Source organism: Stegodyphus dumicola, chromosome 1 (genome assembly GCF_044657685.1).
Source record: "Stegodyphus dumicola isolate Sdum_Otavi_A_Nest chromosome 1, ASM4465768v1".
NCBI classification, from domain to species: Eukaryota; Metazoa; Arthropoda; class Arachnida; order Araneae; family Eresidae; genus Stegodyphus; species Stegodyphus dumicola.
The window spans coordinates 276,435,321-276,723,678 of record NC_140768.1 but is presented as its reverse complement, the minus strand read 5'-3'; the positions used below and the strand labels follow the sequence as shown (position 1 = coordinate 276,723,678).

Below are 288,358 nucleotides of genomic sequence, written 5' to 3'. Positions count from 1 at the left end.
TAATACACATATCATGAGTTATTTACATTAATCAATGTAATATTAATCATTACATGTACTATATGCATATATATTTAAAGTTTAATTGTCTTACAATTGAATAATTAACTATTGAGAGAAAGAGGTTCATATCTTACACTATTTAATTCACATGGAACAAATTTTTCCATCAACCACATTGAACCAAGTTAAATTCGCCAAAGCTCTTTTATTTCTGCATTTTCACACTCACGACACATTTTAAATGTAACTGTTGATTACCATTTCAAACACCGATATCATAACTCAGTGTTAACTCAGTGTAACTACATCATAACTCATTTTTTCCCTACTAACTACAATTTTATATATTCAAGAAGTACATCTCAGACATGATCATTTTCTATGTTCTAGCAAATCTATTCAATTGCGAACATACTATTAAGACTTGCGATTTTAGAAGACTTGCATGTATTAACGATGTCAACGTTTCTTCGTTTTTATAAGATTCACATCAAATCATGTCGCATTCGAAAGTGGTGTAAGAGATCACTTTTTCTTTTAAACACTTGTAAACAATGGATGCAATTTATAAGAAGAGAAGTATCATGCTGTTTCAAAACATCATCATCAGCATATTTCTGTTTCTTTTGACACCGGCAAAATTAAAAAAAAAAAAAAAAGGTTCGTGAGATTTTCTTCAAATTCTGTTTTACTTGAAAAAATGTCCGAACATTCAATACGATGTAAAGATTCATATTGTTTTAAATTCTTATGCTCACTAAATATTTTTTATCACGATTTACTCTTAAAAGTAACTTTATAAGTTTTCATATCCTTTTTACATGAAAAGAACTTGTGATTATTCACTACAAAATTCTAAGACGAGAAGCTTCGCGACTTTTCAAACTACAAACTTAAATTTCTTAGGACATACACTACATCTGATGTTTCTTTCATGAGATTTCAAATATCTCGTCAGATTACTCGTATTCAAGAAACCTTACAAATATATCAAATAAGTTCAGCGAATAATCGCTTCATAAACTCTTAAATTTTCAACACGAGTGAATCACTTGAAGCATATACTGCACTGTAAACATACAATACTTAAAAAAATTGTTATAAAAAATAAAAATACATTCATTTCACCAAGAAGCTTTTCTATTTAAATACATTTATTTATTTCCAAAGAACAAGTTTCTGTATTATACATAAAATAGACTTAGGATTTTCTTTCATTAGTTAATATCAAATTAACAACAATATCCATTTACTGAAATTTGATATACATGTTTGCTTTAAAATTAAAACTAAAATTTCAATATATTTCTATTAAAAAAAAAACATAAGGAAAAAAAAATACTCATAACATCAACCAAAGACAGAAATTTAAATAGAATAGCTGTACTTATATTAGTGCATTTTTATAATCTTCACAACATTTCGATTCAAAAAACCTATTACAAAATAAATGAAACATTTTTTTCTGCCTTAAAGAATCTCTTATATTTTTAAAATTAATACATAAAAATATATCTTCCCCAATATATTTAATTCTATCCTCAACACTTATTATAATGCAATCATGTCTTGTTTGTGAAGGATGATTTACAATACAACCTTCGCATTTAAATAGTTTTTTAATCACTGAATTTAATTCAGTTTTGATAGAGTTTATGAGTTCTTTAAAAAGTTCATCATCATCACTTACCATATCCGAACAATTGTTTTTACATTTGATTTGCAACGGTAAAATAATTTCAAAAATACTTTTATATAAAGTATTAGATACATCAGGAATAATTTCTTTCAATTTTTTTAAAATATCACAGTTTACTTTTAGGTATGTAGGTTTTAGTTTAAATTCTTAGGACTTTAAATTCTTTAGGTTTAGTTTAAATTGATTAAATTCATATATTTTTGAGGAAAATTCTTGCCATGTTGCAGGAGTTATAACAACACCGCGTGTAGTAGGGTATAATATTTTATTTTGTTCCACACATTCACGTAGATGAATGTTCATTCTGTTTTCAAACTGATTTATGGACACAAAATATCCCCCAACCAAGAGTCCACTGTGCAATCAACTTCGAACTTTCTTTTTTCTGTTCTCGATTATTCGGCATGAAGATATTTTCAGGAACAGACTTCATATAGTGGGCAAACCAGTCATCCTCTGGAAGTTCATCCTCATTATCTTCCAAGCATCGTTTTTTAATTTTCGAAATTTTTATGTTTCGGAATGTGATACTAATTCTAGGATCTTTAACGTCAGGTTGAGAGGGTATTCCGTGCATCCAAAATTGATTCGTTGGGGGTTTCATTACAAGGAGAGTTCCATGAGTTAAGTCCACGCTTCGAGATGTGAAATTTCGTAATGGTAAATACCATTTGACGTTTTGCACCTAAACTGATGATAGGTATATCACTTTCAGGTTCGAGACAAGTTTCATTGTCTTTATGCGTTGAAATTTTTGCCACTCCGTCAGGATAATAGTTCAATAAAGCAAAATTATATTTTTTGCCAGTTATCGTTTCAACATAATCTTTTACATTTAGAAGAGTTTGAGTCCATGGTTCTGCACAAATGCTTGTTCCAGAGAATTCGTAACTAAGTCCTTCATCACCAAAACCGAGTACTTTTCTTCGTGGAACATACTGAGTCCCATTAATTTCAAAACTAATATTTTTAAAATCATAATTTGATAGTTCATCTAGCAAAATATCAGCTTCATTTCGTGAATAAAATTCTTCGTATAATTCCACATTTAACTCTATATCATTCAGAATTGTCGTTAGATTCAGAAGCGAATATGAGGAATATATGTGATACAGAGTTAAATGTGGAATTATACGAAGAATTTTATTCACGAAATGAAGCTGATATTTTGCTAGATGAACTATCAAATTATGATTTTAAAAATATTAGTTTTGAAATTAATGGGACTCAGTATGTTCCACGAAGAAAAGTACTCGGTTTTGGTGATGAAGGACTTAGTTACGAATTCTCTGGAACAAGCATTTGTGCAGAACCATGGACTCAAACTCTTCTAAATGTAAAAGATTATGTTGAAACGATAACTGGCAAAAAATATAATTTTGCTTTATTGAACTATTATCCTGACGGAGTGGCAAAAATTTCAACGCATAAAGACAATGAAACTTGTCTCGAACCTGAAAGTGATATACCTATCATCAGTTTAGGTGCAAAACGTCAAATGGTATTTACCAGGCGAAATTTCACATCTCGAAGCGTGGACTTAACTCATGGAACTCTCCTTGTAATGAAACCCCCAACGAATCAATTTTGGATGCACGGAATACCCTCTCAACCTGACGTTAAAGATCCTAGAATTAGTATCACATTCCGAAACATAAAAATTTCGAAAATTAAAAAACGACGCTTGGAAGATAATGAGGATGAACTTCCAGAGGATGACTGGTTTGCCCACTATATGAAGTCTGTTCCTGAAAATATCTTCATGCCGAATAATCGAGAACAGAAAAAAGAAAGTTCGAAGTTGATTGCACAGTGGACTCTTGGTTGGGGATATTTTGTGTCCATAAATCAGTTTGAAAACAGAATGAACATTCATCTACGTGAATGTGTGGAACAAAATAAAATATTATACCCTACTACACGCGGTGTTGTTATAACTCCTGCAACATGGCAAGAATTTTCCTCAAAAATATATGAATTTAATCAATTTAAACTAAACCTAAAGAGTTTAAAGTCCTAAGAATTTAAACTAAAACCTACATACCTAAAAGTAAACTGTGATATTTTAAAAAAATTGAAAGAAATTATTCCTGATGTATCTAATACTTTATATAAAAGTATTTTTGAAATTATTTTACCGTTGCAAATCAAATGTAAAAACAATTGTTCGGATATGGTAAGTGATGATGATGAACTTTTTAAAGAACTCATAAACTCTATCAAAACTGAATTAAATTCAGTGATTAAAAAACTATTTAAATGCGAAGGTTGTATTGTAAATCATCCTTCACAAACAAGACATGATTGCATTATAATAAGTGTTGAGGATAGAATTAAATATATTGGGGAAGATATATTTTTATGTATTAATTTTAAAAATATAAGAGATTCTTTAAGGCAGAAAAAAATGTTTCATTTATTTTGTAATAGGTTTTTTGAATCGAAATGTTATGAAGATTATAAAAATGCACTAATATAAGTACAGCTATTCTATTTAAATTTCTGTCTTTGGTTGATGTTATGAGTATTTTTTTTTCCTTATGTTTTTTTTTTAATAGAAATATATTGAAATTTTAGTTTTAATTTTAAAGCAAACATGTATATCAAATTTCAGTAAATGGATATTGTTGTTAATTTGATATTAACTAATGAAAGAAAATCCTAAGTCTATTTTATGTATAATACAGAAACTTGTTCTTTGGAAATAAATAAATGTATTTAAATAGAAAAGCTTCTTGGTGAAATGAATGTATTTTTATTTTTTATAACAATTTTTTTAAGTATTGTATGTTTACAGTGCAGTATATGCTTCAAGTGATTCACTCGTGTTGAAAATTTAAGAGTTTATGAAGCGATTATTCGCTGAACTTATTTGATATATTTGTAAGGTTTCTTGAATACGAGTAATCTGACGAGATATTTGAAATCTCATGAAAGAAACATCAGATGTAGTGTATGTCCTAAGAAATTTAAGTTTGTAGTTTGAAAAGTCGCGAAGCTTCTCGTCTTAGAATTTTGTAGTGAATAATCACAAGTTCTTTTCATGTAAAAAGGATATGAAAACTTATAAAGTTACTTTTAAGAGTAAATCGTGATAAAAAATATTTAGTGAGCATAAGAATTTAAAACAATATGAATCTTTACATCGTATTGAATGTTCGGACATTTTTTCAAGTAAAACAGAATTTGAAGAAAATCTCACGAACCTTTTTTTTTTTTTTTTTTTAATTTTGCCGGTGTCAAAAGAAACAGAAATATGCTGATGATGATGTTTTGAAACAGCATGATACTTCTCTTCTTATAAATTGCATCCATTGTTTACAAGTGTTTAAAAGAAAAAGTGATCTCTTACACCACTTTCGAATGCGACATGATTTGATGTGAATCTTATAAAAACGAAGAAACGTTGACATCGTTAATACATGCAAGTCTTCTAAAATCGCAAGTCTTAATAGTATGTTCGCAATTGAATAGATTTGCTAGAACATAGAAAATGATCATGTCTGAGATGTACTTCTTGAATATATAAAATTGTAGTTAGTAGGGAAAAAATGAGTTATGATGTAGTTACACTGAGTTAACACTGAGTTATGATATCGGTGTTTGAAATGGTAATCAACAGTTACATTTAAAATGTGTCGTGAGTGTGAAAATGCAGAAATAAAAGAGCTTTGGCGAATTTAACTTGGTTCAATGTGGTTGATGGAAAAATTTGTTCCATGTGAATTAAATAGTGTAAGATATGAACCTCTTTCTCTCAATAGTTAATTATTCAATTGTAAGACAATTAAACTTTAAATATATATGCATATAGTACATGTAATGATTAATATTACATTGATTAATGTAAATAACTCATGATATGTGTATTAACATAGTGAATGTTTGCTTTTATGAAGTTCTAAGCATTACTTTAAATACCATTCATAAAACTTTTATCTCATATATACAAACATGACAATATCTATTGAGTTTTCGTTTATTCTTTGGAATGTATGAAAGTTTAAATATTTTTTTTTTTAATTTAGTGTAGATTGGAGTAAAATATCTGTATCTTTCTTCATTTCAATCGGTAATATCTGTATGCTGGTAAAGGTACATATGTTCGTAAGAATTATACTGTGTCACATTTTTGACAATCTTCTTTCATTCATATTAGCTAATAAGAGAATTATTGAAGTTAGTAAAGTAATGAAAATCAACATTATTGAAAGAAAACTCTAAAAGCATTTACATTTCCAGAAATATATCAAAGTTCCTTTTCTTAAAAACAGCAGGTGTATCGTAGTTTTTATTTCTATTTCATTAAAAGCTGAACTTGTAAAATAAAAATTTTCTATTAGTGTAAGGTAAACAAAAAGAAAATCAAGAGACAATCCGTATCATGAATGAAATTCAAGTCTTACATCGGATTAAAAAGAAATATTCTGAATCTAAATGTTTATGCCTATTTAGCACAAAATGCGTTTATTTGTGTTATAAATTTAACTAAAACCATTCTTATAACAGTATGTTGCCTTTAAACTGGGTAAAAGTGTTAAGTATATTTTCTGATGGTATTGATATACCTGTCAAAGAAGTTCTAGAAACCTCAAATGTCGAAAGAGCATATGATAAGAATCTCCTTTCCTATCGCTACGTCAGTTACAGGTTAAGGGGTGGCTTGAATGGATAAAGGAAATGTTTGTGCAAAAATATAGTAGTTCTATTTTGAAATGAGAAATAATTCGCTTTTTGTCAATTAAGGAAACTTGTGGTATTATTAAACAGAATGTCAGTGAAAGACATTGCGTTTGCATAGTGAATTATGAAGGTACTGAAATGTAGTAAAGAAGGTGAATGAAAGAATTAATTTGAACAAATAAGGTAAGGCTATCATTAAAAGAAAAAACTGTTTAAAAGATGTATGTTAGAATTAAAAGTAAGATGTTAAAATTTAAAAAGATGTAACAGAGTAAAACCAAAGAATACTGGTAATTCCTATCTGGAAAACAGTAATTTGAGTACGATATTGAAAAAGTTGGTTTTAAGAATTTCTTTATGCATGTGATGCAAAACAATTGCTAGTTTATCATGAGTGCTGACATAGATGCAATTAGTGCAGGAAAAATAGTAAAATTAGTATAGTTAGTGTCTCTAAAATATGAAAAAATAATAGTGTGAGCAGTGTAAATTCATTTGAAGTACTGAAATATGACATAGACTAAATATCAGAAAATGTAAGAAATATTTTGGTATGTGTGGATGAAACACTGAACGTGGTTGTAAAATTAGAAATGAAAATTATCAACACACTTAAAGGTAATCGGGATTTAAAACTAAATATGATGTTAGAAACTTTTAAGACCATAAAACTATATGAAAAAGAAATACATTTAGATATAAATGGTATTAAACTGTAAAGTTGTGAATGGAAATTTCTGAGTAAAACCTGTAGATGATCTATTATGATCGAGGAATAAAACAAGTATTATAAAAATTGTAAGGAAATATTTGAATATGGAGTAAATGAAAACAATCCATATCGTTAAAATGAATAAAAAGGGATAAAATGTTGGAATTACGAGTGATGAGACAGAAATAAAAACATTATAATAAATAAGTTAAACTAGAATTAAGAAATATAAACACAGAAGGGAAATCATGAACGTAAGAAAAGCAATTAACAGTTATAGACTTAAGATTTTAAAAAAATATTCGGTAATATAAGGAAGATATTGTTGAACATGTGAAAGAAATTAGAAATTTTTCAGAAAATTTAGTAAAAGAACTAAGATCACGAAAAATAAACGTTTCTTTTTAAATAGAATTTCAAACCACTAAGTTAAAGTGTGTATAGAATACTAGAGTGGTTTAAAAAAAGTAAATGAAGTTAAAATTCAGAATATATTGAACATTATAACGTTAAAAAAAGTGTTAAATTGCATCTAAAATTAAGTAGTGTAACAAATAAACAGCATGTGGGGGAACGTTTGTGAAATATAACATATAAGTTAAAAATCAGGGTATGCTGAAATTTATGAAAGGTATGAAAAAAATAGTACGTGGAAATTAAATAAAATATTACAAATTAGAAACGTTAAGTATTAAAAAAATATGACAGTAAATGAATATGTTATTATGAACAGAAAACCTAAGAAATAAGTTAAAGTTTCATGGAAAACTAGAAAGGAAAAAAGTATCAGAATAAAATTGAGTAATAAAAACAAATTATCTTGTAGTTTCATTTTCATGACATGATAAACTATCATTAAAGGAAAGTCTTTTTTATATTTGTTTCTTTTACATTGTTTTCAGAGTCGCGCATTGAATAATTTAACACCAGACTTAAAAATATATTTCTAAAACATATAATTCACTTTTTCGTCAAGAGAGGGCAGCATCGCCATTTCATCAAAATTAAGATGCAGAAAATATTTCCTGTTGCCAATTTTTAAAAAAACTAACTTTAAATGAAAAGCAGGAGGTCTACAACTCAACCAGCAGTCTAATAACAACTCACCTCAACTCGAGACCACGCCCCTCTAGTGTGATGACGTTGCCTTTGGCCCCGCCCTCTGTGATGTCATTGGCCACGCCCACACCCCACACCGCGTGTCGCAGAACCCCCATTTTCTATCTACTGAAGCCATATCCGATCACGAGGAGGTATTTTCCTATGGGCGTGGGGCGGTATAGAATGCTTATATGCGTTCCGGCTATCAGAACTTCGTGTCGTATAGAAAGGCGCTTCAAGTAGAATGAGGGCAGCACAGTAAGTCCAGGAGGGCAGGATAGAAGATGCGAAGGGAGAAAAAACTGCTACCTTGATACTTAATATGATATTAAGTATCAAGGTAGCAGTTTTCCCCCCTAACAGATAATTTCCCTCTAACAATTTAGATAATTAACAATTTAGATAATTAATTGCAGTCGTTTGAGAGTTTGGGACCTAGGCAACCAAAGATGTGCATTTGAGTGTTTGCCATCAAAGTCTGAGCTCGAATTAACACTCGAAAGTCAAATTTTCGAATTTATCCGTTTCATGCACTCTCTGTGAGTTTTTCACTAAACTGATTCTGCAACTTTTGATCTCGCTCATTCGCTCTCCCAACGCTGTTGTAAGTTCAGGTTAGAATTCTATTATTCAATGCGACCCTATGTTCTATGGTAATTATTGCTCATCTGGATAAGAACAATCACCCGTCTTAATTGTAAAAAACAATTTAGAATCACCCTGTATATGAATTATCGTAACTCTTTCTGGTAATTGCACTTGGAAGCTGTTACGTCAGATTTCTTGCGACGTTTTTCATGCATAAAACAAATAATTAAGAATATGTTTTTGTGAAAAAGAATTAGTTAAATATTGATTTTCAATAATTAAATTTAAAATTCTATTAATTGCTGCTATATATAATTGAAATTTCTAATAACTTTTAGATTTTGAATGCTTTTCTTCTTAATTCTTGAGTTAAAATCATTCATTTGGTTCAAAAATCTGAAATATTATATGTAAAATTATTCTTCATTCTTCTAACGCTCACAGATTATTTACCCATTACGAAAATGAGCATATATTACGTTTGATTTTGCATTTCAAAGATGCATTTCTACGATGTTATAAGGCATTTGGAATGCATTTTATTTTTCTATCACGATGTTTTAAAAGCGCGAAAAAAAGCGCGAAATTTTGTCACTTCTTTATTTTCTACAGCTGTTTTTCATGTAGTGATGTTTTCCTCTCGTTTTCTTTTCTACCACGACGCTTCGTGCTGCGATGTTTCTCCCACGCACGATTTTCTCTCCGAAATTTCTGTCCACGAAGTTTTTGCCGTGTAACCAAATAGTTTAAATCATACAAATACGCAAACATTTCTTTCCAAATGCTTTCAAGCAAGCTAAAATGTTTCATCGAGACCTAGATTATACTAATTATGAGTATGCATTCTTTCCTTCGTAAGCTTTGTTCTACTCTAGCATTAAATTTGCATATGGAACGAAATGACAAATCTAAGGGTTGAACGTAAGTTTAATACCACATTCCTCCCTCTCCGCATGAACTGATTTCTGTTTCCTGTCATTTTCCGGCAACGGCCAAGAGTTAAAAAAAAAAAAAAAAAGTTTCTTAATATGCAAAATATAATAGATGAACTAGGAAATGGGCCGTTTAGACATTAAAAAAAATTATGTTTTTGATGCTTACATTTTTAGATAATGACATGAGAGTAAATCTAATTTAGTTAAATTATAAGGTATTTCTCCCATTTTCCTAGCATGCCTTCGTGGTGTAGTGGTTCTGCACGCTGGGCTGGTATTCCAGAAATCCATGGTTCGATTCCCGCGAAGGCGTTTCCGAATTTTTCATTTCTCCGGCTTTTCTAAAAATACCTAATGTCTCTACAGTGGCGCCCGAACTAAAAAGGTGTTGGATGAGGATTCTTCCCACCCAGGATTTGGCGATTGGGTTCCCTAAAAACCACAGTCGCCCTTTAAAAAGGGGAGTATATAAGGTATTTTTCCACTTTCCTAGCGTGCCTTCGTGGTGTAGTGGTTCTGCACGCTGGGCGGTATTCCAGAGGTCCATGGTTCGATTCCCGGTGAAGGCGTTTGCTAACTTTTCATCTCTCCGGCTTTTTTAAAAATACCTAATGTCTCCGCAAAGTAAGCGATTTCATAATCTCACCTGCATGATGTTTACGACTGTGCAGATCAAGCGGTCGTTGTATTTAATTTAAGATTTAAAAAAAAATCAATAATTTATGATAGTTTCGAAGGTGAATTTATTACATAACTATGATTTTAAAACAGAAATATAATAGTAGAATATTTTTCTTTAAGAAAATTAAAAGAAAAATTAAATAAAAGAAAAGTCTGAAAGCTTTCAGATTTTAATTACGCCCAAAGGGGCGTTTTTTTCCATTTTCACATACATACACGTTTCGAAAGCGTTTGGGCTAAAAATATTTAAAAACAGCATAGCTTTAGAATTTCCGAAAGACAGTCTCGGTCGCTGGATATAAACATGTTTTATTCCCTGCAAGTGTTACTACTACTCATTTTGAAATCAGTTTTTTAATTAAAAATTCTTTAAAGTTTTGCAAAGCATGAAGTAGATAGTAAAACAAATTCGAAATTCAAAAGTCGGGTTCTAGGAGCCCATATTCGGGTCGACGATTACGTTATTCAAAATTTGATGGATCCAGGTATCATTGTTTTTTTCATAGCGCGAGAAACAAACATACATTCATGCAGACTCTTCTTTATTTAATTTCTTTAAAAGTAATACAAGACAACAATTTGAAAAATGTTTTAACGCTTTTAGTGATTCGACGGAAAATGCCTTTTCGTGATTAACAGCCCTTCCGGGCTAACGCCCCGCTCATAATTATATTTCGTAACATATTGTTGAGTGTGTACGAGGTTCGTAATAGACTGAATGCACAAGTCCGATAAAAGGTTATTAAAATTTATCCTTATCAAAAGAAATATATCAGAGCGCTTGGAATTTTACTTAGGGATATTCGGACAAGTGTTCACAATATGCAGTATAGTATGTAGTTGTACTTCAAACTACTAAAAGCGTTAATATACAACGCAATGTAAATTGCTTCAGATGTCTCAGTTCACGCAACAACAACTGAGCTGAGATGTCTCTCTGCGGCTTTAAATAGTTTTCAACCGGCCGCGAGAGATAGTTCTAACATTTTCTGCTTCTCGAGATTTCTGGAAACCAATAAGAGGATGGAATTACGGTTAAAGCTAACATAGTGGTCAATTACATTTATTCAATGTTGAATGGATGTGCTCCTATATTTTTACTTTTCCGACATAGCTTTCTCTCAAAATTTGTCTCCCGCTGCCTTTCACGGGAAAATACAACAATTTTAATTATAATTCTACTAAAACTAGCTATCTAAATACAAAATTCGGAACAATATATTGGTCAAAGAGCAGTTAGATGCCGTACCTAGAATGTCATACACAGCTAGTAAATTCAATTCTATGCAATTTTCTAAATCGAAGGCCCACTAGAGGTTGAGTAGAAAAGACCGTTGAATACAGGTGTACATCCTGGGCTCGTTTCCAGCGAATGGGTAAGCTGCGAAGTTTTTTTCAATTTTCAACGTGAGTAAATTGAATACGTGTCGATTTTCCTTAGAAAGTCCTTTAAAAGGCATTTCTTCCTCATGCAGACAGCTATCGCTTGCTTTGCTGTTATTAAATTAAACTAGTTAAAACTAATAATCAAGAAAATTAAGAAGTTGTGTTAGACTGTAGAGTGGGTTTTTTTTTTTTTTTTTTTTTTTTTTTTTTTTTTTTTTTTGAGCAGGAGAAATGAAAAAATGCAACGCCTTCGGCGGGAATCGAACCGCGGACCTCTGGAGTACGCGCCCAGAGTGCAGACCACCACGCTACGAAGCCATGCGAAGAAGATGGGAGAAAATACCTTATAATACTTTGTTATTAAACCGGTATGAGTACTTCTGCCTTTAGTTTGGTTTGCAACCTACATACTGAAGTTTTAATTAATGATAATTGGTTTTATCCGTGACTGCGAGCTTTTGTTTATGTAGTTAACTGGCAAAAAACTAACTAGTGACAACTTGCTAATATCAGTACTAGTTAGTTAGTCCGCTATATAAGAAACTTGAATAGGATGGAAACTGCACGCTCAGTCGGAGGACTGCTAGTGAGGATGACTTGGGTTAAGCACCCAACCGAAAGCCATATGCCCAACCATGAAAAAAAAATAAAAAAGTGTACATTGAGGGCAGGGAGAAACTGCAATAACTTCAGATAACGTTCTGATACTTAGTTTTCCAGCTGCTTAGTGGAGGGCCCGTTGGTGGACGTTGAGAAGTTTAAGGGGGCCGAAGAACAGGAAGAGCTTACTGGGAACCGAGTGGGTAATAAAAACACACTTGAAAAATTTGGATGTTTAAGCAGTTTTGAAACAAACCTTTGAACATTCACTTGATTATTCAAATATTACAGCTAGCATTTTTGCAAGTATTATTACTAAATTGTGGAAACTTATCCTTTACATATGCTAGTCTAAGTTTCACGTAGGTTGATTTTTCTATTCTAAGGGAATGAACCTAAGAATATCATTCTAATATTCTAAAAACAAGATCAAAAGGCGCAAGTAACATGTGCTTCAATATGGCGCATGTCATGGTAAGAATCTCTGCTGGCATTGTCAGATTCCCTACTACCGTATTTACTCGCGTAATAGTTGCACACCCGTTTCGAAGCAGGAAATATCGTCAAAAATATACAATATTGTGTAATAGATTTCTCCGTAATAGTCACATCTAGACTTTTACAATGTAAAATTGGCAAAATTAGAGCGAATATTATACGATTAAATACGGTATTTACTTCAGGTGTTTTAAGAAGACTTTAATCACTATCATTCTGTTCCATTACGAGTTTTAATTAAAACGTAAGTGTAATAAACATCTGAAAACGTTTTCTGACAGTTCCAACATATTACATTTCAGTAAACATCTAATATATCAGTTTTGAATAAACTTGCAATGGGCACTGAGAAAAAAAGGAGGAAAAAATTCGTAAAGGGACTCATGAATTAAAGCAGATTTCGAAACTAATAGTCTAACATTTAAAAGAAGAATTTTGCCTTAAAACTTTTTTTAAAATATTCAAAATATTCAAAAATTAAAAAATATAAAGCATCATATAAATGGGCGAGGAGAAAAGATTCAGAAAATAGTTTTTTTAACATCTAAATAAAAGCGTGAGAAATTATTTTTATGAAATATGTAAATCCCCAGTTTTTTTATAACATATTAATTCAGTTTGAAAAACCTAAAACAATATATTTTCTTTCAGATATAAAACTAAATACTAGGGTTAAAAGAATTTATTAAACGTACTTCCTTTTAGAATTTATGCAGAGTTCATGCTGTAAAAATCAAAGAAATTGGTATTAAATTGAGGGGAAAAAATATTTTAAGGGAAAAAATTAAAAGCATTTTTATAAAGAAAGAATTTTTGCTCCCCCCCCCACTCTTTTTGAGACTCAGGCGTCAAGATTGTTAGAAATATAAAGGCCAGTAAACCACTTAACTGCATGATAAAGCTTGATCCAAAGCACATTAAAAGGACACTTGCCTTTTATTTAAATATTCTTTTATCTTGCTACAGCGATAATAATCGCTTAACAACTATTTCAGAATTCTTTACCTACTTAGCAATGTAGTATATCTATGTTATCACGCTAAATAACAATACTTTAAAACATACATTCAAAAGCCTACAAACGTGTTAAATGATGTATTAAGACAATTTTATGTTTTAAAATTTTTTGAGCAATAAAAACCTTACGATTATACGAAGTATTAATATATGGAGTCAGAAATATATCTTTTTTTATTAATTGCAGTAAGCTAAAGTCATTAAAACATTAAAAATTACATATTAAAAGTACACATTGAAAATTAACTGCATTTTAAAATATATCATTTGGCTATCTTATTTAAAATTATATAAAGACTAAAATTATTTAATAATAACGCGCTTACTGCTTTAAAATCATACAAAGTAAATTATTTAGCAGTTAAAGACTGACTACATTTGAAAGATAAATTAAAGACCTTATATTTTGTCGAATGGCAACACTTTGAGATTTGGCTATTTGCGAAGCCCGTGGACGACAAATTAAAGAACGCGCGTTTCCCGTAATGCACAGATGAGTGAGTGCATGGTATAGAAAAGTAACGCAACAATTTTGGAAAAATCCTCCAAAGGTGTTTTCTAACGTCAAAAATCTAAAATATCTTTATTGAATTCAACTGATTACTCATTTTTTATACAAATTCAGAAGTTCCTTCCTTTTCCAGGAGCTCTGTTATTTGTAGCGCTCGTGCTTTATCCTAGCTTGAATGTAGCTCCAGTACTTCAAATATTCCGGGTAGATTAACCTCCCGGAGCCGAAAAAGATATGAGGGGGGGAAGACTACTGAGAAAATAAGGAGCGTTTCCTGTGTGTACCTAATGAGGATACTCGATGTTCAAACTCTACAAATCGGGGACAGATACATGTGCTTCGTGTTCTTTCCTGTTATTCCCCGCGTGCATCCGAATAGGATGAAAGAACACCGTATGAGCTCCTGTTCTGAGGTTAAAACTACAGGAAGAATCCAGTTATCCAGATTCCGTATATCTGAAACTTCAGTTATCCGGGTTGCTTGCCTTTCTTTCTCAAGGTCACGTAAAAATAAATTTGTTGTTGATTTATTTACATACTTTGAGAATAAAAATATCTTTAGATTAATGTCAAAATTTTTGGACTGTTACCGTCGATATTTTAAGTTCCATTATATTAAGCTCCCATGCAGTTATCTGCGCGGTTTGGCAAGTGTTGCTACTGCCCGAGGCATAAAAATTTTTTAATTTATCTCTCATGCTGAATCCCGCAGCTCTATATCTCAGCGTGTTGCCATTCCGCAATGTGTTAAGTCTCCAATTTATCTTTTAGATTTAATCAATGTTTCACAAAATGAGAGATTTAAAAGCAATAACTAGTGAAAACAGTTAAAAAAATATGTTGCGCCCAAAGGGGCGATATTTTTTATTTACATACAGATACACGTTTCCAGAGCATTTGGGCTAATGTTCCTTTGGACTAAAAATATTTAAAAACAGCTTATCTTTAGAATTTCCGACTGATAGTTTCGCTTGCTGGAGATAAAAATGTTCCTTTCCGTACAGTGTTGTCATTGTTCCCTTTGAAATCATTGAGTTTGTTAATCAAAAATTCGGAAGTTTTACAAATAGGAGATAGATAATAAAACTAATTCGGAATTCAAAATTCGAGTGTCCAGGTTCCCATGAACGGGTGCAGAGTAACGTCGTTCAAAATGTGATGGCTCTAGGTACCATCGTTTTTTCAGAGTGCTAGAAACATACATACATTCACGCAGATTCTTCATTATTCTTCATTATTTAATTGCTTAAAATATAATACGGGGAGATAATATTTGGTGGTAATGATTTAAAAAATGATTCGTTGTTGATAGTGGAACTCCACAAAATGCCGTTTTAAGACTATTAGCCCCTCCGGGATACCACCCCTTTGCGTTAATAATAATTTTTTGAATAATGTAAATCTTTATGCTGAAGCTAGAGAAGTGTCAATCGGAACTTTTTGAAAATTTTTGGACTGTCACATTCGTTACATTGCCTTATTTTACTCTTGTTACCTAGGTGACTGTTACTGCCTACCAACCGAGTGTGGCCATTCAACAAAGTAATCTTTTAAATTTAATTTATCCGAAATGATGATCAACAAAGTGATTTAAAAGCAGTAAGAGCTGATCGTGACAACTAAAGTTATTTTTTGATTTTTTAATGCAACTGATAGAATTTAGAATGCAACTGATAGAATTTAGAATGCAACTGATAGAATTTAGAATACAGGTAATTTATCATGTACAAGCAACTCTTAATTAACCGGTGATGGATTAATTCTGCTGCGGATTAATCAGATTCTATCTTAAAAAAAGTTAATTTACTTATTATGAAATGATAAAGACTTCTATCACATACCATAAACATAAAACAGTTTTAATTTTCCATTAAAATGTTCACCGATTAACTGCGATTTTGAGTTAGTAGTCATGTTCAGCTTTGCCTGGCTAATTGGGAGATGAGTTATCGAACTGATGTAAGTAAAATTATATTTAATTTACAACATATCTGACTGTTATGATTTAAAATACATTTACTTTAATAATACGTTCAAATTAATAAATTTAACAAAAATTTGTAGCTGTATTGTAATTAATATAAGAACTCCTAACACCATTAGTTGTACCTACGTGTCGTTTCGTTTATATTTTAATACTTCTACTAGCAGGCAAGCCCACCACATAAGCGGGCTGCAGCCAAAGCAAAATTTATAAATTCTGTGTATAACTAAAAAAATATGCATAAAAATATTTCAATGGGAATGAGACCAGTTCATTCTTTCCAAGCAACAACCCATTCGTAAATAATCATTTTGTTGTTGCCAAATCAGAAAACAAAAGCTTTTGATACTTCAGGTTAATACGTATACATATGATGTCATGATTTAAATTTAATGCAATATAACAGCTTTTTCTCAATATCAATAAAAGAATTAACGTGGCAATAACATACTGTGCCAAATATTCTATAAAAAAAGTTGCCAACAGCAGCTATTTATTTAAAATACTGACATTAAAGAAAAATTTTCGACATATCTTGACGTCACATGCAATCGCGTGTTTTCTTCAAATTGAAAATTATAACCTTATACAATAACAACATATTTAATACTTGGCAGTGCTATTTTTATTTCATAATTTGTAAAACTTCTGAATTTTTTATTAACTCTATGATTTAAAAGCAAGCAGTGGCAACACTTTTCAAAATAAAGCATTTTTCTCTCCAATGACTCCTGATACTGTTGCCACTCGGAAAAATGAGAGCGAAAATTAGTGTTTTCAAAGTTTTAAATTAATATCTCGGCTGATTAAAGTCCTACGAAGATGAGAATGGTCGAAATGGCTTCACACGAACTTTTTGGAATCTGGGGGCATCTCTCTTGAAATTCAACTCTCCGCCGCTCCAGGGGAGATGATGCCTCAAACAAACAAATAGAGGAGCGCAGATTTTAATAGCATAGATATTCGAATATTTGATTATATATGAACGAGAATATCGCGAACCGGATCGAACATTAAAGCTTATTATACAACCTCTCTCTGAAGAGGTGTAGTGAGTATCATTGACTAGATTCTCTTCTCTAAATCCGGATAATTCTGCAACGGAATAAATTCTTTATTTTATAATGTTAATATTAATAAATTTATATTCAAAAATGCAAATAATATTCTACTTCCATACTGGTGATATAATTGTATTTCATTTCCTTTTCGGGCGGACATTCTTTTTTTTTTTTTTTTTTTTTTTTTTTTTTTTTTTTTTAAATGATAAAAAAATAATAAAGGAAATAATTTTAAAGAGCTTCCTAACGGGTTCAGAGCAGCGAATTCAAAACATCTTTCCAGCTTGCGACAATGAATGAGCTCTAAACAGCTGGCATTTTTAGAGGACGTAACATCGTACGGCCCTTTCACAAATGGGCCGATCCCCCCTTTCCAATTCTCTGTTTCTTCCCCCTCTAACTTTTCTGGAGCTTTTGAGAGGGCAAATCGCATTGAAAAGGGACAGGCCCGGTGTGCGCCTTCCATTGTTTAGTTTACCTCCCAAAAGAAGTCTGGGGACATTCTCCAAATTGTGCCGGCTGCTCTGTGATTTACTGGATATTCAGAGAGAAGATGCATTCGCAAATGAAGAGAAGTCTTGAATCCTTTTCGGGCATTTGCTTTCGAAGTTTTATCTAAATGAGTTTAAATACGAAAGAGAGAATGATTTTTAAAAGAGTGTTTGTCACTGTATAAAATCAAAGTATTTACACATAAAAGCGAAAATTGAGCTAGATGTAGGTGTTGAATTAAAAGCTCAGGTTAACTGGTTTGTTGGTTAATTGATAAAGGCAAAGAAAGCAAAAGCTCCCCGTTGAAATACGTATGCCTCGCATAGTTAAACACTACTACAGTAAACTCCCAATTAAAAAAAAAAAAAAAAAAAAAAAAAAAAAATCAACGCAGTGCCGGAGACGACGCTTACGGTTAACTCGAAATCATGTTTAATCCGAGGGTAATTACAAAAAAACATGGGAAAGAGGAATAACCTAAGTTATGATTAACAGAAAAATACTATTTATAATTTACCTGCAATTTCAGGTGTTAATTTAAAGAATAAGTTCTTTTGGTTAAGAAATTAAATCATTATTCAAAACAAAAAGAACACACTGCAAAGAACGGAAAAATAAACATCAATAGAAATGAAAAAAATTAAGCTAAAATTGTCATTAAAATGATGTAATATATATATATAATTAAAAAAAACTTAAATCATGTCTCTGATTTTAGTGCGAAAGAAAGTAAATAAGAGCTTTTGGGGGGGGCAGACATCATCTGCTATAATTGTTGCTATCCCACGCATTTTACTTTCACTTTTTGCGTTTTTCGTAGGCACTTTTGTTTTATGCTGAGTGTGTATGATAGTGTTCGTCTTTCAGCTGCAAACATTTCTTTTTTTTTTTTTTTTTTTTCCCTTTTTTAGACAGAGCTTGGATAATCAGAAACTCTTAGTCTTCCTTTTCTTAATCAAGAGTTGACTGAACTAGGTAAATTACTCACTGTTGAGGGCGAGTTTCTGTCGTCCCTGAACTTAAGATTGGTATAAACAATACATTAATTAGGGAGAAGATAAGTAACAGTCAGAGACGATTCTGTAGCAAAGTACTGCTACGAGCTACGGCTTCGTTAATGCCTCTTTGAATAATCTCTCCGATTAAAGAGAGAAATTGTAAAGACATTAGGATTTTTGGAAGTAGAAGAGATGCAAAATTACTAAGCCTTCGCCGGGAATCAAACCGCGGACCTCTGGAATACCGGCACAGTATGCAGAACCACTACATCACGAAGACAAGTTACGAAAGTGGGAGAAATATCTTATAAACTCCCCTTTTTAAAGTGCGACTGGGGTTTTTTTAGGAGACCCAATCGCCAAATCCTTGGTGTGGAGAATTCTCATCCACAACCTTTTTAGTTCGGGCACCACTGTAGAGACATTAGGATTTTTGGAAGCATAAGAGATGTAAAATTAGCAGTGCCTTCGCCGAGAATCGAACAGCGGACCTCTGGAATATCGGCCCAGTGTACAGAACCACTACACCACGAAGGCACGCTAGGAAAGTGAGAAAAATACCTTATAAAATAGTGACAATTTGCGATAAAAATTAACAATACATAGCAAAACAACTATCTGTAAATAGCTCAGTTTCTGCCTGCTCATCTGGAGCGATTATTTAAAGAGATGTGAACGTAGCTTGTAATAACTGTTGTCAGAGTTCTGAATTTCGTTGAATGCAGATAACCAAGGAAATCGAAAATTCCGTCTCAATGAACAACACAGTTAAAGCAAATAAGATGAGGAAGAATGCAACAGCGAATTCTGCTGAAATGAAGAAAGTACATCGAAACAAATACAGCTGAGAAGAGGAAGAAAGCAGCTGAAATGAAAGGAGAAAACAGTATTGACGCTGTCAAAAGGACAATTATCAATAATATTAATAAAAGCAGCCACTACAGAAGGCAATTTAAAAGAGAGATACAGAGTTAACCAAGAAATTTTTGGCTCGAGAAAGAAACCTAGTGAAGCGACTCTAAAAGTCTTCCGTGACTGACGCTTCGACTTGTCCTGATGTGAACAACATCTTGTTTCATTTATCTCGTCCAATAATTAAACTTTCCATATGACGGCCCTATATGGTGAGAAATCATCATTGAATTTACATAAAATCCAGTTTAAAAGGATTTCGTGACTTGTTTACGAGAAAAAGCTACTGGAATATTAAAATGCTTTCAGCTGAGAAACGTTCAGATCTTGACACTTTAATTAATGAATTAGAACTGCGGTTTGGAGAAATATTTTTCAAGGATTATAACGAACTGCATCTTAAGATTCGCGACAAAAAGTTCGATAGTCTCTTCAAAAGCTAGCAATTCCGAATTCCAGTAGTTCAAACAATTGAGTCTCCAATATTTTATAGCTTCTATTAGCCCCGAAATATATACAACAAGCATTCCAGATACTTGATAATAAAGATCTGAATAATGTTCTAGTGGATAACATGAAAGTACAAACTGCACAAAATGCCAGTAGAAAAGATCGCCGGCCTATAAGGGGTGTCAACAATACGGAGGACACAATTTTGGTTGTGGCGACGAAACTCACGAAAAGACTGGAGGCGATGGAAAAGTCCAAGGTAAAACGTAACACTGATAAAAGTGAAGTGAAATGCTGAAACTGTAATGGAATGGAGCACTTATGAAAACAATGGAATAGAACATTTATGTCGTGCGCCTAGAGATGTAAAGCCCAAAATTGTGTTCATAGGATAGCAAGGAAACGAATAAAAACCAATCTCGAGAGAGACAGAATGCTGTATGCAGAAAGTACTTCATTCAATGTTCTGCAAATCTCTTCCCTTCAAGGTAGACACCAGGTAGAATAAATCAATGGTGTTTCATCTTACTTAATTGCAGACACCTGGGAGAACACGAATACTTTGCGACATAACAAAATACAACATTTTAAAGGGCATCTACCGCCCTATTTTAGTTCTACAAACTGTGAACTAAGTGAAAATGTCCAAAATGAATATGCATATCAAGTTCGCATCTTGTGCATATGAGCGCACCGTCTATGTGCTTGATATAACAGACTCAAGCATCCTCGAATTTGACTTTTTAAAGAAATACGGATTTCATTCAGATGACAAAAATAATAAACTATACACTTCTAATGAAGGTAATACCGATTTTTGGAGTGGATGAAAATGAAATGAGTTGCTATAGGATTAATTGTTCCGATAATATTACTATCCCTCTCAGAACGAAATGTATCATTAGCTATGAAGCAAAAACGTACTCGAAATTGGAATGGACTTTACTTATTTTCCTAAAACACACTTTCGAAAAGACTTTTAATCGGGCTGCCTGAGTAAACAAGGTTGTGAACAAGTGACAAGCCTTCCTTTTACGAAAGGAGAGAAAATTGCCTTATGTTCCTCCGTGACAAATATTGTGCGAAGTTTCATAGAGCAGAAAGACAATCCATCTGAATTAAGAGATTTAATTTAAGCACAGAATTAATTACTAATTACACTGAAAATCCTCTAATAAAAGAATTTAAGATATTTTTTCAGCTCATCAAATAACGTTTGTCAAAAAAAAAAAAAAAAAAAAAAAAAATGTGACACAGCATCGGATCCACAATTTGACCATCCACCTACCAAACAACATCTTCTACGTCTTTCATTCGCAAAACAAGAGGAAGTCGGAAAACTTCTCCAGAACATGCAGGATAGTGACATTATTGAGCATTCCTCTAGTCCTTAGGCATCCCCAATCGTTTTAATTAGGAAGAAAGACGGCTACACGAGATTTTGTATCGCGTCTGAATAATATTACAGACAAGGACAGTTATCGTTTGTCTAGAATCGATATCTTAGACACGATAGGAGGGAATAAATGGCTTTCCACTCTAGATTTAAAAATCAGCTACTAGTAGAAATAGACTTTTAAAGATCTAGAGAAGACTGCATTTACTACCGGTCAAGGACTGTGGTAGTTCAAAGTAATGCCTTTTGGGCTGTGCAACGGGACGTTTGAATGTGCAATAGAGATAATTTAAAAAATATGCTCATATGAAGCTTGCCTTGCGTATCTCGATGACATTATTACAGTAGAACGCATTTTTGAAGAACGTCTGGAAAATATTAAAAACAGATAGAGGTTCAGAGAAGCTAATTTAAAGCTCCTTCGAAATATAAATTATTTTTCCGAGAAGTTAACTAGCTACCTCGGTCATATTATAACTTATTATAGCTGCTGTTGCCCCCAAAACGTTCAGCAATTAAAAGTTTTTCTCAACCTCTGCATTTAATATATATATATATATATTTAGTTCTAGTTAACCCTCATATTTCGAATTCGTCTTTATCTCAGCTTTTAAGAAAATTATTTCATAATTGTTTTCATTTTTTTTTCAATATGGCGCCTGTAGCTTGATTTCTTTCCTTTCATTGTTATCGTCTGAGCACAAGCTTCTCTTCCGCCATTTTCCCTTCTGAAGCTGAAGAAGAAGTTTATATATATACCTTTGAAATAGCTGAAGAAGAAGTCTATATATATATACATACCTTTGAAGTTTATATATATACCTTTGAAAAATTAGGAAACCTTAGGAAAACTTTCGAAATTATCCCTGAAAATTTAGGAATATTATTATGAATCTTATTGCTTTAGTACACTTATTATTTGCTTAGTACGCTTTATTGCTTATTGCTTTCGTAGTATTGCGTTTTTCGGCATATTATTTTAACTGGATGTGAAAGATTTGGTAAAGATTTTTTTAAAGCCGCACGGACTTTACATCGCCTAACAGAAGCAAACAACAGTTTTCATCAACTGGTGAGTATGAAGAAGTATTTAAAAATTTTGGAGCATGCTTTAATTTCGTTGCTGTATTATCTTATCCCACTTCTGACATCAACTGCTGCAAGCTATATGTTCGGTGATTTCTCTTTAAAGCAGGAAAAAGTTGACACTTTATTATAAAAATTAACAACACATAGGCGAAGTTATTATTGTTCATCAACTGTGAGGGATAGCTGAGTTGCGCTTTAGAGTTTACTGATTGAGTGATTTTGATAATTCGCTATATTTCTCCATCCTTATGAAAAATTGTTTCATATCCACATCAAATTTCAGCTCTTTATTGTCAGCTTGCATCGCTAATTTTTATAATAAATTGTCAATTTCTTCCCGCATCTGGAGGGATTGTTTAAACCTCGCAACAGTGTGCAGTGTATGGTGTTAAAATCACCTTCTGTTGATTGAACTATTGCTGCAAATGTTTACAGAAATGACTGCTTGGGCTTATTATTATAAATTAAAACATATTTTAGATTACATAATTTAAATGCATTATTAATAAATAAATTAAGGATTTAGATTATTAAAAATGCTTTTATTGCTTATATAAATCGCTCAGTTTGTTAAACAATGTAATTAATTAGAATGATAAATTAAAGACTCTATACCACATCAAAAGGCAATATTCTGGAAACTGGTTATTTGTGAAGCTCCAGTGAATTTAAAGATCTTACGTATACAGTTAAATCTGAAATATGTTACCGCCCCTATAATGTCATTGGCAGTGCACGTTCTGTTAGCAGTTCGGATGTAGTGATGCATTGCATGAAAAATCTCTAGACTAGTCCTCAAGCGAATTCCATGAAACACTGCGATTACTTTATTAGGATTAACCCAGCCCCGGAAAAGGAAACACGAAAAATTATCTATGACCTCACCAGGATTCAAACCACGATGAGCCATTTTTAAGCTGGATTGCTATCATTTACACCACGAAAAAGCGCGCATGGGAAATACAGTAATTCCTTATATGCTTCCCTACAGCGCAACTGGGGAGGGGCAGGAAACCCAATCGATCAAACACAAGTGGTCAATTATCCTCTACTGAAAGTTTACTCCAAATGTCCCCATAGAAACATTTTTATTTTTTGGAACTAGGAACGTGAGAAAGCAATTTTGCCCTTGCCGGCATTTGAGTCATGGATCGTTCAGTTACTACTAGTTAGACAGGCTGCCACTTACACCACGACAGCAGGCCCAAAGTATGTGATAGTTCTTCATAGCTTCGTCTTAGGAATCGGGGATCTAAGATCCCAGAAGTATATCTGATGGCAAAGCGATTCATTCAACACCACTGACTGAAAATATTCAATTGCAATTTGCATACTGCACATCCAGAGTTATCTTGCAAAATGATAACTAAGTCCTGTATAAAGTGTTACCGTTTTCTTCCTCAAAGGTGAAATAAAGTTATGCCCCTAAAATGAATTCTTCGCACTGGGAATTTGGGTACAATTTAAGATTATATTAGTGAATTCCTACACAAGAATTAGTGTAATTATCATATTGCTGAGAGTCTAAGGAACTTTCGGTTTTTCAATTAACGATTTACTAGTGTTTTGTGAGGTGAAGATTTCCATAAGTATCTTGAAAGCTTTGACCACACTTATTCACTACGATCTCTGACACATCAAGCCAACTCCATTGCTCTTGTTTCGGGAACGGTATGACTACATTGTATTAGATTATCAACTAAAACGTGACTCTAGGCTTCTCTACAAATAAGCGCAGTAAGTGGATAGAGAGAGCGAGATTTATTCCGACGGAGATTTGGTAAATCATTAATCTGTGGTTAGAGCACCTGTATTATCTGATTCGAATTCATAGTACCTCAACAACATTGCTGCGACACCCCAGCAGGAAACTCGTGAAGTCGATATGTTGGGAGTTGAGAGTATGGAAGAGATTAGCTGCCTTCACAGAGGCTAGAATTATCGTCTATACAGTGATCCGTTCAATTTCGGCAGGGACTGCAAGTGTACTATCAAGTATGTCTCGGGTTGTGTGGTCGCTACACATGTGTAAGATAATTGAAAAAGTTGTCCATGGGGATTTCGGGCTTCAGGGATTGCCTTCTGAGTAAATAAAAACTGTCTGTGGGCTACTCGTTCTGTGGCCTGGATCTGTCTCTCGCTCTGGTGTCTGTTAAAACACCAATCCCCGTGTAAATGCGGCTCGAGTACCACGTGTAAAAGCGGCAGCAAATCATCTGACTAAGTTGATTAAAATTGAAAGGTTGCAAAACACACCTGGAAACCCACTCTGCGACTCACTTAACTGTCAAAAAGGTATCTTAAAATTTGACGACAACATTTAGAGAGTTTCTGCCTGTTATAAAATAAATCAAAATTTGTTCACTGAATTTTTACATTAAGAAATGGGAAGTCCACATAACGACAACAACTAAAAGACTTCTTTGCGAATAGCTGTTAAGTGTCTGTCACGTTTCAATTACTTAATCATATTTTTAAACTGGAGAGTGAAATAAGATATAAGGTTGTTCTTAAATTGAGTCAAAATTTCATCTGATAGATTATCTCAATAATTTTCATGGCTTGTAAATGTAAATCTTTCAGATACATTTAATTTCTTTAACGAACTAATTTTAAGCTTACAATGAGTACAGATACATTTTTTAAAATTCCACGATAACAAATTAATCAAAATATTTCGTTCGTGCTTTAATAGAATGAAAATAATGTTTAAGACATTAAAACATCTTACACTTTTTTCCAGTTTTTAGCAACCTATAGATATACATAATGGCTTCTGATGTTGTCGATAATATTATTGTTCATGTCAAAACATCTGAAGAAAAACTGATTTTCTTCTAGTCAGAAAAAGAATGGATAAATGAGATATTTCATTGTCAAGTAGTTCACAAAATCAAAATGTTTACTTCTTCAGCACAAGATCAACTTGCGGAATTATCAAGCAATGGATTTACGAAATTTGTTTTCAAGAAAATTAATCTTCTGCGCATTCCAGGTTGCTGAAATTTCTATTCATTTTATGGGAATTATAAGAATTTTTATAGAAAGTTTTTATTAATGTAGGGATATCAAAATCTTCAGTATTTTGATAACTTTCTGCTAAATCTGTATTTCCTGCCTTCGTATTTCTCACTATATTTTGCAGCTAAACTTACTTTTCTTCGTGATACAAGTAGTATTTATGCATCGTAGAATAAAATATGCATAGTATAAATTGAGTTGCATCGTTTCTAAAAAGATGGCAAAGAATCGCAATATTGTAAACTAATACATTGTGGCGATAACGATTACGTAGTGACGTCACTCAGAATTGTTAACTGGTGAACGAGATAAAGAAAACATTTTGCAGCCAAGTGATCTTAGGAAAAAAAAAAAAAAAAAAGTACTTTGCGTGTTAGCGATTTGATTTTGTAACCAACACAAACCAAGACCATGAAAAAGAACCGAAAGGAAAGATAATGGAAAACAAACTTATTTGATGCATAGTATTTCACAGTGCTGCGAAGAAATTATTATAGGAAAAGCAGATTACCGATAAAGCTGCCACATACTTCTCCATTCCATTGATATACTGAAAGACTATGTGAATCGTAGTGATGGTAATAAAGAAAATGCGAGCACTAAAAAAACGAGATCATTTGAACTTTCATCAAAATGCGAAATAAAATTATCGAACTTCATTAATCCAAGAAATCGGCATTCGTTTGGGTATCAACCGAATTCTATATCTAGAGAGGAAAATTGCAAAAAAAAATTGTATGTTGACAGTGACACCTAAATTATAATTACCATGTACTAACTACCATATGTAAACTACCATGTTCTTCCATTGTTAAAATTAAATGTCAGGAGATGAAAGCGTGATTTGAGCTACCTATATTGAAAATTACGGTTCCAGAAAGATCCGTGGGGCTTAGATACGTGTTTACCTTGTTCCATCTATGGGCATTTTTCTTTCTTTTAACTTTCGTATAAAAAAAGAGATATTTTACTGAAGCCACGTGATTCACTTAGAAAAATTCGAGGAAGATTCGTGGGCCAGAGAGATTTGTCGGCCTAGACAGTCGTCGGCCTATTCGTCTGCTTGCGATGGTTCCATGAGAGCTACCACCAACTTGATTCACCCGAAGCAACCTTCTTGTAGATCTCGTTTATGAGCAACCACCAATGATAGTGATACAGATTGCGACAATTAATGAAAAATGAGTGGATTAAAATATCACAAAATGAAGTACTTTTCGTCAAGGAATTAAGTAGCTTATCACGAAATTAGGTACCTCACGCTCACGGGCATATTGTATATCTTTCGTTGAATTTTTCAGTTTTGTGTTGTTTGCGTCCTTTTACTATAACAACTCCAGTTTATTTAAATCTTCCCTAACATATAAAATACACCTACCTTACATACCAGCAGATATGCCTTATTTCAGTCATTATCTTTCATATCATGAAGTTTATCCTTTTCCGTCAGTTACATCTGTATGTAGCATTATTATTGCTTCTGAATTAAAAGGGCATTCAATTATTTTCCGTTTGTGCTTTACCAAAGCATCGATACCAAGAAACATCCTCTAATAATATAGGTAAACCTTCCTTCGCATCTAAGCTGTTAGAACAAAGACACTGAGAAAGATTTTCGGTTCATATAAACAGAAAGGTTTTGAACGAATTTTAGTGTGCTTTCCTTTGATCTCCAAACTAAATTCGAAGATATTAATTCTATTCAGAACGTTTCATTCTCTTAAGAATTATTTAATATTTAAACATTTAAACCTGGTTCATTTGAAGACGACTGCAAATCTACTAAAACTGTGCCCCAAAAGGAGGGGTTTTTTTATGGTATTGCAAGCAGTTTTTAGGAAAAGAAAGGTATAAACTTCTTAAAATATTTAATATTTAAATATAATGGGATAGATTATTTCATAGTTTAACCATCAGTTTTAAGGCTTTGAAATATTCCGTTCAGAAATAATTTTACAATAATCCATTCAAATAAAATATGAAACATTTGTCACAAAAACTTCAGTTAGAGTTCTCTGAATTTATACATAAACTAACACTAAACATAAAAAAGTAGATTTTGATTTCTAAAAGTTTCAGAAAACTGATACTCAGTTTTGAGAAAATGGGTATTTGAGCAGTAATGCATATTTGATAGTACTTATACTTTTAAGACTATCTTCTTCGCATTATTATTTAAAATCAAATTCTAGAAGAGGGCTAACAAGGCGATGCTTTCAGAAAAATATTCCTATTTTTAATATTTAGCTGAAAAAGCAATAAAAAGAAGCAGCTTATAAATTTAGCCCTCTAGTGTTAAGGTTCATAAAGTGACTACTTTTGATGTAAAATATGAAACGAGCTAACTGTGTAGAGACATTAGGTTAATATTCGGAAGCAGGAAAGATGAAAAATTAGCAACGCCTTCCCCAGGAATCGAACCACGGACCTCTGGAATGCCAGCCCAGCGTGCAGAACCACTACACCACGAAGGCACGCTAGGAAAGTGGGAGAAATTCCTTATATACTCCCTTTTAAAGGGCCACTGGGGTGTTTGGGGACCCAATCGCAAAATCCTGGGTGAAGAGAAATCATTATCATCCACCACCCTTTTAATTCGGGCGCCACTGTAGAGACGTTAAGCATTTTTGGAAGCAAGAGAGATTGAAAAATTAGCAACGCCTTCGCCGGGAATCGAACCACGGACCACTGGAATACCGGCCCAGCGTGCAGAACCACTACACCACGAAGGCACGCTAGGAAAGTGGGAGAAATACCTTATAACCGTTTTTATCTTTTACGGCAAGCTACTTTAAGTTTCATATATTTTCAAATGATTCTATTTATAATGTCTAGCTGAATATTTTACGTAACAAAAACATTGAATTTTTAGTTAAATATTGCTGTGACTTATTTCACTTGTTTGACAGTAACATCAGAACAAGCCACGAAATTTATCTCGGCAAGGAGTGCAAGATTGCGCCTATCTTTGGCTAAAGCTCTGAGCACGGTACAGGTGATAATGCAAGTTTTCTCAGTTCTGTCCCCAAATTTTAATGGAGAGCTACCCGGGGGGGGGCACTGGTCTGAGGGTTTTCCATCCCTCTTCCTCTACCACCAACTTCTCGAGAGGACTTTCGGCTCGCCGCATATTTAGAGTGTCACCATGCCGCACAGACACTATACATTTACCAGCATCCATGCCTTCTCGGAGATTCCAACCAGGGCCTTTTGATACTGCAGCCAACGTGATTAACCACTATCCCAGTTGGGCGGCAGTTATATATTTTTTACTAATTTTTTATTAATATATATATATATTCTGTTTGCGGACACTTAGCCGACTTGGACTCTACTAAGGTCCGAAGTGATGGCCATTGTGGAAGCACCTAATAGGTGGACCACCGTTACCTCCTATGAAGGGACGAACAATTACAGCTATGCCTGTGAGCAAGCGATCCACTGGGAAAAAAATATTGTATTGTCATCTTGAATAACGATGTATCTTTTCATAAAAGAAGTAAAAGATTCTTCCTGTCGAGATAATATGTGATGAAACAATGTTATATTAAGTTCATGAAACAAACAAAGTTTTATATAAGTTTCTGCATTCCAATTAACATTGCTGTCTTAAACAATTCGCTTTAAATATACTATTTTATATTTAGTATCTTAATATAAAGAGTCCTTTTAATGGAGGTTTTTTTTAAATTTAAATGTAAATGCACTTCTTTTGATTATAGCTATGTTTACTTAAATAAAACTGTTGTAAAAAAATAAAATAAAATAAAATAAAATAAAAAAACTGGTACTTCTAAATTTAAAAATCATTTTTGCAACTGTATTTTGCAATTATGGATTAACTTCTGAATAAATTTCAATGTGCTGATTAAGATATTAAATGAAATAAAATTAATATTCAATCAAAACAGACCAAGCTGATAAACCAGAAATTTTACCCAGGTTTTGGTTTGAGTGGAATAATGTGGAGAGGTACATTTTGCTTCATTTTCTCATGATTTTAGAATTTTCTACTTAACTTCTTTGCATTTTTTAAAAATTCTACTTTTAATTATTGTGAATGCTTCGTTCCCCCCCCCCCCTGCGAGCTGGTAACACATAGAGGAAATTTTAGACTATGTGTTTCCTAATTTTTTTTTTTTTTAATGTCAAACCTCAGCGTTCATAAGGCATGTTTACCTTGCTTCATCTATCGGATTTTTCCTTTCTTTTAACTTTCGTATGACAGAAAAGATATTGTATTGAAGCCACGTGATCCACTTAGGAAAATGCCATCCGGGAGATCGATATTGCAGTAGCCAATAGAAATATTCCTTTCCCAAGAATCGTCATTAGTTCCAAAAACATTACAGCTATATGCCTGCAGCGTCCCACTCTAAACGCAGTTTTTAATATAACCTTTTAAAGTCCGAGAAATTAAATTGGATTCTGCGGTTCTCCGTGAGCTAGCGACGCTAAAGAATTCCTACATTAGGGAATTGCGTTTTAATCAATGGTATCATAACTAATAAGTATTCAAAACAATTATGCAGCTAATATACTTAACTATGCAATTAATATAATTAAGTATAAGTAATTAATATTTCATATTTGTCATTTTCCTAGTTAAGAATACATTGGAATTAACTTAGAAAGGGTATTTATTACAGAAGGGGTAATTTCAATATGTTTTAACTAAAAAAAAATTTCTCGACTACAGTTTTACAAAACTAGAGGGACAGGTCTAAACAATTTATGAGTCCCTCCCTTTTAACAAATTATACTATTTTATGTAATTACATTTTTTATAAAGTGTTTTATAAAAAAACTTGTAATTCAGCATTTTTTCCTTTGAAGTTATTTAATACTTTCCTTTCAGACGTTACTTAAACAAGAATGTACATTTCACTTATTTGTATATTTTGTTTTTAGAATTTTATAAAATATGAACTTACATTTTAAACCACGTCTTGTTTTTTCTGAAACTGAAAAAAAAAAAAAAAAAAAAAAAAAAAAAAAATGGAAGAGCCTTAAGAATTTTTATTGATTTTATTACAAATCAAGTTACAGGAATGTGCCCAAATTAGTGCGATGAAATTGCTTGAACATGGATAAAATGTAGCAATAAAAAATTCGATTTTCAAGCATAGAAGAAATCTTTTTTTTTTTTCTGTGTCATAGCGTGATGTTTATGTTTTGATCATTATAAAAGTTAATTTTGGAATCATTTGAAAACTCCTGCCATCTCACTTATTGGAGATCATACTTTAATAATCTATAAGTTTTAAACAAAAGAGATACTTGTTCTTTTTTGTGCTGTATTTCTCAGGAATTTGAAAACCACGGTCTTTGATTTTTAAAGAAGGATATAAAAAACTTAGCATTTTAATTATATTAATTTTTTTAACTTAGAATTTAAAAAAATGCATAAAATGTTATGTATTTTTAATTCGATAAGACGATTTGCGGGACCCTTTGAAAGTGTTCAATAATATAACTGAAAAATGAATTAATGAACATTTTCTTGACACAAACGGCCATTGTTCTTTCATTGTTTCAGCCTTGAGATTTAAGAACGTAATTTTTTTTTTCCGAAACGAATGGAAACAAAAATATCTTCTAAATGGAATTTGCAATTTCTTTCGGTTTGGGTGTTATTTCTGTCTGCAAAACTGTTTACAAAAATTATTAGAAATTTCTGGCACAAAAGTTTTCAAACAGCCTGGGCTTATTACCTGTATTCCAAGATGCAGCGCTTAAATTCCAACTCAATCCACAGGATCCAGTCTCTTCAGTTTTGAAGACAAATCATAATTCTAAGTGAAGCGCACGGGAGCCCTAAATAAGATGAGCTAATGATTTTCTTTTTATGGAAACTGAACCACCAGAAATTTCTTTTGATCGTGCAGATTTTATTTTGACAATAAGTATGCATTGCAATGCAATAGGCTTCTAAATTACATGCTGCTCTTTCCCTGGGAAACAAACCCGTAAATGGAAGCTGAGACATTGAGTAAAGGTCTCTCCCATGTCAAAACTTTACTCTTCAGGAAATGCAGTATATTTAACGAGTATTTGTTTAGGAATGGTAAATTCGAGCTCCTGAAAGTAAAAATGTCATCATACCTGCTGATTTGATATTAACGGTTCCAGTTATCAGGTAGGATAGAGAACAGGAATCTTTGCTTATGCTCCTAAATGCGCGCTAAATGAAAACAGACCTAATATAATAAAATACTAAAAGAAATGGCTCATATACGTACAACACTGTTGACTATCCATGGAACAAAGCCTCAGAGGACTTTTCGGGCAGATGTAATCAAATGTTAGGGATAAAAATTATCATTTATGTAGAACCTTACACTTGTTCTTAGCTTACCAATCAACTCACAGATCTGAGGCTAGTTCCCTCCCCTGTCATATATTTTGCTTGATATTTATAATTATATCGTCAGGAGTCAGAGGAGTGTTTATCTCTTCTACCATTTTCTTCGTATCCCCGCTTTTCTATTAAAATTTATTTCTTGTTCTTCTAGCATTTTCTCTGTTAATGACGGATTAATCGATTTACTTTTTTCCAATGGCGTGCTAAAAAGAAAAGGAATTGTATTTCTGCCACCCTTTGAAACAGTACATTATACTACGCTGGTGGACAAAATTAAGGTATGGAAAACATTTTCCCACATTTCTCTTAAAATATCACATAAAACCTGCACAGTTGGTTGCCCTACAATGTCACTGTGATGGTGTCGCTGAGATGAGTTTACGTATTCCTGTGGGCGTCGCTACGCCAGCAGAGGGTACAAAAGTCTGCGTCAAGCTGCTCAGCTCATTCAGCTCTGGGAAACAGATGTCATTTTTATCGTCTTTCTTGAATAACTTTGTTGTTTTCTGCAGTTTTTAGATGAAATGGGTACACATTATCGCTCAGAGGAAAGTATGAGATGGTGAATCTTAGGTCGGTTTAAGGAAGGGCAGTCCCAAACTCAGGTTGCAAGAGAACTGTCATCTCTAATTTGTGGAATCAGTTTAAAAACAGCGGGATAGTGTCTAGAGGACCAGGACAAGGTTGTCCGAGAACCACAATGACCAATGACGATCAGTATTTGATACTTTCAGCCAGGTACCACAGGACGTGTACAGCGACACAACTGTATCGTGCTAATATGCTAAACAAATAATCAGAAAATGCATTTAAGCGAAAACACCAAGGGAGTCATTTCTCCAGGGAATTTCATGCTTTAACTATAATGCCAACGAAATGTGTGAAATATATGCAGGCATTGCAACGTTTATCCACCTACGTTTTTAGTTGTACATTCATGTACAAGGAATTCTAAAAAAATTATGGCTTTTCGTGTTACTTTTAAAGACAGCATATATTTAGATAGTTTTTTCGATGCTTTTTACCTTTACGGAACTCTTGAACTAATATTCATGCCACGCGGAGTCCCTGCATAACATCGCAAGATTAGCAACATATTAACAAACGAGTAACCTATTCATCACAATTTTTTTTCGAAATCCCTAATAATTTCAGAGAAGATGGCCGGATGCGAAAAGCTGATTTAGGAAAAACTGTTTTTTTTTTTTTTATATGCTTAAATCGATAGACATGGATGAATCCCACCGCTTCATTGTTGATCTGGGAGAGCTTTGCCACAGTTCCTTAGAACCGGAGCATAACGGTGCCCGTCAAAAGTAACAGCACTTCTATGAAGACCTGTTTTTAGCTTAAAAAAAAAACCTAATAAAGATGCCGGCTATCCTGAGGGCTGCTATACAAATAGAAATTTAGTTTGCTACTCTGATTCATAAAGCAAATGAAGATCCTACTTACAGTGGATGCCCCGCGTATGGGTAGCGGCATTTTTACACAGAGGGCTTTTCGTCAAGTTAAAAAGTATTATTTATTAAGTTTCCAGAAGCTTTATACCCGTGCATCAATATGAAAAACATCTGCTTTTTATAAATATTGTAAAATGGAAGTTTATGATAGCAACTGTCTAATTTTTAAAATTTTAGTGGAGGGGTCTCCAACCTTATGCCCACGGGCACCGCTATTCCCGTCAGTGGTTTTACGAATGCCCGCTCTCTGAAGCAACGATAAAAATTTACTTAAATTTTCAATAAAATACAGTTTCAAAAAGAATATACGTATTACAAAATGCTATTTTGTCCAAACTATCGATCACTGCGCGTCGGCTCGTCTATTTGGTGAAACGAATACATAGTCTAGTTTATATTAATAGCCGCTAGATTTCACTTGTCTTCTGTTTCGATTGGTACCGTCACATGTTTAAAATGGCTAATCCGCAGCAGAAATAATTTTGTGTTCTCGAGTTTGCAAAGAACAATTCCGTGATTACAGTGCAAAGACGTTTCAAGTTGAGGTACCAAAGGGATCCTCCGAATGGGTGGAACATTCGCAGATGGTATCGACAGTTTGTAAATACAGGATGTATATGCAAAGGAAAGAGTCCTGGCCGTCCTCGTGTTCCCGATGAAAATGTTGCACGAATTCAAACTGCTTTCCAACGTAGTCCTTCAATATCAACTCGTTGTGCCAGTCGTGAGTTACAAATGCCTACAACAAGGATGTCAAACTGGCGGCCCACAACAAATATTTTTGCGGCCCGGCCAATATATCGGCAAATAATAATATATAATAATAAAATAACATATCGACGAAGAAAAAAATGAAATGTTTACTGCTAAGTAATTAACGATAATTTATTCAGTGTTGTTAGATTACTCACAGAGAGCTGACACACACACTACTTAAATTACAAATGCGTGTGAGTAGCTTGCGTTCAGCTACCTTCGGCTTTTGGGGGACACGTGCACTCAGAACTTGTACGCATCCCCCGATAGCCGAATGTGGCCGAACTCATGGTCTCAGTTTTCCAATCATAGTTTTGTACGATATATTGGTGCATGCATGTGCATGCACTTTGCTTTATTATTAATTATTACTTAATTCATATTGTTACGGATTTCATAGTTATTTATTTATTTAGTTTTTTTTTATTTAGAATTGTAATTACATTTGCTTCATGTTATCTTAGCAACGCAGAAGATTTTTGAAAAGACAGCTGCGTTGGAAGGTTAAAAATAGAACAGCGCGTGCATTTAATACCTAATAAATAAATATCTCGTAATTGCTGTTGCCAACCACAAAAATCCAGATATTTATAGATGTTTCCAGTATATTCGAGAAATTAATTATAAAGCTTATAAAAGCCGAGAACAAACAACTCATCTCAGTAGTAGCTGTAGTTCTAGCGAACTGTTTGTTTACTTAATGCTGTGATTGATTTGTAGCGATTTCGTTGTGAGATAGAATTAGTTTCTCTGTTTTGAATTGATTTTTGCTAAACGTTTGACATTTTGTGATATTGTTAGAATATTTTTGAAGAAATATTTCAGCATTTTGATTTATCTCTTGTGGAAAGAATACACTTTTGTTAACTTTTTAACGTTAACCGTGTTTATTCCAGCCCTTTGTATTCAGTATGTCTATATCAAAACCAAGTGGTAGTAAAATTAAACGAAAAATCGCTGACGAACATAGAATATTCCAAGTAAAATGGGAATTAGAATATTTTTGCTGTGAAATAAAAGATAAAATAATCTGCTTGATATTTAATAATACTATTAATGTACCAAAGTTATATAATATTAAACGTCATTTCGAACAACACAAATCGAAATATAACAATTACGAAGGATTAATGAGAGAAGAAAAGTTGAAAGAGCTCAAGTTAGGAGTGAAAAAGTAACAGTCCATGTTTAGTAAAGTATTGCAAGAAAGTGAAGCGGCGGTACATGCAAGCTACGTCTTGTCCGAGTTGATAGCTAAACATTCGAAGCTTTTTACTGACGGTGATTTCATCAAGAAATGCCTAATGAAAGCTGTAGAAATTGTTTGTCCTGGAAATGTGAAGGCTTTTCAATAAATTTCATTGTCTCGAAATACAGTTGCGGAAAGAGTTACTGATTTAGCCGCGAATTTAAGTGATCAGATCAAAGCAAAATCATCTAGTTTCGAAAGTTTCTCCATTGCCTCTGACGAGAGCACGGACATTAGTGGCAAAGCTCAATTAGCAGTGTTTCTTCGTTCTTGTGACAAGAATTTAAACATTTTTGAGGAATTACTGGAACTAATACCGATGCCTGGTACTACTACAGGAGAAGATATATTTGCTTGTGTTTTTGGACTTCTGCAGAAATACAATCTACCTTTGGCAAAATTAAATTTTGTATCTACAGATGGCGCTCCATCAATGACCGGGAAAAACAAGGGTTTCGTAGCATTACTAAGAAAAAAACTTAGTGAAATTCATGGTTCAAACATTCATCATATGCATTGTATTATACATCAAGAAGTTCTATGCACGAAAGTAGTAAATATGGAGAATGTTTTGTCATATATAAAAAAAGTTATAAATTTTATAAGATCTCGAGGTTTAAATCAGCGTCAATTCACTGCTTTCTTAAGTGAGTTAGATAGTGAATATTCGGGTTTGTCCTACTATACCGAGGTACGTTGGTTATCTCGCTCCAAGATTCTCAAACAATTCTGGGATTTGAAAGAAGAAATATGTCAGTTTTTAAAAACGAAAAATCAAAACGCAGTTTGTTTTACGATCCAATATGGATACAAGATTTATCTTTCTTGATTGATATAACCAAACACCGATTTAAATTTATCGTTACAAGGAAAACATCATATCATTACGAACATGTTTGACATAATTAAAGCATTCAAATGTCAACTAGTTGTTTGGGAAAAACAACTTAAAAATGAAGATTTGACGCACTTCCCGACGTGCAGCATGAACAAATCAAGTTTAGATTATACTTGTCCGTATCAAAAATACGCAGAAAAAATTGCAAATTTAACAACTGAATTTGAAACGAGGTTTAATGATTTTAGTTCCCTCGAAGAGAATTTTTTTTTTTTTTTTTTTTTTTTTTTTTTTTTTTTTTTTTTTTTTGTTTTCTTCGATTTTTCTCAATAAGTATTGACTCAGTACCCAGCCATATGCAAATGGAGGTGATCGAGATTCGATGCAACTCAAATTTGAAAGCAAAGTTCATTGAAGTGGGCGTGCCTGAATTTTACAAATATTTACCAGCCAGGTTTGAAAATACTCGAAAATTCGCATATGAAATTATTTCCATGTTTGGTAGCACTTATCGGTGCGAGTAGTTATTTTCAGTCATGAAAGGTAATAAGTCTCCTATTAGAAACCGTATTAATGATGCTCACCTTGGGTCAGCGTTGAAAGTTATCACTGCAAACAAAATTTCTCCCGAAATAGGAAAGATGTATCAGGACGTAAACATTAAATTTTTCTTGTTCTTTTCTATATAAATATATATATATATATGTTTATTATTGTATCATTCGAAATAAATCTACGTTTCTATGAATATTGATTTTTTTTTTTTTTTTTTTTTTTTCGGCCGGTTTAAAGTTAAACCTTGTTTGTTTGGCCCAAGTGTATCTATGAGTTTGACATCCCTGGCCTACAACAACAATTTGGCGTGTTTTGAGACGTCGGTTGGTTATAAAGCCGTACAAGTTACATTTGTTACAGTCTCTGCGTCCTGATGACAAACGCAAACGTGTGGCATTTTGTAACGAGATTATTGATGCTATTGACAATGATTATACTTTCGCACAAAGCATCGTGTTCAGCGATGAAGCGACTTTTCATGTTAGTTGTCATGTAAACAAACACAATGTTTGCTACAATGCCTACAGAATCCACATGCAGCCACTGAACATGTACGAGATTCGCTCAAAATCAATGTGTTTTGTGCGATTATCTGTTTACGGCCCATTCTTCATTGATGGAAACACGGTTAACGGTCAGCAGTATCTCGCTATGTTACAAAACTGGTTGTTTCCAAGGTTGCACGAAGACAACTTCATTTTTCAACAAAACGGGCACCCTCCTCACTGGTGTTTTCAACAATGAATATTATAAAATCAAATTACAGATCTTCACTAACAGATGAATACCTTGACGAGCAGGACTATGATCATCCTTCTCCTAATTATAAATCAATGTTCTATAAAATCCAATATCAAATATCACACTGACTTTACGAATTACATTTTTATACAGAATTAGTTACCAACCAGTTGTGAACCAAAGACTTATTTAGTAATTATTTATTTTACATAAGAATACCATCAATAAATTCGTACCTTAAAGAGAATATTTTTGGAATAATGTTATTGCATATTATGTGTATTACTATTATGTCAACCTCTAAATTTACCTTGGAAGAATAAATATGCCCAGCCACCCCCCTCCCGATATTCTAGAATGTGCTGAGCTACAAAATTGTTGAGAATCCTGCTTGAGAGTTTATCCATTAATTAATAATTAGTTGTACAGTTTATTGGAAAGCTTCATTGTTAATTTCCTGGGTTATAATTTTTGGGGAAAACTTTCTTTTTAATAGTTTGAAATTCAGTCGAACTGCATTTATCCGGAAGATAATAACAAAAATTTGGATGATTAGGTATTTGTTATTATTAGTAGTATTGTAATGCAGAATACGAAAACTTCCAGTTACTGACTAACATCGATTAAAAATTAGAAAATATAAGAAAAGGTTAAAAAAATGTGTGTGGGGGGGGGGAACACGCAAATATTTTGTTTCTACTCTTGAATAAATATAACTGCTGTCAGCGCCTGAACTAAATATTAATTGGTGAATGAAACTAAAATTAAATTTGAAAACAAAATTTTACTTTGAAAGCTTTGTTAGATTTTTTGTTTTTGTTTTTCTTTTCTTCCCCCCCTCAACAAAACGTGATTTAAAAAAAAAAAACCAAAATGTTAAAAACACGTACTATTATTTGAACAAAGAAACAACTTTTACACAGCGAAGCTCGCAATCCTAATGTTACTAAAAATTTTCGTCATAACTAATAGATTTTATGATACAGATGATAATGTACCCAAGAAGCAGAAATAGGAAGTTTGCAGTCATTCGATTTTAAGGTGTTAGAATCCTCTTTTGCTTATTATCTACTGCTCTTGATATAAAATAATATTTAATAAAATAATAATATATTTTGCAAAATGTTATTCAAATATTCAGATAAAATGACTTTTTAAATAGTTTTCTCTGTTTCGCTCAAGCGAAATGCAATTTTACAATATGCTAGAAAAACAAGCGATTTACAGCATCATCGTTTGATTAAATTGTTTGTTTACAATGGACATGGCTTGATTTCTAGCTGAAAGCAATAACATGCCTTCGGGGAATTAAAAATGATTGGCCGAAGACCTTGGCAAGTTATTTAAAAATTTTATTTTCAGGGTGACCTACATTGAACTATTTTAACTTCCTACTCTAGGGGGTCTTTAGCACCGAACATCTGCTCCTACCTTTCAGTTTTATAAGCTAGAGTTACCCCTCAAAGATTCCTACTAGCGAAGCGGAACAAAAACATGGTGCCCTGTGTCACGTTCGCCTTGTAACAACATTGCACACCAACGTTTCAGAATTAAAATTTTGCTCCACAAGACGGTTAAAAAAATATACCGAATACGTCGGAATCGGAAATGAGAAAATTAATAATAATAAAAAAATAAATTTGCATTTTTCTAGTCCTAGATGTTGGAAACACGAAGAAAACAAACATGCTTAATTCATGAGTTACCAAATCCCCAAAACAAAAATCTTCCTTGTGCAAGAGATTTCATTTTAATAATTACTACCACCACTCGCTTGTGTGCTATTTTCGTAGCACCTTTCTGTTCCGCATTGAAAAACACGCATTCGGAAGAAATTTATGCCAAGAATATGCATTGTAATTGCGTATTACATGCACAGGCATATTGAAGACAAATCTAATTTTTTGTTTCTGTTTATTATAATTACACATATAACTGTTGTTCCATGCTAAAAGAAATAATTTATGTTGGGCTAAAACAATGGGAGCAATTTAATAGATGCAGAAAATTATGTCTTATGGTGGGTGTGTATGTGTTTCTGTAATTCGGAGCTGAGAAAGGTAAGGAAAGTTCAAGACACTCAGAAGAATTATAGCTATTTTAATCACGATTATTTACGTATATTATAATGAACATCTTAAAAAAAAAAAAAAAAACCCGACAGAAAAACATTTTCGAATTTTGATGAAACCACAGCAATGTTTCCTTCCCTCAACAATTTCTCACTTATCGAACTCAGACCGAACTTTACCGAACTCAGATACTTGTAACGAATTAAATTTAATAACTAATGCTTTTCCTTCCAAGCCTCGTTAAATGTACTTTCAATTGCGAATTTTTTAAAGCCATTTACTGATATAAGAAATTATTTCTTCATTTTTTCTTCAAAATTCAGCTGTCAGGAAGCTGCTTTGTAGACCCCAAACAATATTCATCTCTTCTGTATGTTTCCTTTCTCTCCTTTACAAAGTAGACGAAGCTTGTTTAAACTCACGTTTTTAAAAGGGAAGCATGTTTAGATAATGCAAGAGAAATCACGTATTTTTCTTGGAACTAGATGTATGCATAATCGCCTACTATTTCTACAGAAGCTCGCTCTGAAACCTTCTTTCATTCATAATCTATCCCTGATAAGCTAACTTTAAATACGATAACATATTAACCTCTTAGAACATTTAATTTTAGACCGTAATTAAAACGAAAATCGGAATTCATTTGAAAATTTGATAATTTAAAATAATTTTAGAAAATATAAAACATGTTCCTTTATTTTGCCGATTCTTTTCACAGTCTCGCGAGCTGGAGATAAAAGTATTTTTTTTTTTTTTTTTTTCTATATAACGTTGTCATTTCTCGCTTTTAAAGCATTGAGTTTGTAAATCAAAAATTCGTTAAAGTTTTACAAAATATAAAATCTATAATAAAACAAATTCCAAATTTGGGATTTCAGATGCCCATATTCGCAGTAGGATTTCGTCATTCAAAATTCGATGGCTCTATGTACCATTGTTTTATCACAATGCGAGAAATAGACAATCATTTATGCAGATTTTTCATTATTTAATTTCTTCAAATATAATGCAGGACTCTAACATTTTGTGGCAACAGTTTGAAAAGTGAACCGACGTTTATGAGTCCGACGCAAAATGCCAAACCGCAAGCAATAGTCCTTCGGGACTGAAATCCCTTTGGACTAAAAAAAAAAAAGACAGAAAAAAAAAAAATGCATGGCCACACTTAACACTCTATCAGGAGTTATAAAGATATGGTTGCTTTTAAATATTTTATGATTTTACAGTTGAATTTTAAGTGACGTCTAAAAAATAAAATTTAAAAAAAAAAAAAAAAAAAAAATCTGAAAGGTTTCAGATTTTAAATTACGTCCAAAAGGGCGTTTTTATAACGTTTTGCGTGTTACCTCTACTTATTAAATATCATGTTCTTTCCACTTAAACCATAAAATTCAGCTCAACAGCAATGTCGCAAAATAATTTTAATAATAATAATAAAATATCTTTAGAATTTCCGATACACAGTTCCGTGCGCTGGAGATAAAAAGAGTTTTTTTTTTTTTTTTTTTCTTTCCCTCCTGTAGAGTGTTGCCATTGCTCACTTTTAAATTGTTTAGTTCGTTAATCAAAAATTCGTTAAAGGTTTACAAAATATGAAATCGATAATAAAAGAAATTCCTAATTTGGGCTTTCAGATATTCGCAGCAAGATTACGTCATTCGAAATTGGATGGCCCTAGTTATCGTTGTTTTATCACAACGCGAGAAACATACATACATTTACGCAGATTCTTCATTATTTAATTTCTTCAAATATATAATACAGGGCGATAGTATTTGGTATTTGGTGGCAACGATTTGAAAAGTAATACAGCCTTTTAAAGTTTTCAACGAAAACAATAGTCCCTTTGGTCTAAAAAAGTTAATAATTAAAAGACGAAAACATTGTATAAATCATTATATATTGTTACGAATTTGGTATTTAAAAAGCTAATGTTAGTTCAATTATAAATTAAATGGTTTTATTTCTCGCGCAGTGCAGCGCGTGACGAATATTAAAAGAAAGCTAAGCCGGAAAAATTAAAAAATACAAGAGCGCGTGCGTTAAATAAATAAATATCTCTTTTTGATTTCGAGAAAGTGCTGGAAAATTCTAGCGCGTGATTTTAAAATCTTATAAAAGGAGGAAAACATCTCAGTTTGTGGTAGTTGCTTAGTTTGTTGTTGTTTAGAAAACTGCTCTTGTTGATTGTAGCGAATTCGTGGATTAGCGTTCTTTAGCTGTTTTGAATTACGTTCTATTGGATATTTGAGTAGTTAAAAGATAACTACTGTGAGATATTGTAATACTGCATGATAATTTGAGAAAATTTAAGCATTTTTGTTGTGATAATAATAAATTTTTGTTCATTTTTCATCGGACTTGTGCATTCATTTCATAACGAACCCGTACGCACGCAAGAATATTTATATAAAATTGAGTACAGAAACGTTATATATGTAATTTAGCGGAAATGCAAGTGTAAACAATTCATTTGGCTCTAAAAATGGCAAAAATTTAGAACTATACTAGCGGAAGTACCTGATGTCAATTAAGTTAGATTGAGAATAATGCATCTAACAACAGAGAGAACAATACCGCTGTAATCCTTCTCTAATAACAATGCAAGAAATACGATTCATAGTCACGCATTTTTCAGTCTAATGCGATATTTAACCCACATACAAAATTTCGATAGAAAAATAAACTAATTCTCTCTTCATTTATATCAGCAACAATGGCACACATTTTTAAATGACTTTCGCCTTTCTAATTAAATGGTCATAGAAGCTCAAGTTCCATCGAATATTTCCCCTATGTTCAATTTTAGTCGATTAAATGTTAATTCTATTTAATCCAAAATATCCCTGTCATGTATTTTTAGATGCATGCAAAGAAGCTGTAGGTGCAGTTTTAGAACAAGAGCACCCAGATGGTAATTTATACCCTATAGTTTCCATTCTTAAAAATTAAAATCTTATGGAAAAAATTATGCAGTTACTGAACTGGGATGTTTAGCAATCGTAAATACCATATATAAATTTCATTACTTACTCGCATAGAAATCATTTTACTGCACATACTGATCATGCTGCTTTAGTTTATTTAAGAATATAGAACATCCTACAGATAGATTATTTCGATGGTCTTTGAAATTATCTACGTACGATTTTGATGTAAAATAAAAAAAAAATAAAAAGTTATGCTAATATTGAAGTTAATTGGGAATCCTGTTTGTCAACATTTCTTGTGTACAAACTAATTTATTATTTTTAAAAGAAACCGAAGCTCATTAAATTTTTATAATGTTTGTTATGCTAAGTTTAAGAAAATGTGTTATCCTTAAAGAAACCAGGATTGTATAAAATTGTGATATCAATGTCTTCGCAACACGTTACGTGAAAAGCTTCATATCGTATTTGCTCATACTGGAGTATCTTCGATAAATTCGTTATCGCCTCAATATTATTGGACAGAAAAAATACAAGATATTAGAAATTATTGCAAACGATGTGCAGTATGTCAGTTGAATAAGAAATGTAAATAAAAGAAATTTGGTTTAATGGCAAGCGCTACCATTGTGGAGATATTAGATTATATCGAAGCAGGAGAGATGAAAAATGAAGCACGGGGCTCTCAAATACGCGCCCAGCTTGCTGACCACTACACTACTAAGGCAAGGCGGGAGAAATACCTTATATACTCCCCCTTTTAAAGGGTGACTGGGGATTAGGGGACCCAGTCGCCAGATCCTGGTGGTGGAGAATCATCATCCACCAAGCTTTTATTTCGGGAGGTTATTTCGAAGGAGGAGAGATGGAAAATAAGCAACGCCTTCGCCGGGACTCGAACCACCGGTCTCTCGAATACGCGCCGAGAGTGCTGACCTCTACACTACAAGTAGTGTAGAGGCGGGAGAAATACCTTATACCATCTGTAAGTGTACCTTTTGAATTATTATCTATTGATATTGTTGATGGTTTAAATTATTATAATTCTACTAAAAAGTATATTCACATCATTACAGATCATGCTGTAATAAGTAAGAGGAATGTTTAAAAGCTAATGCTAAGAAATACATTTGTCGCTATAGTTCCTTAGCAAAACTGTAAAATCATGGCACAATTAGAAACAATATTAAAGTAGTAAAAATAATCTCGTGAAAACTAAAGGTAAAAATTACAGATCGAGATGACTTTAAAATCAAAAAAGGGTGATAAAAAATACAGAAATTTAAACGTACAAAGAATTAAAAAAAACTCTTTTAAAAATTAAATACATTTCAAATACACAGTAAATATGTACAAAAATATGCAATAAATGGTAAATTGTTCAACTCGAGGTTTGAGCCAGATTTATCAAGGGAAAAGCAGTTCAAAACTCGAATTAAGTTAATACCTGCAGCGCATTTCGTCAAACGATAATAGTTGAGATTATAAACGCAATTTCACTAACAGAAAAATCCAACTCAATACTCTAAAAAGGTTTAGCAAGTCTCATTTATATTGCTCCTCTTCCCAACGCTCAGTAATTTAAATTGCAAATGTAAAATTTACTAATAAACAAGAAAGCGTAGTAAGACAAATGTACAATGAAAATATACTAGTAAAAAAGCAATGAACGCAAGAAAAAAAGCAGGAAGTACCTACATAAAAACTGGGGGGGGGGATCTAATAAAATAAAATTAAAAAAAAATCTGAAATGTTTCAGATTTTAAATTACGTCCAAAGGGGCGTTTTTTAACATTTTGTGTGTTACCTTTCTTTATTAAATATCATGTTCCTCGCACTTAAACCATAAGATCCAGTGCAACAGCAATATCGCAAAATAGTTTTAAAACGAGCATATCTTTAGAATTTCCGATACAGAGACTCACGCGCTGGAGATAAAAATGTTTTTTCTGCACAACGTTGCCATTGCTCGCTTTGAAATCCTTGAGTTTGTTAATCAAAAATTCGTCAAAGTTTTAAAAAATAGGAAATCGATCATAAAACAAATTTCAAATTTCAAATTTGGTATTCCACATGCTCATATTCGTTGGAGGATTACGTTATTCAAAATTCGATGACTCTATGTACCGTTGTTTTATCACAATACGAGAAATATACATACATTTATGCAGATTTTTCATTATTTAATTTCTTCAAATATAATGCAGGACTCTAACGTTTTGTGGCAACAGTTTGAAAAGTGAAACGACATTTATGAGTCCGACGCAAAATGCCAAAACGAAACTAATAGTCCTTCGGGATTCAAATCCCTTTGGACTAATAAAAAGAATATATTTTTAAAATACCTTGATCTTTTTTCGAGGAGCAACCGATGAAATTTCAGCAGAGCCACGTTTCTAAGTTATATCTGGATGATTATAAATTCTTGAAATAATTAAAAAGAAAGTGCTAAATAAGAATTTAATTTAATTAAAATTATTGATTAAAACTGCAAAAAGGTAAAAGTTTAGTTTTCTTTAATTTTAACTCTAACCATAAAAATATTAGTTCGACATAACCACAAAAAAGTAATGTAAAAATAAATTCCATAAAATAGAATTCACGAAAGAAGAAACCTGTTTTTCTGTGAACCAAAAGTAACTATTTTAAATTAAAAGTAAATAGTCAAAATTTTTGAGGAACCGAATTTACTTAAACAGAAATTTACTAAAAGTAAAATAAGTTGTAATAATTTATAAAGAAATGTTTACAAATTGAGGGATAAACGGAAAATACCATATAACAAAATTTAAGGCTTATAGCCTAAAGTGGAAAAAGGTAAAAATTAAAAAGGCAATGTGCTTAAAACGTGAAAAAATTAAAATAAAATAATTTGAATGGCATATGAAAAATAATTATTACATTCAGATTTTTTTTCTTTTCATGTTCCATTCAAATGAATTTAATGTAAGTACTTGTTCAGCCCCCCCCTCCCCGATTTTAGGCACATTGTCTTAAAAATATTTTCCTTTTTTCTTTTTTCTTGGGGGGCTATGTATAGTTTTGTATGATTTTTTTTTTAATTTATTCCTCAACTTGAAAACTTTTCTGCATAAATTATTATTATAATTTCTTATTAATTATACTTTTGGTAAGTTTCTCTTAACATAAGTTTGTTTCCTCAATAACCTGAAATGTATTGATGTAATATTTTGATTTGCAATAGTTACTTTCAATTTACAAAATTTTTAGCAGTTTTACATTTTCATTGATCTGAAATTTATTTAAACATTTATTTAGCACAATTACTTCTGTTCATTTTTACCCTTTTTTGGGGGGCTCATGTTGGAGATTATATTTTGATGATTAATTAAAATTTTTAAAAAATTTAAAACTTTTATTTTATTGCAGTTTTAATGGACTTTAATTAACAATTTTAATTAAAATATTTTTTATTTGGTATTTTGTTTTGAATTATTTAAGCTTTATAATACTCCAGCTGTAATACAGAAACGAGGCTCTGTTGAAAATTCTTAGGCTGCTCTTTGAAAAAGACCAAGGAATTTTCAGTAATTTGTTGTATTGAATTTATTGGATTAATTAAATTAATCTATTAATGGAATTTTTAAAAAAATGTTTGGTACTTCCTGTTAGACTGCTGAACCCTTCTTTTTATTGATTTTTTATTTTATTATCTCTAGAATATTTATTTAATTTCCCAGAATAATGCGCAGTTTTAATAATTTATTGTCTTAATTTGAAGTTTTTAAACTTTTTCTTGTATGTATATGTATTATTTTCTTCTATGTCGTTGATTAGAAAAACGGAATTAAAAATTATTAAGATGAATATTGTCTTCATATAGAATTTTTCTTTATTTTAAAATGGAATTTTAACGTCTCGTCTAACGAGATGAAACTCAGTAGGTCATTTATACCCTCACTTCAAACTTAAACGTATAGTTACATCCCCATCACACCTCCCCACTTCTGCACAGCTGTCACGGTATACTTTTTTTTTTTTTTTTTTTTTTTTTGAAATCTGTTTGGCAAGTCAAAGAGAGGATAAAAATAAAAGAAAAAATTTCCTGCACACCAGGTGGAGCACGCTTTCTTTTCTTTTTCTTGTTTCTTGCTTTCTTTTCTTCTTTTTGTTCCTACAATATGTTATTTCGTTCAGCAAGAAACTCTAGTTTGCCTTACGTTAAAGCTCGCTTCATTTATTTATAAAGAGATGTGGAAAAAAGTTTGAAAATGTTCAGTTTAATAGGGCAATGACTCAACAGCTGCGAAACTAAGTTTCAAGTTCACTGATAAAAAGAGTTCATGCTGCCAAAGCATCAAACTCTTGATTCAGATATCTAAGAGGTAAATGATAAGCCTGTTTAAGAGAAGTAAACAAATTTTTTTTTTATAATAATTTAAAACAAGAGCCGTTTGAAAATATCAGTCTCCAAGAAGAGCAGAATTTGAAACATTAATAAAAAATTTTTAATTAAATTTTTAAGGAAATAAATAAACATAAACGTGTTTAAACTCTGCTTAAATTAAATGGTATCTAATGTTTTCAATTCATAAAGATAAATATTTACTAATGAATAAAAATGAAGCTGCACTGAAAACAAATTTCGGTTTTTTTCATTTTTGAATACAAAAATAGAACAAAAGGAAAACTATTAAATTATTAGGAACATATGTTATAACTTGAATATAATTAGAAAACGGAATGGAAAATTCAAAATGACTACTTCGTATATTACTATAAAACTTCATTACAATAATTAGATTGAAATCTATATATTTATGATGCACGTGGTACAAAACAACGCTTCTTTCAGTAGCCTAAAAACATGGACCTTATAAGAAATAGAGTAACCCAAATGGGTTTTCTCCCTCGTCTGAGGCGTTCCCGGCTGTCACCTTGATCACATCCGAAGGAGTAGGGACGACTTACAGAAATTTTACAGTGGTTGCCTATTGCAGCGTGTATAATTGTCAAGAAAAAGCTGGTTGTAGCGCCTCATTTCACAAATTAGAATTTCTCCACATTGTTACGAATTTGGTATTTAAAAAGCTAATGTTAGTTCAATTACAAATTAAATGATTTTATTTCTCGCGCAGTGCAGCGCGTGACGAATATTAAAAGAAAGCTAAGCCGTAAAATTAAAAATACAAGAGCGTGTGCATTAAATAAATAAATATCTCTTTTTGATTTCGAGAAAGTACTGGAAAATTCTAGCGCGTGATTTTAAAATCTTATAAAAGGAGGAAAACATCTCAGTTTGCAGTAGTTGCTTAGTTTGTTGTTGTTTAGAAAACTGCTCTTGTTGATTGTAGCGAATTCGCGGATTAGCGTTCTTTAGCTGTTTTTAATTGCGTTCTATTGGACATTTGAGTAGTTAAAAGATAACTACTGTGAGATATTGTAATACTGCATGATAATTTGAGAAAATTTAAGCATTTTTTTGTTGTGATAATAATAAATTTTTGTTCATTTTTCATCGGACTTGTGCATTCATTTCATAACGAACCCGTACGCACGCAACAATTTTTGGTGTCAGGAGTGGGGTTTGAATGCCAATAACAAGAGCGATGGAAGAGCAATTAAGGCAGTTAATATCAGCCTTTGCCTCATTTAAAGAAGAAATTAAAGAGGAAATGAAATTGGGCCAGGAATCCGTTAAGAAAGAAATGAAATTGGGCCAGGAATCCGTTAAGGAAGAAATGAAATTGGGCCAGGAATCCGTTAAGGAAGAAATGAAATTGGGCCAGAAATCCGTTAAGGACGAAATGAAAGCCGTTCAAGCTGGTCAAGAAGAAATGAAAAGAGAAATTACTTGCATAATAGAAAATAAATTTGAAGCTATGGAAGGCAGAATTGACGGAGTTGAAAATAAAGTTGGACATATTGAAGAAAAAGTTTCTTCCGTAAAAGATCATATTGAAGAAAGAGTTTCTTCGGTGAAAGAAGAAATAGAAGAAAGAGTTTCTTCTGTAAAAGAACATATAGAAGGGAGAGTTTCTGCTGTGGAGGAACGAATTGAAGGAAGAGTTTGTGCCGTCCAACACCAAATCGAACAACAAATTGATGAGAGAGTTTCTGCAGTTGCCAAAGAAATGGATACTTTAAAGAAATTCGTAGCGTCGGCAGGGAGCAGGAGTGATGATTTTAAATTCTTACCAATGCCTGCTCGTCCACCTCTGAAGCTATCCACATATGATGGGAAGACCTCCTGGCAGGTGTATAAGACACAATTTTCTATCGTGGCGGATGCGAATGGATGGGATTCCCAAGCTAAGGCCTGTCGTCTCGCCGCTTCTCTAAGAGCCGACGCAGCGGATATCCTTCAGACTCTTCCCGAAAACAAAAGATTAGATTTCGAAGCTCTGTCCGGCGCCTTGGAGTTGCGCTTTGGGGAGAAGTGTTTAAAAGACTACAGCAGGCTCCAATTAAAATCTCGACAACAGAAGCCTACCGAAACACTTCAGGAGCTCGCCGCGGATGTTGAAAGGCTGTCCCATCTCGTCTTTTCGGAATGCCCGACAGAAACCAGGGAAATCCTGTCCTTGCAATACTTTATCGACGGCATCCGAGATACTGAAATACAGAAAGCTCTACGAATGGCGGATGTAAAAGATTTAAAAAGTGCTCTAGTGTACGCCATGAAATTTGAGGCAGCCCAGCAAGCCACTCGTCGAGACCGCCACCCAGTCAGAGCTGCTCAAGTCCAGGAGCCAGGGGATCAAGTCACCGCTCGACTTGACGATTTAACTAGACAACTGAACGCCTTGAGACGGAATATTGGTGAGAAGAAACCGACCGTTAAGTGCTGGAACTGCGGTGCTGAAGGACACATACGACGAAACTGCAAAACACCCCAGGGTACTGATGTTAAGACCGCTTCTAACAAGCAGCAGGGAAACTAATTAGTGGCCATCTCGCGGGGCGGAGGTTGCCAGATAATGAAAAGCCCCCGTTTAAAGCGCTTCAGATTTCTGCAGTGAGAGGCGGCAGTAATGAACTTTTCATAATAGGACATATTAATGGAGTTCCGTGCAATATCACTATAGATACAGGAGCCAACGTCACCATCATCCGAAAAGATTTGGCTCAACAACTAGGAAACAAACTTATCTGGACGCCGCCCTGCGTTACCCTCCAGACTGTGTCCGGTGAGAAGATCGACATCGACGGAAAAGTAAATGTTAACATCACGTTTGGAAGTGCCGCTTACCATCACACGGCATATGTAGCAGAGATCACTGATTCTTGCATACTCGGATTGGACTTTCTAAGAAAATACAATTTTTACTTGGATTTTAAAAATAACAAATTGCATTCTACATCTGAGGACATAGCGTTATTTCTCGTTAATGATGAAGAAGTTAAATCTGTCCATAAAATCATAGCACAAGACTATATCACAATACCGGCAAGAACAGAAATTTTACTTCCTGGATCCATAGCCGAAAATAGAAATTTCCGCTACGGCATCATAGAATATCCCAATAACTGTAATATCCCAAAAGGAGTACTAGTAGCCTCAACACTCGTCGACCTATCCAGAACGGTTATCCCGGTGAGAGTCGCCAATGTAACTGAAAAGTCGAGAGTTATTAAGAAAGGTGAAGTGGTTGCAACATGTACTCCAGTAACCAGCGTTGAAAGAAAGAGTAACATCCCAGAATCCGTGTCCTCAGAGAGCATTACATCGGAGTTATTGCAGAATGCACAATTAAACGATAAAGAGAAAAATGCTGCCGATCGCGTCATTAAAGATCTTCAAGTTGTTTTCTCCCGCTCGTCTTCTGACGTGGGTCGAACTAGTTTGACACAACATAGAATAGATACTGGCGATCATCCCCCAATCAAGCAACATCCAAGACGTCTACCGTTTGCTAAACAGGAAGAGGTGCGAACACTGTTAAAAGATATGGAAGAAGGCGATGTCATCGAGCCTTCAGCGAGTCCATGGGCATCCCCCATCGTTCTCGTCAGAAAGAAAGACGGCTCAACAAGATTTTGCGTTGACTATCGCCGGTTGAATGAGGTTACGAAGAAAGACAGTTACCCTCTTCCTAGAATTGATGACATTCTAGACACCCTTTCTGGAAGCAAGTGGTTCTCAACACTTGATTTAAAGAGTGGGTATTGGCAGGTAGAAATCCATCCTGATGACCGAGAAAAGACGGCATTTACTACGGGACAAGGACTTTGGCAGTTCAAAGTGATGCCGTTTGGACTGTGTAATGCGCCGGCAACATTCGAACGTCTTATGGAGACTGTTTTGAAAGGCCTTTCCTACGAAGCCTGTCTGATATACCTGGACGATATCATCATCGTCGGAAAGAGTTTTGAAGAGCATCTAGAAAATCTTAGAAAGGTGCTTCAGAAACTGAAAGAGGCCAATCTGAAGCTGACTCCCGCTAAATGCAAATTGTTTCGAAAGGAAGTGACTTACCTGGGACATGTCATCTCTGCAGAAGGTGTGCGCACGGATCCTGAAAAGGTATCAGCGGTTAAATCCTGGACGCGTCCCGAAAATGTCCATCAGCTGAGAAGCTTCCTAGGGCTTTGCACCTACTATAGGAGATTCGTGAAGAACTTTTCTTCCATCGCAAGACCACTTCACAAGCTGACAGAGAGCAAGCAAAGATTCTTGTGGACAAAGGAATGCGAGGATGCATTTAACAACTTAAAGGAAGCTTTAACATCTGCTCCAATCCTGACGTATCCTCAGCTCGACAGACCATTTATTCTCGACACCGACGCGAGCAATGAAAGTGTCGGTGCTGTTTTGTCCCAAGAAATAGACGGCCAAGAACGTGTAGTAGCTTACTGGAGCAAGTGCCTGTCTAAACCGGAGAGGAATTACTGTGTCACAAGGAAAGAGTTGCTCGCCATAGTCAAAGCTGTAGAACATTTCCATCATTATCTATACGGGAGAAAATTCCTCCTCCGCACGGACCATGCCTCATTGGCCTGGCTTTTAAATTTCAAAAATCCTGAGGGTCAAATAGCCAGGTGGATACAGAGACTCCAAGAATATGACATCACTATCCGTCATCGTAAGGGATCATCACACGGAAACGCCGACGCCCTGTCTAGAAGACCTTGCCAAGAAAGCTGCCGATATTGTTCCAGGGTGGAAGCGAAATACGAGCTGCTGACTCCGGTCGCAAGACAAATTACAACATCAACATCGGCTGATCGAAACCCGTGGAGTGATGATGAAGTCAGGAAAGACCAGCTGGAAGACCGCGACATTAAACCCATACTTGATTTAATAGAGTCATCAAATAGAAAAACCTACATGGCAGGACATTTCTATCTGTAGTCCTACAACAAAACAATACTGGGCACTCTGGGATTCACTTCACATTCGAAACGGCGTCTTATACCGGAAATTCGAGTCGGATGATGGGAAGACGTTCCGATGGCAACTGATACTTCCAAGATCCCGGATTCCTGATGTCCTCAAAGAACTACATAACAGCCCTACAGGAGGTCACTTTGGAATTATGAAGACCTTACAGAGAGTTCGTGAGCGCTTTTACTGGAATAATGCAAAGAATGACGTGCAAAAGTGGTGCCGATCTTGCGATGCCTGTGCAGGTCGGAAAGGACCGAGGAAACGCAGCCGAGGCAGACTGCAACGTTACAACGTAGGTGCGCCTTTTGAACGTATCGCCTTTGACATCCTGGGACCTCTGCCACGAACTGCTGATGGCAACAAATACATACTCGTTGTCATTGATTACTTCACCAAGTGGCCTGAAGCTTATCCTATTCCTGATCAAGAGGCAGTCACAGTAGCTGAGGTAATGATACAGCACTGGATTTCCAGGTTCGGAGTGCCTCTTCAGTTACATTCCGATCAGGGAAGGAATTTTGCCTCGGCAGTAATCAAAGAACTATGCAAACTACTTGGCATTGACAAAACTCAAACGACGCCATTGCATCCCCAGTCGGACGGCATGGTAGAGAGGTTCAATCGAACCATCCTTAATAACCTCTCATTAGTGGTTTCCAGAAACCAACAGGACTGGGACAAGAAATTACCACTCTTTTTACTGGCTTACCGCAGTGCTGTCCACGAGACTACCGGCTATTCTCCATCACAGATGCTCTTCGGCCGTGACCTTCGTCTGCCTTGTGATCTATTGTTTGGCCGCCCTCCGGATGCTCCTTCATCGTCTGAGGAATATATTCAAGATCTCCAGGCCCGGTTTGAAGTGATGCACAATTTTGCACGAGAGCGAGTCAACTTGGCGACGGAGAAGATGAAGACCCGATACGACACAAGAGCTACTGAACATCAATTCCACGAAGGAGACAAGGTGTGGTTGTGGAATCCGACTCGACGGAAAGGACTTTGTCCGAAATTACAGTCACCTTGGGATGGGCCGTACACAGTCCTAAACAGGCTGAATGACGTCGTGGTTCGGATTCGTAAGTCTTCGAACTCTAAACCTAAAGTCGTTCATTACGACAGGTTAGCTCATTACTATGGCCATAGTACATAATGTAAATAATTGTAAATAGTATAAGACCATGGTCCATTTTGTTTTTAAATGTGTATTTGATTTGTTTTATGTATTGCATTTATTGTTCATGTTGTTTATTATTGTAATGTAATGCTTATTAATGCATTTATGCCACAGTTGTAAGTTTAGCTTCCTGTCCAGGGATTGTACTACCCGGGACGTGCAGTCCTTGGGAAGGGGGCAGTGTTACGAATTTGGTATTTAAAAAGCTAATGTTAGTTCAATTACAAATTAAATGATTTTATTTCTCGCGCAGTGCAGCGCGTGACGAATATTAAAAGAAAGCTAAGCCGTAAAATTAAAAATACAAGAGCGTGTGCATTAAATAAATAAATATCTCTTTTTGATTTCGAGAAAGTACTGGAAAATTCTAGCGCGTGATTTTAAAATCTTATAAAAGGAGGAAAACATCTCAGTTTGTAGTAGTTGCTTAGTTTGTTGTTGTTTAGAAAACTGCTCTTGTTGATTGTAGCGAATTCGCGGATTAGCGTTCTTTAGCTGTTTTTAATTGCGTTCTATTGGACATTTGAGTAGTTAAAAGATAACTACTGTGAGATATTGTAATACTGCATGATAATTTGAGAAAATTTAAGCATTTTTTTGTTGTGATAATAATAAATTTTTTTTGTTCATTTTTCATCGGACTTGTGCATTCATTTCATAACGAACCCGTACGCACGCAACAATATTTTTATTTTTGAAATTGAGATTGATTTTTAAAAATTTAGCATATTTATCAAGCATAATTAACGTTCCAAATAATTATAAAGCTATTGCATGCTTTTAGGGCTGGATATTTTTTTAGCTTTTCCTATGCTGTAAAGAAATTTGTAACTACTTCTTTTAGAAAATAATATTTTAAATCTAAACAAATAGAAAATTTCAAACAAGCAATTTTCTCTTACAATTTTTATACTTAAAATAATAAGTAAAAAATACTAAAATATTTAAAAACGAATTTTTGAAAGTTTTGTTTAAAATTCTAAATTGTGCTGCTTTTTTAAAATTATTGATGAATATTATAGCACAATTTCTATAAAGGAATTTTATTTCAATTATATTTCATAGTATATCATAGTGATAAACACTTTTGACTCCTTAATAATTTTTATACATTTAATTCTAATATTAAAATTGTATTTAACCGTAATAATTAATTTTGCTTGTATTTTATAGTGATTATTTTTTAAATTTATTTTTAGTTCTGCATAAGATTTTTTTATTTACTGTTAATTTAATTTATTAGCCCTAAGGGGCGGTAGCCTAGAAAGGCTGTTAGTTTCGAAGCGGCATTTTGCACTGTTTTACTATAAATGTCCGTGTCTCCTTGCAAATTGTTGTTACCAAATATTAACGCCCTGTATTATATTTAAAGAAATTAAATAATGAAGAATCTGCATGAATACATGTATGTTTCTCGCACTGTGACAAAAAACGACAGTATCTAGAGCCATCAAATTTTGAATAATGTAATCCTCCACCCGGACATGGGCATCTGGGCGGCTGAATTTCGAATTTGTTTCAATCTATTTCATATTTTGTAAAACATTAGCGCATTTTTGATTAACAAACTCAACGAGTTCAGGCAGAGCACTGTACGGAAAATAACAATTTTATCTCCAGCGCGGAAATTCTAAAGATATGCTGTTTTCAAATGTATGTGGTTTATGGGCGAAGAACATGATATTCAATAAATACAGGTAACACACAAAGCGTTAGAAAAAGATTCCTTTTCGGCGTAATATAAAATCTGAGTACTTCTAGATTTTATTTTACCTCCCCCCCTCTTCATTACACTCAGAAAATTTTATGCTCCGAATTTTATAAATTACTAAAATAAATATTCCACTTTAATGTTAATAAGTTAATGATGATATAATCAAATAAATGATTGTTTTGTAATATTATAGTTTTGAAAATTACTGCCTGAAAATGGTCATTAAATTTTAAAAAAAAGTTATCAGATCTTTTTTAATTTTACTTTATTTATTTCAAAGCATCACCTACTATCAATCTTATTTAATTTTAGGTTAGTTGTACGCAAAATTAAGCTCATAAATTTTGTGCCTAGAGTTTTTACCGTTTTACCAGAGTAAAGATGTTTGTACAAGAATTACGCGTGAAAAAAATGCGCGAAATGCAGTAAAAAGTGCTTTAATGAGATATATTAAATCCTATTTGGAAAAAACTGTGGCTTTCATAATCTCATCACTATACAACGTATCACATTTATTAATTAAAAAGAGTTTTATGATACAAACGCCATAAGTTTCAGTGTTAAAGTAAACCAGATCGTCCCTACTTTTTCTTGCCGACACGTCGGTGACGCACGCCCCGCCTACTGGGTTAGTCTATCTCTTATAAGGTACATGGCTAAAAAGTCCAGAAAAAAATAACAAATAAACGCTGAAATATATGCAAAAGTCTGCGCGGACGAAAGTGTCGCGGAGAAAACAACGCTAAGCGAAAACGTCGTGGTACAAAACATCGAGGGAGAAAAGAAAGCAGAGAGCAAACATCGCAGTTCTAAAACATCGAGTTCAGAAGAAAAATATGTAATAAAGAACGTAGTTTCATACATTACGATGCAAAATAGTACCAAAGTGACTGTGGTACATAAAATGGAGTTATTCGATGCTGAGGCTTCATATAGTTTAACAAACTTCTCTGATACTCAATTGATAATTTTAGAAGGGGGGGAGAGGAAATAAAGAATTTTAAATTCTGTTTTCCAATTTTCACTGTGCCAAAGAATAAAAGAGTGACTGCTCTGTGTATATAAACTTTCAATAAGTGTATTGTTTGTGAATTCAGTTATTACTTCAGTATTTAAAAAGGGATGGTGAGTCGCAGAGCATTTAGCATAAATTATTATGCTTTGATATATATTATTTCTTTAAAATTATTTAGTTCCCATGAATAAGCAGAATATTGTTTCGGTTTTCAGCATTTTCTAAATTACGGACAGTTTCAAATGCGAATTAACTGCAGGAATAAATGTGTAAAACAAAATAAGGAAAACAAGAATCTGCGCAATTTTAAGTTCGCGTAAGTTGGGCTACTAGCTACTACATTTCAAACATTAATTAAATGCTCCCAAAGTCTTTCTAAAATGTGTTAACATTCTTTGTGTATTAGGAAATAAGTCTTTTCATTATGTTTCATCCTTTTATTACTTTCTTGTACTAAATAAAGGAAGTAATGTAATTGCAACAAATTTCGTGTGTGTCAGTGTTCAGCAAAAATATTCATTTTGACCGCTTAGTGGATTCCTTGAAGTCCACTTCTTAATAATAACTTCTTTATTTTACCTTTATGGATAATACGCCGAAGAGCCATGAACACTGATGTAGATGAGTCTCGGCAAAAAACAAAGCAACGCCTTCTATGTATATCATTGGCTGCATCCTTCAACAAATAATAATAATAAACAAAACAATAATAAAGAGACAAACCTCTGCGGAAGCTTCTGGAGCTATTTATACACAGATAGTGGTTAACTCTCACGACTTAGCAGTTGTAACTCGGCTAATGTGTCATAGCAGCTTCGAAACAAGGCGGGTCTGGATTTTTACGGTGTATTTTAGAGTAGTATTGTGAATACAGGAATTCTGTCAAAACCTTGAACTTACGGCTGTTGTGGATGGAGCTGTTCAATATCGGCTGGAAAGAGTCGTTCCATTTGGCAAGAATCATCGATAAGCGCACATCATTGCCTCCACTAAAATCGGAACTCAGTACTGAAACCTCAACTACCAACATAAGTGTTGTGTAAAATTCCCATTGTTGATATGGAATTTAGGGGACCGAAGCCCAGCCTGAGTATATTCAATTATCGCAAACGTTCTCCCACCTCAAAAACTGTAACTGTAACCTGGTAGAGAATTCTAAGTTTTGATTTGAATGTAGTGCGTAGAATTTTTGCTGTATATATTATATTCTGTAAAAATGGAAAATGTGTTTGTAACTTCAGTTGTTTTATTAAGTGTTTTCAAAATATTAAGTCACTCATGTGAAATCTGGATGAACAAAGGATTTTACCCATTTAGAATAGAATTAGAATGTTCACCATCAAAGAACCCGAACATCAAAAACGGAAGTAAGACTCAACAAAACTAAAAGCTCAAGGTCAGTAATTTCCTTTTATTTATTGAACTATTTTTGTAACACGATGAATGCAGGACACAGTAACAGCTATTCAGCTCACCTGTGCTTAAAAATTCCGCAGATGGACACTGAAGACTTAAAAAAAATAGTGAACACACTTAAAAAATAAGAAAGTCTGAAAGCTTTAATATTTTTTTAAAAAATCATTTATATATTATTCACTGTGTACTTGAACTTGTGGGCCTAAAAAACTGAATTATATATAAATTTTTCTGCTCAGGACTTAGAACGACTGTCACTCTATTGACTGCATACACTCTCGATACTCATTCTTACTTAAGATTTCTCACAGATGTACGGTATTACAGTCTTGATGCAAAAAGCTACCTTTTTTTAAAAAATAAAATCTAATTTACAGAACATAACCTTTGTTTGAGAAATCGAGAGCATCTTGTAGGAGTTAAACAAATGAAGCGGCGCATGGAGATACTTCATATCTAAAATCGATAATGTTTTCAAGAGTAAACCTTCTTATGATCAAAACTCTTTAAGTCGTCATCTAGAGATGACACGTCATTCCATTTAGAATATCATTCAGTCATTGTAATGAGCTAACACTGTTGCGAGTGTCAAGTATTTAAGTCACATAATTTGGAAATGCCATTAAAATGTGAAAAAATTAAAACATCATTAAAATGTAACAAAAATTAAAGTATTTAAAATTGCGTAATGTGTTAAACAATGTATAATTTAAATTTGATATCGCTTATACTCCGTCGAGTGGCAACACTTCTGAGAAGCGACAGTTCATATAGATGATAAATGTTCTGGGACCGTAAAGTAACGAGACATTACAGAAAGGAAAGACTAAGCTGCAAATGTTTCTTCTACTGTTTGAAAATTACCTTTTTTCTTTCAAAGAATTTTTAGCAAAGTTTATTAACTCTGATAAGAGATTTTATTAAATATTTGTGAGAAATTAAAAGTCTAATATGAGTTTCCTACCGTAATAGCAAATTCAGCATTTCTCAAAAACACCTCAACGCTACTTCTTCAGCAGAGCAGCCACTTTCTCGATACTACGTGAAAAACTCGTAAATTTTAAATTCTTCGACAATCATTTAACGAGTTGAAGTGTTTGGTTGCCGCCCTTCGGGGCATTCCCGCCTTTTTGTGGAGAAGAACCCCTTTGTCTGTTGTAAGAAGCTCTCTCCTCTGTTCAGAAGGTAACGTTGAGAAGATAGCTGGAGGCATTCTTGATGGAAGAGGGGAACAGGTTGGGGGGTTTGTGAGCCCAGGGGCTTCACACCTGAGACTGACTTTTCGAGTCTTTTTGAAGTGCTTTTGAATACGAAAAGATTTTCGTTTTTTGAAGAAAAAGTGACCTTCGTTCACGGTGGATGCCTTTTTATTTTTTCCCTCCAGTTCTCTTTATTTCATAGCTCACGGAATGGCTCATCTTTCAGAGTAGGAACTTCCCGATTAATTTTATTTATTTACGTTGCTCTGTTGTTATAAATAGAGCTAAGGAAGTATTAAACGTGCATTATACTGAAAGTGAAAGGCTTCGCAATAAAAAATCCTAATATAGATATTAAAAAAATGCTTTGTAAATTAGTTGGAGCCGTGCTTTCGAGAAAGGTTCGTCATAATAAAGGCAGACAGAAAAAAGGAATTTTATTACAGAAAAGGGAATGGAAAAAAGGAATTTTACTACAGATTTAGGGAGAGGAGAGAAATCAAGCTGTAAAACTATACTTAGCTGTAAAATTATACTACATGTGACTTACATTTTTGAGGGATTTTTTTTTAAACACCTAATTCGAGATACATGTAATTTTCATTTGCTAGCTATGCACGATTTTACAGTGGGTTGTTTTTAGCCCAGAAGGGCTATTAATTTCGTTTTGGCATTATGCGTTGAAAACTTTAAATGTCCGTTTCACTTTTCAAATCGTTGCCACCAAATATTATCGCCCTCCGTTACATTTAAAGAAATTAAAGAATGAACATTCTGCATGTACGTATGATAAAACAACTATACTTAGAGCCATCAAATTTTAAACAACGTATCTCTCCATTCGAATATGGGCATCTGGAAGCCCAAAATTGGAATTTGTTTGTTTTATTATCGATTTCATATTTTATAAAGCATTTATGAGTTTTTGATTAAGAAACTCAATGATTTCAAAGCGAGCAATGGCAACACTGCACGAAAAAAAACGTTATCTCCAGCGCGCGAGACTGTATCGGAAATTCTAGAGATGTACTCTTTTAAATATTTTGGAATATTGTTGTTGGACTGGATTTTATGGTTTAAGTGCGAAGAACATATTTAGTAAATAAAGGTAGCACGGCTGAAGCATCTTTTATAAACAAATAAAATCAAAACGTTTTAATTAAACCGCTAACTTAGAAAGTGTTAAATGATTAGCATAAGTACTCTAAACATGCTGTAGCGATCTCTTTAACCACATATGTTTGCTTAAATTTCAATCCTATATTGTTTTTTTAATTGCTATTTTTCGACTAATTTTCATTTTTATTTCTTGGGCAAAAAATAAAACATTATCACTATCGATTTTCATTGTTCAAAGATTTCGTTGAAGTGCACGTAGTATCCCAAAGCATATGAAATGTATTAATTCAGAATTTATGTACGGGTTTGGGGTAATTTATCATTATGCTCTGACTGAAAATGTCACATCTTATGTTGAATTTCAATTGCAGACGGTTGCAATATTAAGCAATTCTTTCTTTCCAAATACGCGCAATATCTATCAATTGGGTTTGTAATGCAAGCCGTGTTGTTTGTGCCCACCTCGGTGTGTAACTGGAATGCGAGCTGAGCTCGTGGATGACCATCAAAAATTTAAATTCTGATTCTTTATCTATTATCTTCATTATTATAATTTTCCCCTCAGTGTCAAGCACAATCAATAGTATATGTCTGTTTTTTTTTTTTTTTTTTCTTTGCTCTAATAAACTACTTTTACCTTTCAGTGTATTATAAAACAAGTTTATTAATCATCTTTCATCTTAGAAGTATTTACAAACGATATTTTTGATGGTAAGAACACAGTGACAAATTAGAAGATAAAATATGCATTTGAAATATCTTATTTTAATGTAAAATTTTCATTTTACGTTTTCTTTAGCACGTAACACTTTTCTTTAAAATCATAATTTCTCAAGAGAGGTAGGGCCCCTGGTTCCGTCCTCCGCTTATTTTCCATCAAAACTGGGACTGGGCTTCCCCGTTCTTGCGAGTGTCAAATCATGCAGATTGAGTAACACTGTTAGTGATTAAGACGACTAAATGACCGATTTGACCATACCGACGAACTGCATTGTTGCAAGTGTTCGACTGTTTGATGCAGTACCCATAATTTCACGAATACAATCATAAATTTCTCCAGAGTCGGCTGAAGTGGGCCTACATCGCAGGCGGGTGCCAGCTGGAAAGAGGGGCACCGATCGGCGGTTTATAATCATTAAAATTTTTATTAATAATTACGAATCTATAACGATAGTAGAATTATCAAATAAAAACATTTTCCATCTGGACCAGCCGCCTCATTGGCAGAGAAAAGAAGAGGAAGTCTACTGAGAAATAATTAAAAACTTAAAATAGAAATGATGCAGCTATTCAAAGTATGCTTAAAGTAAATATTTTCACTATGAAACTGAACTCTCACTGCACATTAAATGTAATAAAAATCTGAAGTTTAGATTCATAGACTTTGCACTATTCTACACGGCTTTGCATCGAAATATATCGGAGAGTTTTTACTAGCTGCTCTTGAAAAGCATCATATGCTGCGTAAGTAAAGTGCAATTTAATAGCTAATGCGTCAGCGATCTCTGTAATTTTGTTATTTTTTTTTATTTTGTTATTTGTAGTAGACATTCTTCCATTTTACCATATAAAAACGAAAATCTACAAATATTTAATATTTTTTGAACGCTACAGTTTTATTTATAATTTGTACTGAAGGAAAGCTACAGTTTTATTTATATTTTGCGCATTTGTCTTCGTCCACTTTTTGAACTCCGTAGTGAGTGGGGCCATCGGGTCTGAATCTTTAGTTCTCTTCAAAATGAATAACTGAAAATATCACTGGAGCGATAAGAAAATGTGCAAATGGTCACTAATAATCAAATATTCTGTGCCTCTGCAATTGCTAAGGAACCTAAAACTTATCGTGTTTGTCGTCATCAGTAATTCCTCTAGTGATCTGCAAAAAATGTCTCTGTTTCTAACCAAATTCCAGTGTTGTTGAACCAAAACATATTTAATAACATATACCTTATAATCAAAATTTATGATCATCTGGCGGTATATTTATTCAAACGATCGCGTCGATACAATCTGCTTCTCTTCCTGCTCTTACTAAAATTCGAAAAGTAAACATCGCTGTCCCTGTGCACGCATGACCTGAAATTTTTGTCGAGGCGTCATCTCCGATTTCGATTTTCTGTCTCTTTCAGATGATGAATTCATTAAAGAACTTGGAAAACAAAATGCATGTGGCGCTATGCTGACCATGATGTGTAAGCAGGGTCTGACGATTAACACATTGATCTTCAACATGCCTGATCTTATAAATAGGATCTGATAACTAGGCTGGGTACTTAAATTAGCTGGGTACTTGCATCGCAAGAGCTTACTCATTTAATTCTATTTGATGCTGCCATTGTCAAAGTTTTGGTCACACGTAGAATGAAGGAAAAATGATCATAGCCTTTGTCTTCTTAATAAAAAGTGGAGGAAACCTAACCTGGTCTCTAGTCCTGGGTTTCACCTTTAGTTTCGGAAATAATCCTTTGAATAGTAGTAATTTGCTCATCTTTTTATTCTATAACAACAACAACAACAACAAAAAAAAAAAAAAAAAAAAAAAAAAAAAAAAAAAGATACGTACCCAATCTTAATAACTGCAAGATTTATGTATCAGCAAGCCAAATGGGACTACTTCTCTGCTTAGAAGAGAGGTTAACAATACTCCTGTAAATGAAGTAATACAAGCCATTACTGAAAAGTTCTTCAAGCACCTGGAAACTCTGTTCAAAAGCTATCGGTTAAGCTAACAAAGTATTGAAAACCGTAGTGGAATCAAGAATGCCAGCAAAGTATGCGAAAACAATTTCATAATTACCCACCTTGTCAGACATTATAGCCATGAAAAAGACGATAGCAAATGCAAGATAATTAAGACACCAGAACCTATGGATATCCTATATGACTAATATAAAATGATTTACCCCGGGTAAACGAGAATACAAAAGAGTCGGGAAAGCTTATGGAATGTATAGCACCTTCTTCCGTCAACGGCAGATTGAAAACAGTAAGCATTTTTATGAAGAAAAATTTCAGGAACGGATGAAGTATAAACCACGAACATGTCAACGGTTGAATACAGTGAAAAACATGCAATCCAATTCTCGCCGACTCGCATCACCATAGTTATTAATTCGCGCCAATGCTATGGAACCGCTATAAAAGAACAGTACCGGAAAAAACTTAAGATGGATGACAGGAAATTACTGGTATAAACTGCTGCGTTATGTCAGTTAGAATCTACTTGGCAATTCATTTAGGTTTGCAGGTACTTGGCTTCGTAGTAAATGCTGTCCGGGATAATCTGCTAGATTTCTACTCCCATTCTAGTCTTCGACAGCTATATTCCATGTCAGGATTCCATGCATCACACTGCTGCACCACGCTAGAAAGAATCGTAGCCACGTTGACATTCAGAACAGCATACACCTCGGACGGTCACATCAGAAAGATACAATCTTCTTACATGTCTTAGTTTCTGCCATCATATGTAGCACATTTCAGCTCTTCAGCAGTGCGCAGACGCAAGGGGAATGCAAATTTCCAAACAAAAGATAACGAACTGCCAGATATCACAGCAAAGACTGCAGTTGGCTTGTCTCTTTTAGTTATGGTACGGTCAGCTTCATAATAGGTCGAGAAAGATTAAATAAGGGTGGCGTATTATGAAGCTACTGGAAATTGGAGAGAAAATTCCGTTTGCCTCTCTTTAGAATAGGTCACTCTCGAAATAGTATTACTCAGAGTTACCTGTTAAAGGCTGAGAGTGAACTTGTTTACTTAATACAATAATGAAATTCTTCCTGTACTTCACATTTCAGTGGATTGCTCAGTTTTTGACAGATTTCGTCTGAAGTATTTCGATGACCGTCATGAAACATGAAACGTTTGACATTTTTATTGGAAAAAAGATAAATTTTAACGCATAAAAAACTGGATCTCATCATTTAAACTGATTCGGTTTTAATGCAGTTCAGCTCATTCACAATGTTTTTTGTTTACTTCACGTATTGAGATTTTGCTTAGTTTTATAATGGATTTCACCTGAGATGTTTAATTCATCGTGTCATCATAACATTGAATTCTAAACAATAATTTTTATTATTTGTGTGTACAGATGTTAATCTTCGATTTCCTGATGACTCTTATTGAAATGCAGCAGTAAGGTACACAAAAAATGCATGTGCTGACACAAGCTAAACAGCATGTGCGTAGAGAAATGAGGAACAAATGTACACAGAGAGAGAGGGAGAGAGAGAATGCTGAATTAATTTAGGTAACCAAATAAACTCATTTGCATTAAATTACTTGAAAATAAAAGTAAATTGTTAGTAATATTTTTTGTTAATTATAACCTGGTTATTCCTCTTTTTTTTTTGGGTGTTTTTAACTCTCATCGGATTTTGGTTAATTGCGATCATCGTCTCTGATATTACGCCAGTTGAGCGAGAGTCAACTGTATTTTGAAATTTACATTAGAGATATTATGCCATGTCTAATGGCAACACCATGGGAAATAACTATTTGAAATTCATATGGAAGATAAACTGAAGATCTTATGTCTTATGAAATGGCTACACTTAACTAGATCGCGTAAATATTAAGTATCTTGATGATCTAAAGGCTCAAGAGATTCCTCTGCAAAATTTTCGCAAATCAAAATTGGTATGACAGTGAATTAATGGACGTTGGCTGTTATCTCAAATCTGAATAGCTAATCAGTCTAATTTGTAGCATACTATCCGATTCGAAGTGAACGAATGAATGACATAATGAACGAATTAAAGACGTATGATGATTCTTTAAAAGAAAAGGAGAGAATGCAATAAAAAAGGTAAGTTGGACAAAATAAAAAGATCCGTAGAATAAATTTCTTATTCAGAATAGCATTATCAGCATCGTCACATCTATAAGTTGCTACTCTAACTAAGGTATTTTTCACTGCAAAAGCGTTGCACTTATATGAAAGAACTCCTTGCTATTTGATAATTATTTCAAAGAACGCACTGTATAACGAGTTATGGCATTTCCCCATAGGTATGCGTAGCCCCAGATGTACGATTTGTTGTTCGATTCCTAGCCACTCCATATCTGATTCTCCACCCTTCCTACTCCAAAAACTTAATAGGCTCTGCAGCCCACAGCTTTTTCTCATTAGAATGTCTTTCCAGATGTTTAAGCCGCTATTTAACACTATTCATCATTCATATGACCCGAGAAGTGTTGTCATTGCATGAAACTTAAGACATAATTTACCTTACTCGGCCAATCAAATGACCAGAGAATTGTTTTGGCGTAGAATCTTCAGTTTATTTACCAGTTTATTAAACACATACCTAACTAATGCGATTTAAAATGTATTTAAATTATCAAATATCTAATAAAATTTATGAACATTTGATATTGTCGCAGTTGATACTAGATCGACTTCAGGTATAGATAGCCTCTGAGGGCATCGATTTTCGCGAAGTTTTCCTCTCAGCCTGTAACTAAAGATATATTTCACTTAATTAAAGTTAATAATATTAATACATTTAATTTATGCTGAGGGCTAACAATAATGATTGTTTTCTTTTTATGTTGTCACGACAACTAAGGGTGGGGCTATGGTTTAGGACTCTCTTCCACTTAACGCTCCGACTAAGCAGACTATTCCAATTAATAATGTTGAATTTTAGTAATGTTATAATTCAACCATTAAATCATGAGTCTTCCTCCGACTCCTTTTGCCACTGGTTTTTTACAGTTAACTTATTAGTCCAAAGGGGCTTTGTTCCTGAAGGACTATAGTTTTCGTTTTGCGATTTTGCGTTGGTTCATTATAATTATCCGTTTCACTTTTCGAACAGCTGCCACCAAATGTTAACGTCCTACATTATATTTGAAGAAATTAAATAATGAAAAATTTGCATAAATGTATGTCTATTTCTCGCATTGTGATTAAACAACGGTACATAGAGCCATCGAATTTTGAATGACGTAATCCTACTGCGAATATGGGCATCTGGAAGCCCAAATTTGAAATTTGGAATTTGTTTTATTATCCCTTTCATATTTTGTAAATTTTTAACAAATTTTTTATTAAAAAACTCAAGGATTTCAAACCCAGCAATGGCAACGTTGTACAGAAAAAAACATTTTTATCTCCAGTACGTGAGACTGCGTATCGGAAATTCTAAAGATATGCTCAATTTCAAATTATTTTGCGATATTGCTCTTGAACTGAATTTTATGATTTATGTGCGAAAACGTGAAGTTTAATAAATAAAAGGTAACAGACAAAATGTTAAAAAAAAACTCCCCTTTGGACGTAATTTAAAATATGAAACATTTCAGATTAAAAAAAATTTTTTTTTAACATTAAAAAAAATATTTGGCCAAATGTGACCGGTCAGTTTGATATTAAGATTAAATTATTTATATTATTATTATTATTTGATATTACTTATTTTCGCTACATAATTAAATTTTTTTTTTTTTTAATGTTAAAGAAGAAATTTAAAGAAGAAGCTACATAATTTATTGTTAGTACTGATCGCCCAGGGCGCTCAAAATGTTGAAACTTATCCAAAATTGATAAAAGATGTTTTTGACGCCATGCATTACGTACTTCGCACACAAAAGTTTTCATGGTTTTAAGTCATGTGCTTCGTCCGCAAATTTCTCAAACTGAATAAATCCAAAAAACTATCCACCTATTTACTTTGAGGGGGGAGGAAATCTGTTGATGAGTAGAATTTTATAGTTCAACCCAGCGTTGTTCCATTTCTTTGAAATTTACTCAAATGCTACAGAGTTCTGCGGAAAACCGCAGATGTAAAAGTATGAAGAAAACTGTGTAGCCACAAATTATAAAAAATAACTAAAAAAAAGTTCTGTAGTAATCCGGGCCTCTCTTCCGTTCTCTAATCTGCATCCGCTATAATAAACATATAAAAACTATAGTAACAGAATAACGTAAAGTGAAATAAACAATTGAAAAAAAAATGAAACACTACGATTTGTGAGAACAACAGCTGTAACTAACGCCCGTCACTTCGACCCTTCTCCCGCTCTTTAACAACCATTTGACCTTGTTCCAGGTTTTTTCCGCTTTTTCCCTTTTCCCCCTAGCTGATGCTGATCAGACGGATAGACGGATTGATGGAGAAATTGCCTCCCGTTCGAATCACGTGACTTATTTACATAGGAGAAGAGAAAGAGAGAGAGAAAGAGAAGAGTCAAGACTTCCAACAAAGTTGTGTAGAGAAAGGTCTGGCGCTGTGCGAAACTGAACAGATTTGGCATTTTATCGCTGCGGGACGTTTACCTTTCAAATTTGGCGCTTTTTGTAAATAAAATTTGGCGACTGTTTTCGTTAATTATGTTCGACGTTTTTTCCGTCGTTACAACAGTATTTGATATTTTCTTTTCCTTGATATAAATGCGTAAAATTTTGAAAAAGCGAAATATTTTAAATTTTTCTAAGAAGGTGTTACTCTTGTTAATTCGCAAATTTTGTGTCCTGTCAAAATAGAAATTATTGCCTTCCTGTGAACTTCGTGTATATTCCATCTGCACGGTTACACTTGCGTGTGTAAGTCTTTTAGACTAAGGTATTTTCTAGCATTTGTAACGTTTCTGTTTACCCTTGAATATGAAACCATCCCTCCTTTTATACAGGTGCCTCGAGTGAATTTTACTATAATCAAATAATCCAATATATTTCCTTTATTAACTAAATGCAAAAGTCTCCCCGACATTTTCATTTAGGATGGTTTGATTTGTTTATGTTAAAGCACTCAAGGGCTATCTGCCCATGGGAAGGGATGCCTTCGTGGAGGACTTTCGGAGGAAAACTGGCTCGTAAAATTAATTAAAAGAGAAAAGATAGACTATAATATTATTTGAATTAAATTTATTAATTATTATTTATTTATTTAATTTTGAATGATAAAAACTGATTTTATCTAATGTTAACAATTAGCTTAATTTTTGTTGATTTTTCACAGTTTGGAAACTTTATAATTCTTTACTATACATACGCACGATTATAAATAAAAATTCATTTCTGACTTTCCGATTTAATAACAAGTTTTCACATTGCAGACGTTAGCGTATGACAACTTAAAAGTTGTAAAAATCGGAATCTGAAAAATACCATATTCCTAGTTAACACTTCGAACAGATATTATTGTTTTCAATTAGCAATAAAATTCTGTCGTTTGTAAATAATATTTTATTACTGATTGACGCTGCATAGGATCTTTCAGTTTTATCCGTTATCGTAAAGGTGTTTTACTGAATGCAGAATTATCTGTTATATGAATATTAAATCTTTTCTTTATATGTAAATGGGCATATTCCTACGTAGGGTTAATTCTCGATGAAATGGCCACAGAAAATTGTTCTTCTGCTGTTTGGCTTTGTCATTTTCAAAAGCTGATTTTAAATGTGAGATTTTATAGTCTAATATAAGTCTTTAATTTCCGGGCTACAATTCACTTGGCACTCTAATCGTGCCTACTTCCAGAACATTTACAATTTCGATACTATTGCTATAAGCCAGCACAGAGAAACTGCGCCCAAGCAGCGCGGAAGTTCAAGCGCGTTTATCCAATACAGCAGTTTGTTAAGAGAAAGGTTTTGGTTTAGGTTAGGAAGGTTTCAGTTGTCACAGTTTAGGTTCATAATTAACTACGTCATCAGCGTTACGCAAGCTCTGTGGTATAGATTAATCTAGAAATGGCGCATTCCAGAAATCCTATTATTTTTAGAGTAGACATGAAATACCCAAATTAAAAATTAGGAATTAAGAGACTATTACTGAATTAAATTATAAAGGTGATTTACATATTTTTTTATCTTATATGTATTTATATATATGAACCAGCGCAATTATTTCGCCGTGAGGAATTTTATCATAGCTCACTTTACTACAAACGCAATCCAGTCTATGTCACATGCGGAAAAGTTCATTTTTCAAATCAGTGTAAATTGCCTAAAGATTAATCAGCGAAATGGGGCAATTGTGGTAGACCTCATCCCGAAATTATACCGAATGTCCTCGTTATCCAAGTCAGAACAAGCAATCACCACATCATATATCATTATTCCTAGTGTACTTCTAATCACAATTCTTGGATTGCAAAGATATGCAAATTCCAATAAATGATCATAATTACAACCAGCAGTTTCCAATTCTTTCTTAAACGTCGATTTTTGGGTAAGTCAGCTTCGCTGTACCGCTGTTGGTATAAGCAACTCCTCTTGCTCAACATCTCATATATTTGACTTTTCGTCTTTGGAAAAAAATATGGGATATTACTAAGACATCTATTAATTTAGAAGTCAAATAACAAAAATCAGTGTTATATCTGAAAATTTTCAGAGGACTAGTTTCAATGGTTTTACCGAACCATCCTCCTCAGCTCATTCGAAGACATCTATCACCGAATTATAAACTAAATAGGATATCTTTGATAAAACAGGCATTATTGCAGATATTGAGAAAAATTATCTGAATATGTCTAATTTCGTCAAGCACAGCAGGAGCAGAAGTATGCCTGCCATGTCTTGGAATGCAAATGGCCTTTATATGGCAAGAAATGAGAACATATAGATTTTATTAAAGATGAAAATCTAGATATTATCTTTTTTCGGTGAACTACTTCCGAATTATCCAACTTAGAGGACTGACAAACACATTGGCAAAAGTCACCAATACCGTCACTGTCACCTACACACCGTCATATATACATACCATATCGTCACCGTTATACATACACACATACCATACCGTCATACATACTATACATGCCATACCGTCATACATACATAGCTTTACGGCCGGCTGTCCCGGCTAGGTAAGCCTGGAGTTGTGCTCTTTTGACCGTCATACATACATACCATACCATACCGTCACCATACATACCATTACGTTACCTAGATACCATCTACGCACATACCATACCGTCACCGTCATCGTTAAAGCATTCCTCGCTATTGGAATAATTACAATACACATTTCTTTGAAAGACAATTATGACTCTCCGAATAGACCACAAGAACATTACTCTAGCAAACATTTAAATGTCACCCAGCAATATTACTGCTTATGCAGAACTGACTGATCTTAGCATTAATTCATATACTATCGTTGGCGGCAATTTCAGTATCAAGCATCCTAGCTGGAATCCAAATCGCTCCAATCGCAAAGGTATAGAAATTTTGATTTCGTACAGCCTAAACATTGCGTTGCAATAACACCAAATCAGTCTATTCATTATCATTATTGTCTGTAATGATTTACTTTTTCCTCTTTATCTCATGTAACTATTCGATTGAAGAACTTTGAACAGTTTCATCTGATCACAATCCAGTTTGTCTTTATATTAAACGCTATTCTTTTATTACCACCAGTACACGAAAACACTTACAACCCCAAATGAAAAAATTTCACAAACATTATCGAGTTCACCATCAAAGAAAATCCCAAAATTATCACCATTCAGGAACTTAACATTGAAATGGAAATTCTAAAGAAAGCTATAAAAGAATGCATATAATATTTTCTCAAAACAAATCCGTACAAGCAAAACCCGTATCAGTCTACCATCTTACATCCAAAAAATACCAAAATGCGTAACATAATATGTAAACACTTTCAAAATACATATTATTCTGCTGACATTTTACGTAAATTCCGCAAAAAAAGATACACCTAACCCCCTTCGTGGCATCACATGTGTTGTTTACATTAACGCAGAGAAAGCTAATGCACTTGCAGACATCATAGAAACAATTAAGGAAACGTTGCTGTCTATGCACCTGTCACCAACTAATTTTCCCCTTTTTGTCCCACTTCTTTAATAAGGCATATTATTAGGTAACTAAAACTCGGTAAACCAAGTAGGCAAGATGATATAAAAAAAAAAACCAGCTTTAAAAACGTGCCACGAAAAAATATCATCTGCATTACAATTAACGTCATCCTCAAATTTTGTCACCGTACCAATTGGCATATGAATATCCCTAAAGAATGTCCATGAATGGTATATGGATATCCCAAAAGAAAAGGGAATAGTAACTTCAGACAAATCAAATAGACAGATCAAATATCTAAGATAAAGTTGGAGCTGTATTTATAGCTTACCAAGATAGGCGAGTTCTAATGCGTCAAGAATTTAGACTAAATGTTTCAAGCGCAGTTTACCAAGTTGAAGTAGTAGCTTTAAAGCAAGCCTTTTTATGACTAAATGATTTCTCAAAAATAATATATCACAATATGTGAGCATTTATACAACAGTCAAAGCGTTTTAAAGGCATTATGTTCTACAATTTTCTGATGTAACATGCCATCTTTACTTTTTCAAGCTTTTCAAGAAATAATAGATATGGAAATTAATACCTTATTAGCCTAAATTATAAGATATTTCTCCCGCCTTCTTGGCATGCCTCCGTGGTGTGGTGGTCTGCACGCTTGGGGCGGATCTCAGAGGTCCGCTGTTCGATTTCCGGCGAAGGCGTTGCATATTTTTCCTCTTGCCTGCTTCCAACAAATACCTAATGTCTCTACAAAATTAGATATATAGGTACAACAGGGAATGAAAGAGGACATGTACTAAGGCTGTTCGCACACTTTTTTAGACGAATTTCATTGTATTTACAGAAATATTTTACCTAAAATTTTTGTGTTTTAAATACTCCATTTGATAACTCTTATTCTTCACTATCTTTCTACACCGTTATTTTCAAGACAATAAAGCTTGCTTTTATTACTAGCGTAGAGGTACTTATTCCATACTTATTAATCTTAAACAGTTCTCCAAAGTCCAAGGAGATTTGCAGGTCGATGTCTGGACAATCCGCTTTTTAAAAGTGCAAAAGCGCAAAAATCAGTGCATGTTACATCAGGAAATTTAGCAGGAATATGAGTGAAGGATATGTCTTTGATACACGTTTCTTGTTCCATTTTTTCCAGGAAATTAACAATGGATTTTGACGTGCGGCTGCTTGCTTTGGCTTGATGCAGTTCTACTGATTGATGGCACTGTGGGTAAAGAGAAGGTAATGCTTGAAAATTGGGTGCAAAATATGTTTTTGATAGTATGTTGAGTTGATCTTAACATTTTTCTCCACTATCTTTATTTTAAATTTGTCATTATATGTAAAACCAGCAACAATCATAAATCCCTTAGAAAAACTTTCTTTAGATTCCTTGAACCATGTTTTAAATTTTTTTTCTCCTCTTTAATGATAACAAATGGATCTCTTTTTATTGCAGCCATTTAAGTACACCCAAGATTCATCTATTGTAACAATATTTTTCCATTTTTGTCTGAATAATGGATTCTCATAGAGAATTCTGCAGGGCGTTCCTACTTTCGGCGATATGTCGGGGAGAAAGACGATGCACAATATGTTTTTTCGTCTTTTTAAGATTCAAATCAGCATTAATCACTTTGTTTACAGTTGATTTTGAGCATTTTAATGATTATGCAACTGTCCTTTGAAGAATTTTTTTAATATTGAAGTTTTTACCTTTACAACAATCGAAATATTCCGTTTTTTCCTTGGATATGCATTTTGAGTAATTTTTTTCCTTAAAGCCAGACTTTGACGGTTTTTTCCTTTCTTATTGACAATAGTATTAATTGTTGCTTTAGATACCGACAAATCATGGCTTTCACAGCATTTTTTAATAACTAAATACGAATAATTTTCTTCGGAAAGAGCATAAACATAGCCTTTCGGACATTGCTTTTATAAAAGCGCCATTTTGCACGAAAACAAAATTGTCAAATAACAGACGAATATTTGCGCTTTCAAAAATATAGTTGCAGTCAAAGAAATTTTTTTTTTTCAAGCAAGACGATTCTTTTTATAGTAGAGCAAAATAGTATAAAAACTGTGCGAACAGCCTCTATAGGTATAATGAGAAATGAAGCTGCCGATAGAGCAGCTAAGGAAGTCCCATTAAAAAATGTGCAGTAAAAATTGTCATTCATCTTCCTATTCCAAGACTTACGATCAAGAATTAAGTTTCTAAACATGTCTTAGTAAAATGCCAAAGACGAGGGGATGAGGCAGATATGGGAAGATGAATTCGTGAGTACTTCCCACATGTGTCACTAAAAAAAAAAAAATGAAAACAAATCTTATGTTTGTACAACTAGCAACAAGTCATGGAAAGTTTCCATCTTAGTCTCAGAGATTCTTGGGAAGAAATGCTAAGCGTGGGTGCGGAAACCAACACATCTGCCAGATGCTAAGCATTGTATTTGGCAATTTACACTACCGTATTTACACTCAATTTACACTCACGTAATTTCAGCACTTTTCTTACTAAAATTACATCACTAAAATGCAAGTGCGGACATTACACGGGTCGTTCAAATGTCGCGCTTTTTCTCGTGAGTAATTTTTTGTTTAAGTTTCATTTCAAACAGCCAAGTTAATTTCTGAGTGGAAGAAAATGGTATAAGTAATAAAAGTATCAAGTTTAAAATTGTCTAATAGCTACCTAAAATTTCCAAACTCACTTTCTCCCATCCACGTATATAATACAAATTACCCCGTTTACGTTATCCCCGCTCGGCGCATATTAGTTCGCACAGGAGCACAATAGAGAGGCACAAATTAACCAATTTTAATACTTACTTTTACCAATGCAATTTTAATACTTACTTTTACACAAATTAAATAAACGTTCGTTCTTTTAATATTTTGCACGCGTTATTTTAAAGAAATCTGTTCTGACGCGCCGTATGAAAATCCATTTCGTTTCATCATTTGCCGCAACCAGACTTCACTCGCCTTAAATTGCGATGCAGGAATGTCTTCTTGCTCCGCAACGCACGTCTACGAAACGCACGTCTTGTTTTGTTCGTTGTCATCAGTTGATCACGCTGTTTACTCCAACTGCGCACACACTCTTCGTCCACCTTATATACTCTTGCTGCTGCTCTTTTCCCATTTTCCTGCGCAAAATCTACGACTTTCAGTTTAAAAGTCGCTGTATAGCTGCTCTTTATTCCCATTTCAAGCACGCTACTTGCTAACTACCCCGAATTCCAAATGATACTATGAATGAAAAGAGAAAGCTTGAAATATGCGAATGCTCCAAGGAGGAAGGAGGGGAAAGTAATTTCATTACAAAACAGTATTTCCTGGAAAACAGTGTGGTGGAAACCTGTTTGGACTGCCTTCATTTATTATCGCGTCTGCCGAGTGAATTGTTGTCACCGATGTTATGATTGAATAACAGCTGCACCAGAATTCAAGAAAAGTCTCTGCTTTCCATCCTGGCAACAACCAAAGACAAAGCAAATGCATATTCTTCCTTTAAAAATGTTTATTGGCTAATGTTATTGACTAGAGGGAGAAAGGCCATGATAAAAAAATATATATTTTAAAGTAAGCAATTCTTTAGTTTTTTGGGTGCGGACATTGCGCTGGTCACTTTTTTTTACATACAATTTATCTGTAAAGTTGGGGTGCGGACATTAGATGAGCGCGAATATTACACGAGCGTATACAGTACTTCCAACAATTTGCAATAACAATTCCAGCGAAAGATCATTCCTGCAACGCAAAGTGAGGGCTTGCACTTCAACAAATTATGAAATATATCATTGAATAATAAGGTACAGTGAATATAAATAATTAATCATATTATATGAGGGAACTAATATGTATTTAAGAGCAAGTAAAAATTATGGCAAGTCCTATCTGCATTTGTAAAGCGAGAGCAAGAGAAGATCAGATTAAATCTTCTTTCCATCTATATAGATTATGTATATTTTATATAGTTTTTCTTCCTTATACTATTATTATGTAATTTTTATGCCATTACATTAAAGGGCCAATGAATCCTCCTGATAAGATTAAAAAATTTTCCAGTCCAGCCTTATGGTTAGCCAAATGACCTGCCAATTGTTTTGGCAATTTCGACACCGGGCTTAAAATTTTCTCCCCGCAGTATTTTTCAGTAAACGAGACAGTACTTAAAATACATAGAGATTTGCAACATCCTAACATTCAATTAGCACTCTTCGTAGACTAAGTATAAAGGATGAAGATATTTACAGTGAACTTCGGCAACATCTTGATTTGCTTGAGCCGTATTTTAATTAATATTAATAAACCAAATGCAGTTCTACTTCGCAAAGATCAATCACTCAATTTACCATCTGCTCCCACATTATATGAAGAAGAAATAAACTAGAAACAAAAAGTCTCATACCTAAGCATCAAATCATGTTTGAAATTAACACACTTTTAGACCTCATTTTGCCAAACTCAAAAATAAATTGGATATTTCCGTAGCTAACTTAAAACTCGGAAAACTTGGCAGTCTTCCTCTTCATAATAAAATTATATTACATAAAATAATAATTCGTCCAATCTTATTTTACGCCTGCCCAACACGCGGCAAAAACAAATCTATAAAATTAAAATTTTGAAAAAAAAAAAAAAAAAAAAAAAAAAAAAGCCCTTAGAGAAATAGCCTTTATTTGTAAGAAATAACGCATTATTACCGATTTAAAAGTCGGAATAAAAAAACATTTTCAAAACTGATAAAACATTTCACTGTACTATTAAGCATCATCAAATCATTATACAAGACCATGCGCCACGACCACAATGAAAGAATGTATATCCAGCTAATACTCCTCTTTCATAAAAAGTTGCATCAATTTAAGGTTGCATTTTACCATCTTCCACACAAGGAAATTATTGTTCACAAGAATTTATTGTTCTTGACGGGCAGCTAATTATTACATCTGAGTTTCGCTACCTACAACGGAGCTAAGTTGGCTACTCCCTGGAACTTCAGGATACTATATGCTTTTACTCAGAAAATTTTCTTTGAATGAGATATTTTAAAGTCTACTAATTTTTAATTTCATCGGAAGTATTAATGGGTCGACGCCAGAGCAAATTTTGGAGACACTGTACGACAGAACTTACTACTTTCCAGTGACACAGATTATACTGGTCGACAGAGATCATACTGATAAATATTTATTCCCGGTTTTGGGATCACTATCCGTAATTTCCTTGAAATGGGTTATGTCAACCGCAGCACGCTGGTAGTTAGAACTTCAGCTGTTATCAGTGGTAAATATGTCATTTAGAACTAATGCTCTGATTGGAAATGAATGCCGGGTCTCGTTTACTGGTCAAGAAAGTGCATTCTACTTTCCACAGTTTTGAATGAAGGAGGTGGCAAAGAAATTTCGCTCTATGCGATTGTAAAGTAGTGCATGCTGTTAAGGCGCGTGTCACAGAAGATCTACAAAACTTCAGTAGGACGTATAGAAGCACCCTTAGTTCAGATATGTCGTTTGCGATGTTTTTTTGCTGTGTGTGTTTGGCCTTACAAAAGAACTTGTGAATAGGCGACATCACTCCGATCAAAAAATCAAAACTAGAATGCAAGAATGGTTATCAAAAGTTGGACACCAATTCTTCGAACAAGTTATGGTATGTCACGCTACGATAAATGTTTGAACAAACTTGGCGATTACGCAGAAGCCTGGTATACTTTTATGCAAATAAAAGAACCGTCATAGTTTCGTTCATTGTTTCTCTCATGCGAGTGCAACTTGTAGAGTCTAGTAGTCTTAGCAATCATCCAAAGTGTCTAAACTCTTGGTAGACTCTAAGCGAATTATCTGTAAGTCTAAAGTAAGAATTGAAGCTTGAGAAAGGTGTAAAAGACCTTTTATTAAAAATAAAAAAGACCAGAAGATATACTTTGTGCTTAGAACTCACCCATCCACTTGTGGTGAGATAACAAGTCAAATGTAAAATTTAAATTTAAATGAGCTAGTAGCCGAAGGCCAGACAATCGATTTAACGCGAAGTTGGCTCAAAATTTAACCGGCGGGGAATTCAGCTATTGACACTTATAACGCAAGGCCGGAGACAAGAATTCTTATCTAAGATAGCAACCAAGTAAAGTGGCCACGAGAGGCAAAACACGCTACATTATCTTACAATCTAAAAACCTTACTTAAAATATAAGCGAACTAAAATTGCAAACTAAAATAAAATTTAAAAAAAAATCTCAAAGCTTTCAGATTTTAGATTAAGCCCAAAATAACGTTCTTTAACGTTTTGTGTGTTACCTTCAGTTATTAAAAATCCTGTTCTTCGCCCTTAAACCACATAAAATTCAATTTAACAGCAATATCACAAAATATTTAATAAAATATATATATTAAAGACATAGAGTAAGAAATTTAGAACTAGTATTTCACCAGACCAAAAATTGAAATTCATAATTAATAAATTTCAAATAATCATATAAATACAACAAAGAATTTTAAAATGTTAAAAACAAAACATTTAGAACAAGCAAAACCCCACTTAAAAAATTTATGAAATTTAAAGAAAAATGAACAAAAACTGAAGAGGAATTCAATCATCCTCAATGTCACTTCATCAAGGGGGGGGGAAAGGAATAATCTAAAATACAGAATGAAGCTCAGTTAAAATTAAAAACTTTTTCGACATAAAATTTTTATGCTAGTTATGAATAAAGATTTAGTTTCATGAATTGTAGAAAGCATATATTATATTTATCTTTAAAAAGAAAGGTAACAGTTTCCATTATTTTTTATAGTTTTGAATATTTTATATATTTTGTTTATTATTATTTAAAATTTTTTTGACGGCAAATTATTTTTTGAATTGCTAAACTATAATCTGAAATTTCCAGGCAGCAATTGTTTTATTTTCATTTTTTTATTTATTTTAGATTATACAAGAGTGAGTTACAGTAGAGTTAATTTTGTTTGAATTGCTGTATCATTCTTCTGTGGTAAGTCATAGTTATCACTTTCACTTCCACTTTCACTTTCTTTTGCAACATTCATGCATGCGTTTAAGCTCTGTGGTTACAATATTAATCATCTGTTAATATTGTTAACAGATGATTAAACTGTTTCAGATTAATCAGATTTCATCTGTAACAGATGATTAATCTATTAACAGATGATTGACCTGCTTCGTTAGCAAAACTTAAATTTAAATGTCGCAAAATAATATTTCTCAGTTTGTGGTAGATTTGGTTTACTTGTTTATGCCAAAGCACGCGAGATCTATCTCGCTTAAGGGAAGAAGATGTCTTCGGAGGAATTGTGTGTGTGTGTGTATAATTATAGCAAAGCCTCGAGGGCTATCTGCCTAAGAGGAGGGATAGCCTTCGTGGAAGACTTTCTAAGGGAAACTGGCTAGTATACACATTACACATGGGGAAAACTACGAAAACGCCCATGCAGCCAGCCCATTCGCGGGATTTGAACCTCGGACCGAACTACCAGTGTTCAGCGACTTTACCGCTCGGCCGCTGGTGGGCTGTCTTCGGAGGACCTACTAAGGGAAACTGGCTCATGTTCACATTACACATGGGGAAAACCACGAAAACACCCACGTACGGCCCATTCCAGAAAATCTAACCCACGTCAAACTACCATCGTTCAGCAACTTTACCTCTCGGCCACCGGTTGTGGCCGAGAGGTAAAGATCTTGGCTAAATCGTGAAAATTCGCGATTTACTGTTGGTGATTTACAGTACAATTACGCTGTCAGGGATTTACACTAACACTTTTGCGGGCGGGGATCTATTTTAAAATGGAGCTGTGACTAAAGTATCTAATGATTGCTGACGTTAAGAAAACAAACGAATAAGTTATTCAAATAAAAAACTAATCAAATAATGATAACAGAAATTTTAAAGTAATGAGTAACTATTTGCAAATTCAATATTGTACGTTTCTTAATTGAAATTAACTGTACATAAACTAATCCGCTTCTGAAAACGCATTCAAAGAGAGAGAGAGTACCGCTATTTTACATCGAGATTACCATTTAACAAAATAATGTTTTTTAACATTATAACTGAATATAGATTATCTTTAGTAAATAATATATTTTTCTAAAAATGGTTGAGAATACAAATTATTGCTGGCATTAGCAGACAAAATAGGTCGATTTTATGTAATTCTAGTAAACATAGTTTCACTGCCCAGTGAGATAGCAATTAGCCCACTGTACTGAAGGACCCAGGCTCGAATCTCGGAGAAAGCATGGATGTTGTGAATGTGTAGTGCCTTTGCGGCATTAGGCATCTTACATATATGGCGAGCGAAAGCCCTCTCAAGGGAATGATGGTACCGAAGAGAGGCACCTTACATATATGGCGAGCCGAAAGCCCTCTCAAGAGAATGATGGTACCGGAAGAGTACCCTCGGACCGCTCCTCGGGCTGCTTTTCCTCAAAATTTCTGTGGAACTGCTAGTACTGTCACCCATATAATGCTCAATGCTCTTGCCAGTGGTAGATGTATCTTCGCCCTCTTTGTTACGATAACATTCGTGGGCTTGTTCTGATTTGGTTAGACAAATGAGATAAGCCAAAGCAACATGTTTTGAAAAACAGTATTCTTTACAGCCTATTTTGGGGAAAATTCTAATGGAAAATGGTAAAAATTTTTTGAATATGAAAATAATTTCACAATTTTAAAACAAGTTTAAAATGTAGAAAAATAGGAAAAAATTCTAAATTTATACATGGAAAAATCTAATATTTACGAAATCTTAAGAGTTCTCTAAAACTCGCATCCAGATAAGATGCACCAGATGAAATTTTTTTTCGGGTTGGCCCAAAAAATTCACCTTCTTTCAAACACTTTTGGATCTAACATTCAAGAACTGAAACGTCACTGCTAAGTTTGCTAAGTTGGCAAAGTTGACAAAGTACAGTTAGTTTCGATTTGAGTTGTAGTACTACAGTATGCAAATTAATTGGGAAAAAGTGATTTTTTTTGGTAAATTAAGTACATAGCCTCAGATACAGTGCTAATAGGGAAATTAATAGGAAATATACCCTCCTTTAGCTCAAATGACTTCTGTATGCCCTTAGGCATTGATTTTACAGTCTGTGCATATATGCTTTACTTCTTTATCATGGAACCACACTTTTATAGCATTTTTAATCGTGCGGCTCTGTTGTCATAAAATACATTTTGGTAAGATGTTTCTTGAGAATGTGTCTCACAACTTTTCAATCAGATTTAAGGCTAGTAAATTTCCAGCCTAATCTTTATATATAAATAAATATTTATTTATTTATTTATTTATTTCTTATGTGTTGTGCTATTAGACACTAAAAGAAAAGGTAGGGAGGCCTCGTGGAGGATTTTTAAGGGAAACTGGCTCGTATCAAAGTTAAACATGGGGAAAACACGAAAACGCCCATGCAGCCACCCCTTTCCCCAGGATTCGAACGACAGGCCGAACTACCACTGTTCAGTGGCTTTTACCCCTCAGCCGCTCGTTGGCCTCCAGATTGATCTAGCACTATCATTTTATTATGCAACATGGACTTTTGACATATTTCGAAACGTGGTATGAAGCCAAGTCATGTTGAAATGTTCCTGCGAAGGTTTTCGAGAATGGCGCAATCGTATATTTCCAGATTTCTGTGTACTTCGATGAATTCATCATTCTATCAATAGGAACTAGATTTCCATTTAATAATGTTAAATGTGTAACCATGAAAAAATAAATGAGTCTTATCTTTGAGCATTATCATTTTCCAGTCATTTGTAGTCCAAAATTTATATATACAGGGTGATTCTAAAAATTTTTTACAAATTAATAGGGGTGGTAGTACACATCCAGATGAGCAGTAGTTACCATAGAACATATACGATCGCATTCCACTCTGAGAGGCAGAAAAGAGGGATATTAGAATTCCAATCGGAACTTGTAACAGTGTTGGGAAAGCGAATGAACGAGACCAAACGTTGCGCAATCAGTTTAGTGAAAAACTCACAGAGGGCCCAAAACAGATAAAACCGAAAAATTGGCGTTCGAGTGTTAATTCGAGCTCAGACTTTGATGGCAAACACTCAAATGCACATCTAGTTCGCAATGTCTCAACCTCGCAAACGATTGCAACAAGTTAATTATCTAATCAATTGCTGACTATTATCAACTTACTCCAACTCAAGGTAGGTTTGATACTCTCAAGATAGCAGTTTCTTCCCCGCTTCGCCATCTCTTATCCTGTCCTCCTGGACTTCTGTGCTGTACTCTCTCTACTTGAAGCGCCCTTCTATGGGACACGAAGTTCTGACAGCCGGAATACAGCATGAACTTTTCATTCTAGTCTCGGCATACAGCGGAAGTTGAAGTTAGTTATCATATATTAATATTTAGCGCTTGATTAGATAGTTTGTTGCAATCGTTTGCGAGGTTGAAACCTTGCGAACCAAAGATGGGCATTTGAGTGTTTGCCATCAAAGTCTGAGCTCGAATTAACACCCGAACGCCAATTTTTCGGTTTTATCTGTTTTGTGCACTCTCTGTGAGTTTATCACTAAACTGATTACGCAACTTTTGGTCTCGTTCATTCGCTTTTCCAACATTGTTGTAAGTTCAGAGTGGAATTCTAATATTCTTCTTCTCTGCCTCTCAGAGTGGAATGCGACCTTATGTTCTATGGTAATTACTGCTCATCTGGATGAGTACTACCACCTCTCTTAATTTGTAAAAACAATTCAGAGTCACTTTGTATATTGGCAGACAATAATTGCTGTGCCTCATTTGACGCGTTAAAGTTGTTTTTTAACTGGCTTTCCCGCTTTCTGACCAGCAGTGAGAAATCTTCGCTGCATGTTTGAAAGGATAAATATTAATATCTTATATATATGTGGCTTAAGTGTTTGTCGCCGATAGTTTATTGGTTGCTTGCGTAACTGTAAATTGTTTTATTCCGCGTGCGGTGCAGCGCGTGACGAATATTATGAAAAAGCTAAGCCGTAAAAATTAAAAATACAAGAGCACGTTCATTGAACATTTAATAAATAAATTTAGCGTCTGTATATAATAGAATATAATAGAATTCGGAAATATGCAACCGAAATATGCAAACGATGAAAAAACAAATAAAATGAAATAAATGAATGTCTTTGTTATATGCGGCTTAAGTGTCTGTCACCGATAGTGTATTGGTTGCTTGCGTAACTGTACTAGCCAATGGGGTGAAGTTGCCACTGCACAGGGTTGCCGTTTCAATTGAGACGTAGACAATTTCCTGTAAAACTTGCCTTTGCTACGACCATCCATAAGTCTCAAGGCTAAACGCTTAAGCGTGTTGGCATTTTTTTACCTGAGCCTGAATTTGGATGCGGTCAACTTTATGTTGCCTGTTCAAGAGTTCGTGAAAGAACGGACGTAGAATTAAAAATAATGGATGGTCCTCTGCAAGGCGAGCTTAAAAATGATGGAAAGATCTACACAAGAAATGTTGTGTACAAAGACGTCTTTGACATGTGAATTAACATTTTATTATTTAAATCACCTTTATTTATTGAGCTAGCGGTGGCGCTTAAGAAATGTACCGCCAATGGTTTCCTTCATTGCACTCTACTTTAAGCAATTAAGCAAGTAGAAGGGGGAAACCACGTGGGGCAGTAAGCAAAGGGGCGTCTTCGCCGCCTGCCCTGGGTAATTCAGTTTGAATTAGCAGACATCTTTGCACAAATCATTTTAATTACAATTTATAATATCTAGAACAGCGGTCATTTCGTATGACAGCTGGGCTTTCTACTCAATAGATAACAGATCTCTTTTAAGGTCTTTATTAGTTTTTACTGGATTAATAATTCCCTTATAAGAGTATGAATCGATCAGATTTCTGGCGTTGTTTTACTTTTCGTTCCACATTTGCCCTGCTTTTCTGAAAAAAATAATCCATTTCTCAGTTTTATTGTGTCTTCTCAGAATTCGAGAAATGCTCGATTTTCCAACACCAGCCGCAGAAAAAATATTTCAGTCATGGAATAAGTGCGATAACCTATGCTCTCTTTCTAGGCGTTATGTTCATTTTTAGTATACTAAAATAAACGAATGCGAAACGTACTTGAAAAGCATGTAACTTCCTCTTCTCATAGAAACAAAAATCTGATATGGACACCCCATGACATCCTTGTATGGCCTATTAAATTATACACAGTTTTTGAAGCGTTTCATTTAAATATATTTCCTCAAGTTTCATTAGAGATATATTTCTCATTGAACTAATTCAGTTCTCACTTCGCGGAAAAGTAAAAATACATAAAAACTCAAAACATCTGTATTAAAAATTGTAAGTTACAGAAAAGCATAAAGCACCAAACAGTTATTACAGTTAAAAAAAAACAATTTTAATAATTAAAATTAGAGTTTCTACGCAAAAACAAAGTATTCGACCAGCGGGAAGAAAACAGATTTTTCGGTACAAAAAATTGAAAGTTTAATTTTGGTCCCACTCGGCAAAAGGACATTGAAGGTGCAGAAAGAGTTAATTCACTATTCTACTGAGTTTCAAATGTAAACAAATGGAGTTTCATTAGGCTTAACTTGCCACTTTTAAATTGTTGATAATCCTACAACTATTGCATGAAGATTAACTAAAGGCATAAAAACCTTAACCGGAGCATAAAAACCGCATAATTCAATCATTTTTAAAGCAAAAAATGCACAGTTTACCAACATATAAGAATAAAAAAACTAAGCTCACCGAGCTAGGTAACAGAATGGGAATATATTTATTTATTTATTAGTGCAGCCGATTGAAACAAAAAAGGGAGGTGCACAATTACATGCTATAGCAGTTCCATATGCAAAATTTTAACATTCTACTTCTACTCGTTCTTGAGTTATCTGAGGTACATGTATACGTACGTACGTAGTACAGACGTCAAGAAAGAAAATCTTTTCTGAATTTATTTTAAATCAATTTTGAAAAAATACTCCTTTATTGTGTTAGCCTTTTTTTTGAGCAAAAATAGTCCTTTATTTTTTTGAGCAAAAATAGTCCTTTTGTCCGTATGTAGAGATGTCACGCAAAAACATCGTTCAAACGGGTTCGAGAGCGCTCGAAATGGATATTTTCGTTGAAATATGATATCCGAAAATTTTCTCGACTACAATATTTCCTTTACTTCGTACAAGGAAGTAAAACTGGTGCAATAATCCTAATTTACTGTCTAATACAATTTTAAGTAGTCAAATGCAGACATCCAGAAGACATTAAAGCAGATAAAACTCCTTTGAGGGACATATTGACGCCAGCTGGCAACCAACTTAAGAATTTTGTGAAAAAAATCGCTTTGCCTCCAATTAATTGGCACACTATGATATTTTCATTCTCACATTTAGTTCCGTTCTGCAATCATTTGGTGTTTTTTTATCCCTTGTTTATGTTGTTTTAGTTTTATTTGTATAAAGTCTTTAATAATTTATTGCGTTTTATTCATCTTGACTATGAATGCATTATTTAATTATTATATCTTGTAACAGTTTACTGTTCTTTGGGTTCATAGCACTTAGGATATGCATTTCAAACAAGAAAGTTATGCAATAAGTTGTATTTAAAGTCCATTCTTCGCTATCCATTATTAAATATACATTTGCTACATTTTTATTTTTTTAGATCAGTTGAGAACCGCACTTCTAATGCAGGTCAAAGCAGTAAAGGCTGCCTCGTCTAAACCGTTTTAATTGACGAAAACAGATGTTCGCTGTAGATAAACGTAGGACTGGGATTAAGAGAAAGTGCGATTCGGTTGTGAAAGGCAGCGTACGAAATGGCACAATTTTGAACTGACGATAATTTCTGAGAGGATGAAACGACACTCAGGCATTTCTGTTGCATCTAACCCCTTATTCTAAATGTGATTACGATAGAAGTCGAAATATCGATGACTCGCTTTACCCGATACAAATATTTTAAGCGTAATGCAACTTTTTTTTCTTTTCATTCGTCATCAGCTTTGCAATGAATTTGCACAACATTTCATATTTAGATGCCCTGATGAATGTTATTTCTGCATAAAGTAGCAGGAAGCTATGACCATGTGTCTAGCAATTTTTCATGTCAAGGCAACAGCGAAACATAGCGACAAAGAAGTGAAGAACCTCTATGAAACTGAAAAACTGCAAAGAATGCTTTTAAAGACTCTCAAAATGGTAAAATGTGTACCTACTGTCATTGGCCCACCAGCGGCATCTCGGCGAACGGGCTGGCTGCGTGGGAGTTTTTGTGGTTTTCTTCATATGTAACATGGATACGAGTCAGTTTCCCTAAAAAAGTCCTATACGGGGAATACCTACCTCCCTTTCGGTATAGTGTCGATACCTAATTGTCATTATGTTTTTAATTAGTATTGTACCCACTCTTCGCAAGGGGAAAGACAACTGTTTTCAGACTACACATACAAATTTGCAGTATTGAAACAGTCTATAAATTTACACACCAAATGAAAACATTAACCTTTACAACAAAGCAGTTGTCATTACCCTGGTTCCAAGTGAAATTGCTTGATCAGGGACTAAACCCAATAACTGAGTTCGTAAGTCGTTTAACTAAACGTAATTTCTGAGTTCGTAAATTCGTGACTTTATATATTTTTAAAACAGTATTGATAATCGTTTAGTTAATAGCTTTTTGTTATTCTTCAAAAAGGATTATTTTTATAATCTATAAAAATTTCAAGACGTTTTGAGCGATAGAACTTATGATGTTGGAATTTTAAAATGTTGGAAATATAATGATCGGGGGGGGGGAAGAAATTCTCCCAAATCAGTAAATTAAATCATAAGCTCAGTGTAAACTTAAATTTAAAATATTATTGTCCTGTTTATCCGGTGACGCAAAGACTCATTCTGCTATAACTACTAGTTAAGGACTGTTAAGTGAAGTTATGAGCAAAAAAGTATGCAAAATGTAGTTTCAGTATTTAATAAATAAATAAAAAGAAATCCCATTAAAAAAACAGTCACATGTAAAATACTTCATGGAACTAACCGGAATTCGAGGTCTTACAAGTGTTAAAACCGCTGGACATTGAATGTTTGACCTGAATTCTAATGGGCTGGGTGCATAGATGAATTTCGGGATTTTTCCCAATGGGTAAAGCAAATATGAGTCAGTTTTTCTCAGAAGGCCCTCCACGAAAGTATTCCTCCCACTTAGTTAGATAGTTCATCTGAACTTTGCGTATTCAAATAACATAATTTAACACGCCAGCAATTGGTTGATTCACTATTTGATTTTAAGGTAAAATATGTGAGGACTATTTGCTTAAAGGACGTGCTGTATTTTATAAAGAAAACTGGTTTATCTTTACATTACACGTAGGAAAATCACGAAAACACAGCCAACTCATTCGCAGGGATTTGTACGTAGGTTACACATAGATTTGTATGTAGGTTAAATTCGCAGGGATTTGTACGTACGTAGGTACTCCAAAATTCAGTAGTCCTACTTTTGAAACTACTATTTGGCGTTTTCCTTCGAAAATTTACCTATTAGCCAAATTTTCTTATTCTAACCTTTCCATTTCTCCACTACACTGTATAGACAAACATTTCCTTTTATTTATACAGATTTAGAGCAGAGACAAACTTTTCTTATTCAATATACGTAGCGTAACTACCAACCGTACATACTTTTATTAGCCCAACGGCGTTAGGTCAAAAGGGCTATTAGTTCTGTTTTGGCACTTTACGTCGAATCACTATAAACGGCGTATCACTTTTCAAATTGTTGCCACCAAATATTATCGCCCTGCATTATATTTAAAGAAATTGACTAAGGAAAAATCTGCATTAACGTACGTATGTTTCTCTCATTGTGATAAAGCGATGGTACCTAGAGGCATCCAATTTTGAATAACGTAATCCTCCATTCGAATATGTTCATCTGGAAGCCCAAATTTAGGATTTGTTTTATTATCTATGTCATATTTTGTAAATCTCTAATGAATTTTTGATGAACAAACTCAGTGATTTCAAAGCGAGCATTGGCAACACTGTACGGGAAAAAAAAAAAAAAAAAATCTCCAGCGCACGAGACTGTGTATCAGAAATTCTAAAGATATGCTGTTTTTAAATTATTTTGCAATATTGCTGTTGAATTCAGTATTATGGTTTAAGTGCGAAGAACATGATATTTAATAAATAAAGGTAACACACAAAACGTAGAAGAAAAGCCCCTTTGGGAGTAATATAAAATTTGAAAACTTTCAGATTTTTTTAATCCTTAAAATCTTTAGTACGTATCAATTGTATAATAAATATTATTACGAAAGAATGTATTTCAACTTGGTTTTACACAACTATAAAGTCATTGATTTATAGAAGGAGGTTTAAAAGTGATATCGTAACTTAAAAATAGAGGGAATTTTTTTATATCTGTAAATTTTAATGCAAAGCTGTCCGCTGCATTTTCCTTAACCTTACTAATCATTATCCATTGGCAGGCATTGAGTTTAAAGGATCTATTTTTCCATACTGGTAATGATTATTTCATGAAATGACTTAACTCATTTACCGTGTCGTACTGTTAATAATGGATGAAAGTTGATTCGCTAATTAATCGAGGCTCCAACGACCATGCTTTAAAGTTTTACCGCCCTCGTAAAGACGGGTTATTGCTGTGTGGATTGCGCTAAATTATTACATAATTTTTTAACCTGCTAGCACAAGAGCTTCCATTATGATTAAAGGTCGTTCTCGTTAGTTGAACTCTGTTCGCAGAACAAGGGACATTTTTAATGTTTAGATTTCTGAAATATATTTGTGATGTAAGAAATTTAATGGAGGTCTATCAAATTTTTTGGGTCATTAAAACTGTGCACTATTAAAGCATTTATCATCCTCGTGGTGAGGGTAATCATTCCAAAAATATGAGATATTTAATTTCTTCGCGGCATGTCAATTACCACACTTCTGACAGTTCTTCCAATCGGTGCAATGTAAGATTTTTAGTTTATCTTTCAGATTATGACTGAGGTTGTTTAACAAATGAAGCGATATACAGGATGATTCAAAACTAAAGGAGCAAACTTCTAGGAGGCCATAAATGGCTCGGAATTCCATAGCAATGTAGGGCCGCAAATGCAGTATAGAGGAGTTGTTAGAAGCTGACGCAAAGAAAAAAAAAGTCTACGACCACCCAGAAATGTAGTATGGAAAATGTAAATACGCCAGGATCGCGAATTGACATTTAAAGAGCATTAAGCTTAAAAATTAGTCATGTTATGATGTTAATAAAATTAAATTTCGTATGTAACATTTGATATATTTTTGTCGGGCACTGTTCTCCATGATATATTTTCATTGGGCTATGCGCCCAGAAGTTTCGACAGATTGGAATGCTTGTGTTTTACATCTGTTCTGCGAATGTTTTAATTCCTCACGAAGAACTGCATGGAGAGAAAAATGTGTCTGTCTAAAGGGGTTATCACATCTAGCGACGGTCCCTGCTAGACGAGACTTTTCTGAGAAACGAGATTCTGGTAGCTCTAGTTTAAACGGGAGATTCCTACAAAAAAAAAAAAAAAAAAAAAAAACAGCTCCGCTGGAAGAAAAAACAGCTCGCTAGCTATGGAAACGATGTACCGGCTGCGTGGGAGTTTTTGAAACCTTGCCGAAAATGTTTCGTCTGCAGCTCTGTCCCGGGTAAAGATCAACCAATCAGACGAAAGTTCTGCTTCTGAAGGATCACGTGATCCCAATCTGAGCCGATAATCGATCTTTTTGGCGTTCAAGTCTGTTTAGTAAGTAAAAATGGTAACCTAGCTACGTAGGTTTCGTGGAAATGTGCGGGTTCTGAGAATTGTCCCTTTCGATGTCTAGTCCCGCGTTGCGGAAACATATGAGATTGGGTCATAAAAGTCAAACATTCAGCCATATCTCAATGCCTTCACATCAGTCATAACAGACAACAAAACCTCAGTCTTAGCACTGGAATAGGCACACATGGAAACTGGGAATCAGCGTCCTGGCGGATACAAACAACGATGAGATAGATATTCATAAATGAGCTTAGCCTGCTCTTTCCCATATCAGTACCAAATTTCTGACGATGCAACGTGGCAGCGTTGTCACTGACATCACCTCTAAGTCTTCCAAATTATGTTAGTTCAATTTCCCTTAATGAAAAATAAAAGTACACTATGGTTAACGCATTTATCATATTACTCATTTTTTAATTTTATTTGGTATAACATGAAATGAATTTGTAAAGGCTTTGGAATCATTAAAACTTTTTCTCGTGTAAATTAACAGTAACTGCTTCCCTGGTTTAAATCCATTTCGATTTACAAAAGAACGTTTTGCTTTCATAAAGGTGATGAAAACCTATATTTCCGAAAATATATTCTTTGTATTATCGCTGAAATTCGAATGACACAGATATATTGGATTTACATGTCGTCTATCCTAAAAATATCATCTTAGCGTTAAGGTTTAGCTGTATTAATTATAAAGTAACTCTAAATATAAACCATATTATTTCCTTCTATCTCAGTAGACCACCAATACATTATGAATATTTACGTTCTTAATGGCGAGTTTGACCTTGATGTGTAGATTAGATCGTTAGCCTTTTTTGCTTTTCTTTTTTAGGCCAGCATCGCTGATTGTTCACCAGTAGATTGCTTCTGGCGCCAAAAAGGGTTGCTAGAATGGAGTTTTCGAAAATTCTTCCGAATTCCGTACGCACATGGAGCGTTTTCGTTAGAACCAAAGAATGAAGTTTCTTCAGTTAATCGATATTGTCGTTTGCAGTATGGAACACACAACATATTGTGCAAATATGCAATTTGCTATCATTTCTTGTACTGGTATTACACGTCTTGGATCTAAAATTACCTTTGGAAAGTTTTTAAAATCGTTAAAAAGATACTGCGACTGTGATATCCTATTAGATAACATAAAAATCAAACTGGTAGAAACACTATAAATATTCTAAAACTTCTTGTGGCAGCCACCTCCTTAAGGCGGGCATCTCTGAAAGTGATCATTATTTCTGAGAACATGAGTAAATATCGATACTTACACATCGCTTAAGAATATCTTTTTGACAGCAAACCAAAATCATGTGGAAACGTGAGTGGTCGTCTTACAAAGGATTCATTGTAGTTTCTTCTTATTATCATTATATACTTTTCTTTTGTATTCTCTTTTTGAATTATAATCTTTAGAATTTATTAACTGGAAGACAACGCACTAGTTTGGAATATAAAAGTATGCTTTGTTTGTTAATTAACTATTAATTGAATTTAATTATTTAATCGCACATGATGCTATCTATCTTAGAAACGATGTTTCGTTGAAGAACTTCTGGAAAAAACTGGCTTGTACTCAAAATACACATTAAAAAAGGCTCTAAAACCAACCATTTTGGGAAATAAAGCCAACCATTTTGGGAAATAAAGCCAACCATTTTGGGAAATAAAGCCAACCATTTTGGGAAGAACGAAATCAGCAATGAGCTACTTATGTTAGACAGTTACAACTATTAGACCTTTGGTTAGTTTGTTTAGGACATGATTTTAATTAAAGAAACATTAACTGAAATCAGAGTTAGAATTTCATCATTAAAAAATGAAAGATAACCTGGTAATAAAATTTTATAAGGTGAGAGAAAGTTAAAAAATGGTGGCTGTTGATTCACTAATAATTTCTTTTAATTTGATTAAAATTATGCGAAAACTTTTGCATTTAATTAATTAGATTCCTTTGTCGTGTTCCCGAAAACGCGCAAGCTGCCTGATTGGTTTTCATGTTATCGCTAGTGTAATGTGAATATGGGCCAGTTTTCCTTGAAAAGGTCTTCCTTGAAGGTATTCCTGAAGGTAAGCCAGTGGGGAATTTCATACTTTCGGGGTAGGGGATAATGTGGCCATCCGTTTGTTTAGCTGTTAATTATTAAGTTTTAATTTATGAAAATAAAAATCGGGTTAAGTCAAGTTTTGGTATTTACCAAAGTTTTCTACAATTTTTGTTGCTTAAATAGTTAATTTATAAACATTTATATATAAAACTTCTTATAAAACACAGTTAGAAATAATACCTAAATCTAAATATAAAATATCTAAATTTAGATAAATGTCCATATGGATTTTCGAGGTTTGGAAATGAGCACAACTATACCACTGTTTCACGAACTGGATTCTCTGTTCCCAGAATTCCTGTGGCTGTGACAGAAGACTGACTTTCACTGCATCCTCGTAGTCCGAGTTGAAGCCCTTCTATTTGAGATGTGCTTTTACTGGACTAGATATCTGGAAATCGCCGGCGACATGTCCGAGCGAATGCTCAAGCTGTTCGCAATGGAACTTGGCCATTATACTTTTTGTGATCTTGGAGATGTGTAAACGCGCGTTATCGTAGAGCAGAATTACTTCCACCTTTATCAGCACAGCCGTTTGCTCTTGACTGACTTCCGTAGGTTACGGAGTATATAACAGTACTCGTCATTGTTAATGTTTTTTCTGTGCTCGAGGAATTCGATGAGTATCGTACCTCGGACGTCGATAAAGACGCTGAGCATCACTTTGCCTGCTAAGGGCACAGCTTTGAATCTTTTAGGGGGAGGTGGCAACGCATGCTTCCATTGCATGCTGTTCCGCTTTGGCTCGAAGTGATGCTGTTGCATCAGCTATTGTCATCGGCGACGATCTGCTTCAGGAAAGCGGGGTCTTCATGACATCGGAACAGATGTTGCAGTGCTAGCCTCATGCGCAGTTTCCTTTTTCGGTTCGCTGAGCTTCTTCGGAACCCACTGCGCGCACACTTTTAGATAACCCAAACTGTCGTCCACAATGCTATACAGCAGGGGTTCTCAACCGGGGTACGCGTACCACTGATGGTACGCAAGGGAAAAATAGGTGGTACGCAAAGAAGCAAAGTATTTTTAACTATTAAATTCAAAAATTAAAACTTGATTGAGTTTTTTCTCTAACAATCGTAAATTTATGCAATCTGAACTTTGTTCAAGAGTGGTGGTGGTAGTAGTACCTGTAGTGGTGGTACTAAAGGTTTTTCAATTTTTGTTTAGATGATACGCGTTAGTCAAAAAGTTGAGAACCGCTGGTATACAATGTTTCAACACAGGCCGCCTCCATCACTGCCAGTATTCGCAACACCGATCATTTCTCACCAGGTCGTTTACCTTGTCTATGAGTTCGGCCGTGATTACCGTGTTTGCCTGGCCTGGTCTCGGGTCATCACTCAAACACTCAAGGCCTTCACGAAGACGGGCATTCCGCTTTCTCACTGACTTGTCGAACACACAGTCTCCCCCGCATACCAAGGCTATCTTTCTTTAGCCCTGCCTATATATGGCCATCATCTGACGATGAATATCGGCTGGTTTAACCCCTTCCACAGTCAGCTATCTGATAAGGCCTCGTTGCTCGTCAATCGCGAATTTTACAATGTGAACTGCATGATATCATACGCACTGCCGCATCAATTGGACGGAATATGCAACTGCCTACTTCTCGGGCGCCTCGCGCAAAGGCACAGCCACGCCGGTCAGTACATTCGCGTCCCTAAATGATTACGTTATTCTAAAGAGCCATATTCAAATTTCAACCGGTTTGGTTGTTACGACGTTTCGTACCTTTTCATTTGAACACCCCTTATAGGTTGAGAACCACTCTGTTAAGCAAATAGATTATATATTCGGATATATAGTAAGTAAGGATTTACGAAGGATTTACTTAGCAAAAACAATTTTTCCCCCTTAACTAATTCATAAAAATGCACAGAAATTTGCTTCGAATTTCTTTTTGCAAATAACTGCATTCTTACGATTTCATCTTTTTTTCGAAACGCGGTAAGAAGATTAAGTTGAATTTTGCAGCATGTTATAAAAATATGTTAAGAAGTTTGTCACAAGCAGCGAAGCCTTTTGTTGCTCTAAAAGTAACATTTCTAAATTAATATTTCTAACCAGCATCAGATAAATCGATGGTAGATTATATGAGATTATCTAAGGATACATTCAGGGCCTGTTTATTGCCTAAGACTACAAGACATAGTCCTTAACCCCCCCCCAGATTTTTAGAAAGTAATAAAACCATCCTGTAGCTCATCATAATTATATTTTTCTCTTATAAAAAATCTGATGTGTACACCACATTACTTCCTTGTACGGAATATTAAATTATACGCATTTTTTCTTGCATTTCATTTAAACTTATTGGATTGAATTAAATCTACTTCGCCGACAGCGCATAAACCACAATAGAATAAATGCATTCTTTAAAATTCACTCTAGTATTTGCTTACCATAGCAACACTCTGGCGCTAGATTCACTTAAAAATTATTACTGTAACTAAATTTGTAGTACTGTCAGTTTGCGAGAAATGCTTCAGTACAAATTTTAAATTTTCGGAAAATACAGTTAGTTTTTTTCTTTATAAAACAAATTCTTATACACTATTAAGTAAAATAAATCAAGAAAGATAATCATCTATGTATAGAGATGACTCACTGAAAATTTCATATATGTATGACCAAAACAATTTGACTTATTAAAACTCGAAAATCAGCTAAAATTCTCACTTTTTGTGTTGCGCAAAAGTGATGACTCCCCTTCAGTATTATATTTCGTTCATATTATAACTCATAATGCACAAAATTTATATCATTTAAAGAATAGAATTATCTAATCGTTGCCACGTGTTCTATTCAAATACTATAATAAAGCTAGAATGATGTATAAAAAAATTAAGCAAACAAAACAAAAAAGAAACAGTTTTTCACAGACGATTGAGTATTTCTCATTTAATTAATTCAGTTCTCACTTCGCGAGAAGGCAAAAATACATAAAAACTCAAAATATCTATATTAAAAATTACGAAGTAAATCTCAAACACTTATTTCCTCGAAAAAATTCCAGAAAGAATTAAACATGATTTAATTGGCAATAATAAATGAATGCGTTATCTTTGTTGTTGCGAAGCTAAGTTTCTCCAGATTGGCAACAAATCCACTAGTCTCCTGTTTCAAATGTAAACATCAATGGCCGCCATTAAAAACAGGCTTAGCGGCAGTTAAACAACTTTAAAATTGCTGATAATTCTAAAAATATTGCACACAGATTTACTAAAGGCATAAAATCCTTAACCGGAAGATAAAAACAACATAATTCAACCATTTTTAAAGCAAAAAATGTACAATTTACAAACATGTAAGAGTAAAGAAACTGAGATCACTGAGCCGGGTAACAGAGTGGATATATATATAAATATATTTATATACGTTTGGTGCGGCCGATTGCAACCAAAATACGAGGTGCACATCGACATGTTATAGCAGTCCTATATACAAAATTTCAACATTCTGAGGGTACTCGTTTTTGAGTTATGCGAGATACGTACGTACGTACATACGTTCGTACAGACGCCACGAAAAATTCTCTTCAGAATTCATTTTAAAGCAGTTTTATAATTTTTTTGAAGGAAAAGGGTATTTTATTCTGTCCTTACGTACAGATATCACGCAAAAACATCGTTAAATTGCATTCGATAGCGGTCAAAATGGATATCTTTGTTGAGATATGCTGCCTGAAACTTTTCGCGATTACAATACTTCCTTTTTACTTCGTACAAGGAAGTAAAAAGAGTGTGAGTTTTGGAAGCCCTTCAAAGAATGCCGTGTTTGTAAATCTTAAAATCGGTAATAATCGCTTGATTATTACCTAAGCCCATTTAGGTATAGGAATTAAAATCCTACTATAATTTCTCATAATTCATAGAAACAACGAAAGTGGACACATAGGAATTCTGAAAGTATAATGTGGCTAGGATCTCAAATTTTCTTCTTCAGAGACTAGATATGCTATATTACTTACCTATGATATGCATAGTTATGAAATCATAAAGATGTGTACATTTTAAAGCGACTAGGTTAGGTTAAATTAGTTTTATTGATTAAGGCAAAGCATACGTGAGTTGTCTGTCTCAGGAGAGGAATGCCTCTGTGAAAGACAGTTTAAGGGGAACTGGCTCGAATTCGCATTATGCATCGGGGAAACCATGAAAACTCTCCTGCAGCCTGCTCACCGGATTTGAACTCAAGTCGAACTACCATGTTTCTACGATTTTACCTCACACGGCTTTGAAGAACGACTTGTAGTCTCATAATGAAATTATTAAAATACCATGACTATTTCTTCCAGAGAATCATTCATTTGCAGAACGACTGATTTGAATGAAATTTGTAGACTCATAATGAAACTATAATGCCATATTATTATAATTATTAATATATTTTTTTTTCATTTGTCAACGGCTATTTTCTTATTCATGACTTTTTCTTCGTGAGAATCATTCAAAAATGAGAAAACATTCGGTATCCAAATTAGTAATACATGACATTAGAAATACCTTTCATTGATTAGAAAAGGTTTATAAAATGTCTAAAAAGGTTTATAAAAGTTATCAGTTGGACATAATATGAATTAAATATATTTTAAATTATATCAGTTTGATAAACTTCTTATAAGGTATTCTCTCCCTCCTTTCTGCATGCTTTCGGGGTGTAATCGTTAGCACACTCGGCGCGTATTCGAGAGGTTCGAGGTTCGAGCCCCAGTGAAGGCATTGCTTATTTTTCACACCTCCTGATTAAAATAACCTAATGTCTGTACAAACTCTTAACAAAATAAAACAAAGATTTACAGTAGGCTCCGCTTAATATGGTGACATTTGTCAACGGCTATTTTGATAACATTAACCAAATAATAGCACTAAACGATGGGGAAAAAGCGTCCTTCAAAATTACAATGAAATTTAACTAATTTAATCTAAAAGTATCAAGAAACATAAATACCATTTTTACAGTATTTTAATTCCGGAAATGCATCAGGTTTGATTATGAAATGTTCATGTCTTCAGTTCAAAAGTCATAACGTTTCTGGTAATGTAAAATTTTAAATTAAGCAAAAAAGCAATCTTAGCTTGTTGTTGATGTTTTCAAGGAATTATTTTTTTCAAAGTCCCTTCCCCTTGAAGAAGGAAACCCTGCGCCTAATCGCTCTCAAAATCGGTACAGTTAGTCGAAATTTATATTAAACTAAAGTTGCTTTTTGACTCAATTTTAAACAGTTGACTGAAATTGAAACCAAGCTGTTTGGCGGCAGACCAAGCGGGATAGTGATCGCTGACTAATAATCGGGACGCTGACTGCTGTACCGAAGGGCTCGGGTTCGGGTACCGGAAAAGGCATGGATGTTTATAAATGCATAGTGTCCGTGCGGCATGGGGGCACTCTAAATATGCGACGAGCCGAAAATCCTCTCGAGAAGTTAGTGGTAGGGAAAAAAGGGTAGCAGACTCTCGAACCCGTCCTTCCCGCGGTGCTCTCCTTCAGAATTGGGGGCAGAACTGAGCAAAGTCGTCTTGAGCACTATACAGAGTGTCATCTGTATACTGCTCAAGGCTTTTACCAACGACAGGCGCAATCTTGCGCTTCCTGCAGCGACGAATTTTGTGGGCTCGCGTTCTGATGTAACTATCAGACAAGTGAGATAAATCGCAGCTGTTCGGTGACTTAACTCCTTACTTGACAACATTCCTCTGTCACTTGGAAATTCTTATTCTTATTCATGTGTTGTTTTTAAATGAGTGGGTTCATTAAACAATTATAAATTAATCAAATATGAGTGACAAAAGTCTTCTTGGCCGAAGAGCAGCACTCTGAGAACTGGTTATTTCCGTGGTCTCTGCAAAATCACTTAAAAATCTTATATTTCGCGCAAAGGTAGCACCTCCAAATAACATGAATGGTAAATACATGTTATTACGGAACAAACACCTTGAAAAGATTTCTCTAAAGATGTTTCTATAACTAAAAACGTGGATATTTTTAGAGAGAATATTATTTATGTCTGTGGAAAAAGGAGGCAGAAGTTCAGAGCAAAGAATCGTTAAAAACCATTGCCCAGAGCTGCAGTTACCTGAAGCTGACTTCAGAATCTACAAAAACAGGCTCAATAAGTTCACCAAGAACACAGCACAGAACATTAGAACTAGCAAATGATGAATACCAAGAAGTAAGCCAGCTGAAAATTTGCAATGGGAAGGATGATAATGTATCTTTTATTCTCATTTACTATTATAAAAATAACCAAGACTATTTTATTTTGTATAATTTTCCTCAAAGTGATTTGGTTTAATTTCCTGATCGTAAATGAAGAAAGATACTAAACAGTAGACCGGAATTGAATTTTGGATTAACATTTAAAGCACTTTCAAGGAAATCTTTCCTAAACGTTCGAACGTTATTTTACGTTATACGTCTACTGTACATTTAGCTTAATAGTGCGCACATGAAGAACTTAAAGAGAATAATCACACTAAGAAAAATTGGTTTATTATATTTATGTTTTATTATTTTTTGCATTTTTTTTCCAGATATAAACAAAATCACACAATCTTCTAATTGCATAAAAGTTTGATTTTAATTAATTTCAAGGTTATCCTTGATATACTGATGCAATATTTTTAATATTAGGCATATAATTGCTTAATTTAATTCTTAGATCACCTCGTTGAAAATTACGTAACCTGTTTCTTGTTGCTTCTACTAATACACGGCGTCTACCATACATTATTTAGTTATGCCGTAGTATTACCATACATTTATCTTCGACACGAATTGGAAAGTGTTGCCATTGCATGCGCGGTCTATCAGACACACAGTTTTTCAGAATGCTGCTTTTCAACAGTACGTTTTTTTTTTTTTTTTTAAATCTTTCAAGTTTAATCCGTTAATAATTATTTAAAAACCTGATCAACTAGAAAGCAATAAATGAACACTTAATAATTTAAATCTTTATTTTTATGTTTTTAATAACATATTTGATTCTGATGTAATTTGAAATATATTTACTTCATAATATAATCAAGTGATAATTTTTATGAGTATCTGCAGAAGTATTGCTCTTAGCAAATGAATCTTTTAAAGCAATTATTACGTTATGTGGTATATAATCGAATGGAATTTTATAATTATTATTATTGTTCTTGAATCGGAAATTAGTGTAAACGTGTTATGTTTAAACTGAATATTGTTGAATGTTTCAAGAACTTTCGCAACTATTTTTGTAAATAAAAGATGCATTTTTATAGCAATGGATTTTTAAATCAATAAAAATTGTGAAAGCATAAAAATTTTGGTTTATGTGATTACGGCAAAGCCTTAAGGGCTATCTGCCTAAGGGGAAGGATACCTTAGTGGAGGACTTTCTAAGAGAAACTGGCTTGTATACACTTTATACATGGAAAAAACCACGAAAACGGCCATCCAGCCAGACCGTTCGCGAGATTCGAGCCTCGTACCGAATTACCAGCGTTCTGCGACTTTATCGCTCGGCCGGTGGTAGGTACTCATAAAAATTTTGGAGTATGCGCATTGTTAGTACCAAATATGAAGGTGGGTAACGCTTTATTAATCTAATTGTTGGATTCAGAATCACAGTGTTTTTTTAACGGAAATCTGTTACTGAATTGAATTTGTAATTTCAGTAAAATAACACTGATTACATACCTTTCGGATTTCGTCTACTGTTTCCATAAACAGTTTCGGAGATGTGAATACTTCTTCGCCAAAAATTTTCTAAAAGGTAATATTCATCAAAGAACACTACAGTTTTCAGTTATTGGAATTTTTTTAAAGACACAAAAATTACAGACACATTTTTTTTTGCAAAACTGACAGAAACATAAAACACAGAACACAGAAGTCAACTATACAGATAGACATACAGACAACTGTGTTGTTTTGCACCCTCCCAGTCTTTCTGCCCGTAAATCGAAAAATTAAGCTTAGGTGTGAAATTTCAAAACTTATAACAGAGAGTCAGTGAATTCACAGTTAATGTAAGCTCAGGAAATAAAAATTTTGCTATATCCTCCCCATCTGAGATTCAGAGACTCATAAACCTGAAGCCCAACAATATTCAAAATGACAAGTTCATTCGCTGTCTCTTTTTCAAGTGTTTTCCGAATCATGATCTTTGAATGACAACCTCATCATTTTCAAGACGCTTAGGAGCATTCAAGCATTCACGGAAGAAATTCAACTACAGCCACTGGTCACTATATCGGGATCGTTTTTCCTTAACAGCTTGTCATTACCTTTAACTTCTAGCGGGTATAATTTCTGATTAGGTCGTAAATAAGTCCCATATTTAACCTTGATTTCTGTCACACGGACTTTTCCATCTTCCCTTGGATACATTTTAATCACTTTGGATAAACACCAGTTGTTTTTCTCTTTACGTTATCGTCTCCAAGAAGGACTACGTCCCCTTTCTCTAAATTGTATTCTTTTGCAGTAATTTATTCTCACCTTTGTCCTAAATATTCAATTCTAAATCGTTTACTGAGTCATTCTCTAATTCTTCATTTGTAATCATAATGCGCTTGTGTGCCTTGCTTGACACTATTTAGGTCTAAATCCGAAACTTCCGCTTCTTTTATTTCTTGTGAGAGCATTACTGGAGTTAAAGGCGTAAGATCATTGCTGCCGTCAGACATGGAGGTCAAAGGTCTGCTATTCATGACATTTTTACCATCACAGAGTATAGTATAGATCTTTAGAATCTGAACCAGGGGTTCCTAACGGGATGGATACCTTGGAGTCAATGAAATTTTAAAGGGGGTCTGTGATGATCAAGGGGTCAATAGCCGAATATGCACGGACAATTGATTGGTGTAATGAAGATCCCTTTAATAAGGAAAAAATTATTGATTAATATTTTAAAACTGATAGCTGCTCAGCCAGTATAGTGGTTAGTTACGAAACCTCTGAGCTGGCTTCCAGTCTAGGTATATAAAATAGTCATGCGGAATTAGAACGCTAACTCAGCAGGAGGCGCTGATTGGACGAATGCCCTTTCGATAGGTAGGAGAAGAGGGGTGGGAGACCCTCGGACCAGCCCCAAGATTCTCTCCCTCAAAAATTGGAGCGGAAATGCATATTTAATGCTACAGGACTATATGACCAATGGTGAAATTCTAGTGTTCCGCCTACTTTTACCCGTGAAACTGCTAATTATTTGTTTATTGATATAAGGCTATATCATGAGGTAAGGAATAAATCATGTAAAATAAACAAATAAATATAAGGGGGGACATGCACAAAATTATTGAATATACTTCAAAAGTCAATAGTAATTTTTTTTAAATCGCATAAATTATTTACGCAAAAAAATGTATGCAAGAATGGAAAAAATCGCAACCAAAAAATACGAAGAACGCAAAACTTCCAGAGAAGATATATTGTGATATACAAGCCGCTTGAAAAATCTAAAAGATATTTTAATGTCTACTTCCAAGACTCTGAAAATTTAAATGTGCCAGCATGACTCACAGAACTGCTAAACTGCAATATTCTTGATCTTGATTATAATGCAAGAAGAGTTATTGCATTGAAGGAGGATGTTAAAGTACAAGTTTTATTCAAAACATACGTACATGTTAAGGTACGGAATTTAAAAGTTATTCAAGAGAAATACCTCAAAATAAAAGTTGTTACTGAACAATATTATTGGCTTTATTAGAAGTAGATTTTAGTAGATTTAGAAGATTCTTATCTATTAGAAGTAGATTTTTTTTTTCTGTTTAGCATACCTATGGGATGCTCCCAAAAGCCAACCCACCATGGTGCCGATGGAATTTCTAGATAATCAGTTGTCTTAAGCGATGTGAATTCTAGTAGCCTAGACCAATCAACTGATTTTAGTTCGTTAGCTATTCCCGCTAAATTTGTTCTGTTGTCGGAATAAATGACACTTGGGCAATATCGTTTCGCTACAAATCTTCTAAACTCTAGAAGGAAACTATCAGTAGATAATAATGTTACTAGTTCAGTGTATAGCTCGATAAACAGAACAAATAAATAATATTGTCCAACTCTTAGATCCACTACTTGAATGCATAGGACCATAAAGATCCACTCCTACGACTTCAAAAACTGGAACATGATTTACTGATCAAAATCCTGTAGATACATTCACAGGTTTCGCACTCTTTTACAAACAGAACCTGCCTTTATAATTTTCTCAACAGTCATCTTATTCTTTAATACCCAATAATATTCTTAGAATGCTGGTTATTAAATACTGTGCCCCGGCATGTCCCAGTTCTTACTTTTTTCACATTATCAAGCTTTTAACAACGTGATGAGTAGAAGGTAATAAATGCTACATGAAGTCTTAAATTTTTTTCGTCTTTCCGCATAAAACTTTTCTTTCACTCTTAATAATCCTTCTGAATTGGTAATTGTTGATAAAGACTATAGTTGTTTGTCGTTTTTCTCGAGCAAACCTTCTCGGACTTTCTTCAAAATAATCTTTTCTGCTTTCTCAGTTTCATTTGCCTATTCATTCTACAACTCCAATTATCTTCTCGTACGAAAATATTCATTGCAAGAAATCTGTTTTCTTTTTATAGATGATATATAATTTCTTTTATGAATTTACAGTTTATTCATTTAGCATCAGTTCAAAATTCGGACATTCATCTCCTGAATATTTTAAACAGATTGGACCCTCCCGTCATTTTTCTTTAGCTAGATTTTTCAAAGAATTTATACGCCTGGTACATAGTTCCATTGATTAGTTGACGTCAAACTTCTAATTTCTTTAACCTTATCAGAAACAAATACTCCCACAATAGCTTTCTTAATCCAGTAGAGGACATCCATTGAATCAGACCAGAAGAACGTTTCTGTATTGTCTATTTTCGAATCTTTTCTAATGATGTTTGCTTATCTAGAACTGATATTTTAAGCAATAATTCTCACCCGGATATAGTTACTTTTTTAAAGGAGCTTCTTTTGATCCAGCTTGCACTAGTTGACAATTTACTGCGTTTCTTGCTTCCGACCTCAAGAAAACACATGTAGCATACGACTGGCCTACCTCGCAAAATACATGTAATATAAATTTTCGTATGAGAGTTGAAAGCTGAGAGTCTTCAAGGAATTTTAGTCGTCTTCACTTATGATAGTTAATTTTTCCATTTCTGGTATTTTTCTGCTATCTCTGAAGGCAATTTTTTTTTTTAATTTTCTAACATTCGTGTAACTTCGGTAATAGCCTGAAGGGACAACCGCAGTCGATGGGGTCAAAAATTTTAGGATCTCTTTTAGTTATTGGAATCGTTTCTTCATCAGTAAATGTCTTTAATTCAATAGATAATGTATCGCCATGACGATTCCAAGATAGTCCTAAAACTAGAACGTCTTTTCTTTTGCAGTCTATTCTGGGGATGAAGCTACTCGAGTGTGCTCCCACCACTATAGTTCAAATTTAGCTGAAATCAACAATTTCGGAATGGTAAAAAATTTAAACTCTTCAAAAGAATCCACGCTGGTTGTACAGTTGTCGATATACATCTGTCATTACGATATACGTCGACATTACGATGCACAATTGCAGATATACATCGAGAATCTTCTAAAAGATAATGTTCATCAAAAGTCGCTACGGTTATTGAAATATTTTAACACACATGAAGTTTGCAGACACATGTTATACAATGCTGATAGGAATATAAAACGCAGCATTAACCTGTCAACTGTACTACATTTCCCATTGAAAACTGAGAACAAAGAGGTGCCAGTCACAATTGCGATAGCTCAAGCTCAGGGAAGAAAACGTTCGCGGTACACTCGTTTGATTTGAAATCAACGACACATATTGTTACGTTTTTTTCTTCGTGGGTTCGTGCGGATTTGGAGTGAATAACGACGACACTTGATGAAGTATCGAATCACACTTTATTTACAAATATTAATCAGGGCAGCTCCAAAAACATTTTTACAGTCGTCGAAGATCTACTATAAACACGCTGGAACAATCAGCGACACAGCCTTCACACTGTCATGCAATAACGGTGGCGCACCGTTATTGCATGACCGTTATTGCACCTTCACTGCAAAGCACCAGAGTACAGCTCCCGACTCTGCTCGGTCGATCTCGCAACTCCACGTACTCTCGAGACTCTCCACGCTACAACTCACGATGCATTGGACGACGCACAAAGCACAGCTCCCGACTCTTCGATTCAGTCGTTCCCGGAGCTCGACACTCTCTCTTAAGACATTCTCCCGACGATGCACTAACCGCGATACACTAAGAGACTCTTCGATGCATTCGACGATCAACTTGGCGCTAGACTTTAAGACGCTCAATGACTGACTATGAGCTCGCTAGACGAGGCACTGACTGCGAACCAGCAGGCTTTATATAGCTTTCGGCTTGTGTTCGAGAATATTCTGGGATAAACCGGTAAGAATTCGTTCCAGAATCTCCATCCGTCCATGGCACACCGCCAATTTGTCACCAAATGGGCGATTTCTCGCCAAATATGGCAACCATGACTTCTTTTTGACATTTATGGCAACCCTAAACCTGCTTTGCGGGAAAGCTATCTCACCGCGCCTGTATATTTCGTAACAATATGTCCGCAGTTTAATTATCGCCTAAGCCGACAAGACCTTCGGCCTTAGGCATCCGAAATAGTTCAACAGTTATCCGTTTTCCATTAAAAATAAAATAGAAGTGGGTGTTGTTAATCTTTAAAAGTGTTCCATATCTGGGAACCCCAGAATAACTTAATCAAGCTCTGTCATTTGCCCTTTGGTAATTCAAATGAACACTCCAATTATGTACGACGATCTTTTCAAAATAAATCAAAAGATTCTGTATCAAGGTACGCAACATGTGGAATTTAGAATATCTTTTGTTAGCTATAGTACTGATTCAAGTGTTCATAGTTATCATTTATATTTTTTAAATAAACGTTATTCACACTATATGTAGATATATTATTAGCCAAAAAAAAAAAATTCAGTTATTAAAGCGAGTGTTTATTGCTTTTAAATCCGACAATATGCTGAATATAGTTATAATTTGAAAAATAAATTAAAGAATGCATCATGTCAACATTCTGAAAATTTATTTTTTAGCAGGTGCATGAAAAATAAATTAAAAATCTGATAGCTCGCGTAAGGACAGCTACTCACCGAATAATATGAGTGACAAATCACAAATGTCAGCGTATAAAGTAATTTGACCGGTCCAGAAAATTTGGGCAAACCTCTGTAAAAGTGATTCTTATGTCAAGGGACTATGCATGTCAAAAATTAAATAAATCTGAATAAATAAATAAAAAATGAAATAAAATTGATAAATTTGGGGAAACTATATATGTACAAACTAATAGTGTACTTTAACTAGAACTTCCACTGACTGATAAAATGTTATACTTGTGATTAGATATCGATAAGATAAATGTAACATTACGTGTGGATACAGCATTTTGGTACAGGCGTTGAATATCATCCCAGTCAAGTTTGTACACAAGAGGCATAATTTAAGATTTTGCGTATGACCTCCGATGGTATTCAAAGCTATGAGCATTTTCACATTTGTCCGATTATATCCTGAACTAATGCACAGATTTTAACGAAATCTGGTTGTTTGATATAACACAAAACATTACGTCATACAATAGTCACGATACATATGCATGATCATGCATAAGGCACATCGGCGCAAAGAAAGTCTAAACCAGAGGTTGCAATATCAAACAAAAAAGGGGTCTGATAGAAAGTGAGGTTCCCTTTATTAGCAATCATACAGCTCGCACAAGGTGATAGCAATCATACAACTTGCACACCATGACTTCATACTATAAATGAGGCATTTTATGAGTCCCTATGGCAATCGGTCTCAAGCATGCGGCAACGTTGTTTTCAGGTCCTGAAACATTCTGGTAGTGGGAAAGCGAGTTATAATTGCCCTCCTAAAGGCGTCCTAGACATGTTCTGTAGGATATGTATTTGGAGACCTGGTTGACCAATCCATCCGGTTTCCAGAAAATCATCCACCAGATTAACCCTATGCAGTAACGTAAACAGGAGTATGCAAGGAATGGCGCCACGTGAGCGCCGGAAGCAATATGTGGTTCATCTTAGGTGTTTTACTGAACCTAGATTTACATTTTTAAATTTAAGAACACAAAGAAAACTGTGTTTTTATATTCTATAAAAACATCTATATGATAAGAAGCTCTCGAAACTATCCCAAAACCAAACTGTTAACACTTGAAAGCAAATTCGCATATAAAGCAAAGAGACTGCATATTTTTGTTTCAGTTTCTTGTAAGATGAGCGATTTCAAGTCGCTCATAATGAGGCGGCCCATTAGTGGTAATCTGCATTGATAACAAATTGGCTCTCAGGTTTCTTGTGAGAGGAAATTTCAAATTTCTGGAGGAGAATATGTGACAATAGTTACAAAAACGAACGGACGGAGAGTCAGGACACTTTGTAAATCATTAGATCTGCTACTGAAGGATCCAGGGAAAGTTTATTATTGTCATTACGCCATGTCAAATGTTTTCGTAAACAGAAAAAATAGAAAGTTAGCTTAGGCAAAGAGTCACTAATCTCGTGAACATTCTTGAATACGTGCTCATTTTAACTTTCAAAACTTACTTACAAAATTAAATCAACTGTATAGCTTAAAAAATAAATAAATAATAAAATAAAAAGAAAGTCTGAAAGCTTTCATATTTTATATTACGCACAAAGGGGCGTTTTTTAAACGTTTCGTGTGCCACATTTATTTATTAAATATTATATTCTAAGCACTTAAATCATAACATTCAATTCAACAGCAATATCATAAAATAGTTTAAAAAGAGCATATCTTTGTAATTCCCGGTATACAGTCTCCCGCGCTGGAGATATATTTTTTTGGGGGGGGGCTACAGTGTTGCCATTGCTTGCTTTGAAATCATTGAGTTTGTTAATCAAGAATTTGTTATGTTTTACAAAATATGAAATAGGTAATAAGACAAATTCCAAATTTGGGCTTCTTGGATGCCCATATTCGAGTGGAGGACGCCGTTTGTTGGCCGAGTGGAGGAGTTGTGAAACGCCGTTTATAGTGAACTAACGCCAAAACGAAATTGATAGACCTTTTGGGCAAATTATCCTTTGGACTAATAAAACAATTTTAAATTTCCTTTTTCTTTCCTTTTATATATTTAAATACCTAATTTTTATCCTTTATAGTTTTCTGCATTAAGGTACTTTCCCAATTGTCAGAAGCGATGACCAGTTTACAATTTATCTGATGCACGTAAATTTCACCATTTGTTTTCACACATACAGTTAAAAAAATGCATTTAAAGTCGTTGCCTAATACCGAAATAATATTTTTTACAGATAATGAAATTATACACATTATTGAAAAGACATTTAACATGCTATATATTATAATTCTTCTATAATATACAGCTTGTGCTCACTATAATAATACTTCGCAATTTTCTCGCTTTCTAAAATTTTGTAAATGTTAGGAGAAGTTTTTTAGTAAACTGAAAATGGATATTCAACTTGCTTTCAATGATGTCAGCTTTCACAAGAAAAATCTGTGAAACATTTTTACAGAAATAGATTCGATTTATGTTTGATTGGAGAAAACAAGCGTCGATTGAATCCAGCGGTTCTCAGCTTTTTTCCTTTCGCGTCCTCTTAATGAGATTTAGTTATTTTGTGTACCCTTTATTGAGAGAGATTGTAATAATAGCTTACACCTAGCCGATTTTTAAGAACTTATGACCACTGATCATCGCAGTATTCACGCAGTATATCTTACAATGTTTTTAATTTAAATATCATAAAATTAATGAACTGCAATAAATAAAGTTTGGAAAGTATGAGCTGTTCTTTTTCAGAGAATGGTCCACCAGTGGCTGAGCGGTAAAGTCTCTGAACACCGGTAGTTCGGTCCGAGATTCGAAACCCGCGAACGGGCTGACTGCATGGACGTTTTCGTGGCTTTACGCATGTTTAACGTGTATACTAGCCAGTTTTTCTTAGAAAGTCCTCCACGAAGGTATCCTTTCCCTTAGGCAGACAGCCATAATCAAATAAAGCCGGAGGCTTTGCCATAATCACATAAAGCAAACTAAACCTTTCTAAGAGAATGTTAATTTTGAGACTGTTTTAAGGAATTTTCATCGATAGTATCTGAAATCTCACTATCCTTCTTTCTTCGTTTGTGCAAGCAATATTTGAAGAACACTTGGAGGTCTTGTAAGTGGGTTCTTATGGTCTTTTTGACTTTTGTAAATTGAAGCTAATTTTTCTGAGAAGAATTTGTAAAATGGCTTGAACATTTTGGTCTTATTTATTTTCAATGCCTTAATGGTCTATTGGTTGTACAGTTGTTCGCAAACCTTAAACACCAGCATGATTCCTAGAAATCTAAAATTTTTAGGGTATTGAGCATAGAATCAGATTTGTCAGATGCTTTGAAAACTGTTACGGAACTGTTCAGTAATTCTAAGCCCATCATTTTACTTACTTTTGAAAAGGTACTGAATAATCCTTGAAGCCACTCAATATCGTAAATTTTCAAGCTCATTTGAAATGGGTGATCTTCTAAAACTTGCTTGGCGCAGACGCCGAATCGGAAGTATTTGCCACTGGTAGTTTTTGTTCTTTGCGAAGATTTACTTTTTATTAATCTATCCCGTTTTGCATAAATAACCCTTTACAATTCGCGACTTTAAAAGAAACACGAATTTAAAACAAGGCTCCGCACTCAATCTGGTTTGCATATGACAATTTAAAGAGAGTACATAACTGACTTGATTATTCACTATATGCTGAAAATACAGCCGCCGTATACCGTACGCTGTGATAGAACGAGAAAGGGAATGGATATATATGATCAGAGCCCTTAAATTGCGATGGAACCCACCAGAGATCGGCTCTGGTGCTTCTCAGACTTTGAGATAAATCATAACTCTAACTGGACCACACCGGAGCTTTAAATTAAAAGTCTCTGGCACTTCTTTTATGTAAGCGAACCACAGTTTTAGCAGACCAATTTTGTTTTAATAAGAAATATGCCTTACAAATCGATTTTGACTTCTTCATGCATGCCTGTCTTTCCTTGGGCAAAAATACTTTGAAGGAGGTTGAGACTTTTATGGAAAGAAAAGTTCCTAGCAGGCCTGGCGCTAAGGCTGTTTGCAAACTCCGCAAATCCAAAATTCTCTTGCCCGGTTCCTTTCTAAATTTGAAAAATTTGGACGCCTCCGAATTCTGCCGCCCGGTGCGGTTGCACTGGCTGCATACGTTCTGGCTTCGGCCCTGCCCCCACCATGTCAAAGGATTATTCTCCAGGAAGTAAAATGAATTTATGACAAAGGGTAAAGTTTTCGCTGCTGAAAATACTAAAAAGATCACCCTGGTCATGCTTTTGCAACGTTAGTTACTTCTCACTGCAGAGCTCCCGTAGACTTTCTGAACGATGTAATCAAACACGGGGAAAGAAAATTGTCGGTTATACAGAGTACTTCTGACCTTAGTACTTCTGACCTCACATTGTTATCGGTTCGAATTCAGGGGAAATTTATTCCCCTGTCACATTCTGCTTGACAGCTAGAATTATATCAGAAGGGTATCGCGGTCAGAAAGTGTTTAACTCTTCTTTCTTTATTTTCAAAGCTACACTTCTCAGTTAAAAGTTTCCTTTTATAATCTCATACTGTTTCTAACATTCTATCTGTTCACATTAGTGACGCTCATCATTGATTTTTAGTCCAAAGAGGCAATTTGCCCTGAAGGATTATTAATTCCGTTTTGGCATTTTGCGTCGAAAACTTTAAAAGGCTGTATCCTTTTTTAAATCGTTGCCACCATATAGTTATAGCCCTGTCTTATATTTAAAGAAATTAAATAATGTTTGGTTTGGTTTATTTAATTATTCAAAGCACACTAGGGCTATCTGCCTAAGAGGAGGGATGCCTTCGGGGAGGACTTTCTAAGGGGAATTGGCTCGTATACACGTTACACATGGGGAAAACCACGAAAACGCCCATGCAGCCAACCCGTTCGCGGGATTCGAACCTCGAACCGAACTACCAGTGTTCAGCGACTTTACCGCTCGGCCCTGGTGGGCGAAATTAAATAATGAAGAAGCTGCATGATTGTATGTATATTTCTCGCATTGTGATAAAACAACGGTACATAGAGCGAATATGGTCCTACAGCGAATATGGACGTGTTTCGACAATTTGAAATTTGGAATTTGTTTTATTATCGATATCATGTTTTTTAAATCTTTAACGAATTTCTGATTTTCTTTAACGAATTTCTGATTAACAAACTCAATGATTTCAAAGCTAGCAATGGCAACGTTATACAGAAAAAAACATTTCTATCTCCAACTCGCGAGTCTCTGTATCGGAATTTCTAATGATATGCTCATTATAAAACTATTTTGCGACATTGCTCTTAAACTGAATTTTATGGTTTAAGTGCAAAGAACGTGATATTTAATAAATAAAAGTAACAGATATAATGTTAAAAAAACGCTCCTTTGGACGTAATTTAAAATGGGAAACCTTTGAGAATTTTTTTGGGTTTATTTATTTATTTATTTATTTTAAAGTAGTGTGCTGGAAAAAGAATAGTTTCTGTTTTTATCATCTCTTGAAACAGAAAATTATCGTGCCATACATTTGGGGCTTAAATTCAGCCGGAGTTCGGCTGAGCTAGTAGTTTTTGAATGAGACTGTAATTCCAGCTGGAGCCTAAATAAGCCGATATTTATTTCTGTATTAACTATTTATTATTAATTTAATATTTTATTACTTTTTATTTATGTCTTTACATTTAATTTAATTTAAATTAAATTAAATATTAGCCAAAAAAAAAAAAAGCGTTAACTCAGAAGGGCTATTAATTTCGAAACGGAATTTTGCGTTGAATCACTTTTCAAATTGTTGCCATCAAATATTATCGCCCTGTATTACTTTAAAGGAAATTAAATAAAGGTAAATGTGCTTGAATGAGGTATGTTTCTTGCACTGTGAAAAAACGACGGTGCTTAGAGCCATTAAATTTTGAATAAGGTAATCCTCCACCTGAACATGGGCATCTTGGAAGTCCGAATTTTGAATTTCGAATTTGTGTTACTATCTATTTCACATTTTGCAAAATTTTAAGGAATTTTTGATTAACAATCCCAGCGATTTCAATGCGAGCAATGATAACATTGTACGGGGGGTAAAAATATCTCCAGGTCACTAGACTGTGTATCGGAAATTCTAAAGATACGCTGTTTTTAAATATTTTGTGATATTGCTGTTGAACTGAATTTTATGTTGGTTAATTGTGAAAAACATGATATTTAATAAATAAAGGTTAAAAACGTTAAAAAAAATCACCCCTCTTTAGGTAATATAAAATCTGAAATGCTTTCGGATTTTTTTATTATTATTATTTGTTGTATTTATTTATTTTCTCCCTTTTTACCTGACGGCCTTTCGTAGGACTCTGGTACTTCTAAGTTTAGAAATTAAGCCTTGGATAAGATGCATACGGAACAATGAAATACTACAGTTACTAGTTTGAAAAAAGAATGTATCTAATTATGATAGCTTTCACGCATTAAACTTTTTTGTAATCAGGGAAAGACTTTTTGTCCCTCCCGCATGATTTATGAAGAGAGCTTTTGTATTAATTTTTGTAAATTATTGAGTAATTTATATTTATAAGTTAAGTAGATCATACTACATTATTAATGCAATTATGTTTTCTTCTGCGTACTTAGCTATTTTCCTGTTTTATATAAAATTTCTGCCAATCTAGGCCACTCTCTTTATTATATATCTTAAATGGCAAGTCCTTTTTATCATATAAATTTATTTATTTGTCACCCTAATGAGAGGAAAATCTCATGAAAAACTGATCCTCAAAAAGCAGAGTTTGAAAATCATCTGAAACACTCTGCTCTGGCCAGGAATGATTCTCAAAACTTTAAGGCCTCAAATTTCATCCTTCTAAAACAGGGATGTCAAACTCATAGGTACACTTGGGCCAAACAAACAAGGTTTAACTTTAGGCGGGCCGGGGTAAAAAAAAAAAAAAAAAAAAATCAATATTCATAGAAACGTAGATTTATTTCGAATAATACAATAATAAACATATATATATGTTTATATAGAAAAGAACAAGAAAAATTTAATGTTTGCGTCCTGATACTTGACATCTCTTCTCTGCTATTATCTTTCGGCCACATTCGGCTATCGGGGGATGCGTACAAGTTCTGAGTGCACGTGTCCCCCAAAAGCCCAAGGTAGCTGAACGCAAGCTACTCACACGCATTTGTAATTTAAGTAGTGTGTGTGTCAGCTCGCTGTGAGTAATCTAACAACACTGAATAATTATCGTATTATCGTTAATAACTTAGCAGTAAACATTTCATTTTTTTCTTCGTCGATATGTTATTTTATTATTATATATTATTATTTGTGGATATATTGGCCGGGCCGCGAGTTTGACATCCTTGTTCTAAAACTTCGTTGAAATAAAAAAAAGGGGGGGGGGACGGGGAAAAAGGAAAAAGAGAATGAAAAGATACTTCCTTCTTTTTCTAATCAACAAAATTCAGTTAAGTATACTACACTTTAGTGCCTTGAACATGGGCTTGTATTATTTAAAAATTAATTCAGCCCTGACAAAAAGCATCATTATTAAAAAGGTCAACACTTAGGTGTCTTGACTTCTTCCGCTTTTAAACTCTCCATCGGAGTGTAGAGATGTAAATCATGAGAAGCGGTCCTAATGTTTCTTTCTTATTTTCTCTCTTTCTTTCTTTTCTTTTTAGCTGAAAGGGGTGTTAGCCTAGAAGGGCTGTTAGTTTCGAAACGGCATTTTGCAACGAATCACTGTAAACGTCTGTATAACTTTTCAGATCTCTGCCAACAAATATATATGCATATATATTTAAAGAAATTAAATAACGAAGAATCTGCATGAACGTATGAATGTTTCTCGCATTGTAAAAAACAACGAGACCTAGACCCATCAAATTTTGAATAACATAGTCTTACACCCGAATATGGGCATCTGGAAGCTCGAATCTTGAATTTCGAATTTATTATCTATTTCATATTTGTTGAACGAATTTTTTATTCAGAAACTCAACGATTTCAAAGCAAGCAGTGGCATTACAATGTGTGAAATAAAATATTTTTTTCTCCAGCGCACGAGACTGCCTATCGGAAATTCTACACATACACTGTTTTTAAATATTTTTAGGCCAAAGGGCAGTTAGAATCTAAATGCTCTCGAAACGTGTATGTATGTGTAAATGAAAAAAAATCCCCTTTGAGAGTAGTATAAAATCTGAAAGCTATAAGATTTTTTTTTTATATACTTTTTATTGAATAGGGGCCCAATTGTTTTAGTTACGCTAGTGGTCCTATGTGAATGAAGGTTGTCGTCCATAAAAGCAAACTGAGGGTCAGCCTTCATCTCTGAAGAGTTGAACACAGGGCCCTTTTTCCCTTACCTCCCAGCAATGATAGAAACCTCTGTCAAAGACATGGAAGTCTGCGTGGGCCTAGACGGAAATATTCTCTGCCATGCAAATCTGTCTCGTGTGTTGGAGGACAGGTGGCGAGTCTTTGGTTCTTTCTCGACACATGCCGGATTCATATCATACTTTATTGAAGCTTTAAATCATTACTAAGCAACACACACATATTAAAATATTTTATTGCAATGAAATGAATTGTAATTAAAGAGAATTAATCATTTGCTATAAATGCAGTACGGAAAACGAAGCGAAAATAAATAATAAATATAATTCTCTTTAATAATTTATAAATACGAAAGTACTTGTAAAGAATTAATTTAGAAGATACATTTTTGTTCAGAAACTAGCTTTTTCAATTCTTACTATGGAGGAAAAGAATTGTAATTGCAAAAGACTGGAAAAAATGGTAGGATTTTCTTTCCTTTCTATGCGAAAATGGAGTTTAGAACTATTTATATAATTGGGTAGGTTTTAGAACTTTAAAATTGCTTTGTTTTGTCATTTAATTCAAATAATCTTTTATCGTAGTCTTATTGTTTCAGAGAATTCAATTTTTTTTAGTAATATTATATGTAAAATGCATGGCATACTATATATTAATATTATATATTTTATAATATATACATACTTTAAGTACTTCACAACAAAATTAGACTAAGAATGTTATATACATATATAAGAGTGTTATTTAAAGAAATATAAAATAGGCTAAAAATTAGAATTAAAATTTTTCTTAAACACGTCCTGCGCTATAACTGCAGGATTGAAGTAGAATAAACTAAAGCATCTAAATTAATTAGTAAATTGGAGTAAAAGCAAAGCAATTCCTCTATAATATACTAACTGCAACCGTGTATAAGAGGTTTAACACAAGGCAAGGCAGTTCCTCTATAATATAATTGCAACTGTGTGTAAGAGGTGTTAAACCTTTTATACACAGTTGCAAATGTATTATAGAGAAATTGCCTTGCTTTTATTCCAATTTACTAATTACAATTTACCAATTTATATATATATATATATATATATATATACTAAAGTGTATTGGTGTTGGTGTATTTAATTATGGCAAAGCACACTAGGGCTATCTGCCTAAGAGGATGGATGCCTTCGTGGAGGACTTTCTAAGGGAAGCCAGGCCATTCGCGGGATTCGAACCTCGGACTGAACTACCAGTGTTCAGCGGCTTTACCGCTCGGCCGCTGGAAAGAACTTTTACGGGGACTGGAATTTAAATCATGAATAACAAAATTTCAATCTTTGAAAGAGAAATTAATAATTAAAAACAAGTAATTATCGCTATTGATCGGAAATTTATTTTCGATGAATCGAATTTAATTTCGATGAATTGATTATTAATTTATTTTTCAAAGATTGAAATTTTGAATTTTGTTATTCATGATTTAAATTCAAGTCCCCATAAAACGTTTTTTTTTTTTTTTTCATAATTTACATCCAAGTTACTTTAAAACACAATTTTCGGAATTAACTTCCTACATATGAGTTCCCTCTTTTTTGATACTTCTACTAAATTTATATTAGGAGATAATATAATCAGTATTTCTTTAGTAAATAAATTATTATTATCTTACTTTGCAGCTTTTGCGCAAGTATTAGAAAAAATTGTTTTCGAACTAAGTGAATTTTAGATCATTCAACATATATATAAACCTTTAAACCTAATAACAGGTTAAGATTATATGGTACTATTCCAAATTTTTTGCGAATCTTAAGGACCGTAAATTATTCATTCAAAATCATATATTCGTAAATTGGATATTCATTCTAATGTATGGACAACATTACAAAAACGAAGTTTTAAATGAACAAAGAGTCTCAACAGAACTCTTTCAGAAGATGATGGAATGACTAATCCTTTTCTGACATGGAAAACTCCTCATCTAGTTGATTTTGTAAGATTATCTTTTTATTTCACTCTAAATAAAAAATTAAAATTTATTTGCTATTGTCATTCTTCTGATACATTTCATGGCCATGATACTGCTTGAAACTGTCAGCAAAACCAAACAGAGAAGCAAATGGTTCTTTCATTTTGCGAAAGAACACAAAAGACGACGCCATTTTTAAAAATGATTATAAAACGTATTATGAGTTTGTGTTGAATTACGTAGAAAATACCTCGCAAAATATGGTCGATAAAATTCCCTCTGGCGACTGAAAATGATGAGCTTCAATTTATGGCAATCGCAACTCCGCCGAAATCTGGCGATGACAGCCTTTTTCAGTTCTGGCAACCCCTATAGAGAGAGAATAACAGCTCTCTAAAAATGCTTGCTGTAGCTACCGTTGCGAGGTAAGTTATATAAGTGCTTTTTTTGTTTTTATTCTACTCTAATGAGAGAATCGAAGCCTGCACTGCTGATATATAAAGTGACCATACTTGGACAAAAATTCTAAAAATGCTAGAGGGCGAAAATGACGGATAAAAACATTTTGCTTTGTTCCGTGAGTCACCACTCACGCTCATACTCAGAAGAGGGGGGAATATTTCTGAGTTCCATCTCAAAAACTTCGAATGAAAACACGCGCAAAAAAAAGTGTTGCGACTTTGCTTCTTTTCTGGTGCTTGTAGCTTAAATAATGAAAGTAAAACCCTGGGATATTTGCTGTTGTGAGTTTTTTGGGATGCGATTATATTTTGTGGATATTGTAAGAGTGGCGGCGACATTAATTTCCGATTCATGAAGGAACAGCCACAGGGATTGCCGCTGGAAGCTCTTCATGCTCCCAGCGGTGTACGAAAGCATCACCCATGGAGAGATTTTTGTTCTCGCTTTGAATGTTGGGTTGTAAAAATGGTCTGCTCTGTCCTTTTTTTTCGGATCCTTGCTTTTTTATTTGTTGTTTTCAGTGCAAGTTTCTTTTCTTTCCCGCGATTGTTTAGATTGGCGCGGTTTTCTTTGAAAGCTTCGAAACTTTTCGCGAGAAACTAATTTAACGGCAAAAATAAGGGATGCGATTTAATGATTGGTGTTGCTGGAAATGAAGCGTAGAGAAGTGATACATGGAATATTTCGGGTATGTTATTATAATTCAATGAAATTAAGAAAGGTATGTTATTTTATATAAAAATTAAAAAAGTTTTAATGTTAATAACATTCCTTATTCTTTTTATAAATTATTAAACTTTTATTTAAAAGTTATTATAGTTTAAAAATTGTTTTATTTTATTAAAAAAGTATTTATTACAAACAATAATTAGTTAAAAACTTAAACGTATTATTTTTAATAACAGTATTGTTATTGAAAAATATATTTTATGAGCTTATTTAATTTAATGTTCAGATAAATTTTTTTGAAATTTTCCAAATTATAAATTTAACGTCCTTTCTAATGTAGATAGCATTTTATGTATCTTTTAAAATTTTTTATACATAAAACTTGCATTCGTATTATACATGCGTATATTTATTTATTTTGATTCTTTATATTCTTCTGAATTTTTTTAAAAAACTGAAATAGTTATTTGTTAGTTTGTTAAAAATGATTCCATGAAAAGTAAGCAAATAAAATGAAATATAAATTAGAAGAATTTTTTTGGGGCACCATTGTTCTTAAAATTATGTACTTATAACATTTTAAACTAGTGTTGAATTTTAAAAAAAAATGCATTTTTCTTTGTTAGCTTAGAATTAAAGAAATAGTATTTTCCAAAGCAAAGGTGAATAAAATCATCTGTGTTTCATTATAAATGCATTTATAAAACATATATCATAACACAAAATATGAATGTCAGTGAAGTATATTTCTCCTACAAATGTTTTGCAGTATCCTTATAATTTTCTGAGCATAAAATTATACTAATTAATAGTTACTATAAATTTTTATCTGATTGATGTATTAAAAAATAACTTTTGAACAATTATTTCTAATATTTGTTGTGTATGGATGCATTGCCAAAGTATTTTCGAAACAAATACAAGTTTATTGGTTAAACATAATTCTTTTAATTCTTTTTTTTTTCTTAATAATTATTGCATATTTTTTATTAACCAAGATAATTTTGAATAACTATGATCCTATAGTATAAAAATATTATCAACTATTGAAAGAAATGTCAACAGAGTTTATATCGCACATTTTTTTGTATATCTGTTAAGTACAGAATTATTATTTGTTTTCAACATACTAAAGCAGTTGTGAAGTAATATTAATATTAAACATTTTATGTTCCAAGATTCAAGCATTATTCAAAGCTATGGTTTTGCTGTGCTTATAACTTTTGACACAGGGTGATGTACTTAGATTGAACAATTGATGCACATTTACATGTTACAGTATCTTAAATTTGCAGTGCAGAATTGTGTTTTCACATTAACTGACCATTATTTTTATTTACTGCTTAAGCTATTTTATTTGCTATTACTACATTACTTTAAATTTATGATGACGGGTTGTAAAGTATGTCAGAAAAATTAATTTTATGAATAAGAATTACTTAATTTAAGTCATCTGTTCCACAGAAGTATTGGCACTTCCTGCTATTTCTATATATTGTTTACATATGTATATATTTAAATTATTAATGATAGGGAAATTTAAAATAGCTGAAAATTAATTTGTTTATCTGATAAAAATGATGGAAAGTAATGCAAAGAAGATTGGATTGGATTGGATTGGATTATTTAATTATGGAAAAGCACACGAGAGCTATCTGCCTAAAGGGAGGGATGACTTCGTGGAAGGCTTTCTAAGGTAAACTGGCTCGTATACACATTACACATGAGGAAAACCACAAAAATGCCCATGCAGCCAGCCCATTCGTGGGATTTGAACCCCGGACCGAACTACCAGTGTTCAGCGTCTTTACTACTCGGCCACTGGTGGGCTAAAGCAAAGAAGAAAACTATTAATATTATATATATATATATATATATATAAAATTTGGTACTCTTCTGTTATTGGTACCAGATTCAGAAAGGTAGGTATGTATACACGTGTGTTTATGTGCATATATGTGTGTGTATATAAACACACATGCATATGTTTGTATATATATATATATATATATATATATATATATATATATAAACGCATACATGAACACATACATCTGTACATACATGCATACATATATACGTTTCTGAATCTGATCCTGAAAATTTACTGTTCAATGTATCACAAAAATGATCAGACACAATTTTTTTTTTTCAAGTAATTGAAGGAAAGCTTTGAAATAAAATAGAAAATAATATTTTCCCTTTAAATACATATTTCCTTAGCTCCCTCTTTGTACTAAATAAATTTGAAAAAAATTAAATAATAAATTTAAAAAATAACATTTTAGGCTGAAATGAGGGAAAAAAGGTATCACAAAATTAATTGGACATTTTCATAAATTATTAAAATATTATTAAATAACTTATTAAAATCGTCTGCAATAAATAAAAAGTGAACTTTTATGGAATTAGCTTGGATAAAGAATTTAGGAACGATCTAAAAGTCATTTGCTGTATAATTTTAATTTTCTTTTTAGAGAATACTTGTTATTTCATTTTTTTTTTTTTTTTTTTTTTTTTTTTTTTTTACAACGGCTCGATCACAAAAGCAAACATTGTTAGAAACCTGCAGATTAGTTATTGATTTTCACAAAAAAGACCTGGAAGTCTGTCCAAGTTATATGATCGAATGAAATGCTTTATTCTAAGGAATATTAAAAAGAATCCAAAACTGAGTGCTCCTAAACTTGTAAAACTATGTGGAATATGTGTAAATCCAGAAACTGTAAGAAGAGTAATGAGATCTGCATGCATGAATAGCAAGGAAAAAATTTTATGTCATTAAAAAAAAAAATCTTTGACTCTACTTTCGCAAGATTGATGAAACAAAAGACACAGGGCACTCGACTACTGGGGAAATGTGTTGTTTGTTGCTGAAAGCAAATTTAACATCTTTGGCTCAAATGGATGAATTCTGATGTGGAGAAAACCCAACGAAGAATTCTGGAAACAAAACTTAGTACCAAGTGTTAAACATGGCAGAGGAGAAGTTATGGTATGGCGATGTGTGGCATATTCAGTGTTGGTAATGTAGAGTTTATGTATCAGTATAAGTACCTTGACATCTTGAAGTGATATTTTGCATCTTCAGCATAAAAATTTAATACACAAAATAGTTTAAAATTCTATGAAGACAATGATCCAAAGCATATTGTGCACAATGCTAGACTCTGGCTGTTATGTAAGTGTCCACAAGTATTTAAGGTGCCACTCCAATTGCCAGATCTTAATCCTGTTGAATATATTTGAGAGGAACTAGAATAAAAAATTTGAAAACAGAGCATATCTTCACAGCAACAGCTGAAAGCAGTGATTCAAAAAGAGTGACATTCAAAAGAAGTCCAGAAATAACAAAAAAATTTGTGAAGTCAATGCACAAAAGATTATGTGAAGTGATCACATGTAAAGATAATCCCACAAGCTATTAAGAAATATAAAAACAATGTAACTTTTTGTCATTTTTGGCTATTACTGAAAGTGTTTGATTACTTTGGTGAGAATAATTTTCATCTTTTCAAAAATGTCTTTACTATAAAATGAATGTTGAATTCACGTATAATCAAAATAAAAATTTTTCTTTTTGTTTTAACTAATTTTAGTTTTCATGTTCATTAAAATATACCAAAATTCGAATTGTCCGATCATTTTTGTGAGCCACGCCATTGTATATGTTGACTTATATGAAATTTTAAATATATTGTCAAATATGTTAGATCAGGGGTTCTCAACTGGTGGTACGCAAGAGAAAAATAGGTGGTACGTAAAGAAGCAAAGTATTTTTAACTATTAAATTCAAAAATTAAAACCCCAACATACTGATTGAATTTTTTCTGTAACACTTGTAAATTTATGCGATCTGAGCTTTGTTCATGAGTGGTGGTGGTAGTAGTACTTTGTAGTAGTGGTACTAAAGGTTTTCAATTTTTGTTTAGATGGTACGTGTTAGTCAAAAAGTTGAGAACCGCTGGCTTAGATCATTCATGAAAGTTTTTATAAAATAGTTTTGCTTGGCATTTTGCTAAAAGCTATAAAATTTTCTCTCTATGGTTTGTATTGATATAAATTTAAAAAAAAAATCTGAAGAACATTGAAAATAGAAATTCGACATTTTTAATTCATGAATTACACACCTATATAATTTTATTAATAAAATACATTGCTTACAGGCCTCTGGAATACAATAAAATACATTGCATGCAGAACAGGGCAATACAATTCTTGCACAGTATTTAAAAAACGTTATGCCATCTTTTATATCTCTGTCGACTTCTTTTTATTTAGATTCAAAATAAAATATATGTAGTAATATATTAATTGGCATAATTTAGATAAATTTGAATTAACATTTTAGAATTTAGAAATAAACTCTCCAGCTTTCAACTTTTCTTGGTATCAGTGAGTTCTGAAAGTCAATGATTCTGTCCCCCCCCAAAAAAATATATATATATATATATATATATTAATCAGACAGTAGAGGGTCTTTGATTTTATGTGAAATGATGCTCTGTATACTCCAGTAACTTGACTAGAAGTTCTGAAATGCAGATTGCTCTGTATCGGATCAGCAATATAAATATGTCACTAATGACATCGTAATTTTCCAGCTCAGAGAAACAGGGAAGATTACAAATCATCTCTGTGGAGGCAAGTTCACATTTGCAGATCTCCACATGTATTCAATGAACATCCTTGCTCACTGGGCTTGCCCATTCACACTGTACTGAGACATTAGTGCAGCAGTAGGCTTACATTAGGCTGTGTATGGCAATTTTTGTTATAAATTCAGTCAGTGGCGTAGCTAGGGTGGGGCAAGGGGGGACATCTGTTCCCAGGCGCAACATCAAGAGGGTGCCAAATTGTAATTAAGAAATTTTAGAATGAAATGTTTTTCATTCTTGGTACACAAAAGGGGGCGCAAAATCTTCAGTTGTTCCCGGATGCCAAAAACCCTAGCTACGCCTCTGAGCCCAGTGTAACACTAGCACAAAAGTTGCTGCAAAGAAATTATCAGAAATTGTGTGATTGTTTCAACTTTGTGATGGACTGGATGCACAACTGTATTTCTTGGTTAACATTATGTTGGATGGATGAGGGAAAACTTGATTGCATTAGGGTGTTAAACTACCTCACTTTGCACTATTGATCATTACTATTTATCATAGCAACAAGAGGTTTGTCATCAGATGCAGGGATCCAACAGAATCTGATGCCGAACTTGGAATGATCTCCTCATAGGACCTCCATTTTTCAAAGGAACTATAATTGGATGAAAATATAATTTGAAATATTGCAAATCACAGGATCGGATGTTGGGCTGTGAAATAGTGTTCCGTGTGGTTTATGATATCCCTGCTGCCCAGGCAATATAGTGGTTAGAGGAGCCAACTGCGATGCTGAATGGCCTGGGTTCGAATCCGGGAGAAGGTACGGATGTAAATTGTCTGTCCCTTCATAGAAAATAATGATGGCCATCCTATTAGGTGCCTCCATAGTAAAAATGACCACCTTCTGGCCTTTGTAGTCGCGAAAGCCTAAAAATGGCTAGCGCCCGCCATAAAAAAGAAGAAAAAAACGATGACATCCCGCTACCTCAGTTAGCATCATTGTGGAGTTTGTTGGACAATTTTAGGTGCAGTATCATTGGTTATGAAGCTAATGCACCATAGTCGCTGAGATTATCTGACATAATTGCACTGGATTTCATGTCATTGTTATGGACAGAGCTGATGTAGTCGTACGATTTAGGAGCAGCAAATTTTTTTAAATTTAGGTCGGAACCAAGTGGCAGAATTTAGGAGTTTCAGCTATGTACTAGGTGACAAAAAGGCCTGTTGCTGGCCCTGGTTATCTGAAAGACTAGATGTACAGCTTGTCATTCCACAGTATAAAGGTCCCATATTATCTAAGCATGTATTAATGTAACTTGAAATGATGCAGAACATTTAACGAGAAAAATCTTACTTGAATACATTAGTGTTTTACTACAGATATGCTTAACGAGTAGTACTGATGTTTTATAATTCTAGAATATTATTTTGTGTTGTTTTCTTCATAATGTTCTGTATGAATTTGTTGTTATAATAAATTGTATCACTAATGTATTAATTATTAGTAAATTGGCATCCACCTCATAATGTAACATACATTATTATCAAGGAGGTTAGATTAGAAGGAGAAAAGGTTCGCAGTTTCGTCCAATATCAGGGAATGAAACCCTACCTAACAAGCATTGTCAATGTTTGTTTTGTTAATACCTTGCATTACGATAGTGAAACGTATGTGTTTCTAAGCTGTTCTTTGCATGTATTTTCCAGTTAAAATGTATTAAATTTATAATGAAATGCTTCGCTATTGTTAAATTTTTGTTTTAGAATGATACAGATGATATGATAATTTACTATGTACAGAAAATTATTAAGAAAAAGTTTGAAATCTAAATGCATGCATATAACATTCAAGCCTCTAAAAATGATGTTTCTGAATATTTCAAGAATTTATTTTGGATTTATTAGCAACCTGTTGGGTTGTACGTTCCAATTTTCCTTGAAGAGGTGATATTTCTGATTTATTCACAATATTATCATAATTTATTAAAAATAATTTCTTATACAAAGTGTAAGAGATAGGAAAGAAAGTTATTTTGTTTTAGTATGCTTAAATACTTCAGTAAGTTGTAATACACTGAAACAAAAATTCACATATTTAAGCAGATAATTATCTAAAAAAATAGTCACAGGTTGCATTTTTTTAAACGAAAGTTTTAAATAGATACTTTTCAGAACCAACAACTTTATAACAGCAAGAAAATAAATATTGATAAAATAAAACAGATTTATGTGAATTTAATGATTTCAGTTTATGCAAGTTTCATATTTATGAATCTCAAAGAAATTGCTCTGAATTAAGGTGAATTACAGAAGTATACCTACGTCTTTCCACATGTTGAAGTGTGTAAATATTTTACTTACTTTTATCACTATACTGCAGAAATTTGTAAGTTTATGCAAACAAGTTTTACCAACAGAACAGTTTATCTTGATCAAATGCACAAATTAATTATATTCATAAAAGTTAATTTAAAAAAGTTAATTTAACTTTAATTAAAAAAGTAAATTAATTACTGAATGCTTATTAAATTAGTGCACCACTGCACAATATTGTAGAGATAAAATGAGTGCTTGCTAAATTGTGGACTGCATTTAAAGGGCTTTCAAATTGCAGTTTGGCCATGCCCGATGTGTATTGTAGAGACTATTTGTATGGGTGCCAAAATTTTCTTTGTCTGAAGGCCTTTGTTATCAGCCCTGCTTTTATAGAACAGAAGCAATTAAAACCATTCAATCTGAAAATTTTAGAACAGTATTTCTAAAACTTCTTTCAAGTGGAGACTTATTTTTTTAAATTAGAATGTTCTGCGTGTTATACTGCAGTTGTCATTATCTGTAATGAAACAAAATAACTAAATTTTCAGCATTTCTGTTGTAAATGGGAAATAAATTGTAAAGCTGGTAGAAAAATGAGATTGAAACTGCGTTTTCTATTTTTGAGTTACAGGTAGTAACTCATCTCAGTAGTAAGAACAGCTGCTGTCTGTAGTTAGTATTAAAAGGGATTACAAACAAACAAATTACCATTGATAAAAAATGTAGTTTCTGAGTGTCATCTTTATTAAAATTATAAAATAAGTGTTAAAACTGCAAAAATATTGAAAAATGCTTTCTTTATCGTAGATTTGTGTAATATGTGGGTAACATAGTTCTTGCCCTTGGCCACCATGTTTCCATCATCACTAAAGAATTAGTAGCAGAAGACATACTTATTTACACTAATTGTAATAATAACTGGTTGTTCACATTTGTCTTTTTATTAACATGACCATTTATTAACTTATGATACTTACTACTGTTGATGGCTGTTTGGTAATGAGAAAGTGACTTATGATTATCCGTAGTGGCCGTAGTGCATTGGAAATTCACCATAGTTCATTACATATCTTTGTTTTTTTATTGTATCAAGTGCAGCATGTAGCTAGTGATATGTTGTAAATGTGTACTATAATAGCTCGAGTTATTTAGCAGAAATAAGTAGAAATTTAAAGGAAGTTAAGCAGTTCTGTGTATGTAATAGATAAGCAGTTAAGCAGTTCTGTGCATGTATCAGGTATAGATATCTTTTGCGGGACTGTATAAATCCCTGTATCTCAGGTAAAATTTTATCTTGTCTTTAATGGCCATTAGTAGTGAATATGTTAATGATTCAGGATTGTCATAGCACTTATTAAGTGCATTAATGAAAAGTTTCTTTGATTTTGTAGTGAATAAAAAACTATAGCACATAACATAAATTCTGGATGGAATCTTGGGTTGTTTCAAATTTTATAAAATTTAACAGTTTTGAATTCCTATAACTGTTTTCTTTTATTTAGATTTCTTTTTATTCCTAAAATCGTAATTGAAATTTATACCTAGAACTACTGTAGCATAAATTTTAGGATATAAATATGCATAATCCCAAGAATCTTTGTAAATAAAGGTAACAAATAATGGTTTTGCTAAAAATTTACTTTCTAGAATATTTTTGTTGCTGTCACCTAAATATGTTTTTTTTTTTAAGTATATTTCCTTAAATTCTTGATTTATTTTCTTGTAATTTGCTGAATCCTGTGTATTATGCAAGATTCATAAATCTTTGGAATGATTCTGTATGTGTTAACAGTTGAGGTACGCTGTAATGACTTTTTCCATCCTACAGAAAAAGAAACTGCTGTAACAAAAATTGGTACAATTTACTCTTAGTTGGGAAACTTAACCAGTTATCATATTCGACTGTACTAAATATTGTCTTATATAACCTGGATTTCTTGTAAAGATGTTGCATAGTTTTAAATATCTGACTTTTTTCCTTAGTATTGTAATGAATGCTTTATTGAATATTATTTACTTGTACTAATTGTGATGTAAATATTTTTTTCAGGATGTGACTTGATGCTTCAAAAATCTGTGACAGCAGCTATTTCAAGTATTTATGAAGAAAGATAGGTACTTTGCTGAACAAAATTTAGTTCTGAATAATTTTTTACTAGGTGGTAACATTTTAAAAGAGAATTTACTTTTCTCTACAGTTTGTTATGAAACAAAAGTGCAAATAGCGACAAGATTTGTGTCAGTTTTGCAAGAAATGTCATTCTATATATCAATTTTTAATTGGTAGTACAAAGGTATATTATGCAGATACATACCGATGCAAATGAAATAGTTACTTTCTAATGCTAATGGTCATGTGCTTTCTTTACACTCATATTAAGATTTTTAGTAAGCTTTAGTGTTTGCTAAAGAACATTTTAGGTAATTTTTTATATGTAGTGCCTTAATGAACTTTTTCACTCAGTTTAGAAAAGATGCACTTTATTTAATACTTTAAAAAAATACATGGTGTAAAGTTTTAAAATTGCATTTTTTCAGCTGATTTCAACATGCTGACAAATAATGAATAATGTGAATGATTATTTATGTTCTTCGATCTACTTTCTTTAGAATATTGAATGTTTTTGAAGAGAAGTTCAATTGAAATTTTTTGTTTAATTTTGGGATATGATACCTGTCATTAACGCATTCAAAATTCTAGGAATATATAATGAAGAGCAATATTGTTTACAAAGAAAAATTAATCACACCCACCTTATTAAGTAAGTTTGGCAACCTTCTTCATCAAATTATGGACCACTTTCTAATTCTTAAATTGAAATCTCTGACATTTTTATTTTTTAAAAAATAAATTTGTTTTATGAATTTTGATATTTGATATGTCAAAGAGCATCATTTTGAGAGCATTCAGAAATTCAAGTAATACATCCCAAAATAATCCCAGAACATTCCAACGTAAGTGTAGCTTTTGCTGATGCAACCAGATAAATGTGACAAAAATTGTGTACTACAAAAAATGTATGTGAAAGATTAAACTATAATATAATAAGCATTTTTATATTAGAAATTTGCTTTTTTTTATGAATTGAGCTTTGAAACGTTAGCCTATTATTTTTTGAATTTAACATCAAAAAGTATTTTTCTGTTAGTTAAGGATTTAAATAAATAAGAAGTTAAACTAATATTAAAGGTAACTGTTATCAGTAGAATGAATAGAAAGTAGAAAATTAGATATAAACATTCAATTGTGTATTTATTTAAAAATTATGCATGGTTACATTGTAAGCAGAAAACCATGTTAGTACTGTCCTAAAACTTTTTATTTTATCCTTGATAGTTATGCATAACTTCTAAGTCTTAAAATATCAATATCAAATAAGTGGATTTCTGTAGTGTTTTATCCTTAAATTTAAAAATTAGTGATACAGTTTCAGGCCATAAAATATTCTAGAGAAGACAAACAAATTATAAATATGGAAAACTGTACAAGTCTTTTATAATTACTTTATGAAGAAGTTTTGAGTTTTATACTTTGATTTTGAGATGAGAACTAATGCCGAAAATTTATTTGAGTAACAAAAACTGTTTGTGAAACATTGTTTAAAGATGAGCCAAGGCTGATTTTAGATGGCCATGTAATTAAAAAGTGTAAGTTGTTATGAGGTTAGGATTATCTGTAGATTTAACTGAAATCACATTTTTTAGTCCTATGTTTGTTTGTGTACAACTGTACTGTAATCTTTAGTTACATACAAAAAAATTAACAAACATTTTTATTTAAATATTTAGATGATTTTAATGAATCCAACTAGTAATTAATGGTACTTGTAATTCAAACGAATCTGTGTTTATTGCTGAGAAATCGCTCAGGTTGTTAACTATTAACAGAATAAATTTGAAAGAAAAATTAAATATCTTATGCTTCACTGAACAGCAATATACAGATCCATGGAAAATAAAAATATTCTAATTCAGGGAACACCAGTACATTTGCCTTAAATTCTTGAGTTTGTTTAATAAGTTAAAAGATAAATATATTGAATTTCCTCAAATGGCAACACACTTCTTTTATATCATTGATTTTTCTTATTAAATTTGGAACATAAATATCTTACACTTTGCAAAGTGGCAACACAAAGCTTCTAAATCACCGTGTTTTAATCAAAAGTTCATCAAATTTGCATAAAATCTGTGTATATAATTGGGGTCCCTATGGAGTGGTTTTTGAGAAATCTTATGTAAACAAGTTTCTCTGTTTTAAAGGTCAGTATGCCATATTTCATCAAGATCAGAATAAAACTGTAGATTTCTGTAAATTACAAAAACACAGCCACTCTTCTTTATATCAATTCAAGATTTTTCCTGTGTAAACAAAAACGTGTAGCAATTTTTTTTGTTACTGAAGTTAGGAAATCAGCATGTATGTGAACTATAATAATTAACATGTTGACTACCATGGCACTTTTCGGATTCCGGTCCGAGAAGCCGAATCGTATATTATGTTACTAATTTTTATAATTATATTTTTTGTTTGTTTTTAGTAAATTTTCTTTTCATGCTAGCCAGCATTGATTTTTTGTTTTTCTCCCAGAAGCCATCTATCAATATTAGCACTGACAAATTCCGAGTTTAATTGTAGCTGCACAAAAATTGCAAGTAAACACAGTACGAGATAACTTGTAGTTGGCGTCCTAGAAAAGAATACAATCTACGAATTATCACGTAGTTGGCAGTCAACGTGTTAAAAAAGAATTTGATCAGAAAAATGAAAATTTGAAAAATAGCAATAATTGAAATATTAAAAAAAATATTAATCTTAATATATAGTAATAAAATTTCTTATTGTCATTGTCAAACTCAGAATTTTCTAGCTGTTCTCAGAAATCACGTTTTGTTGCTGTTGAGTTCAGGTAAATGGCATTTTCCTCTAGCTCACAATTAATATCATCATAACCTATCTTGCACATAATAACATTATCTTTTTCAACCATATAGCATGTTAATGCAACATTTTTTTGATAATTTAATGATTGTTGTTTTGCATAGATTTTGAACTAATGAGGACTTAGTACTCACCTTTAACTTCATTTAATAAATCTAGTTAAGGTAGACCAATTAGTCAAACTTTTGATGGTACATTACAGTTTGCATTATATATTAATAGGCAAAACTTATTTTTTGGCTTATATGTGGAGCAACTTATACTTGGGAATGTGCAATAATCTTTTAGGATTCCTTGGAGAAGAGCAAAAGTTGAATGAAGTTTCATAAATATTTAAAAGGCTATTTTATGTTTTTTGCTGCCCAAAGGGCATTAGCCCAAAAGAGCTATTAACTGCGTTTTGGCATTTTATGTTAGAAACTTTAAATGTTGGCTTACTTTTCAAACTGTTGCCATAAAATATTACAGCCCTGTAAAATATTTAAAGAAATTAAATAAGGAAGAATCTGCATAAATATATGTATGTTTCTTGTGCTGTGATAAAACGACGAAACCTAGAGCCATCAAATTTTGAATAAAATACATATCCACTTGAATATCGCCACTTGAATAAGCCCAAATTTGGAATTTCTTTTATTATCTACAGTCAAAAGTCGTTAATCCGGACTCGTCGGGACTTCGGCGATTCCGGATTATCGATTTTTCCGGATTATAGATCATCAGTTTAAATCTCGTAAGATGGCATGCAGAAATTCTAAAATTAAAAATATGAAACCGTAATTTATGAAATAAAGAACAATTATTATCTAAAAGGTATCAAAATTTACGAAAAAAAAAGCTTAATATTTATTTGTTTACTTTATTAAACATTTCTTTCAATGTAAGTTGTTTAAGTTGCTTCGTTTTATGTGATAATACTTTCTCTTTAATTCTATAAACAGACATAATTTCTTGTTCAGTTACAAAAGTTCCGCTGTTCAAGTCAAGTTTTTTAGCTCTTTAGCAACAGAAATTTGTAGCGTACCTAAGAAGGTTGTATTATTATTCTGTGGCTTTGAGTGTTACATGTGCACTCACACACGCACGTACTTGCATATGTGCATCAAACAGCTAAAATTAAAATGTAGATATAGGTACAGCCAGGGCTGGTACTAAACTTTTGCTATTCAGTACTAACCCTGTGACTCTGAAACTCTGCTTGATTCCTTCCTAAACTGTAAAAATTTTGCCGCCCCTAAATTATGCTGCCCAGTGCAGCCGCACAAGTAGCACCTGCTTTGGCATCGCCCATGGGTACAGCCTATTTTTAAGATTTTATAGTGTAGATATATATTATTTTGTAATGCAAAAAATGCACTGTAAAAGAATTCCGCTGACTTTCTTCCCATCTGAATGTTTGATTTTTCTTAGTTGAGTCAATGGTCCAGCTTTAATGGCATAATTTGGAATAAACCTTCTAAAAAAACTTGTTAAACCAAGAAATCGTCGAACTTCATGAAGGTTTTTAGGTTCTGGGAATATTGATATTACTTCAACTTTTCTTGATCCCGGCTGTATTCCGTTTTTATTGATTAGAAAGCCTAAATATTCTATTTCTTGTTTAGCAAATTCACATTTTGGTAACTTCAGGGTTAGTTTAGCTGCACGTAGTGCTTCGAATACTTTAATTAATTTCTGAATCATTTCTTCCCAAGTCCTTTCTGGAACAAGTATATCGTCAAGGTAGCACAACATTTCTTTATTACATAATGAGGATAATGCATGATACATCAATCGTTGAAATTCTGCAAGAGTGTTAGTCAAGCCAAAAATCATTCTTTCAAATTGTCCACTTTCATCCGGTGTTACGAAAGCAGTTTTCAATTTTGCACTTTCAGTTAATGGAATCTGTAAATATCCGTGTGCTAAATCTAGCATTCTAAACAGACTACACTCATGCAATTGTTCTAATAAATCATCTATTTTAGGCAGAGGAAATTTATCCTTTATAGTTTGACTATTGAGATGTCTGTAATCAATAACTAATCTGTATTCACCGGTCTTTTTCTTTACCAGTATGACAGGACTAGCATATGGGGATCGCGTTTCTGTTACAATTCCATTTTCTTCCATTCTTGAACTATTTCTTTGATCGCAGCTCTTTCAGAGGCATTTATTCTATAAGGCTTCATACATACTGGCTTTGAACCTTCGATTTCTTTAATGTCCATTTTTAAGAGATCTGTGCACCCTAGTTCTGAAATCTTTAGTGCAAAGCAATCTCTTTATTCATTCAGAAGACACAACTCTTGTTGGTGATCAACGTCGAGATCTGAGCCAATTTTAACTTGACTTAAACTTATAGGAACTTTTATGTAGTTAATATTTTCCGTTTTGCTAAGTTAGAGCTCAATTCAGAAATTTCAGTATTTAAACATAGTTCAACTTCATCTGCTCTCCCAACGCATTGATCGTTTTGGAGCCTAACACTTCTATCGCCAATGTTAATCACTGGTATACAAGTTTCGCCATTTTTAATTTCTAATAAACAGCCTATACCTTCGGAAGGATTTTCTATCATAATTAATCCATTATCTACAGAATCTGTTTGAGAACTGACAAGACTGATCATATTTTCCCTAATTCATTTTCCTCAAGAGCTTTAAGGCAGACTCGATTTATTTTTTCATCAATTTGGAGGTTACTAAATAGTTCATCTTCCCTATACCCAAAGTGAAATCTTTTTCCTATTTTGACATAAGCGATGTGAGGTAGATCAAGCCATGTCCGTCCGATGATTAGATCAACTGGCTGTGCATTATCAGGTACAAGGTATATATTTATGCCTTGGCCTTTTACATTATCAACTTCAATATCGGCTTTAATCATTCCTATAGAGGCCACTGCAGGCACCCTTTGATTTACAAAACCGTACAATTCATTCATAGCAGGTTTTGGTTTCACTTTAAATTTCTGAGCAACTGAAGTCCTTAAGAGACAACAAAAACTCCCCGTATCAATTAAAGCCTGTACTTCTTCAGAATTATTCAGTTTTGCTTTCTTCAAATATGAATTGCTCTCTTCTAAATTTTCGCCAACTTGCTCAACAGAATAATTTTTATCATTTGAATGATTATTTTCAATTTTAGTAACACAATTTTTAGCTTTATGACCTGTTTTATTACATTTTCGGCATGTTACTACTGGTTTGGGCAGCGGACAGTCCCTTGAGATGTGTCCAAAATTAATACAGCTGAAGCATTTCGGTTCACCTTTTTCATTATGTGTGATACCGTAGAGTTTTTTCGGTACTTTTCCGTTTTGCCGGCGCAAGCGATAAAGTCGCCAATAATGGTACAACCGATGCCAAACGGAATATTCTCACTGGTAACCTTTTACGCCTCATTTTCAAAACAAGTCGCAGCTTTTTCTTATCAGATTGATTGTTTCTTTCAATACTGGCATATAATTACATAGAATTTTTATCAAATAGTACAGTTTTGTGTCTAAGGCCATTTTCGGTAATTACGTCAATTAGGATGCAATCACAGAGCTTACCCGAAGGCGAAAATATAGAAAAGGTAAAGTCAAGGGTTAAATTCATCAATTCTAATGAGAATGCATTAGCGAAGTAAAGCACTGCACTTTTACATAATTTCTGAATAAGCTATTCATACGAAATAAAGTATTTCTTGCATTTAAACTTGTGTTTCAAATTAAGATTTAACTTGAAATTAATGTAGATAATTACTGATAGCATTAGATTTTTGTAGAGTAGTTTACGTGAGATGAGATCGCTTGGGGTCACGTGATATAAACCGGCGAATCAGGATGTTGAACCATGAAGGCATAGTAAATTCTTAAATTAATGTCTTTTTACAAATTTATCTTTATTTATTGGCTTTTTATAAAATTTTAAGCGATATTAAAATGTTTATGCCCTCAAAATAAAAAATTCTTAGAACTAACATTTTTTAAATATTTTTTATGTGTATACTGTATGTTGTCGCCAATAAAGTCTGCTTGGCGAGATTTGCGCCGGCGAAACGGAAAAGTACCGTTTTTTCTTTTCGTTGATTGTAGCAACTGGACCATCTTTAAAGGAGTTTCTTTGTCATAAGACCCTTCTTTACGCGGTTGTTTATAGTTGAAAGTTGACTTCAAGGTATCATAATCATCTAGTTTTTCAACTAAATGAATTGGTGAAATCAACTCAGACCATATGTCAATAAAATGATCTTTTACTTCTGGAGACACTTTACGTTTTATCTGATCCGCTACAATAAGGTCGCTAAGTTTCTCAAAAGTATCTACTTTAATTCCACTTATCCATTCATTAAAAAAATTTCTTAACTCATACGCAAAATTCTTCCATGTGTTTCCTACACTCTTATTATGCGTAAAAAATTTTTGGTGAAATTTTTCAGGTGTCATCTTGTACCGTTTTAATAAGATCCTTTTAACTTCTTTATAATCATTTGCAATCTCATCGGTTTCTCTGGCGATTAACTCAGCAATATCATACGGCTATAAGCCAAACAAATGAGTAACCCATGTATTTTATGGTATTTCAACTTGTTTAGCCAAGCGTTCAAACATGATTAAATATAAACTGATATCATTCTCGTCAGGTTTAAATTTTTGCATCAAACGATGAAGCTCTAACTTTGGATTCACGTGCGTATCACTAGCATTTTCATTGGGGGCCAGAATTTGTAGATCTACTTTCTGCTTCAATACGTAGTTTTTGCAGTTCAAATTCCATTTCATGCATTCGTTTTCGTTCCTCATATTCTTCTTTTCACTTACGTTCTTCATCTTGACGTTTTCGTTCTTCAATTTCTTCTTTTCGCCTACGTTCTTCAATTTCTTCTTTTCGCCTACGTTCTTCATCTTGACGTTTTCGTTCTTCAATTTCTTCTTTTTCTTTTCTTTCATTTATTATAATGTTTATCCATTCTTTGGTGCATTCTTCATCGTACTCTTTGCTAGCCAAAATTATCTTTTTCAAATCGCTCATTTTATTACTCTCATTTACATCTTCAGCTAATATTCTTAAATCGCATTTCTTTGCCTTACCGAAAATAGACATTTTCGTACTCATTAAAATGCAAATTATATATATATATGCTATTATTATTAACCTCCAATTAGACAACTTAGTAGAACACAGTTATTGGTATTTTATAAGTTTATTTGACGTTCTAAATATATTTCAAAATTTAAAGAAATGAAAAAAAAAATAAACTCTCTTTCCAAAATGATAAAGAAATAACAAAATTAATTTCTATAATAAATATGTTACATCAATCAATGCACAAACCTTGAAATTCAAATTCTTTTCAATTTATTTACGTATAGCAAATTCTTGTAGCTTTAGGCTTAGGTTTCAGAATAATCCCACTTCTGATTTATGTTAACTTCCTTTTGTAGTTAAATTAATCAATCATAAAATGGTTGTAAAAGACAAACATTTATTTAAAGATAAATCTTAATAACCTACACGTAACGTATTCGTAAACGTACATAACATAACAAACGTACTTACTGCATTGTACCATTAAACATTTCAAGCATACATCATCTGCATATATTTTTAAAATTATAAATAGAAAGACATCCAGAAATTAGCTGTTGCCATTTTCTCAATAGATATTGTGTCTAATAATGATTAAATAATTTACAATCGTGCTTACAGAAGTATATTGTTATTTAAACTTTGACTGTCACTATGGATAAAATTTTAATTCTTTGTTTATCATGCTTAGAAATCTTATTTTTTAAGGTGTTTAAAAATTGTTGATTATGATCATTTTGTTTTTTTTTTTTTTTTTTTTTTTTTTTTTTTTTTTTTTTTGTGATACGTTTTAAAAAAAAGTATTTTTATTCCTGTAAGAACAGTACTTGGTAATTATTGTAAAATAAATCATGGTATTAGCCCCATTTTTGGAGTAGAGCCTTTTTTTTCTGAAGAGCAAAATATTTTTGTTATTAAGTGATTTGAACAATACGAGCAATGCTGTATAAAAAAGCTTACCTTTTGCAATTCATTTTTCAAAATTAAAAAAAAAAAAAAAATGCAATACTTTTTGTAAGTAGAACAGAGATAAAAACTACTCAATCCAATAAGTGGCATGGCCACTTTTATCCAATCATAAGATTTTTTACTTGGTATGTATAAACTTCTGATTTAATTCTTTAATTTCTAATGATATAAATATCATCTTAATTAATTTATGAAACATTAAGTTATTTATTAAGTTTATGAAAACAAAGACTAAAATAAATAATTGTACAAATTTACATAATAGAAGCTGTTTGGATACAGTTTTTCACAAACAGATCCAAAAAGTCATAGCATTCAGACAGTTAATTGATACAGGAAAAGGTACCACTTCTTCCGTAAAAAAGCATTGGCTCATTTTGGCAAATATGCAATGCATACAAATTTCTGAATGACACTATTTACATGATTATTTATATGATTTTATTTATTATTATTTTACATGATTTATATTAAACTAAATAAGCATATAGAAAAACATATCAATAACATTGTGCATTGTGGGATTTTATCATAAATTATTGCTTCAAAAGGTGAGCTTTTCTATAATGAGCTTTTTTTCTGTTGTTTGAATTATTCACAGATGAATCAGTGCTTAGTGAAACAAAGAATTTGTTAATTCTTTAATTCTGTGCAAAATAACTTTCTATTTCATATTTTATAACACTGTTTTCTTTTTCTTCAGCATATAACCTTTGAGAAAAATTCTCCAAAAGTACTTCTGCAAATATGATATCTTCCTGTATATATAACATGAGAAAGCATGTTTGTTCTTTCAAGAAATTAAAAAGAAATAATGAAGTGAGTATTTTTTATGTACTTTTGCATAGAATTTTGACATAAAAAGCAAATTAAAAACATTGAAATATACATATATATAGTACGAAGCGTATTCGGAAACTAAGTACTGTTTTGAAAAAACAGTTTGTTTTTGTTTGTTTTGTGCACATCAAGGAGCATTTTTGGAACCCATCGGGAACACAGTTTGCGATAATTCAAGCAGTCAGACACAATTTCGAACAAAACAGTACGTGAAATTTGTGGAAATGCCTCTGAAAGAGTTGTCATTGTGAAGTGTCTGTTCTCATGAATTGCTTCATCAACTTTCCTTACCAAATCATCGGTGACAACAGAAGGCCGACCACTCCGAGCCTCGGCGTGGACATTTGTTCGACCTGCATTAAACATTCTTACCCACTTTTTCACCATTCCATCACTTATCGCGTATTCACCGTAAACTTCTGTCACTTGACGATAAATTTCGGCCGGTTTTAACATTCCTCGCATTCAAACATTTAATCACGGCACAAATCTCACAGTCAGCAGGAGAACTAACTGTCTTAAACATTTTGAATGTGCACAGCAAACTAAAAACACAACATAGAGCAACCAAAATGCCGACAGTTGGAAGTCAGTGAACAAGAAAGACTAGTGCGCATGCGCGGGACGCCTACCACAGCGCTGCGACGGCACTAGAATGAAACGGTACTTAGTTTCCGAATACGCTACGTATTTAGATTCTTGAAGTTTCCCACATTCATCTATATCTGCCCACTGTAGTGAATAGTTTGTATTCCAGTTTTGCAGTTATAGTTTGTAATATTCAGCTCTGTCATCACAACTGGTTTTTTTTTTTTTTTTTTTTTAATTTTTTTTTATTATTACATTACAGATACTGCTTCCTTTTCAGTCATTTCCTTGCCCATTTAAATTGTATTTGCTATTTGAAAAAGAAAGGCATCTTTCTTAAAATGGAAAGAGCTTTTCTGTAAAATTAATATTATGCAGAATTTCATCTAATGTAAAATTTACTAAAATATATATCAGAAAAAAATGGTCATTGTTCTTCAGACTTGAATTTAGATGTACGTAATTTGTTACATATTAATAAGTGCATTCATAATACAGATTTATATTTGAAGAAGATTTTTAACATTTTAAATTCAGCATCATTTCAGATTTTTCTTTCATATGTATAGTTTTAAATTTATTATTAAGTCTTGACAAATTTTAGCTGCAACTTAAGCCATACTTAACTAAATGTACAGTACTGTTAGTATGAACCTTGAAACAGAATTTTTGCCTTTTCTTGCTAAATATTAGCAATAAACCATGCTAAATTCTATGGTAAACAACAACCACTGTCTTCTAGCTGCATGCAATAAAGCTGCCACTTGTGACAGCGATACATTTACCTGATCTGAGGATACCAGACAATTTTTGTTTGTCCATATAAAATATTTCTTCAACCAAATAGCATGCACATTTTTCAGAAAAAAAGGAGGCATGGCAGCACACAATTTATTTTGTTTGAAATATCTAATTTTAATTAAAGTCCATGATTTATTGCTAAGCTGTATATTTAACCATTTGCGCTAAAATGACGTGCCATGCACGTCGAGATGCTTTGTCTGAAATCGCGAGTGACGTGAACGTCGCAAAGCGATAAGCATGTATTGCAAAAATGAAAATAACGTTGTGCACATGTCGTCTAACAACGAGATTGTTTATTTCTCGAGTTACAGCTCTGGATTGCACTCGCAGACGTGGAGCGGCATAAATGAGACACTTTACCGCTTGTTATATTGTAGCGCACGCCACCTCAAGCGTGGAGTAGTCATAGCGCAAGTGGTTAAAATAATCAATAAGAATTCCGATATATGATTTGGTTAAAAAGTAAAAAATTTAAAGTCTATAGGCATGGGGCATTTGAATTGCATGCTGTAGGATGATGTCCCTAGTTTATATCTAATAAAAATAAATATAATTTTTAAAAGCAAATTTTTAAAAGAAATTCAATATAATTATAAATATTTACATCATGGTTTAAAATTTTTATTAAATATAAAATCTAGGATAATTACTATTTCATTGATTTCAGAGGGCACTGATAAAATATGATTTTTATCTCTTTTTAACTCTATTAAATTATATAAAATTGTCAATCATTCTTCTTTAATAAAGCACAGAATCTCATAGTAACTGTTACCAAAAATGACACATCATTTATTTTAATAAAAAGAATTCTTTTTTTTTTTTGTTTTCTTTTTAATTTTCCAGTTTGAAAAGTTAGCTATATTTGTTCACAAGATACTTGTTCCTTTATATGAAGCACCCATAAAATGGTTCATAATTAAGAGCTAGTAAATATTTAATAATTTCACAGCACAATAAAACATTGTAGAAATCATTTTTACAAGTATCCTTTCCTGAGCTTATGGACAAATGCCAATATTTTTATTTCTTTCAAAACTTGAGTCAATCATAATTTTGAAGTGTATTCTTCTTTTAAATCCAATATATTAATTAATGAAAATTCAGTGAGCTTTTGCTTTTACGCTGTCATTTCAACAACAAATGATCTAAAAAATGTGTAAGTTTAAAAACAATATGAATGAAAAAAATATGCATGCTCGTTAATTATCCAGAAACTTATATAGTCTTTGTAATACTATTTGTTTTTTCTTTGAAGAACATAACTTAATTTCCAGGTTCTTTGAAGGTGGTTCATTCAGTGCAATTCAGTGCCATATTTGAAAGTTCATTCAGTGCGATATTTGAAGGTGGTTCATTCATAAGCCATATTCAGTGGTGTGCCATCAGTATACTAGAGGGACTAAGCTAGCATTTTATGCATTAGCAAACACTGTTAAGTACATTTTAATTGATATTTAAAAGTATTAAAAGGAACATTATTTTACCTCTTTTGAAACCAAAAAATAGCAATAAATTATACTAAATTTAAATGGTACTAATTGGCTTTCACTTGTTCCTCTAATTGCCGTAGGTATGTTGTCAAGTATTGGCAGTAGGTCGTAAGGAATTTCAATTTTCTCATGTCTATATTTTAGTTCATCTTTATGAAGTATTTTTATCGTACCTGAAATAATGTGAAGTAAAGTATATAGATGCAGTAATTCTAAATTTAAGCTATCGAAAAGGAAGTGATAATATCGAAAGGGAAGTGATCTGTAATGATATCCTACACAAGATATCATTACAGAGCATGCGCAAGCAACCTCTGATACCATTTTACGACAACGTGCTCGTTAGCTATTCATGTCTCATCTCGATCAATTGTTTATCATGTTTTTTTTAGTAATACATTTTCAAATGACACAAAGGTAATGATTATTATATATATCATCTATTTACTTCGTATGTTATCATCTGTACAAGCATGGGACATTTTATCTCTTATTCCAAAGTGGAATATTATATAATTTCAAAGTGATTGAAGATATGCAAAATAAGAAATAATCTGTTTTGCTGGTGTTGTACTGTTTTTGAGGTGAAATGTTTTTAACTAATTATTTTTTATGACTTCCAGCAGATTAAAAAAAATTGTTTATTATGGTAAGATCATTCTCCCTTTTATCCAATTTTAATAAATTCATCAGAGCACTTTAACCATTATTATGCTCATTAGTCTTCTAATTGTATCATTAGGCTTTATATTCAAAATGAACAAATCTTTTTGTGGTGACCACCTCCTTAAGATGACCGTTTTTGAAAGTGAGCAGTACCTTCAAGCTTAAACACTATTATTAAATTTTATCTCTTAATATGACCACCACCGCTAACTAGTCATCTTAGAGAGGCTTATAATTTTTTTTTTTTTTTTTTTTTTTTTTTATACCTAGCTCCCTTTTGGTAATAATGCTGCACACCACTGATTAGATTATTTCAAGGGAGGAGCTCAGCTGAACACACTCATCATTCAGGTAAACTCATTGTGCACTTTAGTGCATATCTCAGGTTAGAGTAAAGTCCAATTATGACGATACAGGGGCTTTGTAAAGTTTCCTATGCTCTTGTTTGCCATCACTTGTAACCCATGTGGGTGAAGCATATAAAATCTGCGAGCCTGAAAGTTTGGGCAATTTGTAACAGAGTGGATGCAAAATGCTTGAGAGCTCTCTACTTTGTTGTTGATAGTCAGAATTAAGATTGTGTTTAATAGATGCAAGTGTTAGTTAAGTTATGAAATGGTGTAGATCAGATGCCCACACGTTGCATTTAATAAGTGTAAAATCTGAATTTTGGTATGTAATCATATTTGCATGTTACTTATCATTTCTCTACGTGCCATTTTTTAACTGTAATATTATTTTTGTAAGCATATTGTGCATTAAAAAAAAGCTTTGAAATTTCCAAGTTTTTTTAATTTAAATGGCATAAAGGAAATTATATGCATCAGCAACTTTGATAACATGAGATACAGTGATGAAGCCAATATTTTAACAACAACAAAACAAAAAGTTTTATCACATACATAAAATGATGCAGGAAATAATTGTCTTTAGGGAACAAGTCAGGAAATGGGGGAAAAATTACTATCTGTTAACACATGTTAACATGAAATCATGAGATACAAAAAAGTATTAAATTAAAATTTTTATCACTATTATCACATTTGAGTTGCTTAACTAAAGTGCCACGAGCAAAGTCAAAATTTATGATAACAATTAGTAATATAGTTTAAATGCATAAGTATTCACAAAAATAGCAGTCTATTAAAAATCATTAAAAATAGGAGCTCTTAATCTGTATCTTTTAAATAGCCATGAGTTCCAGTTTCAGGAAGCCCTTCCCTGGAACATTTTCAATGTAAAAACTGGTCATTGGTAAATTTCATCAAAGTGAAGTACTGTAAATCATATTTTTTTTTTTTAAACTACATTCAAACAGTAAGAAGACTATGTAGATTACACTACTGACAATTAAAATTGCTGCAACATAAAGGAAATCAATTAGCAAAATCATATTTATTTTACAAAAGTAATTTAATAGAAGGATGAAATAATTAAAATTTCAGGAAATTTTGGTTTAGAAATTTGTATTCCATGCATATAGGAGCAAATAGCAGCTGTTATAGCTAGATATGGAGTCAAAGAAACTTTGGATGGCAGTTACGGGTTCTACAGTCCATACAGCTTTAGATATATATCATAACGGAAGTCTTGCCAGTCCTTGAAAACTATGAACTAGACATTTTCAGCTGGCGAGATATCTGACAGAATAGCAGAGGTCCCGAATGTATTATATTGCAGCTACAGGCAACAGAATGTTTGTTATGTAATGGTGACTGGTTAAAATACTTAATATGTGCACTATACGTGAATTGGATGTGTATCCAGCAACAACCCATACCATCAATTCAGATGCTAGGCTTGTATGATGATAAAGTTATAAGGTATTTCTCCCGCCTTCTTGCCATGGTTTCGTGGTCAGCACGCTGGGCATGTATTCCAGAGGTCCGTGGTTCGATTCCCGGCGAAGGCATTGCTCCTTTTTTCATCTCTCTGGCTTAAAAAAAAAAAAAAAAAACTAGTCAGCCTTTAAAAGGGGGAGTATATAAGGTAATTCTCCTGCCTTCTTGGCATGCCTTCATGGTGTGGTGGTCTGCACGCTGGGCACATATTCCAGAGGGAAAGCCTGAGCAAGGTCATCCAATAGCCATGACGGCCAGAGAAGATCGCTATTTGTCCATTTTTAGCGATGCGTTACAGAGGGGCTACAGTTTTTCAGCTTTATCAGGACCTGTGTGCAGCCACAGGAACCCGTGTAATAAGGGTGACTGTTTCCAAAAAACTGAATGAGAGAGGGTTGTTTGCCAGAAGACTCGCTGTTTGCATCCCGCTCACGTCTACGGACAGGCGAGTCCGATTAGCATGGTGCAGGCAGCATAGTTATTGGAGTAGGGAGCAGTGGGTGACCGTTCTGTTCACCGACGAGTCCGGTTTTAGCCTAAACTACTTTCATATGCAGAGAGCCCCCATGGACCCGCTACCTACCCTCCAATGTGAAATCAACAATTATGGTGGTGGTGGTGTAATGGTCTGGGCAGGTATCATGTTGGATGGCCACACATCTCTTCGCGTCTTTGATAGAGGCTCTGTGTTTGGTGTGAGGTACGGGGATGAGGTCTTGGAGTCCTATGTTTGCCTTTTCTGGGGTGCAGTAGTCCCAGAGTTCATCTTACAGGACAATAACGCGAGGCCACATAGAGCTCATTGGTCGATGAATTTCTCAAGAGTGAGGATATTCGCCGGATGGATTGAGCTGAATGAGTGGGACCATTTGCCACAGGCACTAATAAACTGCCTTATTTCCAGTATGACATAATGCTGTGAGTCCTGTGCGGCTGTAAGAAGGGATCATGCCCCCTATTAACCCATTTCTTTTATGCCTTCCGCAACCGCTGTTTCAGACCTTCAGACTCCCATGAGTGTTACACACGAACATGTGTGTCTGTTATAACTATTGAATGTTTATTTTGTCTCAATTATAACCTATGTTCACACCAAATTTGATTAAAATCTGTCCAGTAGTTCTGGAGATGTTTCAAATTTCTTTTAATGTTTCAATTTATTAAGTGATGTGCAAAGTTTGTTGGTCAATTTTTATTCACTTGATTACCAGTTTAAATTGTGTACTGGTGCCATGGATTTCACAGATTGTTTCTTTTTTAGAGGGAGAGTATATTTTCAAATACATTCTTCACTAAAAAACAATGGTTATTCAAAAATATTCAGATTGCAATGGCTCATCAAAACTGAGAATTTATTTATTAACCTTGAAGTGTATTAGACAGAATCTAGCCTCATGTGATGTTTCTTAAAATAATTACCATTGATTAATCTAACATTTTCAGCACACCCAAAACATCTACTTGAACCCATCTTTCATTTTTAAAACTGCCACTGCCTTCTTCAAAATAATAATCGATGAATAGAAGCAGTTGCTTCAGAGCTCTGATTTTTTAAATAAGAGAATAAGAAATAGTCGTGTGGAGCTAGATCCAGCCTATATGAAGGGCGCAGCACCTATTTAATCATTTTTTGGGGAAAGGGGAGGAAGACCAGTTGAACACAAGGATATGCATTAATCTGATATAAGGGTATGCAGCTCAGGTCTTTTCCACAGATGTGTTTAGTCAGGGTCTTCAAATCTATCACATAATACTGGCCAATAATTGTTGTATGTTCAGGCATTGCATGTTGATTAACCATTTCATGATAGTTAAAAAAAAAAAAAAAAGAATCACGTTTCCTGCTGACTTTACAATATTAGTCTTCTTTGAAATGGGAGAACTTTTTGCTGTTATAGAGATATAGTTAAGATTCATCAATAGTAATAATGGATTTCAAATGTACCTCACCATGCTGCACTGCCAAACTTCCAAACTTCATATTTACTTATATTTGCTTCTGTTCAGAAGTTAATGAGCTATGTGTAATATCTCTGCTAGGTTATTCATTGTTGCTAATGTGAAATCAGTCATCTTGGCCAAACAATCCTGCTGTGTTTATTATAATGTTATTTACTGTTCTCGAAGAGCACCCAAACCTTTTTCTTTGAAGTGGTCTTTCTTAAATCGTTTAAAGCACCAAATATTAGATTAAATTAAAAAAAATTAATTAAGCAAAAATTTTAATCATTTGTGGAAACAAGTCTTAAACAACAACCTTTATCTGAAACAAGCTTGAATAGTGCCTACATTTTTGAAGGTCTAGCATATTTGATTGAATATATATAAGCATTTGAATATTTTTCACTGTGTAAGTCAAACCCATTTTTAGCAGTCAAATGAGCTGTTTCTCAGTAAATGTGCACCCTTTTGGCCAGATCATTTGAGAATGTGTTCCCTTTTGGCCAGATCATTTGAGAATGTATTCCCTTTTGGCCAGCTTTTTCTCTAGCTGGAAAGTTGAAGGGGGCACATTGCTCCAGATGACATTTTTCATGTGAAAAATACTTCTGCTTTTATTACTACTGGTACACACTTATCTACTTTTTTTATTGTCAATATAGTAATTGCCATCACTTAACTATTTTTTTCCTATTGTAATTACAGTTAAAATAAATAGTATATAATTTCAATTTATTAAGTGATGTGCAAAGTTTGTTGGTCAATTTTTATTCACTTGATTACCAGTTTAAATTGTGTACTCGTGCCATGGATTTCACAGATTGTTTCTTTTTTAGAGGGAGAGTATATTTTCAAATACATTCTTCACTAAAAAACAATGGTTATTCAAAAATATTCAGATTGCAATGGCTCATCAAAACTGAGAATTTATTTATTAACCTTGAAGTGTATTAGACAGAATCTAGCCTCATGTGATGTTTCTTAAAATAATTACCATTGATTAATCTAACATTTTCAGCACACCCAAAACATCTACTGGAACCCATCTTTCATTTTTAAAACTGCCACTGCCTTCTTCAAAATAATAATCGATGAATAGAAGCAGTTGCTTCAGAGCTTTGATTTTTTTAATAAGAAATAGTCGTGTGGAGCTAGATCCAGCCTATATGAAGGGCACAGCACCTATTTAATCATTTTTTGGGGAAAGGGGAGGAAGACCAGTTGAACACGAGGATATGCATTAATCTGATATAAGGGTATGCAGCAAAACAGCTGCATTTCTCAGTTATACTATAATGCAAATTCCTAAAAATAAAACAGTAAAATACACAGCCATTACATTCAAGTATACATAGACATTACATTTATTACCACCATTTCCCTAGAGCAGTAAGCTCGCTCAGAGACAAAACCACGGTACATGTAGTGCTGATGCTGGAGCGTATGAAGCATCTATGCATTGTTTTTTCACATGTAGAATGTTCTTTATCATAATGGGAAAAGCAGAAGATTTATCAGATTTCGATAAAGGTCAAATCATTATGGCTCGGTGCTGGGAGCATCGATTTCAAAAATAGCGCATTTAGTGGGCTGCTCACATGCAGCCGTTGTTAAGGAAAGGGATAAATGGATGATGAAACTACAAGTAGCTGACCAGCAGTTTGTCAATGAGGGTGCATTGATTTCAGAGGAGAGTAGAGACTGTCACACATTTTCGCCATGACTCAAGTGCTACAATGACTGAAATCACCGACAGCTACAACAGTGGATCGAGACGGTGTGTCTCAACACACAGTGCAACATACTGCTGCATATGGGTCTACACATCAGGCATCCAAATTGCATCCTTTTGCTGACGGAATGTCATTGGCAACAGCCAATGACCATAGAAGAATAGAAGAATGGAAGAGCAATTTTATAAAAGTAAATTTGAACTTTCGATTATGTCAAATAGAATTTCCGATGCTGGAACTTCCAAAGGATCTACAAAACGAAAGTATGTTTCGATGTCCAACAAACAAAAAGTGGAATTGCTGCAAAAAATGGATAAAGACATGAAGAATGTGACAGAGAGGTTAGTGAAAACGAAAAAATTTCGATTGACAAGTTAGTCGGTATTCTCGGCACAGCAATTAACGGGACTTGAACAGCGGAACTTTGTAACTGAGCAAGAAATTATGTCTGTTTATAGAATTAAAGAGAAAGTATTATCACATAAAACGAAGCAACTTAAACAACTTACATTGAAAGAAATGTTTAATAAAGTAAACAAATAAATATTAAGCTTTTTTTTTTTTTGTAAATTTTGATACCCTTTAGGTCATAATTGTTCTTTATTTCATAAATTACGGTTTCATTTTTTTAATTTTAGAATTTCTGCATGCCATCTTACGAGATTTAAACTGATGATCTATAATCCGGAATCGCCGAAGTCCCGACGAGTCCGGATTAACGACTTTTGACTGTATTTTACTTTCTTCATGAATTGGTCTTAATTTTTTTTTTTTTTTTAAATCAGGATTCTGAATGACAGCAGATTCTCTAACTCTGTATTTCTGTCTGGTACATATTGCATTTTCTCTGAATATAACCAACTAAATTGGTCGCTAAATTGTTCTGCTTTGAGATTGCATGTTTCAGAATGAATCTGCGTACTTAAATTTATACATTTGTTTTTTCATTTAGCTATATAATATAATTATTATACTTTCTAAAACTAGGCTTTCTGTTATAATAAAAAATAATCGAAGTAATTATGATATGGTTTATAATGAATGTCATATGTAAACATATTTTCAAAAATATACCTGCATTTTTTATAAAACCAAAAAGTACTGCTATTTTCACAATGAAGTGAGTTTCTTGAAAGTATGACTTCTTTTCCAACTAAGTTTTTGCAGAAAGTTTATATTTTACTTTATTATTTAAATCGACAAAGAGTGTGAAAGCTTATAAACAACTAGTGGGTGGAAAAAAATCAGAAGATCCATCATAAGAAAGAGCAGCTGTTGTTGAAATGACACTTAAAAATCCATGTCTGACCGATATGGGAGAGAAGAAATAACTGGAAAACCCTTTATAGCAGCATACAAAGCACACTTTCTATTGACTAAGCAACTGTAAATAATTTAGCCACATTTGCTAATCATCAAAGCAGTTAAGTTTCATGAAGCACTTTAAGGAGAAAACTCCTAAGGGAGAGGAAGAGGGTTTGATGGCTTTGAAGCTAGATTCATTAAGAAGAGGGAAAAACTTCGGCTATAAGTTTGAGATTCTGAAGACAGAATATTCAAGAGCTTCCATGATTGGAAAAGTTAAACTTCAGAAATAGATGCATAATGTTTCCTTTCAGACCTTGTCTTAGTTATCTTTTGTTACAGTGTAATAAATTATTGTAGCTGTCCTTTTTTGTATTTTAAATATATTGAAACTAATTATTTTTTATAATGAGAACTAAAATAGTAGCTATTAAAAATAATTGTATATGTTTTTGTATTTTTATTATGCAGTAATTATATTTACTTCAAAAGAAGACTCCCATTGAATATAATAATGATATGGCAGCCAGCTAATCATTGTCGTGACCAGAATATAAATCAAACTTTAGTGGGAAGCTCTTGTATATTTTCAGGATGAAAAATGAGTTTTTAAACTGTGTAAATGGATCATACACAGTTTGTATAAATAATTAAAAAAAGAAAAGAAAGTAATAACAGAAGTCAGTTTAGAGTTTTATGCATAGAATTCAAGTAACCCCTGAAGACCCTCTCCAAGACTTATAAGATTGGTAAAGTTCAAGTTAAAGATTTTTGGGCCCTCTTCCAGAGCCACATATGTATGCAGTGTATGGCCACATAATTTAAGTGGTTGGAATAAATGCGGAGTCCCAAGAATAAAATGTTATTATTGTGGTTAAAATGAAATATTTAATATTGATATAATTAGCTAATTATGGTAATTAGGAAAAGTCATGCACTTTATTGTGTACATATTATTATAGTTCTGAAAAGCATTTACACATAATGCTATTGACAAAAAAGAATATTTTTCCTGTACCTGTAATCATCTAATGTTACAATACAGTGACATAAAAAATGGAATTTGTAAATGTTTAGTGTCTTTGCAGCATAAAACTACTTAAATTCCATTAAGCTTGAAGTTTCTTTGAAAGGTTGATAGTAGAGGAATATGGATATCAGCACCTTGGATTCCATCCACCAGGGTATTATTGCTCAAATTGGGGTGAACTAAGCAGAAATGATATTATTACCCATAAGATGTCCAAAGCATTGATTAATGAAGGGCACTCCGTTCTTTCTCTTGACCATAATGAATTCATGAACCTGATTTGATTCAGATCAGGAGGACAAGCAGCCACAAAATAAATCTAATTTGACCTTAAACATTCATTTCATTTGAGGGGAAGAAAATTTCATTCTTTCTTTTTGTCACCAAAGTTCATTCTCAAGAAATTCTTTTCTTGTAGCTTTTTTAAACCTAATTATTCATTCCTAGTAGTTTAACGGCTTTGCTCAGAAATTTTGATGGCTATGTTTTTGTACTTATCCATTGAATGACATATTTAAATTTTATTCTCTGTACGTTGTAAGCAGATAATTATTGTTAAGGGATATTTACTAGAGAACAGAACTTCTATTTTGATTCTGTCATAGAAAAGCAGCAAAATTATAGTATATTTTTATATTACTTTAATGTTCATTTCATTGTGCTAATCTACATCATGTTTTGCATATGTTGTTTATATATATATGTTGTACATATACATTATACCCCCCCCCCATATGTTGGACTATATTTATTTTATATATACTGTGTTACTAATGCACATGATTATGCATTATTGTTTATATAGGCATTAGTATCATTTTAAAAGTTTTTCTGTAAATTGTATAATAATTCTGTTAATATATTATTCTAAAATATATTAGCATAATTTTGTGTCTCTATTTTACCCTTATTTTTGTTTTAATAAAGTGTCATATTTCATATGTATTTTTGTTCTTGAGCATATATTTTAGTTTCAAACACAATTCAGATGTGTGTTTAGCATTATATAATGTTAATGGTTTTTGTTATCTTAAAAATCCTACCATCTTGACTTCATATGTAATTATGCCCAACTTTGCCCTCCCCCCCCAAAAAAAACATGCTGTATTTTAAAATGCTATGTGAAAATTTAATAATTAATTGTTATATATTTTTAATTCAAATGAGTTTTTAAGAATTTTCAATAACAATAATGCTAATTATTTTGAAATTTGATATTTGTCTTTGTTTTCAAAAACTTGAAATCTATAATAATCATATTTATCTTCAATTGTTTATCTGAGTTGGCTGAGATTTTTCATGTATTTGAAATCCAAATACATCAATATTTCTCAAGTGTTATAATCTTAAATTTAAAAAGGTATATTTGTTAATTAATTTCTACCAAGTAAAGTATAATATGATATATGTTTTAAAATATTTTATTTATCCTAGCTTGTAATAAAAATTTCTCTTTGTGTAAAAATTGATAAAGTAGTGAAAGATTTATTTATAGCAGTTTTAAATAAAAAATTGTTATATATGCTATACAATAGTGTATTAAAATTTATGTATTACAGTTTTTCTCATCTTAAAAACTCAAACAAATTAATGTTCAAAGCATATTCTGTGATTCTGTCATGTAAGACATATAAAAATATATAAAAGGGATATATTATGATGAGAATTAATATATATTTTTTTAATTTTTGCAGATGTGTATTTTATGAGTATGAATGAGAAAAACAGGCATGTGTCTGTTCCACAACCCTTGCCTGCCAATTATGGTCCTCCAGTTCCTCCAGTTGGACCAGGACCAGGCCAGGGACCATGTGTGGGACAGCAGCAATGGATGCCAAGTCCTATCCATCCTGCATCTTATCACATGCCTCATCAGGGTTTTTCAACAAACTATAAAAATAGTAACGTTCCAGTCCGTGCCACTGGATATCCTACACCCATGCATCATGGTGGGTACATCCAACGTTACCCTCCATATGATGCTCAGTGCCAAAGCTTTCCATTTGCAAAAATTCATGAAGGTCTACCGCGTCCACCAAACCCATCCTCTGCATATCCTATTGTAAGGCATTATAATACATTCAATGAAACACCAAAAGATACTCCTGTATCAAAAAGTGCTCTGGACATGTTTCCTCAAAACAAAAATTCACAACCAACTCAGAATGTAATGCAGAAAGAGAAAAATTCTCAAGGGCTTGAAAAAAATGGAAGAGATGACTTGTTGTCATCACCATCAGATGGGAAAAGTGACTCTGAGACAAACAACACTACAACTGAGTCTTGTCCAGATGACACCAGATCTCCAAATAGTTGTGATAAACAAGAAAATTTCTGCGTGGAAAAGAATGAAAGTTCTATGAAAAGTGATTCCAACTCTCATATTGACATAGAACCTCACTCTAAGAAAAGTAAGACTGTTAATAGTGACACTAACTCTGAGCAGGATAGCCAATCATTTTCTTCCATTTCTAATAGCAATAATCAAGCCAAAAAAGAGAACTCTGCCATTCATCCTCCTTATGAAATGAGAATACCAAATCCATCATACCAACACTCTGACAATATGTATGGAATGTATCCTGATGGAGAAAGGAGAATGCACAGCTTACAGCACAATCCAAATATGGCTATGAATCCACACCACATGAATGAAACCATGCATTATGGATATCGTGGCCCTGTGCGCAATACTCTTAGTGACGTTGACAAGTTAAGTGAATTAGATTTTGCAGAAAAGAACAATACTTCTGAAAATGTCTTCCAAGTTCCTTCTATATCTTCCACGACTCCACCAAAGATCTTCCCACCAATCCCACCGTCTCCCATATCTGAGTCGTGGGAAGATACAAAATATTATGCACCTCAAGAAGACATGGATTCGGAAAAAGTGCCACGCAAAAAACGCAAGCGATGTGGTGAATGCCCAGGTTGTTTGCAAAAGCAGAACTGTGGAAGGTGTGGACCTTGTAGAAGCGTGCGTAGTCATCAGATATGTAAAATGAGGAAATGCGAATCGTTAAAGACCAAAAAAGAAAAGGTGAGTTTTTTTAATAATTTTAATATATTGCAGAAAACCTTATTCTGGAAAGGGGAGACATACATAAGTGTATGTAAATTTAATCTAAAAAGTGAATAATTGAAGAATCATTTTAAAAATTTCTATGTAAAAAACACTTAAGACGTTTTAAAAAAATGAGTACTTTTTAGGAAAATCCAGAAGTCATTTGAAATTTTCTGTCCTTTGCTGTAAAGGACAGACATTTCTCTTTTTCTGTTTCCCCTGTATTTCTCTGTCTCATTTATCAGTGACAAACTTTCCCTTAAGACAAAACTATCCTAATTGAGAATACAGTCAAATACTGAGAATCCGCCGACCTAAAATCCGCCAACTCCTGAAATCCGCGTTGCCTCTTAAAATATAAACATTTAGGTTATAGGTTCCTGAAACCGCTACATGGAGTACAAAATATCGAAGAAAAAGTACTTCCTGGATAATGACATCATAATTACCAAATAATAATGAGTCATAATGGAAATACTAAATTATTGACATCATGATAGGAGTTTTTTCCCCCTCCAATCTGCATCGAGGTAAAAAAGCAGACGATTCACTCAACTCTTCTTTTAAGTTCATGCTTCATGTTGTTGTACTTTCTGAGCTTTGTTATTTCACAAGATTGTTTAGTGATGTTTTTTTTTTTTTTTTTTTCCTTTTTCTTTTTTATTTCAGATATTTTGTGGATAAATTAAGAATATTTTAAATTTCAGCGCTTTTTAATACAATGACAGATAAGAAATGCCCTCGTGATTTTGCGTCAAGAATAATTTGCTTGGTGGAATTCTAAATTCATAGTAACCTATTTACTTTAATTTTTTTCATTGATGCAGAAGAAGAAAAACGTTCCATGGTTCCTTCTTTGAAAAATTTTTAACAAATTGCATAAACCACATTTTCATTATTATCGCTAATATTAAATACAAAAAATTTCAAAACACATTAAAATGTAAATTCACATATATCTTAGAAAATTTTGAATAAAAAACTCTAATTTTTGCAGATACATCTACTTAGAAATACATCTACTTTGAGATGATGTTAAAAATTTTATAGGTTATAATAAACAAAAATTTCGAAAAATTTATAAAAAATATTTTAAAATACAAATTTTTAAAATAAATAATAAAAAATGTGCGAATTATATTTAAATTAAGCCTAAATTTTGAATTCAGGAAGAAGGAATCAACAGAAAATTCCGATTTTGTGTCAGAATTCCTATATTATAACAATGCTATACTGTACAAAGTCCATAATCCAGACTCGTCAGGACTTCGGGAATTCCGGATTAGGGGTTTTTCAGGATTATAGATCATCAATTTAAATCTGGTAAGATGGCATGCAGAAATTATACAATTTAAAATATGAAACCGTAATTTATGAAATAAAGAGCAATTATTATCTAAAGGGTATCAACATTTACAAAAAAAAAAAAAAAAAAAAGCTTAATATTTATTTGTTTATTTTATTAAACATTTCTTTCAATGTAAGTTGTTTAAGTTGCTTCGTTTTTTGTGCTAATACTTTCTCTAATTCTCTCTTCTATAAACAGACAAAATTTCTTGTTCGGTTACAAAGTTCCACTGTTCAAATCCTGTAATTGCTGTGTCGAGAATACTGACTAACTTGTCAATCGAAATTTTTTCGTTTTCAATAATAACCTTTCTGTCACTTTCTTTAGTATCGGAGGCCACGTATGTGTAAACGCTTTACTGGCTTTACGCGCATCAAATGCGCATGCGTAAACGCTTTATGCGCATGCATAAGTTTAGGGCTTTGAGGTCTGAATTATAGATCATTCCGGATAATGGGCGTCCGGATTACGGACTTTGTACTGTGTGTAAATCTAATACATATCCTAAGTTGCACTTTTGAGACATGAAAAAATGCAAGTTGAATTTCGTCAGTCGGCCTCATAGAACATGAGGTATAGAACTGTCTCTCTCTCTCTTTTTTTTTTTTTTTTTTTTTTCACAGTCTACAAATTGGATTCATATTATTACTTGGTATTTTTCGTTTATAAATAATGTATTCGGTTTAGAGACGTCTATCTAATTTTCCTTTTAAAATCTTTTTGCATTTGAAATAAAATTTAAATATCATCAACTAGAATGGCATGTGTATTGCACATATTTGCTCTCCAGCCACATGCACCTTCTTTTTTTGCAGCAGGTGTTAGTATTGAATATATACGTACATGAATTTTATTGAAAATTTCTGTATCAGCACAGATACAAATTCATAATCTGAAATGCATAAGTCACATTTAGTTTCGTGGTACAAAAAAAGGGTAATTACTCTGTATTATAAATAATAAATGTGAAGTACTTATCTTATATTTATAATTCTGTATAACCTGGGGGGGACTAATTCATTATCTACTAATGGCTAAAGGATTATTTGCCTTGTTAGATTATCTGTTAGTCATCAATAATTAATTAGATTGTGTTTTCAGCATTAATGGCCAACTGATTAAAAAATAACCCGTTGGCTATTGATTCTATTATCCAGGTTTAATTTAAATTGAAATATCTGACTTCCTGGAGTTTTTATCCTTTCTTCTCTGTGTAGTATAAATAAAAGTCTCAACTGTTAAATATTTTTTAAGAAGTCATTTCTTTTATCGGCAATAACTCTTACATAACTTTACATAATTAGTTATGTGTGCGCCTGTATGTATCATTTGATAAGTCTATGATGTTAAAGAAAAAAATCTGATGTGGATCCTACATGACTTTCTTGTAGGGTGTATTTAATTTTGCACATTTTTTTTGTTACATTTCATTTAAAATTATTTCCTCAAATTGTTCTAATTTAATTGATTCCTCAATACCAGTTGCAGATTTTGATAAAAAATTGCAGAATTTAAAAATTAAATATCCCAGTTAATTTCTGTCATACTGGAGTCAAACTTCTTGTATTTTCAGTTTTGCATAACGAGTATAAAACTTTCCCAAATAAAAGTATAGGAACCGAAAGACCGCATTAAAAATTAGATTTCTTCATTAGTCCAAAATTAATTTTTTTTTTAAAATTTCATATTGCCAGACATGAATATTTTTGTCATTTAAAAGACTTCTGTAACTGGGAGTGTACAACTACGGCCAACGATTGCAAAAATAAAGGCTGGGTATGGACTGTAAGAGGTGTAGTAAGAGTAGTAAGAGGTATAGTAAGAGGTGGGTGTATATATATACATATATACACACACAGCCTTACTCATGATGAAACACAAATTGAATAACATGGATGATGAAACATGAAATTGAATAACTGAAGAGATAAGTTTGGAGGCAAATTACCTTTTGATAAGTCTGTCTTCTGCCTGCTTAACAATTATTCACTTATGCATTTTAAAAATTTTTTAGGATTAAAAATTTTTTTTTGAAATTATATATTTGTTCATGGATTTTGATACTTGCACTTGATTTACATCAACTCTCAGAATTTAAATGGTATTGTAGATTAATTCACAGCAATAATTAATTATTTATTTGTTTGCAGTTAAATTCTATTAACTTTTAATTTGCTTTTTACGAATAGAGAATGTTTGTTAAATTCAAATTTATATATATATTTGGCACTGCCAAATGAAATAAAAATGGGAGGGGCAGAATAGATGTTATAGCAGTCCTGTATACAAAATTTCAAAGTTTCATGGCTAATATTTTTTATATACACGTATCTTGCATATCACTAAAATGATTAGCCAAATAAAATTCTTTTAAATTTATCTTATTTTTAGAGTAGTAGAAATTTTTAAATTATTAAAAGTATACTATTATGGAAAAAAGGTTGCAAATCACTGCTTTAAAGCAAAATATTTTTATGCTGAGAGAAATAGCTAATTTTGTACTGTCAAAAATGGCATGCCAGATAGAATTATTCAATAGTAAATAATTTTGCAGTAAAAAAAGCCGTAATAAATTCAAACTTTATAATGCTGGTTTTGAAGATTTTATCTCTGCTTGCTGAAATATGCATATAAAATATCTCTCTGTGCCCTTTCTGCAAAATTTGCATAATTTCAAAGATAGAGTGTTCAGAGATATTTTTTACAAAATTTATCCAATAGAATACAATAAAAAATAACAAAATATTATATCAGATCATTTTAACCCTCTGAGCGTTACAGGTTTAGCCCTGAAATTTCAAAGTTACTCAAAATGTCATGAATAAGTGATATTTTCTTGATATTAATTAAAAAATGACTCTTAATTTTGTACCTTGATTCCTTTTCTTCCAATATACATCCAAACTGAAATCAGATACATTAAAAGCTAGCAGAAATTTCCATGTATAATGAATATGGAAGGCAACCTTCTGTACGGAATTGGCCTTAATGCTGAGAGGGTTAAGCAAGGTAGTTACAATAGTATAACTTCAAATTATTTGCAAATGTGAAATCAGGCGATGCATTATTCAAAATGCTTGTAGTATATAGCTGCGCAGGCAGTCTGAAAATATCATCAGCGAAACAATTTTTAGCTCCAGAGATGGTGTTAGTTTCAAAACTTATTTTTTATCCATACAGTAAACCTTTGCTAAATGCAGACTTGCAGATCACGCAGAGCAGGGTTTTTAGTTGTGACCCCTTTTTATCACAGATTTTTTCGTGACCTCGAGACCCCAATAAAAAAATTTTGTGGGAGCCCATAAGTATTGCGCAAATCCAACACACGCATGAGTGAAACTGTCAATTTTTTCACTTGTATTGTAATATACTATTGCAGTTTTAGGTCATTAACTTTAATTTCTAATTTTAAGACATAGAACAACGTGAAAATTTTAAATAAGTAACAGATGAAATGACAGCATCACGTGCAAAGCAAGGTAAATGAACATTTATGTTATAGAAATAATGCAACGAAACATTTTCGTTTTTTGTTTGTCTGTATTGTCTTATCTTTATCTATTTTCAGATACATTGTGTAAAAATATTTGGTAATTGTAAAAATATTATAATAAGTTAAAGAAATATCAAAACTGCAGAAATTTTTAGCAACCCCCTGCTGCAGGTCCCGCAATCCCAAGGGGATCGCGACCAGTTTAAGAAACCCTGATGTAGAGCATTGATAGTTCTTTTTAATTACTGCTTTGAAAGTTTATTCATTAAAGAAATCAAACATTACTTAGAACAGTAAGATCTGAATTTTTAAGTTATTTTAATTGCTGATAATGCCCAGGACATTGTACTGATGCCTTGAGATCAGTGCATGTTAAATGTAGAGATTTTATTCCTTCCACTGAACAATAGTTCCTTAATTCAATCAATCTATATAAAAACTTTCAAAGCTTATTATGTCAGGTATGCTTATGTCTGAAAATAAAGCACTAGACCAATGGCTGGTTCTCAAAGATTTTGCCCCATGCACCACTTTTACCATTGCTAGATGATCCCCCCACTACCTTTCTTTCCCAAACTCTATAAGTATACATTTATTTGAATTTAGATAATTTTTTAGATAATTTTATAAATTAAGTGAAAAATATCTGATGTGGACACAACATGGCTTCCTTGTATGGCCTATTAAATTATATACATTTTTTTGCAGCACTTCATTTAAACTTATTTTCTCAAATTTCATTAGAGCTATATTTCTTATTCAATGAATTCAGTTCTCATTTAATGACAAAGCAAAAATACATAAAAACTCAAAACATCTTCATTCAAAATTGTAAAACACAGAAAAACCTGAAACACCAAATACAATTAAAAACAGTTAAAAGAACAATTTTTAGAATTAAAAATAAGACTTTCTATGCAAAAACAAGCTATTTGGCCAGTGGTTAGGAAAACAAAGTTTTCAGTGCACAAAATTTAATGTTAACTTTTGGTCTGTCTGGGTGAAAGACGCTGAAGACGGTGCACCAACTGACATAATTCATTTTTCTACTAAGAGTTTTAAATGTTAACAAATAGTAGTCTCATTAGACTTAGCACCAGTTTTAAATTTTAACTAAATGTATAAAAACCATAACCAGAAGATAAGAACAACATAATTCAATCATATTTAAAGAAAAAAAAATGCACAATTTACCCACATATAAGAATAAAAAACTGAAGCTGCATAACAGAGTGGAAATAAATATATGTAAATATTTGGTGTGACTGATTGCAATGAAAAAGGAACTGCACAACTAGATGTTAAAGCAGTCAAATATACAAAATTTTAATATTCTACGGCTACATGTTTTTGAGTTATGCGAAATACATGCATACGTACATACACGCATATCTGATGTCACAAAAAATCCCTTCTGAATCCATTTTACAATCCATTGTGAAAAAAAAGGAGTCTTTAATTCTGTCCGTACATACAGATGTCATGCAAAAACATTGTTCAAATGAATTCGAGAGTGGTCAAAATGGATATTTTCGTTGAAATATGATGCTAGAAATTTTTCACAATTACAATACTTCCTTAACTTATAACAAGGAACTAAAAGATATGGAAAAATATTGATAAATACGAAACTCGAATAAAAGTAGTTTTTAATATTTATAAACTAAAATACTTAACTGATCATTAACTGGTTAGTAAAGTCCCATCTGGTTGAGAATCCCTGCACTAGATGAAGAAAAAAGAAGCATGACACAATAATGGCATTTTAGAAACAAGTTGTGAACAATATTAAAGGATTTCCATCGACTGAGAATGAAGACAAGAGAATTGTACAAATTGCAAAAGCAATAGGCAGCAAAGAATTTTCAGATATTGAATAAGGAAAAATCAAAGACTTAGTCGGTATGGTGACTGAAATAGCAAATGAAGAATTGGATGATGTTAAAACATCAGCTGATAGTAAAAGCAGCAATACTGAATAAGATAAAGATCTTTTAACTTGCAAGAAGTTAAACAACTTGTTAAAAAGGGCACAGAAACTGTCTGATTTTGTAATGGACACTGACCCAAATGAAGAAGAAGGGGACATTTTATGAGAGGTAATGAAAAACTTTGCACTCTGTACCACAAAACATTTAACGAGTTGCATCAGCCATTATCTGAAGCAATAACTGCCAGCTATTTAAAAAAATAATTTTCTCATGTACCTACCTACCTTATAATGGAAGCAGAACTGTACACTAACAGAAATCTTTTCAATTAATATTTCTTTCATTTTACCCTTTTAATTTTTAATCTGAACGATATGTAACTCATTTCTCCCATAAAAAGTTAACTTTGCAAAACATGATTTGGCTGTACGTTCAGTGCGCTAATCACATTACCTTCATATTCGGGAAGGGTTTCCTGTATCATTTTTTGTGTCCAGTTCACTTTTTGAATTGTTGCCACACAATGTTATTGTTAGGTATTCTTTAAAAAAAAATTATATCGTGAAAAATCTGTATATGTATGTTCCTCGCACCGGGGAAAAATCAGCATCACCTGCAGCCTCCAAATTGTTTTAGTCCTCCACCAGAACATATGCACCTCGAAGATCAAATTTCGATTAACAAACTCAGTGATATGAAAACAAGAAGTAGCAACCCTGTATGAAATAAAACACTTTTATCTGTAGCTTTATCTTTCAATTTTAATCAACAAATTTATTTATTTATATAATATCAATAAATATATATAATATATATAATCAATAAATAAAATTATATATACACTTTCTTAATATAAATTATATCTAATACATTTTTTCCATAGAAAGTTAACTTTGTGGAATGCAGTTTTGCCATACACACAATGTGTTAATGACATAACCCAATTTGCATTCAACATGCATTTGACATAACTTTCATTTGCATTGATTTATTGTATTTATTTTTTATACTATTACATTGGCATCAATAACTTATGCTTTTACAGTATGTATTGTTTCTTTTGAACATATTGTTTCCTTTCCACTAACAGTCAAGATTTCCAAGTTTGAATTAGAAATGAAGAAAAAGTAATTCTGTAAAAAAGAGACAATTACATGAGCTGGCAACACTTGAAAAATGCTAAGGATCTCATACATTTGCTTTAGGCTCTGTGGATGCTTAATTCTTTTTATATGGGCTTTTTAATTTCAAGAATTCCCAAGATAAAAGATTTCCATTCATTATATCCATTTGTAATGCATTGGAAAGTAGGTATGTTTTTCAATAGTTTCTTTTTTTAAAGAAAATAATAATTGAAGGAACTGCGTTACTTGACAACTAAGTCACATATCACTTCACTGCTGCATTAACTACTGCTACTGCATTAAGCTTCCAATTATCTAAGCTGTATATATACATTCAAATATACTTGTCATGATATCTTTAAGTACATGCATCTTGAAATATGCCCAGGCAATGAAAATATTCAGTCTACCAGAAAGTTATGTCCATTTTATGACAACAATTTCCAACACGTAAACACATGTTTATTTGCCGTATGATTGGCTCTCTATTTTTATCACTTAATGTATATATACTGAAGTAACAGGTTAACTGAAACAAAGTTGATTTACGTTAGTCTTAAATGTGAAGCGATAGTGTATCCATGGCCACTGATAAAGTCCATTTAAGCCACTGTATTTTATACGAATTTCAACAAGGAAGAAATGCTACAGAAACATGTAGAAATTTATTGAAAGTGTTTGGTGAAGGTACAGTTTCTGATAAGGCATGCAGAAGATGGTTTGAAAAATTTGAAACAGGTGATTTTGAATTTTCTGATAAGCCACGTTCTGGGTGATAATCTTTGATCGGCGACGGTGTTGTTACGACCATGTTGGAGCAAGATCCTTTTGTGACAACATTCGGAGATCACAGAAAAGCTTAATTCAGCTCAACAAACCATTTCGAACTATATTCAGAAGATAGGATTGGTATGGAAATATTCAAGATGGGTGCCACATGAATTAAGTCAGAAGAATTTGGATGATCGAGTCATCATATGCACATCTCTGCTTGCTCCAAGTAAAATGAAGCCCTTCTTGAACCAGATGATAACTGGGAATGAAAAGTGGATCAACCATGGAAACATTGCAAGGGAAGGGGCATATTATGAACCCAGAAAACCTAGCCCTCCCACCTCTAAACCAAATTTGACCCTGAATAAGGAGAATGTTGTGTATATGGTGGGGCATTCAAGGACCAGTACATTATGAGCTTTTAAAACCAAACAAAAAGCTCAATTCGGAGAAATACTGTCAGCAATTGGACAATTTAAAGACAGCAGTCCAAGAAAAGAGGCCATCGATTTTCAACAGAAAGGATATCGTACTGCATCATGATCATGCCAGGCCACATGCTGCTTTGGGTACTCGTCAAAAAATTGCAGAACTAGGATGGGGAATTTTGTCACATACACTATATTCCCTGGACTTAGCACCCTCTGACTATCACTTGTTTTTGTCCTTATAAAATTTTTTTGAAGGGCAAAAAATTCAAAAATGAAGTAGATATCAAACAAGCACCAGCTCAATTTTTCGCATCAAAAGGTACATCATTTTTCAAAAATGGGATATACAAATTGCCCTCACGCTGGCAAGGAGTCATTGATAATAATGCCAATTATATTATTTTAATAAAGTTTATTGATGGTAAGAAAAATTTGTATTTTGTTTTATTCCCAAAATGGACAGAACTTTTCGGTAGCCTGTTTAGTATATATGTTGGAAGAAAAGGCATCAAAACACCAAGTAGATGGCTTATTTTGGAATTATATCAAGCTAGCTGCACAGAGAGTTATTTGCAAAGAGCTTTGGAATTTAGATTATTTATTTTTTACTTAACTTGCTATATGTGAGTAATAATGTATGGGATTAAATGTAATTACTAGAAAAATTTGAAAATATTTTGCTTTGTATAGCATTTGCACAAACAAAATAATTTCCACAATACCTGCAGAAAATATTAAGAAACGTTTTTGAGAGCTATGCTGTTAAACATAAAAGGAGTAGAGCTTTTTTTTACCACTGAAATTGATGAAGCATTCATTTGCTAGTTCCTGAAAAAGATGCATTTAAATTCTTCAAAACTTGTACTATTGCAAAGTTAAAATTTTTTTGTTTCTAGTTTTTTCCAAAATTGTTATTCTAATAATAATAATTCTACATTATATCGTGTATTTTTTATTAGTACATATTTATAAACATTCTTCTATATATTATCTCTTTATAAACATTGAATTACCAAGCGAATTTTTTAAATGCATTAGAAAACAGCATTTGAGTAATGAAGATTAATTTAATGGTGATGAATAGGATATTGTATCGCCTGTTTTTGATATTTACATGAAAAAAGATAATGAATTGTTTGAATTCCTTACAATTTTTCTGATAAAGTATGAAATTTAAAGAAAATTAATGTGCTTTGTTTTCTTTATTAACTTTTTACTGATAGTTTTTATTTTCTGTAGTAAATGTCTCTTTCAGTCGTAAGCTATTGAATCGTTCAAAATTCGATATCGTGAAAAAGCTCCATTTGGGATAGGAAGAGTATAAATTTAAATGCATTTTTCCATAGCGAACACGACGAAAAGTGACAGCAACCGAGATTGGATTTGCCATGATTTATTATTTTCCCTTAGAATTTTTCTTTTTCATCCTCATTCCGACAAAAAATAAATAAATAATGCGCGTCTATATGAAAAAAGCAAGGGCAAATAGAAGCATAAAAATAAGGTCAACGGCCCAAACGCCTGCACCAATAAAATTTCTTCGCCGTTTCAGCATTTTTAGAGCGATCGATTTTTCGTCGTTTTCTGCGAGCGCGGACCGCTAGATGAAGGAAAGCAAATACATTAGGAATGCCAGTTGCGTCTTCTCTTTCTCTCTCTGAGAAAATTCAGTTTTCTCGTCCCCCAACCCCTCGCACCGCCTGCAAATGCTTGGCATGCGAAACGAGTTGCACCGTTTTTGGATGGGGGGTCGTTGATAAATTTCTATGCGGCCATTGTGATTTCACTGGCTTGGAATTGCTATACGATAAGCATTCTTCTATTTCTTGTATTTCAGAGTCATTAAAATTTGTATTTTAATTTTCTGACAGTACTGTAATTAGGAGATCGAGGTACTGTAAAGGAAAAGAAATGCGATCCCTAGTATGTTATTTTGGTATTTAAAAATATATGCTAAATATACCTATCAAAATATTATGTTCGTATATTTCCCCTATAGACATTTTTCAATAAAAAATTAAATTATCAGATTATTAAATTATTATTATTAATATTATTAGGTGCAATAGTAATATAAGTTATATTACAATCTTTATTTAATTATGTATGTAACCCGTAATATATTTTTATTCGGGCAGGTCTTAGGTATATTTGTTGAGTCATACGACGTAGAAAGCTTAGATCGGGTACCATGCTGCAACGGAAGACCTAAAGTAGTATGAAGAAATGTGTATATTGCTCTATCTTAAGGGCAAAGCGATAAAAACTAACGAGACTACCAAGTAACGCACATTAAAAGGGGTCGCATTAAGTAAATAATAAAAGTAGTTATAATACAGGGTGTTTATAAAGTCCCGGACCCATTTTGATGTTTAATAACTCATAAAATAATGAAGATATAAACAAACTTATGGCATTTATTGATGGAATAACATATATATTTTCCTTTTCAGGTTTGAATGTCTTTACTTTTGTAATATCGTCTGCGCGTGTGGTTAATTTCAGATAATTTCATTTTACAGTCTAAATATCTGTACTTTTCTAAATATCGTCTGCTTATTAATTGCTTCATCTTTCTGGCATTGTTAATCGCCATAATGTGCGCATATGGGGATGTGAAAACCCCCATGAACATCGTGAGGCACAAAGGGATTTCCAAAGGTTAATGTGTGGTGTGGACTAAAGCACGGCCGAGTCATTGGGCCTTTCTTTTTTACAGAAAAGACGGTCTCATCAGTCGTATACTTAGACATGTTGGAAAACTTCGTATTTCCACAACTAGAAGAGCTTCAGCCACATGTCTTTTTGCAACAAGATGGTGCACCACCTCATTGGGGTACCATCGTTCGTAGTTCTTTGAATGACCATTTTACAGGAAGATGAATTGGGTGAGGAGGTCCAATTCCTTGGCCACCCAGATCACCTGATATAACGTCTCTGGACTTTTTCCTTTAGGGATTTGTAAAGGACAACGTTTACAGGAGGAGAGTGTCGAACATTGATGATCTAAAAGCCAGAATTACAACCGCAATAGCCTCTGTGGATGCCGACATGCTTGCCGGTACCTGGCGTGAAATTGAATATCGACTTGATATTCTCCGTGCGACGAAGGGGGCACACGTGGAAGTTCATTGACAAGGGTTATGAAACTTTTTGAGTCTATCTAACCATTTATGTTATTAATTTTAATATATCTTTATTATTTTATGAGTTATTAAACATCAAAATGGGACCGGGACTTTATAAACACTCTGTATATCCATCAATTAGCATTATATTTGGCTTAGGGATTTGATTACCTATACCAAAGAGTAAAATCACCAAAGTTAATAAAAGGTCAGCTGTTTCATTTTTTTATTTAATATTTTAGTGATATTTTCGTCATTTTTTTATTTAATATTTTAGTGATATTTTCGTTTACTTCTAAATATAAGGCCGGTTTACACTTCTCGAGTGAGCCCCGAGTGACTTTCGGCGAACCCCTCGTCCGAGCGTCTCGAACCAATTGAACGGGCCTGTAGTTTGATAGATTGTTTACACCAGTCAGAGCGGACTGACAACTCGCCTCCATTTGTTTGCAAAATGGATAGCAACTTGCAAATTACTGTGCTTGAAGTTTGCGAAGCAGTTTCCAAGAAATTAATATCTGTTCTAGGGAAAAAGAAAGAAGAATAGGAAATCAAAACGTGACTGTGTAGCTCGCCGGGATAAATTGGGAGCATTAAATCAACTTTTAAATTAACTCTGGGGAGAGATTATCCAAAGTTACAAAAACTCATCAGAATGGGTGAAGGATAATTTGAAACTTTATTGGAAATAATCACTCCACTTATTATATTAAAAAAAAATCTTTCGAAATACTCTCTGCCGGCAAAATTAAAACGCAGATAGCGCTTCAGTTTCTGGAGACGGGTGACTCGTACAGTTCTCTGCAATATTTTTTTCGAGTGCCAAAATGCACAATCAGCGTCATTCTAGAAGTGTTTGAGGCCATTTTCTGTTTATGAGGTTGAGCGAAAATTGTTGATCTTTTGCTTGAACTCTCCAGCACCCTCAAATTTTAACATGTTAATAATAGCCTCATACGGTCAGATCGTTTGTAAATAAAATCTAATTTGTGGTTCAAATAAAAAGGAAAGTCTAGAAAACAAAATTTCAGAATTTTAGATTATATTTTATGAGATGCAATTGGCTGTGAGTAGAAATTGCTTTTTCGAAAATTATATAAAAAAATAAATGTGTGCTCTTTCACTATTTTTTTAATTGAAAACTGTATTTTAATGGTATTGTAAGCATGGAAGATCTAATATGATTAATTATAAACTATAAAAATTTTTGGAAACTTTAAAAAAAGAAAAATAAATAAATATATTTGTAACAAAATTTGTACTACCAAAATTCTGGAAATGACTCCAAAGTTTGTAAGTGCAAAGACACCGACTATAAACGTTTATTTATTTATTACATTCTAAATTAATAAAAATGGAAGTGCAATACGGCTATAACTTACAGGAAAACATTGTGTGCCCTATTACATTTCAACCTGTACCTGTATTTTATTGGGTAGTTGAATAACATATAATTTAATTGTTTTGTGATTCAAGAAAATTCAGAAATAAATATTTTAATTCCGATATCCTAATTTAATTTTCTTATATGTTTTTTCTACAATATATTTAGGTATTAGTAAACAATGGTCGTAATATTCAGGTAGTGATGTATCCCATAATACTTCACAAGATGCATATACATTAAAAAATGCCATAGTTCGCTCCATCTCGACATTTTCAATATGACGAAAAAATTCGGCACGACGTCTCTGCGACCATTGCTCGGAGTTGCTGCCCGAATAGATTTTCAACTGGTTCAAAGTAGAAACGGACTCGCTGACTCATCTTCCCCTATATTTCTATTCGGAACAAGTGAGCGTTTACATTGTCAGGGGCTCGCTGCGGGTCGCTCGGATAGGTGTAAACTGGCCTTAAGGGTAATGAGATAGAATATTTTTTTTTCCTGCTAAAGAAAAGGAGCCCTTCGTTTTTTAAAGCTGCGTCCCGACGTTAGCTCGCTTTACTGCCACTCTGTTAGTTGACTTGGGAAGTGCTGCCCCCTTGCTGCCTCAGTGTCCTTGAGGATGATAAATGACTTCGGTCGAAGTGATTTTAAAAGAGTACAGGCAATAATACTGTGTGTTAATCATACCGAGCTGATATAAATTCAAGAATGGAATATTTTGGAAGCGATAAAAATTATTGTGTTAGAAACCATAGGCCCAGTGGCAAAATAACAACGGCGTAGAAGTTCAGTATCGTTTTTCCAGTGCAAAAGTGCACTTTTTGCTTTCGCTGCCGATATTTGGATCTGTTTTTCTGATTCGAGCATTGGTTGGTCTCCGAGCTACTTTTCAGTTCCCTAATAGTATTTTAATCAGCTACGACGTTTTCCGCAGTTGAACTTGGACTTGGATGCTAGTATTTAAGCTGAAATTAGCTCTTTCCAGTTTCTCAAAGATTCCTAAAAAGGGCATGACAAAATCGAACCTGAGTGAAGTTTTCTTGAAGAAAAGGTCGCAAAATGCAGTTGATCTCATGGTTACGAACTATGATCGTTGAAGTGGTTAATCGTTGCGATGGGTGGTTATGGTTCCACTGGGTAAGGCCCTTGCATTGTGGGGCATGACGTCATAGTGCGTGTGACGCCGTTTTGTTTTCTGCAGTGTGCGGATTCCAATGTTCTTGTCACGTCCGTAGTCATCGATGTGGCTACCCTGACATTAGTCAGTTTTGCTTTTGTTTCTGGTGCCAAATCTTAGTAATATTTGGAAGTTGGTCGCTACTACTGCCTTTTCGTCCTTGGGGATAGTTAATGACCTTAGGAATGGGTTCGAACTGAGGGCTGCTGCGTTTAAGTTGTAGCATACCTCCAAAGCAAAAGTGCGATTCTGCATTCGCGTCCGATGTTTTAATCGATTTCTTGATGTGAGCGCTGATTGATCGCCGATCCGCTGCAACAAAATCGTGCTTTTTCCTTCGTTGCAGATTTTTCGCTTGTGATAAAGAGGGATCTGTACGTGTTTGCCTTCGAAATCATTAATGTTTGGACTAAAATCTGCGCTAAATACAAGGTTGTTGCTTTGTCTAATTTTATGTTTTATGTTTACTTTGGCATGTTTCTCTTCTGTCTTGAAGCTATTATTAATTCAGCGGTTTTTGTCACCTAAGGCTTCTAATTTGTGACATGCGTCTTTTTATGTAAAACGTCGACAAAGGCATAGGCGTATGATTTCAGGAGTTTTACGTTCGAATTGTAGAGAACTTCTTTTATGTGTTAAACATTTTTTGCAAGTTTTTAGGAGGATAAGACCTCAAATTCCTATATTCGCCAAATATAGTATCAGGACTTGTGTTTCTCTTGATTTGCTTTGGAAACATAAATGATCCTGTATAGGAACAGGGAGCGTACTCAAGCTATGTTCAAGAAGGTGTGAAGTAGACAACACAAGCAGGAAGGGTATACGAAACCCTTTATTTTCAATCTTTTACAGGCACTTCCGAACTTCGGAATACAGAGACCAACCACTTGTGGTCTGAACGTAAGAATGTAAAAACTACTAACTAAAACTCTAACTAAAATCTAACTTTGAATTAGTATACAAATTAGTATACAAATACCTAGCACTAAGACTGGCCTTTATTTAAAAAAGGTACGTATGTAGTACGCCGAGCTGCTGAAACTACGATACGTTTGCAAATATCAAGAGGGCTAAACCTCTGGCCTTAAAGGCAACCAGCAACCGAGTGAAAACTCGTAAAACTACAGTGGCAAGCGGCTTGCTTCCTAAAACTCCTTCTCTCTCTCGCTTGGCAAAAAGCCACAACTTAAGTACTTGGGCGTTAGCAAGACAATTTGCATAAGCAAGTTAAAGCATTTAATTCTGGCCGGAAGTAGAAAATAAGAAGTGATAGTACAGTTTTAAAGTAAAATAAACGTTAGTAAAACTTAGTATCCTTACAATAAGATGACACAGACTATGACAGACCCTTCTTTTTTGAAAATGTTCTAGTAGGATAATAAAACCGGGCATACAAGATGGCCTGACATATATGACCTTAATTGTTAAAAAACTGTATGAGAATTAGCAAGAAAAATAGGCATAGAGTAAGTAAAAGTCAGAGGTCGCATTTCGAAAGCTTGACCGATATTCTCTTTTGGCATATTGCTCTTTGCTTTTCGGCATGCAACATGTCTTGGCAAAATCATTGAAAAAATTTCTTAGTTCCAATCCTAATTTCTAAATTCTGCTTTCGGTCGAATTAAATTTCTGGGAGGTTTTCCACATGTATAAAAAAACTTCTTGTTGTGATTAATGATCCTAATTTTAATTTTTATTTGCCCTACCTCATGGCTCAAGGCGACATAAATAGCCGTCTAAGACGCCAGCTAAGTTGTTCTTGTAAACGATAGTTGAATAAAAATTATTTTACTGTGAATTATTAATAGGTTTAATCCATACGAGGCATGAACTATATGATCGGCTATGGCGCCGAAAATTCTGGAAATGGAGCTGTCTTAGCCTTAAAAAAACTTATTTCTTCGTTGTTTCTAGTTCATTTTGCCTTTAGTAAATGACGTAAACAAATGAATGAAGTTTTTGACGCTTTAAAAGAAAAATATTTTTGAATGTAAATAGAAGTAAATGAAAGGAATTGGAATTAGTGAATATGCTTGAGATATTCCAAGCTTATGTTTTGAAACTGCTAGGAAATTAAAATTTTCAATACCTGTAAATTAAAAACTTGAAAAAAGATAATTTAGTGTCTTAGATTATTGCTTTTAAAAATATTAAAATCACGAATACCAGGAAGCCTGAAAGGGATAATACCAAAGTACTCGAAAATCTTTGGTATAGAATTTACTTAAGCGATTACTATGCTTGAACACCATGGTGCAAATATAACTCTAAGAACACTTGGAGAAGGGGAATCCTTGTGCCGAATTTGACTTTTCCTGTGATTGTGCTTTGTCTGATAATCCCAAGTCTCGTTTTCTTACTAGCAGTATAAGAAGAGTGCGAGTTTTATTTGCGTATGTCAATTGTTGTTTCCAATTTTAGTTTATTTTCTAATTTCTGATGTTTGTCACTTCGATTTTAATATATACGAACATGATATGTTGAAGACGTCAGCAACAAAGATAATTGTTGTTATTACTTATCCAAGTGCCAGAATTAAGTCATATACAAATAGGCCTCATGTATAATGAGGGGCTGCATCTGTTGTTTGGTTTCAAGCAATAAAAATACGTCTTTGCCTGTTTGCATTCCAGTTTTGAATCAGATCAAAATTACATTTTTCACTAACTGATCGAGAATATTTAAGGGCGTTAGAAAATTAATTAAATGTTGCTGTTCCCCATACCTGCTACAGATATCTGGTTGTAACGAAAGTTTCCCACCAAAAAACGTTCTTAATAAAGCTAGGGAAAAAATACATGAATGGAGTACCTTTAGTACGGGTAATAATCACCACCCAACCCTATGATATTCTGCCAATGTTTCGGTAGTTTTTTAAAGACTTGGTGGACACGAGTCCAAAAATACATCAATCTCATTTCGGACGTCCTGTGCAGAAGGGAAGACAGCACCAGCAAGATGTAACTGCGCGTGTGAAAAAATCTAGAAGTCTGAAAGAGCGATTTCGGGGCTACATGGTGTGTATGTGATCATTCGAGTCCGTACAGAGTCCAGCCGGTGAATGCAGATACATGTGGCCTTGCATTATCTTGATGGAACATTACATTTTCGCTCCGAAACTCAGTTCGACGTTTTTCCTTGATAGCAGCGTCAACACGGACCAGCATCTCGCTATACACCTTATTGTCGAGGATATTAACCTTTTTCCAGATACTCTTTGTCGATAATACCTCGGCAATCTTTTTGTTATTCAAATTGCGCTTTGCGACGCTGCCGATGAGCTCACCGGGAGCAGACCAACCCGCTTTTCGGCCTGTGTTGTTGAAGTAAATCCACGTTTCATCATAAGTGACGATCCGGTCCAGAATTTTGTCCTTGGTATTCGAGCCGATTAGTGCAGGCCCGAACACGTCTATCCTTATCTGCAGTCAGCTTATGCGGCACCCAGCGATTGAACTTGTACGTCAAGTTTATGCGATGCATAACGTGACTAATGGACATGGCACTAACGCTTAACTCCTTAGCAAGCTCTCGAGTGGTTGCATCCTGACCTTCTACTACAAGTTCTCGCAGGCGGGCCTCATCAACATCAGTAGGGCGGACAGAGCAACATAAATGAAAGTAAATGATGGCTCTAATCTGGTAGCGTGATTTTTCCATTTCAGACGCCTTATGATAAGGATAATCTTTTTATAAATTTCACAATACTGTGTTCTAAAGCAAGTCTCTTTCTTTCAAATGCCGAAAATCGTTTGACAAAATATAATTAAACACGTTAACGCGAACTGTTTGCGCAAACTATATTTGCGCTGGCGGGAAACTTTCGTTAAAACCCTTTATAAATAACAGCTAGCTAGGATTTTCAGTGGTAGCTAGGATTTTCAGTGCTCGGGAACAACTGAAGATTTTGCGGCCCCTTTTTGTGTACCAAGAATGAAAAATGTTTCATTCTAAAATTTCGTATCATCAATATGGAACCCCATAGATGCTGCGCCCGGGGACAGGTGTCCCCCTTTGCCCCATCCTAGTTACGCCACTAATAAACTACCATATCGTACTCGGTATAAACGTGAGAATTTTGTAACTGCAGCATAGCTATGTTGTGTACTCGTTTCTGTCTTTAAATTTATAATTTGATGTGTTCTTACTTGATTTTTCTATCTCTAAATTTATGTGATCTCAAGTGATTTCATTCGCATAAAACTCGAAAATTTCCAATATCGACTGGCATTAATAGAGAACCACAATACAACTAAATAGCTACCATAGTTCTCAAATAAGACCGAGTCTTTTATTAATTTTTGGTCTAAAAGAGGTATTTACAGCTTATATTAATTTTTCACCCACAGTTATTCATTTACCACAATCTACATTTTTTTCATACATCATATTAAGAATCTACATGTATTCATTGTTTGATTCATTCACGGTATTATTTGAGTCATTTATGGTTATTGCATGTACAAAAATTTACATTCATTTAAGTCCCAAATCATGCCCAACATCTATTCGATTCTCTTTTGGAGCATGGTTATAAAGTTTCAAACCTGAATTCCGCCCTGAATATCTTGCGACTGTCTGTGCTGTAGAACCATTAGATCTAATTTATCTTGTCTAGCAACAGAGCTATTCTTAAATGAGCACTTCTTATCCATGTAGCCTACTCATAGAACACTGGCAACGCACTGCTAGTGATTTTGTCCTGTGAGTTCTTCATTTAACTCACAGCTTCTTGCAGGCTAGGCAAGTTTCTACGCTGATTTTCTCTATTCTATTTCCGAGTAGACATTGATTTCCGTACGCGGATCATCCTTAAATGAATTGTTATTTACGACATTGGAGAGAGCATTCCTGTGGATATCACTATTTAATCTCTTCTCTCCCCCCTTTTTTTTTTGTTAAGAGGTTTTCCATGTCTTTAGTGCAGCGAGTGCTTTTTGAATCCCAGGCTAGCAGATCTCTCTGACCAACTCGCAAAACACGTGGTAACATTAAATCGATTTATTTCTTCATTAGCTGCCTGTATGCATCAGGTATTTTTGGTTTCAAAAACACAGATACTTGAAACTTTTTTTTGCCTAAGAGGCGGTATTTTCTTTTCATCTGACAAATTACTAAAGCCATTCGTTCAGTTTTGTGATGCTTTCAATTCTTATGAGGATATGTGTAATTCTTTTGCCTTTGCAAAGGCAAATGTTTGAGTATCAGCCCCACGAACAACCAGAAATTTGCTGTTTTGTCAGCAATCCATTCACAGATGGTATCTTCCAACTCATTCCACACTTTTTCTTGTTAGCATTTCTCTCATGCACCTGTTAACCGATGTTATAATAATTTGATCGCTGTAATCGGACCATTCGAAGAATCAACTTTTCTTTGCAGAAAACTGTGAGATTTTTGAAATAGTTCTGTTTCCGCGATTCCTCTTTGCGCGTTTTTCAAAATTCTTCCTGTTACCGCGAAATCGGACGGTAGAATCCCCCTCCTACAGCTCCTCAGGAGATGTCACGATGAGTCATTAAGAAAAGCTGGGAAGTTTCTTTGTGAATAAGTTTAGTCTTCGTTAGATTGAAAACGTGTCTTTAGTTTAAGGCTGTTCTCGAAATCTTTAGCTTCATTCTATTTGCTATTCTGCTACAATATTAGCTGTTATTTTCATATCTTATGTTAATCAATTTGTTTTAGACATTATTGGATCTTTAGCCCTATTTAAAGGTTATCAATATCGAATTTGGAATAGAAATAAGGAAAATGTAGTTTATTGGATTTGCATAAATGAAATAACTAAAAGCTGTAAAGGCGCAATTAAGACCAAAGCAGAAGTCGTTATGGAAGGAAGAACGTCGTTTTAGAACGAATATGTATTCTGAAAGATTTTATTATAGTTCCCTTTATGCAGAATTTCGGAAGAATATTTTTTACTTTAGGAAACGATCTTTTAGTTCATTGCCAAAATCATCGCAGAATTTGAACATCTCTCTCTTTCCGTTTAAATACAGTAGTAGCTTCATTCATGCAAATATCTGAAACCGTAAAATATTTTTCGTTTATTTCTTTTAAAAATTATTTTTTTTAATCTAAAATTTTTTTCTTTCTTACATTTCTCGAGAGGCCAATGTCCAGTCAGCCTCCCACAATGTAACCCCTTTAGGAACGGGGGTAAACAGGAACATTTTTGACAACCGCGGAAAAAGGAAGACACCGAGATTTTTGCTACCGGGCGTCCACAGCAACTCCTCTTTCTCTCTCTCTCTTTTTTTTTTTTTTTTTTTTTTTTTTGTACTTGTTCGAGTAGCTCTATCCTTTTGTCCTCATCTTGCTTAGGGATCAAGATATTATTCTCTTTAAGCATCCTTAAATCAAATGCTTAACTGAAAACTTATGAGACAGGAGTGGCAACAAAAACGGTGTCTTCCTTTTCCACTGTTGTCAAAAACGTTCCTGTTTCCGCGAAATCATCAATCTTCATTACCCCCTTTTCTCGAAGGGGTTACATAGTAGGGGACCTTAGCCTCTCCCGAAATATAGGAAAGCAAAAAATTTTTAGATTTAAAAAGAACTTTTTAAAAGAAATAATCGAAAAATACTTACGATCTCAGATCTTTGCATGAATGAAGCTAATACTGTATTTAAAAGAAGAGAGAGATGTGCAAACTCTGCGATGATTTTGGCAATGAACTAAAAGATTGTTTCTTAAAGTAAAAGAAAAACAATATTCTTCCAGAGTTTTGTATAAAGGTAAGTTATAATAAAATCTTTCAGAATAAATATTCGTTCTAAAACGACGATTTATTTGATTATCATTGCGCTTGTGGAGCTTTTAATTCTTTCATTTATCCAAATCCAATAAATTACATTTTCCTTATTTTTATTCTGAATTCGATACTGATAACTTTTATGAAGAGCTAAAGGTCCTTTTAGTTGCAATAATGTTTGAAACATCCATATTGATTAACATAAGATTGGAAAATAACATCTAATATTGTAGCAGAATTACAAATGGAATGAAACTAAAGATTTCGAGAGGAGCCTAAATTAAAACACATCTTCAATCTAACGAAGAATAATTTATTCACAAAGAAATTGCTCAGCAGTTCTTAATGACTCGTCGTGACAACTCCTGAGAAGCTATGGGAGGGGGATTGTACTCTCCGATTTCGCGGAAACAGGAAGAATTTTGAAAAACGCGGAAAGAGAAACGCGCAAACAAAACTAATTCACAAAAATTATTAAAGATGCGTAAGATTAAGGCTATTACATGAAATTGAAATTTAAATACACACACATATTATGCTCTTAGAAGTTAAATGATATTGTAAATTAGTTCGCAGCAATAATAAATTTTTTTATTTTTATTTATTTATTTATTTTGCAATTAAAATTTCGTAATTAAATTTTAATTTTATATTAGCTTTATAAGAATAGAGAATATTTGTTAAATTCAAATTTCATTCCTTGCAGCAATGGCGCAAGAGAATTACAGTGTCTCACAAAAGTGATGGGACATTTGTGCTTTACGAAAGGAAACTGTAGTAAAATAAATTAAAAAACATGTAAAAATTTTTTGTGGGTGTGTTTCATACTTAAATTTAGTAACAATTATTACATAACATACATTTTCTCAAAATATTAAAATAGTAATGTAATAAAAATACAATTGTTTAGAACGGAGCAAAAAAATGGCTCACATAAGTGATGGGACACTTACTTTTCTATCAAATATTTATCCAAAAATTTTACTTCTTAAAATGTTTTAATATTTTGTTGGATTTCCTTTTACTTTTAAAACATGATTTAATCTTCTTGGGATGGATTCGACTGATTTTTTTTTTGTGATTTCTGGAGTGATTTTACCCCATTCTTCTTGAAGCAATGATTTTAATTGTTGTTTTGAAGAAATGGTGTGGTTGCGAATTCTTGATTCCAATTCTTGCCAAATATTCTCTATGGGATTTAAGTCTGGAGATTGCGTGGGTGTTTTTATTATTTCAGGACAGTTATACAGCAGCCAGAGTCTAACGTTCAAAGCAGTGTGCTTGGGGTCATTGTCCTGGTAGAATTTAAAATCGTTATGAAGGGTCAATTTTCGTGCTGAAGATTTCAAATTCTGATTTAAAATGTCAATATACTCGTCCTGATCCATTATACTGTCAATAAAAACAATATTATCAACTCCAGCGGACGACGTACACTCCCATACCATAACTCCTCCTCCACCATGTTTTACTGTTGGCACCAAGTTCGGTTTGCGAAATTCTTTCCTGGGTTTTCTCTACACCAAGATTCTACCGTCAGAATCAAATATATTAAATTTACTCTCATCAGCAAATATAACTTCATTCCAGTAATCAGACTTCTTATTTATGCTAGATTTTGCGAAAGCCAATCTGAGTTTTCTATTCTTTTCACTTACGAAGAATTTTTTCCTGGCTGCTCTACCGTGATATTCAGCAGATCGAATTACTCTTCTAATAGTCTCAGGTTTAAAAATTACTCCATATAATGCTTGTAAATCAGCAGCAACTTTAGGAGCACTCATTCTTGGATTTTTTTTTAATATTTTGAACAATAATTCGCTTTATTCCATTGGATAGCTTTGATGGTCGGCCAGGTCTTCTTTTATCCTGAATCATATGATTCTTTTTATATCGTTTAATGATATTGAAAACTGTTGAATGACTCATATTAACTATTTCAGCAGTTACTCTAATAGATTTTTCACGTTCAACATGCAAATTAATAACTAATTTTCGAATTTCAGCAAAGTTTCTTTTCGTTTAGCATTCATGGATGCACAGAGCTAAAAAACACAAAAATTCCAAAACAAACTGGAGAGAAAGACTGCAGACGATTTTATAAATTATTGCTAATTGCTTTTGAGTAAAAATAAAAACCCAAACAAATATTTTTATTGTAGTACGTAGTAGTATCTAATGGTGTCCCATCACTTATGTGAGCCATTTTTTGCTCCGTTCTAAACAATTGTATTTTTATTAAATTATTATTTTAATATTTTGAGAAAATGTATGTTATGTAATAATTGTTACTAAATTTAAGTATGAAACACATCCACAAAAAATTTTTACATGTTTTTTAATTTATTTTATTACAGTTTCCTTTTGTAAAGCACAAGTGTCCCATCACTTTTGTGAGACACTGTATTTAAATTTAATTTAACTTTACTCTTCTTGTGAAACAATATATGTATATACATTTAACATTTTAAATTCTAAATGAATGTATTAATTGTCTAATAAAATTTTGCTTAATAATAATTCTTTTAAAATTAAACATTTTTTATTTAGTTCCTCTGTCTTTCAGTTGGGATGTTCGTAGTTTATTGTCGCATTTTAGCATGACTGCTTCATTTTCTTCTTCATCTTGCTTTAGAAGCTGGTTAAATGAAAATACGTTTAAATGGGAACGGACAGCTTTTTTATTATTTCCTTGTACGAAATAAAGTATTGTAGTCGCGAAAAATTTCGGATATCATATTTCAACGAAAATATCCATTTTGACCGCTCTCGAATCCATATAGACTTTTTTTTGGGGGGGGGACGTGTGTACGAACGGACAGAATAAAGAACTGTTTTTTCCAAAACAGATTGTAAAATGGATTAAGAAGGGTTTTTTTTTCATAACGTCTGTACGTACATACATACGTATGTATCTCGCATAACTAAAAAAACGCTTAGCCGTAGAGCGTTGAAATTTTGTGTATAAGACTTCTAGTAGTTATGTACCTCCCTTCTGCCGCACCAATTGTGTATTTGTATGTGTGAGTGTGTGATATCCTTTTACCCGCCCCCACCTCCCCACCCTTTTACCCGGCTCGGTGAGCTTAGTTTTTTATTCTTATATGTTGGTAAATTGTGTATTTTTTTGCTTTAAAAGTGATTAAATTATGCTGTCCTTATGTTCCGGTTAAGGTTTTTACGCCTTTAGTCAATATGCCTGCAACAACTTTAGAATTATCGGGTCCGTGACACTTAGCCGACAAGACACTTAACCGAAACCAGTTAGCCGACAGGACATTTAGCCGACAGGTCATTTAGCCGACACGGACAGTTAACCGACAGGACACTCAGCCGACAAGAACACTTAGCCGGCAGGACATTTAGCCGACACAGAGAGTTAGCCGGCAGGACATTTAACTATCAAAACATTTAGTCAACAGGGCATTAAACCGATAGTGACATTTAGCTGACGCATACCCAATACTTATTTAAACTTACTATCAATTACAAAGTTTCTCGACTTCTCCATAAGTCCATTTTTCACGTAGCAGTAAATTTACTTTCCGATTCTTAAAGATCCTGTCCTTTTAGATCTTATGCAATTTAGCATTGTTTGACATACACTGGTGTGCAAAAATTAAGGACGAGACGGTTTTTTCAATATAACTTTGTACAAAAGCTTTCCAAATCAACACATTTAATACCGTAAGATCCCGAATACGTAAGGACATGAGTAATGTAAGCAACACTTACTAAAAGAGAAATCAGAGGGATAAAAAGAAGCTTTATTGAAAAAGTAGCATGGAGCGCAATGCGACTGAAGGCCGAAACATCCCTGTGATGGGTGTCCAGCAAGAAACATCCGGTCTTTAATAGGGGATATGATCTCCCCTGACTGCTAGGCAGGTTTAACAGCGTCTGTCCATGCTGAGAATGAGGGTGTCAATGAGTTGTTGAGGCATTGCTGCCCATTCGTCTTGCAGCGCCAATCGAAGCTCCGGAATCGTTACTGGTGGTAAAGTACGAGCTGCCAAGCGTCTGCCTAGAAAATCCCATACATGCTCGATGGGATTGAGATCCGGAGATCGTGCCGGCCAATCCATACGTTCAAAATTCTCACTCTCTAAGAGCTGTTCGGCAGCTACTGTGCGATGACATGGTGCATTGTCGTCCATAAAAAGGAACTGCGGACCCATAGCGCCTCTAAAAAGACGCACATATGGAAGAAGAATCTCGTTACAATAACGGGTCCCGTTGACTGAACCTGCGTCGAAGATGTGAAGGTCTGTACGACTGACTACCAAGCGTGATGCCTCCCCAAACGAGAACACCGCCACCTCCATACCTGTCCCTTTCAATGATGTTCGAGGGATGATTGCGGCTTCCCCGCTCTCTCCAGATGAGTATGCGATGAGAATCGCTACTCAGACTGAATCTGCTCTCATCTGTAAAGAGTACTCGTCCCCATTCATTGTCTCTCCAATTCCGGTGTTCCCGGCACCACAGAGAACGCCTTCTCCGATGGGCAGGCGTTAGAGGTACACACCGTACAGGGCGTCGTGCAAACAGACCACCACCGTGCAGTCTTCTGGCCACGGTAAAACGCGATATCGGTCGTCCAGTCGCCTGTGTCGTGTGTCTAGCGATTTCTCCCGCTGTCTGCCGCCTGTTTCTTCTGGCCTGTAAGGCAATATACCGGTCATCTGCGGGTGTGGTTTCTCGTGGACGACCACTACTAAACCCCCGGATAGCTGTTCCTGTAGTTTGAAATTGTCTCCAAAGTCGTGAAACGATGCTGTGAGCAATTCCGAACTCTGCAGCCACACTTGTCACACTGCGGCCTTCCTCCAACTTCCCAATGATTCGACCTCGAGTAAAAACATCCAGATGTCGTCTAACAGATTGATTATTCGCCATTTCTCGCTGAGGCAGCAACTCGGTGTGATTTTAACTGCTATCGGCGTGCAATCTCTTTGTCAGAAATACTGATTTTGCACCGACAACATGCTTTATACTACTCAGACACTCCCCCATTATGTCTACCTGCATATCTGCGCATGTGCTACCGTACATCACCTTACTTAATCTCCTGATTGGTCTTTCTGTCCGCTCTGTCTCTTCGTTCAGCTGATATGCTAATTTTTCGACTTCGTCTTTAATTTTTGCACACCAGTGTATATCGTGCTGTTTGGTATATATTGTCCAAACTGAAAAAGCGTTGAAATTTTTAGTCAGGGAATATGAATTAATTTTCGAAAAGAAAAAAGAATTTTCTTATCTAAGTACGCTGAACACTGATAGTTCAGTCGAGACACGACTAACGGACTGTCTGGATGTGCGTTTTCAGTTTTCACCATGTGTAACGTGAAACGAAGCACTTTCCCTTAATCAAACCTCCATGAGGCATTCCTTCCTTTCGGTGTAGTGCCTAATGGCGGAGTGCGTAATAAATAAATCAGTAACAATCTTGTCATTCAGCTCTTAATTTTTCTTTTCTGCATTGAATACTGAGTTAATTCTCTACACCAGCTGTAAATGAATCTTAGTATTGTCATAAATGAAATGGTTGAACTCTCGAACCGCGTTTGGTTCTGACAAGTTTTGATATTACAACGCCTCTGAATCTGTGTTATTAAATATAGCGCCTTATTATGACCATTAACGCATTTTTTGGATGATGTTAAAATGCCATATCTTTGAAATAATTTTACTTATTCCCTTTCTGTAGTTGGTAAATTTCAAATTTTAAACATTTATTACGAAATTTAAAACAGCAACAGCGTTACTGCGACAGCTAGAAAGAAACTCTTATTAAAATCACATTGAACCACGTGTGGCACGTTTTATTATTATTGGCTAACACTGAATCACATGTGGCAGGTTTTATCATTATTGTTTAAAAATTGACTCTTGGCGCCATTGCCTTCATTTGGCGGAAAAATTATCGACTGAATTTTCCGTAAGTACCGGATTTTTATATAAGGATCTTAAAAATTTTGCGTTCATCAAATAGGGAGTTCGGAAGCCATTTGAACGCTTACTTATATAGGACTGTAGTAATTTAAAGTATTTTAAAATTCATGTTAAGTTTTCACTGTGTGCAAAAGCTGAATATTTATTTATATATCAGTAATTTTTCTGCTCTCATTAAAATATTTTTATTACGATAATTTACATTTCAACTTTATTAAGTGAGAATAAATATGGAATTAAAGAAGTTAACATAAAAACTAATTCCCACCTCTGCGAATGCCATGCGGACTGGGTTATAGAAATGTATATATAGCCCCTTATTTTTTTTTGCAGTGAAAATTTCCTTTGTACAAGTGCTGCCATCTATAGGTTAAAATTATCACTAAGTTTGGTGGTTCATGTTTCCGTAGTTTTGTGTTGAAAGAAGGGGGAAAAAAAAAGGTTATTATTATTATAAAATATTTTTAACAATTCAAATGGATTTCCTTCCGAAATGAACTTTATATTTGAATGAAGCGAGACAAATAACCCAATGACTTAAATATTTATAGCTCTTTTAGTCATTAAAAAGCACAAAAGCATCACTTCTATGACATTTCTGATTATGAAGAACTGGCATTCTGAAAACTGGTGTGAATTGATATAACGAAATTAGCGAAGTAAAATATTATATAAATAGCGGTTTCCCGAACAAATGATAATTAGTTATCTTCTAGTTACTTTTGCATTAAACCTTGTGGCGCCCCTTGTCTCACATTACGGCTTTCCATGGCACCGCGGCGCACACTTTGGAAACCCTGGTGTAATGTATTAAATTTATGTATATGTATATGTATATCTGTTCTTGTATATATATATATGTAATAAATATATGTAAGATATAACAAAATACGGTAGCTGCTTTAAAAATTAATTGGCGACCTCAAAATTAACATTCTAAATTTGGTGATCACCCCCCCTAAATTTATCTGTTCTCTCAAATTCGAGATTTTTCGACGTTACGTAATGCTGCTTGAAAAAGGTAACCAAAACTAATAAATTACCAGTCATAGCTTGTTTCTAGAATAGCACCTACTTTGGTATAACCCCCCTTGGCAGCTAATTGCGTTACTTTTTTCCCTAGCTTCCACCTTGCTAGTAACTCCTTGCTTCGTTTCTCCGTCTAAAATGCATGCGTCTTAATTTTTTTAGAATCAATGTACATAGAAATTTATCATATTTAATTATGAATATTAAATTAATTAATGGATTAATTTTATCATATATAATTTGAATAAGTGTCTGCCAAATTAACTGGATATGTGGGAAAATAAAGACTGGAAATTCTTCAGGTTCATGTTTTATTATCTTCATCTGTATGCCTTAACCACAGCCATGACAGACATCGAAAGCTGTTGAGAGTTCCAGCCATCGCGACTGTGGTTAGAAAATATGACATATATATGTAAGATATAACAAAATACGGTACCTGCTTTAAAAATTATCGACCTCAAAATTAACGATTCTAGATTAGGTGCTCTTCCCCTAAATTCATCTGTTCTCCCAAATTCGAGATCCTTCCATGATTATATAACAAACTCAAATTAACCAATCGTAGCGTAGAGTACTTTCTGCATGTACTTAGTATAAATACCGCTCGCAAATAAACTGCGTCATCTTCTCCTAGCTTTCCCCATGCCAAGATCCACGCTGCTTTGCTTGTCCGTCTTAAATAATATCGACCCGTTAATATGTGTATATAAGAAATTATTGTAATTGTTTGTGATAAAAAAATATATTGTCTACGAAGAATTATTCTAATATGCCTGGAAATAAAGATGATAATTAGCTGAACTTGGTTTCTTATCAACATCTTCGTCCCGTCTAGCCGCTGTGCTGTCGCGACTACGCATCAAAAATATTACATAAAAGTAATTAAAAGTAAATTAAAAAGTCTAAAACTTGCGCTAAAACTGCAAAGTAATAAACCAATAATTCATAATAATTTATAATAAGAAATCTTTCCATATACCATCTCCAAGGAACACAAATTAAATTTAAAACCATAAAAGAAAACATTTTTTTGGAACGTAAAAAGCATTTTAAATAGTAATTTGAACTCTTGTTTATAAATTGGCTAAGAAAAGTCTTTAATCGCAAAAATCTAAAATCAAAAGAAAATTTTAAATATTGAATAAGCAGCTATTGTCATTGATCGCAGATTAATCGACTTATCAAGGGGATAAACCGATCTACCATCAATTAACAATAACTAAAAGAGTGTTTCATCTTACTTCCAAGTAAGCATGAAATATTTGCTAAATTCAAACGATAACTAATACTCAATCCAAATAAAGACGTTAGTCCATTGAAAGTTATCATGGTCGAAAAAATCGTCACTCGCAGACAGATATACGTAATTGCAAAAATTGTAAAAACGTATTTTGGAGACCCTAATTTGTGCTTATTCCCCGAAAATTTACTATTGAATTACTTACACAGAAAACATTACTGCTCTTACCTGTTTCGGCGGGATGTAAAAAACGTAGTATGTTTTCACCCCTACCAGTTCCATTGTTATTTTGATCATTTTTGAATATAAGATATTTTTCTTACATGTTTTGAATTTATATATCTTGAATTTCTAAGGATTCATTCCTAAACTAGGTAGCCTATCGTAATTATCAGCTTATCTTGTTTCAGACTTTAAACTAAAATTAAATACGAGGATCAAATTTCAGTTTTTAAAAAATTAATAATTTTCTCTGTTTACAAATTTTAAAGTATTTTTAATTAATTTTTTTAATAATTAAATCTTTTTAGAAGGGTTAAACTTCTATTAGAATTTTTTAAATAGCAATTTTTTCATTTCTCCTTTTTATTCCATAATATTTTTTTGGGAGGGGGGAGGGTGCGTATTCGATAATACTAACTTTGATTTTTGTTGTTGTTGGGTTCAGTATTAGGATTAGTTTTAGCTTATGCTGATGGTGTTTCAACATTATCTTAAATAAGGCCTAGGAGTGTAACAAAGAATGCAGATTAAGGAATTTGGATCAAGACAGTATTTTTCTGGTACCTCCTCGCACTATTCTTTGCTAGTTTTTATGAGTGAAAAACACTTTTCTTAATATTGATTATAAATATGTATCTCAATATTGTGTTCCCCTTAATTCACTTCTGGGCTGTGCAACGGTCAGGGCTTGGACGAGGACAAAATATTAATTCAGAGAGAGGACATCTGCTTGAATTGAATCAGATCGTATGTCCGGGAGAAATTAAATATTTCCCTAAAAGACAAAAGAAAAGGTATATTAAAAAGAGTAGTTTTAATTTCTTTTTCATAAGTGCACGAACAAAACTTAATGCTTTCATAGTTTCAAATCTTTGGCAGATAACTACATAGAAAGGAGCCCCTTCCTTGTTGGCCTCTTTTGTTACTCAGTTTTCTCGGTTTCGGTTCCTGGCGAACGACTTGAATGACTGCTTGGAGGTTTTGTGATCTTCCCAGTGTATGTGGGTGCAAGCTAGTTTACCATGGAGAGTCTTCCCCGTATGAAATTAGCTTGTGCGTACTCTGCGATAAATCCACTCCTATCGTATTGAGTCAAAAGTTTCTACATGTAAAAAAATATTTGGGGAAAATAAAAAGGTAAATTCATGCAAGATATTGTGGCGTATATGGAATTAATTATTACATGACATTTAAGTATATAAATGAACTATTGCATCGTAAAAATATTGAAATTGAATTGATGTTTGAATTAGATAAGGTTAGATTATTTTTATTTTTTAAAATATCTGTTTTGTTTAGAAGCGTTGGATTTTTCTTAATTACTTTAATGAAGTCAGCATAGGTATTCATTCTGCAACTTTTGATGCCAGATGATGTTGATGTTAAATTAGTAGTGTGTATGTTGCTGTAAAAATATCTTAAAAATCTCCTATGGAACAGATCACCGATGAAATATTCGATAAATGTTTGGAAGAATCGTAAGTGCGTTTGGTAAAAGTACCTGGGCCTGTGAACCTGGTAAAGTTCTTCACGGAAGCATCTCATTCCCGTAGGAAGAAGCCAAAATCTGCTTGGTCGTAAGCTTATTATTCATTAGTATGAAACGAAACTCCCCCCCCCCCCGCCATTGTTCCAGACATTGTTCGGATCTTCTGGAGATTTACATTGACGAATACATGAACAACGGATTTATGTGTCAAAATCAGTTCCGTTCTTTTGCCAGACATTTTTTTAAATGCTGTGTTGCATGTTTTGGCAAACTCTGGTTAGTGACTGTGGAAAAACGTAGATCTCACTCAAGAGTTCTTCAAGGAAGATGAACATAATCCAAATAGCGCGTCATACTGCGCGCAATATTAAGTCGTATGGCAGGTCAGGTTTAGTGTCTTTTCGATCGGTAGAAGATCAGCGGAAAGGAAAAATAGTGCCACTTGAGCCGACAATTCTTCCTCAACAGAGAAGGGGAAATGAAACAGACTTAAACAAGTTTTCATATTTAGCCATGACTTAGCCACTTTCCTTGCCTTATTCATACCTTAACCGTTTCTTAAATCCAGTTGCTTGAATTTGCTTACATATGGCGACCGTTTACCAAATTTAGCATATTAATTGACTTCCACAGAGCAGACTACGTACATTTTCTCTGCTTCATCACACATTTTAAGCGAAATAACTTAACATACAATGCAATTTTCATAGATTTGAGTGTGTTTAAAAATTAGATTGTAAAATAAACTTGAATTATAAAGTCCAAAAAATTTCTTTGTAATCCTAAATATTTAGACAGTTTAACTGAATGCGTTAATAATAACTGAAAGTTATTTATAGATATACGTTAAAATACGTATATCTATAAATAACTTTCTCCCTTAAAAAGTTTTAAAGTACAGTACAGCTCCAATTATCCGAACTCCGACTTTCGAATCACTGATTATCCAAATCGCTTTCAGAATTTCAGAACTTTTCAGAATCAACTGAAGAAGAGAAGGAAGAGGAAGAAAAGCAAAAAGACGCTCAAGAGAAGGAAAGATGAGGATGACGTGTCACTTGAGGAATTAAGAAACATTCTTTTGAAAGTTTCTGGATGTTCAGAAGAATGGATGGTGTGTGATTCGTCAGACCCTGGGTTTCAAATTCTAAATGATGATGAACTTATTGAAAGTGCGAGAGAAGAAAGTGTCGAGGAAGAAGATGGCCTTAATTTCGAATTTGAAGCAGACACGGGACCGTCAGCTAGTGAAGGGTTTGCCGGCCTTGAAACTGCGTTGAAGTCGATGGAGCGTCAGCCCGAGTGTGACCACATGCAACTTCTGTCAAGCGGATGCGCGACTTGTCTGACCGAAAACAGATAAGGCAGTCAAATAGCTTACTTTGAACGAGATGCTTAGCAAGCAATGACTTTCAGCACTTGTAAGTACTGTTCGGTACGCTATATAACATGTACGTAAAAGTATTACCTTTTCAGTTTAATTAATTAAAACCTCTTTTTCTTTAAAAAAGTTTTTTCCTTCCATTTTCAACATGCCATAATTAATTAAAGTGTACGTAGACCCTTTCTTCGGAAAAAATCCAATTATCCGAATTTTTGATTATCCGAATGATGTCCGGTCCCAATTGATTCAGATAATTGGAGTTCTACTGAATTAGTTTATGCAGCTAGCTAGACGTTTTTGTCTTCGAAATACTATTTTTTTAAAGGGTTAAAGAACGTCAAAGTTTTCAGTTTTTATTCTTGGAACACGGTTTTTTCATTTTAATTTTCAGTTGTTTAATTAAACTAGCGGGCTGCGGCCAAAGCAAAATTTATAAATTCTATGTACACCTGATAAGAAATGTATAAAAACATTTCAATATGAATGAAATCAGTTCTATATATTTTAATAATAATAAACGGGCCGCGTGGTTTCATAAAAAAATTTACTCTCTGTTTAGAAAATATGGATGGCCATTTTAAAATTCCACCTCGTGCGCGCATCGACGCAGTACGCCGAACAGCAATGAAGTTCAGCGCAAAAACCCAGCTTGTAGGGTGCGAAGTTAAGCGTTTTCAGAGTTTTTAATGAATATATCGGCTGATGAAAGTCATACGAAGATGAAAATGGTCGAAATGGTTTTCCACGAATTTTTGGAATCTGAGAGTACCTCTCTCGAAACTCAACTCCCTACCGTTCTGGTGGAGATGATATTATAACAGACAGAAGCGCACAGATTTTAATAGACAGAAAATGTACATAGTGTGCTCTGTGGAAGTAAATTAATATGCTAAATTTGGTAAACGGTCGCCATATGTAAGCAAATTCAAGCAAATGGATTTAAGAAACGGTTAACGTATGAATTAGGCGAGGAAAGTTAATTAAATTTCGTTGTAAAAATTACTTCTCATAAAATTTGTTTTACTGATATGTGTTGTAATTTGTTATTATTATTTAAATATGAACTAAAATAACAAGCGTAACTTTTGTGGAAAATGGCTTGATTTTCGTCTTCTAGTTCAGGTTTATATTCGATGTTTATATGTTAAAATACAGAAATTGCAGTGAGCATTAACGAATAATTGAAGCTTTAGACACCAAAAGTAATTTTTACAATTTTTTTTTACAAACAAATTTATAACATGTGTGATAATTTGGAATATTGATCTGAACTGTTTTCTCACGATTAAAATAAAAAATACAAATTTAATACGTATTAGAAAATTCGTTAAATTAATTATGCAAAGCATTCTAATAAAATGGGAAAGCCACTCAAAAGACTGCATGTTAAGGTTATTAAAAATATGTTTCTAAGGCATAAAATTGACCTAAGTGTCTTTATATTTTGCAAGAGCAATATTTCCGAAATTGCATAGCATTTTAGAAAACGCGAAGCTCCGTCCGAGCTGGTTGCTTGTATGGGTGTTTTGGGAGGGAAATGCTTGAGGGAGCAAATAATTCTGCAAAGAGGAGAGGTTATACTCAAGTCAGGTGTGCACTGTGCACATGAATGTTATTCTAGGGATTCGAGAAAAGGGAGATAGAATTTTGGCTAAGAATGCCCTTCCGACCCGAATAAATTCTCGGAATTAAGAGTCCTATGTTTTCTCTTTCTATAATCATTTGAAGCTGTGATTTGAAAGCGAATATTAAAGGCTTTAACTATCGCAGTTGCTTTGTTGAAATACAGTTGATCTAGTGTATCTTTTAGTAGTAAGGATGTTTGGAGTTGGTAAAAGATTTGGAACGGAAGATGATTATTTATTTATGGATTAGAGTAAGAATGATGGTGAAGATGAAACAGAATTCGATAGATATAACGGAAGACGAACATGACGAATTTTCTGTGTTATCGGATAATAAAAATTTTTAAGTTCATAAGGTATGTCATTTTTTTTTAATAAACAGCATTTAGGTACATGGAAAAAAGTCTTAATTTTTGTACGTTGGTCTTTACCTTATTTCTAATCTATCATTTTTATATCCGGCGTATAACGCACACTCGTAAATTTCGATCTTGTTTTATCTTGTATTAAAAGTGCGCATTATACGCCGGAATGTGCGTAATTAAAGTCTAACAAAAATATGTTCGTGCTACGATGCTTGCTTATATGGATCGTTAACTTAATGTTAGGAATTTTAGTGAAATCATACGTAAAATTGTAGAATCTCTCAGATTATGTACCATAAAATGCCTTAAAAAGGCGAAGCCTTGCCGGGAAAATAAGATTAGAGGAGCGTGTCTATTTAACATTGAGGTAAATGCATATCTCGCTAAATTGGCGAAATATCGCCAAGCTGGCAGTGGTTTTGGCGCCTAATTTTTGTTACAAGTTTAACGAGAAATTTCCAAAAGTCGCCAAATTTGGCTTGGTCAATGTCTATTTCTCTAAATTGGCGAACTATCGTTAAGCTGGCAATGGTTTTGGTGATTAATTTTTGTTACAAGTTTGACGAGAAATCTTCAAAATTCGCCAAGCTTTTTTGTTTTGCTTTCAAAATGATACAATTATCCAGTTACGGCTCTTTTTAAATATGGCTACGGCTCTTAAATACTTCTGAGTTCTAAACTGCGGCTGTTACTGATACAGAGTTTGCTTGCCTCTGACATATGCTACTGAGACGGAAGAACTATCCTAAGTGGGAATCTGGAGTTACATTAAGCGTATCCTGCTTATATTGTTTTTTGAAAAGCGTACGATGGCTGAATCCCTTGTGGAATTACTTCCATGCTTTTACATATTACTAGCTAAAGTAGAGAAATTTCTACTTAGCTCCGCAAGGCAAAAAACAGCCAAAAATGGGATCTTATTCTATTGGTTATCGAATGATCTGCAAACTACCGTGCTTAAATTTTAAATAACAGTTTTGGATATGAAGTACTCTGTTTGTAAAATCCTTTTCTTGTTCATTTTTCCCTTTTTTACGTTCAACAGTGTACATTTTTCATAATTTTTAAAATATGAATACGAAAAGTAATGGAATTATATCCTGAATGCACATTCGACTGTAAGGGCCCTCTTAAGTTTTTGATCTTACTGCTCGCTGTTGTATGTAACTAAGTTTTATGTAATTTCAATGAAAGAAACTGAAATTTTGCAAACTATTTAAGAACTTGTGATATTGTAGACGAATTATTTACACTGCGCAAAAAAGGGAAGTTCTATATCTCCCGTTCTACTGGGTCGATTGACGAAATTCAAATTGCGTTTTTCATGTCACGAAAGCGCGACTGAGGATATATATGAGATTAATATATAGCATTGTTGTAACTTAGGTATTTTCACACAAAATCGGATTTTTTCGGAAGTAAAATACCATTTTTTTTTCATATTTCGGTTATACGAATCAAATTATGGCTAGATATTAAATTTTGTAATTTTTTGTAAGAAATGTAATAGAGACATTTACGGCGATTTTTTTGGGGGGGGGGAGGGGGGGAATTTTTTTCAGTTTGCGTCAAGAATAATTTACTTGGCAAACTTCTGAATTTATGACAACCTATTTTCCTTTCTCTTTTTTTCTTTCTACACGAGCGGAAAAATGGTCATCGTTCATACTTTGAAATAATTTCGGCAAAATGCGTAAACCACATTTGGCGATATTATACATCTATTCTCTTTGGTTAAAAAAATTTATAGGTTTTAATTCAAAAATTTTTTTAGAAAAATTTATAAAAAGTATTTTAAAACAAAATTTTAAAAATAAATCATAAAAAATGTGCGAATTGTATTTGGATTAAGCCTAAATTTCGAATTCTGGAAGAAGGAATTAAGTAAGTTTAATAAAAAAAAAAAAAAAAAAAAAAAAGAGATATTACCAAATTCTATTAACATTGAGGAGCTAAAATTTTGAGAGCTAATTTTTTGAAAACTACTCCTGCGATTGTATGGCATTTCGGCATTATTCGAGTCGTAGAATCGAAATAGAAAAAACAGCACAAAGTTTTTATTTTGTCATTTCGTTTTATTTTTAGCTTCGATGTGAGTTAAATTATCCATATTAAAATATAACCACGATGTACAGTTTTATTGTTAGAAGTGTTGAATTACATTATAAGGTATCTCTCCCGCCTTCTTGGCATGCCTTCGTGGTGTGGTGGCCTGCACACTGGGCGCGTATTCCAGAGGTCCGCGGTTCGATTCCCGGCGAAGGCGTTGCTAATTTTTCAGTACCTCTTGCCTGCTTCCAAAAGTGCCTAATGTCTCGTACAGCATAATAAGTAATTTAGCTAAGTAGACTTTTTTTTTTTCAGTGTTCAGTAAAACTCGCTTAACCGAACTTCTGTTAACCACAAGAGTAGAAAAAATACCCTTGAACCATTGGCTTCAAAAACCAGTCATTTTCATTTCTTTGCATTGTAAAACCATTTTCTCCCTATTCTATAGAATTTAAATTTTTTTTTTTTTTTTTCTTTTTTTTTTTTTTTAAGTTCAAAGGGGCTTTGTCCCTGAAGGACTATTGCTTTCGTTTCGCGATTTTGCGTCGAATCACTATCAACGACGTATCGCTTTTCAAATCGTTGCCACCAGTTACTATCGCCCTGTATTATATTTGAAAAAATTAAATAAGGAAGAATCTGCATAAATGTATGGATGTTTCTCGCATTGTGATAAAACAACGGTACCCAGAGCCATCCAATTTCGAACGACGTAATCCCACTGCGAATATGGGCATCTGAAAGCTCAAATTTGAAATTTGGAATTTGTTTTATTATCGATTTCATATTTTGTAGAACTTTAACGAATTTTTGATTAACAAATTCAACGATTTAAAAGCTAGCAATGGCATCACTGTATGGGGAGAGGATCCTTTCTATCTCAGCGCGGGGAGTGTGTCGGAAATTCTAAAGATATGATCATTTTAAAATTATTTTGCGATATTGCTCTTGAACTGAATTTTATGGTTTAAATGCAAAGAACATGATATTTAATAAATAAAGGTAACATACAAAACGTTAGAAAACTCCCCCTTTAGACGTAATTTAAAATCTGAAACGCTTTAATTTTTTTTTAAAAATAAATTAAAAACATGTAATCTCAGTATATTGCGTGCGAAAACAGTAAAATGTGTAAATCTGTGTTCAGAAGATGACTTCAAGTTCTTTGTATCGTTTAAAATTTACGTTTTCATGATAAGACTTTTGTGAAAATTGTTAGGCTACCGAAAATGAGGAAATCAAATATTTTATCAAATTATAAAAGCATTTTGTAATGTATCTGGTTGATGTTTTACCATTCCACTTGGAAATTTGGCGTTGACACTTTTCTAGAAGAAGGTCTTTGAAACGGAGAGCGTCCTATTATTTACGTCAGGTATCTTAAATTGCACGCAGGCCAAATGCAAGATCTGAAGGTAGCTGATGAGCCGCAATAAAAATAAAAAAATAAATAAATTTATAAATAAAAATAATTAAAAAAATAAATAAAAATCTGAAAGCTTGAAGATTTACATTTACAAAGAAACATTTTTTTAATTGTTTGTGTTACCTTTATTTATTAAATATCATGTTCTTCGCAATTAAACCATGAAATTCAATTCAACAGTAATATCGCAAAATAATTTTAAAATGAGCATATCTTTAGAATTTCCGATACACAGTCTAGAGCGCTGGAGATATTTATATATATGCATTTTTTACCCCATACAGTTTTGCCATTGCTCGCTTTGAAATCGTTGAGTTTGTTAATCAAAAATTCTTTGTAGTGTTACAAGATATGGTATCGATAATAAAACAAATTCCAAATTAGGGCTCCCAGATGCCCGTATTTGGTAGAGGATTACTTTATTCAAAATTTGATGGCTCTAGGTACCGTTGTTTTATCACACTGCGGCAAACATACATACATTTATGCAGATTCTTCATTATTTAATATAACACGGCCATAATATTTGGTGGCACCAATTTGAAAAATGAAACGGACATTACAATTTTTCAACGCAAAATGCCAAAACGAAATTAACGCCTTCTGGGATATATATATATATTTTTCAAATAGCAAAATTTGTTAGCTAAATTTAAAAATTCTTTCCTATATATTCGTTAAAACATATATATGTATAAATAAAGCAAGGGGAAAAAATCAAATTAATTCAGTAGTTTTCCTACTTGAAATCTAAGTTGGTATCTGCAAGTAATTTCTGTTGGTCACAATTTGTAATTCAAACGCATTGGCAGCTAAATATTAAAAATTTCTGATTGATGTTTATTCAAATATCTGTAATGTATTGAAGTAATCATTAATATATTTAACATAAAGTATAAATATGCGAAAACTTCCCGACAGGGACACAAAACATGCGAACAAATAATGACAACTTATTTTCTTTCTTTTATTTATTATATGACAACTTATTCTCTCTCTCTCTTTTTTTTTTATTATAATTTTCTGTGACGCATACAAAAAAATAATATTTGTATGTAAATAATTATAAACTTCTTAGCTTCTTATTATATCTTTCAACTACAACATCTCATAGCATTTGGATTTTCATACAGTTAAGCAATATTAGAGGAAACTTAGTAAAAAATATCTTCATCATGAATTGTGGAGGCAATATGGTTCTTTTCGTAGATTTATTAATATTCAACAACCAAAAAAACTGTTCACTTGTGAATGTGTTTCCTAACAAAGAGGTTATTGCAAAAATTCGTAACTGTGATGGTATTTATCTTTTGACAATTTGTATTCTCAGATCTTTGAATAAGATTTATATTACAACGTAAATTAATTAGTTTCATTTCTAGATATTTCGGAGAGTTACGTTCATTTTTGATGAGGAAAATAATGTAAAATTTGCACTCCAAACACTAAAATCTAAAAATTTTTCTTCACATTCTTGTAATAATTATAATTTTTTTACGGAAAATATACTCGTGGGCCGCATTAAAATGCTTCGGGGTCGCATGCGACTTGCCAGCCGCTAGTTTGAAAACAGCGATTTACGGGATAATATGAAATTTTTTAAAATTTACATTTTTATTATTTTTATGGAAATAAAAATATTTTACCTTTTTTAACTTCATAATCTTTTGAAATAAAATTCAAAACATTTAATTCCCAATTTAGACAACGGAGTACATAACTTGTTCGACCTACAAATAAAAATGCAGATAGGTTGTTGTCACAGTTTGTTCAAGTATTTTGAGTTTTATTGTTACAATGGGCTATATTGAAAACACGATGTTACTCGAAATGAGTCCACCTTAGTTAGTTCTGGTAAACTGGGCTCTTCAATACATTAAATTCACTTAAATGTGACGCTGAAAGTGATGCTGTGTCAAGCAACTTGGCAAAAATTGTTTTTATGTCGATAATTTATTTAAGCGCAATGACTGCTACTTTCTATTTTGTCATAGTTTTCTGTTTGTTATCTGAGGTATCCATATTGCCTTAGGAATAATAGTGATTCTACCGTACTACCTATTATAAAAATGTCGAAGAAAATGAAGTCAGTTGGACGATTCAAATGCTAAGTATCGAATAAGGCTGTTGTTATTGTTTGGTATTGCATTGCATTTTACCTTACAAAACCAATTTAACCTATTTCCAGCGCATTTTCAATTAGAAATCGCCCCCTTCTTATTAGAAGCGGCATCGAGGTCACAGCGAAATACAGTCATAGCAGCCAGTCGACGACGAGAGCCATTTTCATCCTAGAATCAAAAATCTCGCTCACAGAAAACAACCACCTCAAAATTATTGATTGCTTGCAACTCGTACCGCAAAGTGTGTCTCTTTAAATTCTTAATGGCGGGTAATCGTGAATAACTACAATAACCAGCAGCTAGGGATAAAGAGCTTCGAAATTACTTAGAGAATGTCTGGAAGGAAGTGTCGTTGACTTTTATTTTTAGGTTCGTTGCCGATCGTAGTAAAACTTTTTTGTTGTTGATAAGGTTGGCGAGCGTTTTCTTTTCGTGTTTATTTTCCTCCGTTTGCGAAGATAGATAACTGTTGTTTCCTTCGCAAGGGTGATCCATACTGGCGTCCACTTTGTAAACGCATCTGAAGTGACCCCTTGCGGCGTTTGTCTGAGTTTTGGTAAGTACTTTTATATATATATCATTGCGGGATGCTTCTAAGATCTAGTATTATTTGTTTTGTCCTTGTCATGTGAAGTTTCTCTTTTGAAATGAGGTGCACTGGCAAAATAAATAGGTCAACAACAGTTAAACATGTTTGCTTTATTTCTTACTCATGTCATTATTGTTTATGACTGCCATATTTTTATATTATGAATGTGGCTGATTGGAATATATGAAATATTCGAACATATAACATTGGAATTTTTATTTCATATTTTATTGCATATTTTTATTTAATTTTTTGTTATTTTTTCCATTGTAATATGTTTGATTATTTTATTTTATATTAAAATATATTACACTGGGAATTATTATTTAATTAAAATCTTCAGTTATTCTATCTCTCTATAAATATTATCATAAAATTTTAAAAACTGATATTAACGGAGGGGGGTTCTTACAAGGTCATGATCTTAATATAATTAACACACGGATGTATTATAATTAATTGCAAATTATATAATAAGGACAAAGGTATATAATAAGTAAATGGAAGATTAAAATAAACAATGGATTTAATTATTTACTTGTTCAACTTGAATAATAATTACCGTATTTACTTCCATAATTTTCCTCCTTTTGCTATTAATTTCACCGCTTGAAAACAAAAATGCGCGGTGTATACTATTTGAATAATAATTTTGTGTAAGGAAAAAGAATAGAAACATACTATTCTTTTTGCTTACACAAAATACATTCTTATTTGCGCATATGTTTTGCGTTCTTTCCATAAATCAGCAATTTCTAAATCATAGGCTGAAAAAACTAAGGGGAAAAGTTTTCGAGGGGGAGAAATATGTGAGTACGTAAAGTGTATATTAACAACAATAATAATATTTTATCATGGATTCATATTTGAGTGTTAGGATAAGAAAAATATAATTAATAAAAAAAGAATAATATTATAGTTCAGATTATGAGTAACTTTTTGCGATTTATTAAATCTTCAAAAAATAATATTCTAGTCCTCTACGAATATTCCTTTTAGCTATTGAAAATGGACTATATTATCTAGCTATTGTAAAAATTTCAGGCTTTTCTTTATAACATAATAATTTGATTAATTATAAACTGTGATTTTAAAAAATTATGTAAAGTGTTACATCCATTCAAAAGTATGAATTTTATCTTTTTCTACGAATTAATCCATTTTTACTATTTTTTAAATTAAATTAATTTTATAATATTATTTTTATACATTTTTACTGAAAGTCTGACATATCTAATGTACTCAAATTGAAGAAAATATATGTAATAAAGACTTGACATTTCTGTTCATAATATTGTTGTGATATAATTTGTAAATATGGTTTAAATTAAAATTAAAACTAAACAGGCCAAAAAAATGTAAGAAAATAAGCATTATATTATTAACTGTGCAAATTATAAATGGAGTTACATTTTTTAAACATTAAAATTTAAAAAAATTAAAAATAAAAATAAAGTCAAACTAATTCTATCGGTTTATTTTAATTTATATGAGGCAAATATGATTTTGATTCCATTTGCAGTTTAATTTTTTTTTAAATTTCAGTTTTTGAAATATTTAAGTGAACTCCATTTTTAATTTGGAATACTATTAATTTGCTCAATTAATAATATAGTGTTTATTTTCTTTTGCCTGTTTAGTTTTAATTTTAACTTAAACAATATTTAGAAATTATATATATATATTCTCGAGCTGCATGTTTTTTTAATAACCAGAGTATCTTACTATTTTTAGTATTTTTCATGTAATGTGAAATTTTATAATAAAGCATAATTATTTTACACAAGGCTGATAAAATTATATGCAGTGTTTTTAATACTGCAAATTATAATTAATACTGCAAGCCATAAAAACATACACTATATTTTCATGTAATAGAAGAGGTTTAAACATTTATTAAATGCAAATATGTTGTATTTTTGAATAATTTGTTATTTATATAAGCATTGTGTCCATGTATGTGTGCACGCTAAATTATGGTTAATTTATTCATCTTTAGGCTGCTGAAGATGCTATGAAAGCTGGCAGAAAAAGTAAAGAATTGTTAAGTGCTAGTGGTGTTGAAAGCCTTCGGAACACTGCGGGTGATAGTGGGAAAATTAACGGTGGACCTCAAAACTATCATAGCCAAGGAGAAACCCAGTCCCCGTCAAATCCTGCTACAATGCACCTAGGAAATCAAGGAGTAAGTTGCATTTTATGATGCTAGAAATAATTTTAGTGTTTTTTTTTTATTATGAGTTAATTCTATGAAATTAAACAAAAATAAATAAAACCTGTAGTTTGATCTTCAGATCTGTCTTTAGTTGACGATAATACATGGCTGTTTATTTTTTAATCTCGCCAAAGAAGTCGCCAAGGTGAAATGTAAACAAAAAGACAATGACGAAATATTTCACTAAGAAACCTTTATATAGAAATAAGAGTTACGCTGTACAAGCGAAACTCACGACAGTAATTATTTTGAAATTTAATAGCAAAAGCGGAGTGTACTTTTTTCCACCAGCATTATCTGAATTACTTTGAAAAAGATATTCATGTACATAAATCGCAGTAATAGAAAATAAAGTACTGTAAAGCAGTGTTTCTGAGACTTTTCGCATTCATGCCTTATCTGTTCATATTTGCGATTTATCTGCGTATCAGAGGCGGGGAAGATGGATTTGTATTGGGGAAGGTGGATTGGTTAGTTCTGTATAATTTAAAATTAAAATAATAATAATAAAAATTGACAATTAATGGCGCATATTTAAAATATGCGTAAAGACAATGCTTTTAAGTTGTATACCATTAATTTATCTTTCGATTAATTATTCTTTTTTTATGTGTTTATGTTTTGTGCTGCATGAATTATACAGTTAATATTTGTTATTTCATCTTTTTTTTTAATCGTTGCAAATCGTCGATATTCAAGTGTAAGGTGGCGCCATAGCCACAAGCACCTTAAGAAATTTCCGCATTCTCAATAGTCCCATCCGTCTTGCTGTATTAAGATTTATTACAGCCTCGCGTACAAATAGTTGTTGCTCTAGTGTTTTTTTTAAAAAACAGTTTTTTTAGAAAATATTGTAATAATGGAGTAATGATAAATTAACTTGAGTTACTATTTGTAATTAATTGGCAATTATAAACTTATTTATAATTACAGGTCGATCTTTTTAAGTACAAAACAATTGGAAAAAAGAGCTTCAACATTTCGCCAACAACAAAAATTGTCATCCGAATTTAGGCGGTTGCTATAGATTATTACAGTCAAAAGTCGTTAATCTGGACTCGTCGGGACTTTGGCGATTCCGGATTATCGATTTTTCCGGATTATAGATCATCAGTTTAAATCTCGTAAGATGGCATGCAGAAATTCTAAAATTAAAAATATGAAACCGTAATTTATGAAATAAAGAACAATTATGATCTAAAGGGTATCAAAATTTACAAAAAAAAAAAAAAAAAAAAAAGCTTAATATTTAATTGTTTACTTTATTAAACATTTCTTTCAATGTAAGTTGCTTCGTTTTATGTGATAATACTTTCTCTTTAATTCTGTAAACAAAAATAATTTCTTGTTTAGTTACAAAGTTCCGCTGTTCAAGTCCCGTTAATTGCTGTGCCGAGAATACCGACTAACTTGTCAATCGAAATATTTTCGTTTTCACTAACCTCTCTGTCACATTCTTCATGTCTTTATCCATTTTTTGCAGCAATTCCACTTTTTGTTTGATAAACATCGAAACATACTTTCGTTTTGTACGATCCTTTGGGAGCTCCAGAATCGGAAATTCTATTTGACATAATCGAAAGTTCAAGTTTTCTTTTATAGTATTGCTCTTAGAGTCTGCAAAAAATAATAAGCCGGATCCAATTCGAAAATTAAGGAACAACGCAATCATCAACATTAACTGAAATCGATAATTAGATAATTTTAGGTTATACCGTCCGTTATACATAAAACGCGCACGCGAAAACGTATTCTGCGCTTGCGCACACTCATATGCGCAGCCGTAAAAGGTCTTATGTGCACACGTAAACGCCTATGCACATGTGTCAACGCGGCGCATGCGCAGAAAGTTTTTAGCTTTGAGGTCCGGACTATAGATCATTCCGAATTATGGGTGTCCGAATTAACGACTTTTGACTGTATAAAGGGAATTTATTATTTTATTTAAATAGTAAACTTTATTATTAATCCAAAGGAGCTTTGTCCCTCAGGGACTGTTGTTTTTGTTTTGCGATTTTGTGTGGAGTCACGCTGAATGTTCGTTTCACTTTTCAAATTGTTGCCACCAAACATTATCGCCCTGTAATATATTTGAAGAAATTAAATAATGAAGAATCTGTATAAATGTATATATTGTTACAGATTTGGCATTTAAATAGCTAATGTTGGTAGAACTATAAATTAAATTGTTTTATTTCCCCCTGCAGTGCAGTGCGTAACGAATATTAGGAAAAAGCTAAGCCGGGAAATTAAAAATGAAAGATCACGTGCATTTATCATTTGATAAATAAATAACTCTTTTTGATTTCATAAAAATACCAGATTCTCGCGCAATTAAAAAGCTTATACAGTACAAAGTCCGAAATCTGGATTCTTCCGAACTTTGGCAATTTCGGATTTGGGATTTTTCCGGGCATTAGATCAGCAGTTTAAATCTGGTAAGATGGCATGCAGAAATTATACAATGAAAAATATGAAATCATAATTTATGAAATAAAGAACAATTATGATCTAAAGGGTATCAAAATTTGCAAAAAAAAAAAAAAAAAAAAAAAAAAAAAAAGCTGAATATTTATTTGTTTACTTTATTAAACATTTCTTTCTATATAAGTTGTTTAAGTTGCTTCGTTTTTTGTGCTAATACTTTCTCTTTAATTCTATAAACAGACATAATTTCTTGTTCAGTTACAAAGTTCCACTGTTCAAGTCCTGTAATTGCTGTGATAACCTTTCTGTCACTTTCTTGACTATCGGAAGCGCGCATTAAACGTGCATGCATAAAGCATGCAAAAAAAAAAGTTTGTAGCTTTGAGATCCGGATTATAGATCATTCCGGATAATGGATGTCCGAATTACGGACTTTATAATGTAATGACTCTTTTAAAAAAATGGCGTGGTTGACTGTAAAATATTATTTACAACTCTTTTGAAAATCTAAATGAACCATTATACTTCAGCTCAGTCCCCCCCAGCGAGATCAATAATGTATTAATATATTTGGACTTTTTGAATGGAGAAATATTATTTATTACTTTATTAAACATTTCTTTCAATATAAGTTGTTTAAGTTGCTTCCACAAAAAATTAAAAGAGTTCTTTTTTATAAAATAATAACAAATTAGAAGTTTAGGGAGCAGAGCAGTCTGCTACATTAACTGAAATGACTTAGAATCAGTAACGATAATTTTAGTCTAGCTTAATAGCGTCCGTTATACATTATTGGCTGTGTATCACAAGATTGGCAACGAAAGCCAAGTGGTTTCTCTAAATTTTGTCTTGCTCCTATTGTGTACTGAATTAAGCCTGAATTTCTCTACGGGTCCTAAATTCTGCTACAAAGCACCTTCCTAAGTTCTAAATTTTCACCGCGCCTAAACTTTGGATCCCAGGTGCTTTCCCTAAATCATAAAAAACTTCTCATTCCTTAATTTTGCTGCTCGGTGCTTCCCCAAATTCCAAAAGTTTCGTCTTCCCTAAATTCTGCCTTCCGGTGCGGACATATTCTGCCGCCGCTTCTGGGTTTACGGTGAATAACATATCAGTTAGTCTTAGTTAAAATAGCACTAAATGTAATCTTTTGGTTTAAGAGTTTCATTAACAAAATCTATTTTTAACATATGAAAAGAAATTTTTGTTGAATTTTTCTTCATCAACATTATAGCATTTAAAAATCTATAATCATCGCCAAACGTAATGTTAGCATAAAAGGTTGCCATACGCTTCTTATTCAATTACTAATATAAAAAAGTTTAGACATCACTGCATAAGTTATTACTGAAGCTGTCATGTATTGATAAACATGCAGTGATGAAAGCAAAATATAATAAATAATGACTTTCCAGGTCGGCGTCAGGGATATAAAATAGTTGAATGTTTCGGTTTGAGATGTATGCCAAGTAGATACTCAGCTAGGAGCCAAATTATTAATCTAACAAATTTATGCTTACATGATTATTTTTCCATAATGAGGTATTTTATGTAGTGCCTAAGTGAAATTAAGAATCGGAATTTTTAAGTGAAAATCAAATGCGCATGCGTAAAACATACAAAAAAAAAAAAAAAAAAAAGTTTGTGGCTTTGAGGTCCGGATTTTAGATCATTCCGGTTAATGGATGTCCGGATTTCTGACTTGTACTGTATAAGCGGCATGAAAACCTCTCAATTCGTTCGTTAGTTAGTTGTTTTAAGAGTTTGTTAGAAAACTGCTCTTGTTGACTGTAGCAAATTCGCGGATTAGCTTTCTCTAGCTGTTTTGAATTAACTTCTGTTGAACGTTTGAGTAGTTAAAAGATAACTACTGTGAGATATTGTAACACTGTATGAATATCTGAGGAAATTGAAGCATTTTGTTTTATTTATTGTGATAATTATAAATTTTGTTCATTTTTCATCGGACTTGTGCATTCAATTCATAACGAACCCTTACGCACGCAACAATTTTTGGTGGCAGCGGTGGTATTTGAATGCCAATAACAAGACCGGTGGAAGAACAATTAAGGCATTTGATATCAGCCTTTGACTCGTTTAAAGAAGAGATGCAATTTGTCAGGAAACGATGGAACCTGGCCAAGATTCCGTTAAGGAAGAAATAAAAGCCGTTCAAGCTGGTCAAGAAAAGATTGAAGCAGGTCAAGAAGAAATGAAAAGAGCAATTACTTGCATAAATAGAAAACAAATTTGAGGCTATGGAAGGCAGAATAGACGCGGTTGAAAATAAAGTGGGACAGATTGAGGAAAACGTTTCTTCTGTCAAAAGAAGAAATAGAAGGAAGAGTTTGTTCCACTCAACAACAAATTGAGCAAAAAGTAAATGACCGGGTTTCTGCGGTTGCCAAAGAAGTTGATACTTTAAAGAAATTCGTAGCGACGGCGGCAGGGAGCAATTCGGATGGTTTTAAATTTTTACCGATGTCTGCCCGTCCGTCTCTGAAGCTATCCACGTACGATGGGAAGACCTCCTGGCAAGTATATAGGACACAATTTTCTATAGTTGCGGAGCGAATGGATGGGATTCCCAAGCTAAGGCCTGTTATCACGCTGCTTCTCTGAGAGCAGATGCTGCGGATATCCTTCAGATACTTCTGAAAAACCAAAGGCTAGATTTCGAAGCTCTCTCCGGCGCATTGGAGCTGCGCTTTGGGGAGAAGTCTTTAAAAGACTACAGCAGGCTTCAATTAAAATCCCGTCAACAGAAGCCAACCGAAACACTTCAGGAGTTCGCCACGGATGTTGAAAAGCTGTCCCATTTCGCGTTTTCAAAGTGCCCGACAGAAACAAGGGAAATCCTATTCCTGCAATACTTTATCAACGGCATCCGGGATCCTGAAATACAGAAAGCTCTACGAATGGTGAATGTTAAAGTTTTAAAAAGCTCTCTGTTCTATGCCGTGAAATTCGACGCAGCCCAGCAAGCAACTCGTAGAGATCGCAACCCAGTCAGAGCTGTCCGAGTCCACGAGCCAGTGGATCAATTGATGGCTCGTTTAGATTATTTATCCAGACAAGTCAATGCTTTGATATGGAGTAGGAGTGAGAACAAAGTGGCTCTAAGGTGCTGGAAATGTGGTACTGAAGAGCACATGCGACGGCATTCCAGAACACCCCAGGGCACGGAAAATAAAACAGATGATTTGATAAGACCAGTAAATGCCTTGAGACGGAATATTGGTGAAAAGAAACCGACCCTAAAGTGCTGGAACTGCGGTGTTGAAAGCCACCTACGAAGGAACTGCAGAACACCCCAGAGCACGAAAATAAGGCATATGATTTAAACAGACAATTAAATGCCATGGGACGAAAAAGAATTGACAAGAAACTAAAGTGCTAGAACTGCGGAGCAGAAGGTTACGTGCGAAGGAACTGCAGAACACCCCAGAACATGGAAATTAAGACTATTTCCCAGCAACGATGCAGGAAACAAATGAATGACCATATCGAGGAACGGAGGTTGGCAGAGAATGAAAAACACCGCTTTAAAGCGCTCAAGATTTCTGCAGTGAGTGGCAGCAGTAATGGACTATCCATCGATGGGCATATCGATAGAGTTCCTTGCAATATGACCATTGACACAGGAGCTTAATGTCACCATCATTCGGAAAAATTTAGCTCAACAGTTTAAAGATAAACTCATTTGGAAGTCATCCTGTGTTACCCCCCAGAAAGCGTCTGGCGATGAAAGCTCCATACCTGGGAAGTTAAACGTGAACATTAATAAATATCTCAAATACCGTCTACCATCACACAGCATATGTGGCGGATATTACCGATCCATGCATACTCGGATTGGACTTTTTAAGGAAATACAATTTTCCCTTAGACTTCAAAAAGAATAAACTGCTTTCAGCATCTGAGGACATGACTATCCATCCTCAGAAGGGATCCTCACTTAGAAACGTCGACATCTTGTCTGAAAGGCCCTGCACAGAAAGCTGCCGATATCATACTAGGGTCGAAGAGAAACGCCAGACTACCGGCTATTCTCCATCCCAGATGCTCTTTGGTCGAGACATTTGTCTGCCTTGTGATCGCCTGTTTGGTCGCACTACGGATGCGCCTTCATTGCCTGAGGAAGACATCCAAGATGTCCAAGCCAGGTTTGAAGTGATGCACCGTTCTGCACGAGAGCGAGTCAACTTGGCGACGGAGAAAGTAAGGACCCGATGCGACACAAGAGCTACTGGACATCAATTCGACGGAGGAGACAAGGTGTGGTTGTGGAACCCGATTCGACGAAAAGGAGTCAGGCCTAAATTACAGTCACCTTGGGATGGTCCGCACACAGTCCTAAACAAGCCAAATGAAGTCGTAGTTCGGATCTGCAAATCATCGAACTCTAAACCTAAGTCGTTCATTACGACAGGTTAGCTCATTACTAATAGTAGTACATAGTGTAATAGTACGTAGTGTAAATAATTTTAAATAGCGTAAGACCATGGTCCTCTATGTTTCTAAATGTGTATTTAATTTGACTTGTATTTAGTATTTGATAGCATTTGATTTGTTTAAATTAGTTATTACATTTATTGCTCATGTTGTTTGTTATTGTAATGCAATGTTTATTGTTGCATTAATGCCTTAGTTGTAAGTTTGGCTTATGTCCAGGGATTGTACTGCTCGGGGCGTGCAGTCCTTGAGAAGGGGGCAGTGTTATGGATTTGACATTTAAATAGCTAATGTTGGTAGAATTATAAATTAAATTGTATTATTCCCCGTGCAGTGCAGCGCGTGATGAATATTAAGAGAAAGCTAAGCCGAAAAAATAAAAATACGAGACCACGTGCATTTAACATGGTACTACTTTGATAGACGGTTGCACAGATTTTAGGCGATTTACGTTGGTGCGGTTTTTACAATTGTCAACCATCTTGAAAAACGCTGTTTTTACGTATTTTACGTGTAGTAAAGTATTCGAAATGGAAAAAAAAAAAAAAAAAAAAATAATAATAATAATAATAATAATAAAAATAAATATCGTTCAAAATAATGGATTAATTTTTTGTTGAAAACGTCGTTTTTTAAGATGGCAGGCAAATGTAAACTACGAGTTATTTACTACGAGTATAAATACTAAAGTAAGGTTAAATTATTACTTTCATATAACAAAGAAATAGGATAAAAACACCGCTATAAAAACATTGCGCCACCGTTTAATTGGATTAAAATATTACTTAAATTGAATATCGAATTAAAAACATCATACCAATGTTTAAACGTAAACGCATATAATTAAAATTATTTAAATAATCATACATAATAAAATTATTTTTTCAAAAAAATTGCAAAATTAAACTGTATTTTAATATCTAACAGCCATAAATAATGTTTAAAACATTAAATTAAATTTATAGGGCTCTAGTGTAGAATTGGGTGCCCCTTCGATTAGCGACAATTTTTTGTAAAATTTTGGCCATGGAATCTCATTTCTGGCTACCATGATAGTTTAACTTTGCTTTAGCTTCCTGATTTTTTTTAAAAATGAAAATAGATTGATGTGTACATGGACAAATTTAAAGCAGTGCGCAATGCCTAGTTTGTGCAATTCTGGGATGAAACAAATCAATGTGTACATGGACACAGAGTTTATGCAATTCTTTGACTTCTTATTTTGGTTTTGTGTAACGGCCATCTTGAAATTGTGTCTTCCTGGCGCCAAGCTTAACGTAAAAAAAGAATCGCCAAAAAACAAGGGGCACCCAATAGTAAACTTTTACCATTTATAGATATTAAAACCAATTACTTTTAAAGCAAGGTGACGTCATTGATTACATCATCCACTACATGAAATTATATAAAATATCATAAATAATAACATTTTTATTTCAAACAAAAATGCAAAATTGAATTGATTTTTAATATTTAGAAGCCATAAATAATATTTAAAACACGGAATTTATGCATAATGAAACGCATTATTTTTTAAATAAAATGACAACAAAGTATCGGTTACCATAAATAACTTTCCAGCAATGGGTTTACCATAAGTCGTATCGCTCGCCAAAAAAAATTGCTAAAAATCCATGCAACCGTCTACCAAAGTAGCACCTTTAACATTTAATATAAAAAATATCTCTTTTTGATTTCATAAAAATACCAGAAAATTCTCGCGCAATTCCTCTCAATTCGTTATTATTTAGTTAGTTGTTTGAAGAGTTTGCTTAGAAAACTGCTTATGTTATCTGTAGCGAATTCGCAATTAGCTTTTTCTCGCTGTTTTGAATTAAATTCTGTTAAACGTTTGAGTAGTTAAAAGATAACTACTGTGAGATATTGAAACACTGTACGAATATCTGAGGAAATTTAAGTATTTTTGTTGTGATAATAATAAATTTGGTTTTTTTTTCCATCAGACTTGTGCATTCAATTCATAACGAACCCGTATCCAAGCAACAATATGGTTCTCGCATTCTGATAAAACAACGGTACCTAGAGCCATCCAATTTCGAATAACATAATCTTCCACCAAATATGGGCATCTGGAAATCCAAATTTGGAATTTGTTTTATTATCAATTTCATATTTTGTTAAACTTTAGCGAATTTTTGATTAACAAACTCAAGTATTTCAAAGCGAGCAATGGCAACATTGTACAGAAAAAAACATTTTTATTTTCAGCGTGTATCAGAAATTCGAAAGATATGCTCAATTTAAAATTATTTTGCAATATTGCTCTTGAACTGAAATTTATGGTTTAAGTGCGAATTTTTCCCTTAGTCCCTTTGTTTTGCGATTTTGCGTTGATTCACAATAAATGTCTGTTTCACTTTTCAAACTGTTGCCACCATATGTTAGAGTCTTGCATTATATTTGAAAAAATTAAATAATGAAAAATCTGCATAAATGTGTGTATATTTCTCGCATTATGATAAAGAAACGGTGCATAGAGCCATCGAATTTTTAATGACGTAATCCTACTGCGAATATGAGCATGTAGAAGCCCAAATTTGGAATTTGTTTTATTATCGATTTGATTTCATATTTTGTAAAACTTTAACAAATTTTTGATTAACAATCTCAAGGATTTCAAAGTGAGCATTGGCAACGTCGTTCAGAAAAACATTTTTATCTACAACCCGCGAGACTCTGTATCGGAAATTATAAAGATATGCTTAATTTAAAATTATTTTGCGATATTGCTCATGAACTGAATTTTATGGTTTAAGTGAGAAGAACATGATATTTAATAAATAAAGGTAACACACAACTGTGTTACCTTTATTTATTTACAGTGCGTGAGACTGTGTATCGGAAATTCTAATGATATGCTCATTTTAAAATTATTTTGCAATATTGCTGTTGAATTGAATTTTATGGTTTAAATGTTAAAAAAACGCCCCTTTGGACGTAATTTAAAATCTGAAACCTTTCAGACTTTTTTAGTCGAAAGGGGCTTTGCCCCTGAAGGACTATTGTTTTCTTTTTGCGATTTTGTGTTGGTTTACTATAAATGACCATTTCACTTTTCAAACTGTTGCCACCAAATGTTAAGAGTCCTGCATTATATTTGAAGAAATTAAATAATGGAAAATCGGCTTAAATGTATGTATGTTTTTGGCATTGTGATAAAACAACGGTACATAGAGCGATCGAATTTTGAATGATGTAATCCTACTACGAACTTGGGCATGTGGAAGGCCAAATTTGAAATTTGGAATTTGTTTTATTATCGATTTGATTTCATATTTTGTAAAACTTTAACGAATTTTTGATTAACTAACTGCAGGATTTCAAAGTGAGCATTGGCTACTTCGTTCAGAAAAACATTTTTATCTTCAACGCGCGAGACTCAGTATCGGAAATTCTAAAGGTATGCTCAATTTAAAACTATTTTGCAAAATTGCCCTTGAACTGAATTTTATGGTTTAAGTGCGAAAAACGTGATATTTAATAAATATAGGTGACAGACAAAATGTTAAAAAAACGCCCCATTTGGACGTAACTTAAAATCTGGAACTTTTCAATTTTTTTTTCTTTTTAAAGTTTATTTATATATTTTTTAAATTTTTATCAACATAATTTATTAATATTATAATTGCTAGCAAGAATGGTACAGGTTGGATACTAAGAGATAAATTCTGTAGAAAAGGTACATAAATAATTGGATCTATAAACATATTTTATGAATGGAGTAAAATTTAACTTTCTCGGGTATTATAAAATATAAAAAGTGAAGAGTGTTTTTAAGTAATATGTTTTATTATATACCATATGCGTAACAAATATTCTGTTATACTGATAAGCAATATTGTACAAAAAAATATTTCTGTTGCTTGAACTTCGAGTTCTAGGCAAAGATTCACAGATATCATAAATGTAGTATTCATCGCAGGGTTTTGCATAAAAATAACGGAAAAAACTAATTAGCCTGAGAAATAACAATAATGATCAAAATTGATATAAATTTATTATATTTAGTATTATTATTATGATTTAAAGGCGGAATATTTTGCCTACATTTCATTGCTGAAAAGATGGTAGTGGATTTTTTGGTACTTTTTTTTTTCGCCGACGCAAATCTTGCCAAGAAGACTTTATTGGCGAAAACACATGGTATACACATAAAAAATGTTGACAAATGTTAGTTCTAAGAATTTTTTATTTTGAAGGTATAAACATTTTAATGTCGTTTAAAATTTCGTAAAAAAACCAATAATAAAGACAGTAAATTTGTAAAAAGACAGTAATTTAAGTAAACTACGCTAAAAAAATCTAATTCTCTCAGTAATTATCTACATTAATTTCAAGTTAAATCTTAATTTGGAATACAAGTTTAAATGCAAGAATTATTTCAATTCGTACGAATAGCTTAATCAGAAATTATGTAAAACCTCAATGCTTTACTTCGCTAGTGCATTCTCATTAGAATTGATGAATTTAACATTTGCCTTTTCTATATTTTCGCCATTGGGTGAGCGGTGTGATTGCATCCTAATTGACTTAATTACCAACCGCGAATGGCCTTAGGGCATAAAACTGAACTATCTGGTAAAAATTCTATGTAATTGTTATGAAGCATTGAAAGAAACAATCTGATAAGAAATGGCTGCAACTTGTTTTAAATTGTAAAAGTTAAAGTTACCTGTGAGGATATTTCGTTTCACGTCGCTTGTACCATTACTGGTGACTTTATGTAAAAGGTTACCAGCGAGGATATTTCGTTTGGCATCGGTTGTACCATTACTGGTGACTTTATTACTTGCGCCGGCAAAACGGAAAATTACTGATTTTTTTTTTTTTTTTTACAAAGGGTGTTAGCTCAGAAGAGCTATTGATTTCGTTTTGGCATTTTGCCTTAATTCACTTTCTGCATTGATTCACTTTTCAAATTGTTGCCACCTAATATTATTGTCATGTATTGAATCTGCCTGAATGCATGAATGTTTCTCGCATTGTGGTAAAACAACGGTACCTAGAGTACGGTACCATCAGATTTTAAATAATGTAATCTTTCACCAACATTTTTATCTCCAGTGCGTGAGACTGTGTATCGGAAATTCTAAAGATATGCTCATTTTAAAATTATTTTACAATATTGCTGTTGAATTGAATTTTATGGTTTAAGTGCGAAGAACAAGATATTTAATAAATAAAGGTAGCACAGAAAAAGTTACCAGTCTAGACCAGAAAAAGTCTCTTTGGTCGTAATGTAAAATCTGAAAGCTTTCAGATTTTCAGCCCAAGGGGCGTTAGTTCAGAAGGGCTAGTAATTTCGTTTTGGCAATTTGCATTGAATACTTTAAATGTCGGTTCACTTTTCAAATTGTTGTCACCAAGTATTATCGCTCTGTGTTATATTTAAAGAAATTAAATAATGAAGAATCTGCATAAATGTAGGTATGTTTCTCGCATTGTGATAAAACAACGGTACAAAGCCATCAAATTTTGAATAACGTGATCTTTCATTGAATAAGCGCATCTGGAAGCCCTAATTTGGAGTTTGAAATTTGTTTTATTATCGATTTCATATTTTGTAACACTTCAACGAATTTTTTATTAACAAACTCAACTGTTTCAACGCGACCAATGGCAAAACTGTATGGGGGGTTTACCTCCAGCCTGCGAGACTATGTGTCGGAAATTCTAAAGATATGCTTATTTTAAAACTACTTTATGATATTGCTGTTGAATTGAATGTTATGGTTATATTGGTGCAAAGAACATTTAATAAATAAAATGGTAACACACAAAAGGTAAAAACAAAAGTCCATTTGAGCGTAATGTTAAATCTGAAAGCCTTCAATTTTTTTTTTTTTTTTTTTTAATGTTTACGCTAAGAGGTCTTTGCTGTGTGAATGTATCTCTGTTTCGCATATTGATGAATGAAAGAAAAACGTAACATTTTTTCCGTAGTACTGTTTTTGGCTTTTTGCCATTTTCTAAATCACGATTGCTAACCGTACGAGAACTATATTGTATCGGATCATTCATCTTTTGGAAAAGCTGTTCTGTCATATAGTTCTCACACTGTGATAAAACAACGGTACTTGGAGTCATCGGTTTTTGAATAACGTAATCCTCCACCCGAATATGGGCAACTGGAAGCCCAAATTTGGAATTTGTTTTATTATCTACTTCATATTTTGTAAAACGTTACAGAATTTTTGATTAACAAACTCAAAAATTTAAAAGCGAGAAGTGGTAGCACTTTAAGGGAGGGGAGGACATTTTTATCTCATACTTTCACTAGACGCGCATCCGATCGTCTATCACAAGTTCTAAAGATATGCTCTTTTGAATATGCAGTTTTTTGAATAAATATAGTACTCCATCCAAACATTTGTACCTTGAAAGAGGCCTGAATTTTAAATTTTGAGTTTTTTTTTAAATTTCGTATTTGTGAGTTTAATGCCATTTTGATCAACAAACTCCATGATTTAAAAGACATGCTGCCACTTGGCAAAAGTGTAATATGTATATATACAACATTATATATATATATATACAGTCAAAAGTCGTTAATCCGGACATCCATAATTCGGAATAATCTATAATCCGGACCTCAAAGCTACAAACTTCTTGCGCATGCGTCAACGCATAGTGCATTCACGCATGCGTATAGGCGTTTACGCATGCGCATAATACTTTTACGCATCCGCATAATACGTTTACGCATGCGCGTTTAATGTATAACGGACGGTATAAGATAAGCTAAAATTATCTAATTATCTATTTCAGTTAATGTTGCAGATTGCGTTGTTCCTTAATCTTCGAATTGGATCCGGCTTATTATTTTTTGCAGACTGTTAGAGCAATTTTATAAAAGTAAGCTTGAACTTTCCATTATGTCAAATAGAATTTCGATGCTGGAGCTGCCAAAGGATCTACAAAGCAAAAGTATGTTTCGATGTCCATCAAACGAAAAGTGGAATTGCTGAAAAAAATGGATAAAGGCATATCCTTTGTTTCTCTAACCATTCTGAAATCTGTTTATCAATTTCACGCTGCCTGCGAGGGGGGGGGAAACGTCGCGGCGCGCAATGAATTGGAAGTTGATCCGTCAGCACTATCCTTATCTTCAGGGCAGATGTTTTTATTTTATTTGGCTTATAGTTCCTTACTAAATGTAGTATTTCGTCTAGATGTACTCCGTCTTTGATATAAGTTCCTCGTCATTATAATTCGCTTCCGATAGTGGAGAAAGTGACACAGAGGTTATTGAAAACGAAAAAATTTCGATTGACAAATTAGTCGGTATTCTCGACACAGCAATTATAGGACTTGAACAGTGGAACTTTGTAACTAAACAAGAAATTATGTCTGTTTAATAGAATTAAAGAGAAAGTATTATCACATGAAACGAAGAAACTTAAACAACTTACATTGAAAGAAATGTTTAATAATGTAAACAAATAAATATTAAGCTTTTTCTTTTTGTAAATTTTGATACCCTTTAGATCATAATTTTTCTTTATTTTATAAATTACGGTTTCATATTTTTAATTTTATAATTTCTGCATGCCATCTTTTGAGATTTAAACTGATGATCTATAATCCGGAAAAATCGATAATCCGGAATCGCCGAAGTCTCGACGAGTCCGGATTAGGGACTTTGTACTGTATATATAATATGTATACAAAAAATGGAACTTTCTGAATATCCACTCTATGAGCTCTGAAAAATCATGAACTCAGTGCCAACGTTGGAGAACATTCATGAACTCATTGGCTACTAACTTTTTGCCAGCTAATATATGAAAATAATGTTTTCAAATATTCAATTGAGGAATTCCATACAAAAGCAATCAAGCAGTAACATTGAAAAAGCAAGAAACATTGATAATAAAATGGCTTTTTCAAGAAATCCTTTGTTGTGCTTTTATGCTCACCATTTACACAGCAGTTTGTTTGTGCTTAAGAAAAACATTGTTTAAACATTGTAAAACATTGTTGAAAAACATTAAAATTTGTTTGTGTAGTATTGCACAAACATGGCTTACAACATCAACATTGTGCCAGTCAAAGCAGATGTGCTAGATGCATACTTAGGTTGCCGCATAAATACATTTTTGTCAGTGTCTTGGGTTGCATCATACTTTTTTTTTGCAACATACTGTTTTGCCTTATGAGTACGGTTTTGCATTTTTTCAGTATGTCTGTGTTGGGAGGTGGTAGATAATCAGAAAGTGCTGATAAAATTATATCAGGAATTATAATATGAATTTTATCTTAGTTCATTGTAAATCATGTCTAAGGATATACTAGAGTTTTTATCATTTAGTAATTCATTATTTCAAATTTTTTATGCCAGAGTACTTAACAGAATTTTGCAGCAAAATTACTGTTCATAATTTTTTTTTAGGGAATGAATATTTTAAAGTTGAAATTTATTTTGAAACAAACAGCTGTTTAATTCTACATTTTAAATAAGTTGTGCGTATAGTTTAAGTTTTTCTGTAATATTACCATGCACTGTTTTCTAAAATCAGAAATTAAATAGATTTGCTAAATTATGATGAAATTTCTCACTTTTCATATAGATACGAAGTTATGTGGATCAATACCAGCCTCAGGGGGGCAGCAACTATCAACCGCCTGCTATGTTAAATTCTTATAGTGCAAGTCCACAGTATGGATCCTACACACCACAAGTGCCACCACATGGACCTCATCTTCAGCCTGTGTTTGACAGCCGTTCTTCTTTGGGTATGGATGGTATGGTAGAGATAGATGGTACAAATTCAACCCACCGCATGACCAACAGTCGTTTGAAGACTCTAATACATAACAGACAAAACCAAAGAGAACATGGACAGTTGATTCCAATTTGTAATCCAGTTCATGATCCTGCATATAATGCATCTCTTCCAGTATCACCTGTGTCGCAACAGCCTTCATATGCGCCACAGTACCTACCTCCTTCTAATCATCAAGAAGTGATTCACAATTCTATGCAATTTTCTGGACCTGCAGATAATTCCTCATCATCTCTCATGCATTTGCAGCAGCTGTCACCAAATTCCATAGAACCTCAAAGGCCTGTATCTCAAAGTTCACAGTCTGTCACATGGAGTGAAACTCCATCTAATATTTCTACTAAAACACCTGAAAATCCACCTCCATTAACTCAGAAATCTCCTGTAAAACCATCACAAAATGGGCATACTGAATCTTCCAGTGAGGCACAGGTCTCTGAAGAAACCAAGGGAGTCAATGGCAACGAAAAGCCATCTGATTCTTCTAGTAATAATTGTGCCTTAGATACTAACAGTGAGACTGTTGAGGTACAAAATCATTCAGCCAAAATTCTTCCAGAGACTGACAATAAATCAAGTGTTACATCTATTCAGGATAACAAAATACAAATTCCTTGTGATAGTGCTGCAAACCGAGTCCCTTTGCCTCCCCAATCTCCTTCTGCTACCCCAAGGTATGCTGCACCCGTTTCGGGCTTTATGTCTCCTACACATACCTATCGACATTTAGCCCCTCATCAGACTCTGACTTCTAATATACCACTGCAGCAAAGCTGTATGCCTCCTCCACCTACTATGCCACCTCCTATGACAACTGTAATGCCATACTCTTCTGCAAATGGTGGAACTACAGGACATATGACCAGTGGTACATCCTTAAATCCTATTCCTATACCAAATGATACGAACTGTGATGAGTCCAATCAATCGTCTCCTTTTTTATTGAATACGACCACATCTATGAATACATATACAAATATTACCAGTATATATAATTCTAAGCTATCTTTTTCTAATGCTACTTGTTTGCCAACATTTGCTTTAACCAGTGTGAGCAACAGTTCCCAAACATATGTCAGCTCACATTCCTATAATTACAGTAGGCAGCAAATGCATTCGAATTTCCCCAGTAGCAGTGCTGGAATGCTTCCGAAAGGGGGAGGCACCTCAGTGTCATACATAGATAGTGGTCGTATTCAGGACTCGTTCAACAGATCGGACATTCCACTTGATTGTCAACAAGACCTCCCCCTTCAACCATCCACACAAAATTGTGTTCCCCAATTTTCAAGCAACTGGTCAAAATATGCAGTCAGTAGTTCACCTGTTAATAATTGCTCTTCTTCCGTTGCAACAAGTCTAGAAAATAAGAATATGTGTTCTTTAGAAAGACTGGAGAAGTTACGAAATAATACAAAGTTAGAACCTCCACAGTGTAACTGCCTAAAAAATAAAGAAGGTGAGGAGTTTTGAAATAACTCATATTGTTTTTTGAAATTTCCTTTCTATTTTTTATCAATAAGTTTTACATAACTTTCAGAAACGCTAATGATGATTAGCCAGTTTACTTCATATATGTATGACAGTTATAGATATAATAGAGTTTTTAAAATAATTGTTATAATTCCTTAAAATAATAGGCATAGTTATGGGTAATAAATAAAGTGATAGAAGTGTAGTCTAAGAGCTTTTAGTTAAAAACTCATGTGTTAAGACAGGGTTCTTTTAATCATATTAAAAGATATATATTTCATTGTAAAGGCATATTGTTTATAGTAATTCAGTACAAATCAGCCTTTTTTATTTTTATTTTAGTGATTATTTAAAAAAAAAATTTTATCATTCAGTTACAGTGAGGTACCAAAGTGTTTGATACATCTAACAAATAAGATGGTGCTGCTACTTCTGTTTGAATAACTATAGCTACTTAACATAGCATAAAGTCAATAAGGTGTTGGAGGTATTGCAAGAATATGTCAAGACATGCATATGCTGTAGTTGCTCATAATGGAGCCCTAAGTGCTAGATGTAACTGCAAAACGTTTAATGAGGTATCCTTTATAAGAGCTTAGTATCATTTGAATCTGTTGCATGAGGGCTGAGTAAGAACAGAATAATTAATAGAATGTTTTTGTCACCTGGGATGGGGAAGTTTGTTTTATCTTGCTGGTGCAAACCATCATAGCGCTATTAATCTGCACGATTTAAGTCACTTCTGTCAAAAAAGATCCCATTGATGTAGTTGCCCTTTCTCTTCTTATCTGAAGCTAACTCATGTCTTGTTTAGAGCCATCATCAGTTTACACAATACCATGCTGACTTGATGGAAGTATCTCTTGCAGTCCTTTTCCGACATGAATTGTATCTTCTACAAATAGCTGAAAATATGATTCATTTAAACTTACCACACAGCACTACTCATTTGGGGTTGAATGATGATACTCCGAGCCTAGCATGTCGCATTACATGATGCCATGGTGTCAGCAATGCAGTTTGTTGATTGTAATATATTATGAAATTTATTTTATCATATAGCAGACATAGCCAAACTGTGGTTTGTGAGCTACTTACTATTCTTTGTCATCTGAAATGGGACTTGTTTTGGCTAAATATACTGTAATTTTTTAATGCAAATGGAATTTAAAATAAGAATCACGAAGTGCCATGTTTCTTTATTAATCACTAATTGAATTTCTGATATTATGTATGTAAAAATTTGATAGATTTCAAACTGTCCTCTGCTGACTTATCGCCAGACCGACAAATACGTAAAATTAAAAATAATTCTATACTGTTATATTACTTTTTGAACAGGTAATGGTCATCGGAATACACTAATTCAAAGTTAATTTAAAACTGGATGCTAATATTTTTATTTAATTTATTCTCCCTAATATTTTTTATCTCAAGTTAATTTCACTTCAGGCAAATTTGTCTACATTCCTGTGTGATCCACCTGAAAGATTTGCTATTTGTTTTAAGATATTACTTTTCTTCAGTCCTTGAATGGCATGAGTAACTGCTGAAGAAACCTGTTTTACCTTGCAGTATATATAGAGCACTTATAATCTCTGGAATAATTTGCAAGGATTTTTATTTTTGGTGGAGTGAACCTTCAGCCTCTTACTTGGTTAGGAAAATCTCAATTTTCTACAGAACTCCTTCAAAATTAATCTCCTATCCCTAAGCAAGTCAGGCATTTTTAATGCGATTGCTTCATATATTTCGCAACCATTCACAATAATGAATACTTTTCCAACACGAAACTCTTTCATAATAATTCGTTGCTAATCCTAGGCAGAGATCAAAATTTGTTTCGTCACTTGTTGGGTATGCTAAAATATTTGGAGTCGTGGGAAGAATCACTCGCTTGACAGTGATTTTAGTCAAAATGTGTAATTTCCATGTTATCAAATATTCTTATTCCAGATAGAGATCTTTCAATCATCAAATCTTCATATCAATAACATTGCATCAAGCAGTGAGGGATCAACAGATTACAAACATCTCTCTTCTCCAAAGTTTCTATCAAAATCTGCATATTGATATTGGTGAAATCTTTTTAGTTTGTGATATTTTCTTATGTTTTTCGATTTCTTGTTTGATGACCCTTTTTTTTTTTTTTTTTTTTTTTTTTTTCCTATCTCAAACTAGGTTAGACGCATTTTGCTGCACTAGGTTAGAGTCGCCAATAAATATTGCACTAGGTTAGAGGCATTTTGCTGCCTGGCTTATCTAAAATATTTCATGCCTTAGTACTCTCACTCTGCAGCTGCATCAGTTGCCCTGTCTCTGATGCCAGCATTATACTTCTTTTAATCTAGTGATATTTTTTGTCTTTCTAATTTTCTATCATCATGTATGTCTGACACATCCTTCATGAAAGCTTAGTAGTCAAACGAAAATTGTACAATGATCCACTGCTTGATCACTAAAAAATTTCAGGCTACAATACAGAACAGTAGATATATGGTGTATTTCTTCGTATTTATATGTAATCACATATTCATTAATTTACTTTAAAAGTTTCTTTATATTCAAAACCCGTCTTATTATTTTTGAAACAATATAAATTTGAACTTGTGGCTCTCAAACATTCATAAAATCTATCATGCAGCTCCCATCATCATAAGGTTTGGCCATGCTTATCATATAGTATATTGATTTTGGTATATGATTGATTTTGGTTTAAATGGCATCGGCATTGAATTGAGATATTATGTGACGTAATTCTCTCCCCTTTTGGTGATTATCATCTTTCTTAGCTGCTGCTGATCCCATTCTTATATTTACTGTTTGCACGTGATGTAGATGTTTGTCTGGAACTGATATATTTCTTTGTTATTATCGTTCACAAAAACTTATACAGTCAAAAGTCGTTAATCCGGACTCGTCGGGACTTCGGCGATTCCGGATTATCGATTTTTCTGGATTATAGATCATCAGTTTAAATCTCGTAAGATGGCATGCAGAAATTCTAAAATTAAAAATATGAAACCGTAATTTATGAAATAAAGAACAATTATGATCTAAAGGGTATCAAAATTTACAAAAAAAAAAAAAAAAAAAAAAAAAAGCTTAATATTTATTTGTTTACTTTATTAAACATTTCTTTCAATGTAAGTTGTTTAAGTTGCTTCGTTTTATGTGATAATACTTTCTCTTTAATTCTATAAACAGACATAATTTCTTGTTCAGTTACAAAGTTCCGCTGTTCAAGTCCCGTTAATTGCTGTGCCAAGAATACCGACTAACTTGTCAATCGAAATTTTTTCGTTTTCACTAACCTTTCTGTCACATTCTTCATGTCTTTATCCATTTTTTGCAGCAATTCCACTTTTTGTTTGTTGGACATCGAAAGATACTTTCATTTTGTAGATCCTTTGGAAGTTCCAAAATTGGAAATTCTATTTGACATAATCGAAAGTTCAAGTTTACTTTTATAAAATTGCTCTTACAGTCTGCAAAAAATAATAAGCGGGATCCAATTCGAAGATTAAGGAACAACCCAATCATTAACATTAACTGAAATAGATAATTAGATAATTTTAGCTTACACCGTCCGTTATACATTAAACGCGCAGGCGAAAACATATTCTGCACGTGCGCACACGCATATGCGCAGTAGTCAAGGTCTTACGCGCACGCTTAAAACGCCTGTGCACATGTGCCAACGCGGCGCATGCGCAGAAAGTTTTTAACTTTGAGGTCCGGATTATAGATCATTCCGTATTATGGGTGTCCGAATTAACGACTTTTGAATGTATATATTTATCACATCAGAGATAGAAGTTCTTTGTTCTTCTGGCCCATGTGTAACCTCATTAAAATGGTGATCAAAACATATATCTACCAGATGCATATCGAGAAATGATTCATTGCCAAGGTTCGTAGTATGTATTAGTATGTATATATCTGTTATTGATCATGTATCTGAAAATGGGATTTTCTTTTTACATTTTTACAGCATTTGAGTCTGTACATTGTCTATTTATGGGTGTATGGATGCATCTTTGTCTTATCACTTCTCTCAAAATCTATTCTAGTTTTTCTTCTAGTTTCTTTTTCTGTTGCCAATACTTCATAAAATAATAAAATTCTATTTTCTGAAATTTTATTCATGCGTATATTTTTAGAATGTTAAGCATAAGTTTTTTCCTACTTTGTATTCATATTCTCAAGTACAGATTTTAGATCGGTGAAGGAATAACCCATACATTTATTTTGCTACAGTTTTAAGCCCTCTTTCATTATAATTCCTTAATGCTGTAAATATATATATAGATGTTCCTCTTTGTAGACTTAGATGCAGTGATGTAGAAATATTAATTGCAATGTTGAGATCCATAATGAAGAGCAACTTAGCAGCCGGGGCAGAGTTAATATTTATTTTTTATTTCAGTTGACAATTTTGACCACGATTCACTTGCCACTCTAATCCTGCCTATTTCCAGAATATTTACTTGTTAATATTGTTGCAATAAGAAGAAAGCAGCAGTCTAGTTTTGCTGAGTAGCAGAAGCAACATGCATGGTTATTTTAACATGGAAGCTTAGTAAGAGAAAGGTTTCGGTTCAAATAAGTTACATTATCATAATTATATAAAAGTCTTATGATAGATTAATCTAGAAATCATGCAGTCCAGAAAAAGTTATTACTAGTTTTAGAATAGAGAGGGAAGATATCCAAATTGAATGAGGAATTAAGAAGCTATTGCTAATATAATTTATAATTTTAATTTACATATATTAATTTATAATAATTTTTTATCTGACATGTACCACACGTGCACACACACACACACACATGTATGTATCTTACATACATCACACATACACACGTATGTATATATGCATATTTTTTTAAAATTGTATTGTACAAATTGTGTTGTTGCTGTAACTTTTGAAAATTAGTTTCAGATAACTAAAATTAATTTCATTTACTTCTATGTTTAGTATTGCCATCAGAAAAGTTGCCATATTATACTCACTTAGGAAGTGGAGCTTCCATTTCGGCCATACGAGAACTGATGGAGTGCAGGTATAATTTATTACAGTTTATTTATTTTTACTGAACTCCGCCATCATGAGATTTAATATATTGAATAAATATTATGTGGGTAAATGTGAGATTTTAGGTCTGTTGAAGACTTGATTCCAGCCATTATCATTGTATAGCATGTTTTTTTCACTTTCTAAAAGTCAATTATATTTTGACTCTACACTGTACAAAAGTGTTTTCAAATGACCTTGAAATTTGTGCAATAGGGATAGTCATGAATAAGATAATGACTTATTGTGGCACTTCCATTAGATACATTTTTCTGTCAGTTGACTGTAGTATTTCTTGTTGGCAATTTTTTTCAGAATTTCTTTAGAAAAATTGATAATAGTATTTGATTTCATGGGTTAAGAAATTGTAAAATACCTCTAAAATTCAGAAAAAAAAGTCTATAACATGTAATAATTTATGAAGATTAATTTTAATACTTTCTTCTTTTATAACTTAGTAGCAATAAAATAAAGGTGTGATAAACTGATTACTTGATGGTGTGTAAACAATTACTTTTCCCGTAATATATATTATGCATGACATTTTTCATACCAAATACCATACTGATGTAAATGTAAAAAGTTATTACTTAGATATACAATACAGTCCAAAATCTGGACGTCCTGTGTGAAGACCGACAGCAACCTTTTTTTTAGAATTTTTCATTAGAAATCTGTGTGAAATTTCACTTCACTAAATGAAATACATCCATACTGAAAAAACAATAATTTAGCAGCATAAATTTGTATTGATCGATAATTTGGTTCTGTAGCTGCCTTTTTACTTATCATACATTTCAAACCAAAATATTGTTGATTTTACACCTACTGAATAATTTATACCCCTGAGGGCAACCTGGTGAATCATTATTTATTATTATTATTATTATTATTATTTTTTGCTTTATTACCTCTGACTATCAACACAAGGCAAAAATAGATTTTGTAAATGATACTCATAGGTCAAAAGATACCCCAGGACTGGCACCAGACCTGGTGTGGCTGCACTGGGCGGCAAAATGAAGAGGCAAAATTTTTAGAATTTAGATAAGAACCAAGCAACAAAATTAAGGTATGGAAAATCTTTAGAATATAGGCAAGTCACCGAGATTCAAAATTTAGGGCCAGCAAAATTTTTAGGATTTATGGTAATGCTTGGCAACAGAATTTAGGACACCCAGAGACTGTATCACTAAAATATGTAGCACTAGCCCTGGATAAGCCTTAAGTATGTATGGGAACTTATTTTTCTAAGTCTTAGATAAGCCATAAGCATGTGCGGGAAATGTATGTTAGTGTAATACATAAATAATACAATTCAGGCTTAACTTCGTCAGCATGCTATAGGAACAAGAAAAAGAACAAACTATAAGAATAAGAACTATAGGAACAAAAAAATTTTGATTTGTGAGCGCACGTTTTAGCATGAATTTTTTACATAGCAGTTAGAGGACTTGAGGAATGGAACTTCGTAATTGAATTAAAAATTATGTCTATCTATAGAATTAATGAGAAAGTATTAACAAAAGAAAAAAAAGAAGCATCTTAAACAATTTTCAAACTAAACAAATAAGTATTAAATTTTCTTTTGTGAATTTTGATTCCTTCAAAGTCATAAATGATTCAATATTTCATATTTTTAATTTTATAATTTCTACATGTCATTTTGTTAGATTTAAGCTGATTTCCCCCCCCCCCCCCCCCAAAAAAAAAAAAATCTGGGATCACAGACGTCACAATAAGTCCAGATCTCAGACTTTGTACTGTTAGTTATATCAGAGTAACGAAGTCACAAGATAGTTTAGGTGCACTTAGCATATTATCTATCGAGAAACAACTTCTGAGAGTTAAAACATTGCCCTCAATTTATGAAGATGTTTTTTGTTCTTCATTTGTGTCTATCATTAAAAAAAAAAAAAAAAAAAAAAAAAAAAAAAAACTTTCCAGATAACCCATTTAGTGCTTCCGTGAAATATTTTTCTCTAATTTATGTTCTTCTTCTTTGTATTATTGTGTACATGTGGTTTTCATTTAAAAAATATAATGTAAAAAATTAGATTAGGAGAAATGTAAACAAAACTTATAATTTGCAAGCTTCTCTAACCCATGGTATCAGAGTGTAGGGATGATCGTCAGAATTCCGATCATCTGTATACCTTGGAACCAAGGTTACACAGATGTATTTATTTATTACACACAGATGTATTTATTTATTTTTGTATATGTGTGTTTAATAGGATTTGTTGGAAGTCAAAACAAAACTTTAACAATTAAAAAAAAATTAAGGTGGAGATTTTTTTAAAAATAATTTTAGTATCATAAAAATCATATGTTTCAAAATATGTAGTCTTCTTTTATATTATGCATTCAATGAATAATAAATCACAAAATGCTTCTTAATTCTTGAGCATGAATACTAGATTTGATTTAGAAATTACTGTGAATTTTAAAATGATTTGTATGCTTTTATCAATTGCTGACTTATGTGTTTACAACAATTTAAACTAGAACACTTTAACAGGGAATAGTTGTAATGATGGAATCAAAAAGGGTTCCAAGATTTAATATAATTTTAAGAGTTAATATAGTTTTCTCGTTGTAATATATATTTCATTTTTTGTTAATTGCAGATCGGGTGAAAAAGGAAATGCCATACGCATAGAAAAATTGCTATATTCTGGTAAAGAAGGGAAAACATCTCAAGGTTGCCCTTTGGCAAAGTGGATAATACGGCGTTCTGGACCGGAAGAAAAATTGTTGACTGTTATTCGGCATAGACCAGGTCACACATGCACAACTGCATATATAGTAATAGCTTTAGTTGCTTGGGAAGGTGTTTCACAACCTGTGGCTGACATGCTATACCAGACTGTTGTGTACAAGACAGTAAACTTTGGAATACCAACCCAAAGGAAATGTGGGACCAATGAAATGTAAATTATGAATTTGCATATGAAATGCATACTTGTATTTATTATAGTTTTTGTAAGAAACATACATATATTTATTTTAGTCACATTTCTTTTATACTAGAACTCCAGTTTTTCAGATCATTTGTTGCTCTTTCTAAGCCAAGTGGCAGAGGTAACAGGCTGGGCTTAGGCTAGGCTTATTACCAATTTAATAATGTATTTTAAAATTTATTTCTTTATTTAAATAATGTAAAATATAATAGAAGTAGAAAGGATTTTTTTGAAAAATTATTAAATTAATTTAGATGAAGATATGCAACAAATGGATTGCCTTGGAACAAATGGATTTGTATTTGGCAGTATGTAGTCTATAAATATTAATGAAAAACAGTTACATGTTGTATGCACTCAATGCATCTATAAGCTTTCAGGTATAACATTTTTCTTCAGTCATTTCCATTGAAGCTGATAAATAATAGCCTGCGGTTACTAATACATTTTAGTTGCTTCTAATAAAATATCTTTTTACACAAAGAAGCATAATTATTTGTTTGATTTTATCCAATTGATATGGATTTGGTGATTGAACAGAGAGAAGCAAAATAGCTTTGTTTGTTTGATGCAACTGTGGTCAATGTTAAACAAAAGAATCACTCAAGGTCAGCAGATTGCTTTCTGTTCATTAAAATTCTTCTTTAACGTCATCACAAGGACATTTCTGAAATTCAGAAAACTATAATGATGGGCAAAAAAGAGTTTCAAGAATTGATTTTTGGGATGAAGTCTACAGGCATTATAAACAAGAGCTATACAGATTGTGTAATTAATGAAACAATGAATAATTTGTTTTCTTTCACATCTTTTTATGAATGCAGATCCAAAATTTTGTAGGCATATTGTATACATAGCTTTTACTGCTCCTTCTTTATGAGTAATTTTATTCTTTTATTTCAAAAAGTGTCTGGTGTTACTTTAATAAAATAAAAAGACTATTCATTTTATTTTACTCAAATAAAAATGTAATTTCCTTGCGTAATTTTAATCTTTAAAAGATAGAAACAAGACTATGTGTTTAGTTATAGGATCTGTGCAAATAAATATTAATGCCATGCTCTTATTTCAATTGAAATGGAAATTAGTTCTATATTTATGTGAATAAAAAGTAGTTTTATTTCTTAATTTTATGAAGTGAAAGCCTCCCCGCCCGCCCCTCCCAAAAACAGTAAATGGAGATTTAGCCTACGGAAACATGACCAGTTATCTATGTAAGCCATGGTCCCAGGTATATGATGTATGATGTTCTATAGTGCTCGAATTCTCAAATTACTTAGCTGCAAACTTTTATGATCGATTTAAATTTCGTCATTTTTAATAGCATATTGTATGTTTGTTAGTTCATATATGTGGTAGAGGGAGGTTAAAAAAGTATATAATTTCACAGATTTTTCTAGGTATGCGTTAATTTCACATACTTTGAAGCCTTAATTATTCAATGCCTTTCATCACAGTTGCTGTCAATCTCAATGTGTTTATTCAGGAGATTAGATTCTGTCGCAGAAAAATATATACAGTACAAAGTCCGTAATTCGGACGTCCATTATCCGGAATGATCTATAATGCGGACCTCAAAGCCACAAACTTAGGCATGCGCGTAATATGTTTACTCATGAGCACAAAGTGTTTACGCATGCACGTTTGATGCGCATGTCCGCTAGTAGAGCGTTCACCCATGCGCGCTTCTGATAGTGAAGAAAGTGACAGAGAGGTTATTGAAAACGAAAAAATTTTGATTGACAAGTTAGTCTGTATTCTCGACACAGCAATTACAGGACTTGAACAGTGGGACTTTATAACTGAATAAGAAATTATGTCTGTTTATAGAATTAAAGAGAGAGTATTAGCACAAAAAACGAAGCAACTTAAACAACTTACATTGAAAGAAATGTTTAATAAAGTAAAAAAACAAATATTAAGCTTTTTTTTTTTTTTGTAAATTTTGATACCCTTTAAATCATAATTGCTGTTTATTTCATAAATTACAGTTTCATATTTTTAATTGTATAATTTCTGCATGCCATCTTACCAGATTTAAATTGATGATCTATAATCCGGAAAAACCCCTAATCCGGAATCGCCGAAGTCCCAAGTAGTCTGGATTTCTGCCTTTGTACTGTATAACTAAAAACAAAAGGTAAAAAAAATTATCTTACTTTCCAGTTCTCCAAATATGATAGCAGGGAGCTTAAACAAGAAATAGCTCCCTCAATGAAGGGAAAAGGCAACTGTAATTTCTTTTTAATCTGTGGAAATATATACATGCGGTACATATGGATTGAAGTAGTATTGTATTGTGGCTGTTTACATTCCAATAACTGAGCTTAAGTTCATAGTTTATTTGGATTTGTTCTGAAATCACTTGAATATGTATGTAGTGGCTACGGGATCCATTGTTTCATCATTATCATCATTTTATGTAGCTGTTCGTGAAAAGCATTTTTCATAATAGAAATTTATGAAAATTTGAAATTTTATGAAAAGCGAATTGTCTGGTTTCAAATCAGATTAATAGATGAAACTTCAGCTTGCTTAATTCTCAAGAAATCTAGTAGATAATATTATTATATTTTTGAGCTATACAAACAATGGATTTATTGTCTGTAGTAATACAGCATACACAAATATTGGCAGTAATTATCTGAAAAGTTGTGAATTATATGAAGTAATGAATAAGTCATTATACGTTTTTTAAGGAGAAAAATAATCAGGAATATATATTTTTTAAGTTTTAAATTTAATTTTTTACCAGTAAATATTAATTATTAAAATGCATTTTGATAAAATGTTACAAATGGTTATTTGTCATTTCAGTTTTGTAAACTGTAGTTTTTAATTTGATTTTAGGAGAACCTGTGCTTGTCAGGGATTAGATTCGGAAACTTGTGGTGCATCTTTTTCTTTTGGTTGTTCGTGGAGTATGTACTATAATGGATGCAAATTTGCAAGGAGCAAAAATGCTCGGAAATTCAAACTAACTGAAAAAGATGAGGTCTGTAATTATTTTTATGATATGGATTTTAAATACAGTTAATCCTTTCTTGGTGACCACCTTTCTTAGACAGTTACTTCTAAAAGTAACCAGTATTTCCTAGAAAATAAATTAACTAAGATATTGAACATTATATTAAGGCAAATATCTGTACAGAAGACCAAATTATGTGGAACAATGAATGGTCATTTTAGAAAAGGTTCACTGTATTATTATTTGTTTTCCTTTAACATTTGTGTACAATATTTTGTTTGATGTTGATATATCATTTTTTTGATGTTGTATTAAGATTTTAAACACTTACATGGCATAATGGCTTTATATATATCAAAACTTAAGATTTATAAGTTAGAAGAAATAAATTATACTATTCTGCGAAAATACTATAAATTGATTTAAAAGTACCATAAAATTTATAACAAAGTAAGATGCAAACTACTAAGAAATTTTGTTTTTTTATTTATTATTTTTTTGAAAAAGTTTAAATTAATTATTAGTTAAAGATTATTATTAGTTAGAAGTGAAAACTCAAATATATCAATACCATAACTATTCATAACTTAATTATTCATATTTTAATGCTCCAAACAGACTTTTCAAGGTTTATTAACTTAAATCATTAAAACTTGTATAGTTAAGAATTTGTTCATTTGAACAATTAAGAAGTACTGAATTAACGTTTTGTTACACAGGATCTTTTGAGCAAAACTGCTATAAGAAAAAGATAAAAGAATAAAAACTGTTTCTATATAATATTTACACTCATTGTCAAAATATCAAGTGATTACCCTAATGTGAAATTCAGTCTCAACAACAAAAATGAAATTTTACAGTTCATCATAAAATTAAAATTATAAAATGTAAAGTGCTAAATAAAATCTTATTTGAAACATAGTTTTAAACTTGTCTATATACTATGAAAAACAATAGCTGATTTAGCCAAAAAGTTTAAACAATGTTTAAAGTTTTGAACATAACATATTTGAAAAATGGCAAAGTGTGTGATAAGTAAATTTATAGAAAAGAATGTAGGAATTATTTAAAACTTTTAAATTCTACTGAGACCTACATATGAAAGATAAAAAGTGTAGGAGACTTAATTGTGAATTGAAATAGACTTAATTTTAAATTAAAATAAAGCCATAGAAAAAATTACCAGCATTTCTGTATGAACAAAAGAGAATGAAAAACTTGGTACTAAAAGTAAAATTGCACTAGTGTTATTTCAGCTTACAAAGAAGGTATTAGGAATGCTCATTTCAGAGTTGCCATTTTCTGTGAAAAGTATCCGATCATCGAAGTAATCAAACTCAACAATGTAATTTGAACAAAAATCTTACCAAGGTAGTTGAAATAATGACGTGTTCATGGAACATTCCATGGAGTGACAAGCCACATTTTTTATCTCACTGGCATGGAGAACACCCAGATTGGTTAAATTTGGACCGTGGAAAATCCATATGCCTTTCCCACAATTCCACTACATTTACCCGAAGTTACTACCTGGTGTGGTTTACTTTCCACTTTATCCTTAGACCATTCTTCTTTGAAGAAAATTGCAATAATATACCTGTAACATGCTCTGTAACAGCCCTCAGATATCTTAATATGCTCAACAGTTTTGTCTCACCTCAGATTCAGCTGTGACAATGCCTATACTGCAGGTCAACCTGAGAACACTGGATATAGTAGAGAGTGTATGCTCTGTAACAGCCCTCAGATATCTTAATATGCTCAACAGTTTTGTCTCACCTCAGATTCAGCTGTGACAATGCCTATACTGCAGGTCAACCTAACTTGAGAACACTGGATATAGTAGAGAGTGTATGCGTCCACCATAAAATATAGTTCTACCATTTCGAGAAGTAATATTGTAAAAAATACACTGTGAAATATGAATACTGTTGAACAAAGAGAACGGAAGGGAAAAAAAAAAAATGTGTGAAATGCTAGATTACGTTGCGTCCAGCATTTTGTTTAAAAATTTTCTAAATCGTGTCAATCATTCGATGATCAGCAGGAAGACATCCCCTTTTTTGACATTATTGGCAAAACTGCAAATTCCAGCATTCCTGACCTCACCCCACTCTTGACGAGAAAAGCAATTAAAGCATTCATTCACTGACCGGGAGTAGAAAAAAGCAATTGTTATGGTATCTGCTTCATTTTCGACATATGTGTATAATTTTCAACCTCATAAAGCTGGAAAACCACTGCATAGTTCCGCTAAGATTATTGTAATGAATAGTTTTTGTCAAATTATGGGAGCATTTTCCTAGTAATTCCGATAATGGTAATGATACTTGTTATAATAATCTTAGCAGGATTGAATACAGTTAAAAAAAGGCCCTTTTAAGAGCCACAACTAGGGCTGCTTTCAAGGGCAAAAATATAATAAATTAAAAAAAGGCAAAACTATAAACAGTTATTATAAAAAGCATTATAAATACAAGCCAACAACTCTTAGAAAATATAATATGAAAGTGTCTCTCCTGTAGCCGAGTGGTTAAATCGCTGAATAATGTAGTTTGAGATTGTTTGAACCCAAGTGAATGGGCTGCAATCATGGCCAGTTTTGGTATTTTTCTCATGTATAAGGTGAATGCAGTCTTATTTCTTTTAGAAAGTCCCCCACAAATGCATTTCACCCCTTAGTCAGATAGTTCTTCTGTGTTTTTCTATATTCAAATCACCTAACCTAACCAATACAAAAGTGCCGATCAATTAAGTTAATTACGGTAGAAGGAACAAGGGTTTCTGTCTAAAGAAAACGATGGCTTCGTGCGGACTTTATAAGGGTAAAGGACTTCTTTTATATAATACACTGAGGGTCTTCTATGCAATTCAGAACTTACAGTCATTACAAATGAACTCACTGCATACTACCAGTGCAGCGAGTTCATTTCATGGAACTCTTATCATTTATCTTATTTGCAGATGATTCCGTCTAAGGAAAGAAATAGCTAGAACTTTTCATATGATATGCTTGTTATTTTTATACCTCGAAGGAAGTGTATGGTTTCTACCTAACTTATACAGTTTTACATGACAAAATATAATTTGCAGATTCTCAGAGAGCTGAATCAGCCAGCTTTTTATAAATTGAGAGATGTAAGAGCAATATATTTTTCTGCTGCGAGGCAAAAGACTAACCTTTCATGCCCCGTTGTGCATAGACATTTTATTCATCAAAGCATAAAAACTTTAATTTATCCTTTTAAATACAAGCAAACAGTCGTTAATTAATATGGTAAATGTCTTAAAAGCAATGAATTCACTTCTTAAGAATTAAATTTTTTATGCTTTTTTAGTTCTTATGTACATTTGCACTTTGTTGTAACTAATATAAGACATTTCTAATGTTATAAATATTTTAACTGATTGGTATAAGATCATTTGTTTCTTAATTTTAATGTTTGTTTCACAGTTTTAAAGTTTTAATATTTTTCTAATGCCTTGAAATTTTTAATGATAAACTCTTTAATTGTTAGACTGCAATCTGAAGATCTCAGTTTCCAGTCTTTTTATTTATTTTATTTTTTATTTTAAGCATAATCAGAAAGATAGGATAAAACTTACTGTAGGAGGATGATTATCTGAGCCTGACTAGAAGTGTATGTGTCTCAGGGGACAATTAATACAGGATACAATTTTTATAATGTCTACTATATAATATAGTCAGAGTTTTTTAAACAGTTGGCAAATTAAAATCAAATTAACGTCTTCAAAAAATAAAAATCGAAAAATTTCCCTCGTCCACTGTTTTGGAAGCAACAAGCTGTGTAAATTCTTAAAAATTAATAGAAATTTAACTTACTACCATATTTTCAAAATTTATATATTTTACTTCTAACTAAGTGAACAGTATTGGGGGGAAAAAATGACCCAAACCTACAAGGAATACATTGTTGGCACTGTTTTGGAAGCAACAAGCTGTGTAAATTCTTAAAAATTAATAGAAATTTAACTTACTACCAGATTTTCAAAATTTATATATTTTACTTCTAACTAAGTGAACAGTATTGGGGAAAAAAAAAAATGACTCAAACCTACAAGGAATACATTGTTAGCTCTTCCATTTCAAGTAACGATTCGGGTTTTAAATGTCATCAAATTCGTATACATCACATTTAAATAATAGTGAAAAATTTCATATGAATTAAGACAATGAATAACATGCCCTACATTTTATACTACAATGAACTATCAATTTCAATTACAGCTTTATTGTATAAAAACATTGTTCTTTAAATATGCTGGATTTGGCAAGAAGTTTCTGAATGTGCAGCGTATTGGAGGAATTGAATCTCCGCAGGCAGTTTGCTGCATATGGATAACTTGAAGAACAGGGTGAAAAGCCGTGAAAAGGTCGTTCTAGCCTTGTTTGTGTTCTCAGGTTAGCTTGTCGTGAAGTATAGTGCCTACTACTTATAAGCAAGATGATGCTTCTCCACATAATGGTCTCTGTGGGCAGATGTTTTTGCAGCAAGATTTAACCGATAACAAGGTGATTAGCTGTTCATTTCCCACTCCTTGGCGTGTTCTCCTGTTCTCATTCCTTGTCATTTTTGATTATGGGGCATTTAAAGAGCATGGTTTATCACTAAAATTTTGCAATTTTGGGTGACTGAAGGATTGTGTAACATTGCAGGTTCAAAACATCACTGACAATCAGCTGTTGAACACCCTGTTCATTGCCTGCACATTTTACACCATAATGAGGGAGCCCACAGTGAACAATGTGCTTTACATTATTAAAACAGTCTGCAACAAATAAACAGTGCTTGTGTTGACATTTTAAGTTTGTTTGTGTTTCAATATAATGCACCTCCTAGCAGAAATTTTTAGTCTGAAGGGCAATTTGCCCTGAAAGACTATTGTTTTCGTTTTGCATTGAAACCTTTAAAAGGCCGTATCACTTTTCAAATCGTTACCACCAAATATTATCACCCTGTATTATATCTGAAGAAATGAATAATAATAAATAATGAAGAATCTGCATAAATGTATCGGGTCAGTCCATAAGTTCATGCGCATTAAGAGTATGCATGGAATTCACTATGATACATTTACAATTTTGAACCTGTTGAAACTTGTCATTGTTTGACTAACATATTATTCAGTTCATCACCAACTTTCATAAATATCGAACACATTTTAGTACCCATAGAAGATGAATATAGATAATCAGTACAAATGTGCTGTGCTACATTTTTTTATTTTCGTGTGGAGAATCTGCCAGGTTTGCAGCGATAAAAATTAATAGTGTACATGGTGAACACACTATTAATGTAAGGACTGCCCAGAAATGGTTTAAAAAATTTAAAGTTGGAAAAAGCAGCATTTATGATGAACCCCGTTTTCAGGACATTTTGAACTGTTAGAACAAATCAAACAATTAATTCAGATGTTTATAGTGAACAACTTTGCGGTCTAAACTCGGAATTGATAAATAAAAAACACCCACGATTGGTGAATATCAAAAAAGTGTTGTTTCATCATGACAACACTAGACTGCATACGGCTCGAATAATGCTGCAAAAAATTAGTGAATTTAATTGGGAGCTCCTGCCACACCCTGCTTACTCTCCAGATATTGCCCCAAGTGATATTAACTTAATTCATGCCTTGCAAAATTTTTTATTTGGAAAAAAATTAAATTCTAAACAGGATGTACACAATGAACTTTCAAGTTTTTTTTTTTTGCATCAAAATTAGAGCCTTTCTACAGGAATGGCATAAAAAAGCTGCCTGTAAGATGGTGAGACATTGTAGATAATGGAGAAAATATATAATTGATTAAAATGTTTTATTTAAAAATTTACCAAAAAATGTGCACACATTTATGGACTGACCCAATATATATGTTTCTTGCATTGTAATAAGACAACGATACCTAGAGCCATTAAATTTTGACTAATGTAATCTTCCATAGAATATGGACATGTGGAAGCCCTAATTTGAATTTGAAATGTGTTTTATTGTTGATTTCATATTTTGCAACATTTCAATGAATTTTTGATTAAAATACTAAACGATTTCAAAGCGAGAAATGGCAGCGTTGTACAGAAAAAACAATTTTATCTCCAGCGCGTGAGACTGCGTATCGAAAATTGTAAAGATATGCTAAGTTTTTAATTATTTTGGGATATTGCTCTTAAACTGAATTTTATGGTTTAAGTGGGAAGAACATGATATTTAATAAATAAAGGTAACACACAAAATGTTAAGAAAACACCCCTTTGGACATAATTTAAAATCTGAAACCTTTCAGATTTTTTCCCCCTTTCTTTTTTCCTTTTTAAAATTTTTTATTTTAATTTTATTTATTTATTTATTTTTAATTAAGATCTTTCAACGCATCCTTTGTATAGCTGCAGAGCGTTCTGAATAGGCCAAATTTCATTATGTAATAAACATACAAGAGTTTAGAAATTTCAAAATTAATATTATAAGTTGTTTATGTCATGCAGTATGCTGCAAAATAAATTAAATATTCAAGATAAAGTAATTAAATCAGAATTTGACAATTAACAGTCTAACAAAAAGAAGACCTTTCTTTTGTTTCAATTTTGATGTGTATTCTTCTTTGATGTATGTATTTGATATATACAGATGATTTCTGTATTTCATTGATGTATACAGGTGATTTTGGTACAGTTATGTATATTTATATATATATGTAATAATTCCGGAAGCAAAGAAGAGAATTAGCTTGCAGTTTTTGTAGCTGAGGTGAAGGCTTACAGATGAAGATAACAAAACATGAACTTGACTAATTTCCAATCCTTATTTCCACACATATAAAATCATCTCCATAGATGTTTATCCAATCATAATGAAATCTGAGACATTTCTATGACTCAATCATAATGAAATACGATAAATTTGTGTGTGCATTGATTCTTAAAATTAAGACTTAAGCATTTTAGACGGGGAAGCAAAACGAGGAGACATTAGCAAGGTAGAAGCTAGCAAAAGAAGTGACATAATTAGCTGCCAGGAGTATGTATACCAAATTTTATTTACAGGTACAGCTAATCTATGATTGTTTAGTTAGTAGTGTTACATAACATTAAAAAAAAATCTAGAAAAATCTCAAATTTGAGAGAACAGATGAATTTAGGGGAAGAGCACCAAATCTAGAATGTTAATTTTGAGGTCTCCAATTATTTTTTAAAGCAGTTATCGTATTTTGTTATATTTTACATATGTATATGCACACACACACATATATACATAATAATTTTGATGGTTTTTGATTTAATTATTATTTTTTGATTATTTAATTAATTTTGTAGCATATTGCATATATATATGTAAGATATAAAGAAATACGTATGTAAGATATAAGAAAATACAGGATACGATAGCTGCTTTAAAAATAATTGGCGATCTCAAAATTAACATTTTAGATTTGGTGTTCTCCCCCTAAATTCATCTGTTCTCCCAAATTCGAGATCTTTCCATGTTACATAACGCTACTGGAAAAGCACAACTAAAACTAATGTTAACCAATCATAGCTTGCCTCTACATTTCCATCAAACTTATTATAAATTCTCTTGGCACAATAACTACGTCATTATTCTGCAGCATTCCTTTCCTAGCTTCTGCCTTACAAACATTTCTATTCTATGTCCTCCTTTTTTCTTATTCTAAGATGATAATAACATGCATTTAAAAAATATTGCAGTTGCTTATGGTCTAGAAATATCCTACCTACTAAGAAATGATTTGATATTATGTGCAAAAATAAAGCTTAATAATTTGTTTAGAAATCCAGTTTTTGTTAACTTCATTGGTATACCTTAACCATCAGTCATGATGGACATCGGAAAGCTGTTGAGAGTTCCAGCCATCGTGACTGTGCTTCGAAATTATGACATATGTATATATATATTCTCAAATTTCATTAAAAAATACACCATTTCAAAAAATATCCATCAAAAAGAAGTTGGAAATTATTTTAAGTATTTTGTAAACTATAATTTATTAAAAATATTTATGATTTAATAATTTTTTTGTGTGTCGTAGCCTTCAGTTACCTTTTTCATGTAATAAATATAATTTTTAAATATGTGCTTTTCAGGAGAAAGAATTAGAAGAAAAATTACAGACATTAGCTACTGATGTTGCACATCTTTACAAAAGAATTGCACCAGAATCATTCAACAACCAGGTAAAAAATGCATCTGATTTTTTTATTTTCAGTGAGTAGAGAATATTTGGAAGAAGATACATTGTGAGCAGAAATCCTGCCATTTAAATGTTTATTTCAGTATAAGCCAGTTTTTTTTTTTTTTAATTTTTTTTTTTTTTAGATTTGTTTATATGTCAAAGAAATATGTTAAAAATGTGAGTATTTTTAAAGTCTTTTGCAAGTAGTACAACATTCAATTGAATCAGCTTATATTCAAGTTTAATAATCTTAGTTAGCATGACAATTTTAAGCGCAAATTGGTGACATCTGTGAATTTGAATTGAATTAATAAAGGATTGTTTACACCCTTCTCTGGACTTTGTCCTACTTATTCTCTACGCAATCTTTTAGGCGTCCAACTGGGATAGCGATTAGCAACGCTGACTGCCATACTGAAGGGCCCGGGTTCGAATTCTAGAGAAGGCATGGATGTTTGTAAATGTATAGTGTCTGTGTGGCATGGGGGCACTTTAAATATGTGGCAAGCCGAAAGTCCTCTCTAGTGGTTGGTGATAAGGGAAGAGAGGTGGGAAACCCTCAGACCCATCCTTCCGGGGTGCTGTCCTTCAAAATTGGGGGTGGAATGGCAAAGTTGTACTGTTGCCAACAACAGGCACTATCTTGCACTCCTTGCCACAATGAATTTCATGGGCTTGTTATGATGTTACTATCAGATAAGTGAGATAAGTCACAACAACATAATCTTAAATTATGATGTTTACATTATTTTTTAAATATAGTATATAAAAATAATAAATAAAATAAATAATTCATAAATTATTCTTGAATTAAGCTGAAATCAGTGCCTATTTAAATCCACTTTCTATTTACTAAATATTCATTATAGAAAATATATTTATTGTAAACATATATAACCGTGTCTTATTTAACACTACATCTGTAATGTTAAATTAATGTACAGCGAAATTCAGAGATTTGGAGATTGTATCCTTCTCTGACGACTCAAATATGCAATTAAAATTTCACTATTTGAGATAATATAGCTTATTATCTTTCCCTTCATTTGCCATTGTTCATCCTTCTTAAATGGCATGAAGGGGAAACTGATTGTGGTATCTTCTGCATGGTAATGAATCTGAATGTTAATCTGTAATAGTTGTAGAATTTTTTGTCAGAAATAATACTAAGATACTTTCACATCCCACCTATTCACCTGATTCTCCCATGGTTTTTAATTCTTTTACTAATAATACAAAATTTGAAGTAATGCTGATTTTTGCCAACAGTATTTTAACCAATGTAATTTTGTGAAAAATCCTAAAGTTTTTATCTAAATTTTGAATATAACACTTTTGTCCAATGAATGCAAAATTTATTCTATTGAAATTTTCAGTTCAGTTTTAAAAGTTTGCAAGTTCATTTTTCTCTGAAAATATTATAAATAAATTTAGAATCTAATTGTTTAAGAAATAATTCTAAAAATTCAGTTCTTGAAAATCTTTGCTTGAGTATCATAATGTAAATTTTATAGTCCTCATCTTGGAAGTCTCTTATAAAAACTGTTGTATGCAATATAAAACCAAAAAGGTTTCTGCTACACATTCATGAAATGCTATTAAAATTAAATATTTACTCATTATAGAACAAATCTTGCTTTTTTTTTTATTTTAAAGCAATGTAAATGTACTCTGTACATTAATAAACTAGAAACTAACAAAATACAATACAGTAACAAAATAACTTAAAAAATGGGCAGGTCTTCACAAAATTAATCAGAGTAAACTTTCATCTTTTTATTTATTTTTTATTTTTTATTTTGATTACTATATGTATTAAATGCGTAATAATAGTAAAAACCATGATTTCAGTATTAGTATTCCAATAACATTAAAATGCAAGTTATAAAAATTACTTGTAATATTTTGAAGTTTGTTGTGACTGTTTAAAATAAACAATGGCATTCAAAATTTTTATATTTATGATATTGTGTGAAAAGCCTTCCCTGAACAAATATGATTATGAAGATTCTAAACCTAATTACTATAATTCATTTTTATAACTTGCATTTTAATGTTATTGTAATACTAATACTGAAATCGTGGTTATTATTATTATTATTATACATATACAAGAGAATTACTGAGTGCATTCTGAAATCAAATCTGTGAAATATAAACGAGTAATCATTTTGATTTAAGGATTTTTAATTCCTGTACTTTCCATCTAAAGGAATTCAGAAGTAATATGAAATATGCATCCAAAGCATCTAATCTGTTTTGAATATTGCAAGTACAGTCAAAAGTCGTTGATCCGGACTCGTCGGGACTTCGGCGATTCCGGATTATAGATCATCAGTTTAAATATGGTAAGATGGCATGCAGAAATTACAAAATTAAAAATATGAAACCGTAATTTATAAAATAAAGAAAAATTATGATCTAAAGGGTATCAAAATTTACAAAAAGAAAAAGCTTAATATTTATTTGTTTACATTATTAAACATTTCTTTCAATGTAAGTTGCTTCGTTTCATGTGATAATACTTTCTCTTTAATTCTATTAAACAGACATAATTTCTTGTTTAGTTACAAAGTTCCACTGTTCAAGTCCTATAATTGCTGTGTCTAGAATACCGACTAATTTGTCAATCGAAATTTTTTCATTTTCAATAACCTCTGTGTCACTTTCTTCACTATCGGAAGCGAATTATAATGACGAGGAACTTGATTTAAATTATATCAAAGACGGAGTACATCGACACGAAATACTACATTTAGTAAGGAATTATAAGCCAAATAAAATAAAAACATCTGCCCTGAAGATAAGGATAGTGCTGACAGATCAACTTCCAATTCATTGCGAGCTGCTGCTTCCCCTCCCCACCCCCGCCGCAGAGCAGTGTGAAATTGATAAACAGATTTCGAAACATACTTTCGCTTTGTAGATCCTTTACATATTAGTAAATATATATCGGAAATTCTATTTGACATAATTGAAAGTTCAAGCTTACTTTTATAAAATTGCTCTAACAGTCTGCAAAAAATAAAAAGGCGGATCCAATTCGAAGGTTAAGAAACAACGCAATCTGCAATGATAATTTTAGCTTAGCTTATACCATCCGTTATACATTAAACACACATGCGTAAGCGTATTATGCACATGCGCAGACGCATATTCGCAGCTGTAAAGGTTTTACACGCACACATAAACGCCTATGCGCATGCGTCAACGTCAACTTGACGCATGCGCAGAAAGTTTGTAGCTTTGAGGTTCGGATTATAGATCATTCCGGATTATGGGTGTCTGAATTAATGACTTTTGACTGTGTTTCATTTCACTGCAACTATATACATTTATTATTTATACTAAGTAGATCAAATCAAGCAATTGAAAAAGTCTTAACTCTGTTCAAGTAATCACTAGTATAAATAAATGATTACATAGAATCTAGGTTGAAAAATAAAGTTAAATAATTTCTGATAACCTTTTTCTTTAGAAAGAATTGTCACATAGATGACTAATTACAATTAGAATGAATGCATTTGTCAATTTATTTACTCATGCTATCTATGTACTGTAAACTTATCAAACCCTTAAGTTACATTAACAAACTCTTTTGTATATCATCCCATTTCAAGGATGTAATTATGGCATATACGAGGGCAGTCCAATAAGTACTTAGCCTCACCGCCCGATGGTGCCACAATCGTAAGAGAAATTTATTATCGTGTAGTACATCCTTGTAGACGGCTACTGTCAAAATTTCAGCTATATTGGATTTGTAGTTTTGTTTTGACTGCGTGTAGAAGCGGGCGTGTCCGCGGATTTTAGAAAAATGGAAAAAGAGCAATATCGGTCGGTGATTTTGATTCTTGTTTTTGGAAGGAAAATCGCACAGTCAAATCAAAGAGCGCTTGGATGCTGTGTACAGTGACTCTTCTCCTTCAATGGCGATCGTCAAAAATTGGTTTAACGAGTTTCAACGTAGTCGCGCGTCAGTTTTTGATGAGCCACGCCCAGGTGCCCCAAAAACGGCTACCACGGAGGATAACGTGACAAAAGTCCACGATCTCGTATTGGCAGACTGTCGATTGAAGGTGCCTGAGATAGCTGAGACAGTAGGCATCTCAAAAGACTGCATAGGTCATATACTGCATGAAGTATTGGGCATGAGAAAGCCGTCGGCTCGATGAGTGCCGCGTTTGCTCACTCCGGACAACACGCACATCCGTGAGACCACTTCAGAGCAGTGTTTGATACTGTTTAAGCGCAATCCGAAGGAGTTTCTGCATCATTTCATGACCGTTGACAAAACATGGATTCACTGGTACACAGTAGAGACCAAGGAACAGTCAAAACAGTGGACTTTACCCGGCGAATGTGCTCCGAAGAAGGCAAAGACTGTCCCATCAGCCGGAAAGGTGATGGCCACCGTTTTCTGGGATTCACAAGGTGTGATCTACATCGACTACCTGGAGAAGGGCAAAACGGTCACAGGGCTCTACTATGCCGAACTATTGGGCCGATTCAACCTCGAATTGCAGAAAAAATTGCCCCATTTGGCGAAGAAAAAAGTGCTCTTCCACCATGACAACGCACCAGCTCACACCTCCGCCGTCGCCATGGCCAAATTGGTCGCATTAGGCTACGAACAGCTGCCCCATCCACCGTATTCTCCATATTTGGCCCCGTGTGACTTCTTTTTGTTTCCAAGCTTGAAAACGTCACTCACCGGGCAGAAATTTGAGTCGAATGAGGAGGTTATCGCCGCCACAGAGACCTACTTTGCAGACCTCCAGAAAATGTATTTTTCAGACCGGTTAAAGAAGTTGGAGCATCGCTGGGTCAAGTGTATCGAGTTGAAAGGAGACTATGTTGAGAAATAAATCGCCACTTTTCCAAAACTTTCATTTTTCTTTTGTAGGCTAAGTACTTATCAGACTGCCCTCGTATGCTATGATGACAGTAGTTTTTGTCAGTGTAAAAGTAGTGAATAAAAATCTGATAACTTAATAACCAGTTGAGTTGTTACTGTTCTAAATGTTTCGGATGCTAAAATTTAAAATGTAATATGTTTATTTTTATATGATAAATGTGTCAAAGTTTCCAAGTTATTTGCTGAAAAAAAAATCATCATTAAATTAGTAATTAGATTGGTAACATTTTCACGTAATTTTGCAAGTTATCCAAAAGTCACATTTATTGAATTCTCTGAATTTGCATTAACATATGTAACCATTAAGGTGATTGACTATTTATATGGACATGAGATTTGTTTTTGTTTTCTTGCCATTTTAAAAAACATTAAAAAAACTTTTTTTTCCTGATCTACAATTATTCTGCAATTAATTTTTATGGGAACTAGATAGTAAAGTAAATTATTATACAAATAGATGAAATACAATCCTTAAATAAATTTCAATGCTTTTGTGCGCAGAGGTTTAAGAAACATGTAAAATGGTTTCAAATTTAGACTGTTTTAAAATAATCATAATTTTACATAATTATGTTGAAATAATTTTTGTAAACAAAACAAAGTTGTTTTGTTTCCTTTGCTAAAAGTCTATTGATAATTTTCTCTATTGTTACTAGTTTCAAATATTGCACAATAGTAATATTAATTAAAAATGCTGTAATCTGTTTTGTACTCATTTCAATAGATTAAAATCCTGCCTTTTTACGAGTACAAAAGTGTGTATTTATATCTGGATATATTTATGTGTTTTATAGCATATATAGGAGATTAAATTATCCATACAATATGTATGCAATTTTAATGTAAAAATATACATTGAAACAAAAAGAAATATGCACACATTAAATGAAATGCATATGTGTGGTGGTGTTGGGTATAAGCTAATACCAGCAGGTTTATAATGTGACAAAATATTCATGTATAGAATTATCATTTTTAATTTTTCAGATTATAGTTTAATGTCAGGAAAACTGATGTAAACTTGCAATTTTGTAATGTGAAATATTTGATTAAAAAAAAAAAAAAAAGAAAAGAAAAACTGCAGTTGTATCTCTTTAGTGAAGAAGAACTTCTTGCATTATGTTTTTTTGCCTCTTGGAAATCAGTAGAACTTTGCTTTAAAATTAAGATGAGCCTAAGGCTGATATTTGCCTATTTTACATTTTGACACTAGCTAGTATTTCTTCCATGTATTAAAGCTTAAAAAAAATAAAGCACAGTGTTTGGCAACTTCTGGAGAGTATTCAAAAAAGAAAGTGATAACTGTCACCATCACCTAACAGTATTGCACTAGAGTACTGCACATCTATGCATTCCTCTAAAAAAAATTTCATTCTAATGGCAGTAACAGGCACAAAACTGAGAATGAGAGCAAAATGGCATATTGATTAGTAACTAACTGTAAGGTTTAAATATGAGAAATGGTATGATTTTTTTTTTTAGCTAAACATCTCAACCATGCTGAGATTATTGTGAAATTTCGGTGGTGTATGGGGGAAGTGCAGTGTGGCTAAGGCCAGCTGAGCTTAGGCAGCTGCCTAGAACACTGATTTTTGGAGGGTGCTTGCAGGGTTGTTCACAGATGTAAACTAAATAAAGATATATTTTGCTTTGAATTATTAATATGTTTGATTTTTTGTGGTGCCAATAATACTGATCACCTAGAGTGCTGAAAATGCTGGAGCCAACCCTGAATGTGATACTCAGCATGTAGTAAGCGGATGTGAGTGTCCCAGTGCAGTTGCACAAATTTAACTGATGCTGACTGGCCAGAAAAGCCATCAATAATGATCATAGAAATCTTGCTGAAATGGAATGAAATGAGTAATAGTAATCATAGAGGGACAGTCTCAAGTGCATTGGAATTGGTGTCCAGATGGACAGTAATTTGTAATAGTAATGACAGTAATTGTCCAGATGGTTAGTAATGAACAAATGCAAACGATGGTTTTGCAATGTGTGAGACAGGAGCAGATCTTATTGCTAGGAAGTTTACAGAAACTGGGTTGTTATGCTGAAAAATAGTGTGATATATGTGTGTCATACTGTATTGTGCATTGTAATAAAAATTTCTTGATTTATGGTAATCAAGTAGAATTTACTTTTGAAGCTCCTAATAATCTGATAATAGGTTAGGTAAAATTTTGTTAGGGTTGTTGATATGGCACAAGGCCATAATATTTATAAATCTATACATACCCATGTGCCATGATATCTGTAAATAAAAAAGTTCCCAAAATAGCTCTTTTAGTGAGATACAACACTTATTTGAAGAGTGACAAAAAGCAATGAATGTGAGAGGCGATTATATTGAATGAATCCAAATTTACTCCATCAATGAATATTTTATCACATATATACACATGTTGCCATTATTTTGTTTTTGTTCCTATAACTTGAGAATTTTATTTTAAATTCTAGGTAGAATACTTTTTTTTTTTTTTTTGCACAACAGATGGTTCATATTCTTAAACCAAAATGTTACATAAAACTAATATGTTTTATGCTTCCAGACTGAATTTGAGCATCAAGCATCCGACTGTCGGTTAGGTCTCAAAAATGGCCGTCCCTTCTCAGGAGTAACAGCATGTATAGACTACTGTGCACACTCACATAAAGATTTACAAAATATGAATAATGGATGCACTGTGGTTAGTAGAATGTTGTTCATCTGTGTGTATCCACATTATATTATGCACTTTAAATTCTGCTTTTCAATAATTCTTACCCTCCATCTATAACTGCATGGAAAACTATTTGAAATGTATTCTTTGCAAGCTTGCATGACTAATATAAAGCATGTCCTTTTTATTTGCTGCGATTTTTTTTTTAACTGGCTCTTTATACACTAGACATTTGACTTCTTTTTTCCTTCCTTCAAAGTTATTATAAACAAAATAATATATAAAATTTTAATGAAAAGTTAACATTCTAAAATATAAATTCATAAAATGAAGATCTGACATCTGTAATAGAGTTTGGCTCAGTATAGTTTATTTCCTTAACAGCTTTAGAGTAAGATTTCAGTGAAGGGACAAAAAGCTTTATGTTTTATATGAAAATTAATTTCTTATTTAACTAATTCACTCAGATGTCAAATGAAATGTTTTTGGAAATTATAATGTGTAATAATTATTCAAATCACCTCTAAGATTACTTAGAATTTATGTAACTGTCAACACATTAGTAGATGAATCAGAATATTTTCAGTTGTTTCATTCATTTTTCTTTTCATATGCTAGCATTGTATTTTAGTTTCCAAAATTTAAATCTAAAAATGTTTGACTATTGCTATGCAATCTATTCTTTATGTTGCTTGTAAATATCTAGAGTAAGAAGTAATATGATACATTTTATAGGTCTTTTAAAATGTTCTGTCAGTTTTATGCAATTTAATTCAGTCATATTTTTATTTAAGAAAAAAGAAAATGGGAGGGCAGAATACTTTATTCATAAAAACAGCTTTTATCACAGTCCTCTACATCTTGTCAATATTTTGGTTACATAAGGATATCATTGTTAAACTGTTTGGTTTCTGAATTAAAAATTTCTGTAATTCTATTTTGAGTTTAATAATTAATGAACATTAGTTACCTAATAAACAGAAAAGGCAATTCTCTATTTTTGAGGTATATCAAGGGTATGTTTAATATAGTACAAGTGGCATTTTTGACAATGAGATCTCATTGTATTATCAAATGTTGGCTGAAGAGAATTTGTTTAAAAGTTTCAACTTTAAGCCAAGACTGATATGAGATAAAGAAAAAGTGACTAATCACAGTGAAATGTCACTTTTGACTTCTGTGAAGGGTATTGTTAGGTTCAGGCAAATGTTGTGTCTGAGAAAAAAAAGGGCAGGAGAAAACAAAATGTTTTTATTTTCTATATATAAGAATGCAGAACTGCCTAACATTTTACTGTTGTAGCAGTACATTGTTTCACTGTAAATGGCTACTGAGTAGTGATAATAATAATAATAAACTGAAAGTTGGAATTTGTAGATGAGAGGTGCTCAACAGGATTTAATACTTTGTAAAAAATTGGGTCATGATATAAATTCTTATATTTTTTTTACTAGTATGATGTTTAAATGATATAACTATGACATTAGGGATATTTAAACCATAACACAAATGCAATCTAAATAATCTAAAGTAGATGAAAAAGGAATCTAAAGTAGATGAAAAGAGAATCTAAAGTAGATGAAAAGGGGATCTTAGCCAAGTTTTTTAAATCTGTATATGAGCCTGCAGAGCTGTGCGATGCACATTATCTTAAATCAGATGCAGATTTTCTGGATCAGAAGTAGTCTCTTATTAAGTAATGTTGGTTGTTCGAGTAATTTAGTGTGAGTTCTCTGTATTAAACCGCAGTACACAAGATACAATAGTAATTTGACTGTGACTTAATATATCATACTGCTTATACCAATCACTTTGTGAATTTGCAAGTGACCTTTTGGAGATGAAAATATTTGAGAACATTTTGGCAAATTGTCCAAAAGATTATTTATAAAATGCTGGCAGTAATATTTGTTTTTAGGCTACTGTATTTCACCACATTTGTTCGATTATGACAAAGCATGTGAAGATTATCTACCTAATAGAAGGAATGTTTTGGGGAGAGGAATTTCTAAGAAAAATGGCTTGTATCTACTGATGATACTGAATATGAGTGATATGTATGCTGTTGAAAATACAAGTGAAGAATATGCTGACAATTACATTAGTTTTGAAACAGGCATGACATCTGTTGAAACTTTATTGGACTTCATCAAACAATAGAGAGGATTTGAATACAATGATAAAATAGCATATTTCACTGTATATTTGAAAAATCTGCAGTGAAATTTGACAGGTATTTAAAAATTAATTACAGGTTTTCAAAAACAAAGTAAAATTACTGATTTTTTAAAGAAATAAACACATACAACATGCATGAAAATTGGTAGTTTGCATTATTCGTGTTTTTTAATTATCTGTGATCTGTTTCTCCAGCATTAGCCTGGATAATTGAGAGTACACTGTATATATTAAATATGTTTTAATACAATTTAAAAAATTAATACAGCTTGAATTGCTTATCACTATTATTTATAAATAAAGTGAGAGTGCAGTTTCAGGGAAACATTCTTTGCAAGAAAACTTATATCAGAATATAAAAATGTGAAGTAAGGGGAGCTTTTATGTTGTTGTGCATTAGAATTTATAAATAACAAGATTAATATTATACTGATAAAAGAATTTACACTTTTGTGGTTGAAATTATTTCGTCTTTGGAAGTAAATAATGCACAAAAATCTGAGATTTTGATATTCCACTTATCATTGTTCATTCCAATGTATTGCATAATTATGCAGAGTACAGGGAATAATATGCCATTACAACTTATGTCAATTTTTTTTAATTAAGCGCATACTCGAGTGCCAACAATTTTAATACATCAGTCTAATACCTGGCAGATCCACGAGGGAAGCAAAGGACAACAGAAATATGATGGAACATGGACTCCTGTAGGTTATGAAAATATGATATAGGCAATGCACATCATACTTCGTGCAGAGCATTCCACAAATTTGGGTGTATTTTAAGCTCTCAGATTTCTGTGTTTTATAGCCAGTTGCATAATATCCAAGATATATTTTATCACTTCCAGATCTAACGTGAGAATGGCAAAATTTCAAACTAAGATGAATGTTTCTTAAACCATAATGTGGTGTCCTGACTAATGTGTACATTTGATATTGGGAACAGAGTTGAACATTCCCTAGAAATAACTCATTTATTATTATTATTATTTTTTATCTCTATGTGAACATAACGAATGATTTCACTCATTTGATCTGTGTGCGAGATGTCAGGTGTACTGCCATGGATGATACTTAAATACTTTACATTTTTAATATCAGTCAAAATCTTTTCTTTAACAATTCCACCCAGAAGTGAGATAAACTCATTTTGGGTGGCAGGAGACAAAACTTTCATGCTGTTCTGAGATTTCATGGTTGTGACCTTTCGGACTAAGTTTCTACCAAGCTCTAAAACCAGTTACAAAGATAGATGTATTACTCAAACTTGTATCTGTGCCGAAGAGCCTACAAAAAAAAAAAAAAAAAAAAAAAAAAAAAAAAAAAAAAAACAGTATGAGTTTTGGTTTTTAATTGACTATGCAATCCAAGATTTCAGAATTTTCTCGTCATTTAGCTGACAGATATAGAACCAATCAGATGTTAGCTCTATCTTAGTCTTATTTCGTTGTCTCATAACTGAAATAAATAGTCCATCTTTGTCTAGAAAACATTTCATTTCCTCTTTCAATTAAGTCAACTGTTAGATTATCTGGAACTGGGAAAGGTCATTCAGAGATGTCAGAAAACAAAATATTAGTTTCTTCATCTGCTCCTTCTTCCTGTTTGTTCTTTCCTGTTTCTTTCTAATTTTTTTCCTTCTTCATTATGATTATCTCCAAAGTTATTTTCTTCATTTTTGTTGAGCTTTTCAGTTTCTTTGCAAATGTCCTCTGTGATTTGTTCTCCACTTTTGTGACTTCTATCAGAGGTTTTGTTAACTGCAACTTCACTCGTTAATTGAGATAATGTTATTAAGTCTTCTTCTACACTTGATGTCGAAGTTTTAATGAATTTCAACATGGAGCAGAGCAGTAAACTGGACACCCAAAACTTTATTCTTTTGTTTTCTTCTTTGCTGTGCTCCACTTGGATGCTGTAGCATCATGGTCGTGTATGTAAAATATAAAAAAAGTCCAGATTGTTTTAGAGGGAAAAAAAAAAAAAAAAATTGCATTATATTTTATTTTGCAAAAAATGTTTAATTTTTAATGTCTTTTTCCACACTTGCTGTTGATGTTGAAGTTTCAACAAATTTCAGCATCGAACCGACTAGCAACTGCACTTCCAAAAACTTTATCCTTTTGTTTTTTCTTTGCTGTGCTCCACTTGGACACTGTAGCTTCATGGTCTTGTATCCGAAATATGAAAAAAGTGTAGGTTGCTTCGAAAAAAGTTTAAAAAAAAATTACATATTTTGTTTTGCAAAAAATGTTTAGTTCTTGAAACTTTAAAAATTAATTAATTAAAACTGTCTGCAGACATACATAAATGCACACATACATATAGGCATTTTCTAAAAACTACTATTTCAGTTGAGAAAAACCCCAAAATGTTAATTTCCCCTAAAATGTCATTTTTTACAATCATAGTACTTTCTCTGTATCTTGTGAGAAACTAGTATAATAATGGGCTTGTTTTATTTTACAAACTCAAAACTCTGCTTACCAAAATCAATATCATAGAAGGAAAAGAAATGATTGAAATTCATATAGATTTTCGAGACTTCACTATGATTCATAATTAGGTCAGATATTAGGCCCTTTTAAAAAACTCAATTTGTATTGGTTTGAGGACTCATTTCCCAATGGCAACAACCCATTTATTTTGATTTTGATTGTCAAATGAAGGAAAATCTTCTGTCTTTTCCGTTTGCACTCGAATCATGTGGGCTATAAATCAAAGCAAATTTATCTGACAAGAATTGCAGATTTCATCAGTTAAATCTTTTTTTTACACTTCCAGGTTCAGTTCCAAAATATGTTTTTTCGCTGACACGCCGCATGTGATCAAGCAAATAATTTTTTATCTCAGAGTATGCGGAAAAAAGACAATGCTACTTTTTCAGAAAGGTATTATCATATCAATAAATTCGCTTTTTGATTTATATAACAAAGTAAAATCTATAAATATTAAATATATTTTAACATCAAGACTGACCCAAGGTATATTAGAAAGCTTATTTAGCTAGATTCAGGGTCTAGGGCATTTTAATGACCATCCATCTCCATCGTACATAATAATTCGCCTAAAAAGGTTGCTATTGCCAAAGAAATTGCCTAAATTGTCGTCAAATACGAATGTTAAGGACTGTGAAGATGCAAAGGAGGCTGATGCATATTTGATGAAACAGCTGTTAGAAACTGCTATTTCTCAGACGAAAAAGCACATATTTTTCAGTCTTCCTTATCCGAAGATGATTCATTTAATTCTGAAAACATCTGTAATGAATGTATGTGACTTTCTTAGGAAACCGAAATTTATGATTCAGTGGAAGATATATCGGAATGTGAAGACAAATCGCTCAATTATGTGGCAGCTTATATTGCATATCGTGTGAAAGTTGAAAATCCTACTTTAGGTGAAATATTTAAAAAAAAAAAAAAGTTACATTCCTAATGATTCAAATTGATTAATTTTGTTATCTTAGAGAGGAATAACTGTGTCATCACCAATTTGTACGGAAACAATGTTAAAAACACGGAAAAATATTTTCCATTCTTCTCATGACAAATTTTTTTTTTTTTTTTTTTTTTTTTTTTGAAAAGGTAGGGTAGTAATTCGGAATCTTATTTCTGAATTTGAGAAACATTTTCCATTTGTCAATAAGAGTGCAATTCGTTTATTTTGTCGTTTACGAACATTCATAATAGTTTGACACTTGAGTCATGCATCACTTGTATCAGCAAGAAAAGCTGACCAGAAAGCAAATAAGTGGCTGAAAACTAACAGCAGATTAGTGAACCAAGCTATATAGGAGGAGGGGAAAAAAAAAAAAAGGAAATCATGTCAGCTGATTCATTTTATTCTTGTTGCAAAAGCTTACAGAATTCGGTTACTAATGCTAACTGAACAGCAAAAATGAAAGAGGTGAAATTTATTTTGATTTAATGTGCTATGAAATCTATTGTTAGCATTAATTAATTTTTAATGAGGTAGTAAGACCTTTAGCATGTGTCCTGAAAATGTACTTGCATACTTTTATTTAACATTTCTGTAATGCAAATTACTAACTAATTTGTGACTAACATCAAAAGCATTAATAATGATATTTTATCAAAATAAATAAATAAAATAAATAATAATAATTAATAAAATAAAAATAATAAAAAAAAAACAAATCAAGAAAATTTAAAAATCTGAAATGTTTCAGATTTTAAATTACTTCCAAAGGGGCGTTTTTTTTAAACATTTTGTGTGTTATCTTTATTTATTAAATATCATGTTCTTTGCACTTAAACCATAAAATTTAGTTCAATAGCAATGTCACAGAGTAATTTTAAAATGAGCATATCTTTAGAATTTCCGATACACAGTTCGACGCACTGGAGATAAAAAGGTTTTTTCACCCCCATAGAGTGTTGCCATTGCTCGCTTTTAAATCATTGAGTTTGTTACTAAAAAATTTGTTAAAGCTTTACAAAATATGGAATCGATAATAAAACAAATTCCAAATTTCAAATTTGGAATTTCAGATGCCCATATTTGCAGTAGGATTACGTCATTCAAAATTGGATGGCTCTAGATACCTTTGTTTTATCACAATGCGAGAAATATACATACATTTAATGCAGATTTTTCATTATTTAATTTCTTCAAATATAATGCAGGATTCAACATTTTGTGGCAACGGTTTGAAAAGTGAACCGACATTTATAGGAGTCTGATGCAAAATGCCAAAACGAAAGTAATAGTCCTTAGGGACTGAAATCTCTTCTGACTAAAAATTTTTTGCAAATATAGAAATTTACCTAAGTTGTTGATGGATTCACATCTATTTAAAAAAATGGTTGTGGAAAAAATTCACTACATGTAGGATAACCTCGACCTTAAAAATTAGTTTATGTTTTACACATATTAGAGTTTGATTTAGTATGAAATAACTATATTACTAGTTCATTACTAGTACTATATATTATTATACATTATCTATATTCTGCTATTGTACTATTCTTCAAAACTTTTTGATTCTCAAACAAATGCTTAAGAAACTGAAGAGCAAAACTTAGCAAGCGAACCCAATTATGTCATCAGTCTCTTCTTCCGGTTTCAATCGCAAGAAGCTGAAGAACCAGCCCTTTAGCCCTGTTATCCATATCCTGCAGGTTATATTGCACAGCCCAGGCATTGATGCTTGTTGAGGCTCCAAACTTAATTTGGTGTTAATCTGCCTGTCATATGAAATGATTCTTGCTAGTTAACATAAGTCATATTCACCTAGCATCTTTTTATGGCCACACACCATTATCACAAATTGGAGTTTTGACAGTATTTTTATATACATATAGTCATCATTTCTATTTCTAAAATGTGATAATTATCTTATAAGTGCTGCCTATGGCCTTGCATTGAAAATTGCTTTAATCATCGTTACTTCTAATTCTCATGCCGTAAGCAGTTTTGAAATTGTTGAAATGCCTATTGCTTTATATACAACCAACTGATGGAACATAATATGTGCATAGGTGATGTTCTGATGTATTTTTCATAAGCTCCCTTTGTATCGGTTTCTGTAGCACTTGAGTGTATTTATACTGTAATCTTGGAAAATTTACTGTGAACACTTTTTTTAATGTTTCCCATCCACTTTATTTCTAGTTCTAATAGCTGATGAAACGTGGAAAAAATATTAATTTGAAAAATACTGCTGCTATTTTTCAGGGCTTTTTATATTTTAATTATAGGAGTTTCACATAATTTATGGAATTGGAGACAAATTTGGGGTAATAAATAAGTTGGAATTTTGACTTTTAAATTGACTTTATAACTACTGCAGTATTAATACTATTGTATAACTGACATAAATAAATAACCTTTTTTTAATTACATTTTCTGAAAGAAATTTTAAAAATAGTGTCTTTCATATAACTGCCTAACTCATTATTTTATTCATGGTATAAATTAAGGGGGGTATAATTGGCTAACAAAAAAGTGCTTATTATTTGCTGCTTATTTTAATTAGTCTTCTTTTTATTTGTTATCAGAATTGATAAATCATAAATCTAGTAACTGATAAATATTTGAATATGAATTTAATGAATAAAATGTTTCACTAATTTTGCATGATATTTTGTTTTTGTTTAAATATTGCATTGTTCCTGACTGTAATAACCCTTATGCTTATCTGTTATTGAATATTATTTGGTGCAAGTGTTTCATATATGATCATACTGTGTATTTTTATTGGAAGAAAAGAATACAGGGTATCTGAAAAAAATTTAGTGTTAGTTTATGTAGTAATAAATATTATGCAGTGTGTCGCCCAGGCAAGAAAGTGGTTAATGGATCTGACATGGATGTAATTTGTCCATCCCCTCATAGGAGGCAAGGGTGGCCCACCTATTAGATGCCTCTAATAAAAAAGCCACGGCTTCTGGTCTTAGTAGTGGCCAATGCCTGTAAATGTCTAGAGCCTGCCACTGGGGGGGGGATATACAATGTGCTGAAGCTAATATATGTACTAAAAAGCTTTGATGTGTTTTTATATATGGGTCATTTGCATCATAGTACATTACTAGAGAAGTTAAACTAAAAGAATTAGTGTAATGTTTGAAAACTTTGCAGAACTAGTTTCGATGGTTTAAATACAGAACCAGCTTCTTCAGCCGCCTAAGTGCAAATGAACGAGATAGAGTACGGTGATAAGAATGACTGAAAAGAAGTCAAGCTACTGGCACCTTCTATTGATGAAATATATAGAAAATTTAAACATAATTTCCCTAAAGGCTGAGAGTAAAGATGTATTGGAATTAGGGTCATAAAATCAGAACAGAAAGATTTTTTTGAATATGAAACACCTCTAGAAAATCTAACCAATGGAAGATGTTTTTTGAATAACTTTGGCTGCAGAAAAATGGAAAATGTGATTTTCTGACCAACGGTGCTGGGCAACAGAGCATTTCTCTGTTTCCTTTTTCCTAGCATATGCCTCATGTTCTTTAACATGAAATTTGAAGGCTCTCTTAGTTTGACCAATATAAATGCACTGGCAAGGAATTCTGTAAATACCCCAGGAATTCATATCCATAATGGGGTCCTTAAGTATAGAACTGGGAACTGAATTCCTGTGGTATTTACAGGATTCTTTGCCAGTGTGGTTGAATTTATATTGGCCAAACTAAGACAGCCTTACAATTTTGCATTAAAGAACACGAGGCATGTGTTAGGAAAAAGGAAACTGAGAAATTTCTGTTGGTCAGAAAATCACACTTTTCATTTTTCTGCAGCCAAAATTATTCAAAAAACATCTTCCATTGGTGAGATATATTCAAAAAAATCTTTCTGTTCTGATTTTATGACCGTAATTCCAATCCATCATCCAATCTAATCTCAGGCTTTAGGGAAATTATGTTGTAGTTTTCTTGTTTTATCAATAGATGGTGCGAGTAGTTTGACTTCTTTCCTGTCATTCTTATCACCATATTCTAGCTTGTTCATTTGCATTTAGACAGCTGAAGAAGTTGATTCTATATTTAAACCATTGAAACTAGTCTTGCAAAACTGACAAGCATTATGCTGATTCTTGTTGTTTAACTTCTCCAGTAATTGTTATTCGCCATGTTATTTTAACCTAAATCACAGTACATATTTAAATACTATTAATACTTAAGCTCACATTTGAGTCTAGAATCGTTGATAATAATTTCTACAAGTTATGGCAGTAAAGTTTGGTGAACAAGTTTGAGTTCAAGAACAAAATATTTTTACCTAAATGAGGGAAAATGTTTATATTTCTTTGAAGTTAATATTTGTCTGAAACTTGTGAGTAACATCCTTTTTCAGTAAAGTGTGGAGAAACCTTGTTCCTGGCTTTGAATGTTTGAAATATCTGAAAATTATTATCTTTTAGGGCATATTTTAGGTGTGGGAACAAAAGGAAATGTGTAACAAGATCAGATAAGTATGGTGGATGATAGAGGCTACAACTCCACTACAAGCCATAAGCTTTCTGAATGAAATCGAATATTATCTTAGAGAAGGAACCAAAAATGCAACAACATATTCTTGATCTACATGATAGATTTCTTGCAGTAAATTTACCTGAACTTTCTTGTACATGTTAGCATTCATTATTGCTCATTTTGGCTAACATCTTTTTTAAGATGTTCTCAATGCTATGAGACATCATAAGCGTACTACTTTGAGCATCATCTTCAGTGGAATCTCGTCCATCCAAAAACAATTTAAACTTTTCATAAATACACTTTAAAGGCAGGACTTGAGCTCCTTAAATTTGTTTCAGCATGTCATGGCTTCTTTGACAGATTTATCAAGCTTGGAACAGAACTAGAATTTGGCTTAGTGTTTCTGTTTTTAGCCATTATTGCACTTCTGCAAGCTAAAGTGTTACTAACAGAAATCCATAACATCTATAACTATGCTGAGATATATTCAAATATGTTATGGAGTACCCTTTCTGCACTTTTGTCATTCACTCACTGCCATGTGTGTTGATTCTATGACAGCATTCACCAAACTTTATCATCATACACTGTGTAGTGACTTTCCTTCAAACAAAATATTGAATATTTTCATTTTAAATGTATTTTCACATGATCCTAAAGAAACAAAGAACCAGGCTTCATGGAAGAGGGAGATGGTATAGTCTGCCTTCACCATTCTGGAAAAGGATGTTTCGCTACATATCTTGCATAATTATTGTAAAATGTGATGATGCTTCTTTATAGTGGCAATCTACGTAGGTTGGGGCAAAAGTCATGGCAACTATTTTTTTTTTCTTGAAGATACCAGTCCGGTTGAAAAATGTAACATATACAGGCAAAAGGACAAGGTCTTAACTACATGTGTGGACAATGAATAGGACTGAAATATCATAACACACAGATTTATTATGGTAGTATACAGGGCAATATAGCCTTCACCGTGCAAAAGAATGATAACACAATACACATAAAGTTGATATGACAAACCTGGGCCTAAAGACCCTCAATGTAGTTCCCTGCTACTATCACCACACACTGCCAACGATGTGGGAGGTGTTTTGAATACCATTAGCCTCAGCATTTGCCGCACCATGTGTGAATCGGGTCATCTGTTGGCGCACAGCATTAGCAATGTTCTCTTGTGTTGCAAACCGCCTACCACGTATTGGTTCCTTAATCTTGGGAATGAGATCAAAGTCACAGGGCGAAAGGTCAGGAGAGTACGGCGGGTACTCCAATTCTTCCCATCACCAACATCGGAGTAGCTGCCGTACACACTCTACTTTATGTGTTCTTGCATTGTCCTGCAGAATTATTGCACTGTCCATAAGATCCAGACGTTTATCCTGAACGCCACGTTGTACCTATTGCACCAGGAAGTCCCTGTAGTGCTGTGCAGTCACTGTTCTGCCATGAGGAATAAAGTGGCAAACAATGACATTCCTGACGTCATATGCGACGATCACCATCAATTTGACTGGGGAAGGATTCTGACGCTAGCTCATTATGCAATATCCTGTGGACGGTGCCTTTCTCGATGCCACTTGCCTTCTCTAACTCTAGTAATGTTCATCCATGAGGTGCTCGATGACGGCACGTACCAAGTCAGTCCGCACACTCACCGGTCGTCCCGAACGTTGCTCATCACCGATTTACACACGTCCTTGCTGAAACTTTCTTACCCACCGTGCTATTGTACGATATTGTAGGGCATTATTCCCAAGGGCTTCTACTAATTCACTGTGACATTCCATCTCATTTCTCCCTCGGAGAACGGCTATTTTGATATAAGCGCGCTGCTCAACATGGGTTACTTCCATCTCACACGGCACTCACCAACTGACTGATTTCGAAGCCCTCGCTACCACAGAGCCATATGTTGTTCTGCATACACACTATGCCTCCAGAACTTCCATACGACACATATACGTTTTGTGATCCGTTCATATATCTAAAAGAAAAAAATAGTTGTCATGACTTTTGCCCCAACCCTCGTATATAGCTGGAGACCTCTGTTATTTAAATAACAAGTTGTTATTTAATTATTATTAACAATAATACTAATACAGTACAATTCCAGAAATCCACAAAGCTTGGGACCAGAGGTTGTGCGGATTTTAGGATTATGCGGATTTCAGGACAGAAAAGATAAAGCATAATATTCGGACTAAAAGTGCAAAATGAATAAGGTGTATTATATACACTTAATTATTATATACATTATTGCAATAATTTATTATATGCATCAAATTATTATTACATATATAAATTGATTATATTCTTCATTGTATTATATGTACACAGCATTGGGGTTTGCCTATTTCCGTTTTCGGATTTCGATGTTAGAATCACTGTTGCTGTAAAATTTCAACAGCTTTTCTTTATTTTTCCATATATCGTACACAATCGTGTCGCAATTCCATACCATTCTGCTATAAATCAAGGAGTAGCACCTGCTTCCATCTTTTGCAGAATTTGCACTTTTTGCATTACCGTCAATGCAACGTGTTTATGTTTTACAGCGTTGCAAGCAGTAAAATCACGAGTGCATTTCTTATCTGTCATTGTATTAAAAAGGCCTGAAATTTAAAATATTCTTAATTTATCCACAAAATATCTGGATAAAAAAAAAAGGCAGCACTAAACAATCTCAGGAAATTAAATAATAAAGCTCAGGTAATACACCAACCGGGAGGGGGGGGGAATCGTGAACTTGAACAAAGAGTTGAGTGAATCATCTGCTTTTTTACCTCGATGCTGATTAGAGGGAAAAAAAAGCTTATCTTATTTATTTTATCTTATTTTTTAAAAACTTTTTTATGTCAATAATTTGGTATTTCCGTTTTGACTCATTATTATTCGGCAATATGATGCCATTATTCAGTAAGTATTTTTTTCTTCGATATTTCATACTCAATGTTGTGGTTTCTGGAACCTAAAAATTGAATGTTTATGTTCTGAGAGGCAGCGTGGATTTCAGGAGTTGGCGGATTTCAGGTCGGCGGTTTTCGGTATTTGACTGTAACAATAATACTAATACTAATTCCACATTATTTTTCAGATACCCTGTATTTGAAAATGAAACTTGTGTATTTTCTGCATGGTCAAATTTATTGAAAAAAAAAACAAGTTATTTATTATGTCTTGTGTTGCCTTATATAAAATGAAATGCAAAACATTTTCATATTTTATATGAAGTATTTAGCGTAGATAAAGATATCAGAAGCAGAGTATAAAATCATGCATAATTAGCCCGGAAAATATTCAGCATACATAACTGTTAAAAGATTAAAGTATGAGCTGATTAGAAATTAATTTATCATCAGTTTCTGAAAAGCTAACATTGTATTTTTTAAAAATAGGTTTATATATATATATATCTGTGTGTGTGTGTGTGTGTAAGTATAAACTTTAAACTAATTTTGTTACATTAGACCTGTAAAAAGTGTTGAATATCCTCATGGTTATGTTCAGAATAATATGATATTCTACCTGAAATTTGCACTACTTTTTAAAATGGGTTCAGATGCTCAAAATTTGCATTTACGTAAAATTTCTGTAGTTAGAGACTTTAATTTATGCTGCTTCATAACTTTTTATAATCACAATGTCATTCATTTGAAAAACATTCATAAGTGCTATCAGAATTATATAAATATCTCTTGATATTATGTATATTTATGTTCTTTTAAGAAGTGGACAGATTGACTATAATAACCAGTTATGCAGCTTAATAATCTTTACAGACTGAATTTTTGTCCATTCATAAAAAACATAACTGAGATAAATTTTTCTGATAAAAAGAATGATAAAATACAAATTTTTCTTTGTTTTCATTTAGCTAAAAATTGAATTTAAATTATATTATTTCTCGTATAAAATGAATTGAAGTCAGTAGGAAAATAACTGCCACTTTTTATCTTGAAATTCAGATACATGTATTTTCATTTTTGAATTTCTATCTTAGTTTTGATAAAATTTAGTCAATAATTAATATTAACACATACACTAAAGAAATTTTATATTTTTCACTTCAAATAAGTTTAATAGATGCAAATGCAAAGTTAACAAAAATTCAGAAATGTTGTTACGAAAAAAAATATTTTTGTTTCTGTAAAGGTATTGAAGTGAATATGTAGAGAGAGAGAGTTAGAAAGTTTCTCCCCCTTCCATGTCTTATATAGGCCTTAAAAGTTATAGTACGATAAAAACCCTTTTATCATATTATATAATTTGTATACATTATTAGGCCATAAGCTTTCCAATAGTTTACACTTGATATCTTTCTGAAGTCCAATTTAATACTGATATTCTAGAAATAAGGAAGCTAATTAGGATTGTGTGGAGATTAATACTACCCTAGATGACTGAAACTGCAAATAAAATAGGAGACTGCTGCCATAAAATAAAAATTAAAAATCAATAAATGGGGAGCAATGCCACATATTTTTAAACTTGGTGAATTCAGTATTGCAAAGAAAAAAAAATTCTTACTTATTTATTGAAACAATTATCATATATAGACATATGCATCCAGTGCACTATTTAGAACAAAATGTATGCAATGTTTATATTTCATTAACTATTTCTGATCAATCACAGAAATAATTTGTGAATTTTATAACTTTGTTTTCACACTTCATTTATATTTGCATATTTTCGTATTAGAAATTAGAAAATGAAAAAAATATATACATATATATATATATAATAAATACGAACTAGCTTTGTAAGTCTGCAGGTTGTAATGTGATTTTTAATAACATATTTTCATTAACAAAATAATGCTAATGACTAATTTAACCCTCTCAGCGTTATGGCTGGAAAATTCCGCACAGAAGGTTGCCTTCCACATTCATTATACATGAAAATTTCTGCTAGCTTTTAATATAACTGATTTCAGTTTGGATGTATATTGGAAGAAAAGGAATCAAGGTACAAAATGAAAGAGTCATTTTTTAATTAAAATCAAGAAAATATCACTTATTCATGATATTTTGAGGAACTTTGAAATTTCAGGGCTAAACCCGTAATGCTCAGAGGGTTAATGAAATAATAATAATAAATTCATTAATATTTATATGTCTCTTAGATATTAATAATATCTATTATATGATTAGAATGAGATTCAATACATTTAGATTTTGAGATGAACTTACAGCAATAATAAAGCTTTAAATAACAATAACAGAGCTTTAAATCTGCTTTTTTCAATAATTTTGTTATTATAATATAAAAAAGAAAATCAGAGATACATTGGTTGCGTTTCATAATTTAACTTTAACAAATATTCCATTGGACTATCATGCAAAGGAGGTATATCTTTAACGAAAATTTTTCTTTGTAAAATTGGCTTTTGTTTATGTTAGCAGAGAAAAAAAAAATCTGTGACCTATACATGCAATCATTAAAAGTATTTTTCAGTACAGTTTTAAATATTTATGAAGAATTATACGTCAATTTCCTTTCATAGGCAGAAGTTTCGTCTAAAACCATCGTTATATCCAAAGGTTGAAGTCTATTTCATTTTCAATAATATTCTATTTGCACATAATATATTTTATAACTTATTTTCGAAAGAGTAATCTTTCACATTTTCAAAAGAATAAGGGCATAGTGGGTGTTGACACTTACAATGCAGTAAATCTGTTTTTCATATTTCTTCCTGTAATGAAAACGATTGCCCTGGAATATTTTCAAAGCAAAATTAAGAAAACTGTTTACGCCAAATTTTGCATAAAGTATCTTCTCGTGTATTTTTTATTTAAAGTGTGACATTTTCTCCTTGAAAAATAAAAAATAATGAACGGAGCAAACTTAATTCATGAGAAATAACTTTGAAATGCAATAATTCCATCGTAATATGAAATAGTGGAGAATAGTGCAATACAGCTTATTTATTTACAAATAATCCCCTCATATGCCTAATTTATGTACTGTCAATTGAGAAATATAGGTTAGTAAATTAAACTGGTTATTTCAATACTTTTTCTTTATCAATTTTTTTACGGGCCCTTCAGTAGAGCGGTAAAGGTGGCTGAACACTTGTAGCTCGCTTGGGTTTGAATCCCACCTAAAGGGTTGTATTCATGGTCTTTATGTAATGTAAATACAAGCCAGCTTCCCTTAGAAAGTCCTCCGCGAAGGCATCCCTCCCTTTATACAGGTAATTGTTGTGTGCTTTGATGTAATTTTGTAAGCAAACAAAATTAATCCAATCAAACCCGTAGAACGGATTGATTACATGTGGAGTTTTCCATCAGGAATGTAAATGCGAGCAATTTTCTCTTAAAAAGGTTTACACGAAAGCATCCATCCCCTTAAGAAGATAGCGCTCGCGTGTGTAATCCAATCCTAATTCTCATACATTTAATAGTATGTTAACATACACCTTATTACAGACAAAATAACATTCCTTTTTTAAAGATAAATTTTTTATTAACTTTGTCTGAATTCCCTTTATCTCTTGAGAAGTGTAAGAATTTCAGCAAATAAAACTGGCCAAAATTTTATGCAAAGTAACTGATGTTTTGATTTCAGTAGAAGCTATGTGAGCTTTAATGATATTTAAATACTTTCTGGCAGATGCTATCCTAAAAGAGGGTCTAAAGATAAATTGGTTTTATTTACTAATTTACAATGAATGAAAATCATTCAAAGCAATCATTGAATGAATGAAAATCACAAAAACTATTATGCATGCAGTAATCTCTTATTTATCTCCTGATAAATCAGACAAAATTGTCTACATAATAGAAGCACTTTGAAAGAGTTAACAGTTTTTAAAGGTTTTATGCACTCCCAAAAAAAGGGTCAAATTAACATCTTATTATTCATAAGTATAAAAAGGAAGTAAATGACAAAAGCGGTTTTACCTATTTTCTAGAAGGGCATTAAATCTAAAATATTAATCTAATTTTATTTGTTATGATTAAAAAGCATTAAATCTGGTAAGCTTAAACAGCGTGCAAAATCGCTGATGTTTTAATCATAGCAAAAGTTAGTACTAAAAATAAAATGTTAGCACTAAAATTATGAGACAGTGCTCTAACGTTTGAGAAAGAGATGGCTTCTATTTGATTTTCAAGTATATTGGTGCAAGACGAAACCTGTGGTTTTTGCCAAAATGTAGCCAAACTGATTAGAAGAGGGAAACAATGCATAGCCAGCGGCTATTCTGAGCAGCGACAAAGGACCACCCAGAGATCTACAGATAGGTGATTCTCTAAAATAGGGAGAGGATGGCTGGTACGACAGTTGTACCACAGCCGGCATTAAAGAAAGTCGTTTTCCCGATACAACTGCTGTACCGCCGCCGCCGCCTTTAGAAGGTTAATGAAGTTTCAGTAATCAAATATTAATTTTACTAAAAACTTATTGAAATAAAATTGCAAACTAAGAATGTTCATGGAAACATCAACACTAACAAAAAATTTTCTGTATGTTTAAAATTTAATATTTTCCTTTCATATAAATCATATGAATAATAATATAAATCATATACATTTTTAAAAAAAATTTTAGGTTGTTACTCTAACAAAGCATAGAGGTTGGGGAAAGCCTGAGGATGAACAGTTGCACGTCCTACCTCTATATACAGTAGATAATACTGATGAATATGGTAGCAAAGAAGGTCAAGACAAAAAGGTATGAGCACAAGTTGCTGTTTGATTTCATATGAGAAAATGTCATTTTTTTAATATTAATGTCACAGATACATATAAAAACAAACATTTTAAAGAAAGATTTTAAAACTTCAAAATATTTCACAGGCTGCTTGGGAATTCTTAATATATTTATAATATGAATTCAGTAACATAGCATAATTGTGCATATTATAAGTGTTATAGTTTCTAGTGATCAGAATTATTGTAATAAGTTTTATATTGTTAATTTTTGATTTATTAGATTTGATATTTAAAAATTACTGTTGGTTCTAAGAAGTCAGCTTTTATGCTAAAAAATCGTAATAAGCTTTATATTGTTAATTTTTGATTTATTAGATTTGATATTTAAAAATTACTGTTGGTTCTAAGAAGTCAGCTTTTATGCTTTTATGTTAAATTAGTTAAGTAGATTAAATATTTAAAAAATCTACATTTTTATTTGAACTATTTTAAAAATTCACTGAATTTTTTTTTTTTCATTTATAAATAATGATCAGTGAGCAGCTAACTAAAAGCTTTTTTCCAAATGAAAGATATTATTTCAAGTACTGTATGTATATTATTGTATATTTCATAAAAATAATAGTAACTTAATTGAAAAAATGATTTTAAGTAAAATGGTGGGGAATAATTTTATTGCGCTTATTCTCTTGTAATGGTTTAGTTGTAAGTTAACTGAAAATGTAATAGTTAACATAAACTAGTTGTGTAACATAATTTTAAAATTTTCTGTTCTTTCAATATACCAACTCTTAAATACCAGTGAATAAAGTATAACAGTACAAAGATTTTGGATTTTGGACTTCGATTTTGGATTTTAGATCATTAATTTAAATCTTGTGTGAAGACATTCAGAAATAATAAAATTAAAAATATGAAATGGTTGTTTGTGAACTAATAAAGAATGTATGACCTTAAAAATCAAAATTTATTTAAAAAAAACACCTTAATGTTAGCATTTATTTTGCTTTATTAAACATTTCTTTCAACATAAATTATTCCTCTTTAATTTAATTCAGATGCATAATTTCTTGTTCAGTTACAAAATTCCACTTTTTGAGTCCTGAAATTGCCATTTCCATCTCCTACTAAATAAACAGTTGAAATCTTTTCATTTTTAACAACCATTTTGTTGTATTATTTAATAACAGTGTTGGTATTTTCTGGATTTAAAACCATATAACATATTTTACCATAATTGACTGATGTCTGGTACATTGGCATTGCAATGTGACATCTGTTTTTATTATTTTACATAGCATTTCTTCTTATATTCCATTAAATGGAAATTTTCACTTTTTTTCTCCTGTCTATATGACACTTTTTTAATCTGAAGTATTTAGTTTCCTTATATTATTTTCCTTATATTTCCTGCAGCATCACCTGTCATTAGTTAGGTTTGGCGTCTTTCTAAATGCAACCATATTTTTCCATATAATTTTATTTATTTATTTATGATTTTACTGAAATGGATTTTACTATTTGGGATTTGCCAACGGATACAATAACAAATAGCTTTTATTACAAATAATAATGAATAGCTTTTTTTTTTTTTTCCAAGAAAGAGTTATTTTGCACAGTATGTTCGACTGCATTTGAATAACAACCTTATGAAATTAAATTGTGGCTCAAAGCCAAAATGGTAACAGTTTCTGCCTTTTTGGCTTATTACATTTCACTGACCTAGACCAGAGGTCGGCAACCTATTGAAACGGAAGAGCCAAACGTTACAGTTTACAAAATTCCCAGTTTTTAAAGAACCACTAAAAAGTTTTGCTTATATATACATTTGATTTTTGACTTAAAATAAATGGCTTTAAATATGTAATAATATATATGTATACATATATATAAACACAAATATAGATAGTTAAACATCAATGAGAGCATTGGCTTTGCATGCCTTTTGAATGATTGATTGAATCTGGGTTATAACTTGTTGATTTAAGTTTCAAGCACAACTCAATATTTTTATTTGTTAGTTGACTTCAAACTTTACTTTTTATTATATTCATGCAAGAGAACACTTGCTCTTGAATATGTCGACCCGAAGATCGTCAGTTCTCCATATGTCAACTTCTTCACCTCACTGCATCATTCTGGAAGACTATTCCATGCGCCGAATATGAGGGCCTCAACTCGCGGCATTTCATTTAGAACTGTCCACTTGTGTTGCTCGATGTGCATGCATTTCTGGACCTCCAACTCTGCCAATTTGCTCTTAAGTTCTGTGAACTTGCCACTCTACAAGTCTTCGGTTTTCAAATATAGCAGTTGCATTTGAATCGATCCAGCATCAATTCCAAAGGTCTCATTGTTGATATCATTTGTATTTGCGTTCAGAGGATTTAGTATGAATGCAAGAGTACTTTTGTTTGTTTTGAATTGCTCAAATCTCTCAGTGAATCTATCCTTCATGTTTTTTAAAGCTATTTTGAAGTAATTCGTGTCAATATTTGCATTGGTCTCATTGCGATATACTTCAGATTTTTTAAATTAATTAATTTACCGCTCTCCATGTCTTCAACAAAAATAAGTAATTTGTTTTCGAAACAAACTACTTCTTCAAGCAAGGCGTAGACTGGGTTTCTCTTTCCTTGCAGTTTTATAATTAATTCATTTAGTCTTATTGTGGTGAGGCCCGGTGGCGCAATGGCCAGCACATCGCGCAGCAGCACCACAGGTCCTTGGTCCGATTCCCAGGCTGGGCAAGGTCGACTCAGCCCTTCATCCCTTGAAAGGCTGAGTCAACTACTATGAAGTAGAATTTTTGCAGCCATTTGTCTTCTTCTGATTTGGGATGGTCAATTTTTTTCTTTCATTGATGAATGTTTTTATGTCACTCAAGCACAAAGCAAAACGTTGCAATACGTTACCTCTGGAAAGCCATCACACTTTATTGTGCTGAAGTAGATCAGAAAACTGGCTATCTATCAAGGAAATCTTCAAACTGGTGATGGTAGTGTGCTTTTGCAAAATGTTGTTAATAATCTTAATTACCAAGTTCATGACCTCAACTATTTCGACCGGAAACGTTTAGGCACAAAGCGCTTCTTGCTGAATTATACAGTGAGAGTTAGAATTTTTTTTTTTTTTTTTTTTCTGAAGAATTGTTGTTACCCCTCTATGTATTCCTGTCATACTTCTGTATAAGTTGCTATGGAAACGATTTTATGTATATCAATTTCATTGTCTTTCAGGCATTTTTGCCCAAACATTTGCTATATTTTCTCCACGAGTTTGCAATGAGAGTGATAGCAATCCTACAGTTCTTCCTTTGGACCTTGGGAGGATATATACCTTACGAAAAAGATAACTTGTGCTGTGTCTTTTATGTCACAAGGCTCATCTATAACAAGTGATAAGGCAGAAGTCAGCTAAAGGTCATCCACTTGCATATGTGTTACATCTTAGCAGTTCTATCTTGTACTATTTTTGCAGATAATGGCAAATCTTATATTTTTTTCCCATGATTTCTGTTTTGTTTTTACGAAACAGTGATCATGAAACAGTTATTCAGATGCACGTATAAAAAAATCTTTGACGTATTCACCATCTGTGAATGGTTTTACTCTTTTTGCAATTTCTAATGATACTGCAGAGCTTGGCAGGTTTACATTATTAGAAGATTGTGCCAGTTACTTAGCATGGAACTCGACTGTTATTGTTTTCTTTTTGGAGCTCTTCGGGAGCTTTTTTCATGTGTCCTCGGTTGGATATTTACTAGCAAACTGGGTATGTTGTGTAGTGAAGTGTCTTTTCAAATTCGACTTCTTATTGTGTGCGAGTTTTTGGTGGCAAATGAGACAAGTCGGTTCTGTGTTGCATATGAATGCAAACGACTCCGCCCAATCCTGATCGAATTCTCGGTTCTCTTTTTTACTAGATGCCATGCTGATGGCTGAGCTGAAAAAATGAACAATAGTTCAAATTAACAGTACAGTAACAATGGTTCAAATTTATCTCATTACGGTCATGTTAAGCATAGTTATTTGTAATTAACGATTATGAAAATAGAAGCTATTGAGAAATTAAGTACTTAAAAATATATTTTCTTATTTTATAAGGGTTTTGATAATAAATTATTAATTTTTCCGTATGAAACTGGAGAGCAGCAACTTAACATCAAAAGAGCCGCAGGTTGCTGACCCCTGGCCTAGACTGATGATTGGGCATTGCCACTGCAGTGGAAAGCTTAAGTTATATTCTCCTCATTTGACATTTTTTTATTTTCATCAAATACGAGGCGTATTTTCGGAAACTAAGTACCGTTTTGAAAAAAAAAAAAAAAAAATAGTAAAACAATTTTTTCGAATCCAATTTTATTTTTACATGAAAATACATGTCTTAAACTATTTTTCAACATAGTTTCCGCCAATGATCAAACACTTGTCATAACAGGTGACCAGTTTTTGTATACCATCGTCAAAGAAACTTCCCGCCAGTTTCGATAACCACGACTCCACAGCATTTTTCGTGTCATCGTCAGAACCAAAGCGCTTGCCACCAAGCTTGCGCTTCATGTGCAGGAACAAGTGATAGTCGGACAGCGCCAAGTCCGGGCTGTACGGCGGGTGATCGAACTGCTCCCAATGAAACTGTCAAATTAACGATCGAGTGACACCAGCAGTATGGGGCCGAGCACTGTCATGGAGCAACACAATTCCTTTACCATTTCTCTTCGTTTGTTTTGAATGGCACACCTTAGTTTTGTTAAAGTCTCACAATATCGTGCCACATTAATGGTTTCACCTCTAGGAAAAAATTCAGTAAGCAAAACGTCTTTCCTATCCCAGAAGACAGTGCACATGATTTTTTGTGATGACATTGTCACTTTGAACTTTTGTTTTTTTGGAGAATGAATGTGTCTCCACTCCATCGATTGTTGTTTCGATTCTGGTGTGAAATAACACACCCAAGTTTCATCATCTGTCACAATTTGGTTTAAAAAGTTTTCTCCCTCATCACTGTACCGCGTGAGAAATGTCAGGGCACTACCAAGTCGCTTTGTTTTGTGAACATCAGTGAACATTTTTGGAACCCATCGGGAACACAGTTTGCGATAATTCAAGCGGTCAGACACAATTTCGAACAAAACAGTACGTGAAATTTGTGGAAATGCCTCTGAAAGAGTTGTCATTGTGAAGTGTCTGTTCTCATGAATTGCTTCATCAACTTTCCTTATCAAATCATCGGTGACAACAGAAGGCCAACCACTCCGAGCCTCGGCGTGGACATTTGTTCGACCTGCATTAAACATTCTTACCCACTTTCTCACCATTCCATCATTTATCGCGTATTCACCGTAAACTTCTGTCACTCGACAATAAATTTCGCCCGGTTTAACATTCCTCGCGTTCAAAAAATTAATCACGGCACGAATCTCACAGTCAGTGGGAGAACTAATTGTCTTAAACATTTTGAATGTGTACAGCAAACTGAAAACACAACATAGAGCAACCAAAATGGCGACAGTTGAAAGTCAGTGAACAAGAAAGACTAGTGTGCATGCGCGGGACGCCTACCACAGCGCTGCGATGGCGCTAGAATGAAACGGTACTTAGTTTCCGAATACGCTACATATTCCATTCATCAGAAATTTTGCTTTTTACGTGTGATGTAAGGTACATCCATAAAGTAATCGGACAACTTTTTATAAATAAAAAGATTACTCACTTTCAGACAAATTTATATCCTTCAAAATAATTGCCAGAGGAGTCTATAATAGTTTCACAATGTTTCTTCAGGTCATAGAAACACTGTTTATAGCTGTTGGAATTAATCATTCACGAAGTCCATGTAACATTTAATTTAATATCCGAGACATTTTCTGTCCTTTCGTGGCCATCTTAATCTTAAGCTTTGGAAAAATGAAAAAAAAAATCAGCTAGCAATAAGTCAGGAGAATATGGTGGGTGATTTTATCAATGATATTGAACACTTACTAAGATACTGTTGTACAGACAATGCCTAACATTATTGTGTAATAGAAACCATTGTCTAAAATCAAGAATGTTCCTTTTTTACTCGCATTATTGTGTTTCTTAAAAAAAAAAAGGCACCTTCTTATAAAAATACTGATAATTGATTTTGATTTTCAGTGGCAAATTCTTGGTGAATAAATCTTTTGTAATTAAAAAAACACAATCAGTATCACCTTAGTCTTTGATTTTAACATGTATGCTTTTTTTCTGTATGGAGAAAACAGCTCTTTCCACTGTGCACATTGTCTTTTTGTTTCTGGATCAAACTCTAAACACCAGGTCTCATCTCTTATGATACATGTTAATAAATTATTGTCCTGTTTTGTAGGATACATGTTAAAAAATTGTTGTCCTGTTTTGTGTAGTCAACAAATTTCACAGCAAGCTTTCCTGTGTCTTCTTATTGCTGTTCTTTTAAAATCTGAGGCATGAAATTTCCTCATTTTCAAATTTTCAATTAATGTTAATCCGTAGCTTTCTTTGCTTATCCCAAGTTGCTGAGTTGTTGCACATCTATTAGCTTTTACCAAAGAACAAATTTTTCTCCACATTTTCCTCATTCTTTGAAGTTGAAGGGCGTCTTATCTGTGGTTCATCTTCAACATTTTCACACCCATATTTAAAGCAGTTGTACCACTCGTAGGCATGTATTTTTGATAACAATATATCATCATATACTGTTTGAATCATTTCTAACATTTCGGTAGCAGATTTACCTAATTTGTTACAAAATTTGTTGTTATGATGTTGTTCCATTTTTAAGTAATTTTTCTTGTACAGTGTCTTCTCAGTTTAAACTGGCTTTAACAAGAGTTGAGATGTCATTCCTTCTAAACACGAATCTTTTATTTATTTATTTAAATTATTGTTTGGTCTTTTAATTTGTCTGGTTACTTTATGAGTACACCTTGTATTATCTGAAAACTTCCAAATTTGCAGCAGTCATCACCATCATCATCAATGTAGCTGGCCATAATTTTTCAAAAAAAGTATCTATAAATCTGTCTTCTCATAATCTTCCAGTGCTCCATACGGCAGATTTTATATTAAAATATATTAAGAACTCTTGGTTGGTCTACTGCTACATGCATTTGTCATTTGGCTATCGTATTGCGTATGCCACTCGGCTATCGTAATAATGCTGCCTGCCATGCTAAGTGGGTCTGGGTTTGAATCTTGGGCATGGATATTTTCAAGCATATAGTGTTTCTGTGACAAGGCAGCACTCAAAAGTCATGGTGATCTGAAAGTTTTCTCAAGAAATTGGTGTGTGTGTGTGGGGGGGAGAAGCAAGAGAGCCTGAAGTGTTCTTCTTCAGAATCGGGTAAAAATTGCACACTCCTGTTTTTCTGTAGTGATTATACCTGTATGACCAATAGTGAATTTCTGGGGTCTTGCCCATGTCTAATGGTATATTCTATATCCATTTTGAAAAGGCTACTTTATGTCCACATTTCAGTACTTGTAAAATTCCATTATCCATTAGCTGAGGGTAGAGTAAAATGGAGACATTACCATTTATTACAATTTTAATTTTGATAAGATAGCATTAATAATAATAGTCTGAACAAAATGATAAGCTGGATCAAATCAAAAGTCAAGGTAGAGCATAATTTGCAGTGCTAGCTGAACTTAAGTTTATTGGAATCTAATTCTTTCTGCCTTTTTCCTTGCTAAGCCAACAAAAGAAAATCAATATGTGCAGCATTCCACTCCAAACAAACTATAGTCCTTCTAAGTTTACTTATTGTGTTCAGAGTGCACTCGATTCCAAACAATATTTTAATGGAAGCAGTAATTTATTTTTGTAATAATGAGAAGAGTCCCTTAAGCTGCATAAGTTCAAAGTATAGCTATAATCATACAGAAAAATGTTGCCCTTTCACATTAACTTGAGTGAATGAAAATGAAAATGTGGTTCATTAGCAGGCAGTTATTTAAAGGTGAAACAACATGCAGGACGATTCAAACTATCACTGCTAATGATGTTTTTTTTAAAAAAGAAATCTCAGCTGTAAGATTTGATTTATTCCAGATTTGCCCCCCCCCCTTTTTTTTTTAAATTCTGTATTTTCTGTTTCTACATGAGGAAAAAGAAAATTAAAAAAAAAAGTTTGTGAGGTCTTGATAATAGATCATTCTGGTTATTGAACATCTGGATTTAAGACTTTGTACTGTTGTTCTGCTTTATTTTGTACAATTTAAAATATTTTACTTATAAATAATTAATTACAGATTGCAACAGGAGCTATAGAAGTATTGGAAAAGTACCCTCTAGATTACAAGGTCCGTACCACACCTCTGAAGCCATGCAAAGTTAGAGGTCGTAAACCAAAAGATGGTTTTTCACCTCGGAAACAAGCTCTTCAGAATGCATTTAAGCAACTTATTGCCAGTGGAAAACTTCACAAAATTGAGCCAGTTGATTCCTTCCCAAAAAATAACTTGGTCAGCAATAAACTTTGTCATTTTTCTAATAACAACAATGAAAACAATTTACCTGACAGTAGCAATGAATGCATGACAAATTTATGTAAGAGTGATTATGGTATAAGCTCACATAATTATAAAGCCGTTTCGCTTTACAATAGCTCTGTAGAACGAGAATGCATTCAAAAGGGAGAAACTGCATGCAAATATTATGCTGGAAAACAAGTTTTGCCCAACTGTCAAACCACATTTTCTAATTATAACAATAATAATAACATAAATGGTCCCCAAAATTCTCAAAGCAGACACTTGTCTCATTTTCCATATAATGAAGGACCAAACCAGCTTTCCACCTTAAATGAAAATTCTCAGAATTTAAGAACAAAAATGTATGTAAACAATCTTCATGCTAGATCTGTTTCAACATCTTTGCCTTCAAATGAAATTGGGCATTCACCTTATGTTTCTTGTCCAAATTCAACGTTTTCACCTGAAAAAGTAAATCATTCAAATTCAAACACTTCAGACATGATAGCAAAGTCTCATAAAGCTCTTTTGTGTAGTACATTTAATGGTAACGACAGCAATAATAATTATCTATGTCATCCTAACTACAGCTCAAATACTACTCCTTCACAGAATAATTTTCAAACATCGCCACAGAGTTGTACAATCCCTCATGAATACCCAGGGCAAAAACAAAATTCAGTGTCGCAAAATAATAGCTTCTACTCATATCACTGTTATTCTCCATCATGCAGTACAGGATACGTCCAGAATAATAACTGTGGGCAAAATTCTCAGCAAACATATGTTAACCAGCAGCCATATCAGTACTCAATACCAAATATACCTCTAAAGATTCCTGGCAATTACTCTGCTGCAAGCTCATATCCTTTTAGACTTCAACATTCCAGTGATGTGATTAATCACAGTTTAAGTAATCTGCCTTATTCCAGCTATCATGGGAATTTTAATAGCTGTTCTAACTATGCAACATCACTATCTTGCAGTGTACCTGATAACTCTAAACTGTCAAATGACCATCATAATTTTACAAATTTTATGTCTAAATCTCAACCAGAACATTTTTTATCATCACCATTAGCCAGTCACCATCTTACTAGCACTTTATGTAATCAACATCAATATAAAATTCCTCAAATACCTTGTACAAAAGACCAGAATATTTTTATACAGTCTGAAAATTGTAATAGTGCATGCTCTGTCGAAAAGCAAAATACCACACCAGAGACTCATGATGGTGTGTACTCATTGCAAGATTTGGATACAAAATCAGTTAATTGTGTTTCTGACATTGAACATATTCAGAGAATGTTGCCACATGAAATAAATTCTTACCACAAAATAAACACACCAGTCAAAGAAGAAAATGGTATACATGCTAAAAATGATACTCTTTTAAATTCAAAACATCAGAAATTACAGAATGATTTGAGTGAGGACTGTGAATCTCGTGCTAAAAGTTATAATTTTCATTTGCAACAATCGAACCTCATCTTAGATTTTGATAATTTTTCTGATGTAGTATCTCATTATAATACAGAATTACCACTTACGAATGAAGATTTTGGTGTTTCATTCAAAGAAGGCTATGAGCAAAATGTTAAAAATGATAACTATTCAAACTTGTATGATAGAAAGGAAATTTCTTGCAGTGATTTATCTAAAACCGTAAGACCGCAGAGTGCACTTGATTCCAAACAATATTTTAATGGAAACAGTAATTTAAATTATTCTTGTAATAATGAGAAGAGTCCCTTAAGCTGCTTAAGTTCAAAGTATAGCTGTTCAAATTTTGAAGATGGGGAGAATTTGGTTGATTCTACCACACCAACTATAGAAGGTGATGAAGTCTATGAAGGACATTCCGATAATGAGAGCAGCTTTAAGGATGTTGAAGTTGGTGGGGTAGCTATTGCACTGACACATGGGTCTGTGCTATTTGAATGTGCCAAACATGAACTGCATGCGACCACAGCTGTGAAGAAGCCTAACCGCAAACATCCAACTCGTATCAGTTTGGTTTTTTATCAGCATAAGCACCTGAATTTTGAAAACCATGGGGAAGCTGAATGGGGCCAAAAGATGAAAGAAAAACGTGTTGGAGGAGTAAAAAATTTAGATATATGTTTTGATGCATCACCAAATAAAAAACAACGGATGCAGAATGATGATGATATTGTAAAAGATCCTGTTCCCTTGCGATTGGCGAATACAACACCTACCACAAGTTGGGTTACTGTTTTTTCCATTGCCCCCTTAGCTGTAGGTGCTCCATATCGACATTAACATATTTTAAAATCCTATGAGTCTCCTCAAAAGGTTAAAAAAATAATAATAATTAAATTTCAGAGTGAAGTTGCATTTTTAAATATTTCCAGCATCTAAAGTTAATATCACCGTAGTTTGTAACAATTAGTAGGTAAACTGGAATCTATTTTTATTATTTACATTAAATTAATTTATTTTGTAATCTCTTAGAAAAATTATGAAAAATGCTGCTAAAGATCAGTTTTCTTTTTATCGTTATCAAAATATATCACAATTTATACAACATGATATTGTGAGAGATCTCATAATACTTATACTCTGTTTCTGCTAGTTATAATAGATCAAGCTTTGTAATTTTTTATTCTCGACATATAGTATTTGAAGTAAAATTTTCAGTCTCGTTTTGAAGGTTTGCTGCTTTTTTTTTAATACCTGTTATTTAAAAAAAAGTCCATAATTTTCTTAGAGAGTATTCCGAAAAATGCTTTTAACATTTAAGATGTCTATAAAATGCAATAAGATAATTCTCTTCCAAGATTAATTGTGTGATAAAATATCTATGCACACAAGTTAAACTATGCAAAACACTATAAAAAGAATGCTAATTGCAGCTGAGGGAACTTTGGCAGACTATTGTAGGAATGCATTCTACATTTTAATAATATAACACAGTGCCTCATAAAAACATTTTATACTGTATATTTATCTGGACTACATTTTATATTTTTTAACAGACTATTGTACAGATGAGAAGTTTGAGAAGCCAGGCTATTTTTTTTATAAAAAAAATAATGGTAGAAAAATGTATTTTACTCCGAATAAATTTAGAAATGAGTTTTCCTCAAGCATGCAGTTTCTTCTTTTAAGTTTAAACAGGAGCTGTGGGAAATGAAGGCTTTACCAAAATGGTAAAATATCATCAAAGAATGAAGAACTAAGGGCTGTTATGAAAATAAAGTATGCACAAATCCTGAGTTACAAATATGCTTGGAATATGAAGTGATGAAGTACAACTTATTTACAAATTTATAAATACAAAAATCTACTCTTCTTGGGTACTTAAGCTAATCATTTTGACTTATTCACTTTGACAAATTATTTTAACCCTTCATCCTATTATGCAGAAAATATCCAGAATGAGCATTCACTTCTTAAAAACTCTTCATTCAGGGGGGGATAATCTTCCTGAAAATTTAATAGGCAAAAAATATTTCTGAATAAGTGAATGAATTATGAAAAGATTTTGAGTATTTTGTAGTTTCTTTAAGATCTTTTAAGGTAGTCATAATCCACATAATTAATTGCATATAAATATTTTAATCGATATTTCTGAAAATAATCCGCTTGTTTAATTTATTTTAAAACTAAAATTTTTATTGTAAACAAATTATTATTCTTGTGGTTATTGATGCAAACACAGGGGAATATTTTATGTATTTTCTCCATTGATATTAGAATTCAGATTTATGTCAGTTCATACATGGACTGATATGAAAGTCCTTCTAACTTCAAGTAATAATTTAGATAGATACATGCTAATTTTTCCTTCTTGAAAACTTAACTGTTTCATTCTTTTCAACATAACTCTCATTAGTGTTGATGCATTTATTCCAGAAGATTGATTCTTCAAACTCATAGTTAAAATGATGGTATCTATCACAGCCTCAGGAATCAGGCTGATTCATGTTCCATCTTATTTATGTGGTCTGGATTAGTTGATTTCTGGTATTTTTCAAAAAGTTAAAGCTTATTAACATAGAAAAATTATCAGAATTGAGACATTTTAATTAGAACAATCCAGAAACACTGAATTCATCATAATGCATCAAGATTGGTAGTGACTATATTGGAAAGTTCTGAAAAACTAAACATTCAAAGGAAATTACAAGGTGTCTAAATTATTTCTGTAAAATTTAAAAAAAAAAAAAAAAAAAATTAGATATTAATATGTAAAAATCTTTTCTAATGTTATTGATGAATGTATGACATTGAATGAAAGATGCATAATTATTGTTTAGCAATTGTAAATTATTACTTTTATGTATTGTTATCATTGATTAACCATAAAAATGGGTTTTTTTACCATCACAGCCTTTGTATATGTTTTGTGCATCCATAGTGTTCGTAGAGAACTTTAACCATGTTTCATAGAATTTCTGTTTTAATTCTTCAGCTCAATATTTGTAACTCAAGGACTGTACTTAACTGGAGAAAGAGTAAGAGATAAATTGTATTTTGCCATGTTTTTGTTAAAATTTGAAACAAAATATATGATTAGTTATATTATTTTAGTAAAAATCAAACCAGTTTAAAAACAGTCGGTTTGGAAACAATGTAATTTGTATATACTACATAAATTATTATTCTGAGATATTTTATGAAACTCAAAAAGATTTTTTATCATTATGAAAGATAAATTTATTAATGTATTTGTTTCTGATAAGAATTTATCTTCAGTGCAAAATGATGTGGCATATTATTTTAAAAATTTTATTCAATGTGTTCATTTCTTTATTTGAACTAATATTTGTATGCAATTTAAATGCACTGTACAACCTTAATTTTGTATATTCTTTAAGTATGTACTTACAGCATGAATTTATATTCACCACTGATCAGACTGTTCAGTATGCTCTTATTTTAAGAGTAAAATATTGAAGATTTTTGCTTTAATTAATTCAGATTTTCATGGACTTTTTAATTTACATGTAATATGCACCGAGTGAAAAAAAAATGAGACTTTTCTGTATCTATTCTGTGTAGCCAATTGACGAAATTCAGCTTGCATTTTTCACATCTTGAAAGCGTGACAGAATATATAGTAGACTTACTTACGTACGTATTTTGACAAAAAATTAGACTTATTCTGAGATGACATGCCGAATTTTTTCCAAATTTTGAATCCTACAACTCATATTATGCCTAAAGAGCAAATTTTGGCGAGACATTTAAAAATTTGGTTTATTCACTTGAACTGTGTACTTCAAGTACACTGATATAAATGCTTTAAGAATTTGATTTTATTTATTTGAACTTCATTTCTTTCAGAAGTATATTTTGTGGTCCAGTATATGCCATGATGCATTTGAAAATTGCAATATTAAAAAGGAAATACATTTTTCGTTCAATGGACTGTTCAGGAAGGATGTACGAATGAGAAAGTTGTAAAATCAACATTTTAATTTAGGAGATGCAGATATTGCTTTGCATAGTTATCACTGTGCCACTGCTTTGCACATCATTTCATTTTATCATCCTAATTTAAGTTTCTTAAATTATTATCCATATTTCAAAATAGGTGTAAATACTTCATTTTTTAAATCACAAAAATCAAATAGTATAAAATTAAAAAAATATGCAAAAAAAAAATATTTTATTTTTTTAATACCTCATCGATTTTCTTGAGGCATTTTGCAAATATATCAGCAATCATCTACATATTTTTATTTGTTATATATCATAAAAATTTTTATATATTTTAATTTTTGTAATATTCCCATGACCTTTCATTTCATCAATGTTTCTTATCATAAAGTAGTGAAACAATTTTTACTGTAATACTGAAAGTCTTCAGAGGTTAGGCATTTTGAAAACAGGAGATGAAGGAAAGACCAGTTTCATCAACAGTGAAAAACACTTTTAGCTGATTATACTACTTTGGATAAATTCTTGAATCTTCCAACAAATTTTTGCGAGACATGTTTGAATTCTCCATTTATGATATGGAAGGAATCATCATAGAATTGTATGATTACATCATATGATTCTATGATATATTTCACTTTGACTTATCTTTGAATTCCTTGTTCTGAAATCATTCTATCAAAAATTTTGACTTACTGAAGTTTAAGTAATCAAGAGGTTTGTTTTTGGCATGGCTCCAATAGTTGACGTCACATTCCTTTTATCGCTTCCATATCACAAAAAAACTTCTTTTGAAAGACAATTTTAGTTTTGGTGAAGTGAAAATAACTCCAAGGAGACAAATTTGGAGAATATGGACGATGACTAATTATGCAAACTTATTTTTGAATAATGAAAGAATAAATGAAGTATCATCAAAGAAGAAATATTATTTAATACTATATACACCAAATTCAGTTAACACAGCGGAGTTAAAATTTTAATGCTAAAGAAAGAAGGTGGAAAAAAAAAAGGTACTTTTCCATTTCGCCGGCGCAAATCTCGCCAAGCAGACTTTGTTGGCGACAACATACAGTATACACAAAAAAAATGTTAATGTTAGTTTAAGAATTTTTTATATTGAAGGCATAAACATTTTAATATGGTTTAAAATTTTTTAAAAAGCCAATAAATAAAGACAATAAATTCGTAAAAAGACATTAATTTAAGATTTACTATGCTTTCATGGTTCAACATCCCGATTCGCCCGTTCTTATCACGTGACCCCCAAGTGATCTCATCTCACGTAAACTACGCTACAAAAATCTAATTCTCCCATTAATGATTTACATTAATTTCAAGTTAAATCTTGATTTGGAATACAAGTTAGTTTAAATGCAAGAATTATTTCAATTCGTACGAATAGCTTACTCGGAAATTATGTAAAATCGCACTGCTTTACTTCGCTAGTGCATTCTCATTAGAATGGATGAATTTAAACCTTGATTTTGCCTTTTTTATATTTTCTCCTTCCGATGAGCGGTGTGATTGCATCCTAATTGACTTAATTACCGGGAATGGTCTTAGGGCATAAAATTGAACCATCTTGCAAAAATTCTATGTAATTGTATGCCAGTATTGAAAGAATGGCTGCAACTTGTTTTGAAAATGAAGCGTAAAAGGTTGCCAGCGAAGGTATTCCGTTTGCCATCGGTTGTACCATTATTGGTGACTGCGTTTGCGCCGGCAAAACGGAAAAGTACCAAAAAAAACTTGCTGTGATTTTTTACAAAATTTGACACTTTTGCATAATTTGGGGCATAGAATCTCTCTCTCTATAAATATTTATCTATATAATATATAATATTTTTTAGGCGTAGTCATGACAAAAGAGCAGCAAGACGGGCAAAGATGTTGATACGAAACAAAGTTCAGCTATTTACCATCTTTACTTCCAGGCACATTAGAATAATTCTTCATAGACAATATATTTTTTTGATCATACACAGTTACAATAATTTCTTACATACACAGATTAACATGGCAGACAAACAAAGCATCATGGATCTTGACGTCGTGGAAACTAAGAGAAGAAGATGACACAGTTTATTTGCGAGTGGTATTACAAGTAGTACATGCAGAAGATACTCTAAACTATGATTGGTTAGTTTGAGGTTGTTTTATAATCATGGAAGGATCTTGAATTTGGGAGAACAGATGAATTTAGGGGGAGAGCACCAAATCTAGTATATTAATTTTGAGGTCGCCAATTATTTTTAAAGCCACTATCATATTTTCTTATATCTTACATATATATATATAAAAAAAAAAAAATCGGTATGTCATTTCAGAAAAAGGCCAATTTTTTTTTTTTTTCAAAATAGGTGTGTTAGAATCTATTTTGACTGGTCAGTTAATGCTGTGTATATATAGCTATATATATATATATATATATATATATCTTAAGTTGTGGTTTTAAGGCATTAGGAATACAAGTTGAATTTCATTGACTGACCTACTAGAATAGATGTTTTCCCCCCTTACTCTGCATACCTTTGCTCTGATTTTATAATTTAAAATTTCTTTATGAGGATAAAATTGCTCAAAAAGCTTTTAAAATCATATTTATTTATTTATTAATATATATGACTTCAAAAGACATGAATACAGTATATTTGCACAAAATATTTGACAGTTGGTTTTAGTGATTCTATTCATTTTTTCCCCTTTCTTTCTTAAAGAGTTAATTTATTTTATTTATTACAATAAAATTTTTACTTAACTAAAATGGTTTGTTTAAAATTGTTGTAAAACACAAACCTAGTTTGGAGGAAGCACTGCCAAATTTACATAAAACATATAATTTGTGTATTTTTTACCGCATGTTAAATGTTCTCATCTTCCATAATCATGTGTCACAATTTTAAACATTATTTAATCATATTTACTTTTAATTTTATCTTTTCATTGTATATTCAAAGCATATGACTTTTAAATATTTTTGTAAAGAATATGTAAATATTATACATAATGTCTACAACTGACATTAATAAATCCCAGTAAATCATTGACATTGAGAGCTGAGTTTATATATATATACATATATACGTTTATATGTGTGTATATATATATATATATATATACACACACACACATACACACACTTAAATAGGCAACATATATTGACCATGCAGTTATTGTGAATGAAGTACGTAGTTATTTACATTTTGAACAACATTTGTATGTGGCGTAGATTTGTCCCATGTAGTGTCACTTGTATTGTAATGTTCGTCAGTTTTTACTATTACATGTAGCTGCAAATTGTATGTATTAAATTATTTTTGAGCCTCATTTGTTTCTGTTTTGTCTCTTATAATTACACAATACAAGACTGGCAAATTTTTTATCATAATCCTACAATGATTTCCCTAGTCTTCTTTTCCCTTTCAAATTTACAAATGCCATTACTAGAAAATGATTACTGAATTTTTGAGAGGAAGTACGTATCTGTTAAAATAGGTCTGCAGGCAGGACCCAGTTTGTCTTAATTTAACAATAGCAAAAAAATTCATATGTATTAAGATGAATTTATTCTTTCAGAATTTTAAATGTAAAATTAAGATGAATTCACATCTAATGGGGAAAAATATTCCAATATAAAAATTAGAAATTAAGCTCACGCCCCCCCTAAAAAAACCCCTCAACTTTTTTTTAAAATTTATTTATTTACATCAAATTATTTTAAAAGCTGTTTTTCCAATGGATTTGCTTTCGTGATAGCACTTTTATGCTTTTCGACAGTACTAAAGAGGATTGGCAAAGATTTTATCTGTTATGAATTCAATTGATCTAGCCATCCAGTTCACTTCTGCAACTGAATCAAACCAACTCCCTTCTTTTCCTTTAGTTATCCACATTGAATTTGATGATAGTACAACTGTTTACAGTAAACCATTTTCTGTTTGCATACATCTTCCTCTAAAATCATATCAAATTGCTAAATAAGAAATGCTTCTTTTTATTTGTATGTAGATTATGCTCTCTTGTTTATTCTTTGTCAAGAGCTTAATTATTTAGTTGCCACAAACGGAAAATTTTCTCAAAGCTTTTTTTTCTTGCCATCATAAAAGATATTTTGGTATTAGAAATAACTAACAATTATGTAATCATGCCATTTCATCTTTCTGTCAGTTACAAAGTTGCTTGAATTCTCCACATGTTCAACTTTAGAATCATTTTCTCACCTAACAATAAAATTCATTGCTAAACTCTTCAAGATGCTGATTTTACGGAATTTAAGCATATCTTATTAGTGTGGTTTCACATATATCACCAGACTAAAACAGCTTTAAAATTTTGCACCTTGATGCAAAATTTTGATCTAATGATCTTACATTTGAAAGGAGAACTAAACTAAATAAATCTTTGATAGCTGTCATATCCTTCTTTTTTCTTGGGCGTGTAGCTTCTGGATATGTACTTACTTCCTACCGTAGACGTATCGTATTGTGTGCGTTGCATAAAACAGCCATTTTAATGGCACAAAACTTTATTAACACACAAATAAAAATAATAAGTACAAACGAGTAACACACAAGTATAACTTCGTACTGACATACAACACGTTTCCTCCGTTACTTCGCTACTACCTACTAACTACTCTTCTCTAGTAAGTCTTATGAGAGAGAGGCGTTGCAGGCCATTCGGCTAAACTGCGCATGCGTGGTCATCACGTCATGACACCTCCCCTCGAAAAGATTTGATTACATCTTTCAATGACCTGTCAAATCCACATATATAAACATTTCTTGAAACAAAATAAAATAACATTCATGAAATTTTCGAACTTAATTAACCAATTCTTACCATTTTAAATTAAAATTACTTCAAAATAAATTCAGTAATCCTATTCATTTAAAAAAATGTAACATTCAATTAACATTTCAAACTTAAATACTTCACATAATCACAATCATATAAGCAGTTATCATATAAACGAGACAATACAAATCAATCATTAACATTAAACATAATACTTTAGCAAACCCTAGCTAAATCTTTAAACACATTACTTAACGTTAGAAAAAAATTTAGCATTTTAGCTAAAAAAAAATCAAACTAAACAGTCAAAATGTCTTATAGTTCATAGTTCATAACATCAGTCATGCTTCCAGTCACTGGGGAATATTATCATGTCATTTTAAGTCACGTCATCAATAAACTCAGCATGGTCTTTTCGTCTACACATAATGTTACTGTTCCATTTTGTTAACGCATAAATTACTGGATGCACATATTCACTTTCTGATTCAACGATTAGCTTTAGCTGTAAAAGCTTACCTATTTGTCGATCAACTTCATTTCTTAGAACTTCAGGTATTCAATACGGTTTCTGCTTTCTTGGCATACTTCCAGGTTTCAGTCTGATGCTGTGTTCTCTCACATTGGCGATTTTCGGAATACCAGTTCTTAGGTTCTTATGCCTTCTTAAAATTTCCATAAGTTCTTTCTTCTTATGAGGTTCAAGGTGTGTAAAATCACATTCCTCATTAGAATAGTGTTCTTTTGCTTTCCGTGGAACAATTCTTGGAACGTTTTCAACTTCGTCGAAATCAATATCTGTATCATATATCACACCGACATTATTCACAGCGGTATTGAACTCTCCTATCTTGTTTGCGTGAACGTGCTTCGATGAATTGTCAGGCATTTGTACTATGTAACTATAATCAGTATGCTTTTTGATGATCGTAGCAGGTCCCGTCCATCTGGCATAAACTTTGTTTTGACTATCAGGGATTAAAACTATAACCCTGTCACCTTCCTTGAATTCTTTATGATGAGTCTGTCGGTTACGGTAGAATGCATAAGCTTGTTGCTTTCCAACATCTGTAAGTCCTGCGTATTCAGCAGCTTTTTCCAATTTCGTCTTCAAATCATTCAGATAATCGGTAACTGAACTTAACTGTCCATGAGGAACAAGAGTTTCATTAGTCCATGACGATTTCAAAATAGACAACGGGCCATTAGGACGTCTTCCATAAAGCATTTGGAACAGACTAACACCAGTCGTAGCATTATGAACTTCACGGTAAGCCCAAAGTAAATACGGTAGATGTTTCTCCCAATCTTTCGAATGTTCTCTAACGGTATGATGTATCATTCCCTTTAAAACAGCATTAAATCTTTCTACCAGACCATTTGAACTTGGATGATAAGGAGTCGAGAACCTTGGGGACGATCCGATCCTTTTCAAAAACTCTTGGGTCAACGAAGCAGTAAAATTAGTTCCTTGATCTGAAGCAACAATTTGAGGAATTCTTGTGCTTGAAAAGATTTGCAACAATGCATCGCATGTTGCTTTGGCATTCAAATTCTTCAATGGCACCGCTTCGGGCCACCTTGTACATTGATCAACAGCACACAGAACATATTTGTAACCTCTACAGCTTGGCTCTACAGGTCCTAGGATATCCACATTAATTACCTGGAATGGTTCTTTAGGATGTGTTACTGGCGTAATCGGAACTTCATCAAAGGGACGCTTTTTCGCTTGAAGTTGACAAGAAGTACAAGCACTGCAGTATTCATTTACATCTTTCTTGATTTCTGGCCAATAGAACGAATATCTCAAACGTTCGGCTGTCTTCTTGGTTCGCAGGTGGCTTCCCCATAAGCTAGAATGAGCTAAGTCCAAAATCTGTTTCCTTCTTTCTTTAGGAACGACTAACTGGTAAACTCTTTCTCCTAGAACTTTATGATACAAAAAGTTGTCAATAACAATAAAGTTATTACTTCCGTTCTTAACATTTTGCCAGCATGTTTTTAAAGATGGGTCATTCATTTGTTGCACTCGAAACAGTTCTGAATCCGAAACACATTGATCGTGTCCGTGTTTGGAATCATCCTTACCTGTATCTTCATATACAAGAGCACAACATTCTATTATCTTCTTAACAGTTTCATTACATTTTCCATTAATTAGGTTTTCCCTATCATGGATAAGTATTTCGTCAAAATTTTCAGTTTCATGAAAAGGCATTTCACCGAAACTATCAGTTGCAATGTTTACATTTTTACATTCAAAATTAAACTTTCTTTTATCATCTCCCTTTAACTCATTAAAAGCACTTAACGACAAGAGTAAATCATTACATAACTTATCCACCATTGCACATGTTATAAAAATAGGTGACATAAATTTATCATTTTCAGAACATATTACTAAAGGTAGGTTAATGAGAGGAGCTTTTAAAGCTTGCCCGAAAGCTGACGTGAGGATAACACTTCCATGTGGCGTACGGTATTTTTCTGGTATAATGTCAGTCTTGACAACGGTTAGTTGGGTGCCTGTATCTGCTACTGCATTAATTAATTTACCATCACATATAAGTTTAACGGTTGGCAAGTCATCTATTAATTCTTTAACCTCTTGATTCGCAGTAAAATATTTAGAAGAAATCTTTGCAGTTACGGCGTTAGAATTATTCTTAATTTCTTCTTTAGCAACCCTTTCCTTATCTTCATGCAACAATATATTATGATACTTAGAATTACATTTTGAACATTTTAATTGAGAAGGGCAAATTTTTATTCTACAATTCCTTTCGAAACAAAGAAAGCATCGATTAGAAGCCCTTAAACTCTTTTTCCTTTCTTCCGGAGACATAATGCATTTTTCCGAAGCATGATTTTCGCTTTCGCAAAATAAGCAAGGGAAAGTTCGAACAACTGCAATTTTGCTTACATTAGGGGAATAGCTGGCGCCAAATTTGTTGGCGTTGAATGAATTCCGAGTGTGGAAGTTGTTTCGCTTTTCATTTGGTTGTGAATGCCTTCCAAGAGAATTAGCGTGACTCTTAGAATAAAATAGATTTAATGAAGTTCGTTCACGACTTTCAATTTCCCGTTTTAGAAATTTCATGAGGTTATCGACATTAAAAGTTTCCTCATATGCGTTTTGACGAGCAAAATCAAGCGTTATATCCTGAGGTATGCATTTCATTAACAAAGGGTATAGTAACTTTCCATATGATTCGGTCTTGACCCCTATCGAATTTAGTGACCTTACTTGTACGTTGCAGATATCATATAATTCCCTCAAAGAATTAATGTCATTAGAACTTCCGACAGGCCGTAAATTTAAAAGCTTATGCATGTAAGAATTAATAAGGAGATCTTTTCGACCATACCTCTCTTTGAGAATTTTAAAAGCTTCGTCGTAGTTTTCTGGAGATAAAGAAAAGCCTTCTATTGTTTTTAAAGCTGCACCGCTTAACAGGCTAAGCAAGTAATTAAACTTATCTACTTTATAGTTTTACGTTTTGATTTATTGCCGTATCAAAAGAATTGTAAAATGTCTGCCACATTTCAGCATTTCCATAAAATTTATCAATCATAATCTTCGGCAATTTAACATTATAATCAGAACTTTTATCGACACCAGAAATAGATAAATTGTTACTATCATTAGAATAACCACTAGAAACTAGCGAACTATTGCTATTTCTTTCAATAATTTTGTGCCTCTAAAGCTCCATTTCGAAATTTTTTCTTCGTATTCCAGGCACTTTCGATTTCGGTTTCAATGTCATTAACATCAGTCAAAGTTTTAATTTTTTCGTCTAACGCTCTCAAAGAAATAGCTTTTACTTTTAAACTTTCCAGTGATTCTTCAAGGTCTTCAAGGTTACCGGCTGCAATTAATGATTCAATAGCATTTGTTACTTTAGTAATGGCTGAACGAATAATTTTCCGTTCTTTCTTAGATTTCGTTAGCTCTTCAGCCATTTTTGTAACCTTGAATTCCACTTTACCACAAAATAAATTGAACAAATTTCTTACCTTTCTGAAGACCCGAGACTTCCGCATTTATCCGTGAACTTTGCAGAATGACATATCCTCCTGTTCTGACACCACTGTCATATCCTTCTTTTTTCTTGGGCGTGTAGCTTCTGGATATGTACTTACTTCCTACCGTAGACGTATCGTATTGTGTGCGTTGCATAAAACAGCCATTTTAACGGCACAAAACTTTATTAACACACAAATAAAAATAATAAGTACAAACGAGTAACACACAAGTATAACTTCGTACTGACATACAACACGTTTCCTCCGTTACTTCGCTACTACCTACTAACTACTCTTCTCTAGTAAGTCTCATGAGAGAGAGGCGTTGCAGGCCATTCGGCTAAACTGCGCATGCGTGGTCATCACGTCATGACAATAGCTATTCATAATTTGGTATTCAACTATAATTTAGATTTTTGTTCAGCAAAAGTTATTTCATCAGCTGTTGAATTGGATTTCCTTAAAACTTTCACATTTATAAACATCATATTTTTTTAATGAATTTTTTCCTCTGCGCTTTCAAATTATAACAACTTGGCAACTTTAATATCATAACTTTTCACACTTCATTGCTATTTTCTTCAACATTTGGCTCTTAAGATGAGATGGTTACTTCGACTTTTTTCCTGTCAATTTTCATGTAAAATGGCTGTTGCAGCTTCCCAACCCTGAAAAAAAAAAAAAAAAAAAAAAAAAAAAAGGTTCTGTTGTAGAGAGATCTATGCCTACTTGTATTTGAAATCAATATAATTTTGTTCATAATTTATCTCAAACTAAAATTGCTGTTTTGCTTAATTTTAAGCAATAATGACATATTATTTTATTTTACATAAATATGAAGGACAAACAGGATGTTTGTTATAATTATTGAGAAACATGCAATTAAAAAAATATTTATTTTAGGCTCAAAACTTGATATCTACTTAAGAAAGCTTTAACAGATATTGATGCCCAGTGCCTTTAACAAACTATTCTAAAATCTCACAAAACAAGAGACAGAAACCATGACAGTGTTAAACCGTAGTATTTTTCAGCAGTTAAAAAACTTATGTCAGTTCTTTAGCAGTGGCATCGCCGGGCATTGTGATTCTGTGCATTCCCCGAGTATCTATACATTGAACTGCTACAGCATGTGCTTGCATATTTTTTACTTTTGTGCAACTTTTCGAATAGGAAAGGTTTGTTATGTGCTTTAGTAAGCCGCATTGATTTTGGTAACACTGGTCAACAGCAAAAAAGGTATTAGAGATGAAAACAACTCATTCCTATTAATTTTGATCTGCTGAACATGAAAATAACTGTTAAAATTATTTATTAGTTCACGCTTTGAAGATCTATGGATTAGCAATTATCCACACACTGATGAAATGTCCCTGATATATGAAGACATCCACCTGATGTTTACCGTCGAAGGATGACTCAGTCGGCACAAAGTGTTGCATATTTCTTCATTAGTAAGTTGTAAGACAGCGTTCAAGCAAAATGCCTTGTAAATGTGTTAATAATGGTTTTTGTTATATTTGTGGCGAGGTGACTTTTGCGTCACAGAGATAAAATCCGACTCTGGTTTAAAAACTTATAATTTCTATTCTGGCTGCAAAGTGGAAGATCAAGACAAGTCCTAGTCCCCACACATGTGCTGTAATTCGTGGGCTCCTGGTCTGCAAAACTGGTTAAATCACACACAAAAAAAAACCCAACGCCCTTGTGGTCTCGATGGTGTTGAGAGAGTCATCAGATCATGTAAGGGAGTGCTACTTCTGCATGGTGCCCCCTGTAGAAAAGGAAAGGAGATGAGTGCATCGAAGAAAAAGAAGTTCATTATAATGTATTTAAATATACTATCTGCTATATGACCAATACACCAAATAATGATGATTTGCCATTTCCTAAACCGTCGGAAACCTATACCTCTGACTAGGAATTGGGAAAAATTTGAGGCAGAACTGTTAGGATCAAGATTAAAGAAGTGAGATCTTTTAAAAAACGGTATGATAATAACTCATTTTTATACTCATCAGAAAGATTTGATGTCATTCTTCAACACTGTCAGAGACTTAAATATTTGTTAGGACGTAAATAGTTTATTCGGAGCTTTCGATATGAATCATAAACTGGAAGACCGGACATTACTCAGATGGTTCAATATTAACTTTAAAAGCCGTTCTGCTACACACTGAATACAATTTACTGTCGATTCTTGGCCAAAATGTTGATATGAAGGACTCGTATGAAAATTTGGAGACTATCCTAAAGTATAAAAGGCAAGTATCTGCAGATTTAAAAGTAGTTGCTCTTTTATTAGGGTTGCAGTAAGGATACAGGAAATTCTACTGTTTTTTTTTTTTTTTTTTTTTTTTTGTTTTGTTTGAATAGAATAGTCGAGCAAAGGCAGATCACTTTAAAATGAAAGTGTGGCCTACTAGACAGTCCTTGGAACCAGGAAACATAATGTGCAGCATATGTTATTGATTGACCCAGCAAAGATATTATTACTAATTTTGTGAAATCGATGAATAAAAATGGCCTGACATTTCAATATCTTCGAGGGAAATTTCATTGGCTAAGTGAAGAAAGAGGAAGGCATTCTTGTCAGGCCATAAATCCAAAATCTCTTCAAGGATGAATGTTTTGAAAATATGACGAGAAGAATGCTTGGATAAATTTTCGACAAGTAAATACTAACTTCCTAGGAATCAGGAGGTTTGAAAACTACCCTGAACTTGTGGAGGAACTGTGGTTATCGAATAAGAAACTAGGTTCAACATGTCTTTGAAAATACATTTTCTTGATTTGCATCTAAATTTTTTCCCAGATAGCTATAGTGTGGTTAGTGATGAACACGGTGAGCACTTTCACTTGGACATTGCAGGGGTGGAGAAAAGATATCAGGGAAAATGGAGCCCTTCCATGCTTGTTGATTATTGTGGGACACTAGTTAATGATGCTCCAGATGTAGTTTATCACCAGATAGCAAAACGAAGACGTATTTAGTGTTAGAAAAGCACTTCCAGATAGTTTTTTTTATAAATAATATGCTTAAAAACATTCTTAATAAAAAAACTGTGTGGCTAACTTTTGAATTTCATTGTTGTTTTTATATTTAGCAGCATAGTTTCTGTACAAAGATGGAATTTTATATCAATGATACCAACAAAAAGTTCAATTTGTTACTTAGAGTAATTCATACTAAATTTAATTTTTATCCTTAACATACAAGGCAATAGATTGATGGTTGAAGTCTGGAACTTTTAAACCGAAAGAAAGCAGTGATTATAGTAACAGTCAACAAATAGAAAAAAAAATTAATAAGGCTGAACCACCTACAATTCCTGAAGAACTTGCTAAGAAAAAAGGAAGAAAAATTCGCAAGTATGAAAAAAATATTTTTAATTCGTTATCTCATGGACTGGAGATGAAAAACATTGTACTCTATTTTGGGTCATCTATTCTGAAAATCTTAACAAACGCTATCGTAAAACTGTCCAACTAAAGTGCCATTTTGAGACGAACTACAAACAGTAGGAAGATAAACCCATCATTAAAAAAAAATAATAATTAAAAATTTAAACCAGTTTCGAAAAGTAATGCAAGATTTTAAAGAAGGTGATAGTAAAAAAAAAAAAAAAAATACTAGAGGCTTCGTATTGTGTGCCTTTTTTAATTGTGAAATGTAGTACAGCAGAGACGATTGGCAAAACTTGATTCAAGAATGCAGCCAAGGCAGTAGTAAAAGTAATGATTAGAGATATGGCAAAACAAGCCTTTGACCTTGCTCCTTCTTCAAATAATACAGTTCATTGACTGATCATTGATATAATGTAAAACAGATGTTATCTGATATTTCTCAAAGTCGTTATTATGCATTACAAGTTGAAGAGTCTGATACTGATATTATATTGCATTACAAGTTGAAGAGTCTGATGCTGATATTATACTACTGATATTATATTGCAAATTTTGATACTCTTATGACATTTGTTCAAGAAATTCCTGATTAATTTTTATATTAACAGCCTTTATCAGGTCATACAACAGAAGATATCTTTGATGGTAGGAATATTATGCAAGAGACAAAATTGAATGGAATAAGCATAGGTGGAGCAAAAAGTATGGTTAGAATTAAGAACGTTGCTCTAAATGTCATATTCAAACACTACTGCATATAGAGATATGTGGCAATATGTAAAATGCCTGCTTACCTACAGAAATTTCTGGATGAAAGCAAATAAATCATTAACTACATTAAAGACCATCGTATGAATGCAGGACATTTTTCGCAAATGTGTGAAAAGATAGGAAGCAGTCATACTCAGCTTCTTTTTCATACCGATGTTCAGTGACTAATTTGAAGAAAAATTCTAAACTTATTACTTGAACTTAGACATAAGCTTCAAGTTTTTCTTATTGATAGATTCGAGTTGAAAAACAGTTTACATGAATGGAAACAGCTCTGTAAATTGGCAAACTTAACAAAGATATTCTCTGTTTTAAACTGTCTTGACTTAAAGAGAGAGTTGGTAATAGAGAAGTAGAGTAGTTTTTCTCTCTTCATGAGTTTATAAAGTTTGGCTGCTAAAATTGATGCTGATATTCTGAAATGTATAACACAGCATTTAGAGAATTTACAGCAGGTTCGAATAACTATTTTCCTGATTTAAACAAAAATACTGAATATAAGATATCCATTCAACATTAATACAACATCCATGCCAGAAGATTTATCGCATGTGGAAGAAGAACAATTGCTGGAATTAACTTCGGATGCATTCTTGAAAAATAAACATATGAAGTGTACTTTAACATCTTTTGGTTGTAAATTCAACATGCGTATACAATTTTAACAGAAGTCCCGAAATATATTTTGCCTTTCTCAACTTTCTATATTACCAGACACTAAAAATGCAACACCAAGGAAAGTGATGAAACTCGACAAACAGAGAGAGAGACAGCAGCGAACATTAAGTGATCTTTATTTCAAAATGATATGCATAACACAGAGCGAGAACAGCATCGGCTCAGTAGGTTGGGGGCTACTGACGAGGTTTCCGACCTAAGGAATAATGTACGCGGAATTATACCCCAGATCAGTAGAAAATCTACAAACCTCCAGCCCACAGAGGTGGGGCTGAAAATCCAACGACTAATTTTGGGACGTAATGAGATTTATAAAGTCATAGCCTTAAATATACTTTGTCATCTTTTTCGAAAAACGTTCGTTAAGTTACAATTACGTTTGTTTGTTACAGAACTATTAGAGTCAATATAATCGCTATTTGCTTATATTAACACTTACATTAGTTGGCTTACAAAGATACAGTTCACTTAATCACATTCATAGTTATATGCATTAACATATATTATACACTACATTCAATTTGCTTAATAATACTTAGACATTTTCCATTACCATCGCTTCACGTTGTGTTACACAGACAGGTAAATACGTTGATAAATATTATATAACATTCAATTTGCATTAGTATTACAATTAATGCAGTACTAAATTAATTTACACTACATTGGCTTTTGAATATCTTAACATTACATTATGTTATCTATGACATACTTTTAAAACAATGTTCGTTACATTACCTATAATTGTATGTAAATTATTATACGTATCAATACAGGGTAGAATTATTAGACAGGATGTGAATGTCATTCTTTACAAATTTATATTACCTTACTAAATTTACGATGTGCATTTTGATATTTCAATAGGTAGAGGGCCCACTCCTTCCACAGGTCTTTTTAAGGTGGCACATCTCTGTGTTTATGCAAGTAAAGGCGATCATATGTCCTTTACTTGCATAAACACAGTGATGTTGTTTTGCCCCTTGTTTCCCTCAGTCGCACATGTCATTATCCGCAAGTCCAAAGCGTTACAAATAAGTTAAGAAGGGGCTGTGGCCCAACAGGAAGGTTGTCAGTGGTGATGAATAGGACAGTATGGTTGTGGTAACTTGGGGAAACTTAAAGGTCCTCCTACCTGTTGTAGAGGGTATGCCATTTGTTAATCAATGGTTTTCAGTCAATCAAAGGTCACTGATTTGTTAATCAGTTGCTCAAAAGTTATGAGTTTAATTTAAGATACGAGTTCAGTAGTACTCAGGAAGATTTGAACCTGTTGTTGCTTCTTTGGCAACTGTATCCACTTGTTCATTGCCTGTGTGGGCAGGAACCCAGCACAGAACTGTATATGAAGCCTGGGGAATGTTGAGCTTAGGCTTCTGTATGTCAAAGATGACTGGATGGCGACTAGGCATGTCTCCTATTGCCTTAAGATTCGAGAGTGAATCACTATATATCGTGACCCTGGAACTGAATTTGTATGATAGGTTGATTGCCTTTTTAATTTATGTTATTTCCATTTGAAACACTGAATTACTATGAGTCAACCTTCTATTCTATGTTTGTACCTGCTTACCTTTGTGTAAAATACTAATTCCACATGCCATTCCAGACTCCATTCGAGATCCATCCGTATAGATCGCCAGCTGAATATCGCATGGTGGGGAAGAATTGATATTGACATTAGAGTTCAGATTGTGAAAAGCTGGGGCCTTGAGAAAATCAAATTCTCATAATCCAGGTGCAACTAAAAGTGGTACCCCATAACTTATGATTCTGCCGTAGTGAGAAAGCACATAAAAGGGCTGCCTCGTGTTCTGCTACTAGATCCAGGAGTGGAATGCCTGTTAACACTTGTAACGCTGCCATGGAGGTTGTCCTATATCCCCTGCTAATTTGTAGGAGATGGGCAGAGATAATAGCAGGTGTCGTTCATGCATATTCATATTCTATGCTCATATTCCTGCTCCATATAATGATTCGCTGTGTCGCAGTCAGACACCAGTCTTTGAACAATCTTGAGGGTACTTCCCAAGAGGGTGCTGAAGTTCGTTTCACATGGTTACTTAACAAGCCAGTTCTGTTTTTAACATATCTGATGAGCGGGAGCCACAATAATTTATGATCAATCACAAGGCCAAGGTATTTTAGTTGCGGAACGATTTTAACTAGAGTACTTGATGAGTGGCTTGCGTCGTAGGGATTTATTGGCTCTGATGATGATAAACTTTATCTTGGTGGCTGAGATTGTTATTCTGTGGGAGCGTACCCAGGAGCTGAATTTATTTAAGTAAAGCTGTGCAGTGGCTTCTAATTTGAATTTCCAATTGACTATGATGAGGAAATCATCTGCATAGGCTAACATGCTACAGTTAGGTAGACCGTTAAATTCCTTGAGGATGGAATCCGCTACCATCGACCACAGGACAGGCCCCAAGCAAGATCCCTAGGGGCGTCCTTTCTATAGCTCTTGCATGACAACGCCTGAGTTTGTAGTGGATGGCTCAGTATGCTGTAGGATCACCTTGGACGGCGATACACGGGTAAGGAAACATGTGTACACGTTGGCTGATGCGAGGAGTTTGTGGTCAGGCGTTATCGTGCTGATAAAGGGCACTGGGCACTCCCTGAAGTTAGCGGAGTGTCACCAGCCGCAGCATATCATCCACGTATCGTTTCGCTGTCATAGTCGCAAGTTCGAAGTGACAAGAGGTGACCTGGAATCATACGCAATTTCACCCCAAAGCATGATGCCGCGTTATCGTGTGGTGGGGTCTTCCACAATTGGTTCCAGATTAGACCTGTCTTCACATCAACGCCACACTCGTACGCAGCGATTATCATTGGAGAAACAGAAGGATTCATCTGAGAACATGACCCTGTGCGATTCCGTCTTCCACATCGCTCAAGCTTAGCACCATTGCAGACATTGGCATCTAATATGTGGGGTCAACGGCAGTCTTCTTAACAGAAACCATGAATGCAGGCCACTAGCCACCAATCAACGGCAAATGGTTATGGTCATTATGGGAACATCCAGGGCTATTTTGAACATATTGCAGAATGGAGGTAGGAGTGGCCTGTGGGTGCGCCACCGCTTGTCGGCGGATGCATCAATTCATGCATCCTGACGTCACTCTGGCTGCACCACGGACCTTATAAGAAATAGACTAACCCAGTGGGCGGGGCGCGCGTCACCGACATGTCGGCAAGAAAGAGTAGGGACGATCAGGCCTACTTTAACACTGAAACCTATGGCGTTTGTATCACATAACTGTTTTTAATTACTAAATGTGATACGTTGTATAGTGATGAGATTATGAAAGCCACAGTTTTTTCCAAATAGGATTAATATGTCTCATTAAAGCACTTTTTGCTGCCTTTCATGCATTTTTTCCACGCATAATTCTTGTTAAAACATTTCTACTTTGGTAAAACGGTAAAACTCTAAGCACAAAATTTATAAACTTAATTTTGCGTAAAAATAAAGTAAAGTTAAATAAGATTGATAGTATGCGAAGCTTTGAAATAAATAAGGTAAAATTAAACAAGATCTGATATTTTTTTAAAAAATTTAATGAACATTTTCAGGCAGTGATTTTCCAAACTATAACATTACAAAACGATCATATTTATTTGATTATATAATCATTAAATTAGTAACATTAAAGTGAATTAGTTATTTTAATAATTCATAAAATTCGGAGCATAAAATTTTCTGAGCGTAATGAAGGAAAAAAAAAAGATAAAATAAAATCTAGAAGCACTCTTTTTTTAAAGTTTTGTGTGTTACGTATATTTATTGAATATCATGTTCTTCGCCCGTAAACCACATACATTTGAAAACAGCATATCCTTAGAATTTCCGCACTGGAGATGAAACTGTTACTTTCCGTACAGCGCTTGCTCTGAACTCGTTGAGTTTGTTAATCAACAATTCGTTAAAGTTTTACAAAATATGATTAGATTAAAACAAATTCGAAATTCGGCCGCCCAGATGCCTACGTTCGAGTGGAGGATTACATTGTTAAAAATTGATGGCTCTAGATGCTGTCGTTTTTGTCACAGTTCGAGAAACATACATGTATTCATGCAGATTCTTCATTATTTCTTTACATATAATACAGGGCGATAATATTTGGTAACAACAATTTGCAAGGAGACTCGGACATTTATAGTAAAACAGTGCAAAATGCCGCTTCGAAACTAACAGCCTTCTTAGGCTACTGCCCCTCTGAGCTAATAAATTAAATTAACAGTAAATAAAAAAAATCTTATGCAGAACTAAAAAGAAATTAAAAAGAATAATCACTATAAAATACAAGCAAAATTAATTATTACGGTTAAATACGATTTTAATATTAGAATTAAATGTATAAAAATTAAGGAGTCAAAAGTGTTTATCACTACGATGTATTATGAAATATAATTGAAATAAAATTCCTTTATAGAAATTGTGCTATAATAGTCATCTATAATTTTGAAAAAGCAGCATAATTCAGAATTCTAAAAAAACTTTCAAAAATTCGTTTTTAAATATTTTAGTATTTTTTACTTATTTACACCAATAAAAAACATTAAAGAATTGCAAGAGAAAATTTGTGAAATGAGGCGCTACAACCAGCTTTTTCTTGACAGTTATACACGCTGCAATAGGCAACCAATGTTAAATTTCTGCACGTCGTCCCTACTCCTCCGGATGTGATAAAGGTGACAGCCGGCAACGCCGCAGATGAGGGAGAAAACCCGTTTGGGTTAGTCTATTTCTTATAAGGTCCATGGGCTGCACCGGCACTGCTCGAATTTGCCACATTTCTTTATTCCAACCATCGTTGCTAAAGCCTGTGCACAGTGGATACGTCCAGGTGTGTGTCAGCTGCAATTTGCCGTATGGACCAACCTGCCCTTCTCAGTGCAATCATCATGGCCCTCGCCTGGCATTCTCTGCTATTACACGCATCCTCTGAGACAACAGCGAATTTTCTATGACGATTTCACTAACAGCACAAAAACTGAACATTTAGCAGGTTCATTCCCTTATATCTTCTTCAACGTGCACTGGAGAGATGCGCATTTCGCATAGCTTGGTAACATGCGTCTACCCGGAAATTTGCATAATTTTCGAGCCATTCCTTCTTCGTGTTGCATTTTCAACGTCCGGTAGTGTATCCACGTGAAGTTGTTTTCAGCATTTGTTAACACAAAGTAAAAAAAAAAGATCCTTTTGATTATGGAACATCTTGGATTAAAATTAACAACCACGGGAACCAAGTTATGATGATCTGTCATCTCAACATAAACAATTTTACTTTTTTCATTGATTATAATAATGAATGTTATTTATAATATAACTTTGATGAATTTTACTTTTCATTTATGTACTATAAAAAGAAAAAAATAAATATATTTGGATTGTTATTACAGTATATGCAAATTGTTTTTGATAAAAATTATCAAAAATGGTACACAGATGTCAAATGTTTGGGAACCACTCTCGTAATATATTGCATTGTTCAGTGGCTTAAAATAGCTGGTTATGAATCAACTCAGCCTTTTGAGAGACAGTATGTTTATAAAGCTGGCCAAAAAGTGCTGTGAACATTTATAACGAAAGATATAAATTTACTGAAAACATCAAAATCTGTTTTGTGTTACACTAATTATGGGAAATTCGTATGCATAATATAATTTTAAATTCTTCTAAAAATTTTACCAGTTTAAATTGCATGAAAACTTTCACAAGCCAAAATTTAAAAATTTATCTTAAATGCATATACTGCTATGGAAAGGTATCATGCACAAATTGTGGGACACTTTGCATAATGTACAATGTTCCTTTCTCAGTTGTGCCCACCAGCGGCCGAGCGGTAAAATCGCTGAACACTGGAAGTTCGGTCCAAGGTTCGAATCCCGCGAACGGGCTGGCTGCACGGGCGTTTTTGTGGTTTTCCCCATGTGTAACGTGTATACGAGCCAGTTTCCCTTAGAAAGTCCTCCAACCGCCTTAGGCTTTTTGATAGCCCTAGTGTGCTTTGCCGTATTCTCAATACACCACACCACCTTTCTCAGTTGCATTTTGTTAATTTAACAGATTTCGTTTGTTAATATTTTACTACATTTTTCTAAAAATGAATACTATCTACATCTAAAATACCAAAAACTGAAGCAGTTTATATTTAATAGGTGTATGTACTGAAAGGGAATAATTACTGCTATGAAGTTGCTCAAATGAATATTCAATGTACCATGATATTACTTAATTTTATACTTAAAATATAAATCACTCTAAAATGTTGGTTCCCAAACTAACTACGCCTGTAAACCTCTTAACCCATTAGCCGCTGGTGTTGCGTTGACGCAACGGTCAAAATAAATGCGTATATAAATATAAATACCTAAGATATTTTATACCAGCAGATGATTTTGTGTAGGGAATATTATGAAGATTATTTCTGTAAAAAAATATTTGCCTTCAACAATCATTTTGTTTATAATAATTAATCTCATACTTTAAGCAAAATTTTCGACCGGGTATTTTTGTTGAAAATTTTAACGAAAGAATCGCCATCTTTATGAGAGATTTATTTTTAGTCAAGGTCGCCGTTTATCAGAACATTACATGTCAGATATTTATATTTGTGTTGGGAAGCAAGGGAAAACAGGTGTTGCGCTGATGTAACGCCAGCAGGAAACGGGTAGTCAATCTCCTTTTTCCCTTATTCCTTTCGATGTTCTGGTTGTTTAAAAATGCCTAGAATGAGGTATCTTGCATTAGAAGAAGCCCTTCAAAGATTTTTTGATGAACAAACAAATGATGATAATGTTAATAATGACCAGAATGAAACTGATATTCTTGTTGTTCCCCCAGAAATTGCAGAAACTAGTGACAAAGAAGAAAGGAATGGCAATGTTTTAAATAATGATAATGATATTTTACCAAATAATACTGCTGGGGAAGTTGAAATTCAAGTAAGAAGTAAGTTTCAGCATTCTAAAAGCAGTTATAGTCATACTAAAAAGTTTAAAAAGCAGAAGATTGAAATCTTGAAGTGGATAAAAAAGGAACTGTTAGTTATGTCTCAGGAAAAACACGAAGAAAGAGATAGAAGAGAAATTATAAAAGACAAAATACAAGGTAAAACTAGTGCACAGATTTTCGATTTGGTTTAGACATTTACTCTCTTCTCATTGAACAGACAAATATACATGCTCAGCCAAAAAAAAAAAAAAAAAAAACACTCAGAATTTATTACATCTGAAGCTTATGAGAAAATTTATTGGAATATTTTGCTTACAGGATATTATTCTTTACTTTAAGAAAAAATGTATTGGTCTTTTGATAAGGACATTTCTGTTGTACGAGAATCGATATCGCGTTTGCAGTACAGGAATATGAAGCAAAATTTGCATTTGACAATAGTCAAATTGACAATACTGATAAATTATATGAGGTGACACCATATCTAAACTTACTAAATATCACCACTTTTTACTACTGGAAATATAAAATCTGTTTTAGATTTCAG

At 32.9% G+C, this 288,358-nt stretch overlaps 2 protein-coding genes and 1 non-coding gene across 5 annotated transcripts; 1 reads left to right on the top strand and 2 right to left on the bottom strand.

Annotated features, from left to right (window-relative positions):
• Window positions 1-28,217: 28,217 nt before the first annotated feature.
• TRNAA-GGC (transfer RNA alanine (anticodon GGC)) lies at window positions 28,218-28,291 on the bottom strand. Its single transcript has one exon. It is a non-coding gene; the product is annotated as a tRNA-Ala (tRNA).
• An 86,008-nt stretch (window positions 28,292-114,299) lies between these two features.
• LOC118188929 (uncharacterized) lies at window positions 114,300-265,890 on the top strand. Of its 2 annotated transcripts, XM_085807243.1 has the most exons (13): window positions 114,300-114,340; window positions 124,020-124,084; window positions 133,640-133,755; window positions 146,872-148,217; window positions 191,288-191,473; window positions 206,977-208,651; window positions 213,648-213,732; window positions 216,374-216,676; window positions 219,557-219,701; window positions 227,792-227,881; window positions 235,351-235,488; window positions 253,151-253,273; window positions 261,513-265,890. In XM_085807243.1, the coding sequence occupies exons 4-13, from the start codon at window positions 146,883-146,885 to the stop codon at window positions 264,018-264,020; spliced, it is 6,588 nt and encodes a 2,195-aa protein (XP_085663369.1). In that variant the 5' UTR covers window positions 114,300-114,340; window positions 124,020-124,084; window positions 133,640-133,755; window positions 146,872-146,882; the 3' UTR covers window positions 264,021-265,890. The 2 variants fall into 2 exon arrangements, with proteins under 2 accessions (XP_085663369.1, XP_085663379.1); XM_085807253.1 differs by lacking the exon at window positions 235,351-235,488.
• On the bottom strand, window positions 237,579-284,298 carry LOC118198451 (uncharacterized). Of its 2 annotated transcripts, none has more exons than XM_085807280.1 (2): window positions 275,970-284,261; window positions 237,579-238,931 (listed from the first exon to the last, which is right to left on the bottom strand). In XM_085807280.1, exons 1-2 carry the CDS (start codon window positions 276,130-276,132, stop codon window positions 238,906-238,908), a joined length of 189 nt encoding a protein of 62 aa, XP_085663406.1. In that variant the 5' UTR covers window positions 276,133-284,261; the 3' UTR covers window positions 237,579-238,905. The 2 variants fall into 2 exon arrangements, with proteins under 2 accessions (XP_085663406.1, XP_085663401.1); XM_085807275.1 differs by lacking the exon at window positions 237,579-238,931 and adding an exon at window positions 250,109-257,199 and having other exon boundaries at window positions 275,970-284,298.
• Window positions 284,299-288,358: the final 4,060 nt, after the last annotated feature.

Bases quoted from the DNA above. Each gene is read 5' to 3' on its own strand.
- LOC118188929 (XM_085807243.1), top strand. From the start codon at position 146,883: ATGAGTATGAATGAGAAAAACAGGCATGTGTCTGTTCCACAACCCTTG. The intron at 191,474-206,976 runs GTAAGTTGCATT...CTTTTCATATAG, and splicing joins TGCACCTAGGAAATCAAGGA to ATACGAAGTTATGTGGATCA. The intron at 216,677-219,556 runs GTAAATTATGAA...ATTTGATTTTAG, and splicing joins AAATGTGGGACCAATGAAAT to GAGAACCTGTGCTTGTCAGG.
- LOC118198451 (XM_085807275.1), bottom strand. From the start codon at position 276,132: ATGCAACGCACACAATACGATACGTCTACGGTAGGAAGTAAGTACATA. The intron at 257,200-275,969 runs GTAAGAAATTTG...TCATTTTTTCAG, and splicing joins AGTCTCGGGTCTTCAGAAAG to CTCAGCCATCAGCATGGCAT.